The sequence below is a fragment of the Pelophylax lessonae genome (genome assembly GCF_965119305.1).
Source record: "Pelophylax lessonae genome assembly, chromosome: 4".
Taxonomy (NCBI): Eukaryota; Metazoa; Chordata; class Amphibia; order Anura; family Ranidae; genus Pelophylax; species Pelophylax lessonae.
The window spans coordinates 166,767,911-167,001,541 of NC_138771.1; the positions used below are offsets into that span (position 1 = coordinate 166,767,911).

The window sequence follows — 233,631 nt, forward strand, 5'->3', positions numbered from 1 at the left end:
AAAAATCTATAATGTGCTAAATATACTAAACTCAGAGCAGCTTACACTATGATGTACCACTTTGTGTTGAGCGCTGCACAATTATAATTTATAAGGGAAACCGGCCTACCAAACCCAGACATGTCAACCCCTTTAAAGGAGACTAGCTGAGGACAAAGCAACGGCAGCACAATGTCTTCATTCAAGTGGAAAGGTAAGCCACTTTTGGCAGGAAAGAGAGTCTTGGATGCAGGGAAACCATATCCTTGTGGGGGACAAACAAGGAGGCTTGTAAGACAATTGCAGCAGTTCAGAGACTTTACATGCTAAACCTATGGCTACTAGGAATGCTACCTTTGGAGGTAGCAGTGCTATCTCCACAATATCCATGAAAGGTGATTTTTGCAACACCGACTAAACAAGTAAGGTCCCACAGTGACAACAAATGCCTAATTGGAGGGGTAATGTGTAAAATGCCCAGAGTAAAGTAGCAGAGAAATGGCAATACCAGAGGAAGCTAAAGTAAAAAGGTCAAGGCTGACCCTTAATTGTGCATAAGGCCAACTGCAGCTCCACTTCACACTGAAGAAAAGCCAGATGACACCAACAGAAGTTATTCTGTGACTGTGTACATAGATCCAATGACTGCTTCTACCTTCTCATCTGTATGATCTCTAAAGGAAGGAGCATCCTCCATCAAAAAAAAGGCCAATGAATAATTTAAAAACTGGAGGATCTACTATAGGCGAAGAAGCCCATTTTCAAGTAAACTGTCCTCAAAAGGCTACCGCACTGAAAAGCCCCATGGCAAAAAAATTACCTAGTTGGCCACTTCCAATCTTTATAGATAAAATTATTGAAGAATGAATAGTCGGAAAAAACAAAGCAGAGTTCATTAGCTAATATCTCCCAATAAATACTTGTGCGATGGACTATGCTGCAGAGGAATCTGCAATTTTAGCTGTATCCCTGACTGGATTACTTAGCCCTAAAACCATCTCCTTCTCCTGGAATAAAAATGATGTGGATGCTTTGTTATTACCCCCCAAGGAGGTTGGGAACATTTGTCTTCAAAGTTCACTCAGAACACAGGGCCATAACTGAGAAAAAGCACATTCTACCCAAGACACAAAACCTTCCAAAATGGATGCTAGTCCTAGGATGAGAGGGTTCATGGAAGACTCAAGGCTAGGAGAGGGGAAACAGAGGCTGTAAAGGATACTTCTTGTATTACAAAATACATCCCCCACAACTCCCTGCATTGCCATACCAAATTTGGGGCAAAAAAGGGGATTCCCATCCTGTGGACCCCCTGCAAAGAGACCTGAGACTTCCTCCCTGACATGCCACTCCCAACAATTCCCACAGAGCTATAACAGTGTAAGGTTAGAAGCCATCAACATCGATATATACAGTCCCCAGAGTAAACGCAGCTCTAATCATTACAGCTGACAAACACCCAGCAGAAGAGGAAGTTTTTAATGGAGCCTTCAACTGGAAGCACCCCTAGTCCAGCTGATCCAGAATGACAGTGTGCGGCTGCAACTCCACTTAGAGCAGGAGGCGTCAACCAAGATGGCAGATGCAGTCTCCCCCAGACATCTCCTTCACTGCTCTGGAATCTGATGACCAAGGTGCCCTGATTACTGTCAGTGTTGGGGGTAACCAGTTACAAAGTAACTGATTACAGTAACTACATTACTTTTTTTGGTAACAAAGTAATGTAACTAGTTACAATACTAATATTGGTAACTACACTACTTTACTAGGCTATAGGAACGCGCTTTCCTGCGTTACCCAAGCCGTGCGATACAATCGTTATTTCGAAGAATAGAGAGAGATGAAGTTTATGACTTTTTGTTGCACTTTATGTTTTGTTCTGTTTTTTCAGGTTTTGTTCTCATGTTTCCCAAAGCCTGTGTTTATACAATAAACTCTATGCAGAAAGAGTGTCATGTATTTTCTTCTACACGGTCAATTAAGAAAGAGGAAAGTAAAGTAATAAGTAGTGAAGTTACTTTTCAAATGCAGTAACTAGTAAAGTAATCTCGTTACAATTTACAGAAGTAACTAGTAATTAGTAACTAGTTACATATTTTGAGTAACTACCCCAACACTGATTACTGTAAGCTGCAACTCCCCTCGCTTGGAAGGTATGTTGCATTATCAACATTCCTAAAAGAGCCAGTGCACTTAAAAGGCCAACACCCCGCACAGCCAAACAGCCTATCTTCAAGATCCCATGGTAATCCCACCTAGGGTGACTCTGAAGCCTCCACATACCCCAATAAATTATATTTTTTCCACTCTGAAGTCAGACAGGAGAGAAGGGTGGTGGGCAAGAAAAGAGAGAGTACCATTATGGCAAAGCTCTGTTCACAATCCTGTTCATCTACCCCAGACATTGGCAGGTAACCACTGGCCAAAGCTAAGGTGCTTCCGGCCTCTATGGAGGACACTGTAAATGACCATTTAAATGAATAAATGGGTTTTTCCAGTGTGGTTGTGTTTTGGGCAACAACAGGGTCCACCCCCTTTGGACTGTTTTTCGCTTTTATCAATGTTCTTAGCATCCTGCTACTCAGTAGGTGATTATGTAAACCAGAAGATGTGTTATGATGTAAACCAGAAGATGTGTTATGATGTAAACCAGAAGATGTGTTCTCTAATAAAGAGAAAAATGTTTTTAAAATGCACCAATCACATGCTAATAGGTAATTAATTTATCCTATAACCCAAATAAACTTTTTAAAGTGACTGAACCCTTGATCAAAGACCTATAAGAGGAGCTTATAAGCATAAATTTAATTTCATAAAAGTCTTTTGCGACGGCCTGTGTCGATGGACTTTTGTTTGCTTTGAGCAGGTTTTGAATTCTCATATAAGTCTAGATGAATGCAATACCTTGAAGCAGGTCAATAATTTCAGGATGATTTTAATCTCATATTGCAGTCAATCTGAGGCCATCGACACAGACTGTTTGCTATTCTTATAAGAAAACTTTACCAGTGGATTCCTACTAATACTGTACCAGTAAAAAAGTTGAGAAACACTTTTGGTGATGTTGTTATGTTTTTAATAGTAATTGTTTTCCTGAACAAAGAAGATAAAATGGACAAGATGGACAAGCGGTTTATTTTATGGCTTTTGTGATTATTTTCCATTACAAACATTCAATTCACATCCAATCCAAAAGCATTACAATATAGAAACATATTCTGATTTAGATGTCTAACCTTAACAATCAACTTTTCTTATTTGCTCCCTTTGGTCTTTTAACTATTCAGGTGAAAGTGTTTTGTTATATGTATCCTATAAGTATGTAGCACTGCCCCCTTGAGGACTGCTGGATTTTTCACCTTTCGGGTCCTTCTGGTTTACCGGTAGCAATTGCATGCAGGATCTTAACACTTTACTTTCTGGCTCAGTCAATGAACAGTCTAGGGGTTGTTTTTTTTGTTTTATATGGGGATGGGAGAAGGGATGAGTGGGATACTCTAGAACTTGAACTATTCATAATGCTGAGGACTTCTATCTGAGGATGCAGTTTCACCTTGCCACTAGATGAATCTGAGGTAAAGTTCCTGAATAAACACTTGCTTGGCACTTATCTTCAGGGTACTCGCTGAGCACCCCCTTTCACTCCACCAGCTGACACCCATCCTCTGACTACTCTACTCCGGGTTGGCCCCCTTTCTGGTCAGGCCCTTAGACACGATCCCCTGTACTCATGATTCAGCTTTTCAGGTTCTCCAGTGTCTCAACTCCTCCTATCCAGCTCTTCTGGACCTGGGTTCAACTCCTCACTTCTGGCTCACCAGGCCGACTGCTTGTGACCACACACAAACCGCTGCAGAAGAGGAGCCACCACCCTCCTTCCGGGACTCTGCTCACCAGCCAAAGACCCCGAGCACATGTGCCCCTGGCTTTTATACCACACCCCACAATGCACTGAGACCGCAGTCTGTGCCAATCCCTGAGGCTGCATCAAAGACTGTGTGCCCATTGGTCAGGTTTTCACACTGTCCAATATGCATCCCTATTGGACCAGTGTGAAAAATTTCCCCTAGACCAGATGAATCACACACTGAGCACCATGAGCAGACCTAACTTACAGATCCTGCTCTCTGTTAAGCAGAAAGCAATACAGAATTTGCCTGCTGCTCTTCTAATAGGCAGACAGAGCCAAAACTATATTCACTCTCTAGCACCTACCTAGGAGGGTGCTACAATTACAAATATGTCTGTTGATCCTGCTAAAAACCAAGTGTGCATGGTTATCTCAAACAATATTATCAACCTCTCCTGGCTGATAGTAATAGCCTTATTAATGAGACTAGCTACAGCGCTTGCTGAATGTGCCCCTAGTGGTATAAAATATATAGTGCAATTTAGAATACTTGCTCAAAAGTAATCAAACTCTTAAGCTTACCAAAGTGTATAAGTGCAATAAAATCCTGATTGAACTGATAAATAATCATAAATATAAATAACAGTACAATTGCTCAATAAACAATAATGGAGAATAAAAGGTGCACGTGGTATGTAAACAATATAAAATATAAATATAAATCAAGTCCAAATGGGTGACTGTAGTGACCAAACAGTTCACATAATAAAAAGTCCTTGTGCAAGTGTGCTTATCCAGTAGATTCAAAGTGCAGGTGCTCAAAAGTGGTTATCCAATATTCCTTGTGACATTGGTCTTTCCACCATGGTGTGGGTAAATTAAATAACTTACCAGATACAGTGGGTCCTATATGCCTTATGGCATTAAGACCACTCATGCTTTATTGCCCCCCCCCCCCCCCCCCGGGCCAGGATGGGTTCCCCCTTGATTCTCCAGTGGGATGGTATAGGATTCCTCCTTTCCTAACACCTCACGCAAAGGGCCAAAAATATGTGGGAAAAGGAAATGCTCCAGATGGTGTAGTAAAATTATAAATGTTTATTCCCCAATGCTGGGTTAAAAGCAAATGGTAGCATAAAACAGGTTAAAGGCAACTGTCAGATGGTCAGGCATCAGGCTGCATGTACTCTCTGCAGAGTGGCGAGCGGAGGTGGCAGCTTGCGTTCCACCTGACATGACGTCGTTAACTCTCCTGGCTAACTTATGTGGACCACAAAATACTTCCCGTCCTAAAAAGAGTATAGTAACATTATTTACTGTAGGGTGATAATGCTGCTCCTCTATAGATACAGAAAATGTTGTCACCCAGGGACAGGAAGTGTGTGCCTTTTACCAGGATCACCAGGTTAATATAAAGGAAAAAAATGAATGCAAGCTGCAACAATTTTACTTTACTCTTTTTAGGAATTTAGTTGGAATGGGGCCCCAGCTGTTCTCCAGTTAATAAAGGCCAACATTTAAATATATATATACTTTTGTAGCTAAATACTTCAGGAAATGTTTTACGGCCCATTTCTCTGGAATACAGTGTTGTAAATTACACTTGTTACCATAATGTTAAGTACCAATGTGCTATAATCCTTCCTGGAATTGAGGAGGTATGGCCCTTGGTAGACATAATAATACCCTTTGAAGATTTATTTCACTCAATTCAGCTACTATATTCAATTCAACATGCCTGAATTAAAGAATTGAATTGCTAACTGAGATCTGCAAAAAGATTTCAGTTTACAGTACGAGATCTAATAGCAGAAATGTTGTCATTTAAATCAAGATCAGGTTACAGTACGAGATCTAATAGCAGAAATATTGTCATTTAAATCAAGATCAGCTACCACCAGGTAAAGATTTTTTTCTAATGAATGTCTATATCTTTATTTCTCCCTTATAACTACTCAGTCTGCCAGCAGGAACATTTTCCTCTGTTACATGCCAGCAGTAATAATTGAAAACAGAAGGGAATAACAATTTCTCATTATTTGTTCCCGTGATGGGCTTTGGAAGAATATCACTCAACTTCCTCACGTTAGCATTGCCGCTCTACTCTGCCCTGTAACTGATTACACAAGAATGGCCCTAGAAAAAACCCTACAGAAAAAGACTTTCAAAAGTTACCGACACCCCCCCCCCCCCCACTATCCTCTATTGAAATTTGCTAAACTGACCTCACTAATACCAAACCACCATGGCCTCCCAGTGACTGCTGATTCCTAAACAGAACAGTGGCTGGGGAGGTCATGTGAGCACTTTTATTGTATGGACCTTTGTGTAGGCAGGCCCCAGGAATGGGCTGCCTGTGCCTAACTAGCCATTGAGTGGTTCTACCTGCACACAGATTCTATTGTAAACCTTGGTATCTGTGCCCAGATCAAATATGGGAGGGTGGCGCTACTGCCATATAACTATGGGACAGACTATTTTAGATAATTTAATTAGGAGACAGCAGGGGGCTGAGAACAATGGGTGTTTAAATCTAAACTGCAGGCAAATTATTAAATACTTAAAGGGTAACTCCACTTTCGCGGGGGGGAAAAAAGCAAATAAAGAAAAAAGCAATATAGCGTATACAATTGCGACACAAATCATATTGTAATTGAATGTTATTAAAAATGACCTTTCCTTTTCAATCTGCAGCTGTTGTAGTTTTCTGGAAATGCAATGCAATGTGGCTACCTGGAGCTGTTCTGTACACAGAATGTGTACTGACCACACCCCAGAAACATCATTTCCTGCTTGTATGATTGGCTCATTAATTTTCCCAGAAGTCTGCCTAAGATACAAGTCAGATTCCTGGCATCCCCTGCAACAAAAATCTCATTTTTGATGAGATACTTCCAATAGGAACACTTCTAAAGGGATACAGACCCAGCAGCTCTTCTTATTAGAGCTCTGCAGCTGCCACAGCTGATAGATAATTATGAAACTACTCCCATTAGACCCACTCAGCACAGAGGCACAGAGGAACAAACAATGATTTCTTCAGAATATCAAAAGGTAGGATTCTGCAACAAAGTTTGTTAAAATCCTTGTAATGTACATAGATCACCCAGAGGGGAATGTTTTTTTCTCAACAAAAGTGGAGGGGATCCTTCATCCTGACAGGACAGCCAGTGCAGTCTGAAAACTCCTACAAGCTTTAACCAGGCACTTATAGTAGTCATAAGACTGCTATATACTGCTGATGAGAACAGTGCTTTAAGTGGGCCAGTATGCACTGGTACTCAGTACCGCCACTTCCAAATATGGCTCTTGAGCATACCGCCACCTCTCCGTGCACCTTAGCGTACCAGTACGCTCATTTTGGACATTTGCGCCCTCAATTGGGGAATTTATAGGCTATAATAGAGTACCGGCACCTCTTTTGGGCCACTTAAAGCACTGGATGAGAAAAGGTATTTGACAGGCTGATATTTTCTAAAAGGTTTGCATTTCCATGTTCTGTGTACTGTGGGAGACCAGGTATAGTGAATGCAGGGTCCTGGGTTTAGTAACAATTTAAAATTGTAAGATGCTGAAAAAACACTTTTTTTTTTTCAATAGATGAGTGTAATGTTGCACAGCACATGTACGTGATCAGCTGCATGATGTTTTCACCTCATATCAGGCATACGCTGTAATGTATCTGCTGAAAAAAAAAGGCCCTTCCCTGCAAATCTAGGCAGAAATGCTTTTTTTTCTTCAGTAAATCATTGCAGCACATGCATGGGATGAGGCGTAAACGTCTTCAGTGGGTCAACTGAAGAAGAAGACAGCCACGGGTGACTTTTTTGCATATAGCTTTGCAGGTTTCCATCCAGTGGGAGAGATAAAGCATAGAGACTGGGGAAACAGAGCAAGAATAAAGTAGTTAAGTACTGCTGTTTGATTCTTAGTGCTCTTCCAAAGTGCTGCTGTACAAGAAACGGATTCACTTATTTATGCTAGTTCCACATAAAAAAGAATCATTTTTAAAGGAGTACATCACTGCATATCCTTGTAACAAGCTATTTTGTCACTAGCGATGGAGTCAATTTATACGGCCTGTAGTATTTATTTTTTTTCAAACTATCCTCTCTTAAGTACTTGTTTTTCAGCCTTTTACAACCCGATCAAATCTATTTAGGTTTATTATATATTTTTTTTTAAATCAGACATGGTGTCCATCTGGCTTCCTCAAAAGTAGTCATAAGTTTAAAAAGACAATTAAAAAAAAACTCAATGCTGTCTATAAGTCAATGCAAGAATCTAAAACCCCTGATTTTCAAGTTCAGGAGACTGCAGTGGAACACTATAGAACAGGGGCATGATCATAAATTGGACCATCCTGCCTAAGAAAAAAGTATGTGACGCGTAGCACACCAGTTAAAGTTGGAAGTGGTTTGCTGAATATTGACCGTGGCTTAAAGGAACACAGAGTGCATGGGGTTCAATAGTAAGTGACACAAAGGTTTAGTAGCAAGTGATGCATAGTTGAGGAATCAGTAGTAGATGACACAGAGTTCAGAGGTGAGTAGTAAGTGATGCAGAGTTCAGGGTATAGTAGTAAGTGATGCAGAGTTCAGGGTATAGTAGTAAGTAATGCAGAGTTTACAGTACAGTACTAAGTGAGGCAGAGTTTAGGGATCAGAAGTAAATGATGACGACGTATCCTATTACGAAACGCGTAGGAGGAGCTAATCTCTGCGTCTGACGTCACCAACCAGGAAGACCTGCCGCTGTGTCCAGCGTCACTGGACGAACGTGTCTTCTTGTTATGCTGTATACATTTTATTAATTGGTGAGTGCATCTTCTTTTAATAAACTTTGGTTGAAAGATATACTGCACCATGAATTTTTTCTTATTTTTGTGATGCGATCAACCCTATTACTGGATGCCATTGAGCCATCTGCCTATATCAGGAGAGAAGTGCATCCGATGTATCTCTGCTTTGGCCATTGGGATATACATCCGTTTCATTGTGCTGTAGATCACTGTGGAAGCAGTGATCACATTTTCTCCGGTAAGGGGCTGTCTACTAAGTGTGGTGGAGGTGCATGTCCATCTGTATCACGTGTGTCAGTTTATCGTATGCACATTGGGAGGTGGCAATTCCTGTCTCATCTTCACTAACTAGACATACTGCGGACTTTTTTGTTATTGTTTAAAGCGCTGCATTTTATCTATTAGAGTTCTGTAATCAATAGTAGATGTTGTAGAGTTCAAGGGTCAGGAGTAAGTGATATAGAGTTCCATGGAAAGTAGTAAGGGACACAGAGTCCATTGGTCATAAGTGACGCAGAATTTAGAGATCAGTAGTAGATAACACAAAGTTCAGAGATCAGTGGTAGATGATGCACAGTTCAAGGGTCAGGAGTAAATGACACACAGGTCAGAGGGCAGTAGCAAGTGAGGCATAGATCAGGGGTCAGGAGTAAGTGCCACAGAGTTCAGAAGTCAGTAGTAAGTGATTTAGAGTTCAAGGATCAGTAGTAAGTGACACAGAGTACATTGGTAAGAAGTAAGTAATGCAGAGTTCAGTGATCAGTAGTAAATGACTCAGAGTTCAAGGGTCAGGAGTAAGTGACAAAAAGTTCAGGGTTCAGGAGTGAGGTAGGGATCAGAGGTAAATAGTAGGTAGCAGAGAGTATAGAAGTCAGTAGTTAGGTTAGAAGTAAGTGACATAGAGTTCAGGGGTCAGTTGTAAATAATTAAGAGTTCAGAGGTCGGACAGGAGTATGTGAAACAGAGTTCAAGGGTCAGTAGTGAATGTCACAGAATTCAGAGGTCAGCAGTAAGTGTTGCAGGGTTCAAAGATCATTAGTAAGTGACGTAGAGTTCAGGCATTAGTTGTAAGTGACACAAAGTTCAGAGGTCAGTAGTAAATGGTGCAGAGTTCAGAAGTCAGTAGTAAGTGGGGCAGACTTCAGAGGTCAGTAGTAAGTGGGGCAGACTTCAGAGGTCAGTAGTAAGTGGGGCAGACTTCAGAGGTCAGTAGTAAATGGTGCAGAGCTAGAAATCAGTAGTAAATGGTTCAGAGTTCAGAGGTCAGTAGTAAGTGGGGCAGACTTCAGAGGTCAGTAGTAAGTGGGGGCAGACTTCAGAGGTCAGTAGTAAATGGTGCAGAGCTAGAAATCAGTAGTAAACGGTTCAGAGTTCAGTAGTAAGTGATGCAGAGCTCAGGGGTCAGTAGTAAGTGATGCAGAGTTCAGGGGTCAGTAGTAAGTGATGCATAGTTCAGAGGACAGTAGTAAGTGATGCAGAGTACATTGGTAAGAATTAAGTAATGCAGAGTTCAGTGATCAGTAGTAAATGACTCAGAGTTCAAGGGTCAGGAGCAAGTGACAAAAAGTTCAGAGTTCAGGAGTGAGGCAGGGATCAGAGGTAAATAGTAGGTAGCAGAGAGTATAGAAGTCAGTAGTTAGGTTAGAAGTAAGTGACATAGAGTTCAGGGGTCAGTTGTAAATAATTCAGAGTTCAGAGGTCGGACAGGAGTATATGAAACAGAGTTCAAGGGTCAGTAGTGAGTGTCACAGAATTCAGAGGTCAGCAGTAAGTGTTGCAGGGTTCAAAGATCATTAGTAAGTGACGTAGAGTTCAGGCATTAGTTGTAAGTGACACAAAGTTCAGAGGTCAGTAGTAAATTGTGCAGAGTTCAGAAGTCAGTAGTAAGTGGGGCAGACTTCAGAGGTCAGTAGTAAGTGATGCAGAGCTCAGGGGTCAGTAGTAAGTGATGCAGAGTTCAGGGGTCAGTAGTAAGTGATGCATAGTTCAGAGGACAGTAGTAAATGATGCAAAATTCAGAGGTCAGTAGTAAGTGATGCAGAGTTCAGGGGTCAGTAGTAAGTGATGCAGAGTTCAGGGGTCAGTAGTAAGTGATGCATAGTTCAGAGGACAGTAGTAAGTGATGCAGAATTCAGGGGTCAGTAGTAAGTGATGCAGAGTTCAGGGGTCAGTAGTAAGTGATGCAGAGTTCAGGGGTCAGTAGTAAGTGATGCATAGTTCAGAGGACAGTAGTAAGTGATGCAGAATTCAGGGGTCAGTAGTAAGTGATGCAGAGTTCAGGGGTCAGTAGTAAGTGATGCAGAGTTCAGGGGTCAGTAGTAAGTGATGCATAGTTCAGAGGACAGTAGTAAGTGATGCAGAATTCAGGGGTCAGTAGTAAGTGATGCAGAGTTCAGGGGTCAGTAGTAAGTGATGCAGAGTTCAGGGGTCAGTAGTAAGTGATGCATAGTTCAGAGGACAGTAGTAAGTGATTCAGAATTCAGGGGTCAGTAGTAAGTGCTGCAGAGTTCAGGAGTCAGTAGTAAGTGACACAGAGTTCAAAGGTCAGTAGTATCACAACAAAACACACCAAAAGGATAAAGCACTTCTAAGGCTACCAAAAACAGTTTTATTAAATATCTGGATGTAAAAAATCATAACATGACGGTGTAAATCTGCCAAACTAATAGTGTGTACCAGCCATTGGCTGAGAGCGCTGCTCAGGAGCTGATCGTCAGACCTTTTTCGATAATGCCCCTTCAACAGAAGCTGGCCAAATGGCCGGCTCCTGTCGGACCGATTGTAGTACACATGGGCCGATTACGCCCCAACATTTGGCCTGTGTGTACTAGGCTTAAGGACTTTTTACTATATATTATACTCTTTTCAAATGACCAAGTTGATTAACAGATCTGTTCTGTACATGACATAAATTTAAAAAAAGTGGAAATTACAAAAAAATATCTCAATACAATCTACAAGAAAAAACACATAGAAATTGGGTCTGTAAAAATACTTAAGTAACTGTACATGATTCTTGACCATTAGATGAAAATTCTGTTTGTTCATGGGCAATATTATTCTTATTTAAGGCATTATTAGTCTTCACAAAGTAATATTTAAGGAAGATTATGACATATTCATTCTGATTTAAATATGACGTTTTGGTTTTACATAGGCTGCTACAAAACAAAGAGATATGTGTGTATGCCTTCCTTAGTCAGAGGCCTGGCTGGATTAGGTACTGATAATTTAGCACAGAGTAAAAGGTAATGCATTGTACCCTGTCTGTTTCTGCCCGCACCAGACCTGTTAATCTGATCTAATATAGAAGTCATATGGCATGGAAAAACGTGTATTAAAAGGTCAAGAAAAGTTTGGTATCGCTCATAAAGCCTGGAACTGCATGTGCTGAAGATTGTTTTTTTCCTAGTTTTGCTCCATAAATGAAGAGTTTGGAAACCTTCCCAGTTTCTCCTTCTGTCAGGCGTAAGCCTCATTCTCCAAAGTCTTTGTTTCATTTAATAAATTACTCTTTTATAGATTTCTTTTTTAGAGTGACATTTAAAAATTATTTAGCAGAAAAATTATAGTAAGCATTATAGACATTGAACATTGATCTACTGTTTTATTTATTTTTTAATGAACAACCTGTAAAACAATTTTGGGGCACGGAAATATTTTTGACAAACTAGTCACAAACCTGGACTGCTCAGACACATGATGAAAAAAAAAATGCCTAGGTTAGCTTTGGTGTAAAGCACATGTAAAAAATGTTTAACAGATACAAAAGTATAGGCAGCTAAGGTCATACACAAGGCCCACCTGAGCTTATATCTCACCCTTGACAATACTGTACCATAGTTCTCCCCACCACTACTAATGATATACTCTACCTCTTGTATCACATTAGTACAAGTACAATTATTGTTTGTAACGCCGTCCATCCAATCCAGCCTTTTCAACCAGGATGCCTAGGCACACTGGGGTGCCTTCAGGTGTCTTCAGGGATGCCTTGGCAAAATACCTAGAAACTGCCCAAAAATTGTATATAAGCCAACAGGTGGATCAAGCCTGCCTATTAGTTACACAAAGCCACAGGTTTTCATTGTGCACCATTACAACCTTCTAGCCGCCAGTGTCCTAACAACCAATTACCTCATCGGCTGATAAGGAAGATGTCAGGCATCTGCACAGCATCCTTGTGTGCCCCTCCTCTGCCCCTCTCCATCAGCACTGGGGTCACATTAGCTGAGTGAGGGAGATAAACTGAGGGAGAAGAGAAACATCGGAATACTAGTCAGTTCCATTGTGCAAAGGTGTTTGCTTTGGAAGATTAAATTACCGCTAATGTTGGGTGTCCATCGTATGGAAATATAAGCTTGGTGTCTGAAAACCACATCCCGCATAATGTTGGGTGACCTACGCATATTGGTGTTGCTGCATTATGTAAATGTAGCACCCTCCTAGACAGGGGCTAGGCAGGGAGAATAGTTTGATCTGCCTGCTAAACAGGGGAGTAGCAGGTAAATCATAGTCTGCTTCATCTGCTTATCAGGCGAGCCTGATCAGTAGTTAGGCCCTGTTACATGTGTTCAGGGCGTGATTCATCTGGACTGAGAGAGTGTCCCCACTGTATCCAATAGGGGAGCCTGTTGGACAGTGGAAGAAACCCAGCCAGTGACACACAGGCTTTTATGACTATCCCAGTGGGTTGGCACAAACAGTGTCCGTGAGTACCAGGAAGCTTGCCAGGGGTCTGCCCAGGAAAGGGGACCACTCCAGTGGAGAGTCAGTGGAAAGGTGTCAGTGCACACAGCAAGTGAGAAAGGGGGTGCCAAGTTAGAACCCTGAAGAATAACTTAAACAGGATCACATTATCTATCTTCACTTTAGTGGCAAGGTGAAGCAGCAGCCTTGCCGCACACTACAGCTAGTTGTCCTCAAGATTGTGCATAGTTCATAGTTGGAGTATCCCACTCATCCCTTTTCCTATCCCAGTTCTAAATAAAAACAAAAAAACAACATCCCCTGGATTGATTTTTGACTGAGCCAAGGACTTTTAATGCTATTTGTCTGCTATCCGTTGCTAAGGGTAACTAGTGAAATTCTCAGCAGTCCTCTAGGGGGGCAGTGCTACATAAAACTAATAATTTCGTTTTTAAAATTTTATAATGAAGTGCCTCGAGATTGTGCGGTTTGTAAAGGGTGCCTTGACTCAAAAAAGGTTGAGAAACACTGATCCAATCACATTTTGTATATTGCTCTATACCAGTGTTTTTTTTAACCTTTTTTTATTTAAGGCACCCTTTAAAGTTCTCCACAATCTTGAGGCACACCATTCTAAAATGTAAAAAAACGAGTTTCCATAATGCAGCAACATCCACACACGTAGGTCACGCAACGGTACAGGCGATTTATTCTTACAAAGCAAATATGCCTTTGTACATTGGTACTAACTAGTATTCCAATGTTTCTCTTCTCCCTCAGTTTATTTCACTCAGCTAATGTGACCAAAGAGCTGATGGAAAGGGGGAAAGGGAGGGTCAAACAAGGATGCTGTGCTGGTTCCCATATAACACAGAAAAGGTTCAAGTGCTAGTCCTGAATGCAATTTTCCTGTTGTATCGTGAATAGGGTTGAGCGGACACCTAGATGTCCGTGTTCGACGGGTTCGGCCGAACTTTAAAAAAAAGTCCGGGTCCGTGTCCCGGACTTTTACCGAACTTTTCCCGGACACCGAACCCCATTGAAGTCAATGGGGACCCGAACTTTAAGGCACTAAAATGGCTCTAAAACACCAAAGGGAAGGGCTAGAGTGCTGCAAATGGCAGCAAAACTTAATTAAGAGCATGACAAGTGCTCTGCAAACAAATGTGGATAGGGAAATAACTTAAAACAACAAAAAAAAACAGAAAAATAAAACAATGTTCTTCTTCATCTCTGAAGGACGAGGCCCATATGGAGTAGGAGGGAGGTTGAGGTGGTGGTGGATGTGGCGGTGACATAGGCATGCGCACAGGGTGTGCCGGGTGTGCCTGGGCACACCCTAATCACCTAGGGCACATAGCATTGCCAGTGAGGAGATGGGAAAGATCTCCCTCGGACCTGCTCTGCTCTATTTCTCTTTGCCTACAGGTACATGGCCCCGATACATTACTCTCCCTGCTGGCAAACACATGCATGTGTATTTCAACTTTGGGGTGCACACCTTAATGCAATAGGCTGCGCACACCTATGGGCGGTGTAGGTGGAAGCGGCGGTGGAGGAGGACCAGGGCCGGATTAAGAGCATCATGGGCTTGGTGCTGAGGATTTTGAAGGGCCTTAAGGGCCGTGCCTTGCCATGCACCCAGAGGAGGAAGGGTGCAGCCATGCATGCCTAATTCAACATGGGATGCTGTCTCTGAAGCCCATAAACACATCCATGCATCAGCAACTGTCCCTCCTTGTCCGGCCTTCGCGCTGTGTGGGAAGGTTCTGAGGGTGCAGCCTGGGGAAGCGAGCATAGAAGCCAGACTTCTGTGTTTACAAGTGACAGAAGAGCGGTAACAGTGAATATGGCCAACCCGGGGCCTATATAAAAGGTAGGGGCCTGGAGCTGCAGCTCCAATAGCCCCTACGTTAATCTGGCCCTGAGGAGGAGGACGAGGTAGCCAACACTGCTTCTTTTCACAAATTTTAAATGAGGGTACACCCCAAAAGAGTGAGAAAGAGCAAAAATGGAACAATGGGTGGGTAAGGTCGGTATCCATTGCTATTCTGCACAAGGTACGGAAAAGTCCCGTGGGATCCATGCCTGGTTCATTTTAATGAACGTGAGCTTGTCCACATTGTCTCTGGACAGGCGGCTGCACTTGTCTGTTATAACGCCCCCAGCCGTGCTAAATACCCGTTCAGATAATACACTGGCTGCAGGGCACGCCAGCACCTCCAAGGCGTAAAGGGCAAGCTCAGGCCATGTGCCCAATTTGGAGACCCAGAAGTTGAAGGGGGCAGACCCCTCATTCACTACATGTAGGCGTGTGCACACATACTGCTCCACCATGTTGGTAAAATGCTGCCTCCTGCTAAGACGTTCCATCTGAGCTGCTGGTGCTGCTGTTTGTTGTGGCGTGCTGACAAAGCTTTTCCACATTTCGGCCATGCTAACCCTGCCTTCTGAGGTGCTGGCGGTGCCCTGGTTGCGTTGGCGACCTCCTCCTCCTCCTCCTCCTCCTCTGCCTTGTGCTTCCACTGCGGCCCCGCTGTCAGATGGGAATGCCAGCAGCATGGCGTCTACCAGCGTGCGCTTGTACTCGCGCATCTTGCGATCGCGCTCCAGTGAGTGAATTAAGGACGGTACGTTGTCCTTGTAACGGGGATCCAGCAGCGTGGCCACCCAGTAATCAGCACAAGTTAGAATGTGGGCAACTCGGCGGTCGTTGTGGAGACACTGCAGCATGTAATCGCTCATGTGTGCCAGGCTGCCCAGAGGCAACGAAAGGCTGTCCTCTGTGGGAGGTGTATCGTCCGTGTCCTCTGTATCCCCCCAGCCATGCACCAGTGATGGCCATGAGCTGGCCTGGGTGCCACCCTGCTGTGAACATGGTTCCATCTCCTCCTCCAGCTCCTCCTCCTCCTCATCCTCCTCATCCTCCAGAACTGTGCCCCTGCTGGACAATTGTGTCCCTGGCGTTTGTGTGTGCAGGAACCCACCCTCGGAGCCCCTTGCGAATGACTGCCCTGAAAGCCTTGGAAATGTTACCTCTTCATTCTCCTCCTCCTCCTCATCCTGTGCCACATCCTCTTCCATCATCGCCCGAATTGTTTTTTCAAGGAGGCATAGAAGTGGGATAGTTAAGCTGAGAACGGCGTCATTGCCACTGGCCATGTTGGTGGAGTACTCAAAACAGCGCAACAAGGCACACAGGTCTCGCATGGAGGCCCAGTTATTGGTGGTGAAGTGGTGCTGTTCCGCAGAGCGACTCACGCGTGCGTGCTGCAGCTGAAACTCCACTATGGCCTGCTGCTGCTCGCACAGTCTTTCCAGCATGTGCAGGGTGGAGTTCCACCTTGTGGGCACGTCACATATGAGGCGGTGAGCGGGAAGGCCGAAGTTACGCTGCAGCGCTGCCAGGCGAGCAGCAGCAGGGTGAGAACGCCGAAAGTGCGCACAAACGGCCCGCACTTTCTGCAGCAGCTCTGACATATCGGGGTAGTTTTTAAGGAACCTCTGCACCACCAAATTCAGCACATGCGCCAGGCAAGGGATGTGCGTCAAACCGGCTAGGCCCAGAGCTGCTATGAGATTTCGCCCAGGCCGGGCTTGAGGCTCGCTGGCAGCAACCACTCATTTGTCTGCTGTTCCATGCTCCTCCACAACTCCTGCGCGGTGTGTGGTTTGTCCCCCAAAAAGGCAAGTTGTAAAACTGCCTGCTGTCGTTTACCCCTGGCCGTGCTGAAGTTGGTGGTGAAGGTGTTACGCTGTCCGGATGAGGAGGCGGTAGAGGATGAGGAATCGGAGTAGGAGGAGTTAGGAACAGGAGGCAAACTGAAGCGCCCTGCAATCCTCGGTGGTGGAAGGACATGCGCCAAATTGCTATCCGCCTCAGGCCCATCCGCCACTGCATTTACCCAGTGTGCCGTTAGGGAGATATAACGCCCCTGACCGTGCTTACTGGTCCACATATCGGTAGTTAGGTGGACCTTGGCACAGATGGCGTTGCGCAGTGCACACCTGATTTTTTCCCCCACTTGGTTGTGCAGGGAAGGGATGGCTTGCCTGGAAAAGTAGTGGCGGCTGGGCACGACGTACTGTGGGACAGCCACCGACATAAGGTTTTTAAAACTGTGCGTCTCCACCAGACGGAATGACAGCATTTCAAAGGCCAATAATTTTGAAATGCTGGCATTCAGGGCCAGGGATCGCGGGTGGGTAGGGGGGTACTTCCTCTTCCTCTCAAGTGTTTGGGAGATGGAAAGCTGAACGCTTCCACGGGACATTGTGGAGATGGTTGTTGGTGACCCAGGTGGTGGTGTTGCTGACAGATCGTCTGTTTGCGGGGTGGCAGGTGCCGGTATCACTACAGATGTGGCTGGAGCGGCCGAGACTGCAGCAGAAGAGGAAGCAGGATGAGCCAGAGACGTTTCTTGGTTTTGAAGGTGTGTACTCCACTGCAGCTCGTGCTTTGCACTTAGATGCCTGATCATGCAGGTTGTGCTCAGGTTGAGAAGGTTTATGCTTCGCTTCAAGCTCTGATTGCACAGGGTGCAAACCACTCGTGTCCTGTCATCAGCACATTTTCTAAAGAACTTCCACGCTAGAGAACTCCTTTGAGCTGACTTTGGTGCGCTCGTTCCCTTGCTGCGTTGGGCAGTAGCGGGCGTAGTGTCTAGGGCACGGCCGCCCCGCTTCTGCACCCTGCTCCCTCTTCTGCTGTGCTGGTGGCTCTGTGCGACCACCGCCTCTTCCTCCAAACTACTCAGGTCACCTGCATGACGTTCATTCCATGTGGGGTCGAGGACCTCATCGTCCTCCACATCATCTTCCACCCAGTCTTCACCCCTGCCCTCCTTGTCGGTCTCCACAATGCTGAAAGCCGCAGCAGTTGGCACCTGCGTTTCGTCATCATCGGAGACGTGCTGCGATGATCCTTGCATGTACTCATCTTGAGAAATAAGTGGTTGGGCATCGCTGCACTCAATCTCTTCCACTTCTGGGGCAGGGCTAGGTGGATGGCCCTGGGAAACCCTGCTGACAGAGTCATCAAAAAGAAGAAGAGACTGCTGTATGGCTTGGGGCTCAGACTGCTTGCCTGATTTGCAAGGGGGTGAGGTGAAAGACGGTTGGACATCGGCTGCAGGTGCCAACTGTGACCTTTCTGCAGTAGACTGGGTGGGAGACAATGTGAAGGAACTGGAGGCACTGTCAGCAGCAAACCAATCTACTATCGCCTCCACTTGTTCTGGCCTCATCACTTCTAGGGGCGTATGATGCCCTACCAAATACTGATGCAGGTTCTGTTGCCTACTCACACTTGAGGAAGGTGTTTCACTTGTGCGTGTAGCTGGCACAGATCGACCACGTCCTCTCCTTGCAACAGGAGCTCTACCAGCAGCACCACGACCCAGGCCACGGCCCTTATTTGACGGTCTCCTCATATTTCTGTAATTTAAGATCTTGCCCTAGAAAGGTTTATTATTGAATAGCGGAATAGGAAATATGATCCAAAAAAGTGTATGTATCTCGCACGTACAAAACCACACTAGGCCCCAATTACTATTGTTTCTACCCCTAAAAGGATGGATGAGGAGTAGGAGGAGTATGGAACAGACAGCACCCTCAAATCTTCAGAAGTATGAGATGAACCTCAAAAACTTGGAAAGGTGGATCTCACACGTACCGACACAGACTATCCCGCAATTCAATTGATCCTCAAAGGTTTTTATTGAATAGCGGAATAGGAAATATGATCAAAAAAAGTGTATGTATCTCGCACGTACACCACCACACTAGGCCCCAATTACTATTGTTTGTACCCCTAAAAGGATGGTTGAGCAGTAGGAGGAGGAGTATGGAACAGGCAGCACCCTCAAATCTTCAGAAGTATGAGATGAACCCCAAAAACTTGGAAAGGTGGATCTCACACGTACCGACACAGACTATCACACAATTTAATTGATCCCCAAAGGTTTTAATTGAATAGCGGAATAGAAAATATGATCAAAAAGAAAGTGTATGTATCTCACACGTACACCACCACACTAGGCCCCAATTACTATTGTTTGTACCCCTAAAAGGATGGTTAAGCAGTAGGAGGAGGAGTATGGAACAGGCAGCACCCTCAAATCTTCAGAAGTATGAGATGAACCCCAAAAACTTGGAAAGGTGGATCTCACACGTACCGACACAGACTATCACGCAATTTAATTGATCCCCAAAGGTTTTAATTGAATAGCGGAATAGAAAATATGATCAAAAAGAAAGTGTATGTATCTCACACGTACACCACCACACTAGGCCCCAATTACTATTGTTTGTACCCCTAAAAGGATGGTTGAGGAGTAGGAGGAGGAGTATGGAACAGGCAGCACCCTCAAATCTTCAGAAGTATGAGATGAACCCCAAAAACTTGGAAAGGTGGATCTCACACGTACCGACACAGACTATCACGCAATTTAATTGATCCCCAAAGGTTTTAATTGAATAGCGGAATAGAAAATATGATCAAAAAGAAAGTGTATGTATCTCACACGTACACCACCACACTAGGCCCCAATTACTATTGTTTGTACCCCTAAAAGGATGGTTGAGGAGTAGGAGGAGGAGTATGGAACAGGCAGCACCCTCAAATCTTCAGAAGTATGAGATGAACCCCAAAAACTTGGAAAGGTGGATCTCACACGTACCGACACAGACTATCACGCAATTTAATTGATCCCCAAAGGTTTTAATTGAATAGCGGAATAGAAAATATGATCAAAAAGAAAGTGTATGTATCTCACACGTACACCACCACACTAGGCCCCAATTACTATTGTTTGTACCCCTAAAAGGATGGTTGAGGAGTAGGAGGAGGAGTATGGAACAGGCAGCACCCTCAAATCTTCAGAAGTATGAGATGAACCCCAAAAACTTGGAAAGGTGGATCTCACACGTACCGACACAGACTATCACGCAATTTAATTGATCCCCAAAGGTTTTAATTGAATAGCGGAATAGAAAATATGATCAAAAAGAAAGTGTATGTATCTCACACGTACACCACCACACTAGGCCCCAATTACTATTGTTTGTACCCCTAAAAGGATGGTTGAGCAGTAGGAGGAGGAGTATGGAACAGGCAGCACCCTCAAATCTTCAGAAGTATGAGATGAACCCCAAAAACTTGGAAAGGTGGATCTCACACGTACCGACACAGACTATCACGCAATTTAATTGATCCCCAAAGGATTTAATTGAATAGCGGAATAGAAAATATGATCAAAAAGAAAGTGTATGTATCTCACACGTACACCACCACACTAGGCCCCAATTACTATTGTTTGTACCCCTAAAAGGATGGTTGAGCAGTAGGAGGAGGAGTATGGAACAGGCAGCACCCTCAAATCTTCAGAAGTATGAGATTGTGTTCACTGTACCCCACAAAGATTGTGTTCACTGCACCCCACAAAGATTGTGTTCACTGCACCTCAAAAAGGATTTTGTTCACTGCACCCCAAAAAGATTGTGTTCACTGCACCCTAAAAGGATTTTGTTCACTGCACCCCAAAAAGATTGTGTTCACTGTACCCCCCAAAGATTGTGTTCTCTGCACCCCACAAAGATTCTGTTCCCTGTACCCCACAAAGATTGTGTTCACTGCACCCCACAAAGGATTTTGTTCACTGCACCCCAAAAAGATTGTGTTCACTGCACTCCAAAAAGGATGTTGTTCACTGCACCCCAAAAAGGATTTTGTTCACTGCACCCCAAAAAGATTGTGTTCACTGCACCCCACAAAGATTGTGTTCACTGCACCCCACAAAGGATTTTGTTCACTGCACCCCAAAAAGATTGTGTTCACTGCACCCCCAAAGATTGTGTTCACTGCACCCCACAAAGGATTTTGTTCACTGCACCCCAAAAAGATTGTGTTCACTGTACCCCCCAAAGATTGTGTTCACTGCACCCCACAAAGATTCTGTTCACTGTACCCCACAAAGATTGTGTTCACTGCACCCCACAAAGGATTTTGTTCACTGCACCCCAAAAAGATTGTGTTCACTGCACCCCAAAAAGGATGTTGTTCACTGCACCCCAAAAAGGATTTTGTTCACTGCACCCCAAAAAGATTGTGTTCACTGCACCCCACAAAGATTGTGTTCACTGCACCCCACAAAGGATTTTGTTCACTGCACCCCAAAAAGATTGTGTTCACTGTACCCCCCAAAGATTGTGTTCACTGCACCCCACAAAGGATTTTGTTCACTGCACCCCAAAAAGATTGTGTTCACTGTACCCCCCAAAGATTGTGTTCACTGCACCCCACAAAGATTCTGTTCACTGTACCCCACAAAGATTGTGTTCACTGCACCCCACAAAGGATTTTGTTCACTGCACCCCAAAAAGATTGTGTTCACTGCACCCCAAAAAGGATTTTGTTCACTGCACCCCAAAAAGGATGTTGTTCACTGCACCCCAAAAAGGATTTTGTTCACTCCACCCCAAAAAGATTGTGTTCACTGCACCCCACAAAGATTGTGTTCACTGCACCCCAAAAAGGATTTTGTTCACTGCACCCCAAAAAGATTGTGTTCACTGTACCCCCCAAAGATTGTGTTCACTGCACCCCACAAAGATTCTGTTCACTGTACCCCACAAAGATTGTGTTCACTGCACCCCACAAAGGATTTTGTTCACTGCACCCCAAAAAGATTGTGTTCACTGCACCCCAAAAAGGATTTTGTTCACTGCACCCCAAAAAGGATGTTGTTCACTGCACCCCAAAAAGGATTTTGTTCACTGCACCCCAAAAAGATTGTGTTCACTGCACCCCACAAAGATTGTGTTCACTGCACCCCAAAAAGGATGTTGTTCACTGCACCCCAAAAAGATTGTGTTCACTGCACCCCACAAAGATTGTGTTCACTGCACCCCACAAAGGATTTTGTTCACTGCACCCCAAAAAGATTGTGTTCACTGCACCCCAAAAAGGATGTTGTTCACTGCACCCCAAAAAGGATTTTGTTCACTGCACCCCAAAAAGATTGTGTTCACTGCACCCCAAAAAGGACGTTGTTCACTGCACCCCAAAAAGATTGTGTTCACTGCAGCCCAAAAAGATTGTGTTCACTGCAGCTCACACACAGAAAAATGGATGTGGATCACTGACACCTGCCTATCTCCTATCCCACACCACACAGCAATATCGATTGTAGTTTGTAGAACACAGTTTCCCTAAAATTCAGCAGCAGCCTCTCCCTAACAGGATTGAGAAGAGATCGTAGATCGGGACTAAGTGCAGACCCCACACAGCAATATCGATTGTAGTTTGTAGAACACTCTGACCCTAAAATTCAGCAGCAGCCTCTCCCTAACAGGATTGAGAAGAGATCGTAGATCAGGATTGAGTGCAGACCCCACCCCCCACACAGCAATATCGATTGTAGTTTGTAGAAGACACTGACCCTATAATTCAGCAGACTCTATCCCTAAAATGCCTACAACTCGCCCTGCCTAAACACTCCGACCTGTCCCTCAATTCTATCCGGACACAAATGGTTTTTTCCTGCCTGTCTTTCCCTAATCAGCAGCCAGCACGTTGATGTGTGCTCTGTCCCTGATCTAAGCAGCAGAATGAAGACGCTGCGGCTGCCTGGAACTTATAAAGACTTGGTCACATGCTTCAGACGGCCAATCACAGCTACTGAGACATTTGCAGGCATGGCTGGGATGGCTTAAGGCACACCAGTTAAACGATTGTTGATTGACTGTTGAAAGCCCGCCATGAAAAGAGCGCCAAAGCATGCAAAACCCGGAAATAAAACGACCGAACACGGATTTTTACCCGAACATACAGTAAAGTGTCCGTGTCCGTGTTCGGGTACAAAAAATCCAATTATTCGGTACGAACACGAATAATACAGTCCGTGTTCGCTCAACACTAATCGTGAACCCAAAAGTTATTAATTGTAGAAGCTGTATATCAAGTGCGCCACGGCTGCCCAATCCTTAACACGGGATGGTGTATAGAAACAATTGAAACAGAAAAGAAGGATGGCGCTCTTGTGTGCACATGTGGCTTAAAAGTTTAAATGATGACCCCAAAAATAGTCTCATAATGAGCCTTGAAGGTTTAATAAACACAAACAGATAAAAATTAATGAATGTACTTCCAAACCGAACCCTGAAGCTTTCCGAGTCTCCTCAAGTTGACAAAGCTAGACATAGCGAAACATGTAGTTGTGGCAACCAGAAGCTCTCAGAAGCGCTTGTGATACTTCCACCATCCCGCCTGGCTTCCTGTTTACCTCATCGGCGTCACTTCCGGTGACGTCATCCATGCGTCATTTCCGGTCCTCACGGAGGACTCGGCTTCGTACTACGCATCGGCCCCGGTTCAGTGTAGCGGCCGCACACAGGACCATGTGAGCCCCTACCATTGGATGCTGACAATCACCATCAGGGAGCACCTCTTTCCATCTTGGGTTACCCGATGTCATTGGAGTCCCACTATCACCACCAGGGATCCCCACAGCTGCCCAAGGAGACTCGGAAAGCTTCAGGGTTCGGTTTGGAAGTACATTCATTGCTTTTTATCTGTTTGTGTTTATTAAACCTTCAAGGCTCATTATGAGACTATTTTTGGGGTCATCATTTAAACTTTTAAGCCACATGTGCACACAAGAGCGCCATCCTTCTTTTCTGTTTCAATTGTACTGGTTCCCAACATCCTTCTTATCAACCGTTGACGTCATTGGTTGTTAGGATGCCGGCAGCTAGAAGGTGTAATGGTGCACAATGATAGCCTGTGGCTTTGTGTAACTAAAAGGTAGGCTTAATCTATCCATTGGCTTATTCATATATTCTTATTTATATATTCATATTCTAGGCATTTTGCCAAGGCACCCCTGAAGAAACCTGAAGGCACCCCAGGGTGCCTGGGCATCCTGGTTGAAAAAGGCTGCTGTATACTGATAGAACATAAATCTATGTTCTCTTAAATTAATCTACACTAAACCCCCCCCCCCCACACACACAATAAAAATATCGGACAAATGATCATTTGTTTTTTTTTTCTTTGTTTTTTTTTTGCAGGCTAGTCTCGTATCTAAAATTACGAAAGTTCTCATACGACAGAATACAACTTCAAAAGTCATGTAATGTGTTGTATTGTAATTTATTTTTTGCATGGTCTTGCTCTTCAAATTGTTTTCTAATTCTGTACTGATTAAATGAAAATCGGCATCGTACTAGAAACATTTTTGTGTTTGTTCCTTCATGTAATATCGGATGAACTGTTGTGATCGGCTCTCGAAAATCTGTGAACTAACGATCGGATTATCGTATGATTGCTTTGAAAGCGATATCCTTCATCTGATTTTCTGACCGTGTGTACTAGGCATAAGGGTGTAAAACCAGTCAGTGTGGTTCTTGACAAGGTAATCTTGATGACAACAACCCCAACCCAAACCCACCAGCATCAGCTGTCACTGTTTCTTGCACCAAAGGCACAGTATTGGCTAAATTCAGCAGCCTGCTCCTGTGATAGTATAATACTAATAATGTATTCTGTGGCTGGAGGTACTTTAGGCATTCACAGGATAAATAAGTAAGTGTCAGCCAGTACAGGCCCCAAAAATTAGCCAAAAGGCATTCACCTGACAGCAAAGAACTTTGTATTCTGTGGCTGGTGGTTGCTGTGTGGAGCAGGGACAGAGTGTTAGTGACACAAATCGTTAAGCTAATAGGTCCACAAAAGTCTTTTGTCAGTGTAGGGAGAGGTTGCTGTGTGGAGCAGGGACAGACTGTAGCAATTAGGCATTCAACTGACCTTTTATGGCGCTGGATTTACCTAAGACAGGGACCATGAATTGTTATGGGTGGTGGTGGATATTTGTGGCCTGTCATGAGGAATTTGAATCAAACATGGTCTACTGGTCACATGTGTTGAATTCCTCCGAGATCCATGCCTCATTCATTTTTAGAAACGTGAGGTAGTCATAGTCAACACTGTCATGAGCTAGGCGAGTGCGCTTTTCGGTCACGATCCCACCTGCTGCGCTGAACGTCCTTTTGGACAGGACACTGGACGAGGGGCAAGTCAACAGTTCCATTGCAAATTGTGCAAGCTCTGGCCAGAGGTCAAGCCTGCCCACCCAGTAGTCCAGGCGTTCATCACTTCTCACAGCATTCACATCGGCCGTTAACCCGATTTAGTCGGACACCTGACGGTCTAGGCGTTCCCTGATGCTGGATCCGGAGGACAGCTGTGGCTGTGTCGGCTAAAAGAATGATCTCATATCAGAAGTGACCCACACATCTTCAAACTGCCCTCTTCTTGCAGGTGCTGTTGGATTGGTACCCGCAACTGTTTCTCTGTGAGTGGAAATTCCTCTGCCAGCGCACACAAAAGCAGCATGCAGCATTTCTCATAACAAGGCCTGGAAGTGCTGCATTCTGACAGCCCTCTGTGATAGTGGTAACATTTTTTGTTTGTACTGGGGGTCTACGTACATTGCCACCCAGCACTGGTAATTTTGTCACAGGGTCATTTAAAAAATGACAGGCAGAGGAAGAGGCAGGCCCTTCCGCAGGGGTAGGGCAGGAGCACCAGGCCGGAGCCAAAGTGGGAAGTTGCAGAAGGTGCGTTCGATTACGTCAAAGGGCGCACCATACTTGGTGGAGTGGCTCACGCAGCCTTCCTCTTCTGCACTCTCCTCATCCTCTCTATCTGCACCCTCTTCACTCTCTGCTGTGTGCACCCCCAAAGACACCACCACCAATACCACCATATACCCTCCGCTTGAGTCGCAGGAATAATTTTCCGATCCATCACAAGACATTTGCGATGTGCAGCCATTCTTGGCATCGGATCAGGAAGAGGAGGTAGCAACAGCCACCACTCAGCAGTCTGATGACAGTGCCCAGATCAGCCCAAGGAGGTTTGTCTCCGCTGTTGCTGCCTACTCCGAGATCTCAAACGTTAGTGGTGGGGAAGGTGACGTTGATGATGCAGAGGCAAAATTTCTGCAGTACCCAAATACACTATTATGAAAGTATATTGTTATATAACACCCCACTTCAATCTGTAGTTTTGGGGGCCACTGGTCTATCACACCAGTTATAATACTTCTAATTGCGCTTGTCACTCTTTGTAGTTGTAGTATCGCTGCAGAACCGCTCACCAGTCACAATGCTGCACAATACAAATCCACTATAATATGCTTTCTATATTCATCCAGAATTGTGACTTCCTCATCTTCCTGCTCCTGCTCCTCGACGGCTTGATCAATGACACAATGCAATGCACGCTCCAGAAAGAAGGCATAAGGTACGATGTCGCTGATGGCGCCCTGGCTGCGACTGACCAGTTTGGTGATCTCATCACATGGCCACAGAAGTCTGCATGCATCGCGCATGAGCAGCCACTGGTGCGGTGAAGAGGGTGCAGATAGAGAGGATGAGGTGGGTGAAGAGGGTGCAGATAGAGAGGATGAGGTGGGTGCAGAAGAGGAAGGCTGAGTGAGCCACTCAACCAAGTCTGGTGCGTCCTTTGACGTAATCAAACGCACCTTCTGCAACTTCCCACTTTGGCTCTGGCCTGGTGCTCCTGCCCTACCCTTACCAACCCTGCGGAAGGGCCTGCCTCTTCCTCTGCCTGTCATTTTTTAAATGACCCTGTGACAAAAGTCTCTAGAGAAGCGCAGTATATGTGGAAGAATGTATATAACACCCCGCTTCAATCTGTCGTTTTGGGGGGCCACTGGTCTATCACACCAGTTATAAAAATAAAAAATAAAAATTCCCAGTAACTTTTGTCACTGTGTGTAGCAGAGTTAACGCAGCGAAAGAGGAAAAATGTCTGCAGTACCCAAATACACTATTATGAAAGTATATTGTTATATAACACCCCACTTCAATCTATCGTTTTGGGGGGCCACTGGTATATCACACCAGTTATAATACTTTTTTCCCAGTAACGTTTGTCACTGTGTGTAGAAGAGGGAACGCAGTGAAAGAGGCAACATTTCTGCAGTACCCAAATACACTATTATGAAAGAATATTGTTATGTAACACCCCACTTCAATCTGTCGTATTGGGGGCCACTGGTATATTACAACAGTTATAATACTTTTTTCCCAGTAAGGTTTGTCACTGTGTGTAGCAGAGGGAACGCAGCGAAAGAGGCAAAATTTCTGCAGTACCCAAATACACTATTATGAAAGAATATTGTTATATAACACCCCGCTTCAATCTGTCGTATTGGGGGGCCACTGGTATATTACAACAGTTATAATACTTTTTTTCCCAGTAAGGTTTGTCACTGTGTGTAGCAGAGGGAACGCAGCAAAAGAGGCAACATTTCTGCAGTACCCAAATACACTATTATGAGAGTATATTGTTATATAACAAGCCGCTTCAAATCCACTATAATATGCTTTCTATATTAGAAAGTATATTATAAGTGTATTACACCCCTATATACTGCACACCAAACAATAGTACACCTATACCAAACCTTAAAAGGACTTTTGTGGACCTATTACCTAGCGATTTGTGTCACTGACAGTCTGCCCCTGCTCCACAGAGCAACCTCTCCCTACACTGACAAAAGACAGAATATAGACCAAACAATAGTACACCTATACCAGTCCTTAAAAGGACTTTTGTGGACCTATTACCTAGCGATTTGTGTCACTGACAGTCTGCCCCTGCCCCACACAGCAACCTATCCCTACACTGACAAAAGACAGAATATAGGCCAAACAATAATACACCTATACCAGTCCTTAAAAAGAGTTCTGTGGATCTATTACCTAGCGATTTGTGTCATTGACAGTCTGTCCCTGCTCCACACAGCAAATCTCTCCCTACACTGACAAAAGGCAGAATGTAAAATGGCAGCCAGATCAGGTCTATTTATAAGGTAGGGGGTATGTCCATGTGTTGAAATGTCTCAATTGGCTGTCCTGTACCACCTGATGGATGTGTCATGGGTCAAAGTTCTTCACAATCTAAAAGAATATGGCAGCCGCAAACATCGCCATATGTTTGCATGATCTGCGAACAGCGAACGAGCAAAGTTCTCCGCAAACTGACCGCTGGGCGAAACGCAAGGCCATCTCTATTCAGAACGCCTGTTCATTCCTTTTTCCGGAAAGGACAAGGGGAAATGTGCCTCATTTTAGACGATTATGGCAAGGATTGTCTGGGCCATCCGACGGGCTCACAGAGCCGAGAGCTTGGCTCCTTTGGGGATGGTGACCACTCCCTTAACCAGGAGTGTGCCCACATCCTGGGCGGCTTTGCAGCATGTGGTTCCCAATGTAATCAGTAGGGTGACCTTGGGATCCCCGACCAATACATTTATGGCTCATTATTGTGTAGAGCCGGCCTCTTTTTCTTCTGTTAATTTTTGGTTTACAAATCCTGTCGCTTGACAGTGTCAATTAAACCCTTTTCTTTGGTTCTGCAATTGCCCACCCAGATGTGTATGGCTAGTTATTTCCCATACGTAGGCTGCCATGAAGTCTGTCAGGAAAACAGAAAATTGTCTATCAGATACTTACCATAATTTTCCGTTCCTGATGGACTCCATGGCAGCAGGAGTTCCCTCCCAGAGTCATGAGTAGGCTATTTACGGAACGCGGCCTCTGGCAAAGATTTATGGGAGTGGACACTTTATCCAAGGTAAGACTTCAACCGTTCTGGTCCTTAGGAGGAGGAGGACAAAAAAGGAACATGGCCTCTGGCTCAGAGCAAAGATTTATGGGAGTGGGGTCCTATAGGGGAGGAGTGGAGGTGGGGTTAAACCATACGTATGCTGCCATGGACTCCATCAGGAAAGGAAAATTATGGTAAGTATTTGAAAGGAAATTTTCAGATTTTCTTAGTTCCCATATTCACATACATTTTTTTTTTTTCAATACATTTCTAATATTTTTAAAAAGCAGAGAAAGACAGACATATGATGGATTCAAATAAGCCAGAGGATTTCCAGTCACTACTTACCAACCAGCCATGCGTTAAAAACAGCGGTTTAGTTGCACACATTTGCAAATACATGCGTAAGCTACAGGCCCCGGCAAGACACCCTGATATCTGCAGACCCTAACTCTACCTTTAAAGAGTCTTCACAGTGAGCGCACATGTATTATAATGAATAGATGTAGGACAGGTGACTGAAGGGAGCCCACCCCTCCTTAAAGGAACAGGGTCACACTGAACACCCAGCATATTGCACAATGGCAGCAAAGGTGTCAGTGCGTTGCCTGACCAATATAAACAACAATACAAAAAGTGGTCATCTCCCCCACCTATAACTGGTCTTGACAGTAAAGAGCACTGGAAGGGCAAACGCAGATCAAAGAAAGCAGGGGATTTCCAGTCACTATTTACCAACCAGCCAGGCTTCCAGTGCTCCTTACTGTCAAGACCAGCTATAGGTGGGGGAAGTGACCACTTTTTATATGATGAATTCAGCTGACAAATATAAAAAAAATGGCACAGGAAGGGTGTATTATGTGCTCACAAATAAACAGACTAATGCCCTGTACACACGCGTCGAAAATTGGCAGGGAATTTTCGGCCAACGTCCGATCTGCCGATTTTTGGCTTGTTAGTATGATGCTTCCGACAACCAACTCCGACTTTTCGGCCGAAAAAAATCTGGTGTGCAGGCTATAAAATTTTTGTTGGCCGTCAACACAACGGCCGATTTTCGTGCAGTCAGTACAGATTTAGACAGGGAAAAATCTGATGAGCAAGTCTGGGCATGCTCAGTGAAGAAAAAACACAAAGAAAACAAACCAACACATGACATCACTTCTGAAGTAGAATTTTGTTGGCCGAGAAAATTTGTGTGCAGTCTAGGCACATTCCAACCAACAAAACACAACTTGGACAAAAGTCGGACGATCAGTCGGCCGATAATCGTTGCGTGTGTACGAGGCTTAAGTGGATACAAAGCCAGAGTTCATTGATGTTTTGTTCAGTAAATCCAGGGTTAACTTCGTTGTTATCCAATACACTTGTGGCAGCATCTCACACAGACTGAAGAGAATTTCTAGGCCAGGCATGTCCAACATGCGGCCCGGGGGCCGCATGCGGCCCAGAACCGCAGGCAATGCGGCCCACTGCCGCTGACAATTGTTTTTTTTTTTTTGCTGGGGAGGAAGGAAGTCGGTTCGGGGGCACGGCCACAGCGGCTTCCAACTAACTGTAGACAGGGATCATCCTCTAGTTGTGTTAAATTAGTGCTGGGGGGGTTGTGGCAGCGTGGGAAGGGTGCGGGGCGTTTTATTACTTATATACCTTAACTATAGTATATATTTTATATGCGGCCCGAGAAAATTTCTCTACACTCAATGTGGCCCAGAGAAGCCAAAAGGTTGGACACCCATGCTCTAGACCAACAAATAGGCTTGACAAAGAGGCTGGACGGAGCAAATATAGGTGCCCAGCTAAACTAATATATTTATATACCGTATATATTTAAAGGGATTTTAAAGTTTTTTTTTTTTTTTTTTTTATTTAAATAACAAACATGTCACACTTACCTCCTCTGTGCAGTGGTTTTGCACAGAGCAGCCTCTATCCTCCTCTTCTCAAGTCCTCCGCCAGCGCTCCTGGCCCCTCCCTCCTGCTGTATGCCCCCAGAGAAAGCAGCTTGCTCTGGGGGCACCCAAGCAGGCTTGCTCCTGATACGCTGCTCTGCATGTCCATTTACACGTAGAGTCATGGCTCGGCCCTGTCCCCTCTCTCTCCTCATTGGCTCACTGGCTGTAATTGACTGTCTGAGCCAATGAGGAGGGAGAGTCCCCGGATCATGATGGGGCTCAGGTAAGGCTGGCCATACACTATACAATTTTCTTATTCAATTTCCTTTAGATTTACCTTTAACTATGTAGTGCAAGGGCCTGCCTGATTGCATACAAATTGAAAGTGTTTAGGTTTGACCCTATATTACATGGTTTTGGTAAATCTAAAGGAAAGTTGAACAAGAAAATTGTATAGTGTATGGCCAGCCTAAGTATTGGGATGAAGGTAAAAAAATCTTTAAGCCCTTAGAACCACTTTAAGAGTGAGAGATGACAGAAAAAAGATCAAGTAGTTGATTAAGTCTGCCCCATTTTTTTTTTAAATATGGTATTTATTTATATGTTTCTGTTTGAGTATAGATCTGTGTTTGTCCCAAGCATGTTCGATTAGCTATATATATTTGAAAAGTATGATCAAAGCATATATATGAAGAAGGTATTATATACTAAATCAATACAATTTAAGGCATTGTTTATTTTTGATAGACTGAAGATTAATCTTTTCAACAGCAAAAAACACTTTTTTTTTGGTGGTGGAGAAATGTTCAATCATTACCTCTGCCAAGTCCTTTCTGATACACACACAGTGTATTGCCATTCTCTTTGACAATAGTTCTTATCACTACACTGTTCAGATGACCTGACAAATGATCACTATCTATGTGTCTTACTACTTTCTATTCTCTTTCTGATTAATGAAAGACAGACAGCTCAGAAAAGAGGTGAACTCAATAAATTCAATTGTTTTCTTTAGATGATATCAGTATAACCAAGGTATGTTCCAGTGGGTAAAACATATACAGTATCTAGAAGCAAACACAATGTGATTGAAAAAAACACAAATAGTGGATTTAAAGTGGTATTAAACCCAAAAGAAAACATTTACTATATTGCAGCCTACCTATTCTTAGCAGTAATTGTTGCATTCAGGCCCCGACTTGGACAAAAAATAAGCCCGGGAATTTTGGACTGAGCAGCCCATGACATGTTAATCGGCCCCCTTCCCCATTCTCCATCCTGACGACCTGACTGGTCCCTCAGGAGACAGGAGGGGGGAACCCAGCAGAGGTGCAGGGGGCCATGAAAGAGCATGGGGGGGCGGAAAAGAAGGGGGGAGGGGGCGGAGAGCACGGGGGGAAGCCAGAAAACACATGAAAGGGCAGAGAGCACTGGGGGTTGCAGAGCACAAAGGGTGTCTGGAGAGAACTGGGGGGGGGGGTCAGAGAGCACAGGGGGGGACCAAGAGCATGGGGGGCAGAGAGCACAGGGGAGAGACAAAGAATAAGGGGGGAGAAGAGAGCACAGGGGGCCGAATAGCATGGAGGGCTGTAGAGCCCAGGGGGTATCTAGAGAGCACTGGGGGGGAATCGGAGAGCACAGGTGGAAGCAAGAACATGAACGCGGGGTGGGGCGGAGAGCACAGGGGGAAACCAAGAGCATGTTGGGCAGAGAGCACAGGGGAGGTGGGGAGCACTAGGGGGGCTGGAGAGCACTGGGGGAGGTAGAAAGCACGGGGGGAAGTGGAGAGCATGGGGGCTGGAGTGCACTGGGTGGGCTGGAGAGCACGGGGGGAGGTGGAGAGCATGGGGGGGAGAAGAAGAGCGCGGGGCAGTGGCAGAGAGCATAGGGGGGAGGTGGAGAGCACTGGGGGATTTCAGAGAGCACTGGGGGGGCAGGGAGTACAGGGTGGATGGAGAGCACTGGGGGGGCCAGAGAGCACAGGGGGGGCAGGAGAGCACTGGAGGGGCAAAAGCACAGGGAGCGGCAGAGAGCACTGGGGGTTGGGGGGCTGTAAAGCATTGGGGGAGGCAGAAAGCACAGGGGAAAGGTAAGCACTGGGTCAGAGGTGGAGAGCACTGTGGGGGCTGGAAATTATTGAGGGGAGGAATAGAGCACAGGAGCTGGAGAGCACTAGGGGGCTCGAGAGCACTAGGGGAAGGTGGAGAGCACAGGGGGGAGGGTGGAGCACAGGAGGGAGGAGAGCACTGGAGGAGAGGCGGAGAGCACTGGAGGAGAGGTGAAAAGTATTTGGGGGCTGAAGGGCACTGGGGGAGGCAGAAAGCACAGGGGGAGGTAGAAAGCACTGGGGGGCAGCGGAGAGGACAGGGGAGACAGAGAGCATGAGTCAGGGGGAAAGTACGAGGACGAGGGGGGCAGAGAGCATGGGGAGCAGCAGAAAAAAGCAGGATAGGAGGAGCGGTGGGGGTGGCTGCATATAGAAGAATAATTCTCTTCATTTCCTCCTGCAGCCTCTGAAAGCCTACTTCTCCTTCTCACCCTCTCGCAGGTTTTTAGAGGCTGCAGGAGGAAATGGAGAGAATGATTCTTCTATATGCAGCCGACTCCACCGCTCCTCCTCCAGGTTACAGGGGGGCCGCACTACAGCTCCATGGTGTCTGAGGCAGGTGTCTCCTCTAGCTCTTCCTCTCATGGTCATGCCCCCCAGCGCTGATGGCAGCCGCGGAGAGGCCAAAGATGTCTCCTTTAGCTCCTTCCCCCTTCATGTTTCCGTCCCTGTGCCGACAGCTGAACTGGCAGCCAAGAAGAGGCCGAGTGAGTGGCACAGCTCAAAGAGCAGCCCCGCAAGTGCCCAGTGTGCCCTATGACCAGTCTGGGCCTGGCTACGTTTATGATCTTTTTTAGGCTTTCCTTCTATTTTTACCTGGTGATCCAGCCAGTAAGGCCGGCCATACATGGTTCAAATCTCTGCTGGTTCAGTAGGATCCGGTCAAGATTTAAACCGTTAATGGGCAGGCCGAATGTACCAAGTTAATCAATTGCTTAACTTGGGTACAACCAGCCTGCCGGATTTTCCTGCTATAGCCGCTAGCGATAAACATTGTTTTCTCCTGGCGGGGGGGGGGGGGGAGCCAATGTCCCAGCAGGTGGGATTTCCACATGAACACTGTGTTTATGGGGGAAATCAAGTGAATTTCTTTCCTGCAACCAAGGTGGGGGAAGCCAGGGGAAGACAGTCGCTAGTTGCTATAGCAGCCGCTTCCAATATTCAGAAGCAAATCCAGCAGGCTGATTGTACCCAATCTGATCATTCCATCAGCTTGGCACATTCAGCCTGCCCATTAAGGGTTTAAATCTCGGCTGTTTCAGCAGGATTCGAACCGTGTATGGCCAGCCCTACAGAGATGAGACAATCCATTTGACACTGGAAGGGGTGCTTACAACAATCGGCTTTTATTTATGTAAAACCTTTTTTTTCCAAAAACAAACTGTTTGCTGTAACTAATTTTATAGTCTTAAGCTGGCTATAGGCAGATCACAATTTATTTAGCAGGAACCGGCCCAATTTCAATCCATCTATGGGCAGACTGGATGTACTGAAATCAATCCATTGCTTGACTTTAATAGAATCAGCCTGTTGGGTTTTTTTTCCCGATGACTGCCGGCGGTTTCAGTCTCTGCCAGTGATCATTTTATTCTGTCTCTGGGGAAGGCTTCCTGCGCTCCCTGCAGGTAGAACACAATAGCACTACTGGCTGTGTTAAAGGGGAAATTTAGCAATTTTATTTGGTTGAAGGAACCATTATGGTCCTTCCTCCATTTCTGGTACAGGCCTCTCAGGGATAGGAAGTGGGGGAAAATCTCCCCAATACATGTTACAGGCAGAAATACTTTATAAAACTTGACAAAATGTATACCCTTCCTCTCTCTACCCAAGAAAGACAAATTTAATATTTGACTGGTTAGGCTTTCAAAAATAAACTTATTATGTGAAAAAATATACTTATTTTGCTTATATGATACTAACATATTCTAAAGCCTTGTAGAGCACAGACTTAAGGATCACTAGTAATTCTGAATCCTTTCTCTTCTCAATAAAGAATTGATTTCTTGTTTTCTTAGTGGAACGAGCACACAGTATTACTTTACTTCATGTTTCCTCAACAGCTAGCAATCCAGTCCACCTATCTGCAGCACTGGATACTCATACCTGTGGCCACGTGTCACTCTAATGATGTTGCTGATGGTCCAGCTGTGATTAACATGATGATGGCATGTAGAGGGGAGGTGACAAGAGCAGTGATAGACCAGAAAATAGAGCAAGTTTGGTGGACCAGTAGGTGTTGTTCCTAAAACTTTTTTTGTTTTTTAGCCTTAGCCTTTTAGCCTTTGCCTCGGATTGGCTGACTAAAGCCCCGTAGTCTTTTATTATTGGACGAGTCTGAGTAATAGCTCTTGGATTACAGTAGTCAAGGAGCTATCTTAGATTCAACCAATAAAAGACTGCGGGCAGCCAATCAAGGACTATGGCTGTGAATAACGAGGAGGCAGAGCCCTTTCTTATCCATCACAGCAGAGCAGCCGACCGCCAGCCTATAACCAGGTGATGACTGGTAACTTTTGGCCCAGGGGGCAAGTACAAACCAGAGGCCCATAGTGCAGCGACTTGCCCCTCCCTCTACTCTCCCTCTTCCTGGCCTCCTCTTGACCTCCATTCCAGGCTGAAACTCCGCTCCAGGTATTCTCTACTCACTAGTCGAACTTGGGCTGGCCAGAGGAGGAGAGTCTCCAGTGAGACTGCCCCCCAGCATGAATGGTGTAAACTGTGTCTGAGCAGAGGCCGGTTCCATGCCCCACTGAAACATAGAAACATAGAATGTGTCGGCAGATAAGAACCATTTGGCCCATCTAGTCTGCCCAATATATCTGAATCCTATGAATAGTCCCTGGCCCTATCTTATATGAAGGATAGCCTTATGCCTATCCCATGCATGCTTAAACTCCTTCACTGTATTTGCAGCTACCACTTCTGCAGGAAGGTTATTCCATGAGTAGTGGATGCATGGAATAACCTTCCTGCAGAAGTGGTAGCTGCAAATACAGTGAAGGAGTTTAAGCATGCATGGGATAGGCATAAGGCTATCCTTCATATAAGATAGGGCCAGGGACTATTCATAGGATTCAGATATATTGGGCAGACTAGATGGGCCAAATGGTTCTTATCTGCCGACACATTCTATGTTTCTATGTTTCAGTGGGGCATGGAACCGGCCTCTGCTCAGACACAGTTTACACCATTCATGCTGGGGGCAGGGCCATCTTACTGAATGGGCACGCTGGGCAGTTGCCAGGGGGCCCCACTTGCCTTGGGGGCCCCACCTGCCCAGCCACCCAGCCCCAGCCAAGCATTACTCCCGATTCCTGTGTGCATCCCGCTGCTGAACTTAGGTGGCAAGCGCCTGTCGGCCCTGCGCTGCTGTCAGGCCATTTGGGCTGTGAAGGGGGAGCCCACAACTACAGGAACGCCTGTCCCCCTCTATGGGAACAGGCACACACAGGAAAGTCGAGTCTGACTCCCGTCCGTTTGTGTGTTCACTGGACCCAGCCCCCGAACATGGAAGCTGTCATTAGCCTGGCACTGCTGTACTAATAAATATCGCCTTACCGATAATTTGCATTGCCCGGAGCCCTTTAATGCTCTTAAGATGGCATTGATGGGGGGGGGGGGGGGGCTGCACTCTGTCCTCTTCTTCACCCTGCATTCAATAGGTTAGCGGTGGGGAATTTTTACTTCTCTTCACCAGGAAACCTTTAGGCATGTCTGTGGCAGAAGTAGTGCAGCCTTTTTACAGGGCATCAGAGCGGCCCAAGGGGAAATTTCCCCCCTGCCCCCTGGCCCAGTCCTCCCCTGCCTATAACCCTTGCGTACAATGTGTGTGCCAGGTAGAAGGGAGGATGGAGCCAGGTGGAGGGGAAGATGAAGCCAGGTGGACAGAGGAGAGGAGGGGATGCAGCCAGGTGGAGGGGAGGACCGAGTCAGGTGGACAAAGGACAGGAGGGGATGCAGCCAGGTGGAGGGGAGGATGAAGCGTAGGTGAACAGAGGAGGGGATGCAGCCAGGTAGAGGGGAGGACAGAGCCAGGTGGACAGAGGAGAGGAGGGAATGCAGTCAGGTGGAGGGGAGGATACAGCCAGGTGGAGGGGAGGATAGAACCAGGTAGACAGAGGAGAGGAGAAGATGTAGCCAGGTGGAGGGAAGGATGGAGCCAGATGGACAGAGGAGGGGATGTAGTCAGGTGGAGAGGAGGATGGAGCCAGATGGACAGAGGAGGGGATGCAGTCAGGTGGAGAGGAGAATAGAGCCAGATGCACAGAGGAGGGGATGCAGCCAGGAGGAGGGGATGACAGAGCCAGATGCACAGAGGAGAGGAGGGAATGCAGTCAGGTGGAGGGGAGGATACAGCCAGGTGGAGGGGAGGACAGGACCAGGTGGACAGAGGAGAGGAGAGGAGAAGATGTAGCCAGGTGGAGGGAAGGATGGAGCCAGATGGACAGAGGAGGGGATGCAGTCAGGTGGAGAGGAGGATGGAGCCAGATGCACAGAGGAGGGGATGCAGCCCGGTGGAGGGGATGACAGAGCCAGATGCACAGAGGAGAGGAGGGGATGCTGCCAGGTGAAGGGAAGGATGGAGTGAAATGCACAGTGAAAAGGAGGGGATGCAGCCATGTCCCCTGGCACCACTCACCTGGTAGGGCTCTTTTTGTCTCTCATGCTCTGCTGTGATGGACGAGGAGGTCGGAGCAGAGACCCACACAGCGGGGCAGGAGCAACCCCACTGAGAACAAGAATCACCTATTTACTGAGAGCGCATAATAAACTTGCTTTAAGGGCCCATTCACACTAAAGCATTCAATTGTGTGTGTGTGAAATCCTCCATGTTAACAAGCATAATAGTGTGTGTTAAAGTGTTAGGTGTGAATGAGCTCCTAAAGTTTTCTGCTCATTTTTTTTTTTAAAACAAACGTTTATTGGGTTCTGTGCAAAACAACAATACAGATATAGCATAAAAAGGCATTACAGAGTAATACACAATGTAACAACAAGCAAAATCCATGTATGGGCCTACCAGAGCAGGTGGGGCAGAGTACACAATAAACAAAACCGCAAAACATATGCAAGCAGGTCTTGCTGTAAAGAAAAAAGAGGAATGAGGTGCATAGCAGGGTGCAAGGCAAAGAGAATATAGCATTTCCAAACACAGCAGGTAGAAATAAATACTAGGGGGAGCAGGTGTCTGAGGCCTGAAGCCACCTGTCCCAAATCTTATTGTAGAGCTAAGGGCAATCAGGCATCAGTGGTAGCGAAGCCTGATCTAGGGGCGGGGGGGAACACATCCAGGGGTAATATCTGGGACTTGTCCCAATTAATCATCAGGCCCGAAAACCTACCAAAGTAGTAATGAGTTCAAGCGCCGCTCTAAGAGAGGGGCCGGAGTCAGTAAGGTAAAGTATCATGTCGTCCACATAGAGGCCAATCTTGTCTTCATGACTACCGCAGCAAAGACCGTGGATGTCAGGGTGGTCTCGGATGGCATTAGCCAGGGGCTCAACAGCAAGGGCATAAAGAATGGGGGAAATTGGACATCCCTGATGTGTTCCCCTACAAAGAGGGAACGGTCGTGATGTGTAGCCATTTGCCACCACCCGGGCCTTAGGCTGATGATACAAAATAGTCAGTCACTTAACAAAATTGGGCCCAAAGCTGAAGCGCCGAAGGCAGTGCCATAGATATTGCCATTCCACAGAGTCAAAGGCCTTGGCGGCATCCAGGGCCACCAGGACCCTAGAGCCGACAAGGTCATGCGTAGCTTGAATATTTGTAAACAAGCGCCTTGTGTTACAGGCAGTTTTCTACAAGGGCATAAACCCAGTTTGGTTAGGGTGTATAACTGAGTGAATAACCTTATTAAGGCATAGGGCTAAAATCTTGGCTAGGATTTTAAGGTCACAGGAAGGAGTGAAATGGGGAGGTATGACTCAGGGTCGTGTGGATCCTTGCCCGGCTTGGGGATTAAGACAATCAGCGCCTCACTCATGGAAGCCGGCAGATCCTCAACCTCAAACATAACGTTATAAACTTCCAACAGCTTGGGGGCCAGTATGTCTATGTATTGAGAGAAAAACTCTACCGGGAGCCCATTGGAGCCCGGGGCTTTAGGCCGCGCAAAACAAGAAATTGCTTCAGTGACATCATCTATAGTCAAGGGGGCATCCAACAGGGAGACCTGGTCATCAGTCAGGGTAGAAAGGCAATAGAATTGAGTAGGTGCCTCAGTTCTGAAGAAGAGAAGCGCACTCTGGAAGTATACACATCCCCGAAAAAAGAGGCAGACTCGTCTGCCACCGCTGCTGGATCCACTGGATCCCCAGACGCGACCCAATGGAGGGATATAACCACAGGGGGGTTGTCATTCATGTGCGCTAGGTATGCAAGGAGCTTGCCTGCCTTTTCACCATGTTCAAAGGCCTTTTGCTTACAGAGCTTCCAGCTAGCCCGCTCCTGGCTCAGTTGCTCTACCGCCCTGGACCAAAGTTTCAGGCGAGCAAGTCAGGAGATGGCGAATGAGCATACTTTCTCTCCACGTCAGCCAACTGACCTTCTGCCAGGGAGTATTCCAGCCTCGAAGCCCTCTTGAATATAAAAATACGCTCAGTCAGGATCAGTCTGGCATGTTGTTTAAACGTCTCCCACACCGTCAGGGGAGAGGCCGTCGGAGCGTTGGTGGTAAAAAACTGTGTCCCTTCATCCCCCAGTTGGTCTAGATCGGGGACCACCATCAACTAAAAGGGGTTTAGGTGCCAATGTCTTTGTGGGTGATCTGCAAATGGAGCAAACGTTACCCAGTACGGTGCATGGTCCAAGAGCAAGTGGGGGCCAAAGCCCACCGCCAATAACCTCAGTGATAGGGAATTTGACACCCAAATTGAGCCTATCCTGGACATAGTGGAGTGGGTAGCGGAAAAACAGGAGTAAGCACGGGCAGTAGGGTATAGATGTCTCCAAGTATCTATAAGGTCAAAGTCATGGAGCAGTCAGCAGAACCTAGTGTCGAGGTCAGGAGCATCCGCCGAGGGCGAGGGTCCCAGTCTGTCCAGACGGGGATTGGACACCATATTAAAGTCGCCCAGCCACAGTGCAGGGACAGAGGGGAACCTGGCTATGAAATTTAGGCCCTCACTAAGGATGGTGGCACTATACGGAGGGGGCATATACCAGGCCAGAAGGAGTATGGCATGACCACCAAGCACACTGTGGACAAAGAAAAACCTGCCCTGAGGATCCGACAATACCCCCTGCGTCTCAAAAGGGACAGATTTAGAAATAAGTAAAGAAACACCCCTGGAGTATGTGGAGTGGGTAGCGTGAAAGGACCAGCCAATCCACGGGTGGCGCAAAGCCCCCCGCAGATGACCCTCAGCATGAATTTCAACCAAGGCTATAATATCTGCACGTTGGTCCTTTAAATAGGAGAAAACAACGGCGCGCTTGATCTTGTCATGCAAACCACGCACATTCCAGGTAAGTACTTTAAGGTGAGGCATGATGTCATGAAAGATACGATGTGAGGCAAGAGGAGCTGGAGGATCCCCAGCGCAGGCAGCTTCACCCACCATTTACAAGTGTGTACATAAAATGCAGACCCAGACATATAGGCAGAAAAGCAATTTGACCCAATGTACATTGAAACAAAAGAAACATAGCACAGAACCCATATAAAATTCCCCTCCCAACCCACCCAGCTCCACATAAACCCCAACACATGGGAGCATAAAACCCGAACAAAACAATAAAAATGTAAGGCACAAGTAGGGGACTCCAGCAGACCGATGGATACCAAGAGAGGTCAGGAGGTGCCAGCCTGGGCACAACACTGGAGGAGGTATAGGGTGCCCAAGCATGGGGATATTGGGGCAAAAATTCACTGAAGAGGGAGCCCTGAAACAGGGCCCGACAGTCAGCAGACTTTGCATCATGATGTGCAGTGTGAGCCATGAAAATCCTGAACATCAGGTAAAAGTGTTCTCACAAAGAGCAAATGACTCCTGTGCTTGAAGGGTGGCCTTGCGGCTGGTATCCTGAAAATGCGATTCAGGTCGAATTGTAGTAAATTCAGTCTGTGCTGCCACTCTCAATGGGTCGTGGTAACCCAAAGCAGATACTGGAAAAGAGAAATGGACAGAGGGCGCACCAGCCTAGCGCATTATCTTTAGAACAATTTATTGTAATAGACATATTTACACATTATACTCACAAAACGATTATGAAACACGGACAATAAGCAATGAGGGATGCAAGTAGCTCGCAGTTCCGTAAACAGAGGACAGGAGAGGGGTTGTGACGTCCAACAGACAGGCTCCGCAGAGGAAAGTGAAACCTGTCCCTGGAATATCTGCCATCTCTCCCACTGAGATCTGTCCATCCATCCATCCAGCAACCCTTGGGGGACTATGCTGTTTCTGACCCATTGGTGATTCTTGGGTCAGAGAGGGAGGTGAGAGGCTTTAATATCTCGGTGGTGGGGAATTGATGAGCATGTTTAGTTACTCACTCTCACAGAGGTGTATCTAATTGGATTCACTGGGACTTTTCACTGAATTTTTTATATATTTTGTACAACACTGGACTGTTATGGACTATTTTTTTTAGCACTCAGAATTTTTTATATATTTTCACTTTGATGATTTATCTGGCGCAGCAAATTTTGCCTGTTTTATTATGATTTTTTGTGGAGTGGAAATACATGTAAGCAGCCGGATATTGTTTGACCTATTGGATTATTAGATATATTTTCACTTTTTTGTACTTTTGCACAGTTAATTGCGCTGATAGTTTTCACGTTTTTGATTTACAGCAAGGTCACGACCCCAACATGTTTGATTCTGCCCCAAAGCTTAGTCATGGGGATTCCCTTAAAAAAGCTCCAGGGCAGAGTGAAACATGTTGGGGAGCATGGCCTGGTTGGAGCCCCGGCTAAGGCTGTTTTACACTTTCTCACAGGGTTTTGCTGTGATGTGCAACTTTTAGGACTTTCTTTCCCTACGCAATGCCATTGGCTACTGATAATGCTACAGATATGAACACGTGTTTTGCATACCAATACACATATATTTAAATGATTTATAATATATGTGTGAAAAATGCCTGCTTTAATTGAATGAGTGTGAGAAGCTGCATTCCAGGCTGGTTGGACAACAGTCAGGGGATCTCCCCATCACTGCTGATCATGTCCTCAGATCTCTGATACAAAGATGGATGTTGCATTGCAATCATTCTCAGGAGCCCCTGCAACTGAACTTTGCTGCAACACTAATCTGGAGGTATCTTTAGTAATAACTGTACATGGGTATATGTACACAATTCAATCAGGACCTTGTTGGGCCCTTTGCTGCTTTGTCTATTGGATGTATGTACAATCATTAATTGTTTCTTATATAAAGCTTGTATTATTTCCATACTGGTGATACTATGTTAACCAGTTGCCGACCACCCGCCGCATATATACTGGCTGGCTCGGCTGCACGAATCGGGGAGAGCATGCCGACGGCGGTGTGCTCCTGCTCCCACTAGGCTAATAATCTTTTATTGATACATGTCCCCCAGGGTAGTACCCGGACCCCCAAACCATTGTATGCCCAATTACTTGCATCTAAGCCCTCAAAATGGGCACTTTTGATTTTTCCAGTTCAGGTCCCATAGAATTCAATAGGGTTTGCTGTTCGGCTCCGAACATTTTCGATATTCAAGAGTTCTGGCGTGAACAGAACCTGGGGGGTGTTCAGCCCATCTCTAATACTAGACATTGAGCAGGCCGGAAGCAAGCAGTGTCAAAGCCAGTGGCGGCCGGTGCGTTGGGGGCGCATGGAGTTCAATGGGGCTTTTTTTTTTTTTTTTAATCACCTGAGTAGAGCCAGAGGCTCTAATAGGCTTCAGCAAAGGGTGGACCCGGGGTGCAGAGCAGTGTGCCCCGAGCCCACCCATTGTGTGACAATAGCGAATGAAAATTCGCTATTGTCACACGGATCCTCCTCCTGGCCAATCAGAAAGGGGGTCCGAGACCCGCTTCCTGATTAGCCGAAAGGCAAACCCCATGCCCTTGGCTGAGGAGGAGGTGGGAGGACTGAGGACTTGAGGGGACTGAAGAGAAGCCGCCGCTGAAGGTAAGTGCACTGGTCTCGGGGGCGGGAGGGGCTTGGCATGCTGTTCACTCTGCATTGAAGGGGGCACGCTGGTCTCTGCATTGAAGGGGGGCACGATGGTCTTTGCATTGAAGGGGGCGTGATGATCTCTGCATTGAAAGGGGGCACACTGTTCACTCTGCATTGAAAGGGGCACGCTGGTCTCAGCATTGAAAGGGGGCATGCTGGTCCCTGCATTGAAGGGGCAGGCTGGTCACTGCATATAAGGGGGCACGCTGGTCCCTGCATTGAAGGGGCAGGCTGGTCACTGCATTTAAGGGGGCACGCTGGTCACTGTTTTGAAGCTGGCACGCTGGTCGCTGTGCATTGAAATGGGGCACGCTGGTCACTGTGCATTGAAAGGGGGCACGCTGGTCATTCTGCATTGAAAGGGGGCACGCTGGTCACTGTGCATTGAAAGGGGGCATGCTGGTCACTGTGCATTGAAAGGGTGCACGCTGGTCTCTCTGCATTGAAAGGGGGCACGCTGGTCTCTCTGCATTTAAAGGGGCATGATGGTCACTCTGCATTGAAGGGGGCACACTATACCTTGATTACTGAAGGCCCCTTTCACACTTTTGTGACCTCAAAGTCAAGCAATTTTTACAGCGTTTTTTGCCGCAAAGCAATGCCTATTACATTTTTCTGTTTGCGCCCCCCCCCCCCAAAAAAATTTTGTGCACCAGCCGCCACTGGTCCAAGCAGTGCGTAAGTGGAGGCAGTGTGCAGATAGTGAGTAGGCAGTGTGCAGGCAGAGAGAGTAGGTGCAGGCAGTGAGTAGGTGGAGGAAGTAAGTAGGGAGTGTGCAGACAGTGAGTAGGTGGAGCAGTAAATAGAGAGTAAGTATGTGGGGGCAGTGAGCAGTCAGTGAGTAAGGAGTGTGCAGGCAGTGAGTAGGGAGTGTGGAGGAATTGAGTAGGGAGTGTGGAGGCATTGAGCAGGGAGTGAGCAGGCAGTGAGTAGGGAGTGTGGAAGCAGTGAGTAGGTGGAGGCAATGAGCAGTAAGTGAGTATGTGGATGGAGTAAGTAGGGAGTGAGCAGGCAGTGAGTAGGTGGAGCAGTAAATAGAGAGTAAGTAGGTGGGGGCAGTGAGCAGTCAGTGAGTAGGGAGTGTGCAGGCAGTGAGTAGGGAGTGTAGAGGCATTGAGTAGGGAGTGTGGAGGCATTGAGTAGGGAGTGAGCAGGCAGTGAGTAGGGAGTGTGGAAGCAGTGAGTAGGTGAAGGCAATGAGCAGTAAGTGAGTATGTGGATGGAGTAAGTAGGGAGTGAGCAGGCAGTGAGAAGGTGGGGGTAGTAAGTAGGAAGTGAGCAGGCAGTGAATAGGTGGAGATAATAAGTAAGGAGTGAGTAGGTGGAATCAGTGAGTAGGTGGAGGTAGTAAGTAGGGAGTGAGTAAGTGGAGGTAGTAAGTAGGTGGAGGGAGTAAGCAGGCAGTGTGTAGGTAGTAAGTAGGGAGTGAGTAGGTGGAGGTACTAAGTAGGTGGAGGGAGTGTGCAGGTAGTAAGTAGGAAGTGAGTAGGTGGAGGTAGTGAGTAGGCAGTGTGTAGGTTGAGGTAGTAAGTAAGGAGTGAGTAGGTGGAGGGAGTGAGCAGGCAGGCAGTGTGTAGGGAGTGAGTAGGTGGAGGGAGTAAGTAGGGAGTGAGTAGGTGGAGGGAGTGAGCAGGCAGACAGTGTGGAGGGAGTGAGCAGGCAGGCAGTGTGTAGGGAGTGAGTAGGTGGAGGGAGTGAGCAGGCAGGCAGTGTGTAGGGAGTGAGTAGGTGGAGGGAGTGAGCAGGCAGGCAGTGTGTAGGGAGTGAGTAGGTGGAGGGAGTGAGTAGGTGCAGGCAGTGTGTAGGTGGAGGGAGTAAGTAGGGAGTGAGTAGGTGGAGGGAGTAAGTAGGTGGAGGGAGTGAGCACGCAGGCAGTGTGTAGGGAGTGAGTAGGTGGAGGGAGTGAGCAGGCAGACAGTGTGTAGGGAGTGAGTAGGTGGCGGGAGTGAGCAGGCAGGCAGTGTGTAGGGAGTGAGTAGGTGGAGGGAGTGAGCAGGCAGGCAGTGTGTAGGGAGTGAGTAGGTGGAGGGAGTGAGCAGGCAGGCAGTGTGTAGGGAGTTAGTAGGTGGAGGGAGTGAGCAGGCAGGCAGTGTGTAGGGAGTGAGTAGGTGGAGGGAGTGAGCAGGCAGGCAGTGTGTAGGGAGTTAGTAGGTGGAGGGAGTGAGCAGGCAGGCAGTGTGTAGGGAGTTAGTAGGTGGAGGGAGTGAGCAGGCAGGCAGTGTGTAGGGAGTTAGTAGGTGGAGGGAGTGAGCAGGCAGGCAGTGTGTAGGGAGTTAGTAGGTGGAGGGAGTGAGCAGGCAGGCAGTGTGTAGGGAGTTAGTAGGTGGAGGGAGTGAGCAGGCAGGCAGTGTGTAGGGAGTTAGTAGGTGGAGGGAGTGAGCAGGCAGGCAGTGTGTAGGGAGTTAGTAGGTGGAGGGAGTGAGCAGGCAGGCAGTGTGTAGGGAGTTAGTAGGTGGAGGGAGTAAGTAGGGAGACAGTGTGTAGGGAGTGAGTAGGTGGAGGGAGTAAGTAGGGAGACAGTGTGTAGGGAGTGAGTAGGTGGAGGGAGTGAGTAGGTGCAGGCAGTGTGTAGGGAGTGAGTAGGTGGAGGGAGTGAGCAGGCAGGCAGTGTGTAGGGAGTTAGTAGGTGGAGGGAGTAAGTAGGGAGACAGTGTGTAGGGAGTGAGTAGGTGGAGGGAGTGAGTAGGTGCAGGCAGTGTGTAGGGAGTGAGTAGGCAGGCAGTGTGTAGGGAGTGAGTAGGTGGAGGGAGTGAGCAGGCAGGCAGTGTGTAGGGAGTTAGTAGGTGGAGGGAGTAAGTAGGGAGACAGTGTGTAGGGAGTGAGTAGGTGGAGGGAGTGAGTAGGTGCAGGCAGTGTGTAGGGAGTGAGTAGGTGTAGGGAGTGAGCAGGCAGGCAGTGTGTAGGGAGTGAGTAGGTGGAGGGAGTGAGTAGGTGCAGGCAGTGTGTAGGGAGTGAGTAGGTGGAGGGAGTAAGTAGGGAGACAGTGTGTAGGGAGTGAGTAGGTGGAGGGAGTGAGTAGGTGCAGGCAGTGTGTAGGGAGTGAGTAGGTGGAGGGAGTGAGTAGGCAGGCAGTGTGTAGGGAGTGAGTAGGTGGAGGGAGTGAGCAGGCAGGCAGTGTGTAGGGAGTGAGTAGGTGCAGGCAGTGTGTAGGGAGTGAGTAGGTGCAGGCAGTGTGTAGGGAGTGAGTAGGTGGAGGGAGTGAGTAGGCAGGCAGTGTGTAGGGAGTGAGTAGGTGCAGGCAGTGTGTAGGGAGTGAGTAGGTGCAGGCAGTGTGTAGGGAGTGAGTAGGTGGAGGGAGTGAGTAGGCAGGCAGTGTGTAGGGAGTGAGTAGGTGCAGGCAGTGTGTAGGGAGTGAGTAGGTGGAGGGAGTGAGCAGGCAGGCAGTGTGTAGGGAGTGAGCAGGCAGGCAGTGTGTAGGGAGTGAGTAGGTGCAGGCAGTGTGTAGGGAGTGAGTAGGCGCAGGCAGTGTGTAGGGAGTGAGTAGGTGGAGGGAGTGAGTAGGCAGGCAGTGTGTAGGGAGTGAGTAGGTGCAGGCAGTGTGTAGGGAGTGAGTAGGTGGAGGGAGTGAGCAGGCAGGCAGTGTGTAGGGAGTGAGTAGGTGCAGGCAGTGTGTAGGGAGTGAGTAGGTGGAGGGAGTGAGCAGGCAGGCAGTGTGTAGGGAGTGAGCAGGCAGGACGTGTGTAGGGAGTGAGTAGGTGGAGGGAGTGAGCAGGCAGGCAGTGTGTAGGGAGTGAGTAGGTGGAGGGAGTGAGCAGGCAGGCAGTGTGTAGGGAGTGAGTAGGTGGAGGGAGTGAGCAGGCAGGCAGTGTGTAGGGAGTGAGCAGGCAGGCAGTGTGTAAGGAGTGAGTAGGTGGAGGGAGTGAGCAGGCAGGCAGTGTGTAGGGAGTGAGTAGGTGGAGGGAGTGAGCAGGCAGGCAGTGTGTAGGGAGTGAGCAGGCAGGCAGTGTGTAAGGAGTGAGTAGGTGGAGGGAGTGAGCAGGCAGGCAGTGTGTAGGGAGTGAGTAGGTGGAGGGAGTGAGCAGGCAGGCAGTGTGTAGGGAGTGAGTAGGTGGAGGGAGTGAGCAGGCAGGCAGTGTGTAGGGAGTGAGCAGGCAGGCAGTGTGTAAGGAGTGAGTAGGTGGAGGGAGTGAGCAGGCAGGCAGTGTGTAGGGAGTGAGTAGGTGGAGGCAGTGTGTAGGGAGTGAGTGAGCAGGCAGTGTGTAGGGAGTGAGTAGGTGGAGGGAGTGAGCAGGCAGGCAGTGTGTAAGGAGTGAGTAGGTGCAGGCAGTGTGTAAGGAGTGAGTAGGTGGAGGGAGTGAGCAGGCAGGCAGTGTGTAAGGAGTGAGTAGGTGGAGGGAGTGAGCAGGCAGGCAGTGTGTAGGGAGTGAGTAGGTGGAGGGAGTGAGCAGGCAGGCAGTGTGTAGGGAGTGAGTAGGTGGAGGGAGTGAGCAGGCAGGCAGTGTGTAGGGAGTGAGCAGGCAGGCAGTGTGTAAGGAGTGAGTAGGTGGAGGGAGTGAGCAGGCAGGCAGTGTGTAGGGAGTGAGTAGGTGGAGGCAGTGTGTAGGGAGTGAGTGAGCAGGCAGTGTGTAGGGAGTGAGTAGGTGGAGGGAGTGAGCAGGCAGGCAGTGTGTAAGGAGTGAGTAGGTGCAGGCAGTGTGTAAGGAGTGAGTAGGTGGAAGTAGTGCTCTCAGTAGACACACAGAGCACACAGAGTGTGGAAAGCCTTTTGTCCGCACTGATTCGGGGAGTCTCCTCCGTTGTGTAGTAGCTCTGCCCTCTCTATCTCTGGATTGATCACACACCCGGACTCCTCAGACATGGACGGACGACTGATCGCACAAGGTGTGTCCAATAGCAGCGATCTGGTGAGAGATCCTCAGGGCTGTAATAATGGGGCGCTGATGGATCATTTCGGGGTCCTCCTCCAGGCGGTGTTGGCTGTGGTTGCGTTCAGCACTTTGATGTGTGAGTATTCCAACTTCTCCGACTCCTCCACGTGTCTGCATTGTGTATTCCTGCCTGTGTGATTTCGGCACAACACTGAGCTCTGCCATTATTAGTGGGACTAGAAGTGTCAGCATGCCCTGTATACAAGTCTGGGGGGAGGGCAGTGTTTGTTCTAGTGCATCTGGATCATGGAGCCACGTGCTGTGTGTTGTTTACAAGTGTAATAAATTGTAGCAGGAAATGTCACACTGTTGTTACTTTCAGTAGAGGATGTGAGATTATGATTGCAATGTTTATTTGTTTATATATATATATATATATATAAATGGCATTCAAGTGTATAGTGCGATGCATAAAAACGCAGTAAGTCCCTATTTTTGCGCACCACACGACACAACATGCGGTGCATAGGGTAAAATGAAGCGTTATATTGTGATACTTCAATAAAGTTCAAAACTTAATATTGCAATGCCCATTATAGTGCACTCTGGGCTGGTATAATTAAGCCGTACGCAGATATTTTTGTCAGGTGAATAATTTTTATTATGTATTTTTTTTTTTTTTTGGTATGTTTGTCCGCTTTGTGAACCCAGCACAGTACATTGTGCTGCTGGACTTTTGACGCCAAAAACAAATGTGCATTTCACAGTATTCTAAATACCTTTGAGTATCCCCGACACTTCCTCACCCTGGTACCAGCCATTTCAGATTATTTCCACCACAAGTCCAACTGAGCAAAGCAAGACACCAGCAAAATGTAGTTTTTGAACTATTAATGTAGGTTCACACCTGGGCGGGGAATGCCGCTACCGGATCCGCACTAAGGTTTGGATCACACCAGTGCATGTTTTCATGCTTTTTGCAGAAACGCAGTTCATTATTTTTAACATGGGTTTCTATGAAACACTTTCACATACATTTTTGTTCATTTTTTTTTTTTTTCTCATTTTTGTGCCTCTGCGTTTTTTGGAAAGGGTCCGGGACTTTTTAAATGCAAAACAGTGCTTTTTTGGTTCAATATACTTCAATGAAGAAGCTGCAGAAAAGCATGTAGTGCGTCTTTACAGCGATTTTGCAGCGATTTGTTTAAATCTACCCAGCAACACATTTGCCAAAAAAGCATAAACACAAATTGTGGCAAAATCGCGGTAGAAAAACCCCACAAAAACCACTGCAGAAATTCTCACAAGCAAACTGCATAGGTGTGAACAGAGCTAAATTCCCGCAGCTGCAACCACCCACACAGTGATGCCATTAATCCTAAAGGCATGCCTCCTGCACTGGAAATTGCACCCACCCTGGGCTGTGCTTGCGGTTCCCATGGAGGCTGCAATTTCCAAAGTAGTGCAGAGACTTCTTTCCTGTGTTTCGTTGGGCACGGTAGCCCATTGGAATGAATAGCTGTTGCCCGTGGAAACGAGGGCAGAACAGCCCGCACAAGCGTGAACCCAGCCTAATGGTAGGTTGGAGGTGGATGAAGGAATTCTCTCCATTGTGCTATTGTATTCTAACAGTGGGACTTCTCTGCTGCCAGAATACACTTATCAGTGTTGCAGCTAATTGGCTACATGTGCTGATCCAACACAAATTTCCCAACTTCGAGAGGAGTTAGTTTAATGACCAGGTTAATTCCTCTTGAGCGAGAGCAGCCATAGGCCCCTTTCACATGGGTTATCCGATCTGCCTGTCATTTTTTCAGACGGACCAGATTGGATGCTCCATGCAGCCCTATGGAGCAGCGGATGTCTCCGCTGACACTCGCTGCTATCTGATCTGATTCGGACACATGGAAACCCTATTTCTCTTACGTCCTCCGACAGTCGCCGCCTCCTCTAAGTCATCACTATTGGGTATTGACTTCCGCTCCGTAGTAGTAGCTAGGCATAAGACTTAGTCAAAAAGAACAAAGGCATTTGCATATACACACCCATGGGGGCTGTCCCACTAGGTCAATACCCCCCTGCAGTGACCAATCCCAACTCAGTTTCTTTCTGCCTAGCGTCAGGAGTAGTTAGGCTTCCCTGTGCTGGGGTTACAGTCTCAGCCTCTCTAATCTTTTTTTTTTTTTTTTTTTTATTTGATTTTCTTTTTAAAATGTCAGTTTTTTTTCTTGCTTTACTAGCTGTTTATTTTGTCAGCTTTAGTTTAGTCGATTCTTCGGATGAAGATGGATTCATGCGGTGCTGGGATTCGGACTGACCTCCCTGGTTCTCCAGGGCAGAGGGTCAGATGGACCCCCAGCCCACCATCGAGCGTTCAGCCATGGTTCGTCCTGGCACTATGAACGACCCATCCCTGCTCGCTGCAGGGATGCAGCCGTGAGGTGGCTACCTCACTGGACACATCTGCGATACTGCAGTGTAAGGTCCCTGGCTAACGGCACTCCCTGCCAGTTGAGGACAGCGGCTTTCCGTTCTGAGAGGCTCCCCACGCCATCTGGTACAGGTAAGTACTTCTGTGTGGGGCCTCTGTCTGGGGTGGCAGTCCTGTGTTGCTGTGTGTCCCCATGTCTGTGCCTGTGTGACTCCCTATGCGGTCCCTGCGGGGATCGCTTGTAAATGCGCTGCGGTGCTGTGTGTTTTTGGGGGTCCCCTGCCCTGTGTCACTTCGGTGTTTGTGGGGGCGCAGACTGTGTGTGTGGCGGCCGCAGCGGGGTAAAACCGCGCGGTCCGCCATTTTAGGTATGGGCAAGCATGTTTTGGCTTCACTATGGGCAATACTACATGCTGTTTTGGCGCCTTCCGCCACCATTTTGCGGTGGCAGAACGATCGTTCCGACCGCATGTTCAGCGGCCATTTTGCCGGAGCCTTCCATTCATGTTCAGCAGCCATTTTCCCTGAGTCATGCAGCTTATAGTTCAGCCTCCTCTGACAGCACTTCCTTTTCCTCTGAAGCAGCGACATTGGTGGTAACACTCTGTGGGCTCTGCAGGCTATCTCTCTCATTACCTTCTGTATTGTTATTTCTGGCTCAGTTTTTTCTTCTCCTGTTTGGGGGTCTTTGTCACTGTATCTGTAGCGGTGGGCTGCGCACTCCGCAGTGGTCTTAAAGGGGCAGTACAAAAATAATGCACTGTTGTTTCATCTTGGGCAATGGATTCTCAGGACAGCAAATTCCCCTCAGCTCTGGTGGGGGACCCCAGTTCTCCTGTGGCCCCTCTGAGACCTGATTTGGCCGCTGTAGTGGTGACCTTGGTGTCCAATATGGAAATGCTGATGGCTGAACGTGCTGCTGGAAAGAGGCCCAGATTGTCTCTCTCTTCTGATTCAGATGGTGATATGGCTGCTGCGGTGAGCATGCCCTTTTCAGGGTCTCGCTCATCCTTCGACCCACTGGGGTCTGAGGGGGGGGCGGAGGTGGAGGGGGTTGATACTTCCTCCCCGGGGTCGCCCGAAGAGCGTGCGACCATGGATGAATTGATAGTTTCTGTTAAAGAAACACTACATTTGGAGGATGAGCCCAATCCTCCGGGCATTGTGTCCTCATTTGGGAAACACAGGACACGCAAGTCGGCGCAGGTTTTTCCCTGTCCCGCTGAGTTTCATTACACTGTTAATGACATGTGGCGCACTTTAAACGTCCATTCCTGGTGCCTAGTCGGTTCAAATTGCTTTATCCCTTTGCACCGGCTACGGAATCGCGATGGTGTGTGCCTCCGCAGGTGGATCACACTGTGGCCGTGCTGAACAAGGCTACCTTGGTTCCTTCTGAGGATACCCCGGTTTTTCAGGATCCCACGGACCGACAGTTGGAGTCTCTAGCCCGCCATTCCTATACGGTGGCGGGCTCGTTGCTTAGACCCGTTTTCGCGTCCGTTTTGGTGGCTCAGGCGGTGGCGGATTGGACTAAGGTGCTTAGGAGCAACCTCGTGTCTGATGCTGTTCCGCCTGCCCGGCTGGATATGGTGGATCAAATTCACCAAGGAATCATGTATTTGTGTGATGCGGCCTTAAATGAGGCCCCTTTAGTAGCACGCCTGTCCAGTGTCTCGGTACTCAGCCGGCGACTGATCTGGCTAAAGAGCTGGTCGGCTGACCAGTCCTCGCGGAAAACAGTTGCTGAATTTCCCTATGCTGGTTCTCGCCTTTTTGGCGAGGCATTGGATACACTGGTGAAAGGCGTCACAGGGGGCAAGAGCACCATGTTGCCCCAGAACCTGAAGCACAAGTCCTTTCGTGGCAAGCAGGGGTTCTGCGCCTCGATCCAATCAGGGGTCCTTTCGTGCCTTTCGGAACCAAATCAAGGGCCAGGGTAGCCAGAAGAAGCCCTGGGTGGGCAAGCAGAAGTCAGGCAATGCCGGCTCGGCGGGTCAATCCGCCTCTGCCTGAAAGGACACCCTCACCGTTTCAGGGGTGGGGGGGGGCGTTTGCACGGTTTCCTCCAACCTTGGCTGCTCCGGATTTCGGACAGGTGGGTTCAGGAAATCATTCGATCAGGGTACAAGATCGAATTCCTTTCCCGGCCGGCGGACAGATTTTTTCCCTCCAATCTTTATTTGCCTCCAGGGCGTCTCCTTGCCCAGGGGGCGATTGTCCCGGTGCCTCATCGGGACAGGTTTCGGGGATTTTATTCAAATCTGTTCACTGTGCCCAGGAAGGAGGGAAAGGTACGTCCTATTCTGGACCTGAAAGCGCTGAACCGCTTTGTGCGCGTCCGGAAGTTACGTATGGAGTCTCTCCGCTCGGTGGTGGCCTCCCTGAGTCCAGAGGAATTCCTGGCCTCGATAGATCTAAAAGATGCGTACCTGCACATCCCCATTTTCGAGGGTCATCAGCGGTACCTTCGTTTTGCTATCGCAGAGGACCACTATCAGTTTGTGGCATTACCTTTTGGTCTCGCTTCGGCTCCAAGGGTGTTTACCAAAGTACTGGCGCCGGTTCTGGGCCTGTTAAGGGCACAGGGCATTGCGGTCTTGGGGTACCTGGACGATCTTCTTCTGAGATCGAGTGTCAGCCAGGACCTACTGTGCGATCTGTCCACCATGGTGCAGACGCTACAGGAGTTCGGATGGACCATCAACATTCAAAAATCGACGTTGTCTCCATCGGTTCGTCTTCCCTATCTGGGAATGATTCTGGACTCTGCTCAGGCAAAGGTGTTCTTGCCGGAGGACAAGCTCCGGACTTTACGGGACGAGATCAGTCCCTCAGGGACAATCCATCCTCGTCACTCAGGACCTGTATGCGGGGCCTGGGGTTGATGATGTCGGCCTTCGAGGCGATTCTCTTTGCTCAGTTTCACACGCGGGCTCTCCAGGCAAAGACCGACTGCCTCAGTCCCTGGATCTGAGCGTCTCATTGAGTCGTCAGACCAGATTGGCTCTTCTGTGGTGGCTTCAGTCCCCGACAGAGTCGGAAGGCAAGTCCTTCCGTCCGTTGTTGTGGACGGTGATTACCACGGATGCCAGCCTGTCGGGATGGGGTGGAGTCCTGGGCAACCTGTCTGCCCAGGGCACTTGGTCGGAGGAGGAATCCTCCCTCCCGATAAATGTGCTGGAATTGTGAGCGATAAAACTCTGTCTCTTCCAGTGGTCGGACCGACTTTGGGGCCATCCTGTTCGGGTACAGACGGACAATGCGACCGCGGTGGCTTACATCAACCACCAAGGGGGCACCAGAAGTGCCCGGGCGGCCCGGGAGGTGACCGACATTCTGTCTTGGCCCGAGACTCATGTCCCGGCAATCTCAGCAGTTCACATTCCGGGTGTGGAGAATTGGCAGGCCGACTATCTGAGCCGCCAGATCCTGGACCAGGGGGAATGGCCCCTGCACCCGGAGGTCTTCCAAATGCTGTTCGCGTCTCGGCTAAACCAAAAGGTGGAAAGGTTTGTGGCAAGAACGCTCGATCCTCGGGCAGACGCCTCAGATGCGTTGGTGGCCCCTTGGCATCAGTATCGTCTGATGTATGCCTTTCCTTCGATTCAGTTTCTATACAGGTTCCTCCGCAGGTTAGCCTCGGAACCGCACCTGGTGATTCTGGTGGCGCCGGACTGGCCACGCTAGTCCTGGTACACCGGCGTTGTTCACCTGGCAGTGGCGCCTCCGTGTCGGCTGCCTCTGCGGGAAGATCTCCTGTCTCAGGGTCCGCTCTTCCATCCTGCTTTACAGTCGCTGGCTTTAACGGCCTGGCTGTTGAGACCCAAGTCCTGAGGGACAGGGGTCTCTCCCCTGAGGTCATTCCTACCCTTGTCAAGGCTAGGAAAACTTCCTCTGGTAAAATCTATTACTGTACCTGGAAGGCTTATTTCGCCTGGTGTGAGTCCAGGGGGATCACCCCTCGCTCATACTCGGTGTCAAGAGTGTTTGCCTTCCTCCAGTCTGGGGTGGACCAGCGTTTGGCGTTGGCCACGATAAAGGGCCAGGTGTCTGCACTGGCTATTCTTTTCCAACGCCCTGTGGCGTCTAATTCTCTGGTTCGCACCTTCATTCAAGGTGTGCGACATTTGGCTCCTCCCAGGAAGGAGCCCTTACCTCCATGGGTCTTGAACTTGGTTCTGTCCGTGTTACAGCGTGCTCCCTTTGAACACATCCGGGAGATTTCGTTGCCTCTGCTGTCTAAGAAGGTTGCCTTTTTGGTAGCGATCACTTCGGCTCGCGGGGTGTCAGAACTGGCAGCGTTATCTTGCCGTTCTCCGTACTTGGTGATTCACAAGGATAAGGTGGTCTTGCGTCCGCATCCCTCCTTTCTTCCTAAGGTGGTCTCTGAGTTCCACATTAATGAGGACATTGTCTTGCCTTCGCTTTGTACGAAGCCTAAGCATCCTAAGGAGGTTGCTCTGCATTCCTTGGCTGTTGTCAGGGCGATCAGGGTTTACCTGTCGTCTACGGAATCTTTCCGGAAGACGGATTTCCTCTTTGTCCTTCCTGAGGGACCTCGGGAGGGCATGGCTGCGTCTGCAGCAACTATTGCCAAATGGATCAGACAGACCATTGAACAGGCTTATGCGTTGAAGGAACGGGTTCCTCCCTTCCCTGTTAAGGCGCACTCTACCAGATCTTTGAGTGCGTCCTGGGCCTACTGGCATCGGGCCTCGGTGGCCCAGGTGTGAAAGGCGTCAACTTGGTCATCTGTGCACACTTTTTCCAAATTCTACAAGGTAGATGTTCTGGCATCAGCTGATGCCTCCTTTGGCCGCAAGGTTCTCAGTGCGGCAGTGCCATGAGGGACCCTTGTTTTGTTATGGGTCCCTGGCTGTTGCTCCTGTTGAGCTTTGTTTTTTGTTGCCCAGAAGGTTCTCTTACGGTGTGTGTAAGATTCCTTTCTCTGATGTGGGTACTGCGTTGCATTTTCTACGGTTTCGTATCCCACCCCTCATGCATACACTGCTTTGGGACATCCCAATAGTGATGACTTAGAGGAGGCGGCGACTGTCGGAGGACGTAAGAGAAAACGGAATTTTTGTAAAATCCTACCTGTAAAATTCCTTTCTCTGAGTCCTCCAACAGTCGCCGCCCCCTCCCCTCTTTTGGGGTTGTTGTCTTAATTCCTACTGCTATGCTACCAAACTGAGTTGGGAGTGGTCACTGCAGGGGGGTATTGACCTAGTGGGACAGCCACCATGGGTGTGTATATGCAAATGACTTTGTTCTTTTTGACTAAGTCTTATGCCTAGCTACTCGTACGGAGCGGAAGTCAATACCCAATAGTGATGACTTAGAGGAGGCGGCGACTGTCGGAGGACTCAGAGAAAGGAATTTTTACAGGTAAGATTTTACAAAAATTCAGTTTTTCCATCCGTCTGGAGGATCGGATGAGAATGGACAGGCGGTCCATTCTCATCCGATCTCCCCATAGAGGACAGCGGGGATCTGACAGCTCTGTCTCTGCACACAAAGCCGGGAAGGAGCTGTCATTCGCCTGCTCAGCTGGGTTCAGCAGGTCAATCCTTCTGAGCAGAACAGACACCGTCGGGCGCACCGCCCATGTGAAAGGAGTCTTAGATGTATCCCCTAAGGGCCACACTTAATAATCAGTGAATGCAATACTATATAGAAGTTGTTAGAAGCAGCAGATCTGCAACGTGAGATAGTCAAAGACTAAAGCTGGATACACATTATACAACCTTTTGTTGTTAGATTTCCTTTAGATTTACCTTCAACTATGTAGTGCAAGGGCCTGCCTGATTGCATACAAATTAAAAGTGCTTAGATTTGACCTTGTATTATTATATGGTTTTGGTAAATCTAAAGGAAAAAAAAATAAAAGACCATTTTATAGTGTGTATCCAGCTTCAGTACAAGAACTTCTTCTGGGCTCCAGGCATCCCGCGATCCTGTTTGCGTGATTTTACTGCAATTCGTCTGGCGACAATCACACCAAAATCACGCAGCATTTGCGGTGCCATTGCAAGTCATGGGAATCGCTCGGGCAATGGTTTGGAATCGCGGCAATTCTGCCTGCGATCCCAAAAGCCTACATGTGAACGGAGCCTAAAGCCCCGTACACACGATCACACTATCGAACGATCTGTCGTCTGTATTTTGTTGCATGCTAGTTTCATGTGGAAAGTGAAGAGGTTACGTTCATACGACAGAATTCAACTTCAGAAGTGATGTCATGTGTTGAATTGTTTTCTATGTGTTCTTTCATTTCTGAGCATGCCTAGTCTTGCTCTTAAGATTTTTTTCGGGCGAAAACTGTACTAATTAAATGAAAATCGGACGTTGTGTTGATGTACGATAAAAATTTTATAGCCTGCACATCCAGTTTTTGTCATCCAGAAATCCGTAATCGGCTGTCGAAAGCACTGTATTGACCATGTGAAAATCGGCAGATCGTTCGTCAGATGAAATTTTCCTTCCGATTTTCGTATCGTGTATACGGGCCGTTAGACTCCATTCACACCTGAGCGTATTGTTTTCAGGCTTTTTTTTTTTTTTTTTTTTTTTTTTTAGGCATTGACATCTAACAAAAACGCTTGTAATCTGCCAAAAAAGAAGCTCATGTACTTTTTTGAGCTTCAGGTGACAAAATGCTCATATGTGAACAGGGGCCATAGAAATTATTAGGATTTTGCTTGTTGGGCATTTTGAAACTTTAGAGATGAGCGTTTTACGAGCTGAAAAACGCTCAGGTGTGAACAGGGCCTTAGGGCATGCTACAAGAGATTGTGGGAGGCTGCAGACATGTTATAGGAGATTGCCAAAGACTGTGGGCTTGCTAAAAGGGAAAGATAGAGAGGGCAGAGATGCTGTAGGAGATAGTCAAAGATGGCCAATGGGCTTAAGGGATACGTTCACCTTTAAAAAAATAAATAAATGCACATCTTTTTTGCAGGTAAAAATTGTGCATTTATTTTTTATTTTTTTATTTTACTTGGAGCCTGGAAAGCATTGCACACGTGATCAGCAAACCATGGTTGCAATGTTGGACTCATACCGACCTGTCAGTGTATCTGTCTGCTTGTACCTCGTTCGGGCAGACAGATACATACTGACAGAGTGCTCAACAGCGCCGTGGTAGTTCATTGAAAGCCGCAAAGGCTGTCGGGACTTGTAGTTTCCCATTCACCGGGGACTCTGAATAAATAACGTGGCCAAGGGGGCATTTTTTTTTTTCAAACAGTGACACAGTGGGCACCTAGAGAAGATGCCCACCCGCTGTCACCGGGGGGGGGGGGCAGAAAGAAGGGTGTGCAGCAGTTGGAACATGTTACATGTTTCATCCTAAATATAGGTGGTACATGTTACATGTTCCAAAAGGTGAACTTATCCCTTAAGCCAGCCGTAGATGGAGAAATTTTGTTTCCCCCATCAGCACATTCAGTGTTGATCAGGGAATCCCTCCCGTGGAGCCATTGTCCCTGCTGAGAGAACACAGTGATTACTGCTAGCTAAAATCACATGTAAAATACAACAGGCTGGTTGTACCCAAGTTGATCAATCAACTTGGGTACACTCAGCCTGTCCATACGTTGTTCGAATCTCTACTGGTCCCTGCTGAACTGGCCGAGATTGGAACCATCTATGGCCAAGTTTAGTACAAGAAATGGTCAGAGATTACAGGCATGGAACAGGAAAGGGTCAAAGACAATGGGCTTGCTATAAGCTATGATAAGAGAGGGAAAATATGCAACAGGAAGCTGTCATAGACTGTGATCCACATTGCACCTGTGGATCATTGTCGTGGTTGACTGTGGGGGATGATCGGTGCAGCAGGGGGGACAGTTGCAAACACTGATCTCCATGTATAGCTTTTCAGCTGACAGCCGCTTCACCTCCTCTCCCTCTCCCATGGCTGTCAGCTGAAAAGCTATACAGGGAGATCGGTGCTTGCAACTGTCCCCCCTGCTGTACCGATCATCCCTGACAACCCCTCCTCCTCCGGCTCTTCTCTGTTCTCCAAACCCCTGTGTTTTCCTCCGGTTCCCCACAGCTGGCTTCCCTGCTTTCCCGAGTTGCTGTGGGGGATCTGTCAGGATGGAGGGAGGAGGAAGGGGCCTTTAAATATGTCATGCCGATTGCTCCTGTGTCCTTTGATAACTGAGCATAGTAAACTGTATTTATTCTGCTTCAGTTTCGGTCTCAAAGGGAAGATGTCAGGGATCTGTTTAGACCCCTGATATCTCACCAAAGCCCACCAAAGGGCTGATAAAAATAACAAAAATTATTTTAAAAAAAATGTAAAACAAAATACTACTGATACCATCCCCACTGCCCTACTGACACTGTCCATTGCTTCATACCCTCCCCCCTTCTCCAGGAGCACTGAGAACTAAAAATTATAAAAAATAAAATTGTAAAAAATATTACACACATACTACCCACCGCCCTACACTCCATACTTTTCTCCTGCACATACTACCTACTACCATACACTCCCCCCTCCACTCCTGCACATACTACCCACCGCTCTACACTTCACACTTCTCTCCTGCACATACCACACACCTCCCTACACTCCATACTCCTCTCCCTGCTCATACTACCCGCTATCGTAAACTCTGCACTCCTCTTGATCAGACCAATCTGTGTCTGATCAGCTACATTGGAGGCCCCAGATCTCTCCATATAGAGGACCTTTTATGGCCCTTGCCATGTTGTTGACCCATTATGTACCACTGTCCCCGTAGGGCTTGCTGTGTGATGACTTCTTGGGCCTCCTCTGATTACCTGCAGACAGTCACTTAGGGACAGTTCACACATCAAACCTTACTCCCAGTGGCTCGTTACTTAATAAACAGTCCAGGGGTTTTGGTTTTATATTTATTGTGCAACTTGGATGGGAGAAGGGAATAGTGGGATACTCAAACTTGAACTATTTACAGTTGATAAGGGGACAACTCTCACTTGGCCTCACCAGGTTACCTGTGGAAGCAGACACACTGCTTTAACCATACTGCCACTTGTATAGAAGGAGTTAAGTCTTCTTGCTCTCTCTAGCAGCAGACTTGATGCAGCTACATTTTTTTTTTGGGACACTCTCTAGCATCCCCTTGACTGACACCCATCCACTCACTCTTCTAGCTGAAGGGATAGCCCACTCAGGACAGGCCCCATGACCCAGATCTGTACTCAATGTATGCAGAATCAGATTCTTTCCAGTGACTCCCTTCCAGTCAGCTCTTCAGGACCTATTGATTCAGCTCCTCTCTGACTCTCAGGCCCTCGGGTCGACCACCTGAGGCCGCATGGCAACTTCTAAAGAGGAGGGGCAGCTCCCCCCTCCCTCTGGGACCCTGCTCTCCAGCTGAAAGACCCCAAGGACATGTGCCCTTGGCATTTATAGAGTATCCCAGCATGCACAGAGGCACTTTCCTCTGCCAATCACCAAAGCTGTACTAAATGCCTGTGCACTTATTTGCCAGGTTTCCTCCTACTTTTCAATATGCCTCCCTATTGGACCAGTGTGAAACACTTCAGACAAACTGAGCTGCACCTGAGCACCAATTGCAGACCTTGCTAGCAGATCCTGCTCTCTGGTAGGCAGAGAATAATATGGATTTACCTGGCAATCTCTCTGGTAAGCAGAAAGGATCCAAAACTATACTCTCTTTCTAGCACACGTGTCAAACACAAGGCCCGCGGGCCGAATGTGGCCCTCCAGGCCATTTCATATGGCCCTCGCACCTCTCCTGCAGCTGTGGCAACCCCCTCATCTCTGTCCAAAACTTGTCTCAGCATTTGGCAGCAAAGAGGAGGACAGACTTCCTCATACAGATTCAGCACCCCCTCGTCTCTGCCTCCCCTGGTCTTAGCATTCAGCAAACTCCAGCCCTCCTCTGGTCCTCCTCTAGACCCTGCACTTTCTGCTTCCCAGCTACATCCACAGCTTCTTCCAGGCAGCAGCACAAGGTAAAGGGGGTGTACTGTGATGTAAAAGAAGGTGGGGGACTTTTGACCTCTGATAGCTGGGGGGGGGGGGCTCTTAACATCTGATGTAAGGGGGGGGGAGTAGGGTGCTTTGGAAATCTAGTCTTACAGATGCAACTGGCCCTTTGAGGGCAACCATAATGCTGATGCGGCCCGTGATGAAATTGAGTTTGACACCCCTGCTCTAGCACCTACCTAGGAGGGTGCTACATTTATAATAGCAATAAAGTTGATAAAAAAAAATAAAGGGTACAGTGTTAAAAAAAAAAGTTTTAAATATAAAAAACTATTAAAATAAACATTTTCATTAAAGTGCCCCTGTTCCCCTGTGCTCATGCGCAAATGCGAATGCGTACGTAGGTCTGGCATGCATATGTACGGCGACCACACATGTAAGAAATCCCTGCAAATGTCAGAACGAAAGTAATAAATGAAGCATAGACCTCTTTTGTAACTTTAACTGGTAACCTGAAAAGACTTTTAGAGTGTTGTCTATGGAGATTTTTAGGTACCGTGATTTGACTGTTTCACGGTCGGACCCAATTTTAAAGCATGACATCCTTAGTATTTATTTACTTAGCATATCGTTTTTTTATATTTTACCTTACCATTGGTCATTATATTATGGTTTTTGTGCATTCAAATTCATTAAGTTGCATTTTTTCAAAAACAAATTGCGTTTTAAAAACCTGTACAAGACTTGCCTGTAAAATCCATTTCTTGAAGTACATTATGGGACACAGAGCCATAAATCAAAACATGGGTTATATAGCCACATACAGGTGAAGGACACTGGCAACCAATCAGAAAGGATGTCCCCCCTATATAACCCCTACCACACAGGAAGTACATCTGTTTTGTATCAAGCAATAAAGACCCCTCTGTTTCCTGTGATGCACTTAAAGAAATGGATTTTACAGGTAAGTCTGTATTAAAAAATCCATTATTCTTTTTTTTATACATCATGGGACACAAAGTCATGAATCGTAACATGTAGGATGTCCCAAAGCAATGCAGGGGAGAGGGACACCAAAAAATACCGCCATCTGACCACCAAAAGGATTACACCGCTCCCTGCAGAACACTGCGGCCAAATGCAGATTCTTCCTGGGACCTAACATCCACTCAATAGAAACGAGTGAACGTATGCACCGACGACCAGGTTGCGGCCTTGCAAATCTGAGCCATAGAGGCTTGATGGCAATGTACCAGATAGGCACCTACATCTCTGGTAGAATGTGCCTTTACAGGAAAAGGTGGAAACCTTTCCTACTAAATCATACGCCTGGGTAATAACCTGGCAAATCCATTGAGAAATCGTAGACTTAGATGCTGTCAAGCCTTTCTTGGGCCATTCTGGCAGCACAAACAAGCTCTCGGTCTTACAAATCTGAGCTGATTTCTCGAAGTAAAACTTAAATGTACGCATTACAATAACTTTTCCTCCTCTGAGTGAGGATTTGGAAAAAAGGAAGGTAGTACAATGTCCTGATTCAAATGAAAGGCGGCCAACACCTTGGGCAAAAAACCTGGGTGTGGATGTAGAATCACCCTATCTAGATGAAAAATCAAGAATGGCTCTTTACAGGAAAGATCTGCTAGATCGGATACCCTTCTAGCTGCAGTTATCGCAATCAAAAAGACCAGTTTTCTGGTCAAAAGAACCAAGGGAACCTGCCCCAGAGATTCAAAAGGCTGTTTTTGCAAAACTGCCAACCCCAAATTTTAAGTCCCAAGGACACAATGGTGGCTTCACAGGCAGAAGCAAATGTAACATTCCCCGGACAAAGGTCTGACAACCAATGGGAAGCAATCGGCTCCCCGGAAGAAATCACGATGCATGTGGCGTAATGCGTAGGGCAGGTCAGAAGCGTACCCGGAAGTGACGCAACCAGGAAGAGAGACACACACACACCGAGACAGACGCCGATTTGTACTATCTGATATGTGAGTCACTATATATTTTTAAATAAACTACATTTTAATACTACACTAAGAGAGGTCTCTGCTTATACTCCTTCCCCCTGAGGGCAAGCTAAAGAGCAGTGAGGAGGAGTGAGGTGATATACTCCGCGAGGGCTCCACCATCCAGGACCCCCCGAAAATACAGGTTTAACCCATAAGGCTATTTGCAAGAAAGTGAGAGGTGAGAGGCCAGGCCCACAGTTTTGAGAGGCACCAGCACGGAGGATCATACTCACTTTCTACAATTATCACAGCATCTAGAACAGTGGTTCTTAACCAGGGGTTCGGTGAGTCAGTCTCAGGGGTTCGGCGGGGGGGCAACAGGGAAATTGCTCCCCCCGAGAAAATATTACTGATTGTGAGGCCAACCCCCCCCCCCCCCCCGGAAATCAGAGCTGCGGTCGGGACGACTCACAGCCATTACACATAGACACTTTACGCTCTGCCCCCTGTACCTCCCCCAGCAGGTTTCCAGCCTATCTCCTGCAGGCTGCTTGCTGCTTGAGTGGGCGGGATGGGGATGTACCTGACCACGGAGATCGCGCCCGCCTGGAAGAGGGAAGTATGAGCAGCTGAGCAGAGGGAAGCGAGTGAATGTTCCTGGAGGTAGGCTCAGCTAGCTGTACATGGTGGATTAGTTTGCAAGCACCTCTATGCTAAGTCTGCTGAGTTACTGCAGCTTAGCATAGAGGTGCTGTTAGCTGACAAATGGAAATGCATGTCCTTTTCATTTAGCTCAATAAGCATTGTGAATGCCCCCTGGTGTGTGCCCTCCTGATACCCCATGGCATGCCCTCCCAACACCTCCCCCCCAGTGTGTGTCCTCCTGACACCCCATGGTATGCCCTCCCAACACCTCCCCCCAGTGTGTGCCCCCCTGACACCCCATGGTATGCCCTCCCAACACCTCCCCCCAGTGTGTTCCCTCTTGACACCCCATGGTATGTCCTCCCAACCCCCCCAGTGTGTGCCCTCCTGATACCCCATGGTATGCCCTCCCAACACCTCCCCCCAGTGTGTGCCCTCCTGACACCCCATGGTATGCCCTCCCAACCCCCCACCCCAGTGTGTGCCCTCCTGATACCCCATGGTATGCCTTCCCAAACCCCCCCCCACCAGTGTGTGCCCTCCTGGCTCCCCCAGTGTGTGCCCTCCCAGCCACTGATGTGTGCCCTCCTGACACCCAGTGTGTGCCCTCCTGACACCCAGTGTGTGCCCTCCTGACACCCAGTGTGTGCCCTCCTGACACCCAGTGTGTGGCCTCCTGACTCTCCACTTGTGTGTGTCCTCCTGACCCTCCCCCCAGTGTATGCCCTTCCAACCCCCTGGTGTGTGCCCTCATAACCCCCCTGTGTGTGCCCTCCTGACCCCCCCCCCCCCCAGTGTGTGCCCTCCTGACCCTCTGCTGGTGTGTGCCCTCCCAGCCCCCTGGTGTGTGGCTTTACTGATCCCTGTACACTGTCCTATCCTCTGTCCTGGCAACTCCTGTCCTCTGCCCTATTCTCTGTACACCGTCCTACAGCCTACTGACCACTCTATCCTTCCCTACAATCAAATGACCCGTATACACTGCCCTACATGCTACTGGCCTCTGTACACTGCCCTACATCCTACTGACCATTCTACACTGCCCAAAAAACGACTGAACCCATATACACTGCCCTACATGCTACTGACCTCGCTACACTGCCCTACAAACTACTGAGCACTGTACACTACCCTACAAACTACTGACCACTGTACACTACCCTACAAACTACTGAACACTGTACACTACCCTACAAACTACTGAACACTGTACACTACCCTACAAACTACTGACCACTGCACGCTGCCCTACAAACTACTGACCTCTGTACGCTGCCCTACAGCCTACTGACCTCTGTACGCTGCCCTACAGCCTACTGACCTCTGTACGCTGCCCTACAGCCTACTGACCTCTGTACGCTGCCCTACAGCCTACTGACCTCTGTACGCTGCCCTACAGCCTAATGACCTCTGTACGCTGCCCTACAGCCTACTGACCACTGTACGCTGCCCTACAGCCTACTGACCTCTGTACGCTGCCCTACAGCCTACTGACCTCTGTACGCTGCCCTACAGCCTACTGACCTCTGTACATTTTACTTTGTATGATACGTTTAATTCAGTTATGTAAACAACACCTTATTTTCTGGCAGTGCCCCTCCCGAGACTAGACTCATAAAATCATATTTTATTTTTCCAATTAAGAAGGGTTCGATGAATGCGCATATGAAGCTGGTGGGGTTCAGTACCTCCAACAAGGTTAAGAACCACTGATCTAGAAGTTTTTCACCATATGCAAGGTTCTTAATTTGGACATGCATGATCCAATCTGCACAATTTATTTAAACTTTGTTTGGATACATCACGTTCAAGTTTGTAGCACAATTTTGAGGATAAAATATATGTGAAGAGACCATCGGATGTATTATTACAATAGACATTCTATAGTGTATGGACACTAAAACACCATTTATTTATTTATTTTGCACTTTGTATATTGTTTTGCACTTTTTGTGATAAGGTCTACCTAGTGGAGATACCTTGCTCCACAAAGTCACCTCACCATCACCTACGTTTGCACATAAGGATGGGCTACTAGCACTTTATTCCATCACCATTCTTTATTAAATGTTTTAATATGTTATTAGTAAGAGCAATATTTATATGCATCATCTTATGTCATTTATTTTGCATCCTTTGCACACAAGGCAACACATTCATTGATTCACTTACTTATTGCATTCATCACTTTTGCACTTTAAAATGCAGCACTACATTATATTTACTATAAATCATAGAATACTCCTTCCAAGGAGTCCCTAAAGCATCCGACTGCGAGTTGATGCCTGGTCCTGGATAGTGTTGAGCGAACACGGACTGTATTATTCGTGTTCGTACCGAATAATTGGATTTTTGTTACCCGAACACGAACACGGACACTTTACTGTATATTCGGGTAAAAATCCGTGTTCGGTCGTTTTATTTCCGGGTTTTGCATGCTTTGGCGCTCTTTTCATGGCGGGCTTTCAACAGCCAATCAACAATCGTTTAACTGGTGTGCCTTAAGCCATCCCAGCCATGCCTGCAAATGTCTCAGTAGCTGTGATTGGCCGTCTGAAGCATGTGACCAAGTCTTTATAAGTTCGAGGCAGCCGCAGCGGCGTCATTATGTTGCTTAGATCAGGGACAGAGCACACATCAACGTGCTGGCTGCTGATTAGGGAAAGATAGGCAGGAAAAAACCATTTGTGTCCGGATAGAATTGAGGGACAGGTCGGAGTGTTTAGGCAGGGCGAGTTGTAGGCATTTTAGGGATAGAGTCTGCTGAATTATAGGGTCAGTGTCTTCTGCAAACTACAATCGATATTGCTGTGTGGGGGGTGGGGTCTGCACTCAATCCTGATCTACGATCTCTTCTCAATCCTGTTAGGGAGAGGCTGCTGCTGAATTTTAGGGTCAGAGTGTTCTACAAACTACAATCGATATTGCTGTGTGGGGTGGGGTCTGCACTTAGTTCTCCTGATCTACGATCTCTTCTCAATCCTGTTAGGGACAGAGTCTGCTGAATTTTAGGGAAACTGTGTTCTACAAACTACAATCGATATTGCTGTGTGGTGTGGGATAGGAGATAGGCAGGTGTCAGTGATCCACATCCATTTTTCTGTGTGTGGGCTGCAGTGAACACAATCTTTTTAGGGTGCAGTGAACACAATCTTTTTAGGGTGCAGTGAACAAAATCTTTGTGGGGTGCAGTGAACAAAACCTTTGTGGGGGTACAGTGAACACAATCTTTGTGGGGTGCAGTGAAGACAATCCTTGTGGGGTGCAGAGAAGACAATCCTTGTGGGGTGCAGTGAACAAAATCTTTGGGGGGGTACAGTGAACACAATCTTTGTGGGGTGCAGTGAACAAAACCTTTGTGGGGTGCAGTGAACAAAACCTTTGTGGGGTGCAGTGAACACAATCTTTGTGGGGTGCAGTGAAGACAATCCTTGTGGGGTGCAGTGAAGACAATCCTTGTGGGGTGCAGTGAACAAAATCTTTGGGGGGTACAGTGAACACAATCTTTGTGGGGTGCAGTGAACAAAACCTTTGTGGGGTACAGTGAACACAATCTTTGTGGGGTGCAGTGAACAAAACCTTTGTGGGGTACAGTGAACACAATCCTTGTGGGGTGCAGTGAAGACAATCCTTGTGGGGTGCAGTGAAGACAATCCTTGTGGGGTGCAGTGAACAAAATCTTTGGGGGGTACAGTGAACACAATCTTTGTGGGGTGCAGAGAAGACAATCCTTGTGGGGTGCAGTGAACAAAATCTTTGGGGGGGTACAGTGAACACAATCTTTGTGGGGTGCAGTGAACAAAACCTTTGTGGGGTGCAGTGAACAAAACCTTTGTGGGGTGCAGTGAACACAATCTTTGTGGGGTGCAGTGAAGACAATCCTTGTGGGGTGCAGTGAAGACAATCCTTGTGGGGTGCAGTGAAGACAATCCTTGTGGGGTGCAGTGAACAAAATCTTTGGGGGGTACAGTGAACACAATCTTTGTGGGGTGCAGTGAACAAAACCTTTGTGGGGTACAGTGAACACAATCTTTGTGGGGTGCAGTGAAGACAATCCTTTTGGAGTGCAGTGAACACAATCTTTGTGGGGTGCAGTGAACAAAACCTTTGTGGGGTACAGTAAACACAATCTTTGTGGGGTACAGTGAACACAATCTTTGTGGGGTACAGTGAATACAATCTCATACTTCTGAAGCTTTGAGGGTGCTGCCTGTTCTATACTCCTCCTCCTCCTCCAAACAATAGTAATTGGGGCCTAGTGTGCTTCTGTACGTGTGAAAAACATACACTTTTTTTTGATCATATTTCCTATTCCGCTATTCAATAAAAACCTTTGTGGCTCAATTAAATTGCGGAATAGTCTGTGTCGGTACGTGTGAGATCCACCTTTCCAAGTTTTTGGGGTTCATCTCATACTTCTGAAGCTTTGAGGGTGCTGCCTGTTCTATACTCCTCCTCCTCATCCATCCTTTTAGGTGTACAAACAATAGTAATTGGGGCCTAGTGTGCTTCTGTACGTGTGAAAAACATACACTTTTTTTTGATCATATTTCCTATTCCGCTATTCAATAAAAACCTTTGGGGCTCAATTAAATTGCGGAATAGTCTGTGTCGGTACGTGTGAGATCCACCTTTCCAAGTTTTTGGGGTTCATCTCATACTTCTGAAGATTTGAGGGTGCTGCCTGTTCCATACTCCTCTTCCTCATCCTCCCTTTAGGGTAGGAAAAAATTTAATCGGGCCTAGTCTGTGTTTGTACGTGTGAGATACACAGTTTTTTATCCTATTCCGCTATTCAATACACACCCTTTTGGTGTAAAAAACATTAAATTGCGGCATAGTTTGCATATTTGACTGTGAGATACACCCGTGCGATACTGTTGTTCTTTTGTTCCGCTATTCTATAAAGACCTTTCTAGGGCAAGATCTTAAATTTCAGAAATATGAGGAGAGCGTCAAATAGGGGCCGTGGCCTGGGTCGTGGTGGTGCTGCTGCTAGAGCTCCTGTTGCAAGGAGAGGACGTGGTCGATCTGTGCCAGCTACACGCACAAGTGAAACACCTTCCTCAAGTGTGAGTAGGCGACAGAACCTGCATCAGTATTTGGTAGGGCATCATACGCCCCTAGAAGTGATGAGGCCAGAACAAGTGGAGGCGATAGTAGATTGGTTTGCTGCTGACAGTGCCTCCAGTTCCTTCACATTGTCTCCCACCTAGTCTACTGCAGAAAGGTCACAGTTGGCACCTGCAGCCGATGTCCAACCGTCTTTCACCTCACCCCCTTGCAAATCAGGCAAGCAGTCTGAGCCCCAAGCCATACAGCAGTCTCTTCTTCTTTTTGATGACTCTGTCAGCAGGGTTTCCCAGGGCCATCCACCTAGCCCTGCCCCAGAAGTGGAAGAGATTGAGTGCAGCGATGCCCAACCACTTATTTCTCAAGATGAGTACATGCAAGGATCATCGCGGCACGTCTCCGATGATGACGAAACGCAGGTGCCAACTGCTGCGGCGTTCAGCATTGTGGAGACCGACAAGGAGGGCAGGGGTGAAGACTGGGTGGAAGATGATGTGGAGGACGATGAGGTCCTCGACCCCACATGGAATGAACGTCATGCAGGTGACCTGAGTAGTTTGGAGGAAGAGGCGGTGGTCGCACAGAGCCACCAGCACAGCAGAAGAGGGAGCAGGGTGCAGAAGCGGAGCGGCCGTGCCCTAGACACTACGCCCGCTACTGCCCAACGCAGCAAGGGAACGAGCGCACCAAAGTCAGCTCAAAGGAGTTCTCTAGCGTGGAAGTTCTTTAGAAAATGTGCTGATGACAGGACACGAGTGGTTTGCACCCTGTGCAATCAGAGCTTGAAGCGAGGCATAAACCTTCTCAACCTGAGCACAACCTGCATGATCAGGCATCTAAGTGCAAAGCACGAGCTGCAGTGGAGTACACACCTTCAAAACCAAGAAACGTCTCTGGCTCATCCTGCTTCCTCTTCTGCTGCAGTCTCGGCCGCTCCAGCCACATCTGTAGTGATACCGGCACCTGCCACCCCGCAAACAGACGATCTGTCAGCAACACCACCACCTGGGTCACCAACAACCATCTCCACAATGTCCCGTGGAAGCGTTCAGATTTCCATCTCCCAAACACTTGAGAGGAAGAGGAAGTACCCCCCTACCCACCCGCGATCCCTGGCCCTGAATGCCAGCATTTCAAAATTATTGGCCTTTGAAATGCTGTCATTCCGTCTGGTGGAGACGCACAGTTTTAAAAACCTTATGTCGGTGGCTGTCCCACAGTACGTCGTGCCCAGCCGCCACTGCTTTTCCAGGCAAGCCATCCCTTCCCTACACAACCAAGTGGGGGAAAAAATCAGGTGTGCACTGCGCAACGCCATCTGTGCCAAGGTCCACCTAACTACCGATACGTGGACCAGTAAGCACGGTCAGGGGCGTTATATCTCCCTAACGGCACACTGGGTAAATGCAGTGGCGGATGGGCCTGAGGCGGATAGCAATTTGGCGCATGTCCTTCCACCACCGAGGATTGCAGGGCGCTTCAGTTTGCCTCCTGTTCCTAACTCCTCCTACTCCGCTTCCTCATCCTCTACCGCCTCCTCATCCGGACAGCGTAACACCTTCACCACCAACTTCAGCACGGCCAGGGGTAAACGACAGCAGGCAGTTTTACAACTTGCCTGTTTGGGGGACAAACCACACACCGCGCAGGAGTTGTGGAGGAGCATGGAACAGCAAACAAATGAGTGGTTGCTGCCAGCGAGCCTCAAGCCCGGCCTGGTGGTGTGCGATAACGGGAGAAATCTCATAGCAGCTCTGGGCCTAGCCGGTTTGACGCACATCCCTTGCCTGGCGCATGTGCTGAATTTGGTGATGCAGAGGTTCCTTAAAAACTACCCCGATATGTCAGAGCTGCTGCAGAAAGTGCGGGCCGTTTGTGCGCACTTTCGGCGTTCTCACCCTGCTGCTGCTCGCCTGGCAGCGCTGCAGCGTAACTTCGGCCTTCCCGCTCACCGCCTCATATGTGACGTGCCCACAAGGTGGAACTCCACCTTGCACATGCTGGAAAGACTGTGCGAGCAGCAGCAGGCCATAGTGGAGTCTCAGCTGCAGCACGCACGCGTGAGTCGCTCTGCGGAACAGCACCACTTCACCACCAATAACTGGGCCTCCATGCGAGACCTGTGTGCCTTGTTGCGCTGTTTTGAGTACTCCACCAACATGGCCAGTGGCAATGATGCCGTTCTCAGCTTAACTATCCCACTTCTATGCCTCCTTGAAAAAACAATTCGGGCGATGATGGAAGAGGATGTGGCACAGGATGAGGAGGAGGAGGAGGAGGATGAAGAGGTAACATTTCAAAGGCTTTCAGGGCAGTCATTCGCAAGGGGCTCCGAGGGTGGGTTCCTGCACACACAAACGCCAGGGACACAATTGTCCAGCAGGGGCACAGTTCTGGAGGATGAGGAGGAGGAGGAGCTGGAGGAGGAGATGGAACCATGTTCACAGCAGGGTGGCACCCAGGCCAGCTCATGGCCATCACTGGTGCGTGGCTGGGGGGATACAGAGGACACGGACGATACACCTCCCACAGAGGACAGCCTTTCGTCGCCTCTGGGCAGCCTGGCACACATGAGCGATTACATGCTGCAGTGTCTCCACAACGACCGCCGAGTTGCCCACATTCTAACTTGTGCTGATTACTGGGTGGCCACGCTGCTGGATCCCCGTTACAAGGACAACGTACCGTCCTTAATTCACTCACTGGAGCGCGATCGCAAGATGCGCGAGTACAAGCGCACGCTGGTAGACGCGATGCTGCTGGCATTCCCATCTGACAGCGGGGCCACAGTGGAAGCACAAGGCGGAGGAGGAGGTCGCCAACTCAACCAGGGCACCGCCAGCACCTCAGAAGGCAGGGTTAGCATGGCCGAAATGTGGAAAAGCTTTGTCAGCACGCCACAACAAACAGCAGCACCAGCAGCTCAGATGGAACGTCTTAGCAGGAGGCAGCATTTTACCAACATGGTGGAGCAGTATGTGTGCACACGCCTACATGTAGTGAATGAGGGGTCTGCCCCCTTCAACTTCTGGGTCTCCAAATTGGGCACATGGCCTGAGCTTGCCCTTTACGCCTTGGAGGTGCTGGCGTGCCCTGCAGCCAGTGTATTATCTGAACAGGTATTTAGCACGGCTGGGGGTGTTATAACAGACAAGCGCAGCCGCCTGTCCAGAGACAATGTGGACAAGCTCACGTTCATTAAAATGAACCAGGCATGGATCCCACGGGACTTTTCCGTACCTTGTGCAGAATAGCAATGGATACCGACCTTACCCAGCCATTGTTCCATTTTTGCTCTTTCTAACTCTTTTGGGGTGTACCCTCATTTAAAATTTGTGAAAAGAAGCAGTGTTGGCTACCTCGTCCTCCTCCTCAGGGCCAGATTAACGTAGGGGCTATTGGAGCTGCAGCTCCATGCAGGCCCCTACCTTTTATATAGGCCCCGGGTTGGCCATATTCACTGTGACCGCTCTTCTGTCACTTGTAAACACAGAAGTCTGGCTTCTATGCTCGCTTCCCCAGGCAGCACCCTCAGAACCTCCCCACACAGCGCGAAGGCCGGACAAGGAGGGACAGTTGCCGATGCATGGATGTGTTTATGGGCTTCAGAGACAGCATCCCATGTTGAATTAGGCATGCATGGCTGCACCCTTCCTCCTCTGGGTGCATGCCAAGGCACGGCCCTTAAGGCCCTTCAAAATCCTCAGCACCAAGACCATGATGCTCTTAATCCGGCCCTGGTCCTCCTCCACCGCCGCTTCCACCTACACCGCCCATAGGTGTGCGCAGCCTATTGCATTAGGGTGTGCACCCCAAAGTTGAAATACACATGCATGTGTTTGCCTACATGTACATGGCCCCGATACATTACTCTCCCTGCTGGCAAAGAGAAATAGAGCAGAGCAGGTGCGAGGGAGATCTTTCCCATCTCCTCACTGGCAAACAGAGCGATAATGCTATGTGCCCTAGGTGATTAGGGTGTGCCCAGGTACACCAGGCACACCCTGTGCGCACGCCTATGACACCGCCACATCCACCACCACCTCAACCTCCCTCCTACTCCTTATGGGCCTCGTCCTTCAGAGATGAAGAACATTGTTTTATTTTTCTGTTTTTTTTTTTGTTGTTTTAAGTTATTTCCCTATCCACATTTGTTTGCAGAGCACTTGCCATGCTCTTAACTACGTTTTGCTGCCATTTGCAGCACTCTAGCCCTTTCCATTGGTGTTTTAGAGCCATTTTAGTGCCTTAAAGTTCGGGTCCCCATTGACTTCAATGGGGTTCGGTGTCCGGGAAAAGTTCGGTAAAAGTCCGGGACACGGACCCGGACTTTTTTTTAAAGTTCGGCCGAACCCGTCGAACACGGACATCTAGGTGTCCGCTCAACCCTAGTCCTGGACACAAATCTCTTCAACTTGATGTTAAACCTAGGACCCCCCCAACGTAGGCAGATTGATTGATTGAAAAATCTCGGAATGTAAGGACCATTCCCTTGGAGGCATCTGTTGATGGGTCAAAAAATCTGCCTGCCAGTTCTCTATTCCTGGAATAAACGCTGCTGCCAGGCAAACTTCTCTGCCCAGGACAGGATGATATCCACCTCTTTCTGGTCTGACTGACTCCTTGTGCCTCCTTGATGGTTGACATAAACCACAGCTGTGGCATTGTTGGATTGTACCCTGACAGGGTGACCCTGAAGTCTGGGCGTCCAGTATTTCAAAGCCCGACTGACTGCTCGGATTTCCGGAATGTTGATGGGGAGACTGCTCTCTACCCAAGACCATTTCCCCTGGACAGTGGCTTCCTCCAGAACCGCTCCCCTGCCGGAGAGACTGGCATCTGTAGTCACAACCTTCCAGGTCACTGGAAGAAAGGATTTCCCCTTCACCAGGTTTCGGGTCCACAACCACCAATTCAGACTCTGACATACCCTTGGTACCAGAGACATGGACCAGTCCAGAGACTGAACCCTTATGGTCCATGTAGACAGAATGTTGTTCTGTAAAGCCCCGTACACACACGCAGATCGTCGTCATACAAATGTTCGTCTTTTCTCCCCGGGATGTCGGTGTCTGTTGAAAAGTGCAAAGACAGCACAAGGACAGCACAAGAATTTTGTCCACAGACTTCAGCTGACTGCAGAAGTGATGTCATGTAATGGTTAACTTTCCCTGTGTTTTTTATTTTCTGAGCATGCCCAGTCTTGCAAATCTGCGGTCTGTCGGCTGATTTCTGTACTGACAGGCGAACAATCGTCCGTTCTGGTGTCTGCAGACAAAAATTTTCATGTTTGCAAGAAAGACTCTTGTCCACAGATTGTGTGCAGACAGCTGTCGGAGGCACCATACTAACACGCATACAATCGGCAGATCTTTCGTCCGCCGACGTTTGTATGACGACGATCTGCGTGTGTGTACGGGGCTTAAGAGTCTGGCATGGAATTGAGCATATGGATTAGCCTTGAATGCAGACACCATCTTTCCTAGTAACATCATGCAAAGATGTGTAGAAGGATATCTCAGCCTTACTACAGACCGAACCAGATCCTTCAGGCCTGAGACTCTTTTTGCTGGCAAGAATATCTTTTGCCTGTACTGTGTCCACAAGAAGACCCAGGTATTCCAGACGCTGGACTGGCTGTAATGCTGACTTCGCAAAGTTCATTATCCAACCCAGACGTTCTAGAAATCTGGAGGACATTTCGGGTTAAAGCCGAAGTCGATTGATCTATTAGTAATAGATCCTGTTACAGATATCCCTTGGGACCTTAGAACAGCCAATACTGGAGCTAGGATCTTTGTGGCCACTCTTGGAGCTGTGGCTAACCCAAAAGGCAGGGCCACAAACTTAAAATGATGGTTTGCTATCGCAAAGTGTAGAACCCTTTTATGGGCCTGGAATATAGACACGTGAAAAAATATGCATCCTTGATGTCTATGGATGCTAGAAATTCCTCTCCCTGCAAGGAGGCTGTGACCGAACTAATTGACTCCATGCGGAAAGTAAGAACGTTCAGAAACTGGTTTAGAGCTTGAGATCCAGAATAGGTCTCACATCCCCGCTTGGTTTGGGGAATATGAACAGGTTGGAGTAAAAAACCCTGAACCTTTCATCCTCCGGAAACCTGTTATCACCTTTTGAGCCCTCAGCTGGTTCAGTGCCAGAAAGAGAGACCTTCTTTTTTAGGGGGTCTGTCGGTATACTTGACCTTAGAAACGAAGGATACGGGAACACACGAAACTTCAGCTTGTACCCCTGCGAAATGGTGGAGACAACCCAGTTATCTTGAATCTACTCCACCCAAACCCTTGAGAACTCTAGCAGCCTTCCCCCCACTCAACTGAGTGGGGGCGCCCCTTCACAGAGTAGGCTTAGAGGAAGACTTGTCTGGACTCTGGGCCCAGGGCTTTTTCTGACCCTGCCCTGAAGGCTTGGTTCTGGATCCAGGTGGTTGAGGCCGTCGCCACGGTCTGGAATTAGCACTGGTAGTATGAGTGCTGGGGATCTTAAAAGAAGGACACCTGCTCTTCTTTTTTTTAACATGTAGCAATGTACTCTTCCCTTCCCCGAGATCTTTTGGATATACTTCTCCAGATCATCACCAAAAAGTTGTTCTCCCTGAAAAGGGAAGCCAGCCAGTAATATTTTACATGGTAATTCTGCAGACCAGCTCTTTAGGATTCTGCGCATATGCACTCATCAGAGAAACCGTGATATTTGCCTTTATGGCTTTCGTAAGAGCATCCACTGTGAAACACAAAGTGTGATGTAGATCTGACAGATCTTCCACAGACTCTCCTTGAGAGGGAACTGTCTGGGACACTCTCTTCATATGGTCTTTTAAAGACTGACAAACTCCTATGGCCACTACTGCTGGTTGAATCGCAGATCCTGCAACCACAAGGAGACTTTCAATAAAGATTCCAACTTCTTATCTGCTGGATCTAAAAACCTGGGCATTATCCACAGGGCAGGTTAAACTCTTGTTAACTGAAGAAATGGTGGCATCCACAGTGGGCATCTTCCATTTCTTATTAAACTTTTCCTCCATAGGATATAATGGTAAAACCTTTTAGGAGGAACAAAAATCCTATCAGGACGGTCCCAATCATTATACATTTCTTGCTCCAAGAGCGGATGTATAAGAAATGTCCAAGGACTATGAGGAGGGTGCAATTAACCTAGAGTCAGCTGTCTCTAAGGGAGGAAATTTGTATCCAGACCGGACCATTTCAGTAAGAGACCGAATAAACAATCTCTGGGTTTGAGAGGCTGATCGAGACTGAACCTGACTCCCCAGAAGTGGAAACCTCAGCTTGACCTTCCATAGGGTCACCATCAGCCACATCTTCCACATCCTCTGCCTAATCCTGAACTGATTCAGGGGGTGGCTCAGCAGAGGGGGCTCAATCACATTTCTTCCCTCCCTGTGATACTGCAATCTTGCCAGCAATTCTACCCTCAAGGCTGGCTAATGCCGATGCCAAATCATCCTTAGTGACATAGGCTGCTGCAGAAGTACTCGGAGTAACTACTATGCCCGACAACCGTAATGGCTCAGATTGGCTAGTTGCCTGTGGCTCTTCAGGAGGAGTAGACACAGTGGAGGCATGGCTTGGACCCTCAAGGCCTGACGGTGGCATCATAGTGCCTCTTGCAACTGTGCCCCCCCCCCAGCCCTTTTTTGGGCACACTTTGCTTTATAGCAAGACAAAGTTGAGGTACTAAAGTGTACTCAAGGCCTGTGCCAAGCTCATACAGCTTATCACACACAGCACTGATATACCCAAGATACAGGACCTGTTTGTCTCTGTTAACTTATTAAAGGGAACAATGCATAAAATAATTACAATTTGCAATTAGATCAGCAAATTCTACCTTTTTTAAAGCGGAGTTCCACCCTAAAAATGAACTTTCCACCATCCGTTAGCTTAAAAAAAAAACCTGAAAAAGTATTGGATAATTAAAATGTTTTTTTTTTTGTTTCACTTACCTTGTTTTTAATGAAAATAAACTTACCTTCCTTCCTCTTCCTCCCTCTGCGGCCGTGGCCCCCAACGTCACTTCCTCCTTTGCATTGACTCCTGGGAGATGAGCGTCATCAATCCCAGGAGTTAATGCGCCTGCATCGGTGTCACTCGTCACTTCCGGTGCAGGCGCGTCATTCTCTGCTGAACAGCTTCTGGGCATGCGCAGAACCAGCTACTGGATGACACGTCTGCCCCGGAAGTGATGAACAGGGCATTCTGGGACTCCGACATCACCGAAGAGGACATGAACAGGGACGCTCCGGCTTCAGCTGCCCACACCTGAGATGGCAGCGCTGGACAAGACATTTTCAAGGTAAGTATTTCTTCTTACAGGTAAGTTAAACAGGGGACAGTTCAGAGGCTATTGTTGCTTAAATGCACTAGCCCTGACTGTCCCAGGGGTATTTTTTATCTAAAAAAAAAATGTTTGCCCGGAACTCCGCTTTAAGGTTTACTTGTATGTGTAAAGATTTTAAATTGGACTCACCAGTCCCGCCACAGGATTCTGCTTTAAAACAGGAATCCAATCTTCACTCATCACGGCGAGCTTTGTCTTGGTGACCTTCCAGGACTGGGCCCCCCTTGTTGTAGAGGGGCCATGGCCTTGGACCTGTAGAGCACCCTGCATGGAGTGCCTTTGGGGTTTGGTATTCCAGGGGTCCGGATCCCAGGGTCCAGCATCTAAAAAGGACAGCATTACAAGCAAAACCTTGTATCTGCTTCCCGAGGCTCGGGTACCATCTTTTTAGTCCATTGACTGTTTAAGATGGATCTGATAGCTAACCCCTTAGATTCAGTGATCTTTTGATTGGGGTATGTAGCATATCTTCTTTCTTTCTTTGAAGAGAAATGTGGAGAGACTCTCCACAGTGACCATCACCTTTAGACACTTACAAAAAAACTGAGGTACTTCCTGTGTGGGAGGGGTTATATAGGGGAACATCCTTTCTGATTGGTTGCCAGTGTCCTTCACCTGTAGGTGGCTGTATAACCCATATGTTATGATTTATGGCTCTGTGTCCCGTGATGTACGAAGAAAAATGTTTTTTACTTGTAGGAATGTCTGAATTGACTGGAAGTGGTTAAACATGATTGAAGAGCAAGAAGAACCGATCAGAAAATCAATTTAAAACCTTTCTTTTAGGAAATATTCCCAATATTTAGGTTAGTAAATAATTGTTTTCACAATAAATATTAAACTTAGAATCAGTCATAATTTTCCTTTTTATAGTACACCTCCAGCACAAACATTTTTTTGTTTACGTCATATGAGAAGTTTTAAGCCTCGTTCACACGAACGCACACTGTGTTGTGTGGTGACGGCCATGTTTTGCCTGGCGGTTGAACATGTGAGATTCAGGTATTCCATGCATTCCCGTGCAGGCAGCCCCATCCATGTCAATTTGAACGCGGTTGCTTGTCCTTCATCACTTCCCGCCCAGCCTATTGTGTACAATTGTGTTACTAAGGCCTCTTTCACATGGGCGCACCGCCCGACAGAGTCCGTTCTGCTCAGCGGAAGCAGGCGGATGAAAGCTCTGTGTGTTGAGATGGAGCTGTCAGATCCCCGCTGTCCTCTATGGGGAGATCGGATGAGAATGGACCGCCTGTCCATTTTCATCCGATCCGATCCATCAGATAGGGTTTCCATCCATCCGGATTTCTCGGATGGGAGAGCAGCGGGTGTCAGTGGACATGTCTCCGCTGACATCCGCTGCCCCATAGGGATGCATGGAGAATCTAATCAGGCTCGCCTGACTAACTGACAGGTGGATCGCATTGCCCGTAAGGAAGGGGCCTAACTGTGATTTGTCACAATGATCACGTGTTACAGACTGGGCCAATCATAGCCCATCTGTGCCATGTGATCAGCTGTGGCTAATCACAACAAAACAAACTAAATTAATCGATTGCATTCAGTAAAATGCTTGCTTATAGCAAAGAAATTCATTGCTATGAGCAAACATAATGTGAAAAATAAAGAAAAATCCTGGTTACTTCCCCAGAGTACTACAATGTTACTATGGTAACATAATATTGTCTGGTCAAAGTGTATTCAAAAAAACTTTTTTTTTTTTTTTCGTACTATCATAGTCTTATATTTTACCGACCCATTAGGTATTCCATCGTATTTGTGTGCAATACATTTAAATAAATTGTATTTTTTTTAAATTACATTTGAAAACCATGTTTGGGGGTTCCAAGTAATTTTCTAGCAAAAATAAGCAGATTTTTACATTTCTACAAAAAATGTCAGAAAAATCTTTGGTCCTAAAGTGGTTAAAAAAATTAAAAGTCTGCTACTGTAGCTACTGACTTTTAGCAAGCAGGCACTTTCCAGTCCAGGGGTCCAGCGCTGTCATTATTGGAGTCTTTCCTTTGTGGGGTTTCAGACCCCCTGTCACCGCCATCTTGGATGTGGGAACCGACTATGACTTCCTGGTGTCTCTCAGCCATCTCCCTACTGTGCATATGTGAGATCACGCAGCACTTTCAGACTGGCCCCCTAGGGTTGTGGCACAGGAGGTTGGGGGCAGGCGTAATTCTAGCCTAGACAATAATTACAGAGCTGGGGGCAGGTATGTATCAAAGAAAGTTACCTACTTACAGAAAAAAAAAGCAAAACACCAATTTTGCTGGGGGTGGTGGAGTCTGAGGGGAACTTTTTACTTTAACGTGAAGGTTCTCTTTAAGAATAAATGGCACTTTAGCTTGCCTACCAGAAAATTTTACATTTTTTATTCGCTGGAAGAATGCATGCAGTATTGAATTGCTGTGATTGAGGCTTAAGCCAGCTAAACTTTGCCCCTCGTGTCTGTAAGGCCCTTTGTGCAGAAACAGGTACTTCTGTTTACATCTTTACTTTTAAGACCCACTGGGGTCCTGATTCAGCACATAATCCAGATTTTCTGAGCTAAGCAGAAAAGATGGATATTAGCAGAGTCTTCGTTATGATGTTATAAAATGTCACCTTTCACTGCTTGCAGATATAAATTCATACCCTGCTAGCAATGCAGTAGTCTGTTACGTTGGGGGTAAATGCCTGGCCATGGATATCTGAGTTTAGTTTCAATTCAAAATCATCTGCCTAACAATACATGAAAGCAGAATTCCAAGTTTTATTCTAAGCAGTGAGAGAACTTTCATCATATGTTCAGATTTTTCATAGCACCGCTGACGTGGCATCTGCAGTCTTGGCAGCTTATGTAAAAGATTATTTTTTTATTTAGCAAAAAAAGTTGCTAAGCTCATTTGATGTGAAAGGAATAGAGATTTTTTTTTTCCAATTACAAATTAAAGTGGTTGTAAATGCACAAGGTATTTTTTACCTTGATGCATTCTATGCATGAAGTTAAAAAACCTTCTGTGTGCAGGAGCCCCCCAGGCCCCTTCTATTACTTCTCTGAGCCTCCTCTCAATCCAGCGATGTCCACGAGAGCAGGGACTCGTACTTCTGATTGGCTTTTGTCAGCAGCGGGAGCCATTGGTTGTGATGCTGTCCATCACGGCCAGTGAGCTAATCAGGATATTGAGGGGACGGGGCCGAACCGCGCCTCCCTTTGTGACTGGTCACACAGAGCCGCAGGTCGGGAGCGCACATGCTTTGCTGCCCCCACAGCAAGCTGCTTGCTGTGGTGGCACCCAGCAGGAGGGAGGAGTCAGGAGCGCTGGTGAGGGACCTGTGAGGAGGAGGATCCGGGCTGCTCTGTGTAAAACCACTGCACAGAGCAGGTAAGTACAGTGCATCTGGAAAGTATTCACAGTGCTTCACTTTTTCCACATTTTGTTCTGTTACAGCCTTATTCCAAAATGGATTAAAGTCATTAGAGAGCTCTGATGAAGGGAGCTTGACTCCCGAAATGCGATAGCGGTCCTATCTACAGGGACATGTTCCATTCCACATGTGGTGGATTCTTGTAATGCAATTTTACTCTTCATGTCTGTGAGTATGTTTTTGGCATTTTATTAAAACCTTTTTAAGGTGATCACGGGTAATGCACTAGGTGTTTGCGCCTCCTTTTTTTTTTTTCTTTCATGTGCTTATGTTGGAGTTCCCTACCTGAGGAGAGCGGTACGGCCGTCGTCCCCATTGGAGTGAGAGCTTGGCTAATTTGTTTGTTTGGATTATAACTTTTCACAGCCTTTGCTCAATACTTTGTTGAAGCACCTTTGACACCAATTATAGTCTCAAGTCTTTTTGAGTATGATGCTACAAGCTTGGCTCACCTACTTTTGGGCAGTTTTTCCCATTCTTCTTTGCAGGACCTCTCAAGTTCCATCAGGTTGGAAGGAGAGAGTCGGAGCACAGCTCCGAGATACTCAATCGGGATTAAGTCTGGGCTCTGGCTTGGCCACCCAAGGACATTCACAGAGTTTTCCCGTAGCCACTCCTTTTGTTATCTTGGCTGTATGCTTAGGGTTGTTGTCCTGTTGGAAAATGAACCTTCGCCCCTGTCTGAGGTCCAGAGCACTCTGAAACAGGTTTTCATCAAGGATGTCTGTGTACATTGCTGCATTCATCTTTCCCTCGATCGTGTCTAGTCTCCCAGTTCCTACCACTGAAAAACATCCCCACAGCATGATGCTGCCACCACCATGCTTCACTGTAGGGATGGTATTGGCCAGGTGATGAGCGGTGCCTGTTTTTCTCCAGACATGACACTTACCATTCAGGCCAAAGAGTTCAATCTTTGTTTCATCAGACCAGAGAATTTTGTTTCTCATGGTCTGAGAGTCCTTTAAATGCCATCTGGCATACTCCAGGTGGACAGTCATGTGTCTTTTTTACTGAGGAGTGGCTTTGGTCTGGACACTCTACCATAAAGGCCTGATTGGTGGAGTGCTGCAGAGATGGTTGTTCTTCTGGAAGGTTCTCCTCTCTCCACAGAGAAATGTTGGAGCTCTGTCAGAGTGACCATCGGGTTCTTGGTCACCTCCCTGACTAAGGCTCTTTTCCCCCTGTTGCTCTAGTTTGGCTGGGCGGCCTGCTCTAGGAAGATTCTTGGTGGTTCCAAACTTCCTCCATTTAAAGAGGAAGTAAACTCGGCTATAAAAATCAATCTTTTAGAATGTATTAAAAGGACTTACAATATTAATACATTACACATAAAATATTTAAATCAGAACCTTCTTAAAATACCTTTTTTTTTTTTTTTTTTTTTTTTAAAGTTCAATTTTTTCCTTCTTCCTGCTCTGGGTTGCGCCATGTCATCTCCTGCTTTCTGCTCCCCCTGCAGATGTCATTTCCACCCTTACTGCATTCTTTGGCTGAAATCTCTCAGTGTAATGCAGACTCTCTGTGTTTCTGTGTCTCTGTGTGCCGTTTTTCCCTCCCCCCTCCCCTTGTGTGACCTCTCTTGTTCACTCCCCCTCTGAGATAAGGAAGCAGGAAGCTTCATAGCCGTGCCGTTTTTTCACACATACAGGGAGAGCAGGCATTGTTATGTTAATGAAACGGCACACAAACTGTGCCGTGAATTGAATGACAAACTGGGCATGCACCGATGACGTCATCAACTTTTACAGGAGGAATTACAGGAAGATTATACAAGTAAGCAATCTTTTACAGGCACCAAACTATTGCTTTCTCCAGGCAGATTAGAATGAGCTGAAGTATAAATGGGGAGTTTACAACCTCTTTAAGAATGTTGGAGATCAGTGTGCTCATTGGGACCTTCAATGTTGCAGAAATTTTCCTTTACTTTTCCCCAGATGTGTGCCTTGATGCAATCCTATCTTGGAGGTCTACAGACAATTCCTTGGACTTCATGGCTTGGTTTGTGCTCTGACATGCACTGTTAACTGTGGGATCTTATATAGACAGATGTGTGCCTTTCCAAATCATGTCCAATCAACTGAATTTATCATAGGTGGACTCCAAGTTATAGAAACATCTCAAGGATGATCAGTGGGAACAGAATGCACCTGAGCTCAATTTGGAGTGTCATAGCAAAGGCTGTGAATACTTATGTACATGTGATTTTTTTTTTTTTTAAATAAATTTGCAAAGACGTCAAACAAACTTCTTTCACGCTGTCATAATGGGGTATTGTTTGTTGATTTCTGAGGAAAATATGGAATTTAACCCTTTTTGGAATAAGGCTGTAACATAACAAAACGTGGAAAAAGTGAAGTGCTGTGAATACTTTCGGGATGCATTGTATAACATAAATGTTTTAAAAAAACAAAAACAAACAAACCTTTACAATCACTATAGTTGTCTCATCTGGTACTGTATACATAATAACCAAACTATCCGTGCCGGGTCACACTTGTGTGATGCGGGAAGGCTGCGAATTTGCAGCCTGTTCCCGCATCGCAAACGCACACTGCCATATGCGATACGCTGGGGGTGTCAATGAAATGTTAACGACACCCCCAGTTTGATCGCATATTGCAGTGCGATCTGACAGTTCGCACAGGATCGGATCGCACAAGTGTGAACCACTGTGCAATCCGATCCTGATGCGGCTGAAAAAATGCCTCGTGTGACTTTTGTGCGGGTGCAGTGCGAATTTAGCCATATAAAGTGTATGGCTGAATTCGCACTGCACATCCGATCGCATGTAATGAAGGAGCAGTGCGCTCCGATATAACATGCGATCGACGCACACGCGGAAGTGTGAACCGGCACTCCCTCATTTGGCGGAACTGTCCCTTTGTACCACATTGCTCCCCAAAAGTCCCCCTATAATTAAATATCTGTATAAATAAATGTACTGTTTGACCCTTGCGCTGCCAGAGACATTTTTGCATTTTTTACACAAGTGTTAAAATGGACCGCGTAGGCCTGAAATTTCAAAACCCCAACACAGTGGTAGTAGTCACTATTTTTTTTTTTTTTTTGTCACATGGTATTAGCACACGTTTTTCTAACAAATTTTTCTGTAAAATATACAAAAAGGTTCATTTTAGTTCACACAGCCACAATAAATTACACTTTTTCTTTCTTTTTATTTTTTTGGAAAATAGAAAAGGTGAGTTGCACTTCTTTTTGGCACGTTTATCAAACACTTATTTTCCTTTAAAAAAATATACAAATGTTAATTTCATCCACAAACAATAAATACATTCGTGGTAAAATATAAGAGATAGGGGTATGTCAAGTAAATAAATGTCGAGCCTTAAAATTGTCTTTGAAATGGTGGCAAAGTTTGCTACCCAAAATTTCCCATAGGCAACACTTTAAAAGCCCTTACAGGTCATATATTTAGAGTTAACAGTGATTAATGGTGCTAAAATTATTATTCTTCCTCCGCCGTGTACGGCAAAGTGTGTACATAGTCATATGTAGACATCCCTGACGCATGCATTTACGTACATTAGTATGTATTATTATTATTATTTTTTTTTTTTTTTTCAAATACCATTAGTGCTGTCATGAGAGGGGTGGGGGCTGGGGGGCTGTCATTGCAATAGTCCCCTATGTGATATCATACTGTATATGACAGGTTATCTTTAAGGAGACCTCACACTTGAGGAGTGGAAATGATCGGTCGACTGTCAGCTTTTACCTAAAAACTGACAGTTGGCTTGACAGGTGTAAACAAAGTCCATGTTGCTATGCATGAATAAAATCCTGACTTGTCACAATATACAGCAACAATCTAATTTTTGAAAATCTCTACTTTTCTTTTTTTTTATTTTTTATAAAAACATCCCTTTAGTTTAATGCAGGTCACTGTGCCTAAGTAGAAGGGTGAAATCTGGGAGAATAATGTCTCAAGTCTGGTGATGATGGGTTGCAACATTAGCTAGCTCTTCCCTGCGTGGTGATCACTGTAATATTGTGACTTTGTAGTAACTCTAAGGTCATAGGCTGCAAAAAGAAACTGATCTATGCGAGACAACATACAGTATGTATGCACTAGCCCAGAATATAAAGGGTTCTTGCACAGAGTACGATGTATGAAAATCAGACATTACTGGGGGGTAGTGCTTTGGATTGTTACAAGGTTTACCTATTTTTAGAATTCTGTGGAATTTTGTGACTTCAGATGAGCTCCGGTGCGTTGCAAGTCAGAACTTCTACCTTTTTAGAGTTTTTCTCAAAAATAAGGGAAAAAAAAAAAGTAACCCTTTCTAATCATGTGGTACACAGAAGGATTCATCCAGTGGATGCAGGAAGTGTAGTTTAAATTTGATATTTACGCTTAAAAATGGTTGTCACATGTATTGTCCTTTCATCCACAATGTAACCTTTGCTCTGCTAGTGTTATGGTGAAACCATGCATCAGAAATCACTCAACCCAGTTTATTGTATGGAAATCTAGGAAACCTAACATTTTGTCATCTGGTCATATTTTGTCCATCAGTTGTTGTTGGCCTCTAGGAAATATTCCTAATCCTGACAACGTGTTATATATTTAAACCATCAAAGTGAACCTGTGCTTTGTTGCAAGATAACACGATGGATTAACTAAACTGCTGTTTTCCCAATCTATGCATACTCGCTATCTTTTTCCACCCATACCATTTATTCAATCATTGGTAAAGCCCTTTTTTCTGAGGATGCTCTCCCCAGCCCCATGCCATGTGACAATATTGGGTGCTTGAGCAGCCTATTTCCATTTGGGAGCAAAAGGGAGACTTACATGCTTCCTATACCCAGAAGTACCAGGTTTTTTTTGTTTTGCTGGACATGATTGTACAGAGCGGATGGGGAGTAAAGGGGCGGTGAGTACATGGTGCAGGTGTGGGAAGTGGTTGAGTGAACCTAATGCTTTCAACAAAGCACTTGGCTTTGTCTCTCTTCCTACCTTTCCTTTCCCATCCACTATATTAAATCTAATTTTCCTTTGTTTTTTTTGTGAAACATTTAAAAAACACAGAATTGAAATATAACAACATTTTTTTATTGAAGTAACAGGATATTGCCATACAAGGCACATCTGCAGAACAATAGTGCAATTAAGTATACAAGTAACTGCCAATACAAAAATGCGTTTTCTTCAAAAGATCAATAATTGTCATATATCTTGACATCAGGTAGAAAGAACTCAACTTGTGATTCTCTTGCGTGAGAGTATTGACCCAAATAACAATGCAAAATCAAAGGATAACAGTCATCAACAAAGGGGCCGAAAGGTACACATCTGAATTGGACCAATTGTGTAGCATCCCAACTAACAATACGTAACAGGCAATGCAGTAAATGCCCATTTCACAGAGGGAAGAAGCGGGAAGAGGAAAAGGGGAAAGGGGGGAGGCGTCTGTAGGAAAGGGAAACCACTGTTCGAATACCTAGGCATATTGTCAATATAGAACTGCATGTTCTATCAAAAGTGTCTTGAAATTATCAAAGAATTCAAATGGAAGACCATATTAAAGAAAAGGGGGAAAAAATAGACCTGGAAAAAAGAAAGGAAAGTGATAAAGAGGGCCAGCCAGAGAGGCATCAAGACACAGATACATGTTGTATCCATGGGTCCCATGTCGCATCAAATTTCTTGGTACCTGTGTCCTTTGCAAATCTATCATTACCCATAATCCACTTAAGTTGGCTCTTCACATAATCAAGAGGAACCATTGACTGCTTCCAATATTTGGCTATAGTTATCCTCGCTGCCAAAAACATAGTGCATCCGGAAATTAGTCGCAGTACTTCACTTTTTACACATTTTGTTATGTTACAGCCTTATTCCAAAATGGATTCAATTCATTATTTTCCTCAAAATTCTACAAACAATACCCCATAATTACAACATGAAAGAAGTTTGAAATCTTGCAAATTTTTTTAAAATAAAAAATGAAAAAAATTCTATGTACAGAAGTATTTGCAGCCTTTTCTCAGTGCTTTGGTGAAGCACCTTTGGCACCAATTACAGCCTCCATGGTTTTTGGAGTATGATGCGTGGCACACCTATTTTTTGGCACTTTCTCCCATTCTTCTTTGCAGGACCTCTCAAGCTCCATTAGGTTGAATAGAGTGAGCATTGGTGCACAGCCATTTTCAGATCTCTCCAGAGTTGTTCAATCGGGTTCATGTCTGGGCTCTGGCTGGGCCACTCAAGGACATTCACAGAGTTGTCCTGTAGTCATTCCTTTAACTTGGCTGTGTGCTTAGGGTTGTTGCCCTGTTGGAAGATGAACCTTCAACCCAGTCTGAGGTACAGAGCGCTCTGGAGCAGGTTTTAATCAAGAATGTCTCTGTAGATTGCTGCATTCATCTTTTACTTGATCATGTCTAGTCTCCCAGTTCGTGCAGCAGAAAAACATCCGCACAATATGATGCTGCCACTACCATGCTTCACTGTAGGAATGGTATTGGCCAGGTGATGAGCGGTGCCTGGTTTCCTCCAGACACAATGCTTGCCATTCAGGCAAAAGAGTTCAATCTTTGTTTCATCAGACCAGAGTATTTTGTTTCATGGTCTGAGAGTCCTTCAGGTGCCTTTTGACAAACTCAAGGCGGGCTGTCATGTGCCTTTTACTGAGGAGTGGCTTCCGTCTGGCCACTCTACCATACAGGCCTTATTTGGTGGAGTGCTACAGAGATAGTTGTTCTTTTGGAAGGTTCTCCTCTCTCCATGAAGGAAATGCGGGAGCTCTGTCAGAGTGACCATTGGGTTCTTGGTCACCTCCCTCACTAAGGCCCTTTTCCACTGATTGCTTAGTTTGGCCAGGTGGCCCAATCTAGGGAGAGTCCTGGTGGTTCCAAACATATTCTGTTTATGAATGATGGAGGCTACTGGGCTCATTAGGATCTTCAATGGTGCAGAAATTTGTCTGTACCCTTCCCCAGATCTTTGCCTTGATACAATTCCGTCTCGGAGGTCTACAGACAATTCCTTGGACTTCATGGCTTCGTTTTTGCTCAGACATGCAAATATTTCAAATAAACTTCTTTCATGTTGTCATTATGGGCTATTGTTTGTATAATTTTCAGGAAAATTAATGAATTGAATCCATTTTGGAATAAGGCTGTAACATAACATGTGGAAAAAGTGAAGCGCTGTGAATACTTCCCAGAAGCACTGTATATGTTATTAATTTCACTGTTTTTTTTTTTTTGGGTACCTCCTCCAGGAAATTTTTGAAAAAGGGCTGGTTCCAGGGATCTACGGTTATTGACTCCCTTTACTGAATACACCACATTAAATATTTGAATGCAAAATCTAGTGACTATGGGACACTGCCACCAAACATTGTACAGTACATAGAACCCATCTGGCCACAGCGTTAAAAGCAAGTGGGGGGATGCAGACTGGTGCATTTTTGCAACACCGGTTGGGACTAGATACCACTGTAGAAGAGTATTGTAGTTGGCTTCAATCAGAGCGGGTCAGGAGGGGAGCATACACCATAGATACCCATCCCCGTAGGAGGCCCTTCATTTGACAAGATAATTCAAAAGTTGTGAGTGTAAGGGGTCCATTTAACAAGTTTAAGCTTGGATCTTACAAAATAAATAGGTTGATTGTACCTAAACATTTCCCCAGAAGGCATCTGTAATGTGTCCTTGAAATATTTCAAGGAGTACGGTTGATCTCAATTAAGATAGTCCCCTATCCTTAAAATCAACTTGTTAAGCCACCACTGCAATGATATTTGAGCCAATCCTGGAGAAAAATCTGGATTGCAAACCATGGGAGCTAGCAGGGTATGTGGGGAGGACAGGACGATGTTGCACTCCGTCCCAAAAAGCTAGTGTGTGAGACAGGGTGGGACACAAAATAGGGGGCAGAGACAGGAAGCCACATTAGGGAACCAATGGTGAAAGGTTGGCATCAATAGAAACCCAGAAGGTTGTAGATCCCTTAGCAGTTGTATAGGAAAGCTGAGCTATTTGAGTTGCTTGAAAATGAGCCTGTAAATTAGGAAGGCCAAGCCCGCCGCATGGTTTCGAGATGTATAGGGTCAATTTATTCATTCGTTTTTTTTGCTACCCCAGATAAAGCGAAGGACTTCTAAATATATAAACATTGCAGATCTCCCCTTGGGATGGCGATTGGTAAAGTATCCTGGCTAGAAATGAAATTTTGATGAGTTGATTCTTTAACAGCATTTTAATTTGCAAATAGCTGTGTCATTCTTTGTAATCGGAATATCATTTTAATAATTTTAGTGTCCTATTATAAATGGAACAATGTGTATAGAATAAAATATGTACTTTTAATCGACAGGAACACTTCTTTTAAAACAAACACTGGTCAAACGACAGGAACACTTCTTTTAAAACAAACACTGGTCAAACGAGAAAACAATCACTATGCATAGAAAATAAACTCATTTTTGGAATACAATTTTCAAGCTTTCTACCAAAAAATTGTATATATACTGTACTGACAAAGTTATTGTCCAATCTGTAGGCCTATGGTTCCATGGTCAAATTATAAATAGGGCTTGGGTCCATAAGGCATATACAGGCACGAGAGCTGAAGTGCTTAAACTATGTGACTGTTTGTGGATTGATGGAGGCTCTAGATTTGAACAAAAATTAAACTCTTTCCAGGCTTTTAAGCTTTAACAATGTCCTTTTTTAATGGTATTTGGAACTCCTTCATTTGTTTGAGTATCATAATTGTTTACTGACCTAAATTATACAATTTTAAGAGGTTTGCATACTTTTTCCCATCAGAAATTTATTTATTTTTTAACAATTTGTGCAGTAATGATTTGACAAAGTAAAATGCTACAAGCCTGTAAAGTAAGTCCTTATTTCATATTGTGGTTTATGTAAAGATGAAATCATTCAGCTGAAATTTAAAACGCCAATAAATTGGAGTTGTAGCCTTTTTAAATATTCTTCTTAGGTATACATAACCACATTGGTTATGGTGAGGTGTGGCAAAAGGAGCCAAAGAGCCCACTACTGCCATTGCAAAGCACAGCTGTTTGATAAAATTTACACTTGCACAGTCGTCGTCTCCCCCCCCCCCCCCACAACCGCACTGCGAGGGTTAAATGCTTTTAGTCTAGGGGTGCAGGGGTTTCCCTCAGTCCGATAGGCTCTACTATTCTCTTCTGTCCGAAGCTCTGAGCTGTGTGCAGCACCTTAGCTATTATTTCTGCATTGTACGTGGAGTTGGCTAGCATGCAACCACGGCATAAAGCTTCTTGGAAAGATGACAGTGCGGAACCAGTTGCATGGACAGACAGTCTGCTAGAGGCAAAAATAAGGTAAGTGTTACAGCTTATCCCTGCACCCTTAGACTAAACAAGTGTGTGTGTGTGTGGGGGAGATGCATTGTATATATTCCAAATACCTATTTTTAGAAGTGATCACATGACCTCTGTTCTCAGATGCATGAGTGGCTTAGAAAGATGGGCAAGGAGGCTCCCTCTGAGGACCGGGGGCATAGCAACATCAGTTTGAACAGAGCATAGTCACAGTACGGTGTAAAATGCCGAGCTGGAAATGCACTGTGAAGAGCTTTTCAGAGAGGCGTGCCAGCAGCAGGCAGAGAAACAGCATTACACTACTCTTTACCTTAATTAGTTGTACAGAAAGTCTGATCAATACAGTGCAAGCAGGCTATGCTCCCAAATAAAATGCAAAGAAGCAAACTGACCGCACTGGGATGGATGTGTTTCTTATTCCCTTGCATCATCGGGTTTAAAATAGGAAAGCAGGGGGACTAGTAGGATCACAAGGTATTTCATACAAAGGTAGCAATGCAAAGAGAACAAAATACCTTTTAATACAAGTACATGGCAACACACATACATGCAAGATAATGGCACTGCGACCCAACCATGCAATCAGGGCTGGCAAGAGCACTCTTGTTTCCACTCACCGTGCCTGATTTGAGGTCTCCACCCCGCTAAATTAGAGTCCTTCCATGTAGGTAAAGTTGGAAACCAGGTGAGGATGAATACAATTTCTCTTTATTTCATCCAAAGAGTACACATGTTCCAGAGTGTTGGAACATGTGTACTCCTTGGACAAAAATACAAATAATTTTTTTCATCCTCATCTGGTTTCCAACATACAGTGGGGATCGAAAAGTTTGGGCACCCCAGGCTAAAATGTATTAATGTGCATAAAGAAGCCAAGGAAAGATGGAAAAATCTCCAAAAGGCGTCAAATTACAGATTAGACATTCTTATAATATGTCAACAAAAGTTAGATTTTATTTCCATCATTGACACTTTCAAAATTACAGAAAACAAAAAAATGGCGTCAGCAAAAGTTTTGGCACCCTGCAGAATTTATAGCATACACTGCCCCCTTTGCAAGGCTGAGACCTGCCAGTGTCATGGATTGTTCTCAATCATCGTCTGGGAAGACCAGGTGATGTCAATCTCAAAGGTTTTAAATGCCCAGACTCATCTGACCTTGCCCCAACAATCAGCACCATGGGATCTTCTAAGCAGTTGTCTAGAAAACTGAAACTGAAAATAGTTGACGCGCACAAAGCTGGAGAAGGCTATTAGAAGATAGCAAAGTGTTTTCAGATGTCAAATATCCTCTGTTCGGAATGTAATTAAGAAATGGCAGTCATCAGGAACAGTGGAAGTTAAAGCAAGATCTGGAAGACCAAGAAAAATATCAGACAGAACAGCTCGCAGGATTGTGAGAAAAACAATTCAAAACCCACGTTTGACTGCACGATCCCTCCAGAAAGATCTGGCAGACACTGGAGTTGTGGTACACTATTTCACTATAAAGAGATACTTGTACAAATATGGTCTTCATGGAAGAGTCATCAGAAGAAAACCTCTTCTACCTCCTCACCACAAAAAAACAGCATTTGAACTTTGCAAATGAACATATAGACAAGCATGATTTTGGAAACAAGTTCTGTGGACCGATGAGGTTAAAATTGAACTTTTTGGCCGGAATGAGCAAAGGTATGCTTGGAGAAGAAGGGGCACAGAATTTGATAAGAACCTCTGTCCAACTGTTAAGCATGGGGGTGGACCAATCATGCTTTGGGGTTGTATTGCAGCCAGTGGCACAGGGAACATCTCACGAGTAGAAGGAAAAATGGATTCAATAAATTTTCAGCAAATTTTGGATGGTAACTTGATGCCATCTGTGAAAAAGCTGAAGTTAAAGAGAGGATGGCTTCTACAAATGGATAATGATCCTAAACACACCTTGAAATCCACGGGGGATTACATCAAGAGGCGTAAACTGAAGGTTTTGCCATGGCCTTCACAATCTCCTGACCTCAACATAATTGAAAATCTATGGATAGACCTTAAAAGAGCAGTGCGTGACAGACAGCCCAGAAATCTCAAAGAACTGGAAGACTTTTGTAAGGAAGAATGGGCAAAGATACCTCAAACAAGAATTGAAAGACTCTTGACTGGCTACAAAAATCGTTTACAGGCAGTTCAAGATATTAGCTCTGCAGGGTGCCCAAACTTTTGCAGATCGGATGAGAACGGACAGACGGTCTGCTCTCATCTGATTCCCCCATAGAAAAGAGCGGGGACCTGACAGCTCTGTCTCCGCACACAGCGCAGAGACAGTCCTCACAGCTTTGTCCCCCCACCCCCCCACGCTCGCTAGAGCGCAGGGCTGTGAAGGGGGCAGGAGCTGCTCTGTGATGTTAGCAGACAGTGGACTTCAGCCCGCTGTCTGCTTAAAATGGGTCACAGGAGTGCAGAACGAACTGCACTCCTGTGATCCCTAGGAGAAATATATAGCCAATGGCTGTACTTCTCCTTTAAGCATTCATAAATAAGGATTAACTAACTGTAATTGTAGCACACAGTAAGAGGAAAAACAGCAGCACATGATGTTGTTTTTTGAGTAATGTTATTAATAAAACTGGAGCATGAAGTCTGGATGTCATGGGAACCATACCAGTGGTTGATGGCACAGATTAACATTGAATCACTCTGGTGTTTTTTCTCATTTTGATCTGAACCAGTCATCCCATAGTCTTCATGTGAGAAAAGAATTTAGAATGGAGTAGGCATTTGTCACCACCTGATCATCCCTGTAATTGTAACATTAAAATACAGAGAATTTCATGTCACTTCAGATGCAGTATGTTCTATTGTGTGTGAATTCTTGGTGTTTAAGACTATTTTTCGTATCATCTTTTTTTTGGCACAATGAGGGTCATTCGTAGTTTTCAAAGTGACAGGAGTAGTTTTCAAACCTGTTTAAATGCAGATGATTGTTTAGACAGAATTTATCACTATATTGTATGGTTTGTCAGACTTTTTGGAGTTTCTAAATTTTTCTTTTTGCCCAGCTCCAGGAATTGTACCTTCTTTTTTTTATGTTTTTGTGTACCTTTCATACTCTGGTTAAAACAGTAATTTTTCTTACTTCAGGAGTTCTCCGTGAGCTCCACTGAGTGCTTCTATAATGCATTCGTGCTGCATCTCCTCTCGCATTACTAACTGACATTTCAGCATGGATGTCACACCACTTCCTTAAATTGAATCTCTAAAACTGAGCTGATATAACCCCCCCCCCCCCCTTAGTTGCATTACTGATCTTGATGAAAAGTAATTATCATTCCCTCCCCTCATGCCAGGGTACTAGGTGTAATCCTAGACTCTGACCTGTCCTATCAACCCCAAATCCAATTGTTATCAAAAGCTTGTAGACTTCACCGCTGTAACATCTCTAAAGTTCGCCCCTTTTTAAGGAATGAAACCACCAAGCTACTCGTTCACTCTCTAATTATCTCTCACCTTGACTATTGCAACTCCCTTCTCATAGGCCTACGTCTCCATAGGCTATCCCCTCTTCAGTTTATCATGAATGCTGCTGCCATACTCCTCTACCTTACAGTGTCTGCCACCCCTCTGCCATTCCCAACTCTGCCCCGAGCTTCATCATCAATCTTGTCTCTCATCCAAACGTCCTCTTTGCTCCTCTCAAGACCTTCTGCTCTCAAGCTCCCTTGTCTCCTCCTCCAATATTCTTCTCCAGGATTTCTCCAGAGCTTCTCCCATCCTCTGGAGCTCTCTACCTCCCAAACTCAATCTGTCCAGCTATCTCCTACTTTGCATTGCAAAAATGAGTCGGCGCTAATGGGAGGAAATCCCAAAGGGGCTCAAGCTTGGCTACCCAATATCACACGTTCAGTGAGAACTCCTATGATAGGATATAACGGGAATCACCATGTAAAATATTCCATAAAATATATTTGGGTAAATTGTATAAAACTACTACTCGAAGAGCGATAAAAGATATATGAAGATCAATTAGACTGTAATGAAAATATTATAAAATCCGAAAATATTAGCTTGAGCCCCTTTGAGATTTCCTCCCATTAGCGCCGACTCATTTTTGCAATGTAATATTGGTATTTAGTGAAAGTACTAGAGCTGGCTGCATGTGGGATAGGATTTGATCCTAATCTCATAGTCGTTTAAGTTTCTTCATCAGCTGCAACACATTATAGGAATTCCTACTATTTGGATACCCAAGTGACAGCGCACATATCACCCCCTTTCCTATCTCCTACTTTGGCTGCCTTTAAGCGATCCCTGAAAACTCTCTTCAGGAAAGCCTATCACAACTCCAACTAACTGAACTTTTATCACTTCTTCTATCAGCGTATCCCCCACAGTTATAAACTTTTTGTACCACTTTCCCCACTCTATTAGATTGAAAGTTCTTATGAGCAGGGCCCTCTTAACCCTCTTGTATTTTACTGTTTTGTATTGTAACTCTACTCTCTCCATTTATATTGTAAAGCACTGCGCAAACTGTTGACGCTAAATAAATCCTGTATAATACAATAATAATAATTTGAATCTGTGTTCAGTTTGAAAGGATCTATCATAATCACTAAACCTTGTTCTGGAAGCAAAACTTTTGAAAAAATGTTGGTGACCAATAAAGATTAACAGAACACAGGTGCAACTAAAGGTACATGTATTGTCAGTGGCGTAGCTAGGATCTTGCTGGGTGTGCTTTAGCACCCCCCTTTGTACCTCCATTAATAGCCCCTGTTGCCTTCATTAAAGGAAAAAAAGATAAGAACACAAAGGGGTAAAATTAATAAAGGCACTGGGAAATATGGAAATGCAGTTGCAACAGAGCTTAGTAAATGAGGTGAAGCTTCACTTTACAAAGAGTACCCAATGCAAGGAAAATTTAAAAAAAAATGAATTTTTGCTTGCACATGCTTTGATGGAAGTCAGCAGAACGCCCCCTCATTTACTTAGCTGAGGAGCAACTGCACTTCTAAAGTGAACCGTTTATTTGGCTTTAGTAAATCCACCCATGTGTGTCCTAACACACTGCCTGCAGGTGCTGCCAGAACCATGCTTATGTAGCACCCTCCTAGTTATGTAGGTGCTAGGCAAATGCATTTATGCTCCTTCTGCTTAGCAGGGGAGCCTGATCTATTGGGTTGCCTGTCACATGTTTGCAGGTGTGATTCACTGGGTCTGAGGGAGTGTCCGCACTGGATCCAATGAGGGAACTTGTTGGACAGTGGAGGAAACCCAGCCAGTGACACATTAGCTTTTATGGGAGTCCCAGTGGGAGGGCATTCTTGCAATGCATCCTGGGATTGCTCATCAAAGCGGAGGGGGCATGTGACAGGGGTCTTTGGTGGGAAGCAGAGTCCCAGGAGGAGGTGGACGGCTGTCTCCTCTCCTGCAGTGTGTGAGGAAGGTGGTCTTAGGCGGTCGGCCTAGTGAACCAGGTGTGGCGCTGAGCTCCAGAGAATCCGGTGTAACTGACAGTGGAGCTGCTGGCAGAGTCTTTTGGGAAAAACAGTGTCCGTGAGTACTGAGGGACCTGCCAAAGGGTCTGGCCTAAGAAGGGGGACCACTCCAGTAAAGTCAGGAGATCAAGGAGCTAGCTCACATGGAGAGTATTACAGTAAAGGGGGTGCCATGTAGAAAGCCCTGAAGAGTAGGAACAAAGGGAGTGCCAGGGAGGGCCCTGAAGAGTGTTCTGCAGTACAGAACTGCTTATTTAAAGTGGGTCATTTATTACTACTTCATCGCTATTGACAAGGTGAAGCAGCTGCCTTGCTGCACTCAAGTACAGTTAAACGTCCCAGCAAATTGTGCATAGTTTATTCAAGTTAGAGTATCCCACTCATTCCCTTCTCCTATCCAAGTTCTCAATAAAACCACAAAAAACAAAACCCCTAGACTGTTTTTTTGACTGAGCCAGGCACTTTGAAGTCGCTGAACTATTGTACTGTTGCTATGGGTAACCCAGGGGAACCCATCACCAGCAGCTCCCCAGGGAGTAGTGCTACATTTGAGGGCTACTGGAAAATTTTCAAAATTGCCATATTTGCTTCAGAGACTATGTTCTAATGCTCAAAACAAGTGTGAGGCCTGCTCTACAGGGGATAGGGAGAGTGGGATGAAGAGGAAATTGCACAATAATGGTTGCCCGTGGCAACAGAAAGATTACAGTCAGAATCGCCATATGCCGGAAAGCTTCCGTCTAAGGTACAAATTGTATACTCCTGTGAGGTGCTGGGAGGCAAGAGAAAAGCACCTTTTTGTGAATATGGACTGTGTCTGCTTAACAGTGAAAGTGCAAAGGTGGACAGAGAAAATGGCGGCCAGGGGCACGTGGATCTGTGTGCCAAGACTATATAAAAAAGTGTTGACTGTGCATACGACAGTGGGACATTTATTCTGTATAGTGGTAGTGTCAATACTACTCCAGTCCCAGTAGACGACCCCTTGTGTGGAAACGCGTCGGAAGGAGCTGATCGCGCTGTCATTTTGTCATGATACCGTTCTGCAGACGGCCGTGACGTTCTTCAGCTTGATGCATCTTTTTAACTTGGATTGCTGTAAGTGTATTTGCCTTTATTAAATGTGGTTTTAAAGGATAATGCACTATTAGTCCTTTTCTTTCTTTTGGGAATGCATCTTTGGGCCATTTCATCTTGAGCAGCACCAAGTTTTTTCTGGATGCTGTGGGTGGATGTGATCTGGAGGATCCTCAAGGAGAGTGCTCCACCTCTTCCGTCCTGCTAACACGGGATCATCTACCTATTTGCTTGAAGTTCTTACCTCCATCATCTCTGGTAAGAGTCCATCTTTATCACTGGGCGTTATTTTATTATCACATTGTCAAGTTTATTTGGAGGCTCTGTTTTCAAAAAACATGGTAAGAGGCCATTCACTACGTTGGAATTTGAACACAGTCACCATCTAAATGTGGACTCACCACTGAACATATTATTTGCACATGTTTGATTATGGACTTTAATTGATAAACTGTATTTTGTTTACTCATGATTCTGAAGTCCTCCAATTTTGTGCACTATTTTTGCACCTACAAGATTTGATTGTTTTACACATTAATATTGTTGGTTTACTATTGAAGCGCATTACTATCCACTTTCACTTCATTTACATATTTTTCTAGTGCTGCTTCTACTTATTGATTTGCGCACCTTTTTTTGACTTTTCAATACTGTGAAGAAATCTGTCGGCCATGCCATGGAGGGCAGTGGAACATTCTTCTGAGACAGTATGGTGACGGGCCTTGCTTGTACATGTGCTGGGAAGAGGACTGTTGACCGTGTGTATGACAGCGGGACAATTCTCTGGACTGGCAAAGAGGGACAGCTGTCTCAAGGTAAAGGAGGCGCCGCTGGGGCCCGGTTACAAGCAAGAAGAGTGGATGCGTGTCCGGTAAGGGACACGGTTCTCTTTGCAGTGACTTCCATGTTGGCTGAGATGAAAGAGCGGCATTGGAGGGGTTACTGCACCGTGCAGGAAAGCGCACGCTGAAGAGTTCTGCCTAGCGGGAGGTGCCACCGCCAGAAAGGAGATGTGGGTGGAGACGCCGCTCGTGCCCAGCCAATCAGGAGTAACAAGGGAAGTCCATAAATTACTTCCTCCTTTGGGTGTGGCTGAGAGGGAGACACGTGTGTGGAGAAGCAACATGGAGAGTTTCCTGGAGGGAGAAAGAGCGCATCAGCGATCGTTCCACCTGTTGACGGAGAACCTGCTGGGCAGACCCGGGAGCAGACCAAGAGAGCTGAAGACACCCATCCTGAGGGATACAGGAGTGCGGAGGTTGCAGATGGAAGAATGGCATTATGCACCGGAGGAGGCGTGAAGCACTTAGGCCTGGTATGTCCCCAGTGTTTGAGTGTGACTTTGCGGGTGCAAGCATAGAGCCAGTGTGGGCATTGCTGTCATCTGCTGCTGCGGGCGGAGAAGAGTGAAGGTCGGCCCAAGAAGTTGTGTGTGTCATGGGAGACCAGAGTCACATGGGCCTTGTCGGCTTTGGAATTGGGGCCTTTCCAGGGTCACGGGAGGGGAATGTTCAGAGTAGTAATACAGCTGGAGGCCATGCAACCTGGCAGTGGTCCAATATGCTCACTAAAGGAGACCCGAATGCCAGAGCAAGGATGCATGCAGGTAGTGCAGGCCCGAGAATGGCCAGCTGATGCCTTGAAGGCTGCAGCAGTAGAAACAAAGTCTGCTCCCTTAAAAATTGAGACTAGAACATGGCCAGCGGCAACCAGGGCTGAGAAAGTGAGTGTCAGCAGTGAGGAAGAGGCCGGGGTCATCGATGTGGGGTCTCCTAGTTTCCAGAATCGGTTTGGATCTGTGGAAGGAATTGATGTCTGGAAGTCAGAAGATGAAACTGAGTAGGACTGGGGATCTGAGGAACGGAACAGTCCACCTTGTCCTGATGTTTTTTTTAAATGCCAGATGAAGAGACTAGAGACTCTGTGGTGCGTGGAGAGCTTGCCCAGAGTCTGGGGCTCTGCAAGGCCTATGCCAGTCGGGTCCCAGGTTTAACACCACCCAAGAACTATGCCCGGGCTCTGGACCAAAATGTGGCCTACAGCTCTCTGATCAGGAGGAGACCCCGTTTTCTCCAGCTGGGGGAGGGAACCGGAAAACCCTTCCCAGATTCTCAAGGATGCAGGTGTGGCTGCAAAGAAAAGTTGCAGTGGAATACGGGTATGATTACCCATATGCTCCTCGGGAGATCATGTTGGAGATTGAGGAGTAGAGAGAGTCTTGGTGTGATGAAGCCATATGGGACTTCCTGTTTGTCCCTAAGCCACACCGAAATTCCACCAGGATCTATGGAAAAATGTCTTGTCAGTTAAGACTCAATGGAACTATGGGTGGTCCATTTACCTGGACGGGTGGAGGCTTGCTGCCCAGATGGATCGGGCTGGGCCTGCTTGGTCCGCATCGGGGATGAAAATGGGAAGTTAATGAGAATTCCCCATCCCGATTATTACATCTGAGGAGGACTTCAAGAGAAGAAATTCTCAAATGGCTGGCCAGCCTATATTCAGGACTAAACCAAGCAAGTTGCAAGTTCTGTTGCTAATGGGGCATATGTCAGAGTTTTTCTTGAGACAGACCTTTGTTGCTGTTCTGCAGACCCCTTGGGCCACTGGGCCAGGGTCTTGGATTACAAAAGAGAGAGGAAGCGCACATGACCAAGAATGAAGGTCAAGTTCAAAATACTTAGGCCAACGGGCCAGACTGGGACCATGTCAAGGAGCTGCCTATGAAGTGGTAGGCAGCCTGCTGAGAGTTTGGTGGGGGGTGACCTGGTATCATTGGGGACCTCTTGAAGATACTTTTTTCTTTCTTGGGGTTGTTTGTTCGCTTAGGCTCCAGAGACCGACTCCACTTGGATGGGATTGCTATGGACTAAATAGGTAGTCAGTGGATCAGGGCCATCTTGCAGGAGTGGACTGACCAGCGTGTCAAGGACTACAGAAGCTGCTGACTGAAATAGTCAGGGATATATAGAGATTGAGAGGATTGCCCCTGCGGGGAGGATCTTCTCATTAACTTGAGAGTTTAGGTAGAGGTGATCACTGTGTGCTTGTAATGTGTTTAACCTCTCTCTTTTCTTCACAGGTGATACCAAGTTTAGAGACCGTTAGTCAGTTCGTTGAGATTTAATTACCCACCAGAGCAGGCTTTGCTTGGTGGGGGGTGCATTGCCATAAATGCGCCCAAAATGTACTATATTTTATAGAAAGTGTACTATATTGTATAGAGAGATACGTATATTTTTGCATTTAAATTATGAGCCAACAGGACAAGGCTCATTTTTTGGTGGGGGTTGGATGTAGCACCATCCTAGTTAGGTAGGTGCTAGGTAAATGCATACAGTCAGGTCCATAAATATTGGGACATTGACACAATTCTAATATTTTTGGCTCTATAAACCACCACAATGGGTTTGAAATGAAACAAACAAGATGTGCTTTAATTTGAGGGTATTTACATCCAAATCAGGTGAACAGTGTAGGAATTACAACAGTTTGTATATGGGCCTCCCACTTTTTAAGGGACCAAAAGTAATGGGACAGATTTACAATCATAAATCAAACTTTCACTTTTTAATACTTGGTTGCAAATCCTTTGCAATCAATTACAGCCTGAAGTCTGGAACGCATAGACCTCACCAAATGCTGGGTTTTATCCCTGGTGATGCTCTACCAGGCCTCTACTGCAACTGTCTTCAGTTCCTGCTTGTTCTTGGGGCATTTTCCCTTCAGTTTTGTCTTCAGCAAGTGAAATCCATGCTCAATCGGATTCAGGTCAGGTGATTGACGTGGCATTCCACTTCTTTCCCTTTAAAAAACTCTTTGGTTGATTTTGCAGTATGCTTCGGGTCATTGTCCATCTGCACTGTGAAGCGCTGTCCAATGAGCTCTGAAGCCTTTGGCTGAATATGAGCAGATAATATTGCCCAAAACACTTCAGAATTCATCCTGCTGCTTTTGTCAGCAGTCACATCATCAATAAATACAAGAGAACCAGTTCCATTGGCAGCCATACATGACCACACCATGACACTACCACCACCATGCTTCACTGATGAGGTGGTATGCTTTGGATCATGAGCAGTTCCTTTCCTTCTCCATACTCTTCTGTTACCATCACTCTGGTAAAAGTTAATCTTGGTGTCATCTGTCCATAGGATGTTGTTCCAGAACTGTGAAGGCTTTTTTAGATGTTGTTTGGCAAACTCTAATCTGGCCTTCCTGTTTTTGAGGCTCCCCAATGGTTTACATATTGTGGTGAACCCTCTGTATTCACTCTGGTGAAGTCTTCTCTTGATTGTTGACTTTGACACACATACACCTACCTCCTGGAGAGTGTTCTTGATCTGGCCAACTGTTGTGAAGGGTGTTTTCTTCACCAGGGAAGGAATTCTTCGGTCATCTACCACAGTTGTTTTCTGGGGTCTTCCGGGTCTTTTGGTGTTGCTGAGCTCACCGGTGCGTTCTTTCTTTTTAAGGATGTTCCAAACAGTTGATTTGGCCACACCTAATATTTTGCTATCTATCTGATGGGTTTGTTTTGTTTTGTTTTTTTCAGCCTAATGATGGCTTGCTTCACTGATAGTGACAGCTCTTTGGATCTCATATTGAGAGTTGAGAGCAACAGATTCCAAATGCAAATAGCACACTTGAAATGAACTCTGGACCTTTTATCTGCTCCTAGTAAATGGGACAATGAGGGAATAACACACACCTGGCCATGGAACAGCTGAGCAGCCAATTGTCCCATTACTTTTGGTCCCTTAAAAAGTGGGAGGTACATATACAAACTGTTGTAATTCCTACACCTTTTACCTGATTTGGGTGTAAATACCCTCAAATTAAAGCTGAAAGTCTGCAGTTAAAGCACATCTTGTTTGTTTCATTTCAATTGTGTCGATGTCCCAATATTTATGGACCTGACTGTATATGCTGCTCCTGCTTAGCAGGGGAGCTTGATCTATTGGGTTGCCTGTCACATGTTTCCAAGTGTGATTCACTGGGTTTGAGGGAGTTTCCCCACTGTATCCAATGAGGGAGCTTGTTGGACAGTGGAGGAAACCCAGCCAGTGACACAGTGAAGTCAGGGGATCAAGGAGCTAGCTCACACAGAGTATTACAGTGAAGGGGGTGCCATGTAGAAAGCCCTGAAGAGTAGAAACAAAGGGGATGCCAGGAAGGGCCCTGAAGAGTGTTCTGCAGTACAGTACAGCTTATCTAAAGTGGGTCATTTATTACTACTTTATCGCTTTTGACAAGGTGAAGCAGCGGCCTTGCGCACTCTAGTACAGTTAAATGTCCAAGAAAATTGTGCATTGTTTCTTCAAGTTGGAGTATCCCACTCATTCCCTTCTCCTATCCAAGTTCTCAATAAAACCACAAAAACCAAAACCCCTAGACTGTTTCTTGACTGCGCCAGGCACTTTGAAGTCACTGAACTATTGTACTGTTGCTATGGGTAACCCAGGGGAACCTGTCACCAGCAGCTCCCCAGGGAGTAGTGCTACACTTAGTTTGGTGGTTTCATCTCCTGCTGACAGATGCAGCATAGGAGGGGAGGGTACTTTGTGGGATTGGGTGCTCAGGTAAGTAAAACTGTTGAAAACCAATGCTGGGGGTCTATTACTGCCTCGGCCAGCGAATGTCTACTGTTTCTGTTGGGGCTTTATTACTGCTGGGGATAAGCAGGATCTGTTATTGCTGCTGAGGTTATTATTGCCGGTGTCAGTGTGTGTTGCTATTGCTGCTGGAAGTTGTCATGTTGGATTATTATTGTGTTGGGGTTTTTGCTTGCCCTGACACTTGCTGTGGGTTACTATTGCTGGTCCTGATGCATGCTGGGGGTTGCCATTCCTTGCAATGACATAAACAATGAGGCTTATTTTACTCCCACAGTATTTTCAGTGTACTCCAAGGCCCTTTATGTCTAAACCATAACGCAAAGGGAGGCTCACGGAAAACCATACACACCAAAGCAACATCCTCCTTTTTTTTTTTTTTTTATTGCCTACAAAATAAAATGCATGGCGGACGGCACACTTAATGTCTGCATTCTTCTTCTCAACCTGTTTAAGGTGGAGAGCAGGCAGCTCGCATAGCGCACCATATTTTTTTTTTATCATTTATCTAATTCTTTTCTAACTACAGTTTATTTTATTGCCTAATAACGTCAATTATAGAACTGACTTTTTCACTCGCTGAACAGCAGTGTGACAGATAATTGTTACATACTTCTGACGACTGCAAACCCACAATGGGCACAACTCACTAAGCGATATGTTACTGCATTTGTGTATGTGGTAACATATCTAACAACGTTAAAAAAGAAAAAAAAAAAATGCATGACATTGCGCAGAAAGTTGTTGCACATCTCCCATGAATGTCACATCCTGGCAAGATTCAGGGAAAAAGATGTATTTTGGTGCTATTGCATGGAATCCAATTAGAACTTGGAGGAGGAGACAGGAAAAAGAGGACTGGGAAATTCCCACAATCGCACCTGCCACTACGCCTTTCCAAAAAAATGTAAGGCCGACAGCAACTTGGTCATGGCTGGTATGGCATGACTTCTCTGTGTAGGGGGCTCAGCATTTCCGATCACTTCGATATAGAGCTCCATTATCAGTTGCTTGGATAATTCGAACTTCTGCAGGGTCACAGCTTCAGAGAATTGGTCCAGAAGAGTGCGCTCCCTGAAGGTTCTTTCCTTCAAAAGGATCACTTGACTTCTCCCTCCCTTCCCTTCCTTCCTTCCTTCCATCCTCCCTTCCCTTCCTTTTTTTTTTTTCTCCTCCTACCTCCTCCCTCTCTTTTTCTCCTCCTCTTTCTTTTTCTCCTCCTACCTCCTCCCTCTCTTTTTCTCCTCCTCCTTCTACCTCCTCCTCTTTCTTTTTTTCCTCCTACCTCCTCCCTCTCTTCTTCTCCTTCTCCTCCTCCTCCTCCTTCTCTTTCTTTTTCTCCTCCTACCTCCTCCATAACGAAGGGCCACAATGACAGTAAGCAGGGCCGCTGGGTGGGGACCACCAGTCCTCCTCTAGGGGGACCGGGTCACGGGGAATCGGTGCGGTTGGGCAGGGAGGCAATTACAGAAGTCAGTTTCTCCCCCTCCTGACAGCTTTCAGCTGCTGCGGGGAGAGAGACAGACACAGGGCATCGTTCCAGTTTCTGCTTCTCCACCCCTCCCACAGTGCTGCAGGCTTCCCTGTCCAATATAAATAAAATAACAAATTGAAAAAAATAATAATAATAAACTTTGTAATTACAAATGTTAAAGAAATTGTAAAATAAAATAGTTGTAAGCATTTTTAACATTTAAAAAAAAAAAAAAATTATATATATTTTTTTAAATGGAAAAAAACATTTAAAAAGGGCTAATTCACACAGGTTTTCTGTTATGTTTGTGTCCGCTAATAATGATTTTAGTTTATTTTTAGTGATAATTTTGTCTGGATCCCTCCGCTATCACATACCTAGGCATCCAAATCCCTTCGACTCTTGCCGACCTTTACCCACGCAACTACCTGCCACTGTTGCAATCTATTAAAGTCGACCTCTCTAAATGGGAATCTGGCTCCTTCTCCTGGTTCGGCAGGATCGCGGTGGTCAAAATGAATATCCTCCTTTAAGACTTCTTTACACTATGCAGGCCGTCCCTTTAAAGCTCCCCCCAGCGTTTTTTCGTTCGTATCATTCTGCATGCACATCCTTCATCTGGCGTTCGAGGCGCCCCAGGCTGTCTTGGGATGTCTTGACTGCCCCGAAGGAGGTGGGTGGTTTGGGTTTACCGCACCTACAGAGATACTACTGGTCCTGCCACCTGGCGAGGGTGGTGGACTGGCACAAACACCGTCATGTCAAAGCTTGGGTCACGTTGGAGGACTCTTTCTCCCCCTTCCCCGTACAACACCTGCCCTGGATCTCACCACCATCCTTTCCGACGTTGTGCTACAAGCACCCGATCATCAACCCCACGATCACGATCTTTCGCAAGTTGTGCAAGACCTTGCACCTGGCATCCTCACCTGGCCCTATGGTACCCCTTATTCAAAATCCGGACTTCCCTCCAGGCCTTTCCTTCATCCCCCCACAGGGATCTGCTTCCAACGCTCCATGCAGGGCCAAACACTGCTTTCAAGCGGGCACATTGCTCTCTCACCCTAATTGGGCGCAGAAATACCCGGACTTCAAGCTTCGTTTCTTCAATTACTTGCAGCTCAGAGACTTCCTCCTGCGTACCCCTGATGTCTCCTGCTGGTCTAGGGTCCTCACCCCCTTTGAGACCCTGTGCAGGTCATCAGACCCTCAACGGCATCTTATCTCCCTACTGTACTCCCTTCTCTCTTTGCAATTACCACCTCGCCTCGTTCGTTTACGGGCTCGATGGGGGGAGATATCGGCCAAAACCTTGCCGGATGATGACTGGGAGCGAATTTTCTTTCACATTCACAAGGGATCCAGGAACGTCCTCACACAGGAGACCGGCTTTAAAATCTTCGCACACTGGTACAGGACGCCTGAACTTTTACATAAAATGTCGGCGGACCTCCCCTCCCTTTGCTGGCGCTGTCACCTTCATACAGGTTCTCTCCTGCATATCTGGTGGAATTGTCCGCGGATACAACCCTTCTGGAGGACGATACTCGCCCTAATAACCCGTATCACTACCTACACACCGGATTTCAGCCCAGCACAATTCCTCCTTCATCATTCTTCCCTCCCCCAGCGGACGTACAAGCGGTCTTTGGTCTTTCATCTGATCTCCGCCGCCAACATGTGCGTTCCGTGCCTCTGGCTGTCTCCCTCCCCACCCACTGTAGCTGACTTGCTGCGGAGGGTTGGAAGGATCTCCCGTATGGAAGATCTCACTTTTCAAGCTCTTGACACTCCCTCCAAATTTTATGACATCTGGGCCCCGTGGATTTAGTTTGCTGCATCAGATGAACACCGTCGCCTGATGAACACTTAGTCTGCTATATGCCTGCCACACCCCACCTGCTTCTCGGTCGTCTTCCGGAGGAGTGCGCCCGCACTCCTCTTCTCCTCCCCTCCCGATTTCCTATCTCCCTTCTACTCTCATTACCTAGTATGCTCTCTCTATCCCTCTACCCCCTCTTTTTATGCTATTGTTCTCTCTTCATACTGTCACATGACGCTCTTGGCGTCCACCGCCCCTACCTGCTTTCCCTGAGCTTCCCCTCTCTCCTACCTCCTGTTACCTACCGTACCCATGCTCAGCAATGGGCGGTCTATACGCATGTGTGGATGGTGCGCCCCCGGTCCTGGACACAGCGTGTTCCCCTTGGGGGTGTCCGCTTCGGGGGTGCCCCATCCAAGACATTCATTTTCCTGCTTCCTGGCCGCCCCCGTCCACAATTCTCCATTTTGAGGGGTCGGAATTCTCTCCTTTCCTCATTACTCCCCTACCCCGTAGATTCCCAATACCCCATATGATTGCACTTAACCCCATTACACTTTGGTTTCGGCCCATGCGGCTGGGATTTGTACCTGAGCCGCAGCAGCCCTCCGTACCTGCAATATTATGCTGAATTCCTGGCCATGTATTTAACGTGGCCGGGTCACATTTGATTTGTTTATACCTAAGTATCTACCGCAGATGGCATCTTTCTACTCCGTGATACAGTCTATGGTTATTTTGAATGTATGTTGTTATTTGTACTTATGTCTGCTGACTGTGCTATATTGCCATCACTTGTTAATGTTCATTTTTATTCTTCTCAATAAAACGTTTATAAAAAAAAAAAAAATTTTGTCTGGATATTTTCGGGGGGGGGGGGGGGGGGGCTGCCACGTAGGCTTTACAGGGCCCCATGATTTCTAACAAAAGCTCTGACAGTCAGCGTCAGCAAGTGAGGGAGCCTGTCTTTTACAGACTTCCTCCTCACTGTATATACTGCTTTTCTCCTCGCCTACCTTTCTCCGCCCCAACTCTAAATGACCGCTCTATAATCTAAAAAAAAAAAAAAGCCAGCAATTACAATTAAATGCCAATAATGACAGTCAGCGCCGGCAAGTAAGGGAGCCTGTGCAATGCAATCGTAGTGATGCCTACATAAAAGAAAAAAAAAAAAACGGCAATTGTTCTACACATGTTACATGTCACCACACACGCCAGAGTGAGATCAATCATTTTAGCACCATAGCTCATGGGTAACGCTAAACCGATGACCTGTAGCATTGCCTATGGAAAATATAGGATATTGACCTTTTTTCACTGTTTCACAGGTGCACGCAATTTTAATGCTTGACATGTTGGGTATCTATTTACTCAGTGCAACTTCATTTTTTATATTTTAAAATAAAAATGTGTAAACTATTGTGTTTGAGTGCCCTAAAATTAACTGTTTGTTTTTTTTTTTTTTACCCCAAATTTATTCTCTAGCGGGGTCTTTTTTCAGAAAATATAGAATGGTTGGGGGCTTAAAGGTATATTCAGGACTAAAATTATTTTTCAATCACGTAAATCAAAAAATTTACTCGGGGGATTAAGTGGATGTAAGGAACTGATGTAAGGAACTGATGTAAAGACGGATGAAAACTTTATCCATTTTTACCTTGATAAACGTAACTGAACTGATGAAACGCCTGTGGGGAAAGGGGCCTAAAAGTAATCTTTAGTAATAAATCTTTAAGTTCTCTAATTTATCACTAGATGTCAGTATTGAGCTGAAGATTGGCTGACTCTGCCTAAGCTTCCTTTGATGAGTTCATTTATCTGCGTTGCTGTCAGCGAGTGCTTATTCGCTTATTTGTACACTTCACCCTGGAGTCTGGAACTTATTAGTCAGGTTAACATGTTTTTACACTGTATGGTTCTTAAGCCATGCACAATGAGTTTCTTTAAAAAGTCTGAAACATCTGTTAGGATAATGTTATAAAACCAATAGTTGAAAAAAACAACAGTTCTTTACAGTAGTCAATTTATTAGGAACCCATTGACCCCTTTCTAACGATAAAATAGCTTATTTGTCCTACTTACTTTTTATTCAAACATTGTAGGGTACCATGATTAGGAACGCAAGGGAAATCATGTTCCTCAAGTATTAATACAAGCCCTACTGGCAGCCATATAGTGGATCTTGACCTATCTCTGACCATGTGTGTTCCACCCATCCCTATGCTGGAACATAAGGAAATGCTTTATTATTGATGGGGGAATTTAACAAGCAATGGAATCCTTAAAGTGGTTGTAAACCCCCCCATCTCTGACTTTTACCTATAATAAGGCTTACCTATAGGTACTGTAAATATATCCTAAACTTGCACCATTTAGGAGATAATGTACTGTACAGTGCGCTGATGGCGTCATCGGCGCATGCGCTCTGAAGGAACGGCCGCCCGTGCCATTTCTTCAGAGCCCTGTGCTGTGAGCGGCGGCTCCTGCGCGCATGCATGATGTCACCTAGCTCCGGCCTGTAGCACAGCCGGAGCCGCCGGACACGGAAGGAAGATGGGTTAAGATGGATGCCGCCTCCAGTGGGGACAATGTGGTCTTAGTTTGGAGGGAAGTGTCACATGCATACTAGCACATTATGCCTTTTACTTTTCAGGTAACAAAAAAGAAAAAAAAAAAATACTGACTTCTCTTTAAAAGTAAAAAAAAAGATATGATAACCTGCCATTTTATTTTAAAGTTCTTCTCTGTATATTCTCTTATATTACCAGATCTTTAATATCTTTATTAACCACTCCTGGACAAGAAGGATTTGCCCCCTTAATGACTAGGCCAATTTTTTGCGATTCCACTAAATAGAGCTTTCTTTTGGTGGTAATTGATTACCTGTGCGATTTTTTTTTTTTTGCGCTATAACCAAAGAGCGACATTTCTGGAAAAAAAAATATATAATTTTCACATTCTGCTGTAAAACATCCCCCCCCCCCCCCAAAAAAAAAAGTTAACAATCAAAATTTTTCATCCTTTTAGGCCAATTTGTTTTCTTCTACATATTTTTTATATAAAAAAAAAAATCTCTAAGTGTATTTTGATTGGTTTGCGCAAAACTTATTGCATCTATATACTAGGGCAAAGATTTGTCATTTTTATTTATTTTTTTTTACTAGTAATGGCGGCGATTTTTAGCGGAACTGCGACATTGCGGCGGACAGATCGGACCCCTAACTGACATTCAGTGGTGTAGCGTGGGGGGTGCTGGCGGGGGCCACTGGCACCGGGCGCAACATTTAGGGGGGCGCATCCCACGCCCACCATCCACGGGATCATAGTGTCCAGCCCCCGCCCGCCCGCCCGCCTCTTGGCTCTGTGACTGACTTTGTGCAGGACGAGCGGCGGCCGGGGGGTGGGGCTGGTTGTGGGTGAAGATGCTCGGTGCATGTGCAGCACCGCTTCCGGAGTCTCCCCCGATGTCCAGGCCACCCCGCTGTCTCTCCCCTTCGCTCCGGGTCGCCTCCTCGAGTCACCAGTGTTTTTACACAGAACAAGGTAAGTGATGTGCTGCCTGCCCCCGGGAGCCCAGGGAAGCTGACATGGGAGGGGAGGAGGTGGGTCAGTGGAGGGGCTGTCAGTATAGTGTATGTGTAAATGTAGGGGGGGGTTCAGTGTAGAGGGTCAGTGTAGGGGGTGTCATTGTAGGGGGGTCAGTGTATGTGTAAATGTAGGGGGGATCAGTGTATGGGTCAGTGTAGGGGGGTCAGTGTGTGGGAATGTAGGGGTGTCAGTATGGGGGGGTCAGTGTAGGGGGGTCAGTGTATGTGGAAATGTAGGGGGGGTCAGTGTATGTGGAAATGTAGGGGGGGGTCAGTGTATGTCAGTGTAGGGGGGTCAGTGTATGTGGGAATGTAGGGGGGGGGGTCAGTGTAGGGGTGTCAGTGTGGGGGGGTCAGCGTATGTGTAAATGTAGGGGGGTCAGTATAGGTGTCATTGTAGGTCTCAGTGTAGGCGTCAGTGTATGGGGAGGTCAGTGTATGTGTCAGTGTAGAGGGGGTTAGTGAAGGGGTGTCAGTGTATGGGGGGTGGTCAGTGTAGGGGGGGGTCAGTGTATGAGGGAGTCAGTGTCGGTGTCAATATAGGGGGGTCAGTATAGGTGTCGGTGTCAGCATAGGGGGGGTCAGTGTAGGTGTCAGTGTATGGGGGGTCAATGTAGGGGGAGGTCAGGGTATGGGGGGGTCAGTATAGGGGGTGTTAGTGTAGTTGTCAGTGAAGGTGTGAGTGAAGGTGTCACTGTAGGGGGGGTCAGTGCGTGGAATCAGTGTAGGTGTCAGTGAAGGGGTCAGTGTATGGGGGGTCAGTGTAGGTGGCAGTGTATGGGGGAGGTCAGTGTAGGGGGGGTCAGTGTAGGGGTCAGTGTATGGGGAGGTCAGTGTATGAGGGAGTCAGTGTGGGTGTCAATATAGGGGGGGGGGGGTCAGTGTATGGGGGGGGGTCAGTATAGGTGTCAGTGTAGCGGGGTCAGTGAAGGTGTCAATGTAGGGGGGTGTCAGTGTAGGTGGGGGTCAGTGTAGGGGGTTCAGTGAAGGTGTCAGGTAGGTCAGTGTAGGAATCGGGATTGTCAGTGTAGGGTTCAGTGTAAGGGTCAGTATAGTAATCAGGTAGGTAAGTGTAGTGATCAGGTCTGTTAGTGTATGAATCAGGTAGGTCTCTGTAGGTGTCAGTGTAGTGGGCAGTGTATTGGTCAGGTAGGTCAGTGTAGGTGTCAGTATAGAAATTAGGTAGGTTATTGTAGGTGTCAGTATAGATATTAGGTAGGTCAGTGTAGGTGTCAGTATAGAAATTAGGTAGGTCAGTGTAGTGATCAGGTTGGTTAGTGCAGGAATTAGGTAGGTCAGTGTAGGAAGAAGGTAGGTCAGAGTAGGTGTCTGTGTAGTGGTCAGGTAGATTAATGTAGGTGTCAGTAAAGTAATCAGGTAGGTTGGTGTAGGAATAAGGTAGGTTTCTGTAGTGGTCAGCTAGGTCAGTGTAGGTGTTAGTATAGTAATCAGGTAGGTCAGTGTAGGTGTCAGTATAGCAATCAGGTACTTTAGTGTAGGAATAAGGTAGGTCACTGTAGTGGTCAGCTAGGTTAGTGTAGGTGTCAGTATAGTAATCAGGTAGGTCAGTGTAGGTGTCAATATAGTAAGGTCAGTGTAGGTGTCAATATAGTAATCAGGTAGGTCTGTGTAGTGGTCAGGTAGGTCTGTGTAGGTGTCAGTATAGTAATCGGGTAGGTCAGTGTAGGAATAGGGTAGGTCTCTGTAGTGGTCAGCTAAGTCAGTGTAGGTGTCTGTGTAGTGGTCTGGTAGGTCAGTGTAGGAATAAGGTAGGTCTCTGTAGTGGTCAGTGTAGGTGTCAGTATAGTAATCAGGTAGGTCAGTGTAGTGGTCAGGTAGGTCTGTGTAGGTGTCAGTATAGTAATCAGGTAGGTCAGTGTAGGGATAGGGTAGGTCTCTGTAGTGGTCAGCTAGGTCAGTGTAGGTGTCTGTGTAGTGGTCAGGTAGGTCAGTGTAGGAATAAGGTAGGTCTCTGTAGTGGTCAGGCAGGTCAGTGTAGGTGTCAGTGTAGTAATCGGGTAGGTCAGTGTAGGTGTCAGTATAGTAATCGGGTAGGTCAGTGTAGGAATAAGGTAGGTCAGTGTAGTAATCAGGTAGGTCAGTGTAGGAATAAGGTAGGTCTCTGTAGTGGTCAGTGTAGGTGTCAGTATAGTAATCAGGTAGGTCAGTGTAGTGGTCAGGTAGGTCTGTGTAGGTGTCAGTGTAGTAATCGGGTAGGTCAGTGTAGGAATAGGGTAGGTCAGTGTAGGTGTCTGTGTAGTGGTCAGGTAGGTCAGTGTAGGAATAAGGTAGGTCTCTGTAGTGGTCAGGCAGGTCAGTGTAGTAATCGGGTAGGTCAGTGTAGGTGTCAGTATAGTAATCAGGTAGGTCAGTGTAGGTGTCAGTATAGTAATCATGTAGGTCTGTGTAGGTGTCAGTATAGTAATCGGGTAGGTCAGTGTAGGAATAAGGTAGGTCTCTGTAGTGGTCAGCTAGGTCAGTGTAGGTGTCTGTGTAATGGTCTAGTAGGTTTGTGTAGGGGGCGCAAATGACTTACCTTGCCTCGGGCGCTGACAACCCAAGCTACGCCACTGCTGACATTTTTGACACGTTTAGAGGGACCAGTGACATTACTACAGTAATCAGTGCTAAAAAAATGCACGGTTACTGTAGTAATGACATTGGCAGGGAAGGAAGGAGTTAACCTAGGGGTGATCAAAGGGTTAATTGTGAGCCTAGGGGAGTGTTTACTAACTGTATGGGGGGATGGGCTTGTGAAATGACCATAGAGACCTGTGATCCTATATTGAAGGATCACAGGCGCTCTGTGATCATTGATCATCAGGCACAATGCCTGGAAAACATGCACAACTAATGTGTACTACTCATTGGAAGCAAATGGAAATGAGGGGGGAAGGAAAGGTTGTCCTCTTTTTCATATGTATAATGTATCCTTAGCCTTTGAAACCACATTTTGTAGACGTATTGATACCATTTGCCCTGAGGTATAAAATGATATAAGGAAAGACTGTATTTATTGAATGATTATTTCACAAAATACAAATATATTTTGGTTGAACTCCATTTTCATTGTCCACATCTTTCCATCTTTTGGCCATTAGTTTGTGGCTGGATGTGCAGGTATAATTCAACCTCCCATAGATTTATTTCATTTTTCCGATTGTCTTTGTTCAGCTCACCTTACAGTGTGTGGTTATACCTGTGAAGGGAAGAGGGGGAGCACAGGTAGGCCCCTACTCCTAGTATTTGCTTACATTAGAAGTTTAAAACTACCAATTTTGTTAACTTTTTTAGGCACAGCTGAAGAAACCTGGAGATAGGTGGATAAAAGATTGTGCCTGTGTCCACCTGTGTCGCTTAACCTGTTTGTAATTTGGCTTGATGTGTTAAATTTGGCTGTGTGAACGTTTAGTAGCATTGAATTTTCAGTAATAAAGGGACTTCTAAGAAAGGGCAGTTTTGGGTACATAAAGATAAAGGCTAGACAAAAAGTGTATGACTTCTAGCCACCTGCTAGTATACACGTTGTACATAAAATAGACCTAGAGTTAGTGTGACATTCAAAATGTTTAAGGATTAGAACAAGGTCGTATAGAGAAAACAAAACGTTTCTAGGTCACAAGGCAAAGATCCAGGGTGGCTAAGGTTATGCATACATTGACATAGAAAACATACGTTATGCAATGCACTGATGACTGGACTGAATGCATACTGTGCAGTTTTAGAAGGGGTTCTACCTGCTTAAAAGCACATAGATTGTAATATACAGATGTAGTTGCAAATACCAATATGCAAAAGGTTTGAAACGATGTTGGCTTGCACTAGGGATGCACCGAAATGAAATTATTGGCCGAAGCCGAATAATAATAAAATGTTTGGCCGAAGGCCGAATACCGAACGCGGTGTTTTGCATTTTTTCCATTTATTTTGCCAATTTTTTGTCCTCTCTCTTGTCCTCTCGTGTCTCTCTCTCTCTCTCTCTCGTCCTCTCACTCTCTCTCTTGTCCTCTCATGTCTCTCTCTCTCCCTAAATGTTACTGTAGGGAATGGGATTCAGTACACACTGCAGCCTTGTACCATAGGGTTAATGTTAGTGACACTGTAGGGATTGGGAATGATGCTGGGAATGGAACTCAGGAAGCATGCAGGCAGCCTTGTAAATTTTAATTGCAGATACAGGGCACTGGGCAGGTCAGGGTTAATGTGGTAACATCAATTACTCAGTGACAGTCAGTCAGTGTCAGTGTGGACTCGATCAGATTATACAGTGACAGACAGTCTCTCATAGTGGTGGTAGTAGGAGGCTGGAGGTGGACTAGTAGTAGCCTGGAAAGGAGCACAGCCGCATACAGGCATACCCCGTTTTAAGTACACTCACTTTACATACACTCGCGAGTACGGACACAGCCTGGTCAGCTTGGCATGGCACTACTCCCGGTTTTTAACTTTGGTGTCTATGGGAAATCTTGGTCAGTTTGACATGGCACTGCTCCCAAACCATAAGTGACAGGGATACCAAATGTAGGGAGCACCGAGAGGGGACCCAGGACTACAACATATCCTATTTGTGGCCAGCCAGCTTGCCAAGGTAATCTACCATGTCATAGTCCTGGATCCCCTTAACATGCTCCCCAAGCTTGGTGTCCTTGTCAGCAGTGCCATGTCAAGCAGACCAAGATTTCCTATGGATCTAGTGTATTTACATGCATTGAGAAATGAAAAAATGTATTGCTTCACTTTAAGTACATTTTCGTTTTACATACATGCCCTGGTCCCATTGTGTACTTAAAAGTGGGGTATGCCTGTACATACATTACTCACTCGTGCACTGCAGCCCGCCCCACACATTCAGTGAGTCTTACTCTCCTCCCTAGTTTTTTCAATGGCACATTCAGGAAGCCAATCACGCCGTGAGTAGCGGCACAGCGGAACCAATCAGGTGTGCAGGCACGCGTGATTGGTTCGCTGTGCAGCTAATCACGGCGTGATTGGCTTCCTGAATGTGCTTTTGAAAAAACTAGGGAGGAGAGTAAGACTCACTGAATGTGTGGGGCGAGCTGCAGTGCACGAGTGAGTAATGTATGTATGCTCACCGCTGAAGTGTACCGGCTTCCCCTGCCTAACACGGAAGTCTGTGAGTCCTCCTGTCCTCCTCCGAGTCCCTTCCCCCTGTAAATATCGTGACCTCGGCGATATGAATATCGCCTACGGACACAGAACAATAGTCAATATCATATCGACTATCATTCAGCCCTATTATTCGGCACAAAATTATTCGGCCTTTTGACTTATTCGGCCGAACACCGAAAGTGCTATTTTTTCTATTTTCGGCCGAATAATGTTCGGCCGCCGATTATTCGGTGCATCCCTAGCTTGCACTGTTCAGTTTTCACAAATGGTGCAAAGCTGTGATATTTTTTTATTGCAAAAAATTCAAGTTAATGAGTAATAATCTTAAGGCAAGAAAAAAAAAATGTTTTCCAGCTCGAGCATTCATAGATAAACAATGCCGATGAGGATCCACTAATTGTATTGCCTTTAGCCGTAGTTGCTATGGCAGTAACTATGCACCCCAAAGCTCAAACACATATGTGTCTGTGTGCACATGCATATATATAGGGCGGCACAGTGGTGTAGTGGTTAGCACTTTCACCTAGCAGCAAGAGGCTCGCTGGTTCGAATCCCAACCACGACACTACCTGCCTGGCGTTTGCATGTTCTCCCTGTGCCTGCGTGGGTTTCCTCTGGACACTCCGGTTTCCTCCCACACTCCAAAGACATGCTGGTAGGTTAATTGAATCCTGTATAAAAAAAAAAAAATTGTCCCTACTGTGTATGTATGTGAGTTAGGGACCTTAGATTGTAAGCTCCTTGAGGGCAGGGACGTAAATTGACAGCGCTATATAAGAACCGAACCTTAAATAAATATATATAAGACAGAAAGGGTGCAGCGCCAAATACTAGTAAACACTGAGTGCACTGAAGCTCAAGTAACACATTAGCATGTCATCACAATAGATATATTAGTATGTGCATACAAATTGAAACAGTCCCAAGGGTGAGTCCATATAAAGGGGAAATTAAATGGAGATCATGCCTAGGTTACAGACCGTGACCAGACAAAAAAGTCCTTCAGTAGCTTGGTGTTAAAAGCAGAAGGTATGAGGAGAGGTCCCGATCCCAGAATAAAACCAAGGTTCCACCGCTGTGCTCCACTCAACAAAACCCTTACCAGAGTAAATGGACCCTCAAACGAATGAGCGGTCAAACAGATGATTGGTATGGTGCAGTTGTCATACCAGCGCATAAGAGGCGATCCTCCACATCTCCAGTTACAGTAGATGATAATCCGAGATATCCCCCTCTAAGGTTCCACCAGTCATCAGCAATCCGATGTAAACCTCATAAAGAGAAGAGGAACCAATCGCGTAGTATGTATTGACTTTATTGAATAAAGTGCTACTCACATGTCAGCAATGATAAACAAACATGTCCAAAGATGGCCGCGGCTAGTGCGTGCTTGCGTGCGTCATGCGTGCCTAAAAGTCTATGCCTTTTTATTACATATTTTTTTAGAATCCACAATTTTTTTTTTTGCCTTACAGCTTTTTTATATTAAGGTTTATTATAGTTATACAATAATACTCAAATTTTACAATACCTGTAAACCTGCCACAGCGACACAGGCTCTATCAACATCATAAATACATAAAGCAGTGTGTATAGGATTTATTCTCTAAAGAACTAGCAATAAAGGGTTGGCTACAAATATGATACAGCAAATTAACCCCCATATTAAAAGAACTGAAGGGTATTACATCCTAGATAAATCATCATGATCATCATAATATACATTCTAAGAAAAATATGTATAATAATTTTATTTTATTTTTTATTTTTTTTGTATAATGATTTTATTGTCCTTTTTATTATCAGTAATCATTTTTTAGGAGCAATATTATTTAAAATGCTTGCCAGTATTTATTACAACTTGTTTATGGTGTTATTAACGTGTATTATTTCATTCAGGGGTTTTATTTTATTTATTTATTTATTTTTTTTAAACGTAATTTAGAAATAGAACAACCACTTATTGGTGGCAGAGCTACCACTTTTCCAATTTTTATAGATTATGGGTTTTTTTGATTTGGCAAACCGTAGGAGCTCTGCTGATAAAGCTTGTTATTTACAGACCTGGATAGCTGAAGCCTAAATTATGCACAAAGATGAATTTTGGCAATTGATTGATTCTCCCCTCGACACATACTTTTCCTTGATGCATTCTCTTCCTTTTAGAACAGTGGACAAAGCAGAAGTTGCTGCTCCTCCCATCAGATAACCTGGAATGTTCTGCAAAACCATGGTCATGAGTGTTTTAAGTATTTATCTGTAAAACAAAGACCTTCTACAGTTGTTGAATAGATATGATATTTTGGTAAACCTTCAGATTATAAAATATAATTCTAAACAATGATTGTCTCCATTGAAATATTGGCGGTGTTGCAGTACATATCCCTTATTCTTACTTGTTCCTGCTTTAGCAGATCAAACTTGAGTTTTAAACCCAAGAACCTGCAGAAGTCTGAGTTTCCATCATCTCTTCTACAGCAGCTACTCCCAGCCACCACTAGAATAGAGACGGGTTGCTCATTTATGCCAAAAAAAACCCGTAATTTTTTGTCTTCTTTTTAGTTTCCTCTAGTGAGGACTGGGAGCAGCTGCTGCATGAAGGATATTATGTGAATCTCCTTCCAGTTTGGATGTCACCCAATTCTGGGTAATTTACAAAACGCCCCCTTGCAAAAAAAACTTCTTCAATCAGGATTCAGAGACAAGCATGGAATTATTGGTATCCTATTCTTTAAGTCACAGAAAAGATGGTCATGGGTATTCTTATTTTTTCTTTTTTTTTTCCTTTTGACCAGCCATTAAAAAAAACGAACAGATTCCCCCATCCCATCCAAACAAGTGAGGTGAATGGAGGAATCCTCCCTGCTGTGCTATCATATTCTGCCAGTGGGGGCTCCTCTATTGTTAGAATACACTGATCGGCAATGGAGCTAAATTGGCTGCAGCCACTGATCGAATAAAAGTTTTTCCCATAGTCCCGTTCAACAGAAACCTATTGTTTGAGAAACTTGAAGCTTGAACTGGCGTAGATAGATCACAATTTCTATCCATCTATGGGCAACTAAATCATGTCTCTTGCATTTCTCTTGTTTGCCTTATGTTTGCCATTATTAAATTTTTTTTTTTTAAACGGGATGTTGGAAAATATTAATTCAGTAAAGTCGGCTGCAGCACTGACAGTAGGAGAGTCCCCATCGTCGGAATACAATTGCACAGCAGTAAGGATTCCTCCTTCCAAAGAGTTAGTAAGCAAGCGCTGTACAGTCTAGAGTGGCTTAACAACTGTGGTGAGAGGGGGTATCAATATCCAAGGGAGGGGGGGGCTGTAGGGGATGCCCGTATGGGGGGGATCCAGTAGTGTGGATAGTTCATGTAAATCCAATTGTCATGGTGAAAACAAAGTCTATGCAGAAAGGCAGCCAGCTTGCCAGAGTAGGAAGAGCTCTAAATGTGAGGAAGCTGAAAAAAGAGCAGCGCCCATCTAAGTGTAGATTATAAATATCAGGGGTACACTTTATTGTAATAAACTTACAAACAGGAGGAAAATCAGAAGCATCAGCCCTGATGTCTATCCAACCTGCAGTGACCTTCCTTTCTCCCGGCATCACTTGGCACCTCTCCCTGCTCATGGACCCAAAGCTCTGGAACCCACCGGTGCTCCCGGCAACGTGGCACTCTGAGGACGCCGTGCTGTCTTCTACTTGGACTTGCAGGATGTTATTCTACAGATACTTCTGATTTTCCACTTGTTTGTAAGTTTTTAATACAATTTAGGATTCCTCCATCCACCTCACTTATGTGGATGGGGGCATCTGTTTTTATTTTTGACCAGCCCTCTGGCTAATTGAAAAAAATACCCATCTATCTATGGCCAGCCTTGTTCTATTTGTGTTGACCTGCATTGATCTGTACAGGTTAAGGACAGCCATACAAACTAACAAGGTATGGTTGGATATGCCTCGTGAGGTGCCTCCATCCCCACAGAATATACAAAGAAATATGAATTGCACATGGGACTTTAGATGAAGTGCAACACACTCAATAATCAATAAAGTAAAGATTTATTGATAAATACAATTTCCAACAGATCAACAGTGACATAATTGCCATATAGTCAAGCAGATTGGTCAATATATGCATGTTAACTGTAGCCATGTACAGTGTTTCAAAGATCAATCCTAATAGGTATGAACTTGCAACTATGTAACCCAAGGTCGGCCATACACAGAGCAAATTTCTTCCCTGCAACCACAGGTTGCAGGAAAGAAATTCACTCAGTTCTCCCATCAACACAGACAGTGTTGATGCGGGAATTCCTCCTGCCAGGCCGGGGGGGGGGGGGTGGGGGAAGCCGTCCCCGCTGGGAGAGGACAGTGATCATTGCTAGCTGATATAGCAGCCACTAGCGAAAATCGCAGGTAAACCTGGCATGCTGGTTGTATCCAAATTGATCGATCAGCTTGCCCATTGAACAATTCAGCCTGCCCATACACATTTCAAATCTCAGCTGGTTTTGATCCTAAGATTTGAACTGTGTATGATATATAAACGGTGGGGGGTACTGCGCTTCTGAGTAGGTGAACAATATTAAATAAATAAATAAACTATATCTGGTGTGTGTGCCTATCACAATATATATAGAAGAGAACTATACCAAATAAATTAAGTCCATATTCATAGTAAACAATTTAAAATAAAAATAAAAGTGCAATACTCTAAAAACCACTTAATGTGCTGATGATGCTTTAGTGACAAATAAGGTGCTCGGGTGCATATATATAAAACCAAAGTGTCCTCAGTGCTTCACAAACATATTATATAACGGTCTGGGTGTAAACAAAGTCCAAAATAAATAAAAAAATGAATAAACAGATGTGTTCAAGTGGGTAAGTTAAGTCCACAGGTGCTACTCCTTCACCAAACACCGTGCTGCAAATAGTGGGGTGCTTCTCCTTATCCCCTCAGGGTGTTCTAGCTGCTCACCTTAAAGACTAAGGGTAAAAAGCCTTATCACTAATCCAGGGAGCCACCCCTGAAGAAGCCACGTGACGCGGAAGTGGCGTAACGCGTAGGGACGTTCAGACCGGAAGTGACGCACATCGCGGAAGTGAGGACTGCGATCCCACTCCGACGCTATCCTTTTTGCGCTTTGTGTACTCAGCAAATGTGAGTAGTTTTAATGATATTTTAATAAAGTACCCGTTATCCAGACATACTGCACTATTTTGAGTATTCTGTTTTGAGAGCCATTGTGACTGTGGAGAGTCTGGAGAGGGAGAGGGAGCCAAATCATCCGCAGCAGCCCAGATATCTGACCCTAGTGGAGTACGGCATATAATTGGAGAGGAGCCCCCTGGATTAGTGATAAGGCTTTTTACCCTTAGTCTTTAAGGTGAGCAGCTAGAACACCCTGAGGGGATAAGGAGAAGTACCCCACTATTTGCAGCACAGTGTTTGGTGAAGGAGTAGCACCTGTGGACTTAACTTACCCACTTGAACACATCTGTTTATTCATTTTTTTATTTATTTTGGACTTTGTTTACACCCAGACCGTTATATAATATGTTTGTGAAGCACTGAGGACACTTTGGTTTTATATATATGCACCCGAGCACCTTATTTGTCACTAAAGCATCATCAGCACATTAAGTGGTTTTTAGAGTATTGCACTTTTATTTTTATTTTAAATTGTTTACTATGAATATGGACTTAATTTATTTGGTATAGTTCTCTTCTATATATATTGTGATAGGCACACACACCAGATATAGTTTATTTATTTATTTAATATTGTTCACCTACCCAGAAGTGCAGTACCCCCCACCGTTTATATATCTTACACTGTTTGGTCACCAGTTCCGGTACTAGCAGCATCTGGGGTCTCCTTTAAACCCCTGCTATCGCTCTAGTTTAGACAGCGCAGGACTCACTACACCATACCTTTGAACTGTGTATTGCTCGCCTTAACCAGCTTAGCGGTATCCCCGAGCGTGACTCGGGGTGGATTTTCCATGCTATTATCGATATCCCCGAGTCACGCTCGGGGTGGATGTTCAGAGCGTGCAGCGGTATCACTTACCATCTCCTGGCGATCCAGCGATGATCTCCCATTGCTGTGATCGCCAGCCGACATCCCCACCGCTCGTCCGTCGGTATGAGGACTTCCTGGTTCCGTTCCCTGGGAGCGGAACTAGGGAGGGAAATTCAAACGTTGCACAAAACACAAACACATAACATTTATATTATATTATATATATATATATATATATATATAATATGTGTGTGTGTGTGTGTGTGTGTGTGTGTGTGTGTGTGTATATGTGTGTGTGTGTATATGTGTGTGTGTGTATTTGTGTGTGTGTGTGTGTGTGTGTGTGTGTATATATATATATATATATATATATATGGGATGTCTACTATAGAGTCTTGTTTTGGTCAGGTTTAAGTCAGTAATTGCTAAGAATTGTAGGCCTATAATACATAACGCCAAATTTCCATGCAAAAAATTGTACCGCTTTTGGTACATAATTCCTGACACAATCATACCGCCAGGGAGGTTAAGCAGGCTCAACATAAGGGCAAATAGAACGCAGTTGTTTTTCTGTGCATCCTGTTCACACCACAACACTACATAACTTGGACTGCATTGCCTAAAAATGCCGATATTGTTCATTTTGTCACTCGGCACAACTCACTGCACCGTAGCGTGTTGCAACAAGCAATGTTATGTAGGCTTGAATGATGTGTCATTATGTGACACTTGAATAAAGTATAAAAAAAAAGGCTAATGGTGCCCTGTGTTGTAACAAAGCACTTTAACACAGTGGACAGCACCCTGCATGCATTTTGGCTTGTGGATTGATGTGAACGAGCCCTACAGTAGGGCTTTTATTCCTGATATTTTTTTATGTAGTTCAAATATGTTCGTATTAGTCATAGTGTTGCTTTTTAATATAAATCTGTATTTGTAACTTAAAAAAAGACCAATTAACCACTTGTTAAGTATCTTCATAGCAGCACATTGACCTTTAGACGGAAGAAATTAGTTGGCTGCCAACAAGTGTTTAAATCTCTCTCTGTAATAAAAAAAAACACCTGTGTAATCCTGGATTGCCGTTGCATGATGAAACTGTGCTAGAAGGGCAAAGCTGGCATTTCTTAATGTATGATTCATTGTTTTTCTTTTTCAGTAAAACGCTGGAGGGAGCCAAAGGAATGGAGACGCCCCTGGAGAATTTGGTGAGTATATTAATTTTGTCCTTTTTTTCATAAAGCGCTGCGCAACCTGTTGGCGCTATATAAATCCTGTAAAATAATAATAATAAACTGTATACTCGCTAACTAGTTGAAAGTGCCTTTTGATCTCTATTTTGGACATATGTACTGTGCTCTGTGGAAATATTTAGGTTCCTCTAAGCACATAGTGTTCATTGCTTTTACTAATTGCTATTGATTTTTTCCAGCAGTCTCTCTTAAAGGGGTTAGCCCCATGAAAGCCTAAGATTTATTAACATGGCCAGTCATTATGAACTTTGCCCAGTTGGTTTTGCTTGGGGGCTAAAAAAGGTTTAAAGGCATATTGTTTCTAACGAGTCACCAGTGGAGTTTTTTTTCCTGGGGGTCCTTATTAAATGGAAATTACTTGCTGCCTGCTGAGTTATATGGTGGGGAACTGGCCAGATGTGGGGAAAGCCCTGGGGTCCTTACAGCCAACTTGACCTTTATATTCTAAATCAGGGGTCTCCACACTTTGTAAACCAAGAGTCAGTTTACTGTGCTCCAGACCTTGGGGGTGGCCGGACTGTGACCAGCGGGAATAAAAAAATTTTCTGTCTCTGTCATCAGTGGATGTAAACCGTGCCCTGTCTTTGGTATTAGTTAGAACTAGTGGCCCATTATTAGTGTCAGTGGGTGAAATGGTGCCCCACTGTTGATGTCAGTGGCATGAAATATGCTACATTGTTGGTATCAGTGGGCAGAATAGTATCTCATATCAATGGGATGAATAGTGCCCTAAAGGCAAGAAAAGGGCCGCATCTGGTCCCTGGACATGCAGGACCCTTGGCTATGGAAAACTTGCCACCTCCTCAAATGTGTATTTGTTGCCTGTAAGGGTTTCCTGTGTTACCTGTTGGTGCAAATGTGTTGCTGCTTCTTCTGGGCTTTAACAGTCCAGAGATCTGCACCTGAATATTGCAACATTGTTTCAGGATTGTTATTGTAGCACCCTCTGGTGCACAGTTAAAATAGGTAAAGTTATGCTTACTTACAGTAGTCTGGGCGAGTCTAGGTAATTGGCCTGGGTTTACTTTAGGTCATGCTGGAGGGCTCTACAGGTCAGACCTTTAGTCCCTCCCCCTGGTTCTAGAAACAACGTAATACCTCACGTGTGGGGCGATCGCTGTTTGAGCGCGTGTGGGACCAACACATGCGTTTGCCTTTTAAACAATGAGATGAGTTTCTCCATGTGCTGTTTTATTGTCCATTCATAGTATGGGGCCTGGGTGGTGTCTAAGCTGTTTTGCTTTACCACTTGCTTACTGCCCTATAGCATTTTTACTGCTTTTGGGCTCCAGCTCTGTGCAGGATCAAGTGTATATACACTGCTCATAAAATTAAAGGAACACTTTGAAAACACATTAGATCTCAATGGGGAAAATATCATGCTGGATATCTATACTAATATGGACTGGGTAATGTGTTGGGAATGAAAGGATGCCATATCGTTTAATGGAAATTAAAATTATCAATGTACAGCGGGCTGAATTCAAAGACACCCCAAGAATCAAAGTGAAAAAAATGATTCACCAGGCAGGTCTATTTTGCTAAAATTTCACTGCAGCAACTCAAAATGGTACTAAGCAGTTTGTATGGCCACCCACATGCTTGTATGCATGCCTGACAACATCGGGGCATGCATGGATGGTTTCCTGGGGTATTTCCTCCCAGATCTGGACCAGGGCATCACTGAGCTCCTGAACAGATTGAGGTGCAACCTGGAGGCATCCGATAGACCGAAACATAATGTCCCAGAGGTGTTCAATTGGATTTAGGTCAAACGAGCCTGGTGGTCATACAGTTGTATCAATTTCTTCATCCTCCAGGAACTAGCTGCATATTCTCGCCACATGAGGCCGGGCATTGTCGTGCACCAGGAGGAACCCAGGACCCACTGCACCAGTGTAGGGTCTGACAATGGGTCCAAGGATTTCATCCCAATACCTAATGGCAGTCAGGGTGCCATTGTCTAGTCTGTAGAGGTCTGTGTGTCCCTCCATGGTGGTATACCTCCCCAGACCATCACTGACCCACCTCCAAGCCAGTCATGCTGAACGATGTTACAGACAGCATAACGTTCTCCACGGTTTCTCCGCACCCTTATACGCCTGTCACATGTGCTCAGGGTGAACCTGCTCTCATCTGTGAAAAGCACAGGGCACCAGTGGAGGACCTGCCAAATCTGGTGTACAATGGCAAATGCCAATCCAGCTCCATGGTGCCAGGCAGTGAGCACAGGACCCACTAGAGGACTTTGGACCCCAAGACCACCCTCATGAAGTCTGTTTCTGATTGTTTGTTCAGAGAAATTTATACCAGTGGCCTGCTGGAGGTCATTTTGCAGGGCTCTGGCAGTTCTCATCCTGTTTCTCCTTGCACAAAGAAGCAGATACTGGTCCTGCTGATGGGTTAAGGACCTTCTATGGCCCTGTTCAGCTCTCCTAGAGTAACTGCCTGTCTCCTGGAACCTCCTCCATGCTCTTGAGACTGAAAAAAAACAAAAAATATATCCCATAGTTTGTAGACACTAGAACGCTCGTGTAAACCAGTCAATATACGCATAATAGAATTTTTATTACAAAAAATATGTAGCAGAATACATATTGGCCTAAATTGATGAAGAAATTTAAATTTTTAAAATGTTTTTATTACATATGTTTTATAGCAGAAAGTAAAAAATATTGCGGGTTTTTTTTTTTTTTGTTAAACGGGCAGTCTTTTTTTGTTTATATATATATATAAAAAAAAAAAAAATGCAGTGGTGATCAAATACCACCAAAAGAATGCTCTATTTGTGATTTGTGGGGAAAAAAAATGCCATCAATTTTATTGCACGACTGCGCAATTGTCAATTAATGTAATGCAGTGCCATATCGCAAAAAAATGGCCTGGTCATTAAGGGGGGTAAATCTTCCAGAGGTCAAGTGGTTAACTGTAGTAGAGAAAAGTCAAGTGACCAGCCTGGCTCTGCTGTCTGGCAGGACTGTGTATATCTAGTGGATGGATGGGCAGAAAAGGAGCTCCTGTGACAGGTAGAACAGTTTGCTTTTTATATATATATATATATAATATATATATATATATATATATATATATAATATATTTATTTCATCTGAACTTTCATAAAGAATGACATGTTGATTGGTGAAATAAAGTACAAAGAGCAGTGTTGTACAGTAACTCGCATCAAGCAATCCAATTTCAGGTTTTATTAGTTTGAAAAAGGGGGGGGGGGGGCGAGAATATTTCTGCCAAGGCAAAATAGTTCTATCAGGCAATTTCAGTAATGGGTAATGGGAAGTGGACATGACAAGGAAATGTGCTTTGTGCTTTTTGATAGTGATTTATAAAGTAGTAAGATTCATATTCTATACAAACCTCTGGCTTCAGTGCATGCTTTGTGTGTCAACATTTAGACGCTGGTGTTTAATGGGCATGAATTCTTAAAGTTTGACAGATTTCACGTGTTAAAATTTAAGTTCAAATTAAAGTTAAATTGGGGCTGATTTTAAAGATCTTTTTTTAAAGTGGAAGTGAACTTCCATCACCAACTTTTACTCATAGGTAAGCCTATAATAAGACTTACAAATAGGTAGTGTATGCCCGTTTAGGAGATATTTACTTTACATGCAGCCAGTGACATCCCTGGCGCATGCGCTGTGAAGGAACGGCCACCCATGCCCTTCCTTTTAGAGCCCTGCGTCGTATACGGCGGCTCCTGCGAGTGACAACATCGCAACTCCGGACAGTCACAGAGCCGGAGTCCACGAACCTGGAAGCAAGATGGGAACGCCTGCAGCTCTGACATCTCTTCGCAGAGCTTCATTTGAAGGTAAGTTTAACCACTTCTGGACCAGAAGGATTTGCCCCCTTAATGACCAGGCTATTTTTTGCGATTCGGCACTGCATTATTTTAACAGACAATTGCGCCGCCGTGCGACACTGTACCTGAATAAAATGTATGTCATTTTTTTCCCCACAAATAGAGCTTTCTTTTGGTGGTATTTGATCACCTGTGTGTTTGTGTTTTTTTTTTTTTTTTAACTTTTATTTTTTGCACTATAAACAAAAAAATAGCGACAATTCTGAAAAAAAAAAATATATATATTTCACTTTCTGCTTTATAACATTCCCAAAAAAAAATGTAAAAATCTAATTTGTTTTCATCATTTTAGGCCAATTTGTATTCTGCTACATATTTTTGGTAAAATAAAAAAAAATCCCAATAAACATATTTTTGTTGGTTTGCACAAATGTTATCGCATCTACAAAGTAGGGCAAAGATTTATGTAATCTTTTTTTTTTTTATGTTACTAGTAATGGCGGCGATTAGCGATTTTTAGCAGGACTGCGACATTGCGGTGGACAGATCGAACCCCTAACTGACATTTTTGTCACTTTTGGGGGGACCAGTGACATTACTACAGTAATCAGTGCTAAAAATATGCACTGTTACAGTAATGATACCGTCAGGGAAGGGGTTAACCCAGGGGCGATCAAAGGGTTAAGTGTATGCCTAGGGGGTGCTTTTTAACTGTGAGGGGGGTTGGGCTTACAAAATCAATACAGAGACCTGTGTTCCTAAATAGGAGGAACACAGGAGCTCTGCATTGCTACCAGAGGGAACAACGGTCTGCTGTGTTTACAACAGCAGACCGCTGTTCTCCCTTCACGGGGAGCGATCATGGGTGCCCGGCGGCAATCGTGGCCACCGGCCCCCTTGATTGGCTTACCCACTGGCGAGTGGTGTGCACATGGTATCCCTGCAATCGTCGGGAGCATTATTTTGGGTTGTTCTTTTGTGGTAAATGATAATAATAGCAAGAAATATACAGCTAAATTTAAAAAAAAAAGACATTTTTGTTTCTATTACAATTTTGGGGCCAGTTTACCTCTGATAAAAAAAAACAAAAAAAACAAAAAAAAAAACAGGAGACATCTGTCACCATTTACCACCAAAAAAAAAGCCCAACAAAAAAACAAGGTATAATCCACCTGGATACACAAAGTAGTTGTGACAATATATATGGTTTTACTAACACGTCAAAGTTGCGAATATATGCTTAGGCATTTACATTTGTTTTACCTTTAGGCGTGAAGGAGTTAGGACAACATCACTTTTTACTTTTTTGTAACAGTTTAAGCACTGTCTTTACGAAAAAGCCCTTGATTAATTCTTAAGTCTTTGTCTCTGGTCTCCAGCTAATAAATACATCTGTAATAGCAATTAAAGTATCCAGTTCTGCCACACGGAATATTCATGCCTCCCCCTCCAATATGTTGAAGTCTAACGGAGTTAAAATAACCTTTCACAAATTTTGGCAATTCAGATTGAGCATATGAAACCACATGTCTAAGAGTCCAAACACTCCAGCAGCAGATGTGTGGTCCGGCGCAGTGCCTATACGCTGATACCGGTGCATCAATTGCCCATTGCAGAAACACATAATACTGGCACCCTCTCCTGGAGTTACATGCAATTCTATATTAGAACAGAATAAAACAACACGTTGTTCTCCACGCTCACGCGTTTCTGGCCTATGCATAACTATGACTAAGGCCTACATAGGGCAGAAACACAGCATGGAGGACAATATGTATTCTTTTCTCCTGTTTTAATATAGCATTGCATGTAACTCCAGAAGTGGGTGCCAGTAATGTGCTGGCTTTTCCAGAGCCTTTCCAATCCTATGGAACTCCTTACCCTTATCTGTCCGATTATCTCCTACTCTATTAGCTTTTTAGGTGATCTCTGAAAACCCTCCTCTTCAGAGAAGCCTATCCTACCCACACCTAACAAATATACCTCCATTTTCTCCATCCGCCCATCCCCCACGGTTATTGCCTTTTGTTTCACTTGACCCCCCTTCTAGATTGTAAGCTCTAACGAGCAGGGCCCTCTAGTTCCTCCTGTATTGAATTGTACATTAAAGCGGTAGTATACAGCTTTTTTTCACTTTTAACTACAGGTAAGCCTATAATAAGGCTTACCTGTAGTTACAATTAATATCTCCTAAACCTGCACGGTTTAGGAGATATTACCACTGCATAAAGCCGCTGACGAGTGCGGTGCATGCGCTCTGAAGGTCCGGGGGGACCTTCAGAGTTCCTTGCCGGGAATTGCCGGAAAATCACTCCCACGAGCATGCGTGGGAGTGACGTCATCGCGGCTCCGGCCAATCACAGCGCCGGAGCCGCCGAACCCGGATGAGACGCCGAGGGATCATGCCAGCGCCCACAGCGATGTCCGGGGGTCCGTGTCGGGGCTTCGTTCTAAGGTAAGTGTTTCATAATGAGCTAGTATGCGATGCATACTAGCTCATTATGCCTTTGTCTTGCAGGTTTTTTTTTTTTTTTTTCTTGGATGAGTTTACTACCGCTTTAAGATAAAAAAAAAACCTTCTGACTTTACAACTACTTTAACAGAGCTTAGCATGCTGGAAGAACTGTTTGTTTCATAAAATTAGCACACATTTGTGATGTAACGAAGAGACAAAGCTGGGCATGTGTGACCCGGAACAAGAAGTAGCTTGAACCTTGAACTGGTGAATTGGGACATGGTAGGTGGATCAGTGAATGGAGAATGGGGAAGAAATCAGCCACGACACTTTGACCTGGAACTACAACATGTCTCCTTTATTACTAGGAAAGGACAACAAACCACGCAAGGAGTAGAACTACACTAAAATCTATTAAAATAAGAAAAATGTTTGCAAGTGTACACTGTATTTTAAGTGCCTCCCTGGTGATCACTGAAGTTGTCCATCACATTAAAAGATCCGTATTAATCAGTGTTTAACCACATATATGTTTCCTCTTAAAAGGTGGGCTTTACCGCAGAAAGGCCGCATATATGTGGCCTTGTGTAAACGCTCCTAGCACAGTCATCGGCAGGGACCAGAAAGCTACCGATGCATATTTGCATTTGGGAGCTTTCCAAACATATGATAGCCAATCGCAGCAGTCACATGACCAGAAATGCCCGCCTCTGCCTCCCGACAGGAAGGGATTAAAGCTGGAAAACCTCCGGAGTAACCTCCCTACAGTTACTTGCACCTTTTGCAACCTTTTCCAGTTGTATGTCTATTACATATAAAATAGTGGGAACCTGTGGTCCCTGCCTGTGTATTCTGGTCAGGATATCTTGGGCAGGGCAAAGATTTAAGTGGAATTTTAATCCTTAGGCTCCATGTACACGGGACGTTGTAAATGGCCGTTTAGGAGCAGTTGGGCGTTTTTTTCAGAAGCCCCTGAACCCATCTACATTTTATCTTATCTGTCCATGTACACCAGGTCGTTTACAGTCATTTGAAGGCAGTTGCGTTCAGGGACTTTTTTTAGAACGCAATTATTTGCGTTCGAACGTGTGTTTCCCGGCGTTTCAAACGCGTCTGAACGCGTCCGAACGCGATGACCCGCGTTTAGCATTCGCGTTTTTCCATTTTAAAGGGGAATAATTTTTTTGACCTCTAGGAACGCTTCTAAACGTAAACGCGGGTACAAACGCGACCGAACGGACGTTTCAAATGTCCTAAAAATTCCAGCATTCAAAGGGACTTTTAACAACGTCCCGTGTACATGGAGCCTAATCCTTTTTTTTTTTTTCCTAGTGTTTTGGGAAGGGTAGGTAAAGTTTGTTATCTTTTCTCTGTTGGGAAAAATTGACTCTTGGAGCCGGTTCACATAGGTGTGACCCGACTTGCCGGGGCGACCTGTGAAGTCGCGGTGCGCAGCTCGCACCGCGACCTCGGAGCGGCATGCACGGACTTCATATCATTGAAGTCAATGCAGGTCGCCCCAAAGTAGCTCAGGACCCTTTTTCTAAGTCGGAGTGACTTGTGTCGCTCCTATTAGAACGGGTCCTGTGCTAATCTATGGCAGGCAAGTCGCCCCAGTGTGAACCGGCTCTTACTTTCTGTACTGGTGATCATGGGATTGTAGGCTGCATTCAAAACAATAAGTGCTAATTTATAAATAAAGAGACCAGACAAAATTAGGGCCCTTTCACACGGCCGCTCCGTGTGTCCGCAAATCATCCCATCCGTTTGCGGATGATTTGCGGACATAATGTAAGGGAATGGCACTGCGGGTGTCAGCGGAATACCATCCGCTGACACCCGATTTTCCTCCTTTCAGTTCTGTTCCGTTTTTACGAATGGAACAGAACCCCATTTTTTCTTCCGTGTAAAAAACGGAAAGGAAGGAAAATCGGATGTCAGCTGTGTCATCCGCTGACATCCGCAGTGCCATATACTTACATTATGTCCGCATATCATCCGCAAACGGATGGGATGATATGCGGGCACACGGAGCGGATGACAGAAATGTCATCCGCTCCGTGGAAAAAAAAAAAAAAAAAAGTCCCGCAGCGGACCTTTCACACGGAGCGGCCGTGTGAAAGGACCCTAAATGTGGTATTGAAATGGCCGCGGCACCTTTATTGGTAAATAAATAAATATTTTATTGACATAAATTCTTAAAAAATAAATATATATATATAAATATAAAACTCCTTAAACTTAAAAAATTGCGCTCAGTCATAAAAAAACTTGAGCGCTCATCAAAGAAATACAACAAATCCCCCCTTGATACAAGGGTGACAAACCACATAAAGGTGCCTACGACAGGGAGGGGGGTGGGGGGAGCTCGCCGCACTGCTCAGGATACACTGAGGCAAGACGAGCCGCACAGCTTCTTTTAGGCTTCATTCACATGTCAGCGTAGCGATCGCAAGCAGAATCACCGCGATTCTGCCTGCGATCCGGAAATCATTGCAAATCGCGGGACACCTGTGCGTTGCCCGTGATTTGCAGTAGCACCCCAAATGCTGTGCGAAGTTTCCGCGATTTGCGCCTGCCGAATCGGGGTAACATCGCGCAAAAAAATTGCGGGACGCATGACGCCCCAAAGAAGCTCTTGTACCTTTTTTTTGGGCGTCATGCGTCTCGCGATTTTTTTTTGCGCGATGTTACCGCGATTCAGCAGGCGCAAATCGCGGCAACATCACACAGCGTTTGGGGTGCTATTGCAAATTACGGGCAACGCACAGGCGTCCCGCGATTTGCAATGATTTCTGGATCGCGGGCAGAATCGCGGTGATTCTGTCCGCGATCGCTACGCTGACATGTGAACGTACCCTTATAGCCCTAGCCATGTGACGCTTGTCACGTGTCACACGTTACTCCCGCCCGAACTACACGTGACTTTCCCGCCTAAACTTTTCAAATTCCCACCCAATCTCTGACTAACTTCCAATTTAAACTACTGACTGGATTCCCGCCTAATTTAAAAATAGCTATAACTAAGTGCCTATTGCGGTGAACTTAAATAAATATTTTTTTTCTGTTTCTTACAGCCGCAATCCCATGTTGTGGGCATCATTATAATGTGCCCGCACTACATTGTCACTGGCACAAAGTGAGGGGGAATCTCCAATTCTCTAGTGTCTTGGAGATACTCGCTTTAGTGACATCTGTCAAGTGTAGACTTTCCCTCCATCTCCTAAAACTGCCAGAACATTTTGTTTACAAGTACATACCTTGCCTTATTCGAAAACATTAATATAAACATTTTTTATATCTTTTCATTTTAGGTTTTTTGACACTTCTAAACAAGCCATCGGAGCTCTCTTCATCCACTTTACCAATGTATTCCTTTCAGACCTGACAGAAGTGGATCCCTGTTCTTTGTAAGTGCGTAGAATTTATTTCCATGCGTGCTCTATTTTTGGTGATTATTTTAGTTTTTTCTTGTTTGACCTTAAGGGCCGGTTCACACTATAGCGGTGCCAAACATCGCATGTGATTCGCAACGCACTGCTGTGAAAATCACATGCGATGTCTGTGCGATGCAAATTCAACCATACAGATTGTATGGCTGAATTGGCATCGCTTTCAGACCAAACTCGTGCAGGACCCTTTTTTTGGTCTGAACCAGAATTGGATCGCATTGTTTACTCCTATGCGATCTGATTCCTGTCCGAATTGACAGTTCATACTGCGATATGCAAACTGATCTGGGGATGTCATTAACTTTGTATTGACACTCCCAGCGGTTCGAATATGGCAGTGTGAACTGCCTGTGAGTCGGGTGCGATGTGGGAACCCACAGTGGATTTGCAGTGTTCCCGCATCGCACCAGTGTGAACTGAGCCTAAAACAACTAAAATCACCAAGGGTATTCCTTAACAACCATATACATGACTATAGGATATATAGAGGTGTACTGAGGCTATTGTAAAAAATCTTTGTATGCCTTTTTTTCCTCTATACAGGTACCTGATGCATTTTCTGCTAGACGCCACACTTGGAATGCTGGTGATTTGGCTGAGTGTGAAATTTGTGTCACTGATAGTGGAGCGTCGGCAGTACACATTATTGGTATTTGGTGTCTACGGTAAGAATGTAACTATTGTTATCCCTTTAGAGAAATATTATTCCTATTTACTTAATTTTATTTGCTGTCTGTTTTTTGTTGCACTTCTCTTCTGACATCTGTGTTTATGGTACCTTTTTTTAATTGGATTTATAATTCTGTTCTCTCATGTTAAGCTGAGGTTACCGTCAGGTCATGTCAGGTCATGTTAAGCTGAGGTTTATGCAATAAGCCATGTGTGTCATTAGTTCAGTAGCTATTGTTGATATTTTTGAGTACACATCTATCTATAGGAAGGATGTTTGGTGTGCATAGCAATCTGCTTAATGTCCTTTCCCAAATTGTACACAAGAGGGCGACATGGTTCCTTATCATTGTTAATAGTCATGGATTAAAATTGAGTATTACATAAAGTACGCGTACATTTTCATGTACTGTGTTCCTATTTAATCTGTTCATTTAGATTGCATGCATACATTTGTATCTGAAGGCTCCAGCCTTGCTACTCTTAAGACAAATGTTTCATTTGTGGGCCAGTGATAGAAGCTGGACTTCTCGTACTGTTGTATGTGCACATTGGCTCTTAAATTTTAAAACTTGGTGATGGATGACAATTGGCAATACATGTTTTTTCAGGTCATTATGTTATTGTTATTATACAGGATTTAAATAGTGCCAACAGTATGCACAGCACTTAACAATATAAAGGGAGACCATATAATTCAATATTATTATTACTAATAAGGATTTCTATAGCGCCAGCAATTTAAGCAGCGCTTTACAATATTAGAGGGAGACAGTACATATACAATACAATAAAATGCAAGAGGATTTAGAGGGCCCTGCTCAGAAGAGCTCACAATCTAATGGGGTGGGGCAGGTGTTACAAGAGGTAAGAGTAGGGAATGAGCTGATGGCAGATTAGTTGGCGGTGTGATGGGCTTCCCTGAAGATATGAGTTTTCGGGGATTGCCTGAAAGCAGCTAGAGTAGGAGATAGCCATACAGGTTGAGGTAGAGAGTTCCAGAGGATGGGAGAGGCCCTGGAGAAATCATGGAGACGAGCATGAGAGGAGGAGACAAGGGAGCTTGAGAGTAGGAGGTCTTGAGAGGAGCGGAGAGGACGGTTTGGGTGATATTTGGAGACAGGATTGGTGATGTAGCTCGGGGCAGAGTTGTGAATGGCTTTGTATGTTGTGGTTAGTATTTTGAATTTAATTCGCTGGGCAATTGGGAGCCAAGAGGGTTGGGAGGGCCCTTCTCCTACAAGCTTACAATCTAATCGGGAGGACCTAGTGGAACAAAAGGTAATAATTGTGAGGGAGGAACTGATGAGAGAAATAGAAGATTTGTTTTTTTAGAAAAAGGCAGGATAGGCTTCACTTAAAAGATGAGTTTTCAGGGATCACCTAAAAGTGGACAGCAGTGTTAATTTTGTCGACTAAAATATTTCCGTTGACTAAATCAATACTTTTTTAGTTGACTAAAATACGACTAAAACAATTCGGATGACGAAAATACGACTAAAACTAAAATGACACTTATGTCCAAAGACTAAAATACGACTAATACTAAAATAACATTTTAGTCCAAAGACTAAAATATGACTAAAACTAAAATGGCATGTTAGTGAAGACTATGGCTAAAACTAAATTTAATTTTATAACGGCTAAATCTGTCTCTGTAGTGCATGTTCAAACTCTAATACCATAAATATTAAACCTGTTATTAGATTTCTACTCCAGGAGTATATAATGTTTGGCAGTTCTGAAGAAATAATGCATTCAAATTTAACTAAACCCATTATATTTTAGTAGACTAAAATGTACTGGAGATTTTAGTCGACTAAATAGGACTAAAACTCAAATGGCATTTTAGCCAAATAACTATAACTAAAACTAAATTGAAATTGATGTAAAAATTAACACTGATGGACAGAGTAGGACATAGCCAGATAGATTGGGGTAGTGAGTTCCAGAGGGCAGGAGAGGCTCTCAAGAAGTCCTGGAGACAAGCATGGGAGGAGGAGACAAGGGAGCTAGAGAGCAGAAGGTCTTGGTAGGAGCAGAGAAGGACGATCAGCCAAAACACCGATCTCTGGAAAAAGTTTGTCAAAGGTATCTGTGAAAGTTGCAGATACTCTATATACAATCTGATTGTGATCTGAGTCTTCGGGAATTGCAGGCATTGGATCAGTGCTTTATGAAAACATCAGACTATCTCATTGAATACAGTGGGTAGATGTGTCCAATAACATGCAAAATAGGACAAAAAACAAAACCGAAGCCAGTTATTTGTAATACACGGTGCTTCTTCAAAATAAATGCTATTTAGGTGGCACTGAAAACCGGTGTGTTCTCTCTACTTGGATGAGTTTCCTCCTAGAATCTTTCTCACCATGTTCCAAAATCATGCTAGTAAGTTACCCAAGCTTCCACCCAAATTGGCAGTCAGCACAAAGCAAATGAGTAAAATAACAGAAAACTCTCCATCAGTCCTAGCAGGGAAATCTGTAAGCGGACCCATCGTTAAAATTTACATTCTAAACATAAATCACATAAATGAACTAGAAGGGCAAATGTCCGCATTGCCAGATCACTTTATTATCTGGGAGAAAAAGGATTTCTTTCTAGCCAGGAATAGAAAATATTCTGCAGTCCCCAGCCACCAGCACAGATCAGATGGTCTGTTTTCAGTTAGTATCGAGAAAAGAGGAGCAAACCAAATATCCCATATAAATAATAATTAGAAGCTAAATATGGAGACTCCATTTTAATTTAATAACAAATACCGACTGGATTTTTTTTATATTAAATGTATCTCTTTTAATACTTTGTATATCTAAAGAAAACTTTTTAAGGGCTAGTTTACACTTGCATTAGTTAGTAACCCTTATTACCGTTTTATCATTCAGTTTTGTAAAGCGTTTTTGAAGTGTAAATGAAGCTTTGGAAATAGAAAAAGAACCAATATAATCATCGCAATCCCAAAGTAATCTGATAGATGAATCAATATAAATCACTATGGCAGCATACATTCAGTGCTACACTTTACACAAAAATACCAATAATAGAAAAATAATGCAGCGCCAAAGTGCACAAATAAGTTAGTGTATCATTATTTTTACACTAACTGATTTGTGCACTTTGGCGCTGCATTATTTTTCTATTAATGAAGCTTGGCAAATACCCTGTGTGTGTGGATTTTCTATGTGTTTTAAAGGGCCTCATTAGTACCCCCAGCTCAGTAATACTCCAGCTCAGTAGATCCACAGCTCATTAGTACTCTGCTCAGCAGATCCCCAGCTCCATTAGTACCCATGTTCTGCAGATCCCAAGCACATTAATACCCCCATTCTGCAGATCCCCAGCTCATTAGTACCCAAGTTTGGCAGATCCCCAGATCATTAATACCCCCGTTCTGCAGATCCCCATCAAATTAATACCCCCCATTCTACAGATCCCCATCAAATTATACCCCCCATTCTGCAGATCCCCATCAAATTAATACCCCCCATTCTGCAGATCCACGTTTGGCAGATCCCCAGATCATTAGTACTCACATTCAGCAGTTCCCCAGCTCATTAGTATCCCTGTTCTACAGATCCCCAGCTCATTAGTACCCTTGTTTAGCAGTTCCCCACCTTATTAGTACCCACACTTAGCAGATCCCCACTTAGTTTTACCCACATCTCTGCTGATTCCCCACTATGTAGTCACCCCTAGCTCTGCTGATCTCCCACTCAGTAGAAACACCCAGCTCTGCCAATCCCCCACTCAGTAGAAATACCTACCTTTGCTGATTTCCCCCCCCCCCCCCACACCCCACCCAGTAATAACCCCTAGGTCTGCTAATACTCTGTTTTTCTGATCCTCCTCTCTCTCTCTGGTCCTTTGCTGCTATATTGCTTTCATGCTGTACACAATGTGTGGCATCTGCTAGTTTCACCTGCACTGGTCCCTCAGGTCTGCTTTCTTTTTGGTGGTATTTGATCACATTTTTGTGCTATAAACAAAAAAAGAGCGACGAGTTTGAAAAAAAATCCCAATCATTTTTACTTTCTGCTATAAAACACATCTGATAAAAAAAATGTAAAAAATCAAATTTCTTCATCAGTTTAGGCAAATATGTATTCTGCTACATATTTTTCATAGAAAAATCCCAATAAGCACATATTGATTGGTTTGCGCAAAAGTTAGTGTCTTCAAACTATAGAATATTTATTTTTTTACTAGTAATGGCGGCGATCAGCGGCTTATAGTGGGACTGCAACATTGTGGCGGATAAATTGGACACTAACTGACAGTTTTGACACTTTTTTGGGGACGCTATGACACGAATACAGTGATCAGTGCTAAAAATATGCACTGTCATTGTACTAATGACACTGGCTGGGAAGGGGTTAACATCAGGGGGCGAAAGGGGGTCAAAGGATTAACTAGTTGCCTAGCCAGTGATTTTGTGTACTGTGGGGGAGGTGCTTTTACTAAGGGAATACATAGATCTGTGAACCTGCTTTGCAGAGACACAGGATCCATGCCTTCTGTACTGACAGAACGGCAATCTGCCTGTTTACAGAATGATAGCAGGTGCCGGCAGACATCGGGTTCAAAGGACCCACTAATCAGCTCCCGCTGTGTAAAATCACAGCAGGAGCCAGCCACCGGTGGGCGGACTTGCGCCCGGTACCCAGAAGGTCTAGAATGATGCGTATATATACACATGATCCTGCACAGCACAGCCGCCCTAAAAATTGCAACAACTACCGGTTTCTCAAACTCTTTTAGTTACTGTATACTCTGTTTCAACTTCAGACTGGACAATGAAAGACCAGCAACAGCCTGGTCAGGTAAACTCTCTCTTACTGTCAGCTTGTCCCCTTCTAGTCCACTCTAATTCTGGTATCCCTCTCCTACATGTAAAAAAAAAAAAAAAAACATAATAGAAAAACTACTTAAATCCCCCAAATATATATATATATATATATATATATATATATATATATATATCTATTTCTCTGTCGCTCATTGACAGACGTAGTCTTCTTGATTCACAAGAACTGGGTTATGTTGTCTCCGCAGGAGTAGGACTAGGCAGAAAGAAAAAACGTTCTGGCTCCACCCTAGGGGCAGTCCCAGAGGGTATATCCTCCCTCTCTCTGCTACAAGGCATCAGTTTTTTTCTGTCTAGTCAGGAGTAAGGACCCAAGTTCCTTGCTGGGATCTCTGGTCCTGGCAAGATTTTTTTTTTTTTAGAAAAAATATTTTTTAGGTAGTTTTTTCTCCAGTGTTTTTTCCTGTGAGATCTTCAAGCAAATACGCCGGACTGGGCGACACTAGTGGTCACCCCAGCCGGCCTACGAGCGCGCGCAGACCATTGCATTGTGCTTGGTCGGCCGCGACACATTCAAGTAAGTATGCGGGGCCGGGCGACGGGCTGGATGTTGAGATCCAGTGGTCACCCCGGTTTCTGCCTACGAGCGCTTGCAGACCAGAGCTCCGCGCTGGGTCGGCCGCGACGGAGTCCCATTGGAGGGACTGACCTTGCGAGTTAAAAGTCTCGCTTGGACGCCAGGAACCAGAGAGTCGAGGCGTCCGGAGTGGTCCACAACCCCCCACCCCGGTGGAGAGGGAATTGTGAAGAGAGGGTGCCTGTCGGTTCGGTATGGTGAGTAAACGTTCCCTTTTTTCCTCGTTATGAGGCAGTATGAATTATGGGCCCCTCCATACATGGTCAGTATCTGTCTGACACTAAAAGTCCCCCTTGTAAATACAGCATGTGTTTGGTGGGAAGTGGACTTGGTTTGAGAGCTAACACTCTACCCAGCAGACTGTAGTATTACAGCAGACATAGGAGGTATAATCCTACCTTAATTGTAGTGTACCTCCTGCAGATCGATAAACCGCCATTTAGCAGAGATGCAGGTGGATGTGCTGGGAAAAACGATTTCGGCAGTCCGCCGCCATTTTGCCGTAGACCGGGTGCATGAATGTCCTCAGGTCACGCCGACCGCCATGTTTTTGGAGTCTATTGTCTCCTGTATGGGGGCGGCCATGTTTGATGAGCCCAGCTACCTCGTGGAGAGCTGGGAACGCCGGTGTTGTGACAGAATGCTATACCCCCTCAGATTGCTATACCCTCGTCACTTCCGCCTCGGTGCGCCTGCGCACAAGGCATTCTGGAGGTCCGCCGAGAAGCGTTCTTACAGGGGGCGGAACAGTTCTTACAGGGGGCGGGGCGGGAGGCGGTAGATGCAAATATCATCTAGTCCTTACAAGGGGCGGGGAGGATTAGTAGACATCGAGTTCTTACAGGGGGCGGGGCAGGGAGGATTAGGAGACTTGCGGCCGTGTAATAAATGTATTAAAAGTAGTTCCTTCGGTACCGCTGTATACTAAATAATAAAATAATGAATATTACTATTAAAAAAATATATACACACATATTCCTTCGGTACTGCATACTAAATAATAAAATAATAAAGTAATGAATGTTAGCATTAAAAACAATTATATACACACACATATATATAGAAGAATAAAAAAAAAAATATATATATATATATATATATATATATATATATATATATATATATATATATATATATATTTTGAAGATAAATATTAAAAACCAAATATGAAATATCAGAATAAAAAAAATTAACCACTTAAGCCCCGGAGGATTTGGCTGCTAAAGGACCAGGGTTTTTTTTGCGATTTTTTACTGCGTGACTTTAACGGACAATTGCGCGGTCGTGCGACGCTGTACCTAAACGAATTTGACGTCCTTTTTTTCCCACAAACAGAGCTTTCTTTTGGTGGTATTTGATCACCTGTGCGATTTTTTGATCACGCGCTATAAACAAAAAAAGAGCGTAAATTTTGCAAAAATAACAATATTTTTCACATTTTTTTATATGAAATTCCCCAAAAAAAAAAGTAAAAATCAAAATTTTTTAACATTTTTCGGCCAATTTGTTTTATGCTACCTATGTTTGGTAAAAAAAATCGCAAAAAGCGTATTTTGATTGGTTTGCGCAAAAGTTATCGCGTTTACTAACAAAGGGAAAGATTTTTGTCATTTTTGGTGTTTTTTTTTTTAACGCGTAATGGCGGCGATCTGCGATTTTTTTTTCGGTACTGCGACATTGCGGCGGACAGATCAGACCCTTGACTGACATTTTTGACACTTTTGGGGTTACCAGTGACATTACTGCAGTAATCAGTGCTATACATATGCACTGTTACTGCAAAAATGACACTGGCAGGGAAGGGGTTAACTTTATTGGACAGGGAGGGGTTAAGTGTGTCCTAGGGGCGTGATTCTAACTGTGTAGGGACATTCCTATTGGTGTAAAAGCAAAGATCAACCGTTCTACATAGTAGAACGGACAGATCTTCACTTTTACACAGGGAGAACTGACAGGCAGCTTGTTTACACAAGCTGCTCTGTCTTTCTCCCTTCACAGGAGCGATCGCAGTGTGACTGGCGGACATCGAGTCCGCCGGTCACACGCACTGACTTGCCTGTGAACGAGCCGCGGCGGGCGCGCGCCCGCCCGCGATAGGCTCGCAAGTCAGTGACAGGCGAGTGACGTACCGATACGTCACTCTGCCTGGCCGGGGCTGACCGCCGCAGTATATAGTCGTGCGGCGGTCGGCAACCGGTTAATTACACACACATATATATATATATATATATATATATATATATATATATATATAATTTTTTTTTTCTAATACTGATATTTCATATTTGGTTTTTAATATTTATCTTTAGTGTGTATATATATATATATATATATATATATTTTTTTTTTTTATTCTTCCATTTATATATATGGAGGAGTGGGGGACCCGTCATGTAACTATAGGTGCAGTCACGCTAGGGAAAGTAGAGGGGCCACAGCTCAGGCCCTGAATAAGTCCAGGGTCCCAAATTTGGCAAAGAGATAGGGGAGATCTTCATTTACCACTCTTAAAATGTTGGAGTAGCTAGCCTCAAATTTTTTGGTCAACTTTTTCAGGGGCCTCTTGGCAGGGTCGTCACAAGGGGGGTGCAGGAGGGCGTCGAAATCCGTGGCTGCCGAGCGGGAGGGGGGGTCGGCGGGACCGGGCGCACCCGATCGGGGGAGTTGCTGGCGATGTGCGCGCCGCCGGGAGGGGAGGCCATGGTCGCGAGGTCGGTACGCCCTCGGATGACGGCCCGGGAGGAGGAGTGGGGCTGGAGGCCACCGTTCTCCCGCGGGGAGCGCTCCTAGGGCGGACCTGGCCGCGACGGACCTGCCGGCCGTCTGGCGGCGTCTGTCTGGCCATCTGGAAGCTGATTCGGGTCCTGGCAAACTCACCTGGCCCTCTACGAGGAGGTCCGGAGGCGGGGCGCCTCCGACCACGGGGGCCGCAGGGAACCGTCGGCGGGACCGGCGCTCCCGAGGCGGACAGGAGGGGGGGCGAGGCGCCCTGGGCGGTGGGCCAACATCTGTCGCTTCGCCGTGGTCGAGGGCTCCGATAAACCACCCTCTCATATATCCGCAGCAGCAATTCCCTCCGACCCCCCTGCCCGACCGGAGTTCCAGGCGCGACCAGCCGAAAACCGTAATTTCGGTCCGCTCCCCTGGAACTCCCTGCCGGCCCCGGCCGGCAAATCCGTCCTCATCCGCCACTTCCGCGGGCCGCCGGCGGAAAATCGCGCAATGTCCCGGGGGCCAGCTTGGATCGCGCGGCCAGCCTGGTGCGCGGTGCCGTTTCGCGGCCGGAGGGCGGCAGCCCCGGCGGGCCAGCTTGGATCAAGCGGCCAGCATGGCGCAGGGTGCTGTTTCGCGGCCGGAGGACGGCAAAGTCCCACACAGTGCACGGAAGCCGACTTCTCCCCACTGACACCAAGAGCCACGGCCAGCAGGGTGAGCAGCTCCAGGCTCGCCCCGCCGGTCACCCTGACACGGAAGCTGTTTTTTCCCCTTTGACTTTTTCAACTTTTTGGCCCCCGGGGGGTACGGCCGGAGGTGGCCTTGACGTGCCCCCTTAAGGGGGACTTCCAGAAAATTTATTTTCGGGACCCCTTGTGTCCAGGGACCCCAAACATGCACCAGACCCAGAGGGGGTCCCGAACCCCCGGCCCACCGAGTTTCGCGTCCCTGCCGCCTACGGTTTCCGGAGATATCGACTGGTAAAAACCGCAAGTTAGATCCGCCTAGGCCGCGGCTAAATCGCGGCGCGCCGCTCGCGGCGTCCCCGGCCGCCGGGGGCTCCCGCGTCCGGGGTCGGTTCTCCCCCTCCGCTTACAGCTGGGAACCCCAAATTTTTCATGGAGGTCGCCCGCCCCCCTGGCGACGTAAAACACAGAGCTCAAACCTCCGGTCGCCCCGGGGTCCGGAGTTACGTCGGGTGTCCCAAAACCTTTGAACATCCGGACTTTGGACTTATTCTTGGACCCAGAGAGACAGAGCCAGCGGGTGGCTCGACGCACAGGCCGGATTGGGAATAAAATTCAGCCCTGGAAAAAATTTCATACCAGCCCCATAGCATTATTATACCGGCCCAACAGCATAACGCCATTATTTTCTTGTTCATAAAAGGGAAAACCATGCATTTTAAAACAAATTTGAAGAGTGTATTATAGTATTATATACAGATAAGATAGATATGAAAGCATATAGGGCTTTATATATAAAAGAGCAAATTCTAGTTAAAAGTGGTAAAAGTACGGACATGGTAAAGGAAATGTCAGAGGCTGTGCGGACATGGTAAAGGAAATGTCAGAGGCTGTGCGGACATGATACAGACCATCAGAGCCTGTGCGGACATGGTACAGGACATCAGGGCCTGTGCTGACATGATACAGGACATCAGGGCCTGTGCGGACATGATACAGGACATCGGGGGCTGTGCGGACATGATACAGGACATCAGGGGCTGTGAGGACATGGTACAGGACATCAGGGGCTGTGAGGACATGGTACAGGAGATGTCAGGGGCTGTGCGGACATGGTACAGGAGATGTCAGAGGATGTGCGGGCATGATACAGGAGATGTCAGAGGATGTGCGGGCATGATACAGGAGATGTCAGAGGATGTGCGGACATGGTACAAGATATGTCAGAGGCTGTGCGGACATGGTACAGGAGATGTCAGGGGCTGTGCGGACATGGTACCATGTCCGCACAGGCCCAGATGTCCTGTACCATGTCCGCACAGGCCCTGATGTCCTGTATCATGTCAGCACAGGCCCTGACGTCCTGTACCATGTCCGCACAGGCCCTGATGTCCTGTACCATGTCCGCACAGGCCCTGATGTCCTGTACCATGTCCGCACAGGCCCTGATGTCCTGTACCATGTCCGCACAGGCCCTGATGTCCTGTACCATGTCCGCACAGGCCCTGATGTCCTGTACCATGTCCGCACAGGCCCTGATGTCCTGTACCATGTCCGCACAGGCCCTGATGTCCTGTACCATGTCTGCACAGGCCCTGATGTCCTGTACCATGTCCGCACAGGCCCTGATGTCCTGTACCATGTCCGCACAGGCCCAGATGTCCTGTATCATGTCAGCACAGGCCCTGATGTCCTGTACCATGTCCGCACAGGCTCTGATGGTCTGTATCATGTCCGCACAGGCCCTGACGTCCTGTACCATGTCCGCACAGGCCCTGATGTCCTGTACCATGTCCGCACAGGCCCTGATGTCCTGTACCATGTCCGCACAGGCCCTGATGTCGTGTATCATGTCCGCACAGGCCCTGATGTCCTGTATCATGTCCGCACAGGCCCTGATGTCCTGTACAATGTCCGCACAGGCCCTGATGTCCTGTACCATGTCCGCACAGGCCCTGATGTCCTGTACAATGTCCGCACAGGCCCTGATGTCCTGTACAATGTCCGCACAGGCCCTGATGTCCTGTACAATGTCCGCACAGGCCCTGATGTCCTGTACCATGTCCGCACAGGCCCTGATGTCCTGTACCATGTCCGCACAGGCTCTGATGTCGTGTATCATGTCCGCACAGGCCCTGATGTCCTGTACAATGTCAGCACAGGCCCTGATGTCCTGTACAATGTCCGCACAGGCCCTGATGTCCTGTACCATGTCCGCACAGGCCCTGATGTCCTGTACCATGTCCGCACAGGCCCTGATGTCCTGTACCATGTCCGCACAGGCCCTGATGTCCTGTACCATGTCCGCACAGGCCCTGATGTCCTCTACCATGTCCGCACAGGCCCTGATGTCCTCTACCATGTCCGCACAGGCCCTGATGTCCTCTACCATGTCCGCACAGGCCCTGATGTCCTCTACCATGTCCGCACAGCCTCTGACATTTCCTTTACCATGTCCGTACTTTTACCACTTTTAACTAGAATTTGCTCTTTTATATATAAAGCCCTATATGCTTTCATATCTATCTTATCTGTATATAATACACTCTTCAAATTTGCTTTAAAATGCATGGTTTTCCCTTTTATGAACAAGAAAATAATGGCGTTATGCTGTTGGGCCGGTATAATAATGCTATGGGGCTGGTATGAATTTTTTTCCAGGGCTGAATTTTATTCCCAGTCTGGCCTGTGCATCGAGGCACCTGCTGGCTCTATCTCTCTGGGTCCAAGAATAAGTCTAAAGTCCGGATGTTCAAAGGTTTTGGGACACCCGCCGTAACTCCGGACCCCGGGGCGACCGGAGGTTCAAGCTCCGTGTTTTACGTCGCCAGGGGGGCGGGCGACCTCCCTGAAAAATTTGGGGTTCCCAGCTGGAAGCGGAGGGGGAGAACCGACCCTGGACGCGGGAGCCCCCGGCAGCCGGGGACGCCGCGAGCAGCGCGCCGAGATTTAGCCGCGGCCTCGGCGGATCGAACTTGCGTTTTTTACCGGTCGATATCTCCGGAACCATAGGCGGCAGGGACGCGAAACTCGGTGGGCTGGGAATTCGGGACCCCCTCTGGGTCTGGTGCAAGCTTGGGGTCCCTGGACACCAGGGGTCCCGAGATAAATTTTCTGGAAGTCCCCCTTAAGGGGGCACGTCAAGGCCACCTCCGGCCGTACCCCCCGGGGGCCAAAAAGTTGAAAAAGTCAAAGGGGAAAAAACGGCTTCCGTGTCAGGGTGACCGGCGGGGAGAGCCTGGAGCTGCTCACCCTGCTGGCCGTGGCTCTTGGCGTCAGTGGGGAGAAGTCGGCTTCCGTGCCAGGGTGACCGGAGAGACACCCTGGCACTGTGTGGGACTTTGCCTTCCTCCGGCCGCGAAACGGCACCCTGCGCCATGCTGGCTGCTTGATCCAAGCTGGCCCGCCGGGGCTGCAGCCCTCCGGCCGCGGAACGGAACTGCGCGCCATGCTGGCCGCTCGATCCAAACTGGCCCGCCGGGACTTTGCCGTCCCCCGGCCGCGAAACGGCACCGCGCGCCAGGCTGGCCGCGCGATCCAAGCTGGCCCCCGGGACTTTGCGCGATTTTCCGCCGGCGGCCCGCGGAAGTGGCGGATGAGGACGGATTTGCCGGCCGGTGCCGGCAGGGAGTTCCAGGGGAGCGGACCGAAATTCCGGTTTTTCGGCCGGTCGCGCCTGGAACTCCGGTCGGGCAGGGGGGTCGGAGGGAATTGCTGCTGCGGATATATGAGAGGGTGGTTTATCGGAGCCCTCGACCACGGCGAAGCGACAGATGTTGGCCCACCGCCCAGGGCGCCTCGCCCCCCTCCCGTCCGCCTCGGGAGCGCTGGTCCCGCCGGTCCCGCCGACCGTTCCCTGCGGCCCCCGTGGTCGGAGGCGCCCCGCCTCCGGTCCGCTGGACCTCCACCGCAGAGGGCCAGGTGAGTCTGCCAGGACCCGAATCAGCTTCCAGACGGCCAGACAGACGCCGCCGGACGGCCGGCAGGTCTGTCGCGGCCAGGTCCGCCCTAGGAGCGCTCCCCGCGGGAGAACGGTGGCCTCCGGCCCCACTCCTCCTCCCGGGCCGTCATCCGAGGGCGTCCCGACCTCGCGACCACGGCCTCCCGCCCCGGCGGCGGTGCGCACATCGCCAGCAACTCCTGCGACCGCACCCTGGGGGGGTGCGGGACAGCGCGGCCGCCCCCTGATCGGGTGCGCCCAGTCCCGCCGACCCCCCCACCCACTCGGCAGCCACGGGTTTCGATGCCCTCCTGCACCCCCCTTGTGACGACCCTGCCAAGAGGCCCCTGAAAAAGTTGACCAAAAAATTTGAGGCTAGCTACTCCAACATTTTAAGAGTGGTAAATGAAGATCTCCCCTATCTCTTTGCCAAATTTGGGACCCTGGACTTATTCAGGGCCTGAGCTGTGGCCCCTCTACTTTCCCTAGCGTGACTGCACCTATAGTTACATGACTGGTCCCCCACTCCTCCATATATATAAATGGAAGAATAAAAAAAAAAAAAAATATATATATATATATATATATATATATATATATATATATATACATACACACTAAAGATAAATATTAAAAACCAAATATGAAATATCAGTATTAGAAGTATTAGAAAAAAAAATTATATATATATATATATATATATATATATATATATATATATATATATATATATATATATATATATGTGTGTGTGTAATTAATTTTTTTTATTCTGATATTTCATATTTGGTTTTTAATATTTATCTTCAATATATATATATATATATATTTTTTTTTTTATTCTTCCATATATATATATATATATATGTGTATATAATTGTTTTTAATGCTAATATTCATTACTTTATTATTATTATTTTATTATTTAGTATACAGTACCGAAGGAATATGTGTGTATATATATATTTTTTTTTAATAGTAATATTCATTATTTTATTATTATTATTATTATTATTTAGTATACAGCGGTACCGAAGGAACTACTTTTAATACATTTATTACACGGCCGCAAGTCTCCTAATCCTCCCTGCCCCGCCCCCTGTAAGAACTCGATGTCTACTAATCCTCCCCGCCCCTTGTAAGGACTAGATGATATTTGCATCTACCGCCTCCCGCCCCGCCCCCTGTAAGAACTGTTCCGCCCCCTGTAAGAACGCTTCTCGGCGGACCTCCAGAATGCCTTGTGCGCATGCGCACCGAGGCGGAAGTGACGAGGGTATAGCAATCTGAGGGGGTATAGCATTCTGTCACAACACCGGAAGGCATACACAGGGGGCGGAGCCACGTCCTTCTACCCGGGAAAACTAACACAGCTCTTTCCAGTCTGTAAAAGACAGACGCTGACTGCAGTTGGTTGGAAACTTCTCTGCATCGAGTGGTGAGCCTTGAGGGTCCCTCTCTCTCTCTCTCTCTGGGGATTGAGAAGCAGGTACTCTGAGGGGCGCTATTGCGCTAGGGGGATACACATAAAAAAAAAAGAGGTATTTTTTATTTAAAAAAAAAAAAAAAAAGTTTTTGTTTTTTCTGGCAGAGGTGTCTTGAATTAACATGGACCCTGCCACTCATGTATCTCCACCGGATCCCCTCGAGGTGTCTGCAGGATCCTCCAGCACCCCACTGACGGTTGAATCATTGTCAGCTATTATGGAAACTTTTGTGTCCCGGGTGGAAGTGGCTTGTCAGGGACAGGGCGCAAGAAAGCGACCCCCGCCTAACCCCTTATTATCTGAAACTTCGGATTCAGAATCTGAGCCTATTTCTGCAGTTGCAGGTACTTCATCTGGGATTGGTGTCTCGGGTACTGTCTCTTCAGACAGTGAGGAGGATGTTTCGGCATCAGCCATAGCCCGAGAGGAAGCGTTGGTAAACGCACTCATTGTATCTGTTCAAGAAACCTTAAGATTACAGGGTATTCCGTTGGAAATAGCTGAAACTGAAATCCCCTTTGGGACTAAAAAACGCATCAAAGTAGCGAAGGATTTTCCATTGCCCAAATGTTTTGGCAATCCAATCAAAGAAGAATGGAGTCTGCCAAAACGCACTTCTGCTATTTCTAAACGCATTAACAGGCGTTATCCGTTTGAGGAAACCCTCATTAAGAAATGGACAGAACCACCTGTGGTAGATTCACCAATTGCTAGATTGAATAAAGCCACGGTTATTCCTTTAGAAGACGCTCCGTCTTTTAAAGATCCAGTGGATCGCAAGATAGAAGCTATGTCTCGCACCATGTTTTCCTTGATTGGATCAGCTTTCAGACCAATAATTGCTATTGGACTGGTTTCGCAGACTGTAACTGAATGGACCAAGTGGTTGCGCCGGGACTTAGAAGAAGTCCCTCAGGCGGTATCAGATTTGTTGGAACAAATGATACAGGGGTTACAGTTTGTGTGTGATGCGGCGTTAGACGCCACTCCATTATTGGCGCGAGCATCAGTTTCAGCAGTGGTTCTCAGGCGTACACTGTGGCTAAAAGGTTGGTTAGCCGACCAAGGTTCCAAAAAAGCATTGGCTAATATCCCCTTTTTAGGAGAGCGTCTATTTGGAGCCAACTTAGATGAGATCATTAAGGATCTCACGGGAGGAAAGAGCACCTTTTTACCGCAAAATGTTAAAGGTAAAGGACCTCGTCAAAGACGAGGGCCTTCTTTCTCTGCTCACAAAAAGTTTTTTCGTCCCGCGGGTAAAAAAATTAAGTCCTCCAAAGCTCCTTCAGGAGGCTTCAGGGGACGTTGGTCGGGCAAGCAAAAGCCCGCCCCCTCCAGACCTGAAGATAAATCGTCCAAAGCCTGAAGGTGCGCCCCCACCCATAATTGGGGTGGGGGGACGTCTTCGCCGGTTCCCGGATCCATGGCTTTCCAGAATCCAGGACAAGTGGGTTTGCGAAGTCATAAGGTCAGGGTACAAGATCGAGTTTGGATCTCTTCCACCGGCGCGATTCTTCCCTTCCAATATCCGACTATCCCCGGATCGTCTAGAAGATCTACGGAGAGCAGTCACGGATTTACTACAACAAGGAGTGGTAGTCCACGTTCCTTGGACAGAACGTTTTCAGGGGTTTTATTCAAACCTATTTACAATACCCAGGAAAGAGGGCAAAGTGCGTCCAATTCTGGACTTAAGGGTACTCAATTCCTTTCTCAACATAAGAAAATTCAAGATGGAATCCATTCGCACAGTAGCAGCCTTCCAGCATCCAGGGGATGTCCTAGCGTCCATAGACATCAAGGACGCCTATCTTCACGTTCCCATTTTCGCAGGACATCAGCGGTTTCTACGCTTTTCCGTAGAAGAGAACCACTATCAGTTTGTGGCGTTACCTTTCGGTCTCGCCACGGCTCCTCGGGTCTTCACGAAGGTGTTGGCCCCAATGTTGGCACTACTGCGCCAAAGAGGCATATCGATTCTAGGTTACCTAGACGATCTCCTACTTCATGCAGAGTCTCCTCAGACCCTGCTACAAAACATAGAAATTACTATAATTTCTTTACAGGAATTCGGGTGGCTGGTGAACCAGCAAAAGTCATTTCTGGTTCCCACCCAGAGGCTCGAATATCTGGGTCTAATTCTAGACACAGTCAGGACAAGAGTTTTCCTTCCGGTAGGGAAACTCCGGAAGATTCAATCAGCAGTCCAGTTGTTACTATCCAACAGCTGGTCTTCTCTTCGAACTTGCATGAGGGTTCTGGGGTTGATGGTGGCTTCCTTCGAAGCAGTCCCATTTGCCCAGTCCCATACCCTAATTCTTCAGCAAGAGATTCTTCTCAGATGGAATCGGAATCCGGAATCCCTGGACAATCGGATCCGATTGAGCAAACAGACCAGATGCTCAGCCAGGGAAAGTCATTTCTGCCAATATATTGGACGATAGTGACCACGGATGCCAGTCTATCCGGATGGGGAGGAATTCTCGGTCAGTTATCTGTCCAGGGACTTTGGTCCCCGGAAGAATCCAGGTTGCCTATAAATGTATTGGAACTGAGAGCGATCAGACTTTGTCTGATTCACTGGACCGAGCAGCTCCAGGGCAGCCCGGTTCGGATCCAGTCGGACAACGCCACGGCCGTGGCTTATGTCAATCACCAGGGGGGCACCAAGAGTGTCCGAGCGGCCAAGGAAGTGGCTTGCATTCTTCGCTGGGCGGAACAATTTGTTCCAGCGATCTCTGCGGTGTTCATTCCGGGGGTGGAAAATTGGCAGGCAGATTATCTCAGCCGTCAGACTCTGGATCAGGAGGAATGGTCCCTCCATCCAGAAGTTTTCCACCAGTTGTGCCTACGTTGGGGCACCACGGATGTGGATCTGTTGGCATCACGATTCAACAGGAAAGTACAGAGATTCGTGGCTCGCTCCCGCGATCCTCTAGCAGAGACCGCAGACGCACTGATCGCCCCGTGGGGGCAATACCAGCTAATGTATGCCTTCCCTCCTCTCGGGTTACTGCCAAGACTTCTTCGCAGGATAGAGGAGGAAGGAATTCCAGTAATCCTGGTAGCTCCGGACTGGCCTCGCCGAGCGTGGTACGCCGACTTGGTCAGACTGGTGGCGGACGTCCCGTGGAGACTTTCTCTCAGGGAGGACCTACTGTCTCAGGGACCGATCTTCCATCCTGCTTTACGATCGCTGGCTTTAACGGCCTGGCTATTGAGACCCAGGTGCTGAAGGACAAGGGATTGTCAGCTTCAGTTATTCCTACTTTAGTTAAAGCAAGGAAAGCGACTTCCAGAAAGATTGATCATCGCACATGTAAGTCCTACATTGCATGGTGTGAACCTCTGGGGTTCCGTCCACGGTCTTATTCGGTTAGTCGAATATTAGCTTTTCTGCAACAAGGGGTTGAGCAGAAACTGGCCTTGAGTACTATCAAGGGTCAGGTCTCAGCATTAGCTATCTTCTTTCAGAAGCCTTTGGCTACTCATTCCTTGGTGCGGAATTTCATCCAGGGGGTGCGACATCTGGCTCCGCCAGTGCGCGCGCCGTTACCACCCTGGGATCTTAATTTAGTATTGTCGGTTCTTCAGAAACCTCCCTTTGAAGATATTAGGGAGATTCCTCTACCTACGTTGTCCCAGAAGGTGGCCTTCTTGGTGGCTATCACTTCTGCACGCAGGGTGTCAGAACTGGCCGCATTATCTTGTCGTTCCCCATATCTAGTGGTTCATAGAGATAAGGTGGTTCTTCGTCCGAATCCATCCTTCCTACCAAAAGTGGTTTCAGAATTTCATCTGAATGAAGAAATTGTATTACCTTCCCTGTGTCCTAAGCCCAGTCATCCTCGGGAGTTTGCTTTACACTCCTTGGATGTGGTCCGGGCGATCAGGGTATACTTGAAAACGACAGACTCGTTTCGCAAGACGGATTCACTTTTTGTGATCCCGGATGGACCCAAAAAGGGGTTGCCTGCATCTGCCGCGACTATTTCCAAATGGATCAGACAGACGGTGGTACAGGCTTATTCTATTAAGGGTCGGGAGCCCCCGTTCCCTGTTAAGGCGCACTCCACTCGGGCACTTAGTGCATCATGGGCCTTTCGCCATCAGGCGTCAGTGGTCCAGGTGTGCAAGGCGGCTACCTGGTCGTCGGTGCATACCTTTACAAAACATTATAAAGTTGATGTAATGGCATCGTCTGATGCCTCGTTTGGCCGCAAGGTTTTGCAGGCCGCCATTTGAGGAGACCAGTGGTCTACCTCGAGGGTTTTTTTCCGTTGGAATTTTTATTTGAGTCTCATTCTTTATAATGAGCCTTTAAAACTTCTAGTTTGGCACCGGTTGGGCCTTCTAGATTGGATTTTGATTTCTGTCAATCCCACCCCTCATTTGTGGCACTGCTTCTGGATGTCCCAGTTCTTGTGAATCAAGAAGACTACGTCTGTCAATGAGCGACAGAGAAAATCGGATTTTTGTAAGATCTTACCGTAAAATCCTTTTCTCTTAGCTCATTGACAGACGTAGTACCCGCCCCTCTATCATTGAGTTGGGTTGGGTTAAATTCTCTGTTGCTGCTTTGTGACAGAACTGATGCCTTGTAGCAGAGAGAGGGAGGATATACCCTCTGGGACTGCCCCTAGGGTGGAGCCAGAACGTTTTTTCTTTCTGCCTAGTCCTACTCCTGCGGAGACAACATAACCCAGTTCTTGTGAATCAAGAAGACTACGTCTGTCAATGAGCTAAGAGAAAAGGATTTTACGGTAAGATCTTACAAAAATCCGATTTTTTTTTTTTTTTAGAAGAGGTCCTAAAGCATAAAATGGTGGGCATATTTTTATGTCGCACGATATTTGTGCAGCTGTTTTCAATGCAAATTTTTGGGGAAAAAATATAATTCAATGAATTTTAATGCACAAAAATACAATATCATACCCAATTGTTTTGGGAAAATATAAAAGTTTATGTAATGCTGAGTAAATAGTTACCTAACATTTCAGGCTTTAAAATTGCATCTGTCTGTAGAACGGCGCCAAATTAGGGTACCTAAAATTCCCCATAGGCAGCGCTTTAAAAGCTTTACCAGCTTAGTTACACAGGAGGTGTAATCCCCGGCAGCTGACCTATAGTCTCCGCCCACCTGGCCCCCGGGGCAGCCATGCAGTGATATGACTGGGCTGCCAGCCGGCCACGGAGATTCCGGGTGAGCGGCATAGTTTAAAGGAGCAGCCCAGCTGCCTTTGACATGCCGCCTGGCGGCCCGGCCCACCGGGCATGTGCTCGGTGTGCCCAATGACCAGTCCGGGCCTGCCCACATTTTTACATTGTGGTCCAGTCCCCACTTTCCTTCCTGCAAACACTCCCAGTACAGATACACATGAACTAGATGTGACTGATGATGACATCTTTCCAGTTTGCATGTTGTTTTCCCAGTGCATCCTAGGATATCTCATACCTCCAAGTACTTCTAAAGCAAAGCAAAAGCTAACTCTGAATAGGTTCCCCTCAACAGCTGCAGGTGCTGTTATGGATTTGGAGATGCATAGAAGCACCAAGAGAGACATGGCATATAAATTCAGAAGCAAAGTAGTGCAAACTTAACAGTGTGTATCGTGTTAAGTGTGTACCGGTCTGTAAGGTAACCATTTTCTTTAGTGATGGCTGGTTTGATTGCCTTGATTGGCATTTAGAATGCTTTAAAGAGGTTGGTCAAATGCCACATTTTGAAGAAGGTGTAAATGAGGCCTAATTTCCTAAAGCTGAACACTTAAATATATTCCTCAATAGCCACAAAGCATATTAATCCTCGTACACCAGATGCCTTTTTCAAGGGAATACCTGGATTTGTAGTGATGGCCATACCTGTAAACGTTTGAAAATCATAATTTCTGAGAATGTTAATAGTGGGAGTGGCCTAAAAATTTAGACTACATACGGAGTTCAGGGGTCGGGAGTATTTTTGACAGACTTACTGCAGTGTACAGGGGGAGCAATGTACATAGTACAAGTGTCCATGATGAGTAACATGTATAGTGCAGGGGTCTGGGGTGGGTAACCTATATACAGTGCAGTGGTCTTGGGGTGGGTAATGTACATTTTATTTATTTATATATATATATATATATATATATATATATATACACATCCACACATATATACGTTCCCGGTGTATCTGACCCTGCTGGCGGAAAAGCCTGGGAACAGCATCTGTGTATATACATTCTCCATGCTGGGGGCAGATTGCTCCCAATCTACATTTCTCCAACACATCTCCTCCAATTCAAGTTAGACTACATATCCTTCATGAATTGTATGTAAAAAATATTTTGTTCCCCATAGTCCTCTTTCACACAGGCATACTTCAGCGTACTCCCATACAAGAGGGGTGTTTACCTGCATGGGATGCATAGGTGGATTCATGTCAATTGGGACACAGCAGCTGCATGGAAACACTGCAGCTCACAGTTCGCCATCCATGCAGTCCCTGAATTCACACTGTCTGTGATTGGCGCTGTAAATCTGCACAGATGTCAAACTGTCGGTGCAGCTGCTGCATCCCAATTTACATGAATAGGACTGCCTGCAGAGGGATGCATGCAACACCCCATGCAGGTAAACACGGCCCTCACCCGAGCGTACACTATAGTACGTCCATTTGACCAAGGCTTTACATGTGCAGATGTGTAGTACATTTTTATAATGTGCTTCCAAATTTTTAGAATGCAATGCATACTCTGTACATATTTTTCTGATCATGTCGGTTCCACCCAAAATTGATATTACAGTTTTTGGGTTGCTGACAAGTTGCTTTCCTGTTAACTCTGTAGGTTTCACCCCACACATTCACAATCGTCACAATGTCAAATGATGGATATTACAATGATGCAGACCAAATTAGTATTAGAGAATATTACTTTTATTATTGGTATTAAACCCAAAAGCAAACCTTTATTATATTTTTTGCCAACCGACTTAAATGTGATGACTGCAGTGATTGAGTGAAAAATAAATTTGACAGGTTGGTTGTATCGACTTCCATACCTGTATAGGGCAGACCACACAAGTGAATGGGCTAGTCCTATATGACATACAGAACTGCGTCACTCTTTAAAAATCCCGTAGCGGGAACATTTGTTCTCGCTACGTGATATGTCAATGGGGCCTTAGAGTTGATGTAAATGGAAAAGGCCAAATCTGTTAACACGCACAGTATGTTAACTAAATACAATATAATAAGTCTCTCGTGCTAAAACTCCAATAACACAAATGGATGCCGCTGCTTCAATTAATCAAAGATAAACAGTGAAACTCACACCTAATTTAGTGAAAACGCCCAACAGCGCAAGTGAAATAACTAGTAAATAATTATACATAAGATGTGAAGAAGGTACTCCTAAAAATAAGAGTACTGTTACTTTCGTGATAAGTGCACAGTCCAAATAATATTAGTAATGTAGATTCAGTGCGTCCAAAACTAGATAAGATAAATGTGAGTCCCCTGAATGAAAATCACATAAGTCACCGCAAATCACCACCACCACTGTGTGACATCAACTTCCACTCCCATCAGATGGACACTCACCAAATATTAATGCCCCCTGTTCGCATGGTTGGGCAAAAGCACTGATATGCAAAGTGTTATGTGGAATCCTCTAGGTGGGCTTAATCCTCCCCTGCCCTTTTCTCTAATTCTCAGATTTCCCTACCCCGTCAGATTTCCCTACCTACGTCATTTCCGGTTGAGATCAGCTGTGGAATCGTCATGCAGCAGCTTGTAGCCGCGTCACACATCCTATTGGGCATGCGCAGAATAGGTAGTGAATTTTGATAACATCGTAAGGGGTCAGGCAAAAGTCCTAGTGTGCATGCGCACCAACAGGTCGGGCAGCGGGATCTCTTATAGCATATTGGACTAGGTGGGACTTTAAGCGAGACCCAAGCTGGTGTTGCCCGGCGTCTCCATCCCTATAACGAGAAAAAAAATGAGGTTGAAGGATTGTAAGAGGTGCATGAAAGTCAGCCAGCCCCCAGTCTGATGCACATAAAATCCCTTCCTATCTTTATACTGCATCCACCAAGGGGATGGAGGTGTAATGCTTTTCAGCTGGTCTCTTCCAGTTTGTACCATCGTTATAACCTAATTATTTGAGTCTTTGAGACAACAGCCAGTCCTGGATGAGGATGGGTTGGGGGAGGATGGGCTGTCTCCCTCTCACCTGTTCCCCCATCCACCCATTAGCAGCCATGTGCCTCCAGTGTGAGGACATTAAATTAGGAGTGTTAGGACTGCAGATTTAACAGGGTGCCGTGAAGTGGCTCTGCAGCTTTCACATGCGTTTGCAAATGTGTGTCAACTAAACCCCTGTTCTTTGTACCAAGAGACAGGTCTATTTGGTTAGTGACAGACTGGAGGGTGAGTACATCAGACTGGGGGCTGGCTGACTTTCATGCACCTCTTACAATCCTTCAACCTCATTTTTTTTCTTGGATCTCTTATAGCAAACATCCATCCGATCTCCATGACCCGACACTGCGCCGAGCCGACACTGCACCGACCCGACAATCCGATCTCCATGCCCCACAGTGCGCCAACCCGACAATCAGACAGTGGGCGTGGGCGTGTGGGTAGGGAATAGGATTGTTCCCTTGTCGGCTCGGCGCAGTGTGTGCCATGGAGATTGGATGTATGTTTGTTATAAGAGATGCCGCTGCCCGATCCGTTGGTGCGCATGCGCCCGCTCATGCACAGTAGGACTTTTGCCTCACCCCTTACGATGTTATCAAAATTCCCTACCTATTCCGCGCATGCGCAGTAGGACGTGTGACGCGGCTACAGTTGGTGCATGGCGAACCCGCACCGGAAACTACGTAGGTAGGGAAATATCATGGGGTAGGGTTTTCTGATAGAACACCTCTCGCCTCTCAGTATTCAGGCTGTTAACCCGTTCCAGGGTCCCCGATCTACCATGGGAAAGTAATGCAATGATATATCATCTGACAGCACTACCATTTATCCGTCTGTTCAGTATGTTGATTAAACCAAGGTTGGCTCATGCATTTACCACACAACATGTATTGGTAATCAGTGTTCAGTTTTTTTTTATGATTTGCTAACAGTTTGGGAACCTTTTAGATATTTTTGTGCTTTGCAAATATAGCTAATTAATTTGATAAAATTTATATAAATGATTGGAACTTTGTGTTGCTTTGACAGCCAGATGTATAAAATACATTATAAGAAGTCCTATATGTGTGTGCAGAGCAGATTTACAGTGCTTGAATCTGAAGCCAGTTTATACATTTCAGTATACAAATGCCACTTCCTATTATCATCCATCATATAATCTGAATGTACCATTTAAAACAGGAACCAAATGATATGGATTTGATCTCAACTGGCCTGATAATCAGCATTCAGTAAAGGCATTACACTGTAATATTTTTGTGAGTGATGAATGGACATCCAGTGTGTTATAGCAGATGTGTAGACAAAGCCAGATTCTCCCCAGAGGACGTGTGGGACGCTGTTAGCATTGTTGTCATGGAAGTCTGTAATATTTCCATAACAGATTTTTCCCACGTTCTGACATCGCCAAGTTACATTTCTGTTTCAGGATTGGAGGCTGAGCAAGGAAAACTAAAAGAATTGTGATAAGTAGACCCTTATGGTAAAGAAGTACTTTTTTTAAAAAAAACATGCTCTTACTTTTAAAATCTATGCAAGGCAAGAAACGTAGAACATATAATCCCTTAAAGTAATTGTATTCAATCACCTTGGAAAACAACTCATTCATTTTAAAAAATATATAAAAGGCAAAGCATTTTTTTTTTTGGAATATAAAATCAAGAGTTGCCGGCAATTAAAAGGCAAAAAAAAAAAGGCAGAGAAATGAAAATAGGATAAACCTATGCGCTGACCATCAACCAGATGTAATAGGCGGACCAGAGAAATATATAATATGGTATATAGAGTAAAAAAAAAATATATATATAGGTAAAAATAATGTAATGTGAAAGATGGGGCCCGGTGATAAGCAGCCAATTCCTAGCAGTGTCTCCACATACAAACGGAAAATTGAAAATATATAGAACCGGCGCTCAGTCAACCCCAATAAATAATGGAATCGTAAGAATAAATATACATATTACATCTAAAATGGATACGAAGCAGAGTAGCAGCAAAATCAATATAAATAAAAGTGATAAATAACTGAATAAAAATGCTGAATAAGAACAGAGAACTGTGGTGAAGTGCACAGTGCATAAAAGTGCATTAATAATATAACCACAAATGGTAAAGGTGATAAAAAATCACTGAGGAGGAAATAAATGGTGAAAGTGAACTATAAAGTGCACCGTGCTAGGAATTAAAACTAAGAAATGAATTGATCACAGTAGCAGTGATAATAGTGCACAATATAAAAATATTCAGTGATAAAACGTTCCAAAAATGAATAAAAATGGATAAACCCAAAAAAGACACAAAAAATATTTTATGGGTAAAATGGTAAAAAAGCAAAACATAAATATGGATAAAAATGAATGGAGATAAAAAAAAAAACCTTGTAAAATGTCATCAAGAAAAAAAAGTTCTTAAGAAAAAGTGCTGGTGAAGAGAGATTGCCGGATGTGCGGGAAACTAGTAGCACTGTGGTGGTGAGCATAAATCCATAAATGAGTGAAATGGCCGCTCACCTCCAAAACACTCTTAATGAGCGTTTGTACCAATAGGTAGGTAACAGGGTCTCCAATAGAGGTCCAGTGATGGTCCCTTTTAAGGCAAGCTCTTTTTGATCCTTTGGAAAACCAACTTCAAGCATCAAGGGGGAATATCCTGGGTAGGGTTTGATACTCAAACCACAAATGAAAGGGAGCACTTCATAGTGTAGTAATGTTTAAAACATTTATTTGATAACATAAAAAGTAGTAAACTCACATTTAATCAGTGGTAAAACAGCATGTAAGTAGCATAAAGTAGCGTGGCAGCGGTCAGGCAATGAGATCCAGGGACTTCCGGTCTCGGCCGTAGACCGGAAGTGATGTCAGACGCTTCTCCCGACGCCTTGGGTCACAGCATTAACGTGACTTTATCAAGGGATCGAAGGCCACTCCTAAATGTAAAAAAAAAAAAAAAATGGGGAGCCCCCCTCAAAATCCATACCAGACCCTTATCCAAGCATGCAGCCTGACAGGAAAGAGAGGGGACCAGCGAGCGCGCCCCCCTGAACCTGGGGGGTGCTTTGGGGCTGGAGTGGCCTCCAAAGCACCTTGTCCTCTTGTTGATGGGAACAAGGGCCTCTTCCCTACAACCCTGGCCAGTCGTTGTTTGGGTCTGTGGGTGGAGGGCTGATTCAAAATCGAAATTTTAACAAGGGGGCCCCCAGATCCCAGCCCCCCATGTGAATGAGTAAGGGGTACGTAGCACCCCTACTCATTCACCCAAAAAAAAAGTGTAGTGTAAAAAATTACAGCGGGCAGTTTTTGTCAAGTCATTTATTTAAAAAAACAATGTCCCCCGATGTAGATTCATCATCAATCGCGATGCCCACCGGACCCAAAAAAAAAAAAAAGAAAAGCACCGCTCCCACTGAAGGCTCCCACTGTCTGCCTGCTCCACCGATTGGCAGTTCTTAACTAGCTAATGGGCAGGACCACCGGGTGATGTCACATGGTGGTACCGCCCCCTGTGACTTCAGCGGCCCAGCATACATTGGTCGATGATGTCACGGGGGGAGCCACCAGGCCCCCCTTGCCCCAAAGCACCCACTCGTTCATCCCTTCCCTTTGCTTTTCCTGACCTGCTGGGCTGCATGCCCAGATAAATGTCTGGTATTGATTTTGTGGGGGGGGGGGGAAGACCCCCAATTTTTTTTATTGCCAGCAATTATTGTTTTTAAATAAATATAGGCATCCTGTGCTACTCTACTCAACATCACTATATCAAAACTAAAAAAAAAAAAAAAAAAAAAAAAGAGCTACCACCTATAACGTTTTATCACCACACTGTCAGATACAATATATTATATCCAATGGTGAAGCGCGTACGCTAACCCCTATTAATAGTACTTAAATAATGATAATTTAATAGTTCTATAAAAAAAAACTCTGTGACAACCCATAATAATACAATCAAGTCATTATTTTCATATAAGCTAAATACAAATATAAATCAGGAAAAATGTGATCCACATAAATATAAAGTCCCATCCAAATTCATAAAAAAAGTCCAAACAACATATGGATCATGGAAGGAAGCAAAAGGAGAACCCAATAGTGTAGACTGATAAAAAAGTATTGCTCTCTTAACATTTTACATTTTTAAAAATGTAAGTGCAATTTATATGAAAAACACATAGATGTGATTGTGTACCATAGGAAACGATGTTCAATGTACTGTAGTGCATTTCTGTAAGAAGCATTAAAACTGTTTTGGTGTGAACCAACCCTAATCCTCTGCCTTTTCTTTCCCTGCTACTCAAAGCCTCATCAAAGGCCCAGGCCAGTGTAAGCATTACTTTGTTTAAATTCCACCTGACTGTGTCTGCCATGTAAATGTAGACAATGAGTGCTGACAACAGAAAATTCCTTCTCAGCCTTGCTTGTTTAGGTGTATTCAACAGCAAAAACAGTAAATGATGATTTCTTTACTACCTCCCCAAATATGTCATCCCTAGGGAAAAACACAAAGTTTGACACGGGTAACTGCTGCATAAACGTACCCAAACCCTTTCCATCTTCTCATCTTTAGTTATTCCAGCCTGGCAATTTTGGAAAAATAAAATGCCCATCTAGAGAGATCCTTGATGCTCTCTTTGTTCTTGGTTGTGGTCTGAACACATGCACTCACTACTCTGTATCTAAACGTATGCAGATCCTCCCTTCTTCCAACAGGTAGGCAGGCCATAGATGCATGTTTTTTTCTTCTACCAGCAGGTTGAACAAAAAAAAAAATGTATTGATTCCCCCATCAACACACTTGGTGTTGATGGGGGAAGACCCCCTATGGAGCTTATGTATTCTGGCAGCAGGGAGAGTTCCCCACCATCAGAATACAATGATCAGTATTGCTGGCCATAGATGGCGGCCCTGATCGAGTGGAAAAAAAAAAGACAGGCTGGTTACACAGAAGTCAATATAGAGATCAGTAAATGTTTGCTTTTGGGTTAGCCTTGGTCTTTGGCTCAAAGAAAAAAAATCTGCTGCTAATATTGCGATCATTCTGTTTGCATGGAGAAAAGTTAGCCTTTCCGTTTACTACATAAAATTAAAACAATGCGGGTTTCTGAAAGGAAAGTGGCAGCTGGACTGGGAACTTCTTACGCAGTTGGAATGAATGATGGAAATCCTTTAGGCTAAGTTCACATGTAGGCGTTTTGGGGCGTTTTTGGGGAGTTTTTCTGCTCTAGGATCAGCTCAAAAAACGCTCAACAAGATAAATCCTATTCATTTCAATGGCCCCGGTTCACATCTGAGAGTTTTGACAATTTAAGCAAAACGCCCAACGCTCAAAAAAGTACATGAGCTTCTTTTTGGGCAGATTACAGGCGTTTTTATTTTTTTCCATTGGTCACTAGTCAACCTAAAAACGCCTGCACAAAAACACCTGTAAAACGCCTGAAAAAAAGCCCATAAAAATGCCTAAAAAAACGCCTGTAATTAGCAACGCCAAGATGTGAACGTAGCCTTACTTGCGGAGAATAGCTACACAGATTATCGCTTAGCTCCATTGTTGTTTGCAGTGTTGGCAGCCTGAACATAAAAAAAAATGTATACTTCCCTTAGAAAACTATTACATTTTATGGTCATGTTGCAATACCATGCGATCTCCCTAGACATTGGGTGAATATTTTGACAAAACCCACAAGAATACACAGTAGGTGGGTTACATGTAAACCAAATTTGCATTTTCTTGGAAGACATCTATGTGCCAACAGTTTAAGATTTATCCTTCTATATATTCAAAATAAATAAAATGATTTCTGAATATTCATAACTGTGCTTCCTCCAGCACAGTGAGTGATTGTTACTAGCGGGAAGGGGATCTTGGCCGGACTGGTTGAACTAAAGACTGAATATTCATCACAGCTTTTTTTTTGTTGATGAAATGTTCTGCAGTGGAATAAACTCTACTGCAACTTACTTTATTCTGGAAACCTCTTCGGAAATTGAGTTTTCTTCCCTTCACTTCTAAAAATGGAATTGATGAATAGATTTTTGATTTGGAGAGCACACTAAGGATAAACACTTGTTTCCTATTCAAAATTAAAAGAAAGAAATGCTTGAAATATATCACTCTGTGTGTGACACTTCTACATAAAATAGGAGTTTCACTTTTTGAATTGAATCATTGAAATTAACTTTTGATTATATTCTAATTTTTTAAATTGCACGTGTGTGTGTATGTATGTATGTATGTGTGTGAAAAATGAATCAAATGCTGGTGTACTGAAGGCCTTTCTCATTTCTTGAGGTCCTTAAAATGCCAGGACAGTACAAATATCCCCCACATTACCCCTTTGTACAAAGTAGACAGTCCAAGGTATTTAGTAAGGGGCATCGTAATGCTGGCCATACACGCACAGAATTTCGGCCGAAAATGGTCGTTTTAGGAAAGATCGTTCGAAAATCGGGCCGTTCGTGAACACAAGTTTACCGATGATTTTGATCGTGTGCCTGGCTAATGTCGATGGATCCATAGTGAAAACTTTTATCGTTTCTACGAAAGTTTTTATATGTATGGTAAAATTGAAACGAAAATAATATTCTGACTCATATTGTGCATGTTATTAAACGATCATTATGATCATGAAAACGATGAATGTAAAAGAGTTTATTCTGTAAGTTAGTGGCCAATTCGCTTTTGACCGAAGAATAATCGTTCAGTCTGCAAACGGCCGAAATTGTGTGCGTGTATGGCCAGCATAAGTCTTACTTTTTCCAAAATATTTCTTTTTCACTGTTGTTGTTTTTACACACTGTCCCCAGTGCAGTAAAGCATCATCAAATGACTGGTGTGGCAGTGATCAGGGATACTGACTGGTGACAAAAATATAATTCGATTTTTTTTTTAGCAGTTTTTAAACTTCCTTTTGTATTTTTCATAACATTTGTTCTTCTTTTACTGTTTTTTTTTTTTTTTTTTACGTTTCATCAGAGTAGTTCAGTGTACTGCTTTCCAGGCCCAATGCCAATACCTAAAATCTATACCCGCTGACTAACAGCTCGGGTTAGCGCTGATGGTAAACAAAGTGTGAGAGTCACCTGTCATCAGTGACAGCCCTATCCAGGCTCTTTGAATACAAATTTCGTTTCACTCTGTAATATGAATGCGCATGGTGCCAGTCAATATTATGTTCAACCAATTCATATTCGGGATTTTTGTATCTTCAGCATGCGTTTTGTATATTCGACATAGCTGGATGGTAAGGAGCAGGCAGCTGCGTAGCTCTACTTTTGCCAGTTAAATCACTAGGGGACTTGGCTCTTCCAGGTTCACTCTTCCATTGAACGTTGCAATTTAACCACTTCCCACTGACGTTCGCCCCTCCCACAGCCCACCGGTGCCACTTCTGGCTCTGGCAGATATAAATACTGCCTTTTTTATTCTTCTTCTTTTCTTCCTGAAAAGCAGAGATTTTTTTGTTTGTTTTTTTTACTCATGCTTTCCAGGGTAGAGGCATAGGCGTGCGCACAGGGTGTGCCTGGGCACACCCTAATCACCTAGTGCACATTAGCATTATTGCTCTGTGTAGCAGCAGGGATATGGGAAAGATCTCCCTCTTACCAAGTCTGCCATAAAAGAAATGCCTACACACTTTTCTTTCACTGTGCTGGCAGGGATATCAATATGCCAAGGCCATATATATGGATACACAAACACACGCATGTGTGGGTGCACATCCTAATGCCATAGGCTGCGCACACCTTTGGGTAGAGGAGATATCTTGGTCTTATAGACCCCAGATGTTTCCATAAAGAGGACCTGTCATGCCTTACTTTTAGCACAAGGGATGTTTTACATTTCTTGTAATAGGAATAAAAGTTATAAAAAAAAAAGTTAAAGGGACAGTGGGAAAAATAAAAAAAAATATAATAAATAATAATAAAAAAAATGTAAAGTGCCCCCGTCCCCTCGTGCTTACATGCAGAAGCGAACGCATACTCCGCTACTAAAAATAAAAGGGGACAGGCTTTGAACAATTATTTTTGTAATCTGTCCTCTCTTTCTGTACTTATGTGGCACTATTTATCTCATAATTGACAGTGGGTATGTGCATTTGACATTTAATGAAATCTTATATTTGTGGGGCGTAGTATTCTTTTTTGAACATGTTTAACAAAGCAAAGCCAACATGGGTTCTATATGAAAGAAAAATGTGGAAATTAACAAATGAACAGAAACTTAAGTAAAACATTTGGAAGGATCTTGAGGGAAAATATGTAAAATAAGGTTAAAGGTAGAGTTTAGCAACCTTTACTTATTGAGGAAATCCCCTTAATATCTAAAAATATGTCAGGAACAGCAGTTGAAAGGGTGGGCATTTCCTATTTAGAACAGTTATGCATAATAGTGTTGAATGCTTCAAATTGAACTTCCTTCCTATATAATCAGGGGCCTATTAAAGGTGAAAGGAAAGCATTCTTTATTATTAGCCACCACTTAGTGTGGAAATCTTATCATTTAAAAGCTGGGCACACATTTTTATATGATAGTGCTAATGTAAAAGTAAACAGGGTATCGCAAGCAAGTCGCTAAATATTTATGAACAGTTGGAAAGTTTATCAAGCCAATGTAAAAATGGGAAAATTTTTGTCATCGTCCATTATATGACAATATCAAATAGCTTCTCAACCCAAAACAAACGTATTGCAAATAAGCATATATAGAAAAAGGATATAAGAAGGTCCTAGTGTGTGTGAGATTCTAGTCTCAAGAACACAATTTAGGCCATTCGGTCTGCAGAGACCTTTAGATATCCCTCTTGTACAGGAAAGATGAAGAGGGTTCTTATAAGTAATAGAAAAAGAACCTGTTTACCTTTATAACGGAAATCCTAATTCCACAAGGCTTCTAAATCATAGTGACAAGATTATCCAATACATATCCTCACACTGTAGAAGCCCAACACCAAATAAAATCAGCCAAAGTTGCTTACTGGAGACTCTTTCCATATATAAATAGCCATACCTTAAATTGAGAACTCTCTTTTTTTAGTTTTTATTCCTGTACCCTTTCCTTAAACAAATTGAAATTCAGTCAGTTCAGCGGGAACCGGACGAATTTCGATCCATCTATGTGCAGGCTCGTTATACTAAAGTCAGTCTTTTAAACACTTTAAGACCGGAAGGATTTTCCCCCTTAATGACCAGGCCGTATTTTGCGATTCGGCACTGCGTTACTTTAACAGACAATTGTGTGGTCGTGCGACCCTATACCCAAATAAAATTGACGTCCTTTTTTTCCCACAAATAGAGCTTTCTTTTGGTGGTATTTGATCACCTGTGCAATTTGTTTTATTTTTTGCGCTATAAACAAAAAGCGACAATTTTGACATTCTGCTATGACATTCTCAAAAAAAAAAAAAATTTAAAATCAAAATGTTTTAACATTTTAGGCCAATTTGTTTTCTGCTACATATGTTTGGTAAAAAAAAAATCGCAATATGCGTATTTTGATTGGTTTGCGCAAAAGTTATCGCGTCTACGAACAACGGAAAAGATTTGTCATTTTTATTATTTTTTTTACTAATGGCGGCAATCTGCGATTTTCTTTTTTTTTTTTTTTTTGCTGCGTCTGTGCGGCGGGCAAATCGGACCCCTAACTGACATTTTTGACACTTTTGTGGGTACCAGTTACATTACTACAGTAATCAGTGCTAAAAATATGCACTGTTACTGTAATAATGACACTGGCAGGGAAGGGGTTACCAGTATAGGTGATCAATGGGTTAAATGTGACCCTAGGGGAGTGATTCTAACTGTGGGGGGGCATGGTTTTTGAGATGATCAAAGAGACATGAGATCCTATATAGCAGGATCACATGAGCTCTATGATCATCCCAGAGAGAAGGATGGTCGGCTGTGTTTACAACAACCGACCATCCTCCTTTCTCATCGGGGAGCGATCACGGGTGTCGGGCAGCAATCGGAGCCGCCTGACCCGCGCATCGGCTTCCCCGCTGCCGAGTGGGGGCGGGAGCGCGCCGGCGGCCGCGCGCACTTGCCCCCTAGCTTTCTGCGCCGACCGACGTAGATCTATGTCGGTTTGCGCAGGAGAGACACCCTGCCGTAGTAAAAAGGCGGCGGGTGGTCGGGAAGTGGTTAAACAACTTCAGTACAACCAGCCTTTTTTGTGTGATCATTTTATTCTGACCGCTGGAAACCTCCTGCTGTTAGAATACAGTAGTGCAGCGGGAGGGATTCCCCCAATACCTCTGTGTTGATGGGGGAATCGAATCCTTTTCTTTCCTTCAACTTGTGCTTGAAGGAAAAAAAATTGCATAATGTATGGCCAGCCTTAACTTTCATTTCCCTTTTCCTGCTTCTGCTATTCAAAACCGCATATCACCTCCTGGATCAATGCCCAGTACAATAAAAAAAACTTTGACAATGACTTAAAACCATCCATCATTGGTATCAATTGGTGGAATAGTGCCCCAAGGGCCAGATAAAGGCAAGCAAAGGGCCACAGTTTGGAGACCACTGCTTTAGAGGATCAGAACTTTTTTTTTGGCTTTGGGGATCTCTTTTGTGGATAATAAACATTTGGGAAAAACTTTAAGAGGAAGTAAACCCTCCTCTACAACTTGTACCTATAGGTAAGCCTATGATAAGGCTTACCTATAGGTACTGTAAATATCTCCTAAACATGCACCGTTTAGGAGATATTTACCTTACATGCAGCCAGTGACGTCACTGGCGCATGCGCTCTGAAGGAACGGCCGCTCGTGCCGTTCCTTCAGAGTCCCGTGCCATGACTGTCGGCTCCCGCGCGCGTGCGAGGGAGTGATGTCACCGCGGCTCCGGCCAATCAGATGGCCGGATGCCGCGATCCCGGAAGACAGGCGACTGGACATGTCGCCCGTCATAGAGGTGAGTGAGCGGCACGGCGGGGGCTCGTTCTAAGGTAAGTATTTCATAATGAGCTAGTATGCGATGCATATTAGCTAATTATGTCTTTCTCTTGCAGGGTGGAAAAAAAAAAAAACGAGTTTACAACCTCTTTTATTTACAGTTTAAGGCCTCATGTACACTACAGGTGCTAAACTGAAGTTTAGATGCAGTTGGGCATTTTTTCAGCAGCCCCTGAACTCTCCTCTGTTATCTTATGTGTACATGTACACTCAGTCGTTTATAGTAGTTTAGAGGCAGTTGAGGTTACAGGCATTTTTTTTTTTTAAAGCAGAAAAATCGCATTCAGGACTGTAGTTTACCGGCATTTCAAATGCTTGTAACCGTAACCACGGTAAGCTGCGTATATGTGCGTTTGTGTTTATAAGCAGAAAGGGGGAAAATTTTCTAAAACTTTTTGAACCTATAAAACTGTTGAAAAAACACAAATCTCACCACATGCTGTTGCCTGCATCAGTGGATGAGTCCAGTAGTGACGAACTCTGGTCCTCTCACGCAATGTTCTACATCTTTGGAGCCTAAGCAACATCAGGAGCATTTCCTCACACATACTCATGATGGGATCCATAGTGAAAACCCAAAAAATAAGACCGCTATTTACCAGCACACTGCTCTCTCTGCTGTGGCTCTCTCTTCTCTCACAGAATCGCTGAATCTACTATAATAAAGTACAAGTGTCTCTGCGTCCAGTCCCTGTGTCCGTGGGATTGCGCTCCTGCGCATGTGCCCCACTGACATGCGCAGTATGACGGATGCACTATCCGACGGTAGATAGAGAGCGGAGGCGAGAGAATCTATTGTCAGATTCTGCCTCGCTCTCTGTTCTATCTATGGGGACGGATTGGATTATAGAGTATTTATTCTTATATGAGAAATGGCAGGAATATTGTCTGATTAGAGATCAAAAACACAGCTCTTATCGGGGCACATTAAAGGGGAGCTGTGTTTGTGCCATTTCTCATATAAGAATGAATACTCTGTAATCCAATCCGTCCCCATAGATAGAACGAGGCGAGAGCGAGGCACACTCAGCAAAGCGAATCTGCAAATGTTGAAACGCTGTTAATGGGACATTGCCTGATTGAAATCTACCACTGTAAGTGCATTACTGTAAAAAAAAACAAACAAACCACAGAACATAGACACGCTATTAAAGGGACATTTATAAGCAAACTGACTTTAGTAGCAAAGTACGCCTACAGAAAATCTGCGAGTGTGATTGCGAAACCTTACAAAAAAATGGAAAGTAAAGACACGTTTTGAACGGGACATTTGCAAATAGAAACACTGCAGACGCAAAACACGCCTGAATGAAATCTGCGACTGTAGGTACATTACTGTAAAAAATAAATCGCAGAACATAGACACGCTATTAAAGAGACATTTATAAGCAAACTGACTTCAGTAGCAAAGTACGCCTTACTGGAACAAGTCTGTTTTTACAAATGTTTGACCACGTATGTTCTAGCACCCGTTAATGTAACGGGCTTAATGTCTAGTTAGTTAATAATTTACTTGTTTTTCATGAATTGTGTGCATTTGGGAGGGTCTACTAACCTCAAATGCTCATAACTGCTGTTAAACGCGCATAAACTCGTTATGTAAAAGCTGTAAAATGGGCGTTTTTCATAGTCTGTTTCCAGCTGTCAAGTTTCAAGCCTTCAGAAGAGGTTTTAAACTGCCCTATGTACATGAGCCCTAAAAGGTTGACATTTTCAAATGTTTTCCAGTCATTTCAAAAAAGCCTACTTTCACATACACTAATTACCATAACAAGCCCAAAGTACAAGTTCACTTTTCATGTAAACCCTTTCAGTGTTACTTTGTGATGCTCAGGGGGAAAAGAGGCAGTTTACATCAATTGGTTTGTGTAGATTGATTGAAATTCAGCGGTTCAGGAGGAACCAGATGGATTTCGATCCATGTATGGCACTGCCTGTTCAACGGAAGTCAGTCAATACATTGACCGTGTCAAATAGGCTTGTTTTAAATGTTTTCTTTATCAGCCAGCTGCAGCAGAGTGGAATGTCACAGCAGGGAGTATTCCTCTATCTATCATCCATGTCTAATTTAAGATTAGAATAAATTGGGCAGAATAATCAATGTGATGGTGCAGTTTTGCACAGTATTTTACTGCGCAAATCTGTGTGAGCATTGAGCAAAAATCAAGTCTTTGGTTCTTGACCCGGAGGTCCATGCAACTCTGTGACAGGAGATCACTCATTTATAATGGTGATCTGTCCCCCAACTGGTATGAGTGTGCAGTAAGTTAATATTACAGTTGATGATAAAATGCTAGGAAACATGCCCCACTTCAAGATGGCAGCTGAGGCTCACAAGAAACCCTGATGATGCCACTGCGAATCACCGTGGTTGTAAAGTGCTCACAGAGCTCCCTGTCACAAGATCACAGGTCCAGGAGCTGATGAATTTGTTGACACTGTTAGCTGGTGAATCCAGCACATGTTCAGATCTACCCCCTGCAGATAAAAGTGGTTGCCTTTTTAAATCCACCATTGTCCCAGAATACAGCAACTGCAACATCATTTGAAAACAGCACCTTTCTTACAGGACTAATCCTTTATCATCTTGCAGCTTTTTTTTCTATTGTCACCTGTCTTTTCGTCCTGCGGAAAACTAAATGGAAGTTTGATCTCTCTCTCTATCTCTCTCGCTCTCTCTCTCTCTCTCTCTCTCTCTTTCTCTAATATATATAATATATATACACGCATATTAACTTTAGTGGCATCCCAGTCTTACTCTGTAGGGTTCAATATTGAGAGTTGGCCTACCCTTTGCAGCTATAACAGCTTCAACTCTTCTGGGAAAGCGTTCCACAAGGTTTAGAAGTGTGTCTATGGTAATGTTTGACCATTCTTCCAGAAGCACATTTGTGAGGTCAGGCACTAATGTGGGCGAGAAGGCCTTACTCAGTCTGTGCTCTAATTCATCCCAAAGGTGTTCTATCTGGTTGAGGTCAGGACCAGTCAAGTTTCTTCACCCCAAACTCATCACGTCATCCATGTCTAATGGACCTTGCTTGGTGCACTGGTCCAAATCGTTTGGTTGAGGGGGATTATGGTATGGGGTTGCTTTTCAGGGGTTGGGCTTGGCCCCTTAGTTCCAGTGAAGGGAACTCTTAAGGTGTCAGCATACATGTTGGAGAATTTCACGCTTCCAACTTTGTGGGAACAGTTTGGGGTTAGCCCTTCCTGTTCCAACATGACTGCACACCAGTGCACAAAGCAAGCGTTTTATAGCAGCAGATTTTCCTCAAGAATTTGATGGCATTTTGCCCCATCCATTTTTCTTCTATCCTGACAAGTGCTCCAATGCCCGCTGCAGAGAAACACCCCCATAACAGGATATTACCACCTCCATGCTTTACTGTAGAAATGGCCTTATTTGGATGGTGAACTCTATTGGATTTTTGCCAGACATATCGTTCGGTGTTGAGGTCAAATAATTCAATTTTAGTCTCATCTGACCACTTTAAACTTGGGTCACCAGATGTCCCCAGACTAAGTCTGATTTTGTCTCCAGCACTGATCTGTGGGGCGATAGGGGGATTTACAAGCACCGATCTCCCTGTGTGGCTTTTAATGAAGCAGCTGACAGCCGCTTCTTCTCGTCTTCACTCCTGCAGCTGTCAGCTGCTTCATTGAAAGCCACACAGGGAGATTGGTGCTTGTAACTCCCCCCACTCCTGCACAGATCATCCCAGAATGCCCATCAAATGTCCCTAATCGAGAAAAGAAACAAGGGCGCCAAGTCATAAAGGTAGATGAACAGCTGTGTAATTTAATATAGTAACTTACATGTTAAAAACAGGTATTCCAATGAAACAGCATGCATGGTGTAAAAGGACAGTCCCCACAGTAGATCCGATGGAAGATGCAAATGAAGGACAGTCACATCTGGGTCCTGTGTGGCGGGTCCTGTGTAGTGGTGAAGGAAGTCCTAAATACCGGCAATGCCGGGTGATGCTGCAAATGGCTTGGGCTCCCTGGCTGGGCAGCCTCACCGCTGTCTGCCGTACAGCAGGAAGGTAATAACCCGGAACCGGAAATAGAAGGACAAGTCTGTTGGTTCCTCCACGGAAGCCGACAGGAACGTACACTGAACCGAGAGTGGAGGGCGGGCTGCAACGTCATTTCGGAGGACCTCCTCCTTCATCAGGCAAGCCCAGCCGTCCACCATAGAAAGTATTTATAATCCTAAAAAGCAATTGCACTGCTGAGGATTGGACAAACCTCAGGTGTCACCAATAAAAAAGGGAGGGAAAATTAACCAAAAAAAAAAAAAGGAACAAAAGAGAGAGGGGGGGAGAAACGAACACCTCCCAGCAGCAACAGAGGCAATCATTATTAAAGGAACATCACATTAATAGACATTAAAAAAAAAAAAAAAAAACACACCCTATATAAGAGCAGAGTAACTAACTCATCACAATAATTGGCATATGTAGAACCCTATATAGGAGCGGAGTGAATAGCTCAATGCGGACATCTCCCCATTGGATTCATATAAAATTATAAATACATAAGATATAATTAAAACATTAAATTAATGGAACCTCCGCTGTGAAGGAGGTATAACCTATCTTGTGTGAACGTGTCACATATAGAGAATGTGTAGGTATATATGAATATAGCTGTAAATATGGGACTCTATTAAAAACCTAAATATTATATAGCATTAGTGGATGAATAATAAAATATAACTCTATAAAAAAGCAATCAATAAAATACATAAAAGGCAAACAACCTCACTGGGGGTTAACCAATTAACCGCTGGCAAGGACAAAAATAGGGGGGGGGGATTGGAGGGAAAAAACAGCAAATATCAGCAGGACTCATTGTAAAAGGAAGGGAAATGCATAAAATTACCGAAAGTACCAAAATTAGCAACGATACATAATCACATCCATAGTGCTCACTATAAAATGGTGTTGATTTCGAGCTCCTCATTTAACCCCCCGGGGGCCAAGGAATTGAGAGTGAAAATCCAGAAAGTTTCCCTATGGCAGAGGGTCTGGAAACGCTCTGCCACTGAATCGCATGGGGGGATGGTCTCGATGACCCAAACCCATAGTCCCTCGGTCGACTGATTATGATGGAGACGGAAATGTCTGGGAACACTATGCTCCACAGACCCCTTTTCAATTAATCTCCTGTGGTCTCCAAAACGGGCACGCACTGTGCGGATGGTGCGTCCCACATAAAGGAGACCACAGGGACACGCCAGGCAATACACCACAAACTCAGTGGAGCAACTGTAGAAATGTTTATGGATGTATTTTTTCCCCAATGGACCCTGAAACCACTTCTGTCTGTGCATAACAAAGGGGCACATCTTGCATAAGATTTTTTTACATTGGTACATGCCCACTAAGTTACAAAAGGTAAGAAGGGGCTGTGTGGAAATTTTGGGCTTATTGACCCTGCTCGGGGCTATTATGTTTTTTACATTTCTGGGCCTCCTATAGATGACTCGCGGATACTTGGGTAAAACAGGAGCCAATTTTGGATCCTGCATTAAAATCCCCCAGTGGCGTCTATATTCTCCATCCTCTTGTGAGCATAATGGTATTGGGTTATGAATTTAACCTCCCCAAAGGCTGTCAAGTCAGATGTAGATTTAACGGAACAAGGATTTTTACATTCTTCAAAGGCCGCCTGGACCAAGGTGGAGTCGTACCCCTTGTCCAGGAACCTATGAATCAAAACTTGGCCCTGCTCCTCATAGTCTTCTCCACGGGTGCAATTTTTTGGTAATCTGGAGAATTGCCCCTTGGGGATGTTATGTATCCACTTTGGATGGTGGCAACTTCCAAAGTGGAGGTATGAGTTGCCTGCAGAGGGCTTTAAGTGTGTCCTAGACACAATCCTACCCTCTCAGTGGGACAACTCTAAATCCAAGAAACCAAGGAGGTTGGATCGATCACATGTGTGAAAGCTATACCCATGTCATTGCTGTTGCAATACTCGATGAAGGGAGTTGCGGTGGAGATGGGCCCATCCCAGATGATTATCACATCGTCGATATATCGACCGTAGTAAATCAGATGGGCCGCGAAGGGATTGTTCCTCCAAATGCATTTATCCTCCCACCAACCCATGGTGAGGTTGGCATAGGAGGGAGCAAAGGACGCGCCCATGGCTGTCCCATGTATCTGGAGGAAGTAGTCACCTGAAAATTTAAAATAATTATGTTCTGTCGGGGTCCCTGGACAAGAAATAACTAACAGCCGCAATACCTATGTCATGGGGGATGGAGGTATAGAGAGACGTCACATCTAAAGATAACCAGGTGTAAGTATCACTCCAGTAGTAATGGGAGAGGGTATCTAGAAGATGGATAGAGTCTCTAATATAAGATGGTAGGGCCTGAACCAGGGGCTGCAGGAAGGAGTCTATATATATATATATATATATAAGGATAGACTGGAGGTCAAGCTATCCATTGCGGCTATAATGGGTCTACCAGGAGGACAAGTGGAATTTTTGTGCACCTTGGGTAGGTGATAAAAATAAGGATGTTTGTATAGTTCCTTGAAAAGGAACTGATGTTCCAATATTATGATGTTCTCCTGTAGGGCCGGATCCAAAAGAGATTTCAATTCCAATTTGAAGGAATCTAAAGGATCACCCTTCAATTTGGTGTAAGTTGTCCTATCCGACAAGAGTCTATTAGACTCTTTGAGATAGTCAGCAACATCCTGAATGACCACCCCTCCCCCTTTGTCGGCCTGTCTTATAATGATATCCGAGTTGTTGCCCAGGGAACTGAGGGCCAACTTCTCCCCGGGGGTGAGGTTGGTGTGCTGATGTGAACCAGACTGCACTGAGGAGCACAGCTCCCGTAATTCATTAAATGTGGTGTGGTAAAAGGCATCTATGAATGAACCTTTAGCCTGGGTGGGATAGAAGGTGGAAGTCGGTCTGTAGTTGGAATGTCTGATGGGAGCGAAAGATATCGGGGTCGGGGTAGGATACCCCTCTCCATCCCCCCCAGCTTCTGTGTGTAGTGACTCCAGGATCTCCAATATCCTCAGGTCATCCTCACTATAATTCTCCAACAAGGGTACATCCGAGGGCCCCCGTGGAGGAAGACTGTTGTTGTTGGCCAATTCCTTAATGTAGAAGAATCTCTTCAGAGTCAACTTCCGGATGAATCCGTTGAAGTCTCTGAAGAGAGTAAAGGGATTGGGAGGGTTACTGGGGGCAAAATTGAGACCCTTTTGGAGAATAGACGTCTCGTCATCACTGTGGTACCACTGGTCATGTGGTCCCCTCCAAAATGGTCCAGTGAGCGCTGATTCACTGACCTAGGTCAGTGTGTGTCTTTTTATTCACTAAAATGTCCCTAATCGCTGGCTCCCAGAGTTCTCCTCTGGCTCCCCGGGTCCTCGCCTGGCTCCCCGGGTCCTCCTCCTCCGGCTCCCCCTCTGGACACCTCCAGGTCCCCCTCTGGGCTCCTATGCCCCCCGTCCTGGATCTGTCAGCATGGAGAGCGGAAGAAGGAGCCAGTAAATATGTCATTTACCAGCTCCTGCCTTTTCTGAATGAGCAGAGTCAGTGATCACTGACTGTTCATTCATAACTGAGCATCGTAAACAGTGTCAGTTTATGAATGAACAGGAGCCTATGTCCATTCATCTTCATTGCAGCTGAGGCTGCAGAGAGGGTCTGGGGAATCTGGCTCCTCCAGTCCTTTTCTCTGTCTCAAAGGCAAGATGTCAGGGATCTGTTTATACCCCTGATATCTCACCAAAGCCCCCTAACAGGGCTAATAAAAAAAAAAAGAACCGTAATAAATATTTAAAAATGACATTGTATAAACAGTAAAGAATTCTAAAAAAAAAAACCACTGGCACCCCCCCCCCCCCCAACAAAAAAAAAGCATTGTCAAAAAAATGTATATATTGTTAAAAATAAAATTGTAAAAAAAAAAAAAAAAAAGACCGCTGACATCGACCACTTCTCTACTGACACCATCCACTGCCAAAAAAGAATTGTGAAAAAATTAAAACAAAAAATATTTGTAAAAAATGTATAAATAAAATTTATAAAAACGACTGACCCCCGTCCAGTGCTCTACTGACACCGTCCAGCCATACCCGTCCACAACCCCCACCCTAAACCGAACACTTTGAAAAAAATATTTGAAAAAAGGAATAAAAATAAAATTGTAAAAATAATAAAATTAAAAAAACTACTGACACCATCTACCGCTTTTCTGACACTGTCCACTGCCCTCACAAATATTTGTAAAAAAATAATACAAAAATAAAATTGTAAAAAAAAATTAAAAAATAAAATAACCAAAAAAAATGGACACTGTCTATTGCTCTACAGATAATATCCACTGCCCTACTGACACTATCCTGCACATACTACCCACCACCATATACTCCACACTCTTCTCCTGCACATACTACCCACCACCATATACTCCACACTTGTCTCCTGGACATACTACTCACCATCATATAATCCACACTTGTCTCCTGGACATACTACCCACCACCATATACTCCACACTCTTCTCCTGCACATACTACCCACCACCATATACTCCACACTCTTCTCCTGCACATACTACTCACCACCATATACTCCACACTCTTCTCCTGCACTTACTACCCACCACCATATACTCCACACTCTTCTCCTGCACATACTACCCACCACCATATACTCCACACTCTTCTCCTGCACATACTACCCACCACCATATACTCCACACTCTTCTCCTGCACATACTACCCACCACCATATAATCCACACTCTTCTCCTGCACATACTACCCACCACCATATACTCCACACTCTTCTCCTGCACATACTACTCACCACCATATACTCCACACTCTTCTCCTGCACATACTACCCACCACCATATACTCCACACTCTTCTCCTGCACATACTACCCACCACCATATACTCCACACTCTTCTCCTGCACATACTACCCACCACCATATACTCCACACTCTTCTCCTGCACATACTACCCACCACCATATAATCCACACTCTTCTCCTGCACATACTACTCACCACCATATACTCCACACTCTTCTCCTGCACATACTACTCACCACCATATACTCCACACTCTTCTCCTGCACATACTACCCACCACCATATACTCCACACTCTTCTCCTGCACATAATGGAAGATTTCCCCTTTACTACTTTTCTGGGGACAACCCAAAATTTGGGATTTTCATTTACTTTTACTTTCACTTTCAATGATAATGGTAAACAGGACAGATAGAGAGGGTGAATCTCCCATATGCAGGCACAGGCAGCTATAAAAATTGACAGGTGTGCTAATCCATCTCCACTCTTTCCAATACTAAATAAATTGTTTTTGCCTTTAGTTGTTCTTCAAGTATTCTATTTACCATTTGAAGGGGTTTTCCATTTTTGTTCTTAAAATGGAAACCAAAAAAGATTGTAAGTGTCATTCTGTCAGCTTCTATCTTTTAATTCCATTATTATGTAAAGCAAAACTGGTGAATTTACAATTGAAATTGCTTCAGACCCTTCTTAAACGTTTGTTATTTTCAATCCTGGTTACTGGTTAGTTATTAAATGTTTTGCAGCTCCCAATTCTGATCCATGTTATAACTTAGATTTGTAGCTAAAGGAAAAAATCCATTCTGCAAAAAGCTGTTACATCTGTGGACAGTGTCTACCCTCTCTATGATGATCTATGACAGTAGGAATAGATCTGATGGGTGATGAAATATTGCAGTGTTTGTTCATGCTTTAATCCTGGGCTAACGGAAATGGAATGAAAATGGCCATATACCAGATGACAGCTCTTCACTCCAAAGAATGCAGGTTACATCATGTAAAATCACCCATTAGCTTTGCAGCTGCATGTGCAGGCAGAAATGACAAAATTCTCTTTTAGATTGTATAGTATTAGATATTTTTTCTATCAAAAAAATAAATTGGCTATCGTTTTAGTTTTCACAAAGTCCCCAAAGATTAACAACCCTGAGGATCCTAACCTCGCTCGTTATCACCCAAATTTATAACTGTGTATTCAGACACTTCAAATCCTCAACAAAATAAAATGTCCTTATAATATGATGTGATATACAACGTGAACGGCAACCTCTGAAGACACCCAGGAGGAGGGGCGAAACGCATGACCTTATAAACTGGTGAATTCCCCAAATCTTCTATCTTGTAAATGACCGGACTGTCAGCATCTTTAACCACTTTACAACCGGAGGATTTTGCTGTCTTACGTCCAGACCACTTTTTGTGCTTCGGCACTGTGCGACTTTAACTGACAATTGTGCGGTCATGCAATGTGGTACCCAAACAAAATTTACGTCCTTTTTTTCCCACAAACAGAGCTTTCTTTTGGTGGTATTTGATCACCTCTGCGCTTTTTATTTTTTGCGATATTAATAAAAAAAGAGCGAAAATTTTGCAAAAAAATGAAATTTTCAACTTTGTCTTTTAAAAAATATCCAATATACTCAATTTATGTCATATTTTTTGGCCAAAATATATTTAGCTACATGTCTTTGACAAAAAAAAATTCAATGAGCGTATTTTTATTGGTTTGCGCAAAAGTTATAGCGTCTACAAACTATGGTGTAAATACTGAAATTTTACGCAGCTTTAATTTCTGACTGCCTATCTCAATTCATGAAGTGCTAAAATGGCAGGGCAGTACAAGACCCCCCCAAATTACCACTTTTTGGAAAGTAGACATCCTAAGGAATGTTCTGAGATGCATGTTGAGCTCATTGAATATTTAATTTTTTTGTCACAGGTGTTTGAAAAATGAATAAAAAAAAAAAAATTTTTTTTTTTAACACAAAGTTGTCACTAAAAGATAAATTTCTCACACATGCCATGGGTATATGTGTAATTACACCCCAAAATATATTCTGCTGCTTCTCCTGAGTACAGGGATACCACATATGTGAGACTTTTTGGGAGCCTAGCTGTGTACGGGACCCCGAAAATCAATCTCCATCTTTAGGTTTTCTAATGGCGTAAATTGCTGATTTTACTCCTCACTACCCATCACAGTTTCGGAGGCCCTGAAATTTCAAGATAGCACAAAACCCCCCAAATGACCCCATTTTGCAAAGTAGACACCCCAAGCTATTTGCTGAGAGGCATGGTGAGTCCATGGAATATTTTATATTTTGCCACAAGTTTTGGGAAAATTACAATTTTTTTTTTTTTTAACACAAAGTTGTCACTAAAAGATAAATTTCTCACACATGACATGGGTATATGTGGAATGACACCCCAAAATACATTCTGCCGCTTCTCCTCAGTATGGGGATACCCCATGTGTGAGACTTTTTGGGAGCCTAGCTGTGTACGGGACCCCGAAAATGAATCTCCATCTTTAGGTTTTCTAATGGCGTAAATTGTTGATTTCACTCCTGACTACCCATCACAGTTTCGGAGGCCCTGAAATTTCAACATAGCACAAAACCCCCCCAAATGACCCCATTTTGCAAAGTAGACACCCCAAGCTATTTGCTGAGAGGCATGGTGAGTCCATGGAATATTTTATATTTTGCCACAAGTTCCGGGAAATATATTATTATTATTTTTTTTTTTGTTTTTTTACACAAAGTTGTCACTAAATGATATATTGCTCACACATGCCATGGGTATATGTGAAATGACACCCCAAAATACATTCTGCTGCTTCTCCTGAGTACAGGGATACCACATGTGTGAGACTTTTTTGCAGTCTAGCCGAGTACAGGTCCTCGAAAGCCAACCCCCACTTTCAGGCTTTCCAAGGGCGTAAATTGTTGATTTCACTCCTGACTACCTATCACAGTTTCGGAGGCCATGAAATGCCAAGACAGCACAACCCCCCTCCAAATGACCCCTTTTCGGAAAGTAGACACCCTAAGCTATTTGCAGAGAGGCATGTTGGGTGTTTTGCAGATCTCACTTTTTGTCACAAAGTTTTGGAATTTGAAAAAAGAGGAAAAAAAATGCATTTTCCTGTTTTTTCTTCATTTTCCAAAAAAAATGAGAGATGCAAAATACTCACCATGCCTCTCAGCAAATAGATTAGAGTGTCTACTTTGCAAAATGAGGTCATTTTGGGGGGTTTTGTGCCATCTTGGCGTTTCATGGCCTTCAAAAGTGTGATAGGTAGTAAGGAGTGAGATCAACAATTTACGCCCTTAGAAAGCCTGAAGGTGGGGAGTGGTTTTCCGGGTCCTGTACGCGGCTAGACTGCAAAAAAGTCTCACACATGGGGTATCCTTGTACTCAGGAGAAGCAGCAGAATGTATTTTGGGGTGTCATTTCACATATACCCATGGCATGTGTGAGCATTATATCATTTACTGACAACTTTGTGTAAAAAAAAAAAAAATAATAATTATTTTCCTGAAACTTGTGGCAAAATATAAAATATTCCATGGACTCATCATGCCTCTCATCTAATAGCTTGGAGTGTCTACTTTGCAAAATGGGGTCATTTGGGGGGGTTTTGTGCCATTTTGGCATTTCATGGCCTTCAAAAGTGTGATAGGTAGTAAGGAGTGAGATCAACAATTTACGCCCTTAGAAAGCCTGAAGGTGGGGAGTGGTTTTCCGGGTCCTGTACGCGGCTAGACTGCAAAAAAGTCTCACACATGGGGTATCCTTGTACTCAGGAGAAGCAGCAGAATGTATTTTGGGGTGTCATTTCACATATACCCATGGCTTGTGTGAGCATTATATCATTTACTGACAACTTTGTGTAAAAAAAAAAAAAAAAAAAAAATAATAATTTTCCTGAAACTTGTGGCAAAATATAACATATTCCATGGACTCATCATGCCTCTCATCTAATAGCTTGGAGTGTCTACTTTGCAAAATGGGGTCATTTGGGGGGGTTTTGTGCCATTTTGGCATTTCATGGCCTTCAAAAGTGTGATAGGTAGTAAGGAGTGAGATCAACAATTTACGCCCTTAGAAAGCCAGAAGGTGCGGATTGGTTTTCTGGGTCCTGTATGCGGCTAGACTGACAAAAAGTCTCACACATGGGGTATCCCTGTACTCCGGAGAAGCAGCAGAATGTATTTTGGGGTGTCATTTCACATATACCCATGGCATGCGTGAGCAATATATTATTTAGTGACAACTTTGTGTAAAAAAAAAAAAAAACAAATTGTCATTTTCCTGAAACTTAGGGCAAAATATAAAATACTCCATGGACTCAATATGCCTCTCAGCAAATAGCTTTGGGTGTCTACTTTCCAAAAAGGGGTAATTTGGGGGGTGTTTGAACAGTCCTGGCATTTTATGCTCAATTTTAGCAACACATCACCCACTCTTCTAACCACTTGAAAACCAAGCCTTTTCTGTGAGTTTTTGTTTACATGAAAAAATATTTTTTTTTCACAAGAAAATTACTTTGAACCCCCAAACATTATATATTTTTTTAAAGCAGAGGCCCTACAGAACAAAATGGTGGATGTTGCAATTTTTTTTGTTACACGGTATTTGCGCACACATTTTCCAAACGCAATTTTTGCGTAAAAAAACACTTTTTTTATTTTTAATGCAGAAATACACTATATAATTCCAAATTGTTTGGTAAAATTTAAAAGATGATCTTATGCCGAGTTCATAGACACCTAACATGACATGCTTTAAAAATTGCGCACGCCCGTGCCGCGGCAACCATCTACGTACGGTTTTAAAAGCCTTTAAAAGTCTTTACAGGTTACCACTTTGGACTTACAGAGGAGGTCTACCACAACAATTACTGCCCTCGACCTGGCGTTCACGGCGATACCTCACATGCATGCTGAAATTGCGGTTTACATATGACACTAGACCAACGCTTGTGCGCGCATTTGCGCGCAAGCACGGGGGGACAGGGGGGCTTGATTTTTTTTTTTTGTTTTTTTTTTTTTTTAATTTGCTTTCTTATGTTATTTTGACACCTTTTCTTTCATTTTTTTTTCTTTAATCATTTTTATTGTTATCACGGTGAATTTAAATTTCCTCTATGATAGCAATCTGTAGTGACAGGTACTCTTTTTAAAAAAAATTGGGGTCTTTTATACTCTAGATCTTTCCTCTGACCTTAACGCATCTGACCATACCAAAATTGGTGTGATAAAATACTTTCCCAATTTCCCAATGGCGCTGTTTATTTCTGGCGAAACAGAAGTTATGAAATGCTCGTAGCCTCCGGCATCTTAGGCCATAGAGATGATTGGAGCCATTCTCATCTCCAATCAGCTCTATGGTTAGATAATTGAACCACCGGCTGCACTCTCGGGTTAACCGGTGGGACAGGAGAGCCCGAGAAAAACCGTGGAAGGCAGCGGAAGGCGGCAGGAGGGGGGGGGGGGAGTCCCCTCCCACTGCATGTAAAAGCAGTCTAGCGGCCAATTATCCGCTAGGATTGCTTTTACATGTAAGCCGACCGCTTGCTGTAAAAAACGATACCAAGATGATGCCTAAATCTGCAGGCATCATCCTGGTATAACCACTCAAAGTCCAGCAACGTACCAGTACATTGCTGGTCTTTGTTTGGCATATAGGTTTTTTTTTTTTCATGCAGCCTGTGGGCTGAACGAAAAAAAAGAGAACCTATCAGAAATCAGCACAGGAATAATGCGTAGTATTACTCATCATTAACCGCCCAAACAACCACCCACTGAATTTAATGATGGGTATACACGACACTATCCACGTATACCAAAATAGGATTTTAACTGCAGTGCTGAAATCAGAAAATCACCACAGCTGCTATCAGCAAAGGTATCCATATATGCTGAGCGCAAACGCTGTTTGTGTCAGAATATATAAAATCAATGCATGGTAGCCGACGAGTACCTGCAAGAGAAACAGGTCACAAAAGAATGAAAAAACAAACAAAGTACATTAAAAAAAAGTACATTAGGAAGAGTAGGACATATAAAATGACTGACACAACAAAAGTTTTTGGATTCTCATCATTAACCGCCCAAACAACCACCCACTGAATTTAATGATGGGTATACACGGCGCTATCCACGTATACCAAAATAGGATTTTAACTGCAGTGCTGAAATCAGAAAATCACCACAGCTGCTATCAGCAAAGGTATCCATGTATGCTGAGCGCAAACACTGTTTGTGTCAGAATATATGAAATCAATGCGTGGTAGCCGACGAGTACCTGCAAGAGAAACAGGTCACAAAAGAATGAAAAACAAACAAAGTACATTAAAAGTACATAGGAAGTGTAGAAGAACATAAAAAATGACTGAGACGACAACTATTTTTGGCTTTTATGTATTTTTTTTTTTTTCTTCAAACGTCGAGTTCCAGGTTCCAGGTTCGGGTCTCTCAAAATGACGATAGCCATCGAACATCTTTTGAGACCCTGTGTAAATGTGCCCTAAACTGTGCCGTGCTGTACCCTATGCTAATAATCCACTAGTGTGTGGTAGCGACGGAAACAGTCACCGTGGCAAAGACCAGGTCGGTCAGGACAGTCGGGACAATAATTCCGGGTGTCACGCCTAAATCCGCGCTTGCTGCAGACACGGCATCTTTTTTGGGGGTATCGTTTGGTATCGGTACTCGGGAGGTATTGCGGAAAATGCCTCTCATGCAGCCGCCTCACTGCATCTGGTTGGGGAAGTTGGGCAGGAGCACCAGCTGAATACACAAGGGCTCTGATTATCTCTTCTTGGAATTGAAAGAAGGATAATGTTCCAGCAGAAGCTTTGTATAAGACAAAAGCGTTGTAAACAGCCAATTGAAATAGGTATACAGACACTTTTTTGTACCAGCGTCTGGCCTTACGGGCAATTAAGTACGGTCCCATCATCTGGTCGTTGAAGTCCACCCCTCCCATTTTACGGTTATAGTCGTGGACACAGAGGGGTTTCTCAACAACAACACCGGTGACCGTAGTAATTTGGACTGCCGTGTCTGGGTGAATGGAGGACAGCACGTAAACGTTTCGTTTGTCCCTCCACTTCACTGCAAGCAATTCCTCGCACCTCAAGCAGGCTCTCTCCCCCGAGCTCAGTGGGGCATTCACTAGCCGCTGGGGGAAGCCCCGGCGATTAGATCGCACGGTGCCACAAGCGCCAATTTGCAATTGATAGAGGTGTCTAAAAAGTGGCACGCTTGAATAGAAATTGTCCACGTACAAGTGGTACCCCTTTCCGAATAAGGGTGACACCAAGTCCCAAACTATCTTGCCGCTGCTCCCTATGTAGCCTGGGCAGTCGGGGGGCTCCACAGTGCTATCTTTTCCCTCATAGACACGGAAATTAACTGTATAACCTGTGGCCCTGTCACAAAGCTTATACAACTTGACCCCGTATCTGGCACGCTTGCTGGGGAGGTACTGTTTGATAGCAAGGCGACCAGTAAACTTAATCAGGGACTCGTCAACGCAGACATCTTGTTGGGGGGTAAACAAGGCTGCGAACCGCTGATTGAAGTGGTCTATGAGGGGCCGAATTTTGTGGAGCCGATCATATTCAGGGTCTCCCCGAGGACGACAGAGTTCATTGTCGTTGAAATGCATGAACCGAAATATTTGTTGGTATCGAGCCCTGGACATAGCAGCAGAGAACACGTACATTTGATGAATTGGGTCAGTGGACCAATATAACCGCAATTCATTCTTTCTTGTAATGCCCGTGTTGAAGGAAAGGCCCAGAAAGGTTTTAAACTCCTGAATCGTAATAGGATTCCAGGCGAATGGTCTGGCAAGGGGTGAATTTGGGTTGGCGGCGATGAATTGTTGAGTGTACAAATTTGATTGGTCCACAATAGATCTGAAAAGATCTTCAGTGAAAAACAGCTCAAAAAAGTTTATGGGATTAAAACCAGCTGTTTCCACTTGGATTCCGGGTTGGGCGGTGAATGGGGGAAGTACTGGCGCTGTGGAATCTGTGGGCTGCCAATTAGGATATGCCAGCGCTTCAGGGAGGACACTATGGGCTCTACGGGCCTGTCTTCGGATACGCGGTGGCTGCGGGCCACTACTCGTGCTAGCCACCGCACCAGCTTCAACTGCACTCAGGTGACTCGCCACGTCACCAGGTGATACTGCAGTGCTGGTTGAAGGTCCAGGGTGTACTAGGCCGCTCGTGCTTGCCAGTTCACGAGAAGTGTGAGCGGCACTAGTACTGGCACTCTGCTGCATACCAGAAACCTCCAGTTCTTGCAAGTCAACAACTCCAGAATGGGGTCGGGTACGCCTGACCCTAGCAGGGACCCCTCTGTCGGAGCTATCTGTCAGGGAGCCGCTGCTGTCATCTGGTTCGTATATTGACCCTGATTCTGACAGTGAGGCTTCCCCATCGCTCTCACTTGACATGGCCATTATACTGTATATAGCATCATCACTGAACGAACGTTTTGTCATTTTGGTAGCTAAATTTACTCGTACAGTGATGCGACTACTAGGTAATAAAAGCACCTGGTTGTCGAGGACTATTTGGTCGCTACAAAGAAAAACTGCTAGTGCTAACAGAGATCAGGCCTGACTCTGCTAACGCAGCGGTTTTGTGTGATTTGTGTTTTTTGGAAGTGTCAGTAATCTATTGATTACTACACTTGCCTGGGTAAGGTGGGCTGGGCAGGGGGGCTAAACGCAGGTGCTAGCAGGAATCAGTGCTGATTGTGCAAACACTGCGTTTGGGGAACACTAAATTATGAGGACGCTAGTATAGTTCTGATCAGATCAGATATTGATCTGTTCAAACACTATACTAGTAACGGTGGTGTGTGTGTGTTAGTGTACTTGACTCTAACTGACGCTAAGTAACGGTGGTGTAGTGGGACCCTGACGCTAACTAGCTAGCCTAAGTTGTGTCACCCGTGACGCTAATACAGTGATCGGTAATCACTGTATATAGTGAACACTGTGACAGGGAAGTGAAGGGGTTAAACTGGGGGAGATCAAGGGGTTAAACCTTTATAGAGGATAGATGGCGGGTGGCCTAAACCTATTCGGGCCTAGCGCAAGCGCAAATTAGGGTCACCAGTGACACTAAATACAGTGATCAGTAGTTATCTGATATACTGTATATATTAGTGCACTGATTTATATGGAGTGAAGGGGTTAACTGGGGAAGATCAAGCGGTTAAAAGTTTATTAGGGAATAGGTGGCGGGTGCCCTAACCCTATATGGGCTTAGCGCAAGCGCAAATTAGGGTCACTAGTGACACTAAATACAGTGATCAGTATTTACCTATATACTGTATTTAGTGCACAGAGTAATAGGTAGTGAAGGGGTTAACTGGGGCTGATCAAGGGGTAAAAACTTTATTAGGGGATAGGTGGCGGGTACCCTAACCCTATTTGGGCCTAACGCAGGCGCAAACTACGCTCACAAGTGACACTTATACAGTGATCAGTAAAATATCTGTATACCACTGTATATAGTGTTCACTGTGAGGGGTTTTGGGGGTGATCAGGGGGTGATCAGAGGTGATGAAGGGGTTAAATGTACCTATGTGAGGTGTGTCAGTGTAGTGCTTAGTGGAACTCACGTTTTTGGTGTGTCTCTGTCTCTCTCCTGGAACCGAAAGGACTCCAGGAAGGACAGTGACATCACTTCCCCTGTCTGTGTTTACATTACACAGACAGGGGACAGATTGCCATTGGTGGGGACCGATCTACAGACACTGACCAAAAATCATTGGTCAGTATCTGATGACTGATCGGTTCCCTACCGAATGACATCGGGATCGGGACCCGCGGCGCGCGGGAGCGCGCTCTGGAGCCGTGATCGCGCATCACGTTAATACTACGTGGCTGAGCGGTATCGTGCCGCTCTGCCGCAGTAGTATTACCGTGAGCGGTATTAAAGTGGTTAAAGCGGAGTTCCACCCTGGAATACTTTTTTTTAATAAAAATACCCCCGGGACAGTCAGGGCTAGTACATTCCACAATGGCTAGCCTCTGATCTGTCCCGGGTTGCACTTACCTTTTAGGACAAATACTTACCTTGAAAAAGTATTGTCCAGCGCTGCCATCTCAGGTGTGGGCAGCTTGAAGCCAGCGCGATCCTCTTCTGCGTCCTCTTCCGTCTTCTTCGGTCCCACGATGCACTGCACCGGCCCCGACGTCACTTCCGGTGTGCGCGTGTCATCCCTCCACAGCTTCTGGGCATGCCCAGAAGCTGTTTAGAAGGGAATGACGCGCGTGCCCCGGAACTGACGTCGGGGCCGGTGCAGGCACAATCATTCCTGGGAGCGATGACGTTCAGCTCCCAGGAATCATTGCAAAGCCAGGAAGTGACGACAGGCCGTGGCCGCCGAGGGGAGGAAGAAGGAAGTAAGGTAAGTATATTTTCTTCTCTACGAGGTAAGTAAAAAAAAAAAAAAAAATGCGATTATCCATTTGTTTTTCAGGTGACCCGGAGCGAGAAGATGGAGGTAAGTATCATTTTAGGGTGGAACTCCACTTTAACTCCGGTCTAGCAAGAACAAGTGCAAAAAGGCTTAGTTAAAAGCTACACTGCTCACAGGCACAGGAATGCTTAAAGCGACTGTAAGGTCTTTTTTTCCTATAAAAATAACAAACCTGTTAAATTTGCCTGTGATCCTGGCCCCTCCCTCCTGTTGAGTGCCTCCGCAGCAAGCAGCTTGCTATGGGGGCACCTGAGCTGAGTCACAGCTCCCTGTGTAAGTTCAGCCACTGAGCCCTGGCCCTGCCCCCTCTCTCTCCTGATTGGCTAGCTCACTTTGACCGCAGCGGCAGCCAATGGCACCACTGCTGTGTCTCAGCCAATCAGGAGGGAGAATCTCAGATGGCTGAAACACTCGTGGACATCGCTGGACAGAGAGGGACCTCAGGTAAGTATTAGGGAGTACCGAGGGGGGCTTCATAGAATGTAATAAGATAAAAAACCTAACTTTACAACTCCTTTAAGGGTACAGTAATACACATTTAGCCATGTGTGATGTGGGAAGAGAATAATCAGGGATTATTTGAAATGTATTAACCGTCTATGGGATTTCACCAGTTGATGAGATCATGCGCATTTGACTTCCATTTTAATTAAAGGGGTCAATAGTTTTGTGCAAACACTTTGGTGAAGAGGAAGAGCACAGTATTGGCGTCACAAACTGACAAAAAATGTTTTGAAAGTTTGGGATTTAATTTATAAACTCGCCAGAGTCGCCACTAATTGCACTAACAGGGACAATTTTTTTTTTACCAGGCATAGGGGATTTTTTTTTTTGGGAACGGGTTAGGAAACACACAACTAAAGGATATAGCAAGGGATGGAAAAATACAATCATTTCAGGAATTAAAGCACAGAGGTGGACTGACAAGGTAAACAAATGGAGTTATTTACAATTAAAACACTTTGTGAGAACACTATCACAACCAATTCAGTCAGAGGAGAATTTAAACCCAATTGAACGACTATGTAATGCACAGAAATGATAAAATATGGAACATCTCGAATATATAGAAAACTCACGGAAATGGTGGGGGAGGACTGGAAAGGCCCACATACATCAAGAAATGGGAAGAGGAGTTGGGCATTAGGATAGGCGAGCAACAAGTATCAAACATGCTGAGATCGGCACATGGGTATGCTACTGATATAAATACAATAGAAACTAACTACAAATGCCTAGGAAGGTGATATATAACACCCGAGAAAGCCCAAAAATACCAACAAAGCACCTCCGGCCTATGTTGGAGAGGATGTAATCAGAACAGTACCATGGCACATATTTGGTGGGAGTGTATAAAAATTAAGAGATACAATATTATATTAAGGAGATTACTGGAGAAGAGGTACTAAACGGCCCAGGGCATGTTTATTTCACAATGCAAAAAGTACACCAAAACAATATAAGAGAACTTTGGTTCCACATTCGATAAATGGCAATCCCAAAAAAATTATTACGAGTCTATAACAGAGTGGTATGAAAGAATAGAGTATATATTCAAAATGGAATATCTGTGAAGGAGAGAAGAGCGTAAAGTCGAAAAATGTAACAATATATGGGAAAGATAGAGCTCAAGAAAACTACGAAATATTCAGAGAAATGGATAGTGTAAAGGGGAGGAGGAGATGTGGAAGAGTGAGGGAAGTGGCACTTGGGAGGGATGAGGAAAAAGAGGGAGGTGGGAAGGAATGGGAAAGGGGAAGTATTGTGTATGTATTGAATTTTATAATTTGATAAACCAGATGGTTCCCCTTTTTTATATGGGAAAAAAAAAACGAAAAAACGTGTTCATAAAAATAAAAAAGTAGTGGTGTCACAGAAAGTTGTCACTCTAATTTTTGTTGCTATTTCTATCCCTGAGCACTTTATTCATGTTGTATCATGTCGTATTATATGGACTTTTTTTTTTTGTTGATGATTTTATTTATTTCTAATACACAGTAATAAATTTGGGTGTTAAAGAGCACGGTCAGGATCCTCAGGGTTGTTAACCTATTGGGACTTTGTATAAGTTTGGACTTGGTTAAGTCTGATGACAAGCAATTCTTCTTCTTTTTTTTTTTTTTTTTTTTTTTTTTTTTTTAGTTTTTCACAATCTTTTTACTATTTTTTTTTTCAATATTTTGTTTATTAATTTGTTGCACAAGTGCTGGTAAATTATTTCATCTAGTTTTTATTTGCAACATAGATTACCATACTTTTTCAGCTTGAGAGGTGCTTTGAAGTAATGCTGGGGCATATTGGTCATATTCAGGTGTATTTTGTTAAAGCAGTTGTGTAGGCAAATGATGAAAATACTCTCAGTAGACTGCTAAATCAATATCATTGTCAGAAGTGGTCTTTGATCTTACTTGAAACTAATTTCTTACCGCTGTTCACCCAGCTTTCAACTTCTGTCAATCTATAGGTTTATATTTTATTAGCTTTGTTATCCTTAATGATAAAATTGCACAGGTTAATGGAGAGAAAAGGGAAGGTCATACCAAGATATTGCAGTCTGTGGAAAGAAATGAGGCCAGCCATAAGTTGGAGGATTGGAGAAGGGCCAAATTGCATGCAACCATTTAATTTTGCTTTCGCTCCCCCATGTACCTAAACAGATTTTCAAACAGGACACCACCTGATTAGTCCATAGTTCAATCACTTCAGATTTAGGCCTCATGCACACCGGATGTTATAAAAACGCCAGTAGAAAGCTGTAGCTGTAGGTGTTTTTCCAGCTTTTTTGCAGTAGCGTTTTTTTTAGCTTTTTTCAGCTGTATTTTTTTTTTTTTTAGCTTTTTTTTTTAGCTTTTTTTTCAGCTGTAGTGTTTTTAGCTTTTTTCAGTGGATGGACACATAGGATAACATGCTGGAAAGTTTACTGGCTGTAGAAAAGAAAACGTCTGACGCCAAAAACAGCATCTGTAAAAACGTTCTGTGTGCATGAGGCCTAAATGACAAGTTAAAAATTGTTTATTACAGCACTGTATGTTACAGTTTCTTTATTGATATTGTTAAAGGAGTGTCTGCCTTTTCAGCACCATTTTCAAACAAATTAATTAAAAGAGAAGTATGTACTTTTAGGCCACATGCATGCTGTATTCTTTTGATTCCTTTTCTCCTTGCAGGAGAAAAGCAGCAGAAAAAACCTGGTTCAAAGTTGTTTTTCTGCGTTTATGCGCATTCCTGTGTTTGGCATTAATGTATTATACTATTAATCTATTCTGGCCATTAGAATGTATTAAGGAGCATTAACGTAGTGATCCACCGATATCGGTTTTTCATTGCCAATGAAAAGTATCGGCCGATATTTTTGTACATTTAAAAAAATTTTTATTTTTATTTTTTTTTACTTTACAGGTACTCTTGTGGAGGGATCTGGGGGTCTAAAATACCCCAAACCCCTCCTCTGAACTTAAAAGCATTCAAAACGCCAAGTTTGGCTGTTTTGAATGCTGTCATTTTTTTTAATCTGGCGCCAGACAGTACCCCTGGGTTTTTGCATGGAGACCCGATCAGAGCCGAATGCGGCTTTGATCGGGTCTTCCCTTCGGCGGCCGTGCAGGCTGGTTGCCCGGGTCTCCCGTGGGATGGGAGATCTGGACGAGTCACGGAAGGTGGCGAGAGGGGGGGGTAGCGTCCCCTCCCGCTCCTTGTAATGACAGCCAAGCGGCTTCTCAGCCGCATCGGTTCTCCCGGTGGGATGGGAGATCTGGATGAGCCACGGAAGGTGGCGAGAGGGGGGGTAGCGTCCCCTCCCACTCCTTGTAATGACAGCCAAGCGGCTTCTCAGCCGCATCGGTTCTCATTACAAGACAGTCGACCATCGGCTATGGACGCCGGTATCGGGGTGATGCCTCTAGCTGCAGGCATCACTCCGGTACATGCACTTTCCTGAAATATTGGCAATATCGGTCACCTTGGTGGCCGATTCCGATATATCGGGGGAAAGTGCATATCGTCCCTCGATATATCGGCTTTGCCGATAATCGGTCGATCTCTACATTAAAGCTCCTAGAGTTTACCCACTTTTTTTTTCAACCCCAATGCTCCCATTCTGAACATGCAAATGATGTTTTTTTTTTTTTTTTTTCTTCCTCTAAATGTCCCCTTCTTCTAAGCTCCTGTAAATGTAAAGAACACATGGGTTAACAGGGAGGGGCTTTTAGAGGCAGAAAAAAAGTCAAACCCCTGTAAAACAGGTGTTTTTGAGCTCAAGTGTGCATGAGGCCTTACGAGGGTGACTGAGGTCTTTCATTATGATTCGCTATGCATGGGATCTCAAAGTTGTTTACATTTCACTTGCATAGCTGTGGCCAGATAGGTGATCTCTTGACAGCAGAGACAATGGCTTTTCACATTTTGTTTTTGGTTGTTATGGGTAGTTGATCTTATATAGAGCTTCAATACATCTATGAAGGTGTGAGGACCTGTAATTGTGCTGTGAATGAAAAGATCAAAGGGGGGCAGAGCAGGCACCCATAGCAATAACAAACTGGTCCTTGATGTGTAATTCATCTTATTCTTCTTTATTTGTCTTGAAAACAAGCGTTGCATGCTTAAATTCCCCTTTATTTGTTTTAGTGGATTTGTTAGAGAATTTCTGCTTGACATGATTATTTATGAGACATGCATAATTTACAGTTTTTATAGTAAGAGGCATGACTTCTTCCTAAGAGGATGATGTAACAAACACCAGAATTGGGGTTAAGTGCCCTGTAATTTAGACATAATTCAGAGTAGAAGAGTGAGAATGTACACACTTTTTTTTTTTTTTTTTTTTTTTTAAATAACTACATTTGGAAGCACAAATACATATTAGTAATGTGGAATAACCCTTCACCTTTAATTTAATCTTAGCAAAAAAAGCTGCTACTTTCTATGGTATGTATTTATTCTCTCTTACTAACTGTATATTTATATTGTATCTCACCCTCACATTTTTGTAAATATTTTATTATACATTTTCATGTGACAACACTGAAGAAATTACACTTTGCTACAATGTAAAGTAGAGAGTGTACAGCTTGTATAACAGTGTAAATTTGCTGTCCCCTCAAAATAAAATAACTCAACACACAGCCAATATTGTCTAAACTGCTGGCTACAAAAGTGAGTACGCCCCTAAGTGAAAATGTCGAAATTGGGCCCAAAGTGTCAAAATTTTGTGTGGCCACCGTTATTTTCCAGCACCGCCTTAACCCTCTTGGGTATGGAGTTCACAAGAGCTTTTACAGGTTGCCACTGGAGTCCTCTTCCACACCTCCATGACGACTTCGCAGAGCTGGTGGATGTTGGAGACCTTGCGCTCCTCCACCTTCCATTTTGAGGATGTCCCACAGATGCTCAATAGGGTTTAGGTCTGGAGACATGCTTGGCCAGTCCATCACATTTACCCTCAGCTTCTTTAGCAAGGCAGTGGTTGTTTTGGAGGTGTGTTTGGGGTCGTTATCATGTTGGAATACTGCCCTGTGGCCCAGTCTCTGAAGTGAGGGGATCATGCTCTGCTTCAGTATGTCACAGTTCATGTTGTCATTCATGGTTCCCTCAATGAACTGTAGCTCCCCAGTGCTGGCAGCACTCATGCAGCCCCAGACCATGACACTCCCACCACCATGCTTGACTGTAGGCAAGAAACACTTGTCTGTGTACTCCTCACCTGGTTGCTGCCACACACGCTGGACACCATCTGAACCAACTAAGTTTATCTTGGTCTCACCGTATCACAGGACTTGGTTCCAGTAATTCGTGTCCTTAGTCTGCTTGTCTTCAGCAAATTATTTGCGGGCTTTCTTGTGCATCATCTTTAGAAGAGGCTTCCTTCTGGGAGGAAAGCCATGCAGACCAATTTTGATGCAGTGTGCAACGTATGGTATGAGAGAGTGAGAGTGATTAACACCAAATTTAACACGCATGCTCCCCAGTCACACCTGAGACCTTGTAACACTGAGTCACATGACACGGGAGGTAAAATGACCAATTGGGTCCAATTTGGACGTTTTCACTTTACATTGTAGCAAAGTGTCATTTCTTCAGTGTTGGCACAAGAAAACTTTTGTGAGATACTGAATATACACTGCTCAAAAAAAAAAAAAAAAAAATGAAAGGAACACTTTTTAATCAGAGTATAGCATCAAGTCAATTAAACTCTGGGGTATTGATCTGGTCAATTTAGTTGCAGAGAGGGTTGTTAATCAGTTTCAGCTGCTTTGGTGTTAATGGATTTAACAGGTGCAGTAGATGGGCAACAATGATACAACCTCCAAAACAGGAATGGTTTTACAGGTGGAGGCAACTGATATTTTTTTTCCCTACTTATCTTTTCTGACTGTTTTTCACTAGTTTTGCATTTGGCTAGGGTCAGTGACACTACTGGTAGCATGAGGCGATATCTGGACCGTATAGAGATTGCACAGGCAGTCCAACTCCTCCAGGATTGCACATCAATAAGTGCCATTGTCTCCCAGCAAGAGCATTGAGGAGATTCAAGGAGACAGGCGGTTACTCTAGGAAGGCTGGACATGGCTGTAGAAGGTCCTTAACCCATCAGCAGGACCGGTATCTGCTACTTTGTGCAAGAAGGAACAGGACGAGCACTGCCAGAGCCCTACAAAATGACCTCCAGCAGGCCACTGGTGTGAATGTCTCTGACCAAACAGAAGTAGACTTCATGAGGGTGGCCTGACTGCCCGACACCCTTTAGTGGGTCCTGTGCTCACTGCCCAGCACCGTGGAGCTCAATAGACATTTGTCATTGAACACCAGAAATGCCAGGTCCGCCACTGGCACCCTGTGTTTTTTTACAGATGAGAGCAGGTTCACCCTGAGCACCCTGATGTGACAGCGTGAAAGGGTCTAGAGAAGCCATGGAGAACGTTATGCTGCCTGTAACATTGTTCAGCATGACCAGTTTGGTTGTGGGTCAGTGATGGTCTGGGGAGGCATATTCATGGAGGGATGCACAGACCTCTACAGGCTAGACAGTGGCTCCCGGGCTGCCATCCCTTGAACCCATTGTCAGATCCTACACTGGAGCAGTGGGTCCTGGGTTCCTCCTGGTGCATGACAATGCCTGGCCTCATGTGGCGAGAGTATGGAGCCAGTTCCTGGAGGATGAAGGAATTGATACCACTGAATGGCCCCCACGCCTGTCTGACCTAAATAAAAACCTCTGGGACATCATGTTTCGGTCCAGCCGATGCCGCCAGGTTGCACCTCAGTCTGTTCAGGAGCTCAGTAATGCCCTGGTCCAGATCTGGGAGGAAATACACCAGGACACCATCCGTCGTCTCATTAGGAGCCTGCCCTGACATTGTCGGCATTGTCAGGCATTCATACAAGCACATGGGGCCATACAAACTGCTGAGGACCATTTTGAGTTGCTGCAATGAAAGTTCAGTAAAATGGACTAGCCTGCGGCATAATTTTTCCACTTTGATTTTCAGGAGTCTTTGAATTCAGCCCTCTGTAGGTTGATAATTTTAATCTCCATCAAACGATGTGTCATCCTTTCATTCCTAACACATTACCCAGCCCATTATGTGGTCCATATCAGTATAGATATCCAGCATATTTTTACCCATTGAGATCTTATGTGTTTTTAAAGTGTTCCTTTAATTCTTTTGATCGGACTGTGTGTGCGTGTGTATATTATAGTGTGTGTGTTTGTATAGATATATATATTCACTTACCAGACACTTTATTAGGTACACCTTGCTAGTACCGGTTGGACCCCCTTTTGCCTTTAGAACTGCCTTAATTCTTTGCGATATAGATTCAGCAAAGTGTTGGAAACATTCTTCAGAGATTGTGGTTTATATTTACATGACAGCATCACACACTTGCTGCAGATCTGTCGGCTGCACATCCATGATGCAAATCTCCTGTTCCACCACATCCCAAAGGATGTGGAGGCCATTGGAGTACAGTGAACTCATTGTCATGTTCAAGAAACCAGTTTGAGAGGATTTGAGCTGTGTGACATGGTGCATTATCCTGCTGGAAGTAGGGATAGACTGTAGTCATAAAGGGATGAATTTGTGTTAAGGAATTGAACAGGTGTACCTAATAATGTAGCAAGTGAATGTATGAGGTACTGGTCCTGTTGTACCACATGTAACCACAAGACATAATTTTGTTTTTTTTAGCTTTTTTTTTTTTTTTTACTCTTGACAGCCCATTCACACTGCCGCGACAGGATTTTGTGGGGCGACCTGTGAAGTCGCGATGCACAGCGTGCAGCGCAACTTGCACGGACTTCATATAATTGAAGTCAATGCAAGTCGCCTCCAGGTCGCCCCAAAGTAGTACAGGACCCTTTTTCTAAGTCGGAGCGGCTTGTGTCGCTCATATTAGAACGGGTTCTGTACTATTCAATGGCGAGCGACCCACCGCGACTTGTCAGGCGACCAAGTCGCCTGACAAGTCGCGCTAGTGGGAATGGACCCTGAGAGTAAATTATTTAAGAATAAATATTTCTTTGTAGCTACATATACTTCATATGAACAGTTCCAACTGTCTTTTACTGCCAAATTGCACTAACTATCCTAATACACCCAACACAAGAGTTCAGATAGCCTTGATGTCCAAACATATAGTGCATCCAAAAGGAGTATGAAAATTAAAAATGACTTGCTGGTATTAATCAGTTGTAATCCACTGTATATCCCGATAGAGCGATGGATCATAAACAAGGACAAAGTTTAATTGATTTGGTTCATATGTATAACTTTTACACCTTAGCATGCGTATGTAGCTAATATGTACATGCCGGAGGATAATAAAGGGGACACTGCAGGCCTCCTAGCTTGGGAGATGCCAAAATGTGTTCCAAAGCCACTCTATATGAATAGGTTGTTCAGAAAGGATATCACTAAAATATGTAAATTGGTGAAATCCAGTACCAGCAGTGAAGATAAGTTAGTCACTTACCGTCTCGCCAACAGCAAATGCTGAATGCAAGACTATGCATGTATCTTGGGTTGTTAATAGTTTACAATGCGGTACAGGCAAACCACCATGTCTCCAATCATAGAGCATATAATGTAGGTAATGTTCCAGCAATAGCCCACAACAGCTCCAGCAATAGCACATAAGTCTTCAGTGCATTCACACATATACGGTGGCGCAAGTTGTAACTGCATGAATCAGGCTTATCAAAGCAAAGAGTCCATGAAAGCCCACAGGTACGATAGTGGATGGATGAAGGCCCAGCTCGATTGGTGCCACATGTGAACTAACACTTTTCGCAGTAGCTTCCTTAGAAGGGCGTGGCCTAATTGATTTCACTAGCTTCCGCAGAGTTGTGTGACTTCATATGCTCATACCAAAGTTCCCTTATATTAGAGAAAATCTAATGCAGGCTGTGCAAATATTAATAAACCTAAAGCGGTGACTTAAAGTGGTTCTAAAGAATAGACACTTTTTACTTTAACTGCTTCCATACAGAGCAGTTATACCCCCTTCCTGCCCAGACCAATTTTCAGCTTTCAGCACTCTCACACTTTGAATGACAATTGCTCAGTCATGCTACACTTTAACCAAACAAAATTTTTATCATTTTTTTCACACACATAGAGCTTTCTTGTGGTGGTATTTGATCACAACTGGGGTTTTTTTTTTTTCGTGATATAAGCAAAAAAAGAGCAAATATTTTGCAAAAAAAAAAAACACTTTTTTTTAGTTTCTATTATAAAATTTTGCAAAAAATTAATTTTTCTTCATACATTTGGGCCAAAATTTATACTGCTACATATCTCTGGTAAAATTAACCCAAATTAGTGTATATTATTTAGCCTGTGTGAAAGTTTATTGAGTCTAGAAGCTATGGTACCAATTACTGAAAATTGATCACACCAGATGTACTGATGGCCTATCTCCTTTCTTGAGGCCCTGAAATGTCAGGACAGTACAAATACCCCCCAAATGACCCCTTTTTGTAAAGTAGACAGTCCAAGGTATTTAGTAAGAGACATGGTGAGTTTTTTGAAGTTATAATTTTTTCCCACAATTCTTGGGAAAATGAAGAAAAAATTTTTTTTTCTTTTTATTCCCAAAACGTTGTCAATTTATAAGCTATTTCTAACACATAGCATGTACACAGCAAAAATGACACCCCAAAATGAATTCTGCTACTCCTTCTGAGTATGGGGATACCACATGTGTGAGACTTTTACACAGCCTGGCCACAAAAAGAGACTCCACGTCCAAGTAGCACCATAAGGCGTTTTAGGAGCATAAATACACATAAAACTTTCTTACTACCTATCACACTTTTCAAGGCCCTAGAGCACCAATACAATGGAAAAGTCCACAAAATGACCCCATTTTGGAAAGCAAACACTCCAACGTATATTCTATGAGGCATTATGGGTCCTTTGAACATGTCATTTTTTTCCACAAGTTTTTGGAAAATGTGGGAAAAAAATAAACTTTTTTTTTTTTTACACAAAGTTGTCAATTTATAGGATATTCCTAACACATAGCATGTACATAGCAAAAATGACACCCCAAAATACATTCTGCCACTCCTCCTGAGTATGGCAATACCACATGTGTGAGACTTTTTCACAGCCTAGCCATATAGAGGGGCCCAACATCCAAGGAGCATCATCATGCATCCTAGCCACTTGCCTAGGCCTATTTTTGACATTTGGTGTTTACAAGTTAAAATCAGTTGTTTTTGCTAGAAAACTACTTGGAACCCCAAAACATTATATATATTTTTTAGCAGAGACCCTAGAGAATAAAATGGAGATTATTGCAATATTTTTTATCACACGGTATTTGCGCAGCGGTCTTCCAAACGCAATTTTTTGGGAAAAAATTCACTTTTTTGAATTAAAAAATAAGAAACCAGTAAAGTTAGCCCAATTGTTTGCCATAATGTGAAAGATAATGTTAGTCCGAGTAAATAGATACCCAACATGTCATGCTTCAAAATTGCGCACGCTCACAGAATGGTGACAAACTTTGGTACTTAAAAATCCCCATAGGCGACATTTTAAAAATTTCTACAGGTTGCTATCTTAGAGTTACAGAGGAGGTCTAGGGCTCAAATTATTGCTCTTGCTCTAACAATCGCGACGATACCTCACATGTGTAGTTTGAACACTGTTTACATATGTGGGCGGGGTTTCCGTATGCGTTCGCTTCTGTGCGCAAGCTCGCGGGGACAGGGCGCTTTAATTTTTTTTTTTTTTTTTTTACTATTTATTTTATTTTTTATTTTTACACTGTTTTTTTAAAAAAAAAATGATCATTTTTATTTCTATTACAAGAAATGTAAACATTACTTGTAATAGAAAAAGGCACGACAGGACCTCTTTTTTTGTGAGATCTGGGGTCAAAAAGTCCTCAGATCTCACAAGTACACTAAAAGATAGAAAAAATAAAAATAAAAATTAAATAAAATGAAAAAAAAAAAAAAGGGACCTTTAAACTGGTTGCTAGGCAACGACGTTTGCCGTAGCTCCGGTCCTCCAAGACCATAGAGTCGAGTGAGGGCAAGCTTGCCCTCACTCGACATCCTGTTTGTGAGGATCTGGGACCGGATCGTTTTCCCCGCTGCCGGCGGGTCCGGTAAGCGGGTAAAAGGACCAGAATGCGGCGGGAGGGGGGGGGGCACCTCTTCCGCCACCCCGGAAGGGTGATCCCGCGGCAAATCTGCTGCTGGGACCACCCTTATCGGAAAGCCAACCGTCCACCGTTTAAAAAAATACCAGGGTTATGGCAGCTATCTGCTGCCATAACACCGGTATTTAGGTTTAAACGGAGGACGTATATAAACCTTTTTGGACTTAGACATGGTGGCTGTATGAAGGGTGACAGGTACTCGGGTACTTTGCTGGGCAGGTGACAGGTACTCTGGTACTGATGAGCAAGTGGCAGGTACTCGAGTACTCCGATAGGCAGGTGACAGGCAGGTGATAGGTACTGATGAGTAGTACTGATACTGATGGGTGATACTGATACTGTACTGATGGGTACGGATGATCAGTACTGATACTGATAGGTGATGGGTACTGATGAGTACTGATGAGTAGTGATGGGTACTGATGAGCAGGTGGCAAGTACTCGGGTACTTCAGGTGTCAGGTACTCTGATGAGCAGGTGGAAGGTACTCGGGTACTCTGATGGGTAGGTGACAGGTACTCGGGTACTCTGATGGGTAGGTGACAGGTACTCAAAGTACCCGAGTACCTGTCAGAGTACCCGAGTACCTGTCATCAGAGTACCCGAGTACCTGTCATCAGAGTACCCGAGTACCCATCATCAGAGTACCCGAGTACCTGTCACCAGCCCATCAGAGTACCTGTCATCAGCCCATCAGAGTACCCGAGTACCTGTCATCAGAGTACCTGATGGGCTGGTGACAGGTACTCGGGTACTTTGATGGGCTAGTGACAGGTGCTTTTTATTAGGGGGGCAATCAGTGTGGTTGGGGTGCACTGTACTTGGTAACTAGCTGTTACCACAATCTCTTCCTCACACAGGATCAGTGTGTGGGGGAGGAGAACACGGTGACAGCTAGTTACCGTGTTCTCTGATGACATTTGTGACCGGCTGTGATTGGACACAGCCGGTCACGTGGTAAAGAGCCAATTTCATTTACCTAGATCGGGGATGGGCTCTGTCCGAGGGACGAGCCTCGTCCCCGATCTGCGCGCCCCCAGGGGGCGCGCATTAAGAAAGGAACGAGCGGCTCGCGCTGGAGCCGCTCATGTGATCGGCTGTGATTGACACAGCCGATCACGTGTTAAACAGCCAATTTCATTGGCTGTTTACCTTGATCTGGGTTGGGCTCAGTCCGAGGGACGAGCCTCACCCCCCATCACTGCGATGCGCGCCCCCGGGGGCACGCAGTAGCGGGGAGATCCGGGCGCCATCATATGACGCCCGCCCGGTTTGCTAAAGGAATGTTGCCGACGTCATTTTACAATGACTCGGTATTGAAGGGGTTAAAGGTAAAAAATTTTCCTGTATTTGTATCGCCCCCCCCTGTGTACTTACCTATCCCTAGCCAACACCATGACTATCTTCAGCCGCTTTCTCCTCTCTCTCTGCTCAGAGGCAGCAGTGGGAGCTAGCTGCTGTCAATCAAATCCTGTAAGCAGAGAACTGGGGTTGGGGATGAGCAATGCTGTGTGTGTCAATAGATGCACACAGCCCCACTTGGAATCGAGCCTGTTCGTGTGCCACCATAGGAAGCGTCTGCCTTTGGTGCCGCACCGAGAAGAGGAGGGGCCTCCAGAACCAGCGGAGGACTGAAGAAGAGGTGGCTCGGGGCTGCTCTGTGCAACACCCTTGCACAGAGTTGGTAAGTATAACGTGTTTTATTTTTAGTATAAAAAAAAAAATCAGTTATCCTTAAAATAAAAAAAAATAAGCTTTACAATCACTTGAATCCTTACTTGTTTATGAACCTATACAATATTGTAAATTCGGGTTAGATCACTTTCAAATAATTATGCTGAGTGTATAAGCCTTAACATTTTTATTGAATTATCAAAACCTGTCAGAAGGTTCACTTTCTGAACTTTCAGAATCCATCAGTTTTGCAAACAATGATCAGTTTTTTTGGTAGGGCACTTTGTCACAGTTCATATGTTCAAATGATTGGATCTCCCTTGCATTGCAGTTGTGGTGTAATATTATTAAAGCAATGGTATTAAAATAACTTTCTCTCTTTTTAATTTGAAATGCATTTCATTTCTAGGAGACCCACCACAGGCAGCTGCATGGTTTGGGCAATGTATACTTTACCTCTTAATAATGGTTGTGGAGAAGACCATAATAAGCCTCGTTCTCCTCATCCCAGGATGGACTAAGGTAAACATTGACTTTTAAGTAAGGAAAAAAAAATCTATGTTTAATGGCCATTATTCCATTCCCTTTAGATCTACAGTGTGCAGAAGTATAAATTATAAATAGTAAAATGTATATACCGCTTCTCTTTTTATAGGATTAAGCCAGCAGTGAATCCATGTAGATATATAAACACATTTTCATCACTGGGTGCTATTAAAAGAAAGTCCTGCTTTCCATTAAATAAGCATTAAGCAGTCACTGGGCATCGTATAACTGCTAGTGTGTACAGGGTTATGCTCTGTCACTGGTTTTACTTTGTTTCCTGTAGACTTCCACATTGGCTTTTCTTGATGCAAATTCTGTAATCTGTAGCAATATGTTTTAATGGATGGTGTATGTATATGTGTATGTGTATATATTTGTTTTTAATGCGAAAGTCACATTAGAAATTACAATAAGAAGTTAAAATAGCTTAAAAAAAAAATGGACTAAAACTAACAAGGAAGACAGCGCTCGGTACCCTGGGTGCAATTGTTTGCGCTGATGAGGTCCTCCCAGGATTAACTAGAGGTGGTGCTGGTCACAATAAAGTCTATGCGGTGATTGCAAAAGTACAAACGTTTATTACACATGATTACGATCCAATGATACGAACGCCGATAGTCCTGGGCTGTGATGGGACATCACTCCCAGGTTCCAATGCGAGGGCTGAAGGGAGATGGGAAACAGCAGCAGGAAGGAGCCATGAGGAACTAGCGTACAGCGCAAGCGTGGGGGTTGCTGCGATGATGCGTCTCTCGCGCATGCGCTTTCTGTAGTCCCTAATAAAAATTGACAATACTTTCACTTTAAAATATATATGTGTTTTTTTTATTATAAATACATACATTGAGGAGAATTAAAACCCACGGTCAGGTTTTTATTGCTGTTCCCTTTGGGAGATTCACCCTCTCTCCTTCCTAATGACTATTGTCTTGGTACAATAAGAAATACTAAATTTTCTTGTTCTCTCCAGAATAGGAAAATCCCCCCTAATTTCTAAGAAAATCACTTTTTGCTGCGTTAGGTATGGCAAGTGATGGGAAATCTCCCAGTCGAATATAAACCACAAAAACGACAACAGCGGTAGTTATCCTTCCATACTATAAAAAAAAATATATATATATATATATATATATATACATACATACATATACAGTGCCTTGCGAAAGTATTCGCCCCCCTTAAACTTTTCGACCTTTTGCCACATTTCAGGCTTCAAACATAAAGATATAAATCTGTAATTTTTTGTGAAGAATCAACAACAAGTTGGACACAATCATGAAGTGGAGCGAAATTTATTGGCTATTTCAAACTTTTTTAACAAATAAAAAACTGAAAAATTGGGCGTGCAAAATTATTCAGCCCCCTTAAGTTAATACTTTGTAGCGCCACCTTTTGCTGCGATTACAGCTGTAAGTCGCTTGGGGTATGTCTCTATCAGTTTTACACATCGAGAGACTGAAATTTTTGCCCATTCCTCCTTGCAAAACAGCTCGAGCTCAGTGAGGTTGGATGGAGAGCATTTGTGAACAGCAGTTTTCAGTTCTTTCCACAGATTCTCGATTGGATTCAGGTCTGGACTTTGACTTGGCCATTCTAACACCTGGATATGTTTATTTGTGAACCATTCCATTGTAGATTTTGCTTTATGTTTTGGATCATTGTCCTGTTGGAAGACAAATCTCCGTCCCAGTCTCAGGTCTTTTGCAGACTTCATCAGGTTTTCTTCCAGAATGGTCCTGTATTTGGCTCCATCCATCTTCCCATCAATTTTAACCATCTTCCCTGTCCCTGCTGAAGAAAAGCAGGCCCAAACCATGATGCTGCCACCACCATGTTTGACAGTGGGGATGGTGTGTTCAGGGTGATGAGCTGTGTTGCTTTTACACCAAACATTACGTTTTGCATTGTTGCCAAAAAGTTCGATTTTGGTTTCATCTGACCAGAGCACCTTCTTCCACATGTTTGGTGTGTCTCCCAGGTGGCTTGTGGCAAACTTAAACAACACTTTTTATGGATATCTTTAAGAAATGGCTTTCTTCTTGCCACTCTTCCATAAAGGCCAGATTTGTGCAGTATGTTGTCCTATGGACAGAGTCTCCCACCTCAGCTGTAGATCTCTGCAGTTCATCCAGAGTGATCATGGGCCTCTTGGCTGCATCTCTGATCAGTCTTCTCCTTGTATGAGCTGAAAGTTTAGAGGGACGGCCAGGTCTTCATAGATTTGCAGTGGTCTGATACTCCTTCCATTTCAATATTATCGCTTGCACAGTGCTCCTTGGGATGTTTAAAGCTTGGGAATTCTTTTTGTATCCAAATCCGGCTTTAAACTTCTCCACAACAGTATCTCGGACCTGCCTGGTGTGTTCCTTGTTGTTCATGATGCTCTCTGCGCTTTAAACAGACCTCTGAGATTATCACAGTGCAGGTGCATTTATACAGAGACTTGATTACACACAGGTGGATTCTATTTATCATCATTAGTCATTTAGGTCAACATTGGATCATTCAGAGATCCTCACTGAACTTCTGGAGAGAGTTTGCTGCACTGAAAGTAAAGGGGCTGAATAATTTTGCACGCCCAATTTTTCAGTTTTTTATTTGTTAACAAAGTTTGAAATATCCAATAAATTTCGTTCCACTTCATGATTGTGTCCCACTTGTTGTTGAATCTTCACAAATAATTACAGTTTTATATCTTTAGGTTTGAAGCCTGAAATGTGGCAAAAGGTCGCAAAGTTCAAGGGGGCCGAATACTTTTGCAAGGCACTGTGTATGTGTGTATATATATATATATATATATATATAAAAAAGAGAGCGGCACTCAGGGGTCTTGAAAGGTGATTGCACAATAACTGTTTTAAACAAGTTTCGACGAGGCACAGGCTCGCCTTCCTCAGGAAGACGAGCTTGAGCCTCGTTGTAGGGTTGATTTAAACTGTTATTGTGCGTTCAACCATGAGCGGTGCTCTTTTTTGGTTTATATGCGCTGTGGTCTCTGCTGTGCACCCAGGCCCATTTTTTATCCCTTATTTGTGCGCGGTGGCAGCCATTGGATGGATATATATATATAATTTGTTTTTTTAAAAACGTAGTTTACCTTTTTATGAAAAAGTGAACTAACGTGTTATTGGCTCTAGATGATTTCCCATGCACTTACCTTCATGGGTAATACAGTTTTAAAGTTTTACAATCACATACTATACTAGCTGACATATCAGGACCACTCTGATCAATCCCAGCATCCCTATGGAATGAAGAGAAAGAAGAGTGAGGTTTTTAAACCCGTGGAACCACTGCATCAAGCTGCGTGGAGTGTAAAACTGCATCACCCACAGAGGTAAGTAGAGCAGGGGTGGAGGGGAGAGAGTAGGGTGTTCATTCACCTTTTCATTTTTTCTTAAAAGGTAAACTTACATTTTAAAGCAGTGCCACATTACTGCATCCGTACCATCATCCATTCTTTGTAGCATTATGTTAAAAAAAAGAAAGGAAATAATGCTGTTGAAGTGAATTATTTCAGGTGTAAAGTGTACAGTAGTTAATGTTTCGGGAGTGCCGCAATCCCTTCCTCTTATCAACGGGTGCAGTAGTTAATGTTTTGGGAGCGCCATCATCCCTTCCTCTAATGAAAGTAATGTGACACATTTACTATTGTACAGTTCATTTTTGAAGAATCCCCCTAGTAACTACATAAAAGCCTCAGAACTTTTTATTTATTTGGTCTGTAAGTATTCTTCTTCATCCTGGCCACCTGGCTCCACATTTCAACCAAATTGTCTTGTTCTCTATGGGTCCCTGTGGTGCTGGATAGACAGTAGACCCACCCCTGTTAGTAAATAAATTTTTCCAGTTTTATAAAAGATCAGTCCGAGCATAATGTGTTGTTCTACATGTAAGACACTCAGGGCCACTTAAAATCCTAATGTGCAGCAGATGTCTATGAACTGGCTTTGTGTATATGGGATCCTGATTATCTGCTGTAAATGTGTCCTTATTCTCCATTCTACTGTGTAATATGTTATTGTATCTCCATTTTAGCGTTCCAATAACTATGTTTGGACTCTGGCTGGGAAAGCTCTGAAGTGACAGGTCTGTTTGTACAGACTATATCCCTCACTCTTTGTGTTTTCTCTGTGCAGCTTCAGAAAATTCTGCTGGACTACATTCCAGATCCCAAGCTGGAGCTCGTCCTGGTAATGCTGGTGGTGCCTTTTATAGTCAATGTGAGTACAGTACTTGTAATTACATAATAATGCCCTTATTTAGAGGACTCTGTCTAAGCTTTTTACCATGGGAAAGCGTTTGAACAGTGTCTATCCAGTCACAAAAGATGATGTATTAGTGAACTCTGTTTACCATACTACATCACATATTTATACCTTAGTAGTGATGGTCATTATCCATTGTCTGTTTTTTTTCCAGTATCTTATATATCAAAAGTGATGGTTAGCATTTTGCCCATTTAGACATAACATTATGTTGCCGGTGACTGCTTGCCATTTTGTAAACCGTGGACAGCCTGAAGGGTTCTGAGATCATTAATCTAGTAATATTATACAGGATTTATATAGTGCCAACTGTTTATACAGAGTTTTACAAAGCTAGGATAAACAGTACAGTTACAATACAATTCAGTACAGGAGAAATCAAGGGACCGTACTCGTTACAGCTTACAATCTAGAAGGGAGGGTCAAGTGATACAAAAGGTAATCACTGTGGGGGATAAACTGATGAAGAAAATGAAAGTACAGTGGTTAGGTGGAGGCAGAATAGGCATCTCTGAAGCAAAGAGTTTTCAGGGATCGCCTAAAAGTGAATAGAGTTGGAGATAGTCGGAGAGATTGGGGTAGCGAAGGATGGGGGAAGTTTGGGAGGAGGTGACAAGGGTGCTACTGAGTTTCCTCGTCACCTACGTGTTATTCATAATCTATAGCCCTGTACACACGACCAGATTATCGAACGATCTGTCGTCCGTTTTTTGTTGCATGCTAGTCTCATGTGGAAAGTGAAGAGGTTATTTTTATACGAATTTTCCCGTACGACAGAATTCAACTTCAGAAGTGATGTCATATGTTGGATTGTTTTGTATGTGTTCTTTCGTCTCTGAGCATGCCTAGTCTTGCTCTTAAGATTTTTTCAGACGAAAACTATACTAATTAAACAAAAATCGGACGTTGTGTTGACGTACGATAAAAATTTTATAGCCTGCACATCCAGTTTTTGTCGTCCGAAAATCCGTAATCGGCTGTCGAAAGCACTATACAAACAATCCGAAAATCGTCAGATCGTTTGTCGGACGAAATTTCCCTTCCGATTTTTGTATCGTGTGTACGGGCCTTTAGTGTTATTAGTAGGGATGAGGTTTGAGTTTGCAGTTGCCATGAGCAAAAGGCAAATCCTGGAGATTCGAGGTTCATGGTCACAGTGAATTTGTGTGCAGATTTGCAAGGAAGAATTTTTTTACACCATGGAACTATGAAGGGCAGGCTTAGACGTGCCAATAAGGGGGCTTTTGGTTAAGCCAGCCACCTCGCTATAAAAAGAAGGGTGTATTTTGCAAACGCAATTGTATTAATTTTCCCTACAGATTGATAAATGTGGTAAAGCTCTGCTGATTTCCATCATCCGATCATGTGCAAGCAAAAATGCTGTTTTTCTTTTTTTCTTTTTTTTTTTTTTCCTTCCACCTGATTGGGTATTCTTTACAAAGTGAAGCTTTACCATATTTAATAAGCTCTGGGGAAAGCTGACAAATTTCATAGGGAGGGATTAGGGTCAGTTAGGAAACTTACTTTGATTCTGATTGCTAGCTGTTTGAGCGATCAATCTTCTATTTCGTATAAAGAAATGTAGTAGCGCCAGACACTATATACAAATATAATCATCCATAAAAGTCCAAATAGAGTCCATAAACGGAAAAAAAAGGGCAAGATCCCAGATCCAGATTGTGCAGGTAAAGGAAAGCCAGCACCCAATTGTGATGTGCACTCTAATGCGCTTACCAGAGATCAATAAAATCAGAGCGATGTATGAATCCAAGAGGAGCAAAATGGACCACCGAATTGTTTCAGGGATTCCGACTCAATTGTCTGAGCGCAGATATCCCATCTCTTTTATAATCTTCTATTTCGTGGTTGACTTCAGGTCAGCAGTCACTTTGAGCTGCTGTCTCCGGCCCATCAATAGCAACTCTTTTTTTTTTTTGGTCTGCAAGACTTTGCTTTTGATTTAGCTGTGGTATTTTGGTGTTTTTTGTATTTTCCTTTTAGGTTGTTGATAGGACCTTTTTAAAGTTGGTTTGGAATACTCAAAGCTCATTTGTTATAGACCATTTGTTGTTAGTGTTCAAAATGAAGCATCCACTTGTCACTGACCATCTGCACTTCAAGCTGCTTTTTGTTGAGAGCACACTGCATGAAATTATGAAATACACAGCCAAACATGTGCTGCCAGGATATTCTGTGAGACTGTCTGTGAAAAATATGCTGCCCTGTACCACCTTGTACAGCTTTAAGGCATAACCAACTATTTTATTTAAAGGATTTAGGCATTTTCAATGTTGCCCTCAAAGTCACATGAAAGCCTCTCCCAAATGTATAGTAAAAAAAAAAAAATCCATGTCCCCAATACTGTGCCCAGGTTCTCGTGCTTTTTTTTTCTTGAATGGGTAGAATTTAACTAGAGTCAATGTGAGTACATCTATTGACTTTAGTGGGATTAGCCTCTAAGTTCAGGTGCACTGAATTTCATTAAAAAATTTGCTACACCCTTGAAGAATTGTACTTGAGCAGATTCACTACAGGTTTTTCTACAAGATAGCAGGCCCCAATGATGCAACTCACTGAGCAAAGTAGTCTTTTCTACATTTGTACTTTAAAGCAGCAGTACTTTGTGAAGCAGTAAGTCCAACCAACAAAAGCGTACCGTGGTTCAAATAATTTATTTCGCCTTTTCTCAGGAACATGTGTAAATCAAAATCCTAATTAAACCTGTCAAAAACATCAATATCCTCAAATAACATGACTGCCAAAGTGTGAACATTTTTAAACTTCAAAATAATTGCTGTACACCTCTCTCGAAGCCCCTTTCTGCTATAAAGGAGGCTTTTTCTTCTGCTGGATTTGGAGCCAAAGTCAACCCCTCCAGTAGTTAGTAAATCTACTAATGAAGTTCTAAAAGGTAGAGTGGGGTTTAGCTTTCAGTCTGGTGTAATGTGAAGCTCTTGATATCACGGAAACATTCAACCTAAATACAGCAGTATATTAGTACAGTAAGACCTATCAGAACCACAGTGTTCCTGCAGTTTGGGAGTTTCATTGCATCGCATTTTTCATTGTTGTTCAATTGATCACATTGATGTAACTGAAGAGCTGACGTTAAGATGTGCAGCGTGTACACACAGCTCATCCACTTTGTGTGTCAGTTCTCTCCCATGGACATTTAAAACAGCGGTTGCTGGTAATTTCAATGTTCTAGCAACACTGTTGGGAATTCAGTAAGGCACTTACAAGACTTTTTTGGTAGCAATGTCCCTTTTAAAATGTCTTGCATCAGATTTAAAAATCCCTTCCACTAGGGTTGTGATTTTTTCTGACACGTGCAGCAGATATCAATAGTGACCTAATGGCCCTATGGCTGCAATTACTTCAAGCATATTGCCTCCAGTAGATAACCAAACTGAGGATTAATAGGACCACCTCTAAGCTGGCGTACAGACACAGACCAAGTTCTTGTTATGATACGCTGTGTAGTAAGTGTTTCGCCATGACGCCGACCCTTTTCCCACCTGTCACTGGTTATTAATAACCTGGGATGCATACAGTGGGTGGAACCTAAAGAGGGATGCTAAGGGACTAGTTTCTTTGTCAGTTTCACTCTCTCCCTGCTGTCTGATGGCAATGGATCCCCATACTGCCTGCTGTGGATCTAGTGTCTCTGAATCCCCATCATGCTCTGCTTGCCCAGCTTCAAAACTCATATTCACTGCACGGTCTGTGCGGAGAGGTAGCTCAACCGCACTGTGGATGGAGTGTCAGAATAAATACCTTGATCACATGCAGTGCTTTCCCCAAATTCATAGATCTGTCTCTGACAGGTACATGAACCTGTCGCCCACACCGACATATGTCATGTGGAGGCACAATAGAAATATGTAGTGAGTCATAGACACTCTTTAGAGGTCTAGCATGTCATAGACACGGTTTAAGACATCCCCAGTCTATCTTGTTTTCTCTTTCAGAAAGGAAACAAGATGTTCACATATCACAACCACGTTTATTGTGAATTATTGGAGCCTGGACAGAGCACTTTGTATTTGTTGCTAAGCTTCCCTCTGCTTTCAAATCATTGCTATCAGCTGCTGCACTTTTTACCCACCTCCCTATTATTCCAGACCCTCTAAAAAACCCTATGTGCAGTTTACAACATCAAAATGGCCATAAAGTAAAATTTAAGAAAGCATCTTGACTCTAAAACACAGCAGTAATATGCTTTTTACCGTTTGATGAATTCTAAAAATACTTTCTTATAACCCTCCATTTTCCCCTGCAATGTCTAGTATTCATTCAGATTTTTGTTGGGATTACAAAACTAAAATACATAAAAGAACAAACACCATTGCTTAAAGCATAGCTAGAAAGAATGCTTTTGTCAAAATCCTTTTTTGTTTGATTTCATTTTGCATCAGAAAACTTTAATTCTGTTCCTAATTTCTTTTAGGCAATTATGTTTTGGGTGGTGGACAGCTTATTAATGAGGAAATACAAGAGAGTGAAGGTGGATCATCCTTGTGAGAACAGCACGGAAGCAGACAGTTTACCAGTAATAAAGGATGATGAAAGCCAGGTGAGAAATGTACTGCTTGAGGACAGTGTTCAAACATACTAACAATTAGCTGATGTAAAACAGAGATTCATTACATATACAATTTAAGCAAAAAATTTAGCAGGTAATTGTTCATTGAAATATTTTACATAGTATTTACCTCTCGCCAAAATGGGAACCTGGGTGTGAGGATTCCAAAAATGCCACAGAAGGGAACAATTCATCAAGTAGCCCTAGTATCAAGCAATTTATTTACAACAGGTTTCCTTTACCAATAGAAGCTGTTTAAAACAACATCTACCAATCGAATTTGATTTGTGAAAAACCGGTCCAGGTGCACTATAGCTTCCTTGGTAGTTTTTTTTTTTTTTGTAGTGTCCCAACTGCCTTTTAAAACCTCATACATAATTATTAATGAAAAACGTTTTCTAGGAAGATGGCTATAAAGCCAGTTGATGCAATTGCCTCATACTTAAAAGCCTAAAAAAAAAAAAAAAAAAAAAAAATTCTGGCCTTTTCCTTGTGCTTTTCATCTGCATAAGATATGCTTTAATCATGTAGTTTCATGGTGTCCTTTGCAGCACTATACGTACAGCATATAGTAGGGTAAATCTTCACATTACTGTGTCAGGTTTCAATTTGTGTTGAAACATGAGGCATGTAACATGGCACAGCACATGTTAATGCATGACCTTGGTCTGTAGTATGAGACCTGATACTTCCTGTGAAGAAACTACATATCCCACAATCCTGGGTCTCAGCCTAGTGCTAGTACAGGTAAGAGTTACACACACAAAGCTGGGAGATATATTTCAACAGATTAGCACTCCCACATGTGTAATGCAATACAGAGGAGATGGCAAGGCATGCATTGGACACAGTGTGTCTTGGAACAGGAAGTTGTCTTGTCCCCTTGGTGCATAGGGACAGACTAGCTGAAGCACTACATTGACATTGGGGAATTGATCACTACAAACTGCAGCCAAAACATGTGTGCCCATTATTACAAGGTAAGGAAAGCATGTCTTCCCTGCATTCACGTCACATTGCTGTCAATTGGGACGCAGCGGGTGCCCAGATACAGCTGCTTCTCCGAAAGTGACATCTGTGCATACTGAATGAATTTGGGGCTGTTCACCCTCACAGATGTCAAATTGGGAGCAGCATCTGCCAGCAATGGGACTGCCTGCAAGGTAAGCACCAAACACCTGCGCATCCCTGTGTGGGTAAACACAGCCCTTACACGAGACATGCATTGAAACACCCAGTGGAAAGAAGACCTTACTCATTGTTTCATATTTTCTCATTCGGTTTTACATGTTATTTTAATGAATTTGATGATATAATTGAGACTGACTGGTTAGTGTAGTCAGCAATAACTTTTGTTAGCTTTAGATACATAGATGATTGACAAAATACCTGGTTACTACTACATTATGATTTCTGCTCAGCTACGTCCTTGAACTTGAACGTTGAACTCCTGGCGTTTTTTTTAATATGCAGTTGGGCTGTGCCGGCACTGCATGAGTTAACTGCTCCTTTTGGTCTAGGGGTTCGGAAAGCCGAGATATACTCACCTAATCTGCCGATCCTCCCAGGGCAACACCGGTCCACCACTGGATGTGGAGGAATGCCATTTTCTTGGGGAACGAAGGATCAGGTGAGTTTCGACAACTGTGTTCACCCCTAGAAAAAAAGAGCCGTTAACCCATGCAATGCAGGCGCAGCCCCACTGCATAGAAAAAATTGCCCGGAGTTGAGCTTTAAGCACAGCTTTAACAATGATTAGCCAGAGCTGCTGGTTTAACTATGCATAGATAATTCATGCCCTTTTACTGGACATTATCAAAAAAGATTTACTGTTTAACCACTTGAATCCTAGGTGTTTTTTTTAAAATGGTACTGGGATTAGACGTATTTGTCTCAGCACTGATTTAAAGTGGTGTCTGGGCTCAGTGGTTCTGGCGGGTCCTAGCCAGTGTAGTTGCTAGAACTGCCTGCTATCAGTTGACGAACATTTGGAAAGAGCACTCTGTAACACATTGCAGCAAAGTACTGCTGTCCTACACAACCCCCCTATCCTGCACAATGAACTGGATTTATATAGCTCAACCTCGGGTTATAAAATCAATAACTCTAAAACTGGAGCTTTTCCTCTGAATGTACCTGAACAAACCTGCTCTATTTAACTGAAACGTTCCGAAACTCATGAAAATCCTCCACACTTAAATACCTAGGGGTAAAACCCACTTACGACACACTTTATAAAACAAAATGTACTACTCTTTATGGCAACATTATTAATCTCCTCTCCCAATGGAAATCTCATCATATTTCTTTTTCAGGCACTATAGGGTTAATATACTAAAACTGGAGAGTGCAAAATCTGGTGCAGCTGTGCATAGAAGGCAATCCACTTTAAGGTTTTATTTTGTCAAAGCTTAATTGAACAAGCTGAAGTTAGAAGCTGATTGGCTACCATGCACAGCTGCACCAGATTTTGCACTCTCCAGTTTTAGTAAATCAACCCCATTGCGACCATTGTTTGGAATTTTAAACACTGTAGGATTTCTAGATTTGTGCTAGTTGGTCCATGCAAGTAAGGAGGCCTTGCCTTTCCAAGTATCTCCAAATATTATCTTGCTGCTCAGCTACCCTGTCTGGCATCCTGGCTTACTCCTACAGCAGGTAGACTGAAATAGAGAAGTTGTAGTTGGCTTCCACCCACCCTTATTCCTTGCCATGGAGTACAGATACTTCTGTAAATGTAAGCTAATCTACTTCAACCTATTGCATTTCTTTTTACCCTATGACACTGTGCAAAAAGACAACACTTTATAACAACCATTGCATCCTTTTCTCTTTACATCTGCTTATCCAGATAGGCTAACCTCACTGATGTTTCAGACTTGGAAAGATAGAGGCTTATTTCCCTTTGGCCATCTGTTGGCTGTTAGAACTAAAATTTTACAATCTTTTCAGGATCTCCAAAAAGCTTACGACTTTCTAAACAGGCTTTGTTTGGTTATTTACAAATATGTTATTATGCCCAGACTTTAACTCCTTAAAATACCCTAACCTAACACCAATCGAGAAAATTTGCCTGGTAGGACCATCGTCCAAGGGAATAATTTCTTCGTTATACAAGTTACTGATTTCACATCCACCCTAAAATCCACTCAAATACTCATATAAGCAAAAAATGGGAGCAAATTTTGAGGGAGGAATTACCTCTGAAAACCAGGAAAATCATTTGGACCCAGGCTGCTAAAAGCTCAATATGGTACAAGGAGAACCATTACAAAACACTCTTCCACTGGTATTACACTCCAGATAAGTTGCATGCCATATTCCCCTCTGCTGATAATAGGTGCTGGAGATGCAAGAAAACCATTGGAACGTTTGAGCATATACAGTATTTACCAGTACTCTCCCGTTATTAAACCTTACTGGCGTGGTGACCATAACCTTATCCACTCATTTTTTACTCTTGTGCCCCAATTACTCCTAAAACTTACCTTCTAGGCTTACCACCTTGTGATTTCTCTATAACCTCTAAAAGATTGTTGATGCATACTCTTAACTCAGTGAAATGTCCTTAAATGGAATTGAGTTGAACCTCCCTCTTTGATGGAGTTTCATACTAGGATCCAGAATGTCAAAAAGAATATCTTACAGCCACTTTCAACAACACTCTAGATAAACATCATAAGGTCTGGGAACTGTGGCATATTCTGGAAAACCCTCCCTGAATACGCTTGGTGTTTGCCAATGGCCTACTTTGCTGGCTGGCGAATGAGGGGGTGGGAGGGTCTCGGGTTCCTGATGGTGGTTGGGAGGTCGCTGGTCTTTCAGATTTCTTCTTTTTTCTTTCCTGATCCCTGATTTTTTTTTTTTTTTTGTACATAAACCTAATTCTTTAGGTCTCCTCCTTTTCTCAAACGAATCCTCTTTCTCTATACAATTCACTAATGCAAACGTATTTCTGCACTTTTTAAATGCTTTTATAAGCTTTATACAAATTAACTGCCTCTATGCCACAAACTTTATTACTGTTGACCATTGTAATCTACGGATTTATTTGTATTAAAGCTTGCATTCTGGCATATATTTCTTCATGATACAATTTACATTTAATAGGTCTACAAATGTAACAGCAAAATTAACATATAATCAATACCTTGTTTGCTTCCTAGAGTTTTAAATGTCTTTTCTTAAGATGCATTGTTTGATCCTTAGCTATTATGTTAGGCAGTTATTCTTATTTCTTTTTCTACTTTTAAAAATGAATTAAAAAAAAAAAAAAAAAAACTTATGTGTTGTATTTAAAGAGGAATTGCATTGACGTTGTCTTTGAGGTCATTGGCACATCCTAAGAGCTCCAGCAATCACATTTAGACAGCCTCTGCAGATCTCTACAATATCTCTACTATAGTGATCTATTAAATGGGAATAAAATAAGCGCGCTCTCCAGAAATTTGCAAGTGACAAAAAAGAAAATGCTATATAAGATATAGCAAGGTGTAAACAACTTAAATCCACCAAAGACAAAACTATTATCATAAAAGATATGTTTGGTGACAATTAGTGTAACAACACCCCATAAAGTGTAGATATCCCACACTAAGAAGAAACAAATGGCAAAAGCTTTCCACAAAGTTTGCACAAATAAGGAAAGAAAGTCCTTTCGGACACAAGTCCATTGGTTTCTTCAAATTAAATTTCCCGTGAAGAGTGAATGTGTCCAAAACACTTGTATCTTCACCCAAGGACAGGGTGGGGCATGCACTGTGGATGGCTCCTTACAAAAAAGATAACAATAATTGGCAGTCAAGATGAAATGATGGCATGTATCCTCAGTGTATCATCCCCTCCTTTCCATATACACCTCGTGCTTGTGAAGAAAATATAGTGAATGACTCCTTACCAGAAATGACATATATATATTAGACTTGAAACGTGTGTGTATATATGTTGCCTGCGATGTAGTTCCCATAGTAACTCCAGAAGGGCAGTATGGAAGGTCAGTCCTCTCCTTTGCTCCACCACCGACACCAATCAATAGAAATCGGGTCCTCACAGGGGGGGTCAAACAAAGAGGAAGCAGACTAATAGTGCATTACCTTTAAAATAACATGGATTTATTGAAAATTTCACTTCCATATGACGAAGACTAAACACATGTTTTCAAGCCGGCACGGCCGCCTGCAGTGCGGTCCATACAGAAATAGTGACGGCGCGGCTCTCCTATGTCCTAAGCGTTTCCCCCGAATGGGCTTCCGCTGGGAATGGAGCTCCATTCGGGGGAAACGCTTAAGACATAGGAGAGCCGCGCCGTCACTATTTCTGCACGGACCGCACTGCAGTCATTTTTTTTATCATTTCTTCTATTAAATCATCTGCCCTTGTTGTTTTAACTTTGGATAACAAAACATTTTTTTCTGCCTGTCAAAATCTTATACAGCCCACTTCCTCTTTCTTGTCTGGTAATTAGCCTAAGCTAATGACATCATGCACATGTCACTCTCTCTCTCAATCTCGTGAGCGTTTGCCAGCAAGGGAGTAGGGGTGAGTCATAGGAGAGCTGGAGGGGGCTGGATGAGGGCTGAGATAACCGGAGACTGCAGAGATCCAGGTGTATTCATCAAGAGAGGAGATACGTGCAGGCATGCAGTGGTGTGAGTGTGTCTGTGTGCCTCTGTGTGTCTGTGTAAATCCAGGAAGTGAACAGGCAGCAGCTTCAGCTACCCACAGTTAAAATGGCTGCAGCCAGACTTAGAGGAGGGAGATTTCTGCAGCATATTTGGCAAGTACAGAATCACAGTATATATAAAATAATATGCAAAGTGGTTGGAGGGAAGCTCCAGAATGGAATATGGTTTTTATTCCAAATTATGTGAGCAGACTGCAGTTTCTCTTTAAGTATTTCTAATCCAGTTCTTTATTTTTTTACCTTTTTTTCCCTTCTCCCTTAAGCTGCTTAAACAAACATACAAAAAGGAGGGGGATGGTCTAGCTAAAATAGTTGGGTGTGATATCCCTGGTGACACTGCAAGTAAAGCGGTCCTTCCCCTGGCTCTAGGATGTGGGCAGAAAAAAAGCTATACTGGAAGGGACCAGTAGACAAAAAGAGAGCCTTTTGAGGATGGATAATGAAACCATTATCCATCCTCAAAAGGCTCTCTTTTTGTCTACTGGTCCCTTCCACTATAGCCTTTTCTCTGCTTAAACAAACAGTATCTTCTATCCAAACAAACAAGATGGATGGTGGAATCCCTACCACCAGGACATTATAATTTGACAGCGGCAACATCGATCAGAGGCTGCAGTGGATTGGCTGCAGCGTCTGATCGAGGAACTTTTTCCAACATGTCCTTTTGACAGAACTGATCAAACGATGTTAAGTGGAGGTTGCCAAACACTGATCAAAATTTGGTCAGTCCCTGCTGAACTGGTAGAATTTTGATCAGTGTATAGACCGCTTTAGTATCAGTAATAAGCCCTAAGAAGTCCTTTTGAATACTCCTATCGTATAACTATTTCACTTGCTATCATTATCTTAGGATCTGTTCTATGACACAATGTTTGTTTTGCAAATTAACTCATACTGTGTTTTGTGAATAATGCAAAGCTGTGCTGGCCTTTATCATCCCATCCTGTGCAAGCAAAACACCATTTTATTTTTCTTGCACATAATTGGGTATTCTTAACAAATGTAGTAAAAATTAACTTTGCAAAGGTAAGTTAAAATTCTCTTTACAAAATGAACATGCTTTACTCCTTTGTTAAATGGCCCACACATTTACTCTTTTTAGCCCCTTTCACATGGGCGATCTGCTCTCCATTCCCTTCTATCTCCAGTCCCTTCTATGGAGAGGTGGATATCCGCACACACATGTTTGCTAACACCCGCCACCATTCCATCTGATCCTGTCCGCCAAAAACAGATGTATGGTGAACCTATTCCCCATCAGTCCATCAGATTAGATGGCATTGGATGGAAGCGGACAGGCGGTCTGTTTCAATCCGATTGCCCCATAGGGGAGAGCCGAGGGGACACGGACCTGTCATCCGCCTGCTCAGCAGGGATCAGTGGCGAGCTAAAGCAAGTGGATTCCGCTTCACAAAGGCACCCGTGTGAAAGGGGCCTTAAGCGAAATGCCAATGATGCGTGGTATTACTAACGTGTGCTGTATATCTGTATCTCTTGTAATGTTTGTTCTTTTTCCTTTTAAATAAAGTAATAAAACTCTTGTAAAAGAAGAATTCATAAACGCAAATAAAAATACATTGCTGTAAATAGTTTCATAGACCTGCATGTTTACAAACTTACAAAGTTTCCAAGTTGTGTTTGGCTTAGTTTTAATGGATTATCTGGACGCATGATGGTTGGGAACAGGTGCTGTACACAAGGCGGCCAAGAAATAATGAGTCACTAATATGCATGTTGCTGCCTGAAGGATATTCTATTTCTTACCAGTTCCCTAAAATCTCATTACAGTCATGTAAGATGAGTTTGCAACCAATTTAATTGTGTTCAGTCTCACCCGAGTGTAAGAAATGCTTTAGAAAGAAAGCACAGATCTGTAAATAATTTATGTACTAGATTCATTCATTCACTTGTTTACCTGTAGTTGAAAGGTTCTAATGCTTGCCATAAACTAGTACAATTTCATTAGAAATTAATTTTTTAAACTATTTTCTATACATTAGTAGGGTCCAATCAACTGTCATTTTCTACCGTAGTGACAAGAAGATTTAAAGGAGCAGGATAGAAAATTTTCTGAAATTTAATGAATTTCTAACAGTGTATGTTTTTTTTTTTTGTTAAAGAAATTACATTCTTTCCAAAATTAGTATGTTAAAAGCAAATAAAATTTTTAAGTACTTTTAAACAACATTCGACAAGTCATTAAATGTACTATAACATTTTCTTACGAATATTCAAAGGAACATTTATTCAACAGCGTACCAGTGTATGGCCAGCTTAAAGTATAACTGAAAGCAAAACTTTTTTTGTTTTCTTTTTAGTTTTGGATAGAGTGGAGAGATTAGAACACCTGTCAGTTTTTATTGCGGTCTGTGCCCCGTTAGGGAAATTCACCCTCTCTAGTTGTTCTGCTTACCATTTATTATTTAAAGTGAATATAAGGAAAATCTCACATTTTGGGTTGTTCCCAAAAAAGTAATAGAGGGGAATCTTCCAATGGGGACACTAGTTCTGGATGACCTGGGGGTCCACAAGGAATTCCCTTATTTGCAGGGATTTCCTCTCATTTCCTGTTTGGCTATGGAACAGGAAGTGAAGGGAAATCTCTGTAATGGGGAAAAGATGGCAAAAAAAAAAACCTTATAGGGGTTATCCCCCTCCCTTGCTCTATCCAAAAGGAAAAAAAAAAAAAACATTTTACCTATAGTTCTACTTTAAGACACTCGGAAAAATAACATGTGCATAGCTTTAACTTTTTTGATAGTAGTACCAGTAGAAATGCATTGAACTTTGCTGTGCAGTCTTTTGCTCTATATTATTAACCATTTGGCATTTACAGAATTTTTTATTTAATTATTTTGTATGCAAGAATAAACGCACCCAATTGCTAGGTTCGCCTGTGTGAAAGGGCCTATCGGGTTGGACTGTCAGTCTTTTAGGTGGACCTGATCGGACCATCAATTGCCCTCTGTTGAGTGGCAGGTGTCAAGGGGCAGGCACCTGTCGACATCCTATCCATTAAAAAAAGACGAATGGGGGATCCGTTCCCCATTCCTCTGGTGGATCGGATGGCCATCGGGTGTAAACAGACAGGCGGTCTGTTTACATCTGACTTCCCATAAAGGACAGCTGGCTGTGTCTGTGTCCGCTCTGCATAAGCGGAGCAGATACAGACAAGCTATCCAATTACTCAGCGGGGATCAGGCTCCCCGCCGAGCAGGCAGACTGCTGGTGGTGTCTGCTCCATGTGAAAGGAGGTGTACTCCAATATGAAATGGCATTGCAGGTCCAATATATAATTTTTTCCTGCCCCATGTGAAAGAGGCCTTAGTTAAACCTCCTGTGTTTGCTTAAACCAACAAAACAGGTGTCCCAATATCCCTACAACAATTAAAGACATATTGCTGGGTATACTGGCTGACCCTTAGAATGGCCCCATTGTTGGTGTAAATATAGCAAGGTCAGTACACTGTAAGCTTTTTCAGATGCAGGGAGAATCTGATGTTGATTTAAAAAGTGTAGCACTGCATAATTTATAAGTGGTATATACATAGTACAATTCACAAGCCAAATATAGATTTTTTTTTTTTTTTAATGAGGGTTCAGTTTTTAAACTATTACAATAAAAGATAATTCTTTTGACGAAAATCTTTCCTACTGTAAGGAAAAAGTAACATTTCTCTTTTTGTTTTATCGAAGGACACAGCGCTCCAAAAATCATAACTAGTGGGTTATATTGCCTCCTCCAGGAGTAGGACTAAGCAGAACAAAAAACACCTGGCTATGCCCATGGGCCATCCTCAGCTGGTATATAACCCCCCCCCCCCTCTGCTCTAGGTAATCCGTTTTAATCTGTCTAGTCAGGGGTAAGGACCTAGGCTCCCAGCTGGGACCTCTGGTCCAGCAATTTTCTCCTTCCTTACATCTTTTTTGTTTTTCTCTCGGGAGATCTGCAATCAACTGCCGGGCTGGGTGACGGGCTGGATAATCTAGATCTTGTGGTCCCCCAAGCCCGTCAGCAGCTACACGCTAGGTCAGCCACGACATAGCCTCACAGACAGAGGCTGGTCCGCAAGTTTAACATCTCGCAGGGTCGCATACGACCAGGCTTGGGTCTGAGTTGCAGCAGTCCCTTGGCTGACAGCTCCCCTACTTCGGTGGCGAGGAGTTCTGTCTGGAGTGTTATCCGCACCATTGAAGGGTAAGTACAGTCCTCCCTCTCCCTCTCTCTCTTTTTTATGATCACTAATAAATAACTTAGCCCCCCTTACACCAGAGACCCTCACAGAGCCCCCCTTACACCAGAGACCCTCACAGAGGCCCCCTTTACATCATATACCCTCACAGAGCCCCGCCTACATTATAGACCCCCCCACAGAGCCCCTCCCTTAAATCAGAGACCCCCCGAAAAGCCCACCCTTACATCAGGGACCCCCCTTACATCAGAGACCACCCACACAGAGCTCCCCTTACATCAGAGACCCCCTACAGAGCTCCCCTTACATCAGAAACCCCCCCACACAGAGCCCCCCTCACATCAGAGATCCACACAGAGCCCCCCCTCACATCAGAGACCCCCCAAACAAAGCCCCCCCTCACATCAGAGACCCCCCACACAAAGCCCCCCTTACATCAGAGACCCCCCACACAAAGCCCCCCTTAAATCAGAGAGCCCCCACACAGAGCCCCCCTCACATCAGACCCCCACACAGAGCCCCCTTACATCAGAGCCCCCCTTACATCAGAGATCCCCCCACATCAGAGAGCCCCCCTTACCTCACAGACCCCCCACACAAAGCCCCCCTCACATCAGAGACCCCCCTTACATTTTTTGCAGGAGAGAGACCTCACTTACCTCACGCTGTCTGCAGCTTTTTGTTTTTCTTTAAACTTCCCGCCCACAGAGCCCCGGGGAGGAGAAGGGGCAGGAGGAGGAGGAGAAGGGGCGGGAGGAGGAGGAGCTGACGATCTCTTCTCTGGCGTCCCTGCAGGGATGAGGGATCTGTCAGCGTGGATCGGAGGCTGAGCTGTGTGTAATACACAGCTCAGATTGCAGCAGTAGGAGACCGAGGCACAGCCACACAGCGGGAGGTAAGCGGCCGCCGCGGCCTGTGTTAACCCTGTCCAGGCTGCGGTCGGCGCTTACCTCCCACTGTGCGGCCTGATCTTCTGCGAGCTGTGATGGCCGCATGGTGCCCCTGTTGCCCATGGCGCCCTGTGCGGCCGCACAGCTCGCACACCCCAAAGGCCGGCCTTGCCTAAATCCCTCAGTGAGCTGGGCTTCCCCCACTCCCATTCTCCTCTGTCTGGACCTAGCGTCTGGTGGGGGTCCCAGTGCAGAGTGCACAGCAGAGTCTCCCTTAAATGTGTGTCCTACCTTCAGGGGGGGGGGGTCGTCTTGCAGAGGGTGCAGCATTGCAGAGAGTGTAGGAAAGAGCATGCTTCAGTGTTAGTAGCTGATGGTGGCCAATTTCCCTTAGTCTGGCTGGTCTCCGGTTGGCAGCCATGTCTGTGTAGTCGGGTGATGTCATGAGGGCCATTTTCCCTTAGTCTAAATGGTCTCCGTTTGGCGGCCATATTTGTGTAGTCAGATGATGTCATGGGGGCCATTTTCCCCTAGTCTGGGAGATGCTGGAGACAACTGAAGCCTCGTGGGGATGCCTAAGCTCCTGCTCTTCCTCTTTCTCCTTAGTTTCCTCTTCCTGTGGCCGGGACTTATGATCAGGAAAAGCGTCCATGATGATGCTGGGTTTGAATTCTCAGTGCTCCTCTGGTCGGTAGGGTGGGTCTTTGGGGGTCTCTGTTATCTTTCTCTCTGCTGATAGGTACCCTGAGCCTTGAGGGGGTCCAGTGGTGGTGATTAGGCGCGTGCTGTGGCTTAAGAATTGGTCCATTGACCAAGCCTCTAAGAAAGCTCACATTGATCTGCCCTTTCAAGGCAATCACTTGTTTGGGGCTACTCTGGATGACATCATTAAGGATATGGTTAAGGAGACCAGTGGATGTGGTGTACTTGGATTTCGCTAAGGCGTTTGATACAGTTCCCCACAAGCGCTTAATTTATAAAATAAGGTCTGCAGGTATCGACAGCAGGGTTTGCTCTTGGATACGGAATTGGCTAAAAGGCCGTGTCCAAAGGGTAGTAATAAACAGCGCATACTCAGACTGGTCTGAGGTAGTAAGCGGGGTGCCCCAGGGCTCAGTCCTGGGACCAACCTTGTTCAATTTATTCATAAACAGCATTGAGGAAGGGATCAGTAGTTCGTTATCAGTTTTTGCAGATGACACAAAATTGGCCAGGGCAATAACTGCACAGCATGAAGCAGATATCCTACAGAATGACCTGGACAAAATTACGGAGTGGGCAACGACATGGCAAATGAGGTTTAATGTGGAGAAGTGTAAGGTTTTGCACTTGGGGACCAAAAACATAAAAACACAATACACGTTAGGAGGGGAACCCTTGGGGGAATCAAAAATGGAGAAAGATCTGGGAGTCTTAGTTGATGATAGATTAGGCAACAGCATGCAATGCCAAGCGGCAGCTTCCAAAGCCAACAGAATATTAGCATGCATAAAGAAAGGGATGTATTCCAGAGATAAGACTATAATCCTTCCACTTTATAAAACTCTGGTCCGACCGCATCTGGAGTATTCTGTCCAGTTCTGGTCGCCAGTCCTCAGGAGGGATGTGTTGGAGCTGGAGAAAGTCCAGAGAAGGGCAACTAAACTGATTAGGGGGTTGGAGGACCTTACCTATGAAGAGCGGCTGCAATCGCTCGATTTATTTTCCCTGGAGAAAAGACGTCTGAGAGGGGACATGATAGCAATTTATAAATATCTTAATGGGGATCTCAGCTTAGAAGAAAAGCTGTTCATTCGAAGGAATTGCATGAGGACTCGAGGACATACAATGCGATTAGAGGAGAAGCGTTTTAACCTCAGGCAACGTGGGGGGTTCTTTACTGTTAGGGCTACAAGATTGTGGAATTGTCTACCACAAGAGGTGGTTTCTGCGGGTAGTATGGTGACTTTCAAAAGACTCTTAGACTTACATCTCAAGGATCAGGAGATTGAGGGCTATGTTAGATGATTACAGTCACACACACCTACACAGGTTGAACTGGATGGACTATTGTCTTTATTCAACCTCACCTACTATGTAACTATGTAACTATGTAATATCGGGGAAGGAAGAGTACCTTTCTGCCACAGTCAAGGAAAGGGAAGGAGCCTCGTCGCAGACGGGGGCCCTCCTTCTCAGCCCATTGAAAATGATTTTGTGCTTCTGGGACAGAGAATGAGGGAAATAGATCTTTTAAATCTTCCCTTGGAGATTCCAAGCAACCTTTGTCTAGTAAGCCTAGAGCTAGCTTCCCCAGACCAGCAGACAAGACTCATTCAGCATGAAGGTCTGCCCTCACCTATTAGGGTGGGGGACATCTTCACTAGTTTCCAGCCCCATGGACTTCTTTAGTGGGCGTCAAGGAGGTATGCAAAATGTTTCTTTTGAGGGTACCCAGAAAGGGGGACAAAGCTTGTCCTTTTTCAGGTTTTTTTTAGATCCTGAGTCTCCTTGTAAGGATTTGGTTCCTGCAAAGGAGATGTCTGAACTACCTAAGGTCCCCCCTATCCCTGTCCAGGGAATTGATTTACCTAGGTCTGATTCTTTTTCTTTCCAGGGTGGTCTTTCCTCTGCACAAGCTTCAGGGACCACAGGCCATGATTCAATGGCTGCTATCACACAGATAGTTCTCTCTCCCATTTTGCATTGTCTTACATGCAGCTCCTTTGGCATGTTCAGCATCACAGGAGGATACCGAGGTTTGTGACAAGATCACGGATTCCTCTGGCAGACACCGCAGGTGTCCAAGGGCCATGGTAAGGCCAGTATCATCCTCGGCTCAGGCTTCTTCTGCAATTCATGTGAGGAATCAAGGGCGAGAATCTTCCAATCAGTCTGGTGGCCAAAAACGTCCATTGGGGGCTTCCTCTCAGAGAAGACCTATTGTCCCATCCTGCTTTACAGTTGCTGGTTTTATTGGCTTGGCTATTGAAAGCCAGGTACTGAGGGATAGAGGTCTGTCTGGATCAGTTATACCTACCATGGTGAAGGTGAGGAAGTTGTCTTCCAGCAAGAAATACCATCGTACATAGAAAGCGTACATTTCTTGGTGTGAGTCGATTGGCGCTCATCCTCGATCCTTTTCTGTGGCTCAGATCTTAACCTTTCTTCAACAGGGTGGGCCTTGATCAGATATTGGCCTTGAGTACCAACCAGGGCCATGTGTCTGCCTTGGCAATCTTCTTTCAGCAAACCCTAGCCAGGCACTCTTTAGTTTGTACCTTCATTCAGGGGGTTCTCTCTTGAGGTGTGTTTGTTCTTTAAACCTTTATTTTTCATAAAGGGCTTCTGTGACCCAGTTAAGGCTCCTGTGTCCTGGTTAAGGGCTCTTTTGTTTAGCCTTGGGTTATTTTCCCCACCCCTCATTTTCCCTTTGGCACTGCTCTTGGACATCCCAGTAGTTATTATTTATGAAGCGCTGTGTTCGTCAATGAACGAAAGAGAAAATAGGAATTTTTGTACTTACCGTAAAATCTATTTCTCTGTCGCTCATTGACAGACGTAGTCCTCGTTGATTAATAACAACTCGGGTTATACTGCCCTCTACAGGATTAGGACTAGACAGGAAAGAAAACATTCTGGCCACACCTTAGGGGCAGTCCCAGAGGGTATATCCTCTCTCTCTCTCTGCTACAGAAAATCAGTTTTTTTCTGTCTAGTTAGGAGTAAGGACCTAGATGCCTTGCTAGGATCTTCGGTCCTGGCAGGAATTTTTTCTTAGATTTTTTTAGACAGCTTTTTTCTCCAGTGTTCCTGTGAGATCTTCAAGCAAGCAAGCTGTAACTGGGCGACGGGCTGGATGTTGAGATCCAGTGGTCACCCCAGTTCAGCCTACGAGCGCATGCAGGCCATAGCTCCGCGCTGGGTCGGCCGCGACATAGTCCCACTGGACGGGGACTGACCCTGCGAGTTAAACGTCTCGCCTGAACGCCAATGACCAACAGAGTCACGGCGTCCGTATTGGTCAACAGCCCCCCCACCCCGGTGGAGAGGGGTTCTGTCAGGAGTGGGCGCCCGCCTGGTTCCGGTATGGTGAGTAGTATGTTCCCCCTCCCCCCCTGGCGTAGCCTCGTGTCTCCAGCATGGGGGCGGCCATGTTTGAGGTGACCAAGCACCTCGAGGAGCTATGGGGAGGCGCCGTAAGATGTGTAAAGGGGCGGAGCCGCCTCCTTTTACCCGGCGTAGCCTCGTGTCTCCAGCATGGGGGCGGCCATGTTTTAGGTGACCAAACACCTCGAGGAGCTAAGGGGAGGCGCCAGAAGGCGTGCAAAGGGGCGGAGCCGCCTCCTTTTACCCGGGAAAGCCAGCCAAAGACTTCCTGTCTGTAATAGACAGTGCTGGAACAGTTTGTATTGAAACTTCTGAGCATCAAGTGGTGAGCCTTGGGGTCTCTCTCTCTCTCTCTCGCTCTGTAGGGGTCCCTAAGCAGGTAATACTGAGGGGCGCTGTGGTGCTGGGGGTCTAAAAAAAAAAAAAAAGTTTTATTTTTTTTGGCAAATTAATTTTTTCCGGCAAGTGTCTGGAATAATCATGGACCCTGCCACACAGGTACCCCCACCTGTTTCCCTCGAGGTGGCCGCAGGACCCTCCAGTTCACAGAGTATGGATGCATTCACAGCAGTTTTGGAGTCTTTGGTGTCTCGGGTGGAGACGGCCTGTCAGGGACGGGGGTCAAGAAAGTGACCCCCGCCTACCCCTATGTCATCTGATACTTCAGATTCAGATTCTGAGATGGTCATTGCAGCTGCAGGTCCCTCTGCAGGGGCTGTTGTCTGAGGTAAAGTTCCCTCAGACAGTGAGGAGGACGTTCCTGCCTCCGCCATAGCACAAGAAGAAGCATTGGTGGACGCACTAGTAGTGGCGGTCCGGGAAACCTTAAGACTTGAGGTTTTACCGGCAGAGGCAACTGAGATGGAAATTCCCTTTGGTACTAGTAAACCTACCAAGACGGCGAAGGTTTTTCCCTTACCCAAATGTTTTGGTAATAAAATTAAAGAGGAATGGGATCATTCAAAACGTACCTTTTCTGTTCCAAGCACATTGCTAGACGCTATCCGTTTGAGGAATCCCTCATTAAGAAATGGACAGTACCACCAGTGGTGGATCCACCTATTTCCAGACGGAATAAAGCCACTGTTATCCCGTTGGAGGACGCTCCGTCCTTTAAGGATCCGGTGGATCGGAAGATGGAAGCGGAGTCCTGCACTATTTTTTCCCTGATAGGGTCAGCCTTTAGACCAGTGATTGTCATTGGTTTAGTTTCACAGACATTAACGGAATGGGCAAGATTGGTGCGCCATGACCTAAAGGGGAAAGGTATCCCCCAGGCAGCATCTGATTTGATGGAACAAATTATACAAGGACTGCAGTTCGTCTGTGACGCAGCCCTGGATGCCACCCCCTTGTTAGGGCATGCATCTATGTCAGCGGTAATCCTCAGACGTGTGCTGTGGTTAAAATGCTGGTCAGCGGATCTAGGTTCCAAAAAAGCCTTGGCGAATCTCCCCTTTCAGGGGAATCGCCTATTTGGGGCCACCCTAGATGAGATCATTAAGGATGTCACTGGGGGCAAGAGTACTTTTTTGCCACAGGCTGCTAAAGCTAAAGGACCTCGTAACAAGCATGGACCTTTCTTTGCCGCTCATAAAGGGTTCGTTCGCTCCGCTGGGGCGAGCGGGAAAGGCAAAGCCCCTCTAGGAGGGTTCAAGCTCATTGACAGACGTAGTACCCGCCCCTCTGTTTTTTGAGTTGGGTTGGGTTAAATTCTCTAAACACTGCTTTGTGACATAACTGATTTGCTGTAGCAGAGAGACAGAGGATATACCTTCTGGGACTGCCCCTAAGGTGTGGCAAGAATGTTTTCTTTCCTGTCTAGTCCTACTCCTGTAGAGGGCAGTGTAACCCGAGTTGTTATTAATCAACGAGGACTACGTCTGTCAATGAGCTTAAGAGAAAAGGATTTTACGGTAAGATTTTACAAAAATCCATTTTTCTCTGAGTTTGACGGACGCAACACCCACCCCTCTATGGAGTTCTGATACTTCTAATACTGTTTGCTAATCAACTGATTACCTAGAACAGAGAGGGGGGTTATATACCAGCTTAGGGCGGCTCATGGGCGTACCCAGGTGTTTTTTGTTCTGCCTAGTCCTACTCCTGGAGGGGGCAATATAACCCATTAGTTAAGATTTATGGAGAGCTGAGTCCGTCGATGGACTCGGAGAAATGGATTTTACTGTACAAAAAGTACAAATATCCCATTTTTTTCTAGTCTACTGATGTAACTTTGCCTTTTGCATTCCAAATGTTCTGTACAAAATACCATCTCTGTGTAACCCTTTGGATGTCTCAAGTTCAGTTACTGACATTTTTCTCTTATCCTAGAACTTTTCTCATTCATTTAACAATGACTCTTCTAATGTTGAGTTTGCCTGTTAGTTTCCATGGTTATATCATTTCAGGGTGCTCTATCTCCCAGTGTACTGGATTTGTCTGTCTTTCTGTTTTCATCTGCATTTCATAATGATCTCATCTTTCCATAAATCACACACAGCTGCCACTGGGATGGTCGCTTTTCAAGCTTCACTGATGCATTATAATCAACATTCTGTAATCGATTACAGAAATTGATTAACAACTGCTGAATGGTTAAAGTGATGCTAACCTCAAAAATCAAATACCTTACAGTGTAACTTACTGCTCAATCCTACAGTTATAAAGAGCCCTGCAAACAAACCTCCATTTGCATCATAATTGGAACAACTTCAAAGTGGTTGTAAGCTCTTACTTATACCTAGTAAAGTGACTGGCCTCAGGTGATGCACAGAGATGAAATAATTCCTGCTGCATAAGTTGTTTATCTGCAGTATTTACTTATCTACTTCTCAAAGTACAGAATTTATAAAGCGTGTCAGAGTTTAGAAAAAAAGGGGCAGAGAGCTGTGGTTACAGTTTGCAGAGCTCATTGAGGAGAGCTCTGATAGCTGATTGGAGGGAAGGGACACACCCCCTTCACACAGCCCACAGGAACAAAGCTGAGGCTGTCAATCAGCTGAAGCTCCCTCCTCTGTTACCATTTTGTTTCTTGGTGTCAGGAAAAATTGGCAGAAGTGATTTATGCTGATAGCAGAGCAACAAAGCAGCAGACATACCTGACAGTGCTCCTAATTGAGACAAGTACACACTATATAGGGATATGCTTTGTTCATATTTCATGTCTGAGGTTTACAACCACTTAAGTCCAGTAGTCATAGTACCATCAGTTTTATTTATGTCTGTAAATTGTTTTTCTTATTTATGATATTATTTTTAAGCCATAGAACATGCCAGGGCTTCATTCAGGTAAAAAAGGAGTAAAGACTACAAAGCCATAATAAGTGGCTGCAAGATGCAAGCTATAGTAGACATTCTGCTCCTCTGGTTCTTCTGTCCCACTCTCTCCTGGTCATAGTTATTGGTATGAGTATCAGTCCCTTAATTATATATTATTTCTACTACTAGGGTCATTTTTAAACATATTTGTTTTCATAAAGCTGTCTGATGTAATATCTTCCTGGTTTTGTCTTTCAGGTTTTACTTGGTCCTTCACCTGTCCGTTTATACTGTTAACATGGCCTTTTATATACAGTGTTACCAAAGACTGTAATACATCCAGCCTGTTATTCTGTGATAACTTTTGGAAATACATTTCTTATGGTGTACTCCTAATACAGTTGCAGTTGTGATACTTAATACCCATGGTTCTTCCTGCATAATGGAGCAGCTTTACTTTTGCCTAATGTACAATAAACATGCAATGTGCAGAATATACCATGTTATAGTTAAGTGCTGCGGCTGCTGATAACCTTTTGCTGTTCAAGCATTGATTGGAATTGGAAACATCTATGTGCCTTATTGGAGCAAAGCAATTTTTGAAAAGTAGTTTATTTTTAGCCAAAACCTTTATTTTTAGTTTTGGCAAGAGGTGGAAGGGGCTGGAACCTGTGTCAGGATTATATTACGGTCTTCTTTCCCACTAAGGAACACCTACCCTTTTTTTGGTCCCAGTGACCATTATTATGGAGGTAGAAGGAAAATCTGAAAATTTTACAATTGTCACCAGAACTATGTAACCATTGTTCCGGTAACTAAGGGCTCGTTTACACTTGCGTTGCTGTTTTAAAGTGTTTTAAACTGTTATTCACATTCAGATCGCTATTCAGATAGCAATAGACAGGCGGTGAGGCGGCTCTGTACCACCTCTTTGCCACCTGTTTTCACCCCCTAATTACTGAACAACAGCACCACAACCAGACGCATTGTGCACAGTTATAGTACTGCCCCATTCACTTGAATGGGTCAAACCGCCCACCATGACGGGGTAGAATTCCTACTATGGTTGCGAAGCAAATCATTGCAACATGTGTATACCCCCAGCCACTACCTCAGCAGCTAAAAGGGGAGCAGTTGAGGGGTTTTGATAACACGGCTCAGCCCCAGGGTTTTACCACCTTCCAATCACAAGTGTAAATGAGGCCTAAGAGAAGATTTCTGTTCACTTTGAAGATATTTCTTCTGACATCCTTTTAGTATCGCTTGGGCAGGAAAAGAAGAAAAATCTCCCCTACAAGTCACAGACAGCAAAAAATATTGACAGTCATTTTACCCCTTTCCCACTCTATCCAAAACATGTATAAAGATTCAGCTAGAAATTCGCTTTAGCTTTGTTGAGTTTTGCATTAATATTTTATATATATTTTGCTGTTTATTGTGGCCTTTTGTCTCCCAAGGGGCATTGCACTGAATCATTATTCTGTCTAAATATCTTCTGTTACAAAACACAAAATGATAGTAAAAACCTGCTGTTTTCATAATCTATCCAAAGTTTGCTAATAGCAAGATGATAATGTAATACGGTATATATGTATTAATAATGCATAAGACTATGTTGGTATTCTTTTAGAGTCGTTGCACTTTGTTTAAGTGATTATATAAAAACAAGAAAATATACAGAAAATTATTTTTTGTTGTCACTGCCGGCAATATTGCCCTTATTTCTTTTGTAATAGTTTCCTGTTAGGGAAATAAAAGCTAATTGTTACAAGCATTTGAGTGCTATTGCATGATTGTTACACCATTTGGAAGTCTGTATACATTATTGGCTATAATATTGTTATAGGTTTCAATGTAAACCTATATAATATGATAAAAATTAATTTTATTCATTGTTAAATTTACGCAATGATTTAGAGGAGTAATGTATTCCAACACCCTATATGCTGTATTCAGGACTGCCCTCTAGAGTTTCAGAAACCTTATTCATCTACGCACCATATGGTATTAATAATAATATGGTTTGAACACTAACCCATTTTTCAAGGCAAATGGTGACTAGTGGTTTGAATCCGCAAAAGAAAGCGAGTCTGAAGGTAAACCATGGGGTTGATTTACCAAAGCAGAGCATGTTCACGTTGTAAAGTGAATTATTATCAATTATTATCATGATAAAAGAGGTGGAGCTGAGTGACAATTCACTTTGCAATTAAATAGCCAGTCACATGCAAAGGAAATAAAAAACTGAATTTTGCTTGCAATTTATTGTATGATTAAAGGCGTCACCTAATTTACTAAGTGAAAATTTAGTTTGCAAAGTAAAACATGCTCTACGCCTTTATTAAATCAACCCCACTAAAGTCCATACAGGTAAAGCTATCATTAATCATGTATGGACAATCTTTTTCATTTTCCTAGCACATGAGTTGATATTCTTTGGAAAGAGAATTTTTACTTAACTTTACATCAGTCACTAAGCAAAATGAAAATTCCCTTAGAAAAGTGAACATGCACCCCTGGTGTCTGCTGTGCTTTCGAATTAGGGAGTCTTTAGTGTTCTGTGAATCAAGTGTCATGGGAGCACTAGGTATTAACCCTTTGACTGACATTAATGTAACTACTATGTTAGTGGCAAAATTCGCATGTAAACAAAAGCAGCCGTGGGTTTGTTTACTTTTTGAAAGCCGGCCATATTATAGAAGTGATCTGGCGGCTGTACAATTGCTTCTAAAGTCCTTTTAAATCCTCTATCAGCAGGTTCTCTTCTTATGGAAGCCCAAGATTCAAAGAACACACCTCAGGATGGCAATCAGGGAAATGTGGGAACATCCGTACCTCCATCTCTCCTGTGACGTATGAACTTGGTAGTGCTCAGCTGTTCCCAGCTAGGGGAGAGCTGTGTGAAGCAGCAATCAAGGATAGGGTGTCCTCTGTAAGAGTTGCCTAAGTGCAAGGGAGGCATCAGGGGTCCATTAAGAGTGCTATAATATGTGTACATTAACAACAATTGCACAACACATGTTGAATATCACTGAGCATGCCAAATGGAAGGAATAATTCTAGACCCATCAGTTACGGGCAACTCTAAGTTGATGACCTAAGGCTTTTAAAGCTTGCGTACAGACAACTTTGGGTATCCTAATTTGTTGCCATGTCATAGGCACATGCAGTTTTGAGTTTTGCCATACTTGGTATCTATTTACTCAGCTGTTTCATAGTTTATATTTTTCATAAAATGTGGAAATTTTATTGCTTGTGTGCGCTAAAATTTATTTGAATGTATTTTTTTAACTGAAAATATAGATTTAATAAACCATTGTGCAAATATCATGCAAAATCAAAAAAATTCAAACTACCATGTTTTTATTCTGTGAGTCCTTTGCTTTCAGCAAAAAATATAATGTTTTGGGGTATTTAAGCGCATTTTCATGTAAAAAGAAAAAAATGTGCCTTTTAGCATGTGTGTGAAAAATGAAAAAAATGGCCTTGCCAGCAAAAGCGCTATATGTTTGAAAAATAGATTCATTTTCATAAATTTAAATAAAATTGACCTAAAACCATTATAGTCTTCCTTTAAAGTTGTTGTAAACTGCTGGACTTTTTTTTTTTTTTCCTTCTTACCCTGCAAGGTAAAGGCAGTGGTGGCCATTCCTTCAAAGCGCATGCACCAGTGATGTCACTGGCTGCATGCTCTATAAATATCTCCTAAACGGTGCACGTTTAGGAGATATTTACACTACCTATAGGTAAAAGTTACTTATGGAAGTTTACTTCCTCTTTCAATTAGATTTTTATAATAGTTGTTAGTACTAGTATTTTTTGATTACCTGTGTAATGATTTTGCAGAATTAATTTTATTTACTTTTATTTTCATTTCCTCATGGGTTTAGCTTCTTTTGGGATGTCATTTACAGTACTGTGCAAAAGCTTTAGGCAGGTGTGAAGAAATACAAGAAATAAAACCAAGCGCTGCTTATACCATCTCTTACTCAATAATCAAATTTCTAAATAAATATAAACCATTTATACATATTATATACAAAAGTGACAAATTCAAAATCGTGTTTGTAGACACTGATCCAAGAATCATAAGTCCATTGTGCAAAGTGTGCAGTCCAAAGTGCACCAAAAAAATAAAATAATAAAACATGCTCTTGTAGGTAGATTTCTTATGTGCAGTTTCCACTCTTCCATGCTCCCCGCCTTCACTCACCGACTCCCTGAGTCAAAGTGCAAGTCTCTGGTAGTTTCCTAATATGGTGAATGGCGTCTCCTCTAGCTTATGTCCTCCAGTATCCTAATCTGATATATTAGCAGTGTGTCATGAAAGATTAGGAGAACTCCATGGCATAACGTTTTCACTTTATTTAAAATGTACATAAAAACAATGCATTCACCTTTTGCTATATAAAAATAGACATATAACAAGATCGGTTCGCCGCCTTAGCATGTGTTCCAAACAAACAGAAGGTCCTCACTGTCGGTCCTGCTTAAGCGACCGGTTTCCATTTATTCCAAAATCAGATGTTAAAAGTAAGAGAAATCTTTCAACCGGCATTCAAATGTTCTGAGAATTTTTCTTAAGACTTTTTCTAATAAATTTTGTTAAAAATTCTATCCATGGATGGCCAGCTTAAGGTTGCATGAAGATATACAGTACATAAAATTCCAATTATTACAAAAAAAGTCTTGCTACATTTCTCTGCTTTGACTATCAAAATCCACAGCATTTAAACTGTTAACTGCTACAGCTTGATATCCAAGGGTTTCCCTATCATTTGCTTGTCTGTTGAAGAATTTAATAAAAAGAAAAATTGAGGTAAAGACAGACTACCTGAATTATTTTCCCTGGTTCAATGAACCAGAGGCACTTGGCACAAAACGACTTGCATTTTTACCTTTCGTTCATTTTTTTTTAAAACACAGGCCTTTCTAAACACTCAATTGTTTCTTTATAGGGAAGTTAAAGGGCAGCTCCACACTACTCAACTCAGTAGGGGCAAAATAATCATAGTTAAGAAAAATAGATGTTCTGCTAAGAGGAGCCCTACCCCTAAGAAAAATCTAAACTCCAGGCAGATACTAAGACATATACTGTATATATTATATACTGTACATATAAACATAAAAAGACTCCCTGCATTCCAACAGACCCTCCCCTCTGATACCGTGTAGCCTAGAACAGGGATCTTCAAACTACAGCCATCCAGCTGTTGCAGAACTACAAGTCCCATGAGGCATTGTAAAACTCTGACATTCACAGACATGGCTAGGCAAGATGGGAATTGTAGTTCCTGAACAACTGGAGGGCCATAGTTTGAAGACCCTTGGCCTAGAAGCTACCTTAATTCTTAGCCAAACTGTTGGTAGGTATAACTTCCTCTCTGCAGTATGATACCATTTATATCCAATACGTTTTAGAAAATATTCAAGCCATTCATACCTCTTGCGCCTCCCCAACTTCCTGCTTTCATATACATTGACCCCTAGAAAGCTAAAAAGCTTGGTTAAAAAAAAAAAAAAATGGGTAAAACTCCCTTATAAGTTGTGCAACTGAGATGTCCAGAAGATTTTTCTTAATGATGCCCCCAGCCCAAAAGTTGCAATGCTTTGAAACCTAAATGGCTCTTCCAGGAAAGTGCTTGCTTCTAGGTACACATCCTATTTGAAAAACTTTGTGCACTTTCTATAAAGGGGAATTACACCAATTTAAGGCAGGCCGCTCCTACAATTGTAAAACCATAAATTAACATTAAAGAATTATAAAATATAATTGCTTACTAATTTATAATTCTATAACCATACCTCCTAGCTTTTTGAGATGTGAAAGAGGCACAACTTTTTAGCAGAAGGTATGTATAGGCATGCCCTTATGTGGACCATGAAGAATTATTAAAACAAAGTATTGGTTAAACCCATAAATGCTAATTTTTCACCACTGCTCTTCCTTTAATCTGCTTTTAAAAGTAATAATTGAAATCCTATAAAGGCTAAAGATTGATACTTTTGGTAGGTGAATAATGCATTTTTATAGACATTCACAGATCAGACCAAAGAGAGTGACAGAGGGATTTGGTGCAAAAGGAAGGACAGTCTCTCTAAATTAGACCCAGTTGGGAGCTTTGTAGTCTATACCAGTGGTCCTCAACCCTGGTCCTCAGGGCCCACTAACAGGCCAGGTTTGCAAGATAACTGAAATCCATCCCAGGTGATATAATTTGCTGCTCAGTGAATGCAGCACTCTAGTCTGGATCTCCCTAAGGTAATACTTAAAATCTGGCCTGTTAGTGGGCCCTGAGGACCGGAGTTGAGGACCACTGGTCTATACCATCTCAAAAAAGCAGTATATTCCTTTAAGGGTTACCATCTTATTGGAACTTTTTTTTTTTTTTTTTTATTAAACTGTTGCTTTTAATTATCTAAACTGGCTGGTACTTATTTTTTTTTTAGATTTCATCAAGACCCTAATAAATCCTTAATTTTTTATCAAACCCAGTTCTTCCACTACATATACTGTACATACATACGCAGGCAGATGAAAAATCTTGCATACAATCTGGTACATTCTAATGGTTGTGTAGCAGATTGGTGATTCCCACATGCTTCTGAATTCCCCCAAGCTATCCTGTAAGCTGAAATGGTTTGTCAGTGATTTTTCACACTGCCTACAAACACACAATTAGACACACAGGTCCCTGTTGCTGGCATTACCTCTGTCTATAGCACATATTATAGCTTCCATATACTGCTACTAATCTACATGTAATCAGATTGGCCATCTTGTTCTTGGACAACTACCCACTGCAATTACAGGGAACAGGGAGCAGCCACACAAATTATCTCACACCGTTTAGCAGCGAACCTTAAACTGAGCACACAAGTAATTGGTAATAAAAAGACTCTTTGGATATTATTATTATTATATAGGATTTATATAGCGCCAACAGTTTACGCAGTGCTTTACAACATGTGAATTAATTGAAGCAATCAAAAAAATGGCTAATTATTTTATATTTAATATACTTAGGCAGGTAGTGCATAGTAAAGGTTACAAAAGAACAGAAGAAAACCGTATAAAAAAATCAAGGGGATAAAATATACAGAAAAAGTATTTTTTTCCACTAAAGGGGTTGAATGGGAATTAAGGATCATACCTTTTAACATGGATTGAACCTGTTAAGATATGACTCAAAATTGATTGTGGTTCTCAACCTTTAAACCTTTAGAGATTAGTTGCCCCACTCCGAATCTGTCAAGTTGGGGCTGGGTGCTGTATCTTACCTAATTGGCACAGGGAGGATTTTGATGAAAAGAATCTTCAAAAAAAATGTAAAACCATGCTGGGTTATAAACTATGGATCGAAAATAATGAGTAAACATTTCAGCTCTTGTTCTGCTATGTGTGCCTAGCAGAATCAGTACCAGTGTGAAATGACCCAAATGTTAATAACTCTCCCATGTTTTACAGGAAAGCTGGTGGCATGTTTCAAGTCTAAAATATTCTGTCTCAACATTTTAAAGACTGGGATTCAAACCAAATCAATTGTTTTGAAGGCTTGGTGAGAATTTTACACCTGGTGTGTGCTTATTTGTGTCTAAAGTGTCCAGTGAGAACACACGTGACCCCAAAGGATCCCTACTGTGAAGCACACAAATCAAACATTTGGCCTCTCCCCAACACAGTATTGTTACAATAATAGCAAACTTGTACTACGATTTTCAAATGTTCATAAAAATATGATCCAGGCCTATCCACTATTGTCTGGATTATGAACATTCCCCTAACCTTCTCATTAGCTTTTGTTTTTCTCTCACCAAATACTAAAATTTACAATCACACCCTTAAAGATGCAACACATTTTAGTGTATATAGGTTAATTTACTTTAAATGTTTTACCTGTTGTGTGTGATTAAAATTGTATTTTCTCCTTCTGATTGCAGTATGTCTGTGCTATGTATTGCTGGAATCTCCCGAATCCTCTACCCAGCAAAAGGAAATTCCTCTTTTAATCCTAGCAAGTTTTATTAAAATGGGGACTTATGGGCATAGCAGAAACGCAGGCAGAAATCGGTGTTTCTGCAAATATGAGAAAAACACTCTAAAATGTATGTCACACTTGTGGTGTTATTATTTCTTAATGACACCCCAAATGCTGATCGCAGTCACATTTTGCCATGTGACAAAACGCATAAAATATGCACAAAAATGCCCACCACAAAAAATACATGGCTCAGTGCCATAATTTGGTACATGAGCTTCTTTAGCACATTTTTGGAGTGGAGAGAGGCCTGTTCAAATGAATAGTGTCACTACAAAAACACACTAAAAAAAGTGCAAAAAAGAGTGCGAATGGGGCCTAAGGTATCTTGTAGCATATTTGCTTTACTAAAGATCACTGTTGGTGATAGAGCTGCATGCCAGCAAAACGTGTCAATGATTTCATTTCTCTGGGATGCATGCACCGCGTGGTTCCTCTGTGTTTGTATCCTGCCACTAGGAGGGATATTGTGTAGAGCAGATACCTATAAGAAGACCATAGACCACGATAAGTGCTCAACATATTAAAACCATCACATTTTTCAGCATGAGTTACATTATTATGTTCCTCTCAGACTGAACTTTAAGATGTCAGTGCTACAGTCCCCAAAATGGAATATAACCTCTTGATTAGATCTGATCTTGGGCTGTTGATGTAATTTCCTTGGCCAAGGACAATCATATGATCATAATTTTGTTGTTTAAGATCTAGTAAGTTATGGAACTCTGCCCTTTGTCCAGGAGTTATAGACTTGGTACAATGATAATCTCCTAAATAAGAGGGTGTAATGCTTAATTGTGAGACTACGTTGATTGTACGAAGTTTTAAGTCCGGCAATGGAAAATGGCTGTTCACATGCAATGCTATATAGAGAGTAGGTATTGGATATCCATACCAAGCTTTGAATGAAAACAAGAAGCTAAGTAGAATTACTGTAACTTGTAGAA

At 44.5% G+C, this 233,631-nt stretch overlaps 1 protein-coding gene across 1 annotated transcript; it reads left to right on the top strand.

Annotated features, from left to right (window-relative positions):
* Positions 1–47,867: 47,867 nt before the first annotated feature.
* Positions 47,868–225,416, top strand: LOC309553153 (store-operated calcium entry regulator STIMATE-like). Its single transcript, XM_082254062.1, has 8 exons — positions 47,868–48,065; positions 120,507–120,555; positions 130,187–130,282; positions 130,868–130,989; positions 197,540–197,652; positions 201,816–201,899; positions 206,395–206,520; positions 224,904–225,416. The coding sequence occupies exons 1-8, from the start codon at positions 47,918–47,920 to the stop codon at positions 224,940–224,942; spliced, it is 777 nt and encodes a 258-aa protein (XP_082110188.1). The 5' UTR covers positions 47,868–47,917; the 3' UTR covers positions 224,943–225,416.
* The last annotated feature ends 8,215 nt before the right edge of the window (positions 225,417–233,631 follow it).

Bases quoted from the DNA above. Each gene is read 5' to 3' on its own strand.
- LOC309553153 (XM_082254062.1), top strand. From the start codon at position 47,918: ATGGACGGACGACTGATCGCACAAGGTGTGTCCAATAGCAGCGATCTG. The intron at 120,556-130,186 runs GTGAGTATATTA...TTTTCATTTTAG, and splicing joins AGACGCCCCTGGAGAATTTG to GTTTTTTGACACTTCTAAAC. The intron at 201,900-206,394 runs GTGAGTACAGTA...AATTTCTTTTAG, and splicing joins TGGTGCCTTTTATAGTCAAT to GCAATTATGTTTTGGGTGGT.